This window comes from Corvus hawaiiensis, chromosome 17 (genome assembly GCF_020740725.1).
Source record: "Corvus hawaiiensis isolate bCorHaw1 chromosome 17, bCorHaw1.pri.cur, whole genome shotgun sequence".
In the NCBI taxonomy this organism is placed as follows: domain Eukaryota; kingdom Metazoa; phylum Chordata; class Aves; order Passeriformes; family Corvidae; genus Corvus; species Corvus hawaiiensis.
Window position 1 is genome coordinate 3,901,236 of NC_063229.1, and position 254,360 is coordinate 4,155,595.

A 254,360-nucleotide genomic window follows, 5' to 3' on the forward strand; every position below is an offset into this window, starting at 1 on the left:
CCCCAGGCTGCTCCAAGCCCCGTCCAGCCTGGCCTTGGGCACTGCCAGGGATCCAGGGGCAGCCACAGCTGCTCTGGGCACCCTGTGCCAGGGCCTCCCCACCCTCCCAGGGAACAATTCCTTCCCAATATCCCATCTTCTTAAGCCTAAGGCCATTCCCCTTGTCCTGTCACTGCACGTCTTTGTAAAACCTCCCTCTCCATCTACCCTGTCAGAGTCATTATCATAAATCAAATTAGGTGTAAGAAGCTAAGTAAAAATCTGCATAGTAATTTATGCAGATTGCTGTGTAAGCTCTTAAAACGCTGGGCTGAGGAAAAACCAAACCAAAACCCACAAACACAAAATAAAACCTGCAGCTTTCTTTGCTCTAATTAAATCCATCCTGCTCTGCCTGCAGGCGCACAGACCCTCCTGTTCATCTCTTTCTCTGATCAGACTCCATGCAAAATGACAAATTAATAACTTGAATAACAACAGTTCAACAGCAACAGCCTGATTACAAATCTTGATAGAAAGAGGTATTGTTGCAGGAGTGGTTTCTGTTTAAAATGCAGTAAATCAGATGTCTCTGAAGGGAGGAAAGTGCAGTTTAAAAACTTATTTAAATGAAGGAATGGTAAATAGGAGAGGCAGTGCCCATTTTTCTTATTATATGGGTACGATCCAGCAACAGAGAAACCTCAGCAGAGGAGCTGCTTCAATTTACTGTTATCAGAGGGGATTAGAGCTGAAGATCCCTGATAACCGCAAGAGCTTTCCCATGTTATTAACTGAGCTGGGCGATATTTTTCCTCCTTTAGAACACAAATGAAAAACCTCTTCATTTGCAATGCACATTGGATATTTCCTGCTTTAATGCAGCATTTCTCCACTGCAGTATCAGCAGGAACTTCTGCTCCGATCCTGCTGCTCAGGAGCTGAGTCCCTCCGGGCTCAGGCTGCTCCACGTTGTGAGGAGCCAGGGAGAGAGGAGCTCTTCCCCATGTCCAGTGCCTGAATCAGACCCCAAAGCCACAGGATGTGGCCCTGAAGAAATCTCTCTGCTCTGGGATGGAGTTAAGGGGACGGAGCAGCCTCTCCTTGGCCAGCAATGCTTTAAGCTGTAGAGCAACAGAATTATTTGGGTTTGAAGGGACCTTAAAGATCATCTCATTCCAAGCCCAGCCACGGGCAGGAATAGCTGCTTTTAAAGAATGGCAGCTTCACAGCCATGAAAAATGCTCCAAGGGGCACTGTTGCAGCAGGAGCAAGGAAGTCCCATGTCAGGACCATGGCAGCAGAGCCCTCCCACCCTGCTCCAGCACCAGGAGGAGCTTCTAGGATTGAAGCCCGAGGGTCCAACCCTGCCCACCACTGCTGCCACCAGCCCCAGGGCCCTTCCTGCCACTGCAGCCCCTTCCCCAAGCCCCGTGGTCACCTCTGGAATGCCTTGAGTGGATCTCACACTTGGCAGTGTGTTCATAAAAAGATCCATGAAAGCCTCTGGTGGTGGATCCATGGGGTTGTGAATTGTCTGAGCTGCATTTTTCTCATGTAACTGAAGTTGTCATGGTGGAGTTATCAGGGAAAGCCAGCATTTCACAGAGAATCCAACACTCGGCGAGGCAGATGACAGTGGAAGGTGACCCAGCAGCCAGACAGCAGGTCCCTCAGACCCCATCCAGGACACAGCCATCCAGTCTTGGAGACACAAACTGCCCGGTTCCTGTCTGTCCTCCATCACTGCAGCATCATTCCTGCAAATCTATCGGGTGCAGGAACAAGCCCAGAGAGGAGAAGAAATAAATCTTGCAGACAATTGGAGATTTTAAGCTGTAGCATTAAAAATTTATCTCTCAGATTAATGCTCACCTGCTGCCCAGTCCTGGAGCGGTCCAGCCCCTTGGGTATCTCAGTTCCCTTTTTAAAGGGCAGTTTCATCCACAGGCCAGTCTGGAGCAGGGTGTGTTCTGAGAGCTTAATTAGAGACTTGCTGCTGCAATGGTGAGAAAGAAACCTCTGGAGAACACTGTCCTCGTGTCCCTGGGGCTCCAGCCTCCTTCCAGCTGGCCTCTCTAATCCAGGAGATGAGTGATACTGCCTGGATTTGGGGAGAGATCACAGAATCATGGAATATCCTCAGCTGGATCCACAGGATCACCCAGCCCAGCTCCTGGCCCTGCACAGACACCCCAACAACCCCACCCTGGGCATCTCTGGCAGCGCTGTCCGAACGCTCCTGGAGCTCTGGCAGCCTCGGGGCCGTGCCCATTCCCTGGGGAGCCTGGGCAGTGCCCAGCAGCCTCTGGGGGAAGAACCTTTCCCTGATATTCTTTGGTTCCCCTTTGCTCCAGGGACTCCCACTCCACCAGGTTTTGGAAGGAACTTCCCAGACCTCCGGAAAACCTCTCTTTAAGGCACCAGCAGCCCCACGTCGAGGCTGCAGGTTGGAAGTGTTTATAAACACTTAAATGACTTAAAAACATGATTTAAACCACTCAAAACACTTAAAAAGTGCTGCCTACACATCTCCATCAGGTCCTGGTTCCTTGCTGGGAGAGCCATAGCAGCCCCATCCCACCTGCCTGACCCCTCCCGTGCCTGAGCCTCAGCTCTTCACAAAACAAATTCCCATCTACCTCAGATGCGCCTTTAAAATCCCATTCCAAGGCAGAACACCAGCCAAAACTCCCCATGGACCTGAAGCCAAAAGCCTGGATGGAGGATGGAAAATGTTGTTGCCATGTCATGATTTCTGATGAAAAATGATTCCCTTGGAAGGCAACCCACCACGTTTCACTGCTCCCAGCTGTGAGGCACCCAGCACTGCCCTGCAGCAGCCAGGAACATTAGCACAGCTACATATCCCAGCTGATTTTCCATGGGATAAATGGAATATTTAATAAAGACAAGCATGCAAACAAGCAGCTAGCCCTGCCAACAAAGATTCGTAAAAGCCTCTGGTGCTGGATCCATGGGGTTGTGAATTGTCTGAGCTGCACTTTTCTCGTGTAACTGAAGTTGTCATTTTGGGATTATCAGGGAAAGCCAGCGTTGCACAGAGAATCCAACACCAAACCCCAGCCTGGGAGCGCTCCCCAGCTCCCTTCCCTCCGGCTGTCCTTTCTCTCCCCCTGAGGGGCTCATCTAAGCCCTGATCATCACCCACCACTCCTGGCCCTCAGCGTGAGAGTGGCCAGGCATGGAACAGAGGAGAAGAGGATGAGGAAGGCACCAGCCAGGGAAGTTTGGGCAGGCAGACAGGATTTTTGTCTGCTGCCCAGTGCCCACGTCAGCACAGAGCCCTGGGGCCCGAGGCTTCTGTGAGATTTGCGTCAAGATTCTGACTCAACTTCTCACCTTTGTAATGCCCTCGCTCTGGAATTCAATAATGTGTTTTTGGAGCTGTCAGGAGCTATAAAACTTGTGTTCCTGCCCTGTTTTCCTGCCATTTGAGAAATCCACCCGAAATCTAATACAAGGGGGAAAAATCATATTACAGGTCACAATATCATAAATTGAGCAAGGGCAGGAATTCTCTCACCCTCGCCCTGCTGAGCACGAGCTCTCTCATTCAGCCCAGCCCCAGAGCGAGGAGCTTGGAACAAACCCAGGAGAGCTAAATCACAGCAGGTACCACAGAGCCTTGGAGAGCAAGCACAGGGAGAGATTGCGTTGATGTTTTGGTTGTCTTTGTGCTGTCATCCTGCTGATTTGTGTTCCCAGGGACTCAGCCTGAGCAGGAGTTAATCCCCAATGATCCTTGTGGGACCCTTCCAGCTCAGGGTATTCTGGGATTCTCTGTCCTCCACAGCAAGTCCCACGGAGTCATCAGCTCCTGGAAGGTTCTGGTTGGACACGTGGCCCCTCTGACTTTCTCCAAGCCATGTGCTGTCCTCCAGCTTCCTCTTTTCCCATTTCTTTGGATAGCAGTGGAAACCACACCATGGAGAGCAAATCCTCAAAGGCTGGGAGGAGGAAAAGCAGCACCAAACCGAGGACACCCCAAGTCCCTGCAGGGACCATCATTTCTGGAGAAAGATGTGCCCACATGGTGCTCAAAGTGGAGCAGAAGTGACAATATCTCTTTATACCTGTGACTGTGTAGATATTTGCTCCCTGAGAGATCACCCAACTCCTTTATTTAGGCTCCAGGCCTGAATTTTGTCTTCATATTCCCTGAAAAAGCAGGGAAATGTCAACTTCTGAAAGAATATTAAAGGACTCCAAAGCAGATGATCCATTTTTGAGAGCCAGACATGAACAAAGTGGAGCAAGACCAGAAACAGCCAAGCAATTCCCAGAGCAGGAAGGAGCATTAACCACCCAATACTTTTAAATAACAAATAAACATGTGACACAAACTGCTGGTAAAAAAAAAAAATTCATGAGCAGGAGAAGTAGCCAAATTCATTAAATTAATTATCCATTACATTTTATTCCTCCTTCAGCTCTATTAATGGTTCTAGAACATCTATGCAGCCACAGATAAGGATGAATTATAAATATTTGTCAAAAATAAGTGAAAGAATGTAAGCCTCCTACAAGTATTCAATCAGTGGAAGTAATCTATAATTACATTGATAATGCAACAGGCTAACAGCAAACACTCACAACTAGCTACTTATAAATGAGCCAAGGATCAATAACCACTCATTGAGCTCAATGGGCAAAATATTCCAATTATTATTGTGGCACTTAATGTGGGACTTTGCACAAGAACAGTAAATTTGGGGATTTCCTGATTTATTTCCTGCCTGCAGGAGATGTGCAGCATTGAGACAGGGGTGGTGTTTTTATGTTTAACAACCCTCCATGGATTCTTCTCTCCATGAGGTTGTTTCATTTTTGAACCAAGGTGATCTTCCTGCATCTGGTGCTTCTGCAGGAAGAGTTTCTCAGCTGAAGGTGCCCACAGAGCCAGAGGAGCCTTCTGTGGATCTCAGGTCTGTCACCCAGGAGGAGATCCTGGGAGACACAATAAATTCGCGTCCCTCTTCACCACCTACACATCAAGCAGCATTTTACCGCCCTTTGCAGATTTTTGAGGCGTGAATTTTCTCCAAAAAAAAACCCCAAAAAAGTAAAAACCATCCCTAACACACCATATTCAACCACCTGTCTCCTCATTCCAGCCTTTGGAACAGCTTCCACCCAGTTCCCCACTGCAGATGGCAGACATGTGCCTCCCTGGGCCTTTCCAGCTCTTTTTATAAAATAGCAGCAGAGCTGTCACCTCTCAGTCTGGGACTGGGGCAGCCTGGAGCAGGAGCTCCCACCCCGCAGTGCCCAGCTCCGGTACCTCCTCCGTGATCCTGGGAGCACGTGGATGCCACCATCTGGCCCTGGCAATCTGCTACTGCTCATCTTGTCGTTTTTCCCTGTCACCTCATCTAGAAATGCCTCAATCCATGACAAGTCTCTGGAAGGGAGGCTCTGGCTCCCCCAGCCTTGGTGGGCGCAGATGCAACACGAGCCCCGTGTTTCCCTGCTGTGCCTTTCCCTTCTCTGGGCCTCCTTTTACACTTGTGTTGTCAAAGCTCTTAGGAGTTGTCAGAACAATTTTCAGCTCCTGAATCCTTCTTTTAGTGTTTTAGAGGTTTGGTAAGCTGCTCCTACAACTCTTTAACCTTTTGGAGGGGCTTTCTGTGGTTTTCCATGCAAGCAGTGTTTGCATTCTCTTCTCAGTTCCTTATCTGGATATTACTGCTGTTTTTCTGAAGTTGTTTTCATATCCTCACAGTCTCCTGACTTGATGTTTATCCATGCTTTTTGGTTTTTAGTTTGAGCATCTGACTTAGGTTGCAGTGTAAGATGTAACCAAATTCTATCACCAGCTGTTGAAACCAGCTGGGGCAGGGTTCTTTATCTCTTCCATGACACATCCCTGATAACTCCCTCCGGGCCATATCTTCTGCTAATGGGCCACCGAGCCTCACTGCATGGCCCATCAAGTTACATCATCCCACTGGGAGATGCTCCGCCCAGGGGGAGGAACCGAGCGTTCCTGCCTGGCTGTAAGCTGAGGTTTGGAACAGCACAGGCAGCCCTGACCTCCTGGCTTCCCAGAGGACAAGAGCTCCATAAGCAGCACTGGACCTGCAGGGGAACACCAGACCCTTCTACAGGATCACGGCTTCAGCAGAGCCACATCCATCACTTCAGCAGGGCTGCAGCCACCATTTAATGGGGCTGCTCCCAGCGCCCTGCCCGGCAGGTGCCAGGCTGTGTCCTGACTCTGGCAGTGTCTCTGTACCTCTGCATTGATTTTAATTTTCCCATTAAATTGCAGTTCTGACTTGGGATCTCTCCCTGCTTTGCTTTCAGACAAGTACAGCATCCCAGTGGGAATGGAAGGGCTTAGGCTTCTGGAGGGGATCTTCTTTTCTAGGAGATCTTGTCAAGGAAAGGGCAGAGCCCGGAGCCTTTTTTCCACCTCGTTCAATCCTCCCCACCTTTGGCATGGCCTGATTTATGTTTTGGACATCCCTGATTGTTGACCATGCAGTCAGACCACCTCTGCAATCAGACCCTTGCACAAATGAACAGGCAAGACACTGAAAATACATCTCAGTTCCTGGAGAGAACAACTGGCCTCATCTGTTCGGGACCTCAGCTTTCCACACCCACCCTGGGAAGTGATTTTATTCTGCCAAGATTAGCTGTGGAAGAAAATAACCCAACCATTGCACAGATGAAATATTTGATGACTCATTTTTGGTGACGCGCACATCCAGTTATGACCTCTGCCTCTACTCCTAAGCTCAGGAAGGCAAATACCACAGCAGAGATCAGCCATCAGATATTTTAACACGCTTGGAGGCTGCTGTCTCTGCTGAGAGTGTGCATGGCAGTAATGCCTCGTTTCTGGGGGTGCTTTCTGTCGAGTGCTGTTTCAGGTGCTCTCTCTGCAGCGAGGTTGGATGCTCTGTTGGATGCCCTGGTGTTCCTTGGCAAGTGCAGATTGCCTGGACCTCCCAGTCCCAGCCCTGACAGGCAGCAGGATGTGTTTGCCGAGAATCTGAAGTGGCAACTCAGCCACTCATCCATCTGAAACACCCCTGCTCCTCCTGAGGCGCCACAGCAGCCGTGGTGCTGCCGTTTGGTGTTCCCCAGCTTGCTTCCCTCCTCAAAGCCAAGGGTTCAGCAGCAGCCACAGCCACACCCCAGCTCCTCCCTGGGAGCCTGGAGGCAGCGGAGGCAGGTGAGACAGGGAGGAGTTTGTGCCTCCAGCACAAGAGAAATCTGTGGGTTTGGAAGGTTCCAGGATGTCCTGGTTTGGGGAAGTCAGGCAGGTTCACACATCATGGCTTGTCACATCAGGTTGTGTCTTCTCTGAACGTAAGAACCCTGCTGTGCTTTCACCACCCCTGCTTTGCCAGGAAAACTGCTGAGCCCTGGCACGCCTAAACTGGGATCTTCACAGTGGATTAAGGGCCTGAGAGAGCAGCAGCCTCAGCTGTGGGGGGAAGGACTGATCCACTCCTCAAGTCCCACCAGCTTCCTCCTCTGCAGAGTATTAGGAATATCCAAAGGGAAAAAAATCCCTGAACCCCCTGCTGATGGGGCAGAGACCACCCTGGGGTAACCCCTCAGCACCCAGGTGGCTGCACGACTCACTTCTCTGCTCCCCGCAGTATGAAACCAAGAAATTCACCAAAAGGAGACAGGTATCTTATAAAAAAAGAGTATCACACATGTTGTGCTTCAAAACAAACTTACTGGGCTGGGTTATGAAAGCTGGAGACCAGGCAGGGAAACAGTCGCTGCAGGGTGTCAGCAGTGTGTCCACCCCAAAACTGGGACAGGTTCTGCACCAGCCACTGCTGGCCTTGCCCACTGCCCTGCCCCAGTAGCCCTGTTTTGCTCATCAGAAAGGTCACAGCAACAAAGAATCACTTAGGCTGGAAAAGCCCTCTAAGACCATCCAGTCCAACCATTCCCCCAGCACTGCCAAGGCCACATCCACGTTTGTTGTTTGAATCCCTCCCCCACTGCCCTGGGTGGCAGTTCCAATGCCTGACCACCCTTTGGTGATGAGATTTTTCTTAATATCTGATCTAAACCTTCCCTGGTGCATCTTGAGGCCATTTCCTCTTGCTCTGCTGAGATCCCCTCTGCCCCTGGACCTGAGTGTCCACCTGCATTTGCAGCGACGGTTCCTGACCAGCATCTCTGTTCCTGGTGGCTCTGACTTCCCTGCTGGGAAACAAAGCCATTCCCAGCACGGGGAGGATGAAATCACCTCCAGAAGTCAACATCCTTTTAGATCCTGCTATAAAACAGGCCACGGGACACAGAGCCTCACCCAGAGCACTTCCTGTGCCACTGAAACTCCCCTGACCTCCTCCCCACAAGGGCTGTGAATTTGTACAAGGGCAGGTGGTGAAAGGACGAGGGGGAACGGTTTTAAATTATAAGAGGAGAGATTTGAAAGTTCTTCCCTGTGAGGGTGGGGAGGCCCTGGCAGAGGGTGCCCAGAGAAGCTGTGGCTGCCCCTGGATCCCTGGAATTGTCCAAGGCCAGGTTGGACAGGAGCAGCCTGGGATAGTGGAAGGTGTCCCTGCCCGTGGTAGCGGTGGAACAAGATGAGCTTTAAGCCCCTTCCAACCCAAACCATTCTATGATTCCATGAAATTTTCCAGGTTCTCCCTCCACCATGCAGGGCAGAGCTTCCTGAAGCTTCAAAACATATCAGTGGCATTGGGTGCAATTCCAGGGTCTCCTGGCTGTGGGCAGAACCCACTCCCCATCCTTCATCCTGCTCCCATTCCTTCCCATCCCAGCATGGACCAGGTGGCAAGAGGAATGAGGGCAGAAACTGGCCAGGGAAGGTCTTGTGGCACCATCCCTCGGTCTCATGTGGCTTTTTCCTTCTGAAAAGTGTGGACACAGCCCTGGCTGATGGAGGGGGAAGGCAGCTGGGGTCAGGCTCAGGCTCTCCAGGCTCCCCAGTGGGGATGAAGGGAGGCAGCAGGACCAGCCTGGCACAGAATCCACTCCTGTGCTACTGAGTCACCCTGGGAGAAACTCACGGGTAGGTAACGGGACCCAAGTGGGGAACAAGTGTCATTCCAGCTGTAATGAAAGTGTTTTAGTCCCAAAAAAACCCCAAACCCAGCTTTAAAAAGAAGCATGAGATGGATTCATTCCAGGATTACTCAAATACCTTGCTTTGGGGGAATATACTTCACTTCTCTTTTAACTTTAATATCACATTAGAGACTGCTTGCTGGGATAGTGGAGACTGTATCCTGAATACTTTATTGCCAGGCTCTGAGAGCTGGTGGAGTGTTTTGGATAATAGAAATGAATAATGTATCATGCATTCATTGCCTACCAGACTGATTTGTTTACTAATAATTTAGTTTAAAGTACATTATTGTTTTACTACTCACACACTGATTTACTTCCTAACGCCGACTAAACAGATCTCATTAAATTAGAATAATTTTTAACTCTAAAAATATATTGTTTACAATTTGCTCCTTAGAAGGCATTTGGTCTCAGCTGCATAAATTTGTCTCCAGGGTTATGTGTCCAAAGTGTTCTTGAAACCATCTCTGGGATATTTCCAGACTTTGTTTGGTACCCAGGGTTTATTCCAGCCCTCGTTGCTCAGCTCTTCGGCAGAGGAACTCAGTAAAAACAAGAGAGTCCATCATTAGCAGAGCCTCTACAAGACACTCCCACAGAGCAGGAGCCTGAGGCTCCATGGTGAGCTTTTCCCTGGAGTGACTCTTGTTCCTGGGAAGAGCAGCACGTGCATCATTCCATATTGCTGCTCACAGCTCTGCACTGCAGAACCACTCACACGTGGGTCCTTCAGCAGATTTTGCAACAATTTCTGTGTTTAAGAAATGTAGAAGCAGAATCTTCAGGCTTTGAAGCCTTTCTCTCTGGCTCAGCCTATGGAATGAATCCAAAGGCTACAGCTGAAGGAAGGGAATGAGGTTTAGGACTGTTGCTAATAACCCTTATGGCTCTTTGCAGCCATTTCACTGAAGCTCAGCTGACTTTGTAGTGATGCTATGAAGGAAAATCTCTCTTAGTCACAAGTTTCATTCCCTGCACGACCAAGGCTGCTAAACACACCCCTGATCCTTGCAGTCTTCCCACATTTTAGCTCCCTGGACCTGTGGAGGAAGGTGAATCAACTGGGGCTTTGCAGCATAAACCAGAGGAGACAGAAGAAGGGGAGGATGCAGGAACACTCTTTGAAGATGCTGCAAAGAGAGAGACTGACTGTTTTCCATGTGTGTGGAGGGTAGGAAACCATTCATTTAAAACACTTCATGAAATATTCTCCTTACTCATTAAGAACTTTGAAAAAATATGTGTTGCAGGCAGTAGAGGACTGGAGGAGATTGGTGCAAACCCAGTGAATCCTTCATGGGAGGCTGCAAGAAGTGCCTGGACCAGCATCCATGGGGTGAGATGAGGCTGATGGTGAAAAGCTGGCTCAGCTCCAGATTTTTCCACAGCTTTTTCCCAAGCTTCTGCATTCCTGGCTGCGGAGTGCAGTTCTGGAGCTGTGGGGTGTGGGAGTGTCAGTGCCTTCAGAAACCTGGCTTCCAAAAGAAACAAATGTACTCTGGATTATTTATATCTTCCGTACTTACATTGGAGTAATTAAAATGGTGCTGGAAGAGGGTTCTGGATGGATTCGCTGCTGGGGATGCTCAGCCTCCATCTGCTCCTACCTGAGCTCTGAGAGGGGGTTGGAGGAAGGGGAAGAGTCTGTGCTGTGTGGACAACCTTCATTCGAGGTGAATGGGGTCAAAGGATGTTTGCTGGAGGTGGGAAATTGCCTTTCAGCTGTTAATTTGTGACAAAGATGAACTGAGGTATCACAAACCCTCAGAATGGACTCCACAGCCAGACTTTGCAAATCCTCCAGAGAGAAAACCAGCACAAGATGTTGGGCTACAGAGAGACCAGAGCAGGCAACCTTCTTTTAACTTCAGACCTGGAGGAGATAACAGCATCAGAGCAAAGGGAAGCATCCCAACATTGCTCTCAGGGATAAGAGCTGGGAAGAGATTGCAGAGCTTACAGGATGAGAAAGAAATTAAACTGCAGCACACAAAACCCCAAAATCCCCGCTGCAGGCTCATCCACTCGGTGGAACCAATCTAATTTGTTGGATTCTTTATTCCCAAAGCCTCTTGAGACCTTGGAGTAACAGAAAGAAGCTCCCCAGAGTGAAAAGAAAGTTTCCAGCCCGGAGGAGCAAAAGGGATGTCATGTTTATTTAAGAAGAGAGAGGGGACAGGGACACAGGAGGAAATCCTGGGTGCCTCCAAGCCCTGCCAGGCAGAACCCAGAGGATAAGTGTTGTCAGAAGCTGGATTTTACTGGAACAGCTCTGATAACACCGAAGGAGGAGCCCTGCATGGTGGCTGTGGTTTGAAAGGTGTTGGTGCAAAGGTGAAGAGCTGGAACAGCCATTCCCAGCCTCTCCCTTACAGACAGCACAGGTCCCCTTTGGAGACATCATCCTGGTTTGCTCCAGGCAGCTGTGGAGGAGAAACAGCCCAGGGAACTCAGAGCCAAGGGCTGTGGTGCTTCCAGAGCCATGGAGATAAAGGAGGGATGTGCTGGAAAGTGGGAATGAGGTGGGCAGGAGGGAGCAGCCTGGAGGGAGTCACCCAGCCACCAGGAGTTTGCTTGTGGGCCAGCTGGTGTGGGAAAGCACTGAGAGAAAAATGCTCCAGGCTATGAAAATTATTTCCTTAAGATGCTGAGAAAACAGGCTGTCCATGGATCACAGAGGAAAGGGGCTGCTCAGGCACCAGCACATTTCCATGAACGCTCCTGGGAGCTGCCGTGGACATTCCCTCAGTGCACAGAAGGGATCCACGTGCCTGCAGACACGTGTGATTGCACACGGCAAAGTGCTGCAGCTCCCAGGGAATGGGCAGAGCCTCAAGGGGATTATTCAGGATTTGTGACTGTCCTTTCTCAGAGCTCTGCGTCCCCTTGGCTGCACCTGAATCCAGCTCCACGTGTGCTGGAGATACGTGGTGTCCTGTTCCAAGCTTTGCCCAGTTGAATTTTGGATACCTCACAGCCTCTCTTGCACCCCTGGTTCAGCGTCTGATCATCCTCAGCATGATTTTTTTTCCCCTTCTGTCTAATGAGGATTCCCCTGGTCCCACTTGGGGACTCTCACTTGCCCTCCATAAACCTCTGGGAAGAGCTGCCTCATCCCCCTCCTGTCAGGCCATTGCAGGTTATGATGAGACCTCAGCTTCACCTTCTCTTCTTCAGGGTGAACAGACCCAGCCCCCTCAGCCTCTCCATCCCTGACCATTTTGTTCTCCATCCCTGACCATTTTGATGGCTGGACCCACTGGCCTTGCTGGGAACCAAGAGGGCAAGGATCCCTTTCCTTGCCACGCTGCCACCCTCACTAACACCTTTTGCAGGGGCTCATTTATCCATTTGCAGTGTCCATTTATCCCTCACTTGTCCACCAGCATACCCAGGACCTTTTCCTCCAAATCTTTCCCTGGTTCCAGCAGTGTCAGCTCCTGGTGTTCTTCCCAGGATTTTGCTTTTGTATTTATTGACCTTTGTAAGGCTCCCAGCAGCCCATTCCTGCAGCTGCCCAGGTCCCCATGGCCAGCAGCCCTGTCCTCAGGGTCCCCACCGAGCCCCCAAAGTGTGGGGAAGCTGCTCAAAGTCTGCGCTGCCGAGCTGAGCGGTTTTATTCTGAAACAGCTACAAGAATATTGCTCTGTTTCCATACAATTTAAAACAGAAATTAATAAAATTGTTTTTAATTGAAACCGAGTCGGCATTCTGTGCTCCAAACTCTGCGCAAACCAAAATTTCTGATGCCTGACCTGCTCATGTATCTAAATCTGCTTTCCCTCATTCAGATGAGAGCTGCTCACATTAATACATTATTCAGTGATTCAGCCCTTCTGTCCATGAGCCAAACCCATTTTTTCAAATGTATTCATCGCTCCCTCCTGTTTGTTGACTTGTTATGTGAAGGACATTCAGCCTGGCTGGAGGATTTGGGCACATTTTGCTTTGTTTGCCAAAGAGAAGGTGCCAAATTTTACTCAGGGCATGGCTGAGACCCTCTGAGGTCAGTCCCACCCTGACATGACCCTGTCCCATGTCACTGCCAGGGAGGATAGAGCCCTCAGGAATTCCTGAGCGTGGCCTCAGCCTTTGTTGTCCATGCGCTGGCAGAGCTAGGCTGGAGAAAATCTTGGATTGTGTTTCCACTATATTGGCATCAGACTCCTTCATTCAGCCATTGATGTGTTTTTCCCTTATATGAGGATCTTACAATGATATTTTAGAAACTTTTGAAATGCTATTTTTAAAAATTTGGGTCAGGAAATGCCGAGGATTTGCCCTCTCTCACAGAAAGATAAGCAGTAATGTGCAAAAGGAAAATAATCACGTTTCCTTTGAATGGAAATGTCCTTTCTGGGTCCTCTGGGACATCTACAGATCTGGTACCCCTGGGGGCATCAGGGCAGGCCCCCATCCCACAGGCTGGAGCCTCTCTCCCAAAGAACATCTGGATCCCACCTCTGGCAGCAAGGGATGTGCACACCCCCAGCCCCATCCACCTCACACGACCCCAGTCGATGTCCCCCATTAGAGAGCCACTGAAGTGGAAGCAATTTGGCCGTGAGTTGTTGCTGGAGGTCTGCTCTCCTTCCTGCCTGGGGCTGCAAAGGCGCTCAGGGTGAAAGATGTACAGTGTTTTGGAGAGACAGGGTTATCCTTCATGAGATGGGAACAGTGACAAGCTGGGTTGTTTCATCTTCATTCCCCTCCTGAAATGCCTCTTGATTCATTACACTTTGTCCTTCCCATTGCTGTAATGAAATAAAAATGTTTATGTTGATATATAAAGATAGCAACATTGATTTTCCTTTCTGCAGTAGATTTGATTACTATCAAGCTTCCAAAGCCTTCCTGAGGTCTTCTTTTATTTTATTGCAACACCTTTTCAAACTCACAGCTTTTTCCTAATTGTGTTTTGTGCTGAGAGAAGCATGTGGAAGGACTGGGGAGAGATGCAGGTGAGCTCTCAGAGGGGCCCTTTCAGCACATTAAGATGTTGAGATGCTCTGATTTCACCAAGACGCTGCTCGGCAAATTCCATATTTGCAAAGACTGGAGATGAAATTATAAATATGAGACTGCAAGCAAAGTTATTTCAGATTTATTATTGCTGCTTCTGGATTTTCATTTCGTCTCCGATCCCTGAGGCTTTTAGATGTTTACCAATATTTTGACACTATTTGTATTCCTGTCTCAGTGTAGGATACCTGCGATGTGCTCGTAGGAAGGGATGAGCAGGTGTGGGGAAAACCTTCAGGTGCCTTAAATACGATCAAAACCAGAGCCTGATTTAAAATTTAGACATGTTTGTGTCTCTGTGTTAAACCAAAAGAAGAAATTCCAGCCTGGAAATCTCTGGGAGAGCAGAAAGAATTGACATTTGCAGCTGAATTTCACACCTCGGTCTCCTGAGGTTCCTTCTCCACCCCTGCTCTGCCCTGTGCCACGGGGGAGAGCAGAGACTGAGGCTGTGCTGGTGCAATATTTCCAATCCTCGAGATGCAAAAAGCACTGGAAACTTTAACAGTGCCTGTGCTGTTCCAGAGCAGGACACAGAAATCACCCCGAGGCTACCGGGACAATCCCCTGCACAGCTGCTCTGGTTCCAGTGCTAAGCTGGTCCTACAGCAAAGCCTGCCTTGTTCAGCTGCTTAGAGTTATTGATTACTGAGGCAGAATGTTCATTATTCTGGAATCCATGGGAAGGCTGCTTGTTTCCATTTATTTCCTAACGACCAGCGTTCCCCAATTAATCTTGGCTTTGTTATGAATTCGGGAAAGATTCCTCGTAACCACTGAAGGAATTGATTTTTCGGGTTTCGATGTGTTTCTGTTCAGCACAACTTCACCATTTCCTTGTTTGCCTCAAAGAAAAAAAAGGGATATGCATGAATCTGGAGCAGGCTTTTCCCTCCAGGTGTTCATTTAGTGGTTTAAAGATCAGCTTCCAACAGTGCCTGGAAGCACATGTTTGAATAAGGCTGGATTCAAAATGCTTGTGGAATTCAGCCGCTTCCTCAATGAGCTTTCTGGAAAGATCCTGGAGGAGTCTTCCCAACCCACCAGCACAGAATGTTAAATGTGCACAGACATGGGACTGATAGCCAGACATCTTTCTTAGTAATCCTGCAATTCTTCCATGGCCCTATAGTAGGAATTCCACAAGTTTCTCCTAAAATCCTTTTGTTTTCCAAAAACCACTCACTGGAAATGAAATCTCACCAAGCCAGCAGATGTTTTCAGATTATTTCCATTCAAAGGAAAGATGAGTATTTTCTTTTTGTACATTATTGTTTATCTTTCTGTGAAAGGGCAAATCTTGGCCATTTCCTGACTCAGAATTTTTAAAGTAGCATTTTAAAACTGCCTAAAATATTATTACAAGATATTTAGACAAGGGGAAAATGCTTTAATGGCTCAATGAAGGATTCTAATGCTAATAAAGGGGAATCACAATCCAAGATTTTCTTCAGAGAGTCGTTCAGTCTCTTTTCAGATGGTTGACTTGGAGATTTTCCTGAATCTTTTCTGAGCCTTGAATTTATTTTCCTACTTCTAATGTAAAAGCTGTTAAAGGGGCATGAGAATGGTGAAGGGAAGCCCACGAGGAGCCTTTGAGGGCACTTGGTCTGTTCAGCTGGAGCAGAGGACACTGAGGTCAGACTTCACTGCTCTGTTCTGTGACAGGGACAGCACCCAGGGAACGGCTGCAGCTGTGTCAGGGGGGTCAGGCTGGGTATCAGGGAAAGAAAGGCTCTTCCCCCAGAGGGTGCTGGGCACTGCCCAGGCTCCCCAGGGAATGGGCACGGCCCCGAGGCTGCCAGAGCTCCAGGAGCGTTCGGACAGCGCTGCCAGGGATGCCCAGGGTGGGGTTGTTGGGGTGTCTGTGCAGGGCCAGGAGCTGGGCTGGGTGATCCTTGTGGGTCCCTCCCAGCTCAGGATATTCCAGGATTCTATGACCTCAATTGCCATGATCACGCAGCCCAGTTCCTTGCTCCTCCTTTCAGTTAATGAATGTATTGAGTGTGATTCCTCACCCCACATATGCTCTGAACCTGAGCTGTTCAACCACAAGAGGCACAAGGAAGTGACGATGTGACCCTAAACCCTCCCACATGCTCAGGCTGAGTGGCTGCACTGCAGGACCAAAGAACGACCCTGAGCTGGAGCTTGAAAAATGTCAGACATGAAGTCACAGAATCCCAGAATGGTTTGGGTTGGAGGGGACCCTTAAAGCCCATCCAGCCCCACCTCTGGCTGTGGGCAGGGACACCTTCCACTACCCCAGGGTGCTCCAAGCCCCGTCCAACCTGGCCTTGGACACTGCCAGGGATCCAGGGGCAGCCACAGCTTCTCTGGGCACCCTGTGCCAGGGCCTCCCCACCCTCACAGGGAACAACTTTCTGGGGATATCTAACCTAAATTTCCCCTCTTTCAGTTTGATCCCATCCCCCCTCGTCCTGTCCCCACAGCTCCTGAGGAAGAGTCGCTCTCCTGCTTCCCTGCAGCCCCTTCACACACTGGGAAGGTGCTGCGAGGTCTCCACACAACCTTCTCTTTTCCAGGCCGAGCAGCCCCAGCTCTCTCAGCCTGTCTCCAGAGAGGGGTGCACACCTGAGGGGGGCTCTGAGCAGTTCCACACCTGCTGACAGGCAGGATTTTTACTACTGGGGCTTTAGTGAGATAAATGCTGGTGTCTCTTGGCTACTTCCCCCCCCAGAGACCCACTGGGGGAGGTGACAATCTCAAATTTCAACTCAAGAATGACGCCTTCACCAGCCTAACCCTGAGCTACACACCCTCACTTTGTACTTCTTGTCTCCAGATGCATCCGAATCCTCAGGAAACTCCCTCAGCATTAAACTCTTTGTTAGCTGGATTAGCCCGGGAGGTGCCGGTAATTGAAGCATTCTTAGGGCTGCTTTTCATTCCCAATCACTCTGCCAGAGATGCTTTCACACACGGAATCCTGCAGTTTCCCTGGCAGTGGGCTGGGCACAAACCCCTGCTAAGCTGAGATGTCTTTTTCTATGAAGTCAATTACTGTAGAAAATTCACCAATACAAAGGGCATAATGCAATTATTTGGGATTGATTTCTAATAAGCTTATGAGTAGACACGTGGGCAAGTTCAAGTTTGCTGAGGGAGTTTATAATAATAATAGCTGTCACATTCCCATTAGCTTTCATCCCAGGGGATTTCACAGCACTCCGCAAATCCTGAACTCACATCCCCAAAGAGGAACCGTTGCCCAACGCCTACTTGCCTTTTCCTTGGGAAATCTGCCTTTAATTCCCCCTTTCACCACGGCCTCCCAGCACAATCCTCCACGAAAGAAGAAAGAACCGTGTGTTCCTTCTGCAGGGGACTGGGAACAGAGACCCCACAAGGACCAGCAGGGACGAGGTGACAGCCTGGGCTAGGGGAAGGTGTCCCTGCCCACAGCAGGGGGTGGGATGAGATGGGCTCACCCAAACCCATTCTGGGCTTCTCTAAATTTGAAAGAAGCCTATTTAGACCCAAATTAGCCCTTGGAGGGCTGATCAATCCAGTCTCCAGGCCTGATACGGGAGACATGTCCCACGGCCAGCTTCTCTCCGTGGGCTTTGAAGGAACCTAAGAGTGAAGAACACGGGCTTAGCCTGGCAGCTTTTCACAACCTGAAGCTCCTCCCCACTCTGCCGTGAAGTCCCAGCACAATTCCAAGCTGTGGGCACTATGGATTTCAGCAGGAAAGCCAAGTGAGGATGATAACAGCAGCCACAGGGACGATGCTGAGGCGGGAGCATCTCCAGGAGGATTCGACACCTGCCAGGCAGGCAGGGAGGGAGGAAAAGCAGGGGATGGCAGCCAAGGGCAGGGGCACAGATGGCTGAGAGCACAGCTCCTTCCTGGGGGGTCACAGGGGCTCCTGCTGCGCTTATGAGGAACTTTATGTGCTCTCTTTGCAAAGCTCCAGAGCCATCCAAAGGCGGGAGCTGCCCAGGGAAAGAGGAATGACAACAGCAGGAGCTTTAACGAGGCTGTCTGGGTTGCTGTTGGCCTTTCCTGCCCAGCGCAGCCCGGCCCTAGGAGAGATTTCATGGCAAATCTAAATAAAGCTGAGGCGCCCAAGTGAAACTGAGGCTTTTATTTCCCCTACAATAAATACCTCCTGGTCCGTAAGGAACATGGAATCGTGGCTTTATTTATTTTTCCCTCTGAGATGAGCTTCACGTGAGTTTGCAGACCAGGAAAAGCAGCATCAGCATGGACAGGATTGTGCTGGAATAAATCCATTTCTTCATCTGGCATCACCCCCATTTATTTGGCATCCCGGTCTAATAGTTTTTAGGGGTTTTTTAGAGTTCCAGTTGGCATGAAATAAACCTGACCCTCCTTAATTTATATTCATCTCAGTTCATGCCATTTGAAGAAGAGTTTTCACTTTCTAAGCAGACCAGATAATAATTAATAGACTGGATAATTGCACCATCAGGCCTGCCGTTTTGCAAGGATGGGGATGTGCTACTTTAATATTTTAAAACTTCCCAGATTGTTCCAGACATATGGGGATTTTATAATATTTACTGTGCCGGGCTGCTGAAGGACCAGGCTTAACTGAAGTTATTTTAATCATGCCATTGTTTTTGAAAGGCTCTGAAAAACACAGACATTGCAAAGAAATATTGACAGCTGAAACAGGTTCCAGGATGGGAACTGAGAAATTGCTCCATTAAAGCACGTGTGTATTACAACATTAGGCAATTATTAAATTAACAGATGGCAGAGGCTGCTCAGAGCCCTGCAAACAGAGCCCAGCAGCGAGTGAGGAAGGGAAAGTCAGATGCTAATGCAGGCAGGAATCTGAATACCCCTCTCAATCACTGGCACGTGGGAATTCCAGAGATTAAAGGGACGCCTTGGTCTCCCAGCAGCAATAAAAGTGATCAGTCACTCGCTAATGGAAAGCTGTGCCTTCCCCCACTCCCCCAGTTTATGGTAAATTGGTCCCCAAAAGGTGATTTCCCTGGTTCCCCCCGCAGCAGAAGAAAAACAGTGAGGGAAGAGAGGGGAAGCAAAGGAGGTGAAGCCACAAAATAGGATAATACGGATCTTTGCCCAGGTATGAGTCTGGGAATGCTCATCTGGGGCACAGGAAAGTCCAGGTCACCCCGTCAGAGTCTGAAATATTTTAGTCTATGACTTAAACATTTTCATGAAGGACTTTTAAAACTGTGTTACAAAAGCTGCAGACAAGACTACCGCACCCGGAATGAGGCCCTGAGTGAGGCCTTACACCGCTCACTGATGAAGTAACAGCTCAGGGCTGGGGACATTCACAAAGCACAGGCTTAACACCTCCAAGGTGGAGACCACAGCCCCAGGGCTATCAGCTGCCAGGCTCGCCCAGACCCTCGCACCGAAGGGCGCGGGAGGAGAGGCTTTGGGTATCTTGGAAAAGCCTCTGGTCAGAGGCGCAGTGAGCGCCCGTCCTCCACTGTGCAGAGGGGCCCAGCTGAGGGGCCCTCACCGAGGGGGGAAGCTCAGACCCAGCAGAAGGGGTGACACGGCCCGTCACAGCGGCCCCTCCAAGGGGTCCCCAGACCCTGCACAGAGCACCAGAGACGATGCAGCAGCCCCTCAGTGCTGCCAGGGACAGCGCCGAGCCGGCCCCTGCAAGGCAGACACGCGGGCGTTCCCGGCCGGCCCCGGCGGGCATTGACCCACGGCCTTCTGGGCTCTGCGGCTGTGGCGGCCACGGCGGCGGCGGGGGACCCTCAGCACCAGCAGGGCAGATGGAGGGGAGCAACGAGACATCATTGGGGCCCTCGGATGGGTGATGTGCTTCCACCCAACCCCTGTCACCGCTCCCTGTCCCCCCACCCCCACACACACTGCTTTCTTTCTTTTCTCTTTCCTTCTCTTTGCCTCTTTTACTATTAAATAAAATACATCAATTTTTTGGCAACAACATCTAATCTCGTTTTGGTTTTAATCTCGTTTCTGGGAATATTTTGAACCTTCTAAGTTCTTTCCGGTTTATGCACAGAGACTTAGCTTGCTTTGCCTTCCTGGGTTTAAACCGGATCATAACAACCCCCCACACCTCTCCTGGAAGGATCCCAACCACATCCTGCACCTCCACAGCAAACTGCTCCAAAGGACAACCTGGAATGACACTTTGCATCTTTATTCCTTGTAACACTCGCCTTGGTTAAGGGATTAAATTTCACTGGAGCCAAGACTGTAAGGCTGAGGAACCACCACATCCTGGAATCTGCCAAGCAGCACATCCCTGGCGGCAGGAGAGGGCTCAACACCTCCTGGGAAAGGGGGCTGGAAGAGCCCTGTGGCAACTGGGACACAATCCCTGTCCCTGCTCTGGGCAGGGATGAGGTTGAGGAGGAGTTTGACCCTGGGCCGAGCCCTGTCCCCTCCAGGAAAGGGACTCTGCTCCTGCCTCTGGCATTTCCTCAGCTGTGAGGAGTTTTAATCCTTGTTAATTCCTAGAGTAAAAGCTTGGGAAAGGCTCATTAGCCTGGAGGTAAGAGCGGGAGCTTGGGAAGCAGCCTTGCTTAGGGAACAGGGAATTGTTTCCGCAAGGCTTCACAGCGCTGGAAAAGTGGAATTTACCCTGGGCATCCAGGCCCTCTCCTTGGACTGCCAGTGGCCAGAGCACCTTCCTTGGGCACACGGCTGATCCCCTAAATCCCCTCAGGCAGCAAGAAAATTCAGATGACACCAACTTCTTGAGCAGTTTATAACCCCAGGCCTCTATTTTCAGCATGAAATGTTTTGCATTAAGTGGAAAACTGTGCACTGAGCCACATAAAGTATTTAAGAGTTAGATTTTTGGGAGAAGGACACTGAGTGTTGTTTCAGCTCTCCAAAGCTCAACAGTTCCTTGAAAAAGTTTGGGTTTGGCTGTCACATGGAAAAAGAAATCAATCATTCACACCATTTTAGCAATTATCCCCCTTTTTAGATTTGTCAAAATTGGAACCCTGGAGTTAAATTCAAACCCAAAATAGCTGTCACATTGTTCTGGACTTTTCAATATTTACTAATTTTCAATTCCATAAAATACAAGTAAAATTCCTCTTTTTTTGCAATTTTTTTTCCCCCACTGCTGGCAAGGTCTGGTCTGCACACAGCTCCCCTGGATGGCAGCAGGGATTAAACACATCCTTTAGGATCCCGCAGGAACCATTGGGTTTTAAGAATTAAATAGGCAATGGGTGGTTGGAGGGTTTTGTACCCACAGTCTGATGGTCAAACCTCTCCAAAAGCAGCCTGGAGAGAAAGGTGAACTTTGAGGAATGTTTCACACAGGGAATAGTGCAAAAAGAAATGTTCGACTGAGAAGCATAGAACAAAATCAGGAATATCCTGAGCTGGAAGGGACCCACAGGATCATCCAGCCCAGCTCCTGCACAGACACCCCGACAACCCCACCCTGGGCATCCCTGGCAGCGCTGTCCAAACGCTCCTGGAGCTCTGGCAGCCTCGGGGCCGTGCCCATTCCCTGGGGAGCCTGGGCAGTGCCCAGCACCCTCTGGGGGAAGAACCTTTCCTGATCTCCAGCTTGACCCTCCCCTGGCACAGCTCCATATCATGAATATCTTATATCTATAATTAACTTACATCTTCTGATTTAAAGATGAGCCACAGCTTGGCTTAAAACTCAGAACTCTTTCACTCTCCCAGACGAGATCTGGGGATGAATTATCTGTGGAGAACTGCATAGAAAACAAGGACACTTTGGAGATTTAAGAGCCAAAGTCCCGTTTCAGTGGTGCCGTGGAAACTTGGGCATGCCAAGGGCCAGATTCCCAAAGGCGTGTGGGGGTTTAGGGATGCCGATGGACTGGGGTTGGTCAGGGCTACAGCAGGCAGGGAAAAGGATGGTTTGAAATCCAGATGCAACAGGAAGAGCTCAGATCCAGGCCAGGGATCTCAGGCTGTGAGCTGAGAGCTGTGGGGAGGGGACAGTGAGCAAAGGGCCATGAGCCAGGTCAAAGGAGTCCCAAGGGACTTTAAAAATTACTTTCACCCACACAGCAGCACAATCCACAATTCCCAAGTGTTTGCATCTCCATCCAAAGCCGAAGTAGAATCCACAGGCTGAAGATGTTTGAAAATTCCTGGTCTGGCCCATTTGGAAAACCCAGACTCCAGCAGGAAGGGCACAACAACCCTAATGATCCTTCTCCCCAAAGAAATCATTTCTGCTTACAGAGAACGTAGAAATTGAATTGGGCATTATGAAAAATTCTCTGTGTAGCTGCAACTACAACCCAGATAATTCATTTAGGCTAAATATAGGGCTGTAATTGAAAAATCCAAATAAGGGATGCATATGCATTGATCCATATGATTTAAATCAAGCTATAAAACATCAACATTATCCAGCAAAAGCTGCTGGGGAAACAGCAGCCAAGCAGAATATGAAATTCCAGGGAGACCACTGCACTGGCTGGGAGGAGGACTTAATTGATTTTGACAAAGAAACCTATTTGCTGTTTAATTGATTCCTACTCTAAATTCCCAGCACTTTCAGACAGAGCAGAGAGAAGCAGCAGAATAGTGATTACCCAGAGCAAATTACAGCTGGCCAGGGCTGGAGTACTTCAGGTCCTGGTAATTCTCTATTTACCAAATTACTGCTGTGCATTTTCAGAGAAACACTAAAATGAGCTCATATAAGCACACAAATCACCCAGAGTTACAGGAGGATTGAAAGAGCTGCCCAGGCCCCCGAAGGCCCTGGGGGGAAGCAGTAACACCCTCACTTTATCCCAAAAGTGTCCCTGCTCTTCTGCACCTCTTTAAGGGTAGCGGGAGCTGTGTTTGCTGGGAAGGACGAGGTCACAGATTGTGCCAGTGCTGTAAAATCCTCTTGGAATCCCTTCCCAGCTTTGATAGATGGCTATGTCACTTCTCCAGGAGTTTCCCCCACATGACTGACCTCCAGGGTGTCTTCCCTGCTCCTGGAGAGAAGCTGCTCAGCAGCCCCAGGGGTTGCAGCACATCTGGGTGCAGCTGTGTGACCCCGAGTTACGCTGGAGCCCACAGGGCTGCTGCTCCTCTCACATCCCCACTGCCTTCCCAGGGACTTCGTGGGCAGCACGGAGCCTTTGCCTTCACATCAGGGATGGGGGGAGAATGATTTTCTTCCCACCTTAAAACAGAGAAGCAACTCCTGCAAGTCAGGCACTGCCTCACACAGAGGTCCCTTTAGACAGTGATGGTGTGAAGGTGCCCAGCAAAGTCAAGGAAATGGGAAAAGGACCTCAGAAACTGCTCAGGACCTCAAAAATGGGAAAAGAGACAGAAATGGGAAAAGGATCTCAATTCTGCTCTCTACAGCTACCTGAAAGGAGATTGTGGTGAGGTGGGGGTCACCCTCTCCACCCAAGTAGCTGCAGCAGGACATGGGGAACAGCTTCAAGTTGTGCCAGGAGAGGTTCAGGCTGGAGATCTGGAAAAATTTCTTCACTGAAAGCCTTGGAACAGGCTGCCCGGGACAGTGGTGGAGCCACCATCCATGGAAGGTTCAAAAAGAAAAAAAAAGGAGCAGATTTCACAATCTGGGTTAGGAGGTAGGATGGTGTTGGGTCAAAGGTTGGACTCAATGGTCTTGAAGGTCTTTTCCAACCTTACTGATGCTGTGGCTTCCAGGGTCACAAGGAACACACAGGTGGACACGGATGGTGCAGAGCTGCCAGCACAGCTCCCACAGCCCCGTTCCTGTGCTGGGGCTGTGCCAGTTCCAGGTGTGACCAACAAGGATGCTCAGCTCCTCCTCCTGATGCCAGCCCTGGAAGCACAAACGAACACCCCCGAGGTGTCACCTCGCTGCTTTTAAGCCCCTGTTTCCCCAGTGCCTCCCTAACAGAGACTGATGGACTCAGGGCAGAGATTTCTCCATTTGAAAAATCCCTTCCCATTTCAGAAAGCCTCCCCCTCCCAGCTCACCCCTTTGTCACGCGGTGCCAGGCAGAGCTGGGGCTGGCACACTCCTCTGCCACAGGGAAGCAGAGATCCATGGAAAGCCAGGATAGAAACATGACAATTACAGCCTGGACAGAGAGAATAAATCATTGGCTTTGTTTCAAAATAATTAAAGACAGGTTGCTTGGAAGCGTTAAGAGGCAGGTTGGACCTTGGAAAATATCATTACCTGGCAGGATGGTGCAGCCAGCTGGGGGTCGGGCTCTTCTCCCAGGGAACAAGGGACAGGACAAGAGGGCACAGCCTAAAATTGCATCAGGGGAGGTTCAGGTTGGATATTGGGAAAAACACCTTCCCTGAAAGGGTTGTAAAGCATTGGAATGGGGTCCAGGGAAGCAGTGGAGTCATTGTCCCTGGAAGTGTTCTGAAAACATGTGGCTGTGGCACTTGAGGACACGGGGTAGTGGTGAATGTGGCCGATGGTTGTGCTTGATGATCTCAAAGGTCTTTTCCAAACATAACAATTCCATGATTTTATGATTATTATCACCAATATTTTAGGACAGATCTTATTCTTTCAGGACTCAGACACTTCTTCCACGTCTCCTGCTGAAAGAGACAGAGCACAACCACCTGAAGACCCCAGCTTAAACCTCTGTCCAGAGCTGGGACTTGTCCACAAGCCAGTAAAGTCTTCTGCAACCTCCAGGAAATGCTGAAACCTCCTCCAGCTCCACCAGTTTGGGAATGCAGCTGAAAAATGACAACTGTGCAGGTTGACCTTTTGCAAGCTCTCCCCTCATTAAAAGCAGAAGCCCTGGGAATCACTAGGAGCTGTGGCCTGAGGGACTGCATTAGTGACTGAATTCCTTGGTGCATCCTTTCAGGAAGATCGGGCAGACCTGGAGGCCCCACTGGAATGTTTTTCCCCCCACAGATGCCCCACTGCTGTGAGTACCTAACTAGAAATGGAGCCTCTGATCTGATCCAGGAGGGAAACAGCCTGAAAATTTCCTTCCTGCTTCCAACAGAGCAACTTCCCAAACCAAACAATCTCAGTCAAAAGAGAAGGAGCAAAGAGAAGCAGGGCTTTGCTGTAAGATTCACTGAAGTGCACGTCCAGCTGAATTCTTCAAGAAGTCCAGAGAAAGCAGGATGGAAACTGTGGTTTGGGTTGGAAGGGACTTCAAAGCTCAGCTCATCCCACTCCCTGCCATGGGCAGGGACACCTTCCACTAGCCCAGGTTGCTCCAAGCCCTGTCCAACCTGGCCTTGGACACTTCCAGGGATGGAAGTCATTGTAAAAGATTCCCAAGGAAAGGAACTCTGAGAGATGCAGCTCAATGAGGAGGGAGAACCCCAGGAAAGGCTGAGCCCCTCCACCTCCCTGCAGTGCTGAAGCAGCCCCCATTCCCAGGAGGAGCCCCCCAGGGAGGTCACAGCAGGTCCTTCTCTCCAGGAACAAGTTCCTCTCATCCAAGGGGCTCCAGCACCGCAGGGAGGAGGGTCCCCATGTCAATAAATGCCAGCGGCATTCCTGCCTGGTGCCCTTTCCTCCAGCTCTGAGGAGCTCTCTGTTCCCAGCTGCTCCCAGCCATTGTCTGCCAGCAGGCTCGTGGAACTGACCCCAGCTGGGGTGAGGGGACAAACAAGGAGATTTCCCAGATTTCCCACAGCAGCATCCCAGCACCTCCTGGGATCCCTGAGGAACTGCAGCCAGTGGTGCCCCTGCAAAGCCAGCAGCAGTTACCAAAACCAGGGCTCTCCTTTTCCTGCTCAGGTATCTCCTCCCTCCCCAAAACAGCCAAAGAGAGGGAGATCAAATAGAAAAAGGAAAAAAAAAATAAATAAAGCACCTTTATGGTTTCTCCCCAAACTGGAGTGGGTTCCGGGGAAGTGATGCCAGCAGTTCCTGTACTCTGTGTGTGTCTCTGAGAACACAGCCAGCCAGGCTCCCCTGGGAACCACAGAGTTTCTCTCTGGACCTTCTTCCTATATTAAATCCACAGGCCATAACACAAGAAATCAGTGCCTCTCAGCTTTTCCTCAGCAGGAAACCGCGTTAGTCACACCAGGAAACCTGGATTGCTGAGGGCTGCTGAGAAAAATGAGACACTAAAGAAATATTTTAGATTAAGCTTATATTAAAATGGTGTATTTTATATAATGGATGGAATTGTGATGTGAAAGTAGCAAAGAGATCTGAGAAATTCAAGAAAAATTAAGAAAATCAAGAAAAATCTTGATTTGCTTAATTTTTCTTGATTTTCTTAATTTAAGAAAAACAAATGTGTTCAGTTACCTTTTCAGTAGTGATGCATAGGCCTAGTTGAAAAAAATTATTAAACATATCATAGAATAAATAAAATATATTTATTTGATGTAGATATTTATATATTGTGTATGTTATTATTTATTTAATAAAATAAAGGCATTCTGCTTCTCCAGGTGAAGGAAGAAACGTGTAGGAAGGTTATGAGCAAATCTGGTTCACCCTGATGAGTGTCTCCCACCACTCCTTCAGAACATTCTAGCTCTCCCAGGACCATCCCTGCCCCTTCCCACCCCACCATCAGTCCTTCTCCTTGAAGGAAAACACCAGCTCCATGCAAAGCTGGATAAACAGGATGAGAAGGGCTCAGGATCAGAGAGGGGAAGCCATTCCCTGGTCCTGCAAGGCTCCCTGGTGGCAGGATGTGCCCCCTCTCTCTGCCACAGAGGGCTGGTGCAGATGGGAGAGATAGCCCAGGTTGGGTCACAGGCCCAGCGAGGGGTCAGCTCCTGGGCCTCCCAGCAAGAAGCAACAGCTTGGGCTGGAGGGCAGATGTGGGAAGAGATAAAAGAAAAATAAATATCATTAACCAAAGACAGTGCTCTTTATGACTATAAAGACACACAAATTATCACAGAAGTAGAAGCCCCTGACACACGGCCTGGAAACCTGTGGGGGAGCTTCTCCTACAGAGCTCGGACACATCTTTGTAGATATTTTCCAGAAATTGAGGGAAAGGGTAGTGATGTGTACTAGTCTGAAAGCAAAGCAGGGAAAGATCCCAAGTCAGAACTACAATTTAATGGGAAAATTAAAATCAATGCAGAGGTACAGAGACACTGCCAGAGTCAGGACACAGCCTGGCACCTGCCGGGCAGGGCGCTGGGAGCAGCCCCATTAAATGGTGGCTGCAGCCCTGCTGAAGTGATGGATGTGGCTCTGCTGAAGCCGTGATCCTGTAGAAGGGTCTGGTGTTCCCCTGCAGGTCCAGTGCTGCTTATGGAGCTCTTGTCCTCTGGGAAGCCAGGAGGTCAGGGCTGCCTGTGCTGTTCCAAACCTCAGCTTACAGCCAGGCAGGAACGCTCGGTTCCTCCCCCTGGGCGGAGCATCTCCCAGTGGGATGATGTAACTTGATGGGCCATGCAGTGAGGCTTGGTGGCCCATTAGCAGAAGATATGGCCCGGAGGGAGTTATCAGGGATGTGTCATGGAAGAGATAAAGAACCCTGCCCCAGCTGGTTTCAACAGCTGGTGATAGAATGCTCGATTTTGGTTACATCTTACACTGCAACCTGAGACAACCTGAGACATGACGTATGCCCCATCAGCAACTGGATGGGGAGGTACAGGGCACAATTCAGGTACCTATTTACAGGTAGGGAAGAAATAGCATGGATTAGGATGCAATGTATGTTATCTACTACAGTGTTCTCTGTGTTTTATTCCTGTGCAGTAAATAGTCTGTTTAAAGTCGTCTTATGTCTGTTAGGCTTGTGTCTGTTAAATAAATAATTCATTTTGTAATAGACCTGATTGGGCATTATTAAAGAACTTGTGAACAAGAGTGGTTTTTGGGGTGTTGGCCACCCCAATAAAGCTCCTGCCTGCTTCCAAAGGCCTGGGCAAAAGGCAGGGACTTATCTAAGTTCCCATCTCCATTTGTATCACCCCTCTGCCCCTGCTGCTCCAGGCACAGGGACACAGCTCTGAGTGACAGAAGCAGGGAGCTGGGGGAGCCCAGACACCCCGAAGTGTCACCTGCTGGTCCTGCCCTCTCCCTCCCAATTCCCATTTATTGATGAGTCTGGACTTCAGCTCTTTGTCTCAAGCACCTGTGCCTGACCCCTCTGGGAAAGTGAAGGTTGTGCCACAGCACTCATCCTTCAAAGCCTTCCAATCCCACAGGAAAACAGCACTTCAGGGGTTGTCCTGCTGTGTTCCAGCACTGCTTTATGGATTAGCCAGCAGCAGGTGTGCTCCGGGGCTGTTTCAGTATGAGCAGGAAAGAAAAATAAATGTTAAAAAAAAAAAATTAAAAACCAAAACCAAAGCAGAGCCTTTGCTTGAGGGTGGCCCTGGTGCTGCAGGGGCAAGGGCAGGCAACAGTCAGAGGGGTGTCCATCAAAATCCAGCATGGGCACAAAGGGAGGTGGGAATATTTAGCTCTCAGTCCTTCTTTTAGGAAAGCACAATAGGATCATCCAACCTGGTGAGCATCTCCAGGGCAGGGAACAGAGCTGGTAAGGGGCTGGAGCCCCAGGAGCGGCTGAGGGAGCTGGAAAGGGGCTGAGCCTGGAGCAAAGGAGGCTCAGGGGGGACCTTGTGGCTCTGCACAAGTCCCTGACAGGAGGGGGCAGCCGGGGGGGTCGGGCTCTGCTCCCAGGGAACAGGGACAGGAGGAGAGGGAACGGCCTCAGGCTGGGCCAGGGGAGGCTCAGGTTGGACATCAGGGAAAATGTCTTACTTAAGGCTGGTTTAGCAGTGGAAGGGGCTAAAAAAAGACCTCCAAGCTCATCAAGCCCAGTCATTAACCCAGTACCATCATGCAGGCAGAGAATAAAACTAGGTCCAAAAGCAGGAATTTAATACAAAACAAAATTGCAACAATGGTTGTCTCAAGTGGGATGTCCGGGCTTCCAGCCAGCCCTGTGAGCTCCTGTCAGCATCAAGCCTCCTCCAACCTGGCCTGGAACACTGCCAGGGATCCAGGGGCAGCCACAGCTTCTCTGGGCACCCTGTGCCAGGGCCTCCCCACCCTCCCAGGGAACAATTCCTTCCCAGTTTCCCACCTATACCTCCACTCTTTCAGTTCAAAGCCACTCCCCGTGTCCTATCACAGTGCACAGGCTCAGGACCACCTCAGGTCTGATCCTTCCCTGCTTTAACCACTTCTTCAGTGCCCAAACCTTCAGTGAAGCATAAAACCCTTCATGCTCTGTGCACCTGAGGCTCACTGTCCCTCCTTGGGGCCATGGTTCAGCCTCCCCAGGAGGATGAGGGGGCCCAAAGCACCCACAATACCACCCAAACTGAGTGTCAGGCCCTGATCTGCTGGGGGTCAGTGGGAGGGGACACAAGGCAGCCAACAGGAGACATCACAAGCAAAAATACTTCACACCCCTAAAGCTGCTTTTTTTCTATTCCACGAAGTGACAGGTGCTCCCAATCAGTCTCTCACAAGGTAAACACTGCATTTGGGTTGTAATTTGTTTAGCAAGCCTTCTATTTCCAGCTGTAATTACCCCATCAAGGCAGCTAAACGAAGATGACATTTCCAGTGACCTTCAGCTCCCAGCTGCCATCACCATCCCACAGGGGAGACAGAGCAGGGAGGGGACACAGCACAGCGTGCCCCAGGTGAGAGGTGCCTGGGAGCTGCCAGCCAGGTGTTCCTCCAAAATCACCCAGCACAAGGCAGAGCAGGGTTCTAGGGAGGACAGCAGACCCAAAATGGTGGATTTCTCTGCCAGGGAAAAGGCTGCTGTAGTTGGTATTTGCTCAAATGGGAGAGCTCAGGATGTGTTTCCTCATGGAAAGATCCTGCAGAGCCGAGGTACGCGGGGATAGCGCCCTGCAGGATGGTCTGTGCAGGAGGACTCATGTGCAGTGTAAATATTTTGGGGTTCCCCTTGCAAAGGAATTGGGTTTTCTCCAACATTCACTCGCCAAAGGGCAGAGATGGTATTTTGCCTCGCACTGAGACACCCAGTGAGTCAACTTGATAAGATACACACACAAAGCCCTTAAAATAACTCTAAAAAATGAGCTTCCAGTTCTTTTCCATCTGGTTCCTCTCCTGCTCTCCAGACTTCTGGACCTTGCCCCAGGTGAGCCCATCTCTGTCCAGCATTCCCTGCTGCTTCTCTGCTCCCATCCTCCAGATACTCAGTTTACCCCTCCTCCCCCTCACTCACTGAATTCTCACCTTTAATCCCAATCCATCTTGGAGGATTTTCCACTGTTTTTCCATCCAGCCTCTCACCTCTGGCTGTCCCCAGCCCTCCTGGTGTCTCCTCCTCCAGGTCTCTTATGCTTTGCCATTGCACCTCATCCTGGCCTTAGTCTCAAAGTTCTTCCCACCCTTCCCAGCTATTCCTTTCCCTTTCACCGAACATCCCCTCTAACAGTTCCCATGGCACCCTGCCTTCCAGGGCACCTGGGGAGAGCCAGGCAGGAATCTGTGCCTCCTGCACTAAGCTCCTGTCACTTTATGAAGCAAGAATAACAAAAACACGAATTAAAAAGTGAAATCCATGCCGAGAATGGCACAAAATCCAATCGTGTCAGCATCCAGCAGGTTAATCACCCTCCAGACCACCACCCCTGAACTCCACTGCTGGAGAAGCTCAAGCCATGGCTGTATCTAAGTAAAGACAGGAATCAGGGAGTCCAGGAAGCCAATGCTGCAAATGAGCTGCTCCTGCAAATGGATTTTGCTTTCCACAGGAGCAGCTCCAGTGACCAGAGGCAGCAGAGCAGGGTAACAACTCGCTGGCCGTGCTCTGTACCCACAGGAGGAGCTGGGCCCTGTTTGCTGCAGCAAAGGGCAGCCCAGCATCGATCAGGGCAGCAGCCTGTCAGTGCTGGAAGCATCAGGGGCTTTAACAAGCCCTGCAAAGATCGTTTGGAGTTGTCACAAGCTCACACTTGGTTTGCAAGGCAGCCTGAAGCAGATTTATTGACCTCCTGCACCATCCTCAGGGTGCAGAGGGAAGGAAAGCAAAGGAATGCTCAAAGTCCAGCTCAAAGGCCAGCCAGGACCTGCCACAAGAGGCCCCTGGCAGAAGCATCTGAACGAGGGAAGAGCTGAATGCTGACAGCAGCAAAGATTCTGGCTGGAAAAGCATTGGAATGTTTCAACAGGGAGTGCAGGGCACTGCAGAGTGACAGCACTGCAAGCACCTGCGTCCTCTCCAACAAACTGGTGTTCTCCAGGGCTCCCAAACCCACACTGATCTCCCCTGGCCGCTGCAGGCTGGCACCATCCAGCTCAGACAGCAGGGAAATCCCTCCAGGTTTCTCTCCCCTGCCCTGGAACTCTTGGCTTCCTCTAACAAGAGGAGATGTAGTAGGAAAGGAAGGGGACAGGGGAGGGGACACGAGGAAAGCACAGGGCCAAGCACAAAGCTCCTGCCTGCCCACATCAGCCACCAGAGCAGGGCCCACGATCTGATTTTACTCCCACACTGATCAGCCACAGCAACTTCAACCCATCCCATTCCAAATTAATTCCAGTGAGTTTTGAACGTCTTGAAGTTTTCCAATCACAAGAACTTAAGGTGACACAGAAATTGGAACCCAGAGAGCTCCTGGCTCTGCAGGGCCCCAGCTCCTTAAGCAGCCCTTCAGGGAGGCCTCAAACCTTTACAAACTCAGTGTGTTCTGCAGCAAGTAACAACACAGCTTTGTAGGAGGGATGACAATGACCAAGAGTGACAGGAAACATGGAAGTGAGAGGGGGAAATTAAGCTCCTTGCAAGCAGCTACAGAGCTTTTGCCTTTCAGCACTTGCTGAGAACTTCACTTTCCCGATCTATTGCCTTAACAAAGCTGCTTGGGAAACTCTCCTTAAGCCATTCCCCCTGCCAGGTGGGAAAACATGGAACAAGTTGGTTAATGCTTCCTAATTGCACTCATAAAAAGTGTGAGCCTGCTGGAGTGATGCCCAAGGAGGCCTCCACCCAACACCAGCACATTCATTCCCTGACCTCCAGGTCAGGCATTTGAGCAGAGAACAGCAGGGGATGCAGGAAGATCAGCAGGACATGAATGTGAGAATGAAATAATTAAAACGTTGAGCAAACTGGCAGAGGGACACGGTGGCATCCACCAGAAGTGGAACAAGAAGCAAGTGCCCCTGCAAGTGCATTTAAAGCTTAAACCAGCCCAGAACTGAGCTGGCACACGGGGGCACAGCAGCAGCAGGGGAAGGCGAGACCCAATCACCAGGGCAATAATTACCAGAAGCAAGGAACACTGCATCATTCCCAAGGGCTGCTGAGAGCCAGAGGAGGTGCCTCAAGGCACATCTTCCCTGCCAAGGTGTTTGCTTAGGGCTGTCACATTACCAACACATTGCTCATTTCTATCCAAAATTACTCAAAATAAGCATGGATAGTCGGGCAAAAGCTCAGAGACAACGAAGAACAACCTGGATACTTTCCCAGAGCCCAGAGGGGTTTCAGCCTTAAACACCGCAGGAAGCCAGTGCATTCATCGTTCGCAGCTCCTTCCCACCTTGATCCCCTGCTGTCTCTGCAGCACAGATGAAAACAGATCAGATGAGAAAGTCAAACTACTCCCATGTGCAGCTACTCGGAGTTTTCCTTCTTGCTTGGTGTAGGAAGTCCCCGCGGCTCCCTGAATCTTTGGGTGTTAAACAGTCAAACAGGGAGAGGCTTCCACTCCCCAAGCTCTGCTTGGGAAGCCTCCTCTTTTCAAGCAGAGCTGTAGGAGCTGCCACAAGAAGGTCATTTCAGCCTGTGGCAGCTCCTCTGCTGCAGTCCCCGTGGCCTAAAAAGCCTTTACAGGTGTTGGGCTGTTCATTAGCAGCCCCAGCACAGGCAGATCCCAGCCACACACAGCACTGGAGTTCCCAGCTGCAGCTACACAGGGTCCCACGAGCTGTGGGCCCAAGGCACAAGCAGCCAGGAATGTTCACAGTAAATAGGTTTAATGGCCATGCAAGAACACATCCCACTGATCCATGGGCAGAAGCAGCAGGATTCGCTGGGATAAGCGCTATGCTAACACAGATCAGACATGCTGCACTGACAAATCAATACCAAGTGCAGGAATGCCCAGCTATTCCTTAAAATTCACTTTTACAGTCAGGCAAGTTTAAATTTCAGGCATTCCTAGGTGGTAAGGAACAACTTTGCCAGTAAGAAGACAACACACTTGTTTACTTCCCACCAAGCAGCAGGACTGGCTCCAATATCCCCAATTCCCAGTCCCCCAGTTCAGCAGGAGTTACAGGAGGCAGAACTGCTGAGCTTTTCTCCTGAGAGCACATAGTGGAGGGATGACCCCTGCAATTTCTCTCTCACACCTCAGCAACACCTTGGCCTGGCAACCTCATTTGCCTGATTATTTTGCCTTCAGCACGAACTGGTTGCTACAGGAGAAAGACACTTGTCTGGTACCGGGCATGCTGAGCTCAGGGAATCAGGATCCAAACCTTTCCTGCCTGAGGGATTTGTGTTGCATCAAGGAATAATTGCTGCCCAAACAGTCCTGCCTCAGCACAAAGCCTGTACACACAGGGGTGGAGGAGGAGCAGTGCTGCTGGAAAAGTGATCACTTTTATGTAAGAGAGGAGGAAGTTCCACCTCTTCAAATCCACATTCACCATCCACAAAAAAAGCCCCCTCCCCAGTCCCTGTTTCTGACCCTCATGGAATAATTTCAATTATCTTTAAATTAAAAAAATAACTCTGGAAGAAGCAGTACTCACATGAGAGCAGATTCCACTTCTGGTCTTGAAGACAGAAGGATGAGAAGCCAGGAGCAGAGCTTTTCATCTCCGAGTCCCACAGGCACCTGGTCCATTTCCTGGCCAGTCTGAGGGCACTGGGCTCCCCAGCCTCTTCCAAAGGGAGCTGGACACGGCACTGGAAGAGCTCTGAGCTCCCCAGAAACGCCTGGTCAGGAGAGGGCAGTGCTGACAGCAAGTGCCTGTCACCCACCCCCGGTGCCTCTCCATCAGAGAGGCCACAGCTCTCCCAGGCCAGTTCTCCCACACCTCCCATCCCACCAAGCTGAAGCCTTCCCCAGGCAGCAGCAGATAAACACAGGAGGAGAACTCAGCCTTGGAGGAGCAATGCCAAGGGATGCCAGGGCTCTGGCAGCTCCCCCAAGCATGGGACAGGACCAGCAGGGCCACCAGGCTCGGGGGAGAGGAGGAATTAGAGCTTCCTAGGATGTCAGGGCTTACTGTGATCCTTCCTGTAGCACTGACTGCACCTCCTGAATCGCCGAGGGCACAGTGGAATTCCATCGAGGAATAGATGGGAAGAGTACAGTTCACACTCACTGAGCAATACTCACAGTCTTTGTCCAAGAGACACCAGAGCCAGGGGGTTTGTATGCAGCAGCTTTATTTTAAGCAGTTATGACCCAGTAGCAGCAGCTTTTAGGAAGACAGTTCTCTACACTTTACACTTACTGAGGGTTTAATGCCAACAGCAATTACTCTTTTCTCCTTTACATGGGGGTGCTGGAGGTTTCCAGATGCCCAGCTCCTGCTGCCTCTGCCTCCTTCTGGGAGGATCGATCCTCCTGGCAGGGTTCCTCCTCCTCCTCCTCCTCCCTGGGGGAGAAGGGTCCCACCAGCCAGGACAGAGGAGTGTTGTGCTTCAGGTAATCCAGCAGCTCCTCCATGTACTCCTGGATCACAGCCAGCTTCCTCTGGCTCAAGACACTGCTGGACAAATCCTGGAAGGATTTTGCCGCTGAGAAAGCGGCACGCAGCTCCTGGATGGCACTGAGAGCCTGTTTCACCTTGTCCTGCAGGCTGCAGGGAAGGCCCTGGATGGCAGCCACCACCCCACAGCAGGTGAGGTGCAGCTGCTGGGTGATCCTGCATGCCATGAGCAGGGTCAGAGACTCCATCTCCTGGGAGGAGGCAAGAAGGACAAGATCAGGAATAAGTCACTTAATTAAAAAAAAACCCCAAGGGGATAACCAGAGCCCTTTGCCTCCCTCCCCAGGAGGGCACCTCTGGCTTTGTAGGGCTTTCATCTCCACTCTCTTTGAGGTACTTCCTACTCCAGTCCAGCCACATCTGGTGTAGTTTCTCCTGCCCCTCCTGAAGCTTTTGATCAAATCCTTGCTTAAACGCCTCAATCTGTGGCAGGGGAAGATCAGAGTGTCAAGACAGACAGATTGGCTGGGGAATTGCAAAGCTTTTCAGCACAGCAATGAAGGGGAGAAAAGACCAAGGCTTTGGTCCCCTCCTGCCAGGATCTGGGCTCTACCTACCAGCTCGATGATGCAGTGGAGCTGTGCCAGGGCCCCCTGCATGCCCTGCCAGGCCTGCTTCATCCTGGCTGTGGAGTGCAGGTGGGCAAAGAGGCGAAGCTCCTCCGAGAGAGAGCCCAGGCGCACAAAGTACCTCCTCTGCTCCCGCTGCTGCTCCAGGGGTGCCATGTCTGTGCCCTCCTCACACACTGCCAGCTGGGCTGGGGACACAGGCAGTGCCTGAGTCACCAGAGGTGCCACAGTAACAGGCTCACGAGATGCCAGACTGGGAGCCAGGTACTCTCCAGTGTGGCACCAGCACAGGGTGCCCAGAGAAGCTGGGCAAGGGTCCCTGGAAATGTCCAAGGCCAGGCTGGACAGGGCTTGGAGCAACCTGGGAGAGTGGAAGGTGTCCCTGCCCATGGTGAGAAGCCCAAAATGAGCATTAAGGTCCCTTCCAGCCCAAACTATTCTGGGATTCTCTTCTTCCCATTAGCCCCATTCCAGAGTAGTGGGGTGAGGAATGGGGCTGACCGTCCCCAGACACCCTTTCCTTACCTAGTTCATCATTTCCAATAGGGAGAGAGCCACCTTCTGCTCTCCCCAGCACAGCCTCTGCTCCACAGACACCTGTGTGTCCCACTCCAGGCTCCAGAACCACCCCAGCAGTGCTGGGCACCGTGGGTCTGGCATCCCCCATGCTGCTCTGCAGAGCCTCCTTGGTAACATCCATCACCTCCAGCACTTTGCTGCTCACAGCATCCTTCACATCAGCCACTCTGGATGACATCAGCTCCTTTGTGTCAGAGAGAATCTGGGGAAGAGGAGGAATGGCAGATAATGCAGTGGGTTGTGTCTTACACCGAAATTCTGAACTGCACCAAGAGGACAAATAGCACAGTGTCAGGTGAGTGTTCACTCTTGTGGGAACTTGCATCACACACTCAGGTCCTCACACAAGAGCCTACATCGCTCCCAGGCTTAGAAACCCCCCAAGAACCAGGCCCCTCTGCCTGCCAGGGACAGCATAGCCTTGAATTCTTACCTGTTCCACTGGCTTTTGAAAGACTGGCAGCTTCTCCCTCAGTTTCTCCAAACCCTTGGAAGCATACTCACTCGCTGCAGCAACTGAAGAGAGAACCAAAAAAAGTATCAAAACTTGGTTTTCTGCAATTTCACCTCAAGTTCCATCTTGCAAAAATCAGTTTCAGGGAGGTCAGCATCAGAGCCAATCCCCAAGTCTCCATCACACTGCTGGGATCAGGGCTCAGCTTTAGCCTTATTTAGAAGCCAGGAGCTGTCCTTTCACTGTGGTGATGGAGAGGTGCATTTTTTCATCCCAGCACTCCTCCCAGGTGTGGAAGGAGCCAGGGAGTCCCTCCCAGGCAGGGGCCTGCCCTTCCCCAGGGCATTACCATGGGGCTCCAGGGTGGCTAGCACTGGCTGCACACAGCTGGCCGTGGCCTCGGTCACACTCTGCACTCCTTTCTCTGCAGCATCACACACAGACCTCAGGTAGGGGTGGCTCTCCTTGGTGGAGGCATAAGCAGCAGAAACCACATCACAGGCAGAGCTCACCAGGCTCAGATTGGCCAACTCCTTCACTGCAGCCTGGAAGAGCAAAGAAAAATGCAGCCATGAAGCTCCAACCATGGCCCTGAGCAGTTCTGCCCTGAAATTCCCTGTTTGGGGGGAGATGTCACCAAATCACCTGGCCTGGCTGAGGGAGAAACTCTTGCTGTGCTCACACACTTAATTAAATCCATAACTCAGCTGTGACACGAGCTGGGAAGCTTTGGCATTAATGATGGACCACCCCAGGAAAATTTTCCTCTGACACAAAGAGCATCCAAGTTTGGGGGCAAGCTCAATTCTTCTGCCACATACCCATCTCCAGTTCACCTGGAATGATTATCCAACAAGCCAATGTCCCAGGAAAAGCCCCACCAGGCAGGACTGAGTTGGTTTTAAGCTAACAGGCTTCACCCTCGCCTGAAGGGATGCTCCTGGTCACAAGAGCAGCAGGTCTCAGGGATGCTGGAACATTGGAATCTTTCCATAGGAGCACTGCTTGCAGCAAGCCAGGATCTTGAGTTAGAGAAACATCTTTCCTAGCCAAGAACCAGCCAGTTTTGCTTAGCCTAAGAGGCTACAGGGACTTTAGGCTCACATTTCTGTATATGTTGTCACCCAGAAGCTGGAGGACACAGCCTAAGCAGAGGAAAACTCCTCCTTTTTGGGGGCTCCCCTTAGCCACAGCAGGGCCACCTCCCCACACCCCACAGGGAGCACCTACCTCCTCCTCCTCTGTCTCTGGGGGGCTCTGGACAACCTCCTCCTTGTCAGGCATAGCAGAGGCCATGGCAGCTGGACTGCAAGGAACACCAAGGCTTTAGGGAGAGATCCCCCTTCCAAGGGGACACTTCCCTCTAAGGTCATAAAAGAGAGAAGTTCCTTTACTCCCTATTCAGGGGAAACCCCTGAAATGGCCTCATAGGAGGGGATCTGTGCCACTTGCAAATCTACCTGGTTTCAAGTGGTTTATGATGATCAAAGGAACAAGGAGGACGTTCTTCCCTCACCCCAGAGACCAAATATTATCCACATATAGGATATATGGAGGCACAAGGTACCTCCTTCCTTCCCACCAAGGAATTCTTGAACAAACAAAATAACAGCAGCAGAACTGGGGGAAAACAGAGCCCAAGGCTCTGCCCTGCTGTTATCACACCCCAACACCTGAATATTCCCCCTGCAAATTCCAGAACAGGACCTTCTTTACCTGCAGGAAGTGAGCAAACCACCAGCAAGGAAGAACCAGACACCCACCATGCCCCATCACCCCCTCTGCCTTTTTATAGTGCCCAGGATGGGGTGAGGAGGGACCCTCAGGGCCTGGCAGCTCTGGGGAGCAGCAGGAAGGATCCAGTCCCTGTCCTGGCCAATTAGAGGGGATTAGGACTGAAATGGGCCCTGCTGTGGCTCGTTAATTACTCTGTAATTAGGCAGGTACACCTTGCCATGTGTAAAGCAGCTTCACCTGGAGGCTTCCATTCCATCAGCAATGACTGTGGCAATGTGTGAAGCAGTTTCCCATTCCTAATTAGTGATATTTAATGATTAATCATGTTCCTAGATTAGGGATGAGCAATAAGATTTTAGGTTATTTAAAGGGAACTTAATCTCTAAATTTGAGGTGCCACAATCCTGTGCTAGCCATGTTCAGGGGTCTGTGACCAGGTGTGTACAGGTCTCCTTTTGTCCCTGCATTCTGACCATTGCAAGAAATTGAGTTTATTTATTTATTAAAATGGTTTTTCTGATGGCAGACACTAAGTACCAAAGATCACTGTTTTTACACTAAATATATGGCGTTATCTGTGCTTTCTCAGGCACTTTTAATGGTAAACTCAGTGTTAGAAAAAGATAAAAAAAACCACTTTGGGATGGCCCTGGCTGCACGAAGATCACAGTCTCATGCAGTTTGCTGGGTGAGGAGCCTGGGTGATTGTGAGGCTGCCAAACAAACCTCTTTTAATGGCCATGGAGCTGCTGCAAGCACAATGCTGGAGGCTCATGCAGGAAATCCGGGTGTTGTGACACACTGTCCCTTATCAGAGCTCACTCTCACCATAACAGAGGCCACCAGAGTAATCACTGAAATGTCTCAGGATGTTCCCTGGGGTCTGTGCTGCAGGAGAGGGAAAAAAAAACCCCAAGTACACCCTGTCCTCCAGACAAGCCCTGGAGCAGTGCTGAAGTGCTGCTGGAGGATCCACCAGCCCGGAACACCTGGAGGGAGGAGCAGTGGTTGTGCTTTGCCTCGAGGTTTGTCTTTCTGGTTTGGGCTGTGACAGCAGCAGCCCTGGAATGTGTCACCCTCCAGCACAGAGCTCCCACTGCTCAGCTCTCACTGCTCCTGCAAGGCTTTGGATGACCAGGCAGTCACCTCATACAGGGACTAAAAGGTCCTTGGTGGCCTGAGATGTCCAGGCAGTCCCCTCTGCCTGCAGCAGTAACAGCCTCGAGTTCCACCAGGGGAGGTTGAGGTTGGATATTGGGAAAAATTTCCTCGCCCAGAGGGTGGTCAGGCATTAGAACAGCTGCCCAGGGCACTGGTGGAATCACCGTCCCTGCAAGTGCTCAGAAAAGCTGTGGGTGTGGGGCCTGGGGACATGGTTTGGTGGTGGAGCTGGCAGTGCTGGGGGAATGGTTGGACTGGATGATCTTAAGTGCCTTTTCCACCCTTCATAATTCCATGATTCCATGCTTATGATTCCACCTTCTAAGGATGTTTACAGGGCAAATTGGATTTTGAACCTGTGGAAATGGGAGCTCCCGTGTTCCTGAGGATGAGCTCCATCTGGCTCATCAGCACAGCACAAGCCACAGCCCCAAGGCTGCCAGAGCTCCAGGAGCGTTTGGACAGTGCCCTCAGGGATGCACAGGGTGGGACTGTTGGGGTGTCTGGACTCCATGATCCTTGTGGGTCCCTTCCAGCTCAGGATATTCCATGATCCTATGAGAGAAAAATGGCACGGGAAGAGGCCAAAACAGGCATTGGCTGCACCTTTTTCCCATAATCCACACAATTTCAGCCAAGTTCTCAGCACTACAGGCTGGTTCTCACCTGGGTCTCTCTGCAGCTACAACCCCCTCAGGGGGTGCATTTGTGTGTGTGTGGCTGGGGGGGTCTCTCTTCCCTGCTGAGACCACCTGTTTTGAAGGAAAGGCACCACCCAAGGCAGGGGCAGGGAGAGAGAGGTGCTGTGGTGCTGGGAAGGGCACAAGTTGTGTGTAAATCCAGGACAGAATTGATGGGAGGGGACTCCACCAGGTCCTGGCAGCTGTTGGTGCTGGAGGAACGGGAGAAGCCACCAGCTTGGTCAGTGCCAGAGGTGCCAGGGACGTTTGGGCTGTAAATTAATCACCATTGCTGTGCTGATGGCTGCACTGGTGTTTGAAGCCCAGAGAGCTCCTGTGGAAGAGCAGGAGCACAGCCTGTGGATGCTGTATCCATGACAACAGCTCCTTCCACCCTCAGCCGTCTCACAGCAATTGGAACTGGCCATCCCAGTGCTAATGATGGGAATGGAGAGGCAGGAGCACTGGGCTGGCCTTGAGGATGGTGGGACTGAGTCCTCAGCCCTGCCAGCTGCCTGTGGGGTGACTCTGTCTGAGGCTGTTGGGTTTTGTGTCTCAGCTCCTCCACCTTTCAAATGGGGTCCATGGGTTTGACCTTTTCCCACAACAGGCTTTGGGATCTGCTGATGCCAAGTGCCAGGTGAGAGCTGGGGCTACTGATAGTGAACTCCACACTCACCACTGGGAAAGCACGTCCTGCTCGAGTCACAGCCCCCTCAGCCAGAGAAATAAGAGTTGCCCAGAGCAGATCTGGCCAGCACAAGTTGCCAAATCCTTGGAGGAGGAGGCACAGCCAGTCTCTGATGTAGCAGGAGCTCGTGCAGGAGCAAGGTGGGAGCAGAGCTGCCAGGAGGTCAGGCTGGGCTCTGCTCTCCATCCCATCCTGCTCCTCCTCCAGACACCTGGGGGAAATACATCCAGCAAGGGCATGAAACCTTCTGGAGTGGGTCCAGAGGAGGCACCAAGGCGACCAGAGGGATGGAGCTTCTCCTCACAGCTCTTCCTCCTGCTGTGAGGAAAAGCTGAGAGAGTTGGGATTGTTCAGCCTGGAAAAGAGAAGGCTCTGGGGTGATCTAATGACAGCCTTCCAGTGCCTGAAGGAGCCAACAGGAAAGAGGGAGGGAAACTATTGACAAGCGCCTGGAGTGACAAGGGGGAATGGCCTCAAAGTGACAGAGAGTAGGTTTGGATTGGATATTGGGAGGGAATTGTTCCCTGTGAGGGAATTGTTCCCTGTGAGGGTGGGGAGGCCCTGGCACAGGGTGCCCAGAGAAGCTGTGGCTGCCCCTGGATCCCTGGCAGTGTCCAAGGCCAGCTTGGACGGGGCTTGGAGCAGCCTGGGACACTGGGAGGTGTCCCTGGGGTCTGGAGGAGCTTTAAGGTCCTTCTCAACCCGTCCTGGGATGATTCTATGATGAAACAGGTGCCTGTCCCCCGAGAAGGTGCCTTCCACCAGCATCCCTTGTAGCTGGACCACTGGACAAGTTCTGGCCGCAGCAGGCACAGGGGGACACCCACAGGAGACCATCCACACCCCTCCAAGAGCATCCTTAGAGACTGACACCTGGCTCAGTGCTTGCATTTGGAGGGTTTGCGTGGTGCACGTGCACAGAGGGGCTCACAAAGCAGAAGAGGAGCTCTGGGTGCCCCTCTGCCCCACAACACGCTTAGTGTCCTGGCCTCTTTCAATCACCTCTGTATCATGCCATCAGCAGGTGGCATATATTTGAAGAGGGTGACCAGCAAACTGTCATAAACACTCCTCAGAAATATTATTTGAAGTCCTTTCCATAAAAAGAAACTGGAGCTTGATGTATGTGCAGAGCACAAAGAATGGGCTCCAGCAGCACATTTTGAAAATCACTGCTTTAGGCAATCTCCTTAGCAGCTTGTTAGATGTTTTATAAGTGTCCTTCCCAGCTCCAAAAGAAATAATACCACTAATGATTGTGTCAGATACAAAATAATTTCACAGCCTTTTTTGTCTGCGAGCTTTCCAATTTCAATAAATCACGTGCCCCTCTCTGCAGCTGAAGGAATCCAAAGCCCTTAGAGCAGGCAGCTTGGCTGGGAAAGAAAATAAAAATAGGAAGGACACTGGGGCCATTTTTTTCCTGTATTTATTCCAGCAATATTTTGTTTGCCTTAGCAAGCCAGGCCTTGCTGAGCTGCGATTCCTGCTCCCACCAGCGCAGATGAGCGCTCCCGGGGTCCCACGGGGAAGGGCTGGAGAGGGAAAATGAGGGAATCTGCACACCCCTGCTTGTTTCACCGGCTTGCAGAGCGGACTGGCATCCCTGAGAGGGCTGGGGAACATCCCAGCTCCCCAGGGGAGGGGTGGGAGCTGTGCCGTGACGGATCTCCTGCCACATCCCAGGGAAGGGATTTGCACGGCTGAGGGGCCAGGGGAGGGCTTTGAGCAGAGAACTGTGGGGACCTGTAAGCTCCCTGTAAATCCCAATGCCCAGGAGATTGTCCTTGTGGACACAGCCACACCTGGGTGACAGCACCAATCCACCAGGAAAAGCTTTCCTGCCGGTGATGTCCTTGGGGACGGCCGGGATGAAGCAGGGCAGCAAGGACACAAGTGCCTTTGTGCTTTACCTCTTGGATTTAAAGATGGGATATTGTATGGGGGAAGTAGAAAACTCCTTTCACACCTCCCTTGAATCATAAAATCACGGAATGGTTTGGGCTGGAAGGAACCTTAAAGCTCATCTTATTCCAGCTTCCCTAAAGGGACACCTTGTGCTATCCCAATTTGCTCCAAGCCCCAGCCAACCTGTCCTTGGACACTTCCAGGGATGGGGCAATGGTGAATTTCCTTCTAACAGAATAATTGCAACCCAGGCCAGAGTTATTTTAAATACCCAGAAACAATCAGTAAAAATTCAAATTTCCGGGAAATGTGCATTTCCAGTCTTTTGAAACTCCCTGTTGAATTTTCACTGGGAGTTATGGGGGAAAGGACCCAGGAAACACTTGTTTACAAACAGGAATTAAACGAGATGCATTGAAAAGAGCAGAGGACGGTGACTTTCCCGTGCCCAATGCAGTTCCAGACCATGAATAAATAACACACACCACCCTTCCTGTGCTGCTTGCACCCACCTGCTCCTGCCCTGAGTAACAGCAAAGATCTCTCCAGACTCTTGCACAAAGCAGGGTAAGGCCAGAAGTTCTCTGCCTTGGTGCTCCAGAGGCCTGTGGAGCACTTGAGGAGAAGCACAATCCCCTGTGTCCCTTGGCCACACACTGTCCCCACACAGTGGCTGATGGAGCAGGTTTAGTCTCATGACTAACTATTCCAGGTCCTGGCTAAGCTCCACCTGGGATTTGCACACTCTCCACCCGATTCTCCGCTGGCTGCTGCACTCCCAGCTCACGCAGCGATGTCTCCATCACTTAGGATGCTTCCACTGCCTTTCTCTTAGCCAGCTGCCTATTTTTGTAACATTTTGCAAGAATTTCATTACCTTTGAGACCTTTCCCGTGCTCTGTGAGACCTGATTGAAATTTAGTAATGGATGCAGAAAGCTCAGCTAAAACACCCAAAGGAGACAGTTACTCTGCAATGTGAAAGAACATCTGATCCATCGTTTATCCACAGCAATTATGATTTTTCCTTATTGGTGACTGATGTAATTTTGAGAAATTTATTCCAGTCCTGTATGGCCCCTCATTTTCCATTGAAATTCCTGGAGTACCTGGCACCACCAGGGAGATGATCCCACTCAAGACCTGCCAGGGACCCCTCTCTGGGCAGAGCAGCAGCCTCAGGTCACCATCTTTTCAGTCTGTCTACAAAATAAAAAATATAGCTCAAATGAGAAAGAAAAGCTCAGAAAGCACACCATTAACTAAATTTTGTGTGTGCATGTGTGTGTGTGTGTATATTTAAGCTTTTCACTGTTAAAGCTGGCCCTGAACTCCTGGGCTTTGCTCCAGAGGTGAGTGGGTAACTCAGGAGTGATGATCTTCAGACCCCTTCCTCAGTGCTTCCACTGCCCTGCTCTGGGTTTGGGTCTTATCTTGCTTATTCCCCTGGCACAAGTTGTGATAAACCCCCAGAAAATCCCTGTTCCCTTCATCCACTGTCACTGTCTCGGGGTCCCTCACACCGATCCCTCTTAGTCCATGGAAAGTGTGGCATGCTTCTCCCAGGTAGAAGAGACTCCCAGCAGCTGCAGGCTGGGATGGATAAGAGTGGTTGGGGCAATTTGGTGTTTTGAATCCTCCCATTTATTATCCTTTCTCTTTGTATTTTGGAAATCACCTGACCATTCCTGTCCTTCAGACTGTACCACTGGCTGATCCCAAGAAGAAGCCTGTTTTCCCCAAGGCATGGCTTGAGGCTTTCATGGGAAGATGATGGTGAAACGTAGCATCCTGGAGGTCTGGAAACATCATTTTATAGAGGATGTGTCGTGCCCCTCGGCAGGGAGACCACAGGATTGTGTGGGTGGCTCTGAATGAAGGCTGTCCAGTCGAATTCCAGCTGCCCAACCCAAACTCTGAGGCTTTCAACTGCCACAGAACACTTGGAATGTGCTGCCACCATTTAAATGCAGCTGGGAGATTAATTTCAATTTGCAGTTTAATGGCATCAGGGTCAGGATGAACCACAGCCATCCCCCGTGCCCTCCAGCTGGAGCTCCAGTACCAGGTGTTACTTGCAGAATTCCAGGAGGGTTTTGGGAATATCACTGGTCTGGAAGCAGCAGCAGGAGGGTTTTGGGAATATCACTGCCATGGAAGCAGCAGCAGGAGGCTTTTGGGAATATAACTGGTCTGGAAGCAGCAGGAAGGTTTTGGGAATATCACTGCCATGGAAGCAGCAGCCTGTGCACCAGCCCAGCTATTTTGCATTTGAATTTCAGACCTGGCGGCCTGAGGGCTAAAAGAGTTTTAATGCTTGGTTCTGCAAATAAACATCCAATCTTAACGATGCCAGGCACTCGAGATCGCTTAGAAATGTAGGAGTATTATGGGATAACCCGATGCAATCAAAGGTAACTTGCCTGTAACACTCACAGATTGCTTTCCCATGTCCCACCAGCTTTTTCATTGCTTTTTTTAGTGGTTTGGATTTTTGAAGGCAGAAGTTCAAGGTGTTACAGCTGACTTTAGAGTGAGGCCTTCAGCTCCAAACAGGGATTTTCCAGCAGCCCCTTTCCAAGCCATGGCTTCGTGGCCATCCTGCCCCAGCACCCTGCAGGATACTCTGGGAGGAGAAGGTGCATTTTCCTTGCTGCTGTAAATCTCCTTTCTGAGTGCCTGGAGGCGCAGAGCTGCGGTGATGGCAGCGGTGAGCCGTAGCCAGGAGCTCCTCTCCCTACTCCATGGGATTGCAGACTTTTCCAGAAGCCCCTGTGTTCCAGGGAGCTGTGCTGGGGCTCTGCCCACAGCCCACCAGGTGCTGGTGTTTTATTCCAGTGGCGCTCTCAAGGAGCCTTTGTTTGCATGATTATCCCAAGCAGTGGGATAGGACTGCCCTACTTTGCCTCCCATAAAAATAGCACCGAAATAAGGTTTGATCTTTTTCCAGCCACGGAAATAATTGGGAGCTGTTTGCTTCCATGCTCTTCCCAGTCAGTTGTTGGAGCTATTTTAAAATTATTCTTTCAGTGCCTTTTTTTTTTTCTGATGGGGTCACTGAGATTGGTGGTAAATCTCGATACACCTGTCAAAATACCTTTCTTTTCTCACTAACAGAACACGTATTAGATGTTGCAGCATTAGTGTATTTTAATATGTATCCCTTTCTTTTGCTATTCTCTAAAGTAGTTGGAGGATGCAATTTTCAAATCTTTTATTGTACAGCCTTTTATCAAACTGTCTCCATAGCTGCTGCTTTTTTTTTTGAAATCAGATTTCTCTCTCACAGGATCAGATCTGAAATCATTTGTTACATTCCTTGCATTTCTCATTTCTAAAGACAGACATTGCTTTTTTACACAGTTTCTGGGGGGCTTTTTGAGGCTTTTGTACTTCTTTTCTCCTCTTTTAATATTGATTCTAATGTTTGTCAGACTATTTTATTTCTGCCTTCTCTGTTCTCTGCTTTTTTGATCTTTCCTGCTGGTGCTTCCCTATGAGTTTTGTAACTAAATTTCTTTAATTTCCAATTGATGTCCTTTCTTTAAGTACTGTTGATACAGAAGAAAAGCAGAAGAAACATGATAGATTTTCTGCTGGTTTGACAGTCTAATGAGAGATAGAACAAGCCACACACTCCGGCTCCTCATAAATCCTACAGGTTCCTTGTAATGGGAAGAGAATTGTCTGAAAAACACGAATGACATCCAGGGAACATCATCAAGATGTGGATCCAGTCAAGCCAGATTGGGAATGTAAATAAATTGCTTTAAAAAGTGGATCTCTCTTTCAGGAATCATAGAATCATGGAATATCCTGAGCTGAAGGAATCCACAAACAACATCCAGTCCAACTCCTGGCCCTGCACAGACACCCCAACAATCCCCCCCTGTGCCTGGAGCATTGTCCAAAAGGAGGGGAACTGGAGTGCCTTCCAGCAGACTCTGATGTGGTGTATTTAGGTCTGGGTAGAGATGGATCTCTTCACTCTATCCCCAGAAGAATTTAGGAAGAGGGATTTGTCACACAGCGGGCTGAAATTCCAACTCCAATAATAGAGTCGCTGAAGAGCGATGTGAAAAATTAATGAGCAGTTTAGAAAAACTCAGTATCCAGCTGCTGAGGGAGGCTGGGCTGGCTCGTGCCCAGCTGCTGCTGGTTCCATTTCTCGTGCTCTGCTTGTTCCTTCCATTCCTCACCACCCTCTTTGTTTTGCCTGGGTCTTTTCTTCATGTCCCCCTGCAACACAACTGGGCTGGGGCGGGGAGAGTAGCCCAGGGTCATGGAGGGGCTCTCCTAAACCATTTCTCCTTCACTGTTCAATCCATGAAATCTGTATTTGCAGCACTGATGTGGAACGGAGAGTTTGGGCCACGCTGTGCTCACACACACAAGATGCGGTTGTGCAAAAAACCCTCTGGACAGGGCAGGGCAGGGCAGGGCAGCAAGCAGGAGAAATGTCAGGAAACCACGAGCTATTGCTAAAAAATCCAGTCAGGAGTGGCCAGTTGTCCTGGGTTGCACTGTATTCTAGTACCATCCTCATGAGCTGTTGAAATCAGGTGGGGCTGTGTTTCCTCGCCTCCTCCCCCCAGACTATCTTTCTGTTCATGGCCCATCATTGTCCTGCCAAATGACTCAAAGATAACTCCCTCCGGACTATCTACTGTTAATGAGCCCAATCAACACTTGGCCTCATGACTCATGACCCCATTGTGAGATGCTCCACCCAGAGGGAGGAACCAAGCATCCCATCCTGGATATAATCTGAGATTCTGAACACCAGAGACAACCTTTCCACTGCATTTCCAGAGGACAGGAGCTACACAGCCACCACTGGACCTTCTGAGGAAGAGCAGACCCTTTTTCTACAGGATCACCGCTTCAGAGGACTGCAGCCATCATTCTACCAGACTGCTACCACCACCCTGCCTAACAGGGACTCAGGTTGTATCTTGACTCTGTCGGTTTGAAACAGTGTTTTCTTTTAGTTTTTTTTCCCTTTTCTTTAATTTCGCCATTAAATTGTTATTCTGACTTGGTGCCTCCCACTGGTTTGTTTTCAAACTAGTACACCAGTGCATGGCAGGGAGCTTGGAAACGTCCCAGCCACGCCAAGATGTCAAGCTGGGGACAGCATCACCTCCCCTCAGTGGGTGAGAGGAGCAGGGAGAGCTGACAGCAGAGGTGACAGGCTGGGAATGCCCTGGAAGGACAGGCATTGCCTGTGCTCACTCTGGAGCAGCAAAGCAAAAAGAGCTGCTCTCCGTGCAGTAATTCCAGCCAGAAAAGGCATGGAATATTTTTATTTTCCAAAATGCTGAACTTCCCCATGCCCCAGCACCATCTCCCCAGAGCCCCCTTGGCTCAAGAGCTGCTTATTTTAAACCATCCTCTCCTCCGTGTTAAAGGGAAAGTGCCAGGGCTCCCAAAGGAAAACCCGAGTAGCAATACGACCTTTTAAAAGGGCTGTTTTCTGTGTAAGGAAACCAAACCAGCCACAGAGAAATTGTTCCCTGAGGAACAGGAACGTCCTGAGTCCTTCCCTCCACATTTCCAAGAATCACAACCCTTGCTGCTGATCAGGCACAGCCTCCATCCATTCCTCGCTTTCTCATTTAAGAGCCTGTTTGAAGAAAGTTCTAACTCAGCTGCTGGGGATGGAACAAAGGAGGAAGTGACAGGAATGTGTCACACTTGTGGATTCTGCTGGAAGATGCCGCTTGCAAACAGTCTCTTCTCTCAGCCCAGGTGCCTTGGCAAGCCTGGCCTGCCCCTCCCTGAGGACTCATCCAAAGGCAAGAATAAACACTGCACTCAACAAGCCCAAGGGAGGGGAGGCTTCCACCACCTTCCCCTGCAACCTCCCCATTCTCTTTAGATGGAGGAAAAAGAATAAAAGGGGGAAAAAAATGGATTTTATAAAATCATAAGATGATGTCACTTTTTTGCTTAGGAGAGAATTTTAGATTTGGGTTCTTTTGCACATCTGCTGCCTATGTTTAATTACAAATAACAAAATGGGGTTTCCTTTATGAAGCCCGGAGGTGGCACATGCCCCAGCTGTGCCAAACAACCATAAAATTTGGGTTTTACCAGAGGTTCCAGTGCCCAAAGTGATGGGCAGTGAGACATACCCAGAGTCCTGCGAAGCCCTCACCCCCACATGAGCCTTTTCATCATCCAGGAGTCCAGGATTTCAGTTTAAATTATTTTAATGGTTTGGGTTCAGCTGAGAGGCTGATGAACAGCCCAAAGCCAGAACTGTCCTGGTTCTTCTTGTCCCAACCCTGCTGCATCGTGCTCAGAGCCCTGATTCACTGAAGTGCAGCTGGCCCAGGGCCCCAGCCACGCTCTGAGCTCCAGCAGTGCCCAGAAAAACAAATCCTGGTAGAAAATTGATTTCCTCAGAGGCAAAAGAAGCTGGCCCAGAAGTTTCCAAGCAGGAGCTGCTCTGTAAAAGTCAGGAGGCACGGAGATATCCAGCTTGAGGGAGTTAAAGCAAGAGGGAGTGCAGTTGTTCAGAGAGGGTTTGGTGAGAGATTTGCTGCTTTTTTCTACCAAACCTCCAGAGTTTGGTGTGTTTGCAAAGCTCCTGCTCTGGTAGAGTGGCACGTGACCATTGTCCATCTCTCAAGAGAGGAAGCACAGGGGAAAGAGGTGCCTGTGTAGAAAATCTTGACATTTCCTGCAAAGCAATGGATTGCTTGGGTGTCACTATCGTAAAAATAAATAAATAGTAGTTATTATTATTGTTGTTGTTATTATTATTATTATTATAGCAGGGTGGAGGGAAGGGCAAGGGCTCCCTGCTTCTTGCAGCAATGGGAGCACAGCTGCCCAAAACCTGGCTGGCCACAAGCTTCCCTGAACTTGGAGAACTGCTGAGGATGCTGAAAAGCCCCTCCACTCCAGAGCCCTGCAACCAAAACTGTCTCCAAGAGCAAGACAACCAAATTCCCTTTGAAAAGATCAAAGGGCAAAACCTCACTTAAAAATGCTCAAAGTATTTTAGGGCATTTTTCTTTTAAATCTTTTTTCTCGCTCAAAACCATTCACTGAACCTCACCCTGGGCTGTTTCACGCCCTCAGAAACATGGTTTTAGGGCAAGCACCCTGTTCGTGACAATGTTTCACCCAGCTCTTGTTTTATAGCCAACCAAGCATCAAATTTACAGATGCAGGAGCCATAAATGTGCATTATCCCCGTGCCAGGAGCTTGGAGCAAGAGCCCTGGGCTCTGCAGTCACTGCTGTGAGCAGTCCTGAAATTAATCCAGATTTTCAAGAACAGGTTGGCAGATGACACCGCCCCAAGTGGCAAATCTGTGCCTGTCCATGCACAATCCCATTTTCTGAATCTCCAAGCCCGAATCTCATCGCTCCGGGACGTTTCGTTATCCACATCTTATCTTGACGCTGAAGATCTCGAGATACGGGCTCAGATGCTGCTGATTTTGGACACCAGCACCATCTGCTCCCTGCCCTTATTCACTCTGCATTAAAGACTAGAAAGCTCTCATGAAGTCAGAAGAAAGAAAAAAACCATGGATATGTCATCTGGGATTCCTACTGTTCGCTGCTAATTAAGTTTGTCACAATCTTGACAGAGCTGGGAACAATGGAGGGAATCAGAAAGAAAAGGTACAGGGAGGGAAAATATAATAAGAGTCACTCTGGAGCTTTTTCCTTCTGATTCTGTTGCCAAAGAAAATGATGAAAGGAAATAACGATGTCTCCGTGGTGTTTGCTCTCCAGTTCCACTACAGATGTGAATTCAACCTAACAATTCGTCAATTTTTCTCCAAGCTCAGGTAATGTCATTCCAATATTTACTGGGCTGCACAGTGGTTCCTGGGGTTTCTATCAACTCAAATCCAGGCTCTCCCTCTTTGTCACTCCCTCTTTGTTGTTTTGTCCCAGTTTTGCCCTATCTTTTACTTTGAGAGAGCGAATAAAGCTGAGCCCAGCTCAGCAGGCGTGTCCCAGTGCTGGGCTGAAGGGCACCTCAATGGAAGGAGCTGCCCATCCGCAGCTTCCTGCAGGAAAAAGGGAACCTGCTGGAGTTCATTTTCATCTCTTTCTGTGCTCACTGCAGATCATTTGGGTTGGGAAATAGATCTTAGATCACCAGACACAGCGTGCAAGGATGTAAGAGAAGCAGGAGGTGTTGGCAGAGCTTCTCTTGGATGGTGAGAGCTGCAGAAACCCAAACCAAGGGGCCCCAGGCTTTGCCCTGCAGCGTCCACAGAGGGCAAGAAGGGCACTGCTGCTGGGACTTCTCCAGCAGAGAGGAGTTTCAGGGCTGGAAAGGCACATTTCCAGGGAAAACTGCAGCCTTGGTACCAGAAGTGGAGGATACAGGAATGTGGGGGGGTCATTGCCAACAATTACCCCGAGCAGTTCTGGGCTTGGCCTCACCCCTGCTCTGTCACTGCCCAGCTCTGGGGCTGCTGCTGACACCTCCCTGTCCATGGAATCACTGGGGGGCCTGGAAAGGCTGGGTTCATGGTTGGCTCTGATCTTAGAAATGTTCTCCAACCTGAACATTTCTATGATTCCTGCCTATTTTCCTTTTGTTTTCTGGACCGAATAATAATAATGATTTGCTCCTTACTGGAAAATACAGACCCCACCAAAATAACTGCTGGGAAGTAAAAGTATCCTCAAGGAAACAGGAGGAGAAATTGAGTCTGTCTCACCTGTGTCCTCAGAGCAAAACTTTGGATGGCATTTTCTGTGTATCCCCAGCTTCATGGCCAGAGTTGAGGCTGGGTTTGAAAAATGTGGACACCACAGAGCTGCTGCTCTGATGTACACCTTGTGCTGCCCCACCTCCTTCCAAACTGCTAAATCTGCAGAGTGTTCTCAGAGTGGGCTTTGTGGAGGGCCATGAAAATAGATTTATTTTGGAATATTTCCACTTGCCATTACAATTAATCACCAGAACCCAAGGAAAAGGAGTGCAGTTTATGAAAAACATCAAGCAGGGAATGTGACTGCAGGAACCTGACAAATGGGACAGCCACACAGAGAGATGGTTTAGAATAATCCATTTTCATGCCAGCTCCAGTCAAGAGAACAGGGAAAGACTGAACAGCATCCTTCCCTCTGACAACCTCCAGAGCATAATCGTGGCCCTCATCTGAAACCTTGCAGTGGCTCCTCAGGATGTTTTTGAAAGACAAGGCACTGTATTTTTCAAACTCTGTCTCAAGCAGGAAACTCAAAAGAGTCCCTCTGCTGTGAAAAAAAATAAATGGTCCTCTATAAAAGAAGTAAATCCACATTTTTCAAACCCAGCCTCAACTCTGGCCATGAAGTTGGGAATACACAGGAAATGCCATCTGAAGTTTTGCTCTGTGGACACAGGTGAGACAGACTCAGTTTCTCCCCCTTTTTCTTGGGAATGCTTCCACTTGCTTCCACCACCTGCCAGGAAGCAGCAGGCTCCTCTGGGATGCATCTCTGCAAGGTCACCATAATTCAGATGTAAGAGAAGTGGGGAATGGCCTTTTCTAACCCAGCCTGGGTGTCCCTGCCCCGGTGAAGTGTCCCAGCCTCCAAGGTACCTGTGAGGATGATGAAGAGAACAAGGAGGAAGAGAAGACCCCCTTCTTGTGATTCCCACTCCCAGGAAAGCAGATGGTTCAGTCAAACAGGAATTCCTTCAGACCTTCACTGCACACACAAGAAATGTATTTTGTGTCCATCCAAACAAATTTCTTTTTTGCATCCTGGCAGCTGAGCTGTAAAGGCAAAACAAACAAATGCCCGAAGTGCAGCCCTGCCGTGGCCTTTGTTGGGAAATCAGCTCCTAAATCCCCCGAATGCAGGTGTTTGGGGAAGGCTATGGGGGTTCTGGAGTTTGCCTCCCTGTGGGACAGGGGGATTGTTGCTTCTAAGGAGGAACGGGGTATGGGCAACCCAGTGTGCCACAACCTTCCTAGAAAGAGTGTCCTGCAAGGAACAGCTCTTCCAGGAGTGGTGGCCAGCTTCCCTGGGCAGCAGGTGATTTCAGCAAGTGTAGTGATTTCTCAGCTACAAGTGATCCCAGCTCTTGTGATTCAGCTCTTTGTGAAATCACCCACAGAGAACTCGGGGACAGAGAGGCAGGAGCCTCGTACAGCAGTTCCACAGAGGCAGCTTTCATTGTCCAGCAGCCCCTGTGGAGGGGTGGCCAGGGACAAGGCTCCCTAATCAGGGCTGGGGGGCAGAGGTTCTATGGGGTAGGCAGGGGGTGGGGTAGAAACCAACTGGCCAGCTGGGTACTGGGTATTACCATACAGAAACAAGGCGTGCTGGGGGTGGTTCACTTTGTCACCATGACCCAGAGGAAGGTTGCTCATCTCTGGGCAAGATCATCCTGCCCTCAGGCCTCTCTCCTCCAAGGGAGTGCAGAGGGCTCCTGTGCCAAGGGCTCCTGTGCCAAGGGCTCCCAGCCCTCCACAAGGGCTGGAGTTCCCATGCCTGGGCAGGCCAGGGGAGGATGATCCAGAGCCTCATGGCTCTTTTCCAGTCTCTGTGAGAGGCAGGAGAAGATGAGGCAGATTTCCTCTAAGACCTCACTCCAGCCTTCCAAGACACAGATGGTTGTTTTCTCCTCCTCTGCTTCCCAAAACCTGTGTGTGTCTTCAGCTGCTCCACCCTCTGAGTGCACACACAGCCAGGCCCAAATAATTAGAAGTGTTTTGTGGCTAGGAATTCAAAAACTACAAAAACTCACAGATGTATTTTGTGGGTTGGGGTTGGTTGGAAAGACAGAGCGAGTTTTGGAGGGGTCTTGGTTCTCTTTGATCTTCATGTGCCTCTGGTGACCAACCTGGACAAGTGTCCACACAGCAACACCCCCATTTCCCATTACAAGTCCCAGCCAGAGCTCCTGCTGGGGGAAGAAGAATCTCCAGAACCATGAAGTGGAGCACTCCTTTCATTCCAGCAGCAGCTCCTTGACCAGGAACTCCACAGTTCACCGTGAGGAAGTTCATACCCAAATTTCACCATGAGTAGTTCCTAACCAGAAAAAGGCACACCTGAGACTCCCAAAATGAATGATGCCTCCTGAATAGTTCATTATCCAAGATACAATGCCTTCTGAACGCACTCCTAGCCGGGAGGCTCCCATGGGAAATACATTTCAAGTGGATACACCAAAATCCTCTCCAGCATTCCCCAGCAAGGAATCCCTCAGCTGGAATCTGCAGAGGGAGGGAGCTCATTGCTCCAACAGCTGAAATTTAATTTGACCTTAATAATTAAACCTCCAAAGAGCAGCTTTCACATGCCAGCTGAACCATTAAATTCCAGGAGTGGATGCAAGCCTTTTTGCACTGAGTGCAGTTTACTCCTGCAGAAATTTCTTGGTGCTCTACTGGACTTGTTATTGACGTAAATTTTGTGGCACTGATTAAAAATGTTTCTCTTCCCTTTCAGACTATGACAGAATCTGTGAGTTGTTTGGTTGGGTTGGTTTTCTTCAATCCATTTGGCACTAAGAAATTCCTCATTGTTTGAGCTGTGCCTCAGCGCTGATGCACAGGACCTTTTCCAGGAACCGGAGTCACTTCACGGCAGCCTCAGCTGGAGTCTGTGGAGCAGGTAAAATGGGACAGTGGTGCCTCCAGAACCCCTCTGAGAGTCTTCTCCAGGGTCTTGTCCTGAGCCTCATCCACCAGGATGCACCAGTCAAGAAATGCAGTGGGACCACCATGGCAACTGCACTCCCTGATAGACTCAACCACAGGAGATGAAACCAGAGGGCCTTAAATATTGGATTTTCTCTAGTTCCTTGCTCTACTCAAATGTCGGTGGTTGTACAACACAGCCAAACACCCGACCCCGAGCTTGGCTCAGGAATCTTGGCAGCTTTGGATAAAACCACTTTGCCATGACATGTGTCAGGCCAGCAGAAAGGCTTCCCACAAGCAGCTCCTTCTGGTTCCCAACCACAGACCTCTTTGTTAAATGTAAATCACTTAAAAGGCACAAGCAAGACCTCTCTAGCTGCTCACATACCCAAATCTGAGTATCTTTACTCATTGAGAAAGTGCACTAATGAAATTGTAATGCACGTGTTAATGAATGTACATATTTTCTCAGTAGATTTTGCACAGCTATAAGTGGTCAAATAAATAATGAATGCCATGGAATAATTTATGTGAGCTCTGTTTCTTACTGTACATCTTTTAATTACTGATATGAACGCATCTCAATGAATTATTGAAAGTCAAAGAATAAATAATATTAAAATTAAAAAGTACACGAGAAGCAAAGTTCAAATAGATATTTAATTCTACTAACACACTGTGGCGTAATCCTTGCCCAATAATTGGCAGCAGGAGAGGAAATGTTCATTTCTTCTGGGTTTTATTTGTGCCTTTTAGTGTTGAAATTCATCAGCTAAAGCTACAGAGATGATGCTCATCATTGGACCTTCAGAAGGAACTATGTTAATTACATTAATTATGTCAATTCTTCCCTGTGAGGATGCAGAGGCCCTGGCAGGTTTCCTGTGGCTGCCCCATCCCTGGAAGTGTCCAAGGCCAGGCTGAATGGGGCTTGGAGCAACCTGGAGTAGGAGAAGGTGTCCAGGCCCCTTTGTGATGCCCCTTGTATAAAACCAACACCAAGTTCGAGCATTGCCAGCAGCTTTTCACACTCACACAGCTCCTCCAGCAGAGGATTCCACACCACTCGGAGGTTAATTAGCCAAGCTTTACAATTCCCCCGTGGAGCTACCAATTGTCATCCAACTTCTACACAGTCACCCAAAGGACAGGGATGTTCTGGGCCTCTAAATGCAGTGGTTGCACCATGTGAGCTGGTTTTGCAGCTGGGACCACAGGTTAGAAGCAACTGAGGGGAATGGCCAGTAATTAATGCTGCCGGTCGTTAGCACGCTTGATTGCTTGTTGCTTATGCACTGCAGAGTAATTGTGTGCAATTTGTTATAAACCGTGGGTTCCTGAAAGGTGCTGCTGTGGCCTTTGGAAGAACTGCCCGGGATGCTTTGCCCAGGGAGATGTTTGCAAACCTTTAGCAGAAACTGCGCCTAAAGGCCTCCCCCATGAGATGCTGAGTGTGTTTTCTGAATGGGGGGTGCAGCCACTGCCCTCAGCCCAGCAGGAAGCCTCCAGGCACAAGTGCTGCTGGCCTGTTCATCATCCCCTCCCTCAGTGCACCGTGATGGGAACTCTTCATTCCAACCCATTGCCTCTCCCTCCCTCAGCAAACCCATGGTCTGTGTCATGGTTTCACCCCAGTCCCTCTTGGCTGCTCTGGCACTCCCCCACCAGCAGGATCAGGGAGAGAACTGGAAGAGTAAAAGCTGGAAAATTCAAGGGTTGAGATAAAGACAGTTTAAAAGGGGAAGCACAAGCCACGCACACAAGGAAAGCAAAAAAAGGAATTAATTCACTGTGTCCCATGGCTGGGCAGGTGTTCAGCACCTCCAGGAGAGCAGGGCCTCCTCTCACAGTGACTTGGGAAGACAAAAACCATCACTCCAAATGTCCTTCACTTCCACTTTCTTTCCCTCACTTTATACAACTGAGCATGATGCCATGAGGGCTGGAATATCCCTGGGGTCAGCTGTGGTCACTTGTCCTGGCTGTGTCCCCCCCCAGCCTCCCGCACACCCCCAGCCCCTCCCCAGCGTGGCTGCACGAGGGGCAGAGGAGGCCTTGGCTCTGTGCAAACTCAGTAACAACAGAAACATCTGTATTATCAACCCTGTGTTCAGCACAAACCCAAAGCAGAGCCCCAAACCAGCTGCTGGGAAGGGACTGGACTCTAGCCCAGCCCAAAGCAGTGCTCCGTGGCACCCTGAATGATGGATTCATCCACAAGATCCATCCTGGGCGGGTTGCTCGTGGTGACGTTGCCTTTGCCACAGTCCAGCCAGGAAATATCGCACTGGACAGTGCAGCCAAGGCTCATTTCCCCACGAGGAGCTCCAGTGCTGCATCCCACAGCCCCCCCTGCTCCAAGCTGAGCTTCCAGGCTGAGCATGGGCTGCCCCAGGTGCCCACTGGCACAGCTCAGCTCTGCAGAGCAGCTTTTCCTATCAGGAGCTGGTCAGTGGTTTGATCATTTATTAAATTATTAGCACATGTGGGAAACAGGTCAATGATCAGATCCTGCCTTGGAAATCCCACATCCAGATCCCTGCTCTGCACTTGTGGGTGTATCCATGGGGATCAGGAGCTGCTTGCCCAGAAGGAACTGGGGCACCAAGCCCAGTCTCCAATGAGGGACAAAATTCCCTGTGCCTGCTCATAGAGAGATCCCACCCTGGCCCAGCAAACAAATACCAGGGGAGTGAGACAGACTGGAAGCGACATTCTTAAATGGTGTCACTTCCAATTAGTCTTTGTGCCTGCAGAATGAGAAGAACTATTTTTAAGTTATGTTGGAGATTTATTTTCAATCTTTTCCAAGGTATATCAAGCATTTTCCTTTCTGAGATGTCACAGCTCATGCTTTTGATCCTTTTTATGACTTGCCTTTGCTTTTCTTCCTTTTTTCTTTCTCCTGTCGTATCCCAAACATTCACCAATTTTCCCCACTTGTGATTTTTTAGAAAAGATTTTCCTACGGAAATTCTCAGTGAACAATTAATTCTTTGGCCAGCTCTACAAATGGAAAACACTTGAGAGAAGAGCAGCAATGTGTGGACAACTCCAACACAGACACACAAAATATCCTTAAGACAAACTAGTTTTCAAACAAAGATGCAAAAATAAATCTCAATTTGCAAATGCACTGAAGATATAATTCACCAACAGAAAGGTTTGGGTTGGAAGGAACCTTAAAGCTCATCCCATTCCCATGGGCAGGGACACCTTCCACTACCCCAGGCTGCTCCAAGCCCCGTCCAACCTGGCCTTAGACACTGCCAGGGATCCAGGGGCAGCCACAGCTTCTCTGGGCACCCTGTGCCAGGGCCTGCCCGCCCTCACAGGGAGCAATTCCTTCCTGATATCCAAACTAAATTTCTCCTCTTTCAGTTTGATCCCATCCCCCCTCGTCCTGTCCCCACAGCTCCCGAGGAAGAGTCGCTCTCCTGCTTCCCTGCAGCCCCTCCACACACTGGGAAGATGCTGGGAGGTCTCCACACAGCCTTCTCCTTTCCAGGCTCAACTTCCCCAGCCTGTCCCCACAGGGAAGGTGCTCCAGTCCCCTTGCCAACATCTCCACCTGGTTCCTCACAGGACAAAACCCATGGAATTAATTGCTCAAGCTCAGCTCATTGACACGATCCCAGCAGCCCTGACCAGGACAACCCCAGACACTGCAATTCAGACCCAAAATGCTTGGGATGGTGAGGTTGAACATGATCCAGCACAGCCCATGTCTCAGTCAATATCCATCATTTCATTCTGAGATGGATTCTCCACTGCTGACGTCCCCTTTTTCCCATGTCCATGTGCAGGATTGAGCCAATCTCCCCTCCTGGCTGCACACTGAGGTTTCCTTTGCTTCCTCAGAGGGGAAGGAGATGGAAAACCAGAGCCCTGGAGAAGAGGGAGGTGGGAAACCATCCCCTTTTCACCACCAGGAAACAACACAAAATTCTGCCGCTCCCAGCAACGTCTGGGGCTCTTTGCTAAAAAGGAGGAGCAGAACTCGGGGACTGTTCAGATCCAGACCAAAAATCAAGTCCAAAAAGCAAGTCCAAGTGCTTGCCAGGCTGTCCCCTGCCCCCTGGCCAGCCAGGTGACTGTCACTGAAACTGAACTAGTGCATCTCATGGGAACTTTGCCTTAGAAATGATAAATCAAGCAGGGTTTTTTAAAGCTACACCTTTATCACAGTGTCTCCTCCAGCACCTCCATGGGAAGGAATAATTATTTTGTGCACATTGCATGTATAATGAATTTTCAGGCATACTTGTTTGATCTATAGCCTTGAAAATAAAAATCCCATTAGTCTAACAAGCTCACCAATTATTTCCTGGGATCGTTGAGCCTATTCCAGCGGAGAAAGTTGCATAAAATTGAAAGTGAACAGGGAACAGTGCAGTATGATGTTTTACAGGGTAAAACATTTTAAAACAGTGTTTCACATCATGTTTGGGGGCAGAGGAAAGGGAGGCGGAAAGAGCAGAGAGCCTGGGTCTGCTTTAGCTGGGTGGATGTACCCAGTTGAGCTAAAATTAGGGAAGAAACACATTTAAATTTGCCTGAATTTAGATATTAACTACTCAGGTGTCTCTGTCCAAGCTAGCTTTTGGAGGTTCCATGTTGAAAAAAAGGCTTTTCCAGGACACACATTCTCACTCATTTCAGCTATCTTAAATCCAGGGCACTCCAGGAAAATTCGTTCCTTTCTCTCAGCTCCAAGGGAAGCCTCAGACACTGGACATGTCTGTACTGGAGAAGCACAAAGTTGGATGATGCAGATTTCCCCTCTACACCCAATTTCACTCAGTCCCCAGGAGCTTCTGGTTGTGGGGGCTGTAGAGACACCCAGAGCCACCCACGAAGCTCTCTCCAGACATCAACCTCCAAATTAGTCCTGCTGCCCTCTGGAGTGACAACCTCTCTCTCCACTGCCTTGGCCAATTAAGTAATAACTCAAATTGCTCTCAGGAGCTTCCTCAGCTTCAGCTGGCTGCTGGTGGCAAGCTGAACCCAGCACACAAAGAGAAGACAGCAAGGGGCCAAATCCAAGGCAAAGATTCCCAGGGAAGTCTGCAGCTTGGGACAAGCTGGTGGTGGGCATGGACAGGACACAAGCTCAGTTTGAGCATCTGTGTCAAAGAATCAGTAAAACCCCCAATAAGTAATTTATTGTTGGAGCTGATGGGTTAAAATCAGGATTACACCCAAATCTTGCTCCTACACACATGTGGCAGCTCATGGATCAATACATTGAGGAAGGCACCAGGAAAGAGGCTCGATGTGGTTGTTCCTCCCTTGGCAGAGGTGGCTCCAGGGCTTCCATCAGCTCTTTCCCTGCCACTCTGAGTGTTGGAAGGAGGAGAACAAATCGAAATTCAAAGCACAACCTAATTCTTGTTTGCTCTGTAGGGATGTTGGGAGATGTTCTTTCTGTGGTTCTGGAGGGGCAGAGGAGTCTTGCAGCAGCAGCAGCAAAGGCAGGCAGAGATTAGAGAAATGCTTAAAAGAGACACATATAACACTGGCATTCCTGATTTCCAGCACTTCACTCTGCACCCAGAAAGGTGGAAATGACTGCTCAAACACCCATGAAAAATACAAATTAAACAGGCCATGAAAACAGAACTATTTTGTCCTGTGGGATGGGGTTAGCAGCAAAAATGGACCTTCATGGACAGAAAGGATGATGTGACTTAATCTAACAGGATAACTGCAGCCTGAAGAGTTTGGGGATTGAGCATGAAGAGTTTTGAGGGTTACAAGGCACCAAACCAAGCCCAGGGCTTGTCCCCCAGATGCCAGCCCAGCCCTGGGAGGAGCAGGCCCAGAGGGTGCAGGTCCCTGGCCCGGCTCACTCAAACTGCTGCCTTCTGCTTTTACCCCCAGCACATCCCCTTTTCCTGTGCTTTGGAGTATCCATCCGTGTTCCTGCCCCTCACCCTGTGCCTCCCAGCAGGTCACAGCTGCTCTTCTGTTCTTTGCAGCATCTGCCTCCTCCCAGCCCTGACACGGAGACCCGACAGAAGGAGAGGTGTCCCCAGCACCTCAGGTGGAGCAGGACGTGCTGAACTCCTCTGGCTGAACAGATCCCACCAGGAATCAGGTGGGTTCAGAGCAACACCAGCACCAATGGGCTCTGTGGGGGCTGGTGCCACCCCTGCTCTCATGTTCCCAGTGAAATGACCCTTCTGTTGGATTGATGCACATGATCACTGCAGAGTCAGACACGCTCAGTTCCAGTACAAAAGGATAAAAAACCCACCACCAAAAAAACCCACACACATCTGTTCCCTGTTCCTATCTCTGGAACAAGAACCACAACTCAAAATAGAACATGGGAGTATTAAAAACAACTGGGAATGATGAGAGAAAGGGCACAACTGGGGTAATTGAGCCATGAAAATGGAGTTTCTGCTTGTCACACTCAGTACTGCCTAGAGGACTCTGGAAATACTTCGCTCACTGAATCCCTTGTCACATACCTAAACTTTAGAGACCCATCCCAACAGGGCCATGAGCCACTTCTGGTTAACCTGAGGTTTGTCAAGCACTCCTCACGCACACAGCAGGATGTTAATTAAGGGTTTGAACAGATGGGCACCTGCAGATCACATCTGAGGAGGTGCAGAAACCAGTGCCCCCAGTCCTCCCAGGAGCTGCTGATTCACACCCATCAGCAGCACATCACTTCACAGTTCTGCTGTTGGAGGGCTCATGGTGTGGTTTCACAGGGGAGCAGCGTTTGCTCTGTGGCTGGAGCAGGGTCGGGGTCTGGCTGCTCACATGGAAAGGTTTTTCCCAGCTGCAGGAGACCCCAACCCCAGCCTGTCTGTGTTTCCCAACCCCCCTGGCTGTGAGTGAAGTGCTTTCCCTGGGGGAGCAGTGCAGTTTGATTCTCTCTTCAGCTTCCTTGGCTGTCTCTTACTGAACCCCTTCAGCTGAAGGGCTTTTCCTGCAGCACGTTCTGTGCAGCAGAATTGTCTCCCCACACCTCCTGGCCAACACTCCTCAAAGACTGGTGTACTTGTCTGAAAGCAAAGCAGGGAGACACCCCAAGTCAGAACTGCAATTTAATGGGAAAATTAAAATCAATGCAGGGGTACAGAGACACTGCCAGAGTCAGGACACAGCCTGGCACCTGCCGGGCAGGGCGCTGGGAGCAGCCCCATTAAATGGTGGCTGCAGCCCTGCTGAAGTGATGGATGTGGCTCTGCTGAAGCCGTGATCCTGTAGAAGGGTCTGGTGTTCCCCTGCAGGTCCAGTGCTGCTTATGGAGCTCTTGTCCTCTGGGAAGCCAGGAGGTCAGGGCTGCCTGTGCTGTTCCAAACCTCAGCTTACAGCCAGGCAGGAACGCTCGGTTCCTCCCCCTGGGCGGAGCATCTCCCAGTGGGATGATGTAACTTGATGGGCCATGCAGTGAGGCTTGGTGGCCCATTAGCAGAAGATATGGCCCGGAGGGAGTTATCAGGGATGTGTCATGGAAGAGATAAAGAACCCTGCCCCAGCTGGTTTCAACAGCTGGTGATAGAATGCTCGGTTTTGGTTACATCTTACACTGAGACACCTGGCCACCCAACAGCTCTCCTGTCCTGCAGGACACAGCCTGCTAGGAAACTTCCCTGGTGCTGGGGTCACTGGCAGCTTCACCTGCTCACAGGGGATGGTCCAAATGTCACCTGTCCTGAACCCAAATCAGCCCAGGACTTTGCCCACCGGGAAGTTGCTGCTCACTCCTTTCCAAAATAGAAGCACACTCTGACACTACAGAGAAATTTTTGGCAGCCAACCCTGCTTCCACCAGAAAGTGGCACTGGAAGACCCTCCCTGTCTGGATGGACACCTCCTTCATCCAGTGTCCAGAAGGTCACACAAGGACAAAACACTGAAGTGGAAGCAGAAATCCTGGGCACAGCCCTTCCCTGTGGAACCTGGGGGGGGTGCTGGCTCAATAAAGCAGAAGGATTTTGGAAAAGTCTGCTATTGTCCCTGAAACTGGGATGACTGGTACAGCTGGGAGCAGAGCAGGGTCACCAAGAAAGGGGGACTGGCATGCTCTGAGGCAGGAAACTCCACAGTGAAGCTGGGACAGGGAGCGGGGACATGGCCTGGCCCAGCCCTGCAGCTCCTCTGCTCCAGCTGTCAGCTACAGCAGGGAATTTGGGAATTGCACACTGTGATCCAGCTGTGATGCTCACAGGAGCCTCACTGGGCTCTTAAGGAAAACTGCTGCTCCTAAGTAGCTCTTCAGGGATACTCAGCAGAGGATGAAGGAGGCTCAGAGAACAGAGGGCAGCTGAGAGGCAGGGCCAGGGCTGAGGCTCGTGCTACGTCCTAGAAAAAAGAGAGACAAGATCTTCTCTCAGAGCTCAGGGCTACAGGGAGCCTCCAAGGCATCACTTTTTAGGGACATCACACCACAGAGAAGGAAAGGGACAGAGCTCAGGAAATTGGTCCGCTTGGTCTCCACTTAAAAAAACAGCACTGACGGTAACTGGGGCTGAAGAGGAAAAATTACCACAGAAAGGTTTGGGTTGGAAGAGACCTTAAAGCTCACATTGTTCCACCCCCTGTCATGGACAGGGACACCTTCCACTAGCCCAGGCTGCTCCAAGCCCCGTCCAACCTGGCCTTGGGCACTGCCAGGGATCCAGGGGCAGCCACAGCTTCTCTGGGCACTCTGTGCCAGGGCCTCCCCACCCTCACAGGGAACAATTCCTTCCCAATATCCCACCTAACCAACATCCCTCTGGCAGTGGGAAGCCATTCCTCCTTGTCCTGTCACTCCATGCCCATTTCCAAAGTCCCTCTCCAGCTCTCTTGAAGCCTCTTTAGACACTGGCTCTAAGGTTTCCCTGGAGCCTTCTCTTCATTTCTGCTGGCCCAACCAAATGCTCTGCCCACAGAAACTCCAAGAAATACAGCTTTTTGTCTGCCTTTTCCCATTATAAGGCTGTTTATCATTTACTCTCTATTAGGCTGTCTTCCATCATCCAAATTTATTCCTACCTGTGAGTCCAGTTGGGAATCTCCACATCTACTCTTGCCCACCCAAGACCAGAACTGGCCCCACCAAAACCAGAGAGCACAGCCCAGGCCCCCGAGCTCTGCAGCAGACTTGGTTTAAATGTCACGGTGAGGCTGCTGAATTCTGCCTCAGTTTCAGATATATTATCCCACACCCTAAAACTTTCTTGAATAAAACATGAAAATCCAGAATACCATCTGTGCAATATCATTGGGCTAATTAAGTTGATATTAAATACAATTTGTTTTACCCAACTCTTACATTTTTAATTTTAAGTGAGCTACAGAATATTCTGGGTGAAATAAGTGTTAGAAAAACTGTTCCTGGAAGCTCCAGCAGCTGAGCTGGAAACACCTGGGCTGCACATGAGGGGGGAGTCTCAGCAGAAACCTCCTGGAGCTCTTGTTAGCAAAAGAAAAATGACAAAGCATCCCTGGTAAAAGTGACCCTGCACCCATGGGGCTCTGTGTGGGAAGAGCCCTTTGTAGCCAAAAGAAAATGATGTTTGTCCAGGAGCAGCCCCGGGGTCTGCCTGTGGGAAATCTGCCTCTCTGCATCTCCACGAGCCTGTCCAGCCTCTTCCACTTTCTTGGGAGAAAAAAAAAAGTCTAAAAAATCTTGTAATGCACTCCAGAGACAGAGCAAGGAGCCCTGAGGGTGTCCTGGGCAGGTCACCGCAGCAGCTCTTGCCCTGTGCCTTGCAAAGCTTCCTGAGAAACATCTCCATAGGCTGCCCACCCCTCAGCCCAACAGGGAAAGGTGCCAATCCCCCTCACCACGCTGCCCCCAAATCCATGCTGAGCAGGGGGAATTTCCTCCCAGGAGGGCACCAAGAGATGGGGAGGAGCTGCTGAGAGGGGACAGGACTGGTGGAACAAGCTGTTGATTTAAGGACCTCCACACATACCCAGAGCCATGCAAAGGCAATTCCTGCAGCCTGGCCCAGCAGCTGGAGGTGTGAGTGCCCCCAGGTCACCTTGCCAAGGCCATCCAGCCCATCCAGACACCAGCTGCCCTCTCAGTATAGGGAGTGTGTCAAGAATCCCCTTTATTCTGACACGGGGGAGGTGACACTCCTGCAAAGCACTCGCAGGTGAAAGGACTCTGGAAGCAACAGGCTGGAAAATCCTGCTTTTCCAGAGGCACCAGCCCCAAAGGGAGTGTGAGTGAGGGGCTTTCCTGCCCCTCTCAGCTCTCTGGGAGAGAGTGGTCTGCAACTCTCCGTCAGCAGGGAACAGCTGCCCTACCAGTGTTCATCTTCCCACTTCCCAGCCTGCATCCATCAGACTTATTTCCAACACTTGCAGGAGATGCAGCGGCTGAGCACAGAGCAGTGCAACTGCTTGCTGCTTAATTTGAGGCGACCAATGGGATTTTCATCAAAATATATCCCAGCAAACTCCTGTAAGAGGCTTGTGAAAGACTGCAGGCAGCCTTGAGCAGATGGGGATTTTCCTGGCCCAAAACTTTTCAGTGTCACCTGCACGTTCTGAGGGACCAAGTAACCCAATGAACGTGCTCTGTGCAGGGAATGCCTGTAAGATGCAGTTCCCAGGCCAGGGACAACCTCATGCTAAAATTTAGGACAGCTCTAGAAAATATTGGACAAGTCAGAGGAGTGCTGCCCTCTCCCAACTTTATGGGAGGATGGAATTTTCCATGTTTTTGACCAAACAATGGAAATGCTGAGAACTCAATATTCCCCACCTCAAAAAAACCAAAACACCAAAAAAAAAAATAAAACCCAAACGCAACAATAACAAAAAATTCAGCTCTGAAGAACAAGTTTATCTGTTACACCAATGGCAATTGTTGGTACACGCTCCTGTGCACAGGCAGCAGGTTCTGACCAGGAAGAGCTTCTCCTCCAAAGCTGAAGGACCTGCAGGAAAAGCCTCCCTGGATTTGCAGGTCTGGGAGACATTTCACCTTCTCCTTGTGCCATTGATTTAATGGGATTCAGGTTCGCAGCTGCCATCCCACCCCTGGTCTGTGTGCTAACCCCATCCCCCCTGCTCCATGCCAAGGATCCAGCCGGGATGTGACGGAAGCCAGCAGAGCCAGGAGGCAGCAGAACCTCTGGAGATGGTGCCAGCCCTGCTGCCCTGCACGTGTGCACAGCCTCTGCACGCTGCAGGAGCTGCAGGGCACATGAAGCCACCACATGTCCGTGGTCACTGGTGTCTGCCCGGCTCTGTCAGGACAGCAGGAAGGGTCCCTGCTCTTCGGCCACCACCCCTGCAGTGCTCCAGGCTGGGGCAGAATGGCTGGGAAGGGACCTGGGGGTGCTGGTGACAGCAGCTGAATGCCAGCCCAGGTGGGCAAGGAGAACAATCCTGGCTTGTATCCAAAATAGAGTGGCCAGCAGGATTAGGGGAGTGATTGTCCCCTGTGCTGGCACTGCTGAGGAATCTCGAGTGCTGTGGTGTGTCCCCAGGAAAAAGGGAGACAGGATTCAGTTCTGGGCTCCTCACAAGAAAGGCACTGAGAGGCTGGAGTGTCCAGACATGGGAATGGAGCTGGGAAGGGGCTGGAGTCCCAGGAGCGGCTGAGGGAGCTGGAAAGGGGCTCAGCCTGGAGCAAAGGAGGCTCAGGGGGGACCTTGTGGCTCTGCACAAGTCCCTGACAGGAGGGGGCAGCCGGGGGGGTCGGGCTCTGCTCCCAGGGAACAGGGACAGGAGGAGAGGGAACGGCCTCAGGCTGGGCCAGGGGAGGCTCAGGGTGGGTATTTGGGAAAATTTCTTCCCAGAAAGGGTGGTCAGGCCTTGGAAGGGGCTGCCCAGGGAGGTTTGGAATCCCCATCCCTGGAGGTGTCCAAGGAAGGTCTGGATGTGGCACTCAGTGCTCTGGGCTGGTGACAAGGTAGGCATCGGGCACAGCTGGGACTCCATGACCTTTTCCAACCCAAATGTTTCCGTGAATCTGTGAAGGGGGGGTTCACATCAGGTACCTCAAACATAACCAGTGTTGGTTTCACCTGTGCTTTCCCTCCCAACACACCTCTGCTCCCTGTGGCCTCTGGGAACAGCAGGGCTGTGCCTGAACTTCAGCAAATCCCAGCTGTTAAATGGATCTGGGGCACCAGAGAGGTGGCACAAAGAGAATCCCAAGTCCAGCCACTCCCACCCAGGTGTGCCACGACTCCAGCTGGTGAGATGGGCACTCCTGGACACACACCAGCCAGCGGGACACTCCTCACCCCCTCCATCCTACACATAACTCCAAGTTCTTAGTGTCAAAGAGCTTTCTTTGCAATGGATAGTGGGGAAAAAAGCAGGAGAAATAGTAAAAAAAAAGTGCCAACCCATGATTCCTCCCAAAACCTGTTAAGCTTGGAAAAGGACACTGAAATAGGCTTAATTTTGTGCAAAAGTCTCTCACAGCCTCTCCAGCACCAAGTTTTAATGGATCAGCCATCAGGATCCCCCATCAGGCTGAGTGAGAGCTCCTGCATTCCCTGGTACCCCCAATTCCAAGGCCAAAGGCATGCAAAACAAGCAGAGCAAACCCTGCTCCTTCCCCTTCCCACTGCCGCCCATGTGGGCAAAGGAAACCATTCCTGCTGAAATTCATTCCTGAACTGGAAAGGGCTCAAAGACTGATGTGTCCCCTGGATGAGACCACTGACAAGAGGGGGAAAATATCATTACAATTAAAACTAAAATACATCAATCACTCCACAAATTGTACTCCAGTACGTCCTTCAGGCAGGAAGGTCCCCTGCTGGGTGCCATATTCTCTTTCTTTAGGGTTCTCTTTCTTCAGGGAACACACAGGTTGCAGCAGCTGAGGGTGTTCATTGAAGTGGATCCTGCACATAACAGACAGAAAACCTGTGTGGGGCATTGCTGTGGGGTACTCTGGGAGGGATGGGAGCCATGAGCTCATCCCAGAGCATCTCTGGGCTCATCCCTGCAGCACAACACACAGAGAAAACCAGCATGGGCTGGTGGTGAGCTGGGAAGCACTGGGAGAAACTCCTGAACCACTTTTGTTCCTCCTCCCTCCCTGCAGAGGATGCACTTCCCTTCATCCCCTCAGTCACAGGGCTGTTCCCTCCATTGTCCTTCCTTCTCTGCAGCTGCATCCCAATGCTGGTGTCTGTATTTGATGTCGGGAATGAAAAATCAAAGCTTTCCTGGTGTTCCAGGGCTGCCTGCAAACCCCTCACGGGGATCAGCCAGGTCTTACGAGCGGGTGCCTGGCACAGCACTCTCGAGTTAAGGATACAAAGAAGCTCTGTTGTCACCTCTGCTTTTCACATCCAGGTAACTTTTCCAGCTCTTCACTATTTAAAGGTGAAACTTTCTGTATTTCGTGTCTGCCTGAACTGTTTGAGAGGGAAAATGGTTTGAAGAATGTATTGTCTTTCTTGGGGAAGGGAATTGAAAGATGCTTTCCCCAGTGGTTAAAAAGAAAATAACCATAGGTGCCCTTTTCAGAACTGGAATAACACCAAAAAACCACAGAAAAGTTTGAAGCTGGTTCAGTTTCAAGCAAAAAACACTTGAAAATCAGATGAATAAATCAGGTCACTTCCAAGCAGGAGCAGCTGATCTCTGTCCCTTCAGTTGGCTTCTGTGTGATGGTTTTCTTTGCTTCTTTTTGTAGAGGAGCCAAACGAAATCCTTCTTCCCCCCTCCATTCCTCCTCTGGCACTAGTGGAAAACCTTCTCACATCCCTGCTGCTGGAGTGTTTTGCAGGAGGCTGGTGTGCCTTTGTCAGGAGCAAAAGCAGCCTGAGGAAGCTGAAAGCCTGGGAGAGGAAGGAAGGTCTGCAGCCTCAGCCCCAGTGTTGTGTAAAACACTGCAAAAACTGCCAGAAAGACTGGTCGTCCCTGTCCTCTCCACTGTTAAACACAGCAGGTTGCCTTCAGGAACGAGGGCTCTGACTCTCATCACCCATGGAGCCACTCCAAGCATCCAGAGGGCACTCGGAGTCCATGGGATGAGGTTTGTGTTGGTACAGACCCCAATATCAACCAGAGCTCCCTTGCTGGGTTCAATAAAGCAGATTTAGCTCCAAACCCATCTCTAATATGTCTGTTCCTCGTAGCCAGATGAATAATGAACAAATATAAATCACAAGGAATTTATCTGATGATGGCAAGGAGAGAAAGGGATGAATAATTTATTTGATGGATATTATCCATCCATCCATGGAGCCAGCCAAGTAATGAAAACATTTATTCACAAATCACTCTGTTGACAATTGAAAACTTTGTACAAGAAGTAATTCATATGTATGATTTGACTCCCTAAAAACCCAAAATAGAGAGCTGACCTTGCAGAGGAGCAAGAAGTGAGCAAGCTGTGCTTATCTTAGAGCCACCTCATGCTTTCCATCTCTTTTCCATCTCTGGGACAGAGATTTCCAGCTCTGAACTATAGCAAACATGATTTTCACCCACAGGGGAACCCCAGAGCTGGACAGTCACCTCCAAAAATCATTAAAACATGGCATGTGACTTTCCCACGAAGGCAGAGATGTTCTTCCCACCAGCCCAGCTCTGTTCCAGAGTGCAGGAGCTCCTTCCATAAATAAACCACTAAAAAGGCCTAAAAATAACATTTTTTTCTTCCAGAGGACATTCAGCTGCTTTCCAAGTCTTGTGCAGTTGATTCCATTATCAGAACTCCTTCCTCCATCCCGCCTTGGAACTTCCAGACTGTTTAAACAACCCAAACGTGTCCATATTCCCTCTAAATAACACGAGCAACAGTCAAGCAAGGTTACAGCTGCCACAGATAAAAATGGGCTATTTATGTCCCCCTGAATTCCAGTCACCATTTTATGGCCTCAGCTCCTCTAAAAAGGATCACAAATCTACACGAAGTCCCCAAGCGCAGCTCTGTGCATTTGGGTCCTCCAAGATATTTAAAATCACAGGAAGATGGACTGCTCCCTATTGACCATCCAGCCTCAGAGGCACAGGAACACACATTATTCCACCATGACTATGGAATCAATTGCCATCTGCTTTCAAGCAGGAGAAGAGGGAGAATTCCTACGGCCACAGCTCTGGAGCTGGTGAGCCAGAAAACTTGTCATGGTTCAATTAATCTCACAAAAGGAATCAAAATCACGGCTGCCTCTCTGAAATAGATGCAAATCTCCATTCCCCTCTGATGAGTGAAGCAGGGCTGGCAATCATGTCCAAGCAGGTTGCTTATGAGATTTTAGTGCTTGTGGGAAAGCACAACGGCACAAGCCTGGGCATATGGCATTTGCAAGGTACTCTCTCCTCCCAGCTGAGATCGTTCGTGCAGGAGACGTGGGAAGGAGAATGAACAGCAAAGTTCAGGCAGGCTGAGCAGATGGCTGGGGGTGCTTTGCAACAAAGACCCTGAAGAAGACCTGCATTTGTGAGGAGAAAGGTGGGAGGGATTAGAGGAGCCTGGGATGCCTTAGGACACAGGGTTGGGCTTCACAGCCAATTCCCAGCAAAAGCCCAAAAAAGGCAGATGTGTTCACAGGTACGAAACTGCTCTTAGAATCCCACACTGGTTTGGGTTGGAAGAGATCTTCCCTGAAAGACCATCCAGTCCCACCCCTCTGCCATGGGACACCTTCCACTATCCCAGGTTGCTCCAAGCCCTGTCCAAGCTGGCCTTGGACACTGCCAGGGATCCAGGGGCAGCCACAGCTTCTCTGGGCACCCTGTGCCAGGGCCTCACAACCAAGAGTAAAAAATTTCTTCCCAATATCCCATTTAAACCTGTCCTCTTTCAGTTTAAAACCATTCCCCTTGTCCTGTCACTGTCTGCCTGTATGAAAAGCCCCTCTCCCTCTTTTTCATAAGCCACTTCAGGCATGGGAAGGTGTCCTGGGTTGCACTGTATTCTAGTACCATCCTCATGAGCTGTTGAAATCAGGTGGGGCAGTGTTTCCTTGCCTCCTCCCCCCAGACTATCTTTCTGTTCATGGCCCATCATTGTCCTGCCGAATGACTCAGAGATAACTCCCTCCGGACTATCTTCTGTTAATGAGCCTAATCAACACTTTGCCTCATGACTCATGACCCCATTGTGAGATGCTCCACCCAGAGGGAGGAACCAAGCATCCCATCCTGGATATAATCTGAGATTCTGAACACCAGAGACAACCTTTCCACTGCATTTCCAGAGGACAGGAGCTACACAGCCACCACTGGACCTTCTGAGGAAGAGCAGACCCTTTTTTCTACAGGATCACCGCTTCAGAGGACTGCAGCCACCATTCTGCTGGACTGCTACCACCACCCTGACTAACAGGGACTCAGGTTGTATCTTGACTCTGTCAGTTTGAACCAGTGTTTTCTTTTACTTTTTTCCTTTTCTTTAATTTCCATTAAATTGTTATTCTGACTTGGTGCCTCCCACTGGTTTGTTTTCAAACTAGTACAGAAGGGGCTCTAAGGACTCCCCAGAACCTTCTCTTCTCCAGGGCTGAACACCCTTAGCTCTCCTAGTCTGTCTCTAGAGATCAGAGGTGCTCCAACCCTCCCCATCCCTATCTCCACCTGCAGCAGGACAGGATCCGAGCAGCAGGACCTCAACCAAACTCGCAGCCCAGGCACAGGCACTTGGATTTTGGTCCAAATTTAAAAACCCCTCTGGCTCCTACTCCCCAGCACCCAAAGGGGGATCACCCAGTGGGACCATCCCCAGCTCCAGGGGTGACCAGCCCTCACCCCAAGGAGGAGATCCCTCCTCCCCCACCCTTAGCCAGGGCACAGCTCCCCTGTTTCCATGAAAGCTTTCAGCGGCACACAAAAATGGCCACAAAATTAGCAAAGTTTCATGCAAAAAAATAACGCAGAGCCAGACTTGGAGCCTTCCCCAGAAGCAGAGCTTTGGCTGAGACACAGTTCCCTGCTGCTCACAGGAATAGCTGATCTCTTCGATGGCAAAACCTGCTTTACCCAGTCCTACTCTCCTCCTGAGGGCCACACTGAACACCAGACACTCCTCAAGCAAGAGAGATACCCCATTCCAACAGCAGATACCTGGGGAGCCTCTGCACAGCCCAACACCACCTTCATTTAATAGACAATGCTTCGATTTCCAGAGCCCCTCAGTAGCACTGTACTCAGAAGGCCTACAAAAAGAATCACAGTCATTCTTTTGGAGTCTTCACAGAGGCTTCAGTACCATTTATAAGTGGAATTTCTTGTAAAACCACTCCTGCCTGGAGAGAAGGATCGCACTGAGAGCCCAAGAACTTTGGAAATATTGAAAAGCTCCACCACAACCATTCACCTGCTGCATTTCTATTCATTTCCCCTTAATTCCCAAACCCAGCACTTCCTATTAGCTACAATTAAACCTCCAGAGGTGCCTGCCAAGCCAGATTTAAGGGAAATTTGAACCACAAGACCTGCTGGCAAGTTTTATTTAAAGAAGCAGACAAATCTGTACCCTCAAGTAAATTCCTCCAGATTCAGCCAGCAGCAGGTGAGCTGAGCAGCTCACCAGCACTTCCCTGTCCTGATTCCCAGCAGGATGGGATGCTCCTGCCTCCAGCAAGGAGCTGACCAAAGGGATGGAAGAGGGAAGGAGGAGCTGATATTTCACTTTTTTGGGATTTTTTTTTTTCCTTCTGCAGGCAGCCAAACCAGCCTGGAGGCACCAAACAACATCAGCTAAAGGCATCCTGGGGGCTTTGCTGGGAGGGGCAGGGTGGCCACTGATGTCCCCGTGCAGGTCACCTCCAGCAGCTCCCTGTGTCCAGGCACCTTCCAGTGCTGGGCAGGAGCAGGAGCTGGGCACTGAGGAGAGGCAGCTGTCCTGGAGCTCCATCTAGTGCAACGCACCCTGCGTTTATTCCTGTCTCCACATTTTGGGATGCTCTGCCTCTTGGAGTCACAGCATTTCCAGAGACTTGTGCTTCACAATTCCCCCCATCAGTAAATCAGTGCAGGTGCAGCTGTTGCTGCTGCAGGTGACACAGGTGACACCATAAAAACACAGCTCAGGTGCATTTCCAACCAGGGAGGAAGCAAATGGACAGGGATTCTCTATTTTTTTTTTAATCCTCTTGTTAGTTTTCCAGTTGGAGGGGCTGCAAAAGGTGTTGCTCACAAGCACTGCAACCTCTGAAAGAGCAGAGCAGGCACCAGGGCTCAGGTGATGGAAACACAGCTCTGGTTTACAGAAGGATTCAGACTTTTCAGGTCTTGACACCTGCTCCATTGTCTTTGAAAGCCTCCACCACACCAGAGCTGCTCAGAGCTCCAGAAAATGGTGATTTCCCCTGAAATTCTTGCTGGAAGCTGTCAGCAAACAGGGAACTGCAGCATGAGCGTGAGAGGGTGAGCTCCTGGTGTTGTTTTAAATGTCAGTGTCAAAAGAGGGGGAAAAAAGAAAAATAAGGAAGCCTTTTTGGAAAAAGGGCAAGGTTAATTTCCAAAGGAATGAAGGAAAAAGTGTGATGAGATCCTTCTCATTGCTGTTTCCCCAAATACACTCAGGTGGACACAGAGACCAAGGATGTCTCTCCCCACTTCTCTGTGCAAATCCTTTTCCTAAAGCCCCTCTGCCATCCATGCCCACCACCACAGCCCTGGATCCCAGTGTTTTCCCCTCCTCCTCAGTGAAGCCAAGACTTTGTGCACGGCATTATATTTTTAACCACACCCAATATTCCAGGAGTTTCAACTCCTGAGAGGGAGGGGAGATTTAAACAAAGGGAGATGTGTAAACACCTGAATAAAGACATGAATGATTAACAGAAATAACTGTTAATAACTGTGAATTGTTTCCATGCCAATTGCCATGATGCATTAAAGAGGCTACAAGGGATTTCCAGCTATTAACAGGTGAGGCAGTGGCGTTAAATGAAGGTCACAGAGTGACTTACACATCGTGCTACAACACTTTTGCTCACTTTTGTCAGGAAAATTAATCCACAAACAACAGAGGTTTATGTCCAAAAAGGAGACAGAGGAGTCCTGTTACTTTATTTGAATAAAGGGAGAGGTTATGGGCATTTCCCATGGGGTCTCTCAAATTGTTAGAGGATGCAGCCTCCTTTTTATCCCAATTTCCCAGCCACATTTCCCTTTCTCTTTCCCCATTGGCTGAGGTACTTGAGAGGTACAGATTTCTCACCTAATAGAGACCTTCTTCCAATGTGTACTCCTCCTTTTTCTTTTCCTATGGAATTTATGGTTCTTCCCATTGCTTCTTTCATCTCTCAGTATCTGGCTTTACCTGCCAACAGACCCACAGTTTGTTTGTACAGACAAATCCCTCTCACTCCTTTCACTTTTTTAATAAATATCTCTGCAGTGCTATTCCCTGGAAACTCCTGCTTTACACACCTTACAACTGCTCAGCTTTCCATGGAATCACAGCCTCATTAAGGTTGGAAAAGACCTCCGAGATCATCAAGTCCAACTTTTACCCAAACACCACCATTCCCACTAAACTATATTGCCAAGTGCCACATCCACTTGTTTTTTGAACACTTCCAGGGATGGTGACAACAAAATGTGGGGCTGTGCAGCAAACAGTGGGATATTCCCCAATGCACAATTCCTGCTGGAGAAATATCAGGGAAATTCCATGCTGCCAGGCTTGGGAGTTTGAAAACTCTCGAAAACAGCAACAAAAAAAAAGAAATCAAAGCACAAACGTGCTCATTCCTTGGAATAAAGCATGTGTGGTTTCCCATCCTGGCTCTAGGGCTGTGGGGTGCCCTGCAGGATGGGCTCCAGCCAGACACAGCCCCCCATCCCAAGGGGATGCTCCATCTTTGTGTGGGCCCATCAGCTGCTGGTTTAAATTGGCCTTGAGTTCTGTATGTCTTACAAAACCCTCTTAAAACAACTTCCAGAAATGCTTTTTTTCCACGGATGTTCTGACTTGAATGCCTCTGATCCAACCCCCCCAAATGACCCTTTTACAGCACAGCCTGAGCAGCCGAAGGGAAGCAGAGTTGTTTTCTCCCTGCTATCACAATCAAGTTGTTTGGTATAAAATGTGGCTGAGAAGTGAATCCATAATGTTCCTGGCCGTGCAAGGAAACTGCTATTACCAGGAGGAAAACGCAGGTAGTAACTCTGTGGGTTTTTCTCCACTGGAACTGTAATTAATGTGGATGCTGTGCACTAAGTGCAGGGAGAAATACAGACTTCACAGCAGTGAAAATGCATCTCATTAACACTGGAACTACTGTATCGTCCAAATGCATTATGTTCAGCAAGGAAAAGCTGTGTAATTGAATTCCCACCAAAGCACAGTTCATCTGCATCAAATGGCACCGTGCTCATCCTGCAGCTCCTTCGGGCTGCTGCTGGAAATGAGGATTAATTAGGATACCTGCTCGTTACTCAGGGAGCAGGCAGACACGCTGTGGTCAGGCTGGGGGCTGCAGCAAGAGGCCAAGAGGCTCAAACCCCAGCCAGGCAGAGCAGGGGGACTCCCAAGATTTGGATCTTCTTGCACTCAGGATGCACCAAGGAGTCAACATTTTTTTGTTCCTGCAGAAAATGCTGGTAAAAAACCCCAACAATTCACAGGAAGGCACCTCTGCTGCATAAATACTTCAGTAATAATTAATAAGTGATTTATGGAATTGGTTTTGAATTATTCTAGGCTGGATTGGCTCGAGTGGCAGGGATGTGTATAAATCATTCTGTGCACAGCACCTCCCAATCCTAACACGCAGCTAATGAACCCTCCGGAGCCGAACACGCTCCTCCTTCAGGAAGAACCCACTGATCTGCAGCATTTTAATGGGTAAATTATTATTAATTTAAATAAATACATTAAAAACTCCCAAATACAGCACAGGGGAGAGTTTGGGAAGGGGTAGGAGGAATCCAGACAGAACAGCAGAGAGGTTTTGGAGATTTGAGTGGGAAATCTGTGCTTTCACTACGTAGTCTTTCCATCAGATCTGAGTGGGACTAATCCATCTCTTTGCTACAGAATCTCCCATCCATAAGCCCCAGCACTGGGGTGTGTAAGGGCAGCAGGAGCTCATTAAACACATTTTAACTCATCATTATCATGTATTCTCCCTTTTCTTCCCCCGTCACATGTTCACCAGAGCCCCCAGCACACGGCTCTCCAGCATCCTACCGGCACAACTTCCAGGCTGAGAAACCCCTGCAAACCCAAACCCCAGAGTTATTCTGGGCAGAGGCATCTTGGGGCAAAGCAGCACACAGGGAGGAGCTCACCCCATCTCATGCTGGGGTCCTGGGATGATTTTGCTCCATGTTCACCCCAGACCCTGGCTCCCAAAGTGTCCCCTGCAGTGAAAACAGATCAGCCCCCTCAGCATCCCCTTTGGGTGTCATTTTGGGCTGTAGGGGAGGCAGTGGGAGCAATCCATCACCTCCAACCTTTGGAAAAGCAGGTACTGCTGGGATGTCATTTTAAGCTGCCACTTGGGTGAATTTTACTCCCTGGAGGTGCGAGGGATGCTGAGCCCTGGCTCATTCTGGCTCCCCAAACATGTGGGACATGATCCCATCACTCCCAGGACCTCACTGTGCTCACCAGTGCCTGGGCTCCCATGCAGCCTGACACACCCCGTTACTTCTCTGCTTCAAATCCCATTATTCAGCTCTAACGAGGAAATAATTTTAATTAAGGAAATTAAAAATGTTTTTGCGTGTGAATTTTAAGTAGGTGTTAATTTGAAGGCATGAAAAGGAGCCCTCAGGCCGCCTCAGGATCTGTTTGTGTCAGGAGCAGCAGGGGATGGGGAGGGAGGAGGGGAAGGGCCCTCTGCATCCCCTGGGGACAGCAAAGGGTCCCTGGGGAGCAGGGGCAGGGCAAAAAGGCAGGACCAGCAAAAGGCAGAGCAAACCTCCAGCTAAGGAGGGCTCCTGCTCATTCCATTCCTGCAGGAGGGTGGAGCCAGCTGGGAGTTGGTCTCTTCTCCCAAAAAGCAACAGGGCAAAAGGAGTAGGCCTCAAGTTGCACCAGGGGAGGTTTAGGTTGGATATTAGGGAAAATTTCTTCATGGAAAGGGCTGTCAAACATTGGAACAGCTGCCCAGGGCAGTGGTGGAGTCTCCATCCCTGGAGGAATTTAAAACCCCTGTGGATGTGGCATCTGGGGACATGGTTTAGTGGTGGGCCTGGCAGTGCTGGGAGAACAGTTGGTAGTCACTGATCACAGAGGGCTTTTCCAACCTTAATGACTCTACAGATCTATGAAAAGCAGCAAAAAAAGAAAGGTGTTGGGAAATCCTTCAGAGCAGCTCTGAAGCCATGAGGCCTCAAGGAGGAACAAGAATGTTCCCAAGCTGGCCCAGGTCCCCATGGGCTGCAGTGGCCTCTCGTGTCCCTCCCACGGGCAGCCCCCGAGGGCTGAGCTTCACCTGGAGATGCCAGGTCCTGGTTCCATTCCCTCCTTCAGTTGTTGCTGGTCTCCAACACCCCAGGACTCCACCAGCAGTGTCCCAGGCTTTCCACAGGTGCCATCAAGCCGCCGGGAGCTCAGCTGAGTGACAGTGCCACGGGGAGTTGGCTTTTGGCCAGAAGGAAGGAGATGCTTCTCATTTTGTGTCCTTGCAGCACAGACAGCCCAGAGAAGGCTGCGATTGCAAGGCTCAGCTTAATGCAGCTGGATAAGAGTCCTATCAAAAACAGCAGCTAATTAGTTAAGTAATACCCAAGGTTATTAATGCTGCAGTTCTGCCATCACCCATGTATTTATAATAATAGTGTTCCCACTGTAATAGCATTAATCATAATGGATTTACTAAGAAATTAAGGAGGAAGGGATATTATCTCCCTCAGGAACAGCACTTGATAGCAGCCCTGCTTAGTGTGTGGATTTGGATTGGTTTAATTCTCAGTGTCTCGCTCGTTAATCTGCTCTTCCAACGGCCCCTCACAATCACCTCTCTGGGAGTGCAACCACACGAGGATGGAGGCAGGACAAGCACAGCCAGGTGAGGGGGGGTTCAGGCAGAGCAGCCCCAGGGAATCCTGGCAGAGGGTCAGCACAGCCACCAGGGTTTCTCATGGGGTGGGAGGGCATGGTCCTCTCCTGCCTTGGTGGGCAGTGTCCACTTCTGGCCATCATCCTCTTCTCCAGCCAGTTGGCTTATTCTCAGCTCCATGCTTAAAAGATTCTTTTAGTTTTACCTGGGGAGCAAGGAATATTCAGCATCTCTTCCCAACATTTATAACAAGCACTGAAAGGTTTTATTGAAACTTATTTTCCCATAAACCTTTCTCCTCATCAGGCTTCTGGTTCAGGACACTTGGACTGACGGTAGCTTGTCCGAGCCAGGGAATGCAGTGAGACACCCACGAGGTCCACCACCTTCACCATGATCAGTGCATCAGGCTTTCACCAGCAGCTCCTGTCTGATAAAAATGAAAGCTTGATGTATCTCCTAAAAGTTAGATGTTCTGAATAAAATTAAATCCTGATGAAAATTAAATCCTGATGAAAATTAAAGCCTGAAGTCGAAAGTGTTCCAATGATTTTTACCAGGAGTTCAGCTTTCCTTGATTAGTTTATGGCTGTGCATAAAGACAGAGAGGTTTTAACACAACTTGCATTAAACCCCTCTGATGCCTTGCTCGGGAGAGCAGAGATGCCCTGGAAGCCATTCACCTGCCAGCAGGAAAACAAGCTGGAGAAAAAATGCTCCCAAACCTCAGAAACCACCGGAGCCCTCAGGGATGGTGTCCCCAGCATGGGCAGCTGGCTGTCCCCAGTGCTGGCCTCCAAGGAAATATGGGGATTCCACAGCTGGGAAGTACTTGGACTTATTGTCCCTGTCCTTTGAATCACCCAAAAGACCTGAGGACACCTGGTTCATTTTTTAACCCCAAATTCTTGATACACAAATAAACACATTTTCCCCTTTTCTTTGCCCATTTAATATTTTTTCTTTTCCTTTACTAGTTAAGGAGAGGGCTGGGCTGAGGTTCCTGCGTGCCAAGGGACACTCCCATGCCCAGCCCGCAGCCACAGAGGCCGCAGTGAGGCCTCCCCGGGGCCTTCTCTCCTCCCGGCTGAGCAACCCCAGCTGTCTCAGCCTTTCCTCAGAGCAGAGGGGCTCCAGCCCTCGCAGCATCTCCAGGGCCTCCTCTGCACTCCCTGCAGCAGCTCCAGGTGCTTCCTGTGCTCAGGACCCCAGAGCTGGGGACAGGGATGAGCCCTGGAGGGGCTGCAGCTTCACGGGCAACAGCGGGGAATTTTGTGTTATCCCCGGGGAGGAGCTAAACGCACTCTGGTGCAGAGGGATAAAATCAAAGGAATGAAGCCTGCGCCGGGCAGACTCCTGCTGCGAGCGGCCGTTCCTTGTGGAGTCTGCAGGGATCCATCAGGAGCAGATCCCGGGGGTCCCCTTGCCCCGGCCCCCAGCCCGGAGCGGCTGCGAGGGGCGGCAGGGCCGGGCCGTGGGTCCATGCCCAGCTCAGCTCGGAGCTCCCCCGTGCTCCCCCAAGCACAGGCTCCAAAGCAAACCCTGCCCGTGGGGACACAGCGTCCGTGCCCCGCCGGCTCCCTGCAGCTGAGGCCGGGCCTGCAGCACCTTGAGGTGCCCGCGGAGCCAAGACTGTCGCCAGGGCTTCCTGGAGCCCGAGCCAAGGCAGAGGCCCTGAGCTGAGGCCGGCCCTGGCCCCTCGGGGTGCCCGGGAGCAGGGGGTGCCCGCAGTCCCTCGGTAGCGCCGGGGACACCCAGGGAGGAGCCGCGGGTGAGGCTCTGCAGGACCGCGCAGGCTCGGCCCTGCTCCCTCAGGGGCTCCCATGGGACAGGGCCTGCTGGGATTTGCCCCTGCAATTAAAATACCAAGCGTGTGCAGAGCAACTGCAGGGAGCCAGTTCATCCCCACAATGTCACCAAGCCCCAGAGCCCCAGCAAGGACAGCCCCCAGCTCCTCGCTGGCCGCACAGAAGTGATGGGGACCCTGTCAGTGCACGTCCAGGAGAAGCTGCAGATCTCCCTCTGTCTTTATCCCGATGCTCCCATCACTCTCCCTGAGCTGGACTTGCGGTTTGACAGATGGGTAAAACAAAAGCACCCCAAACTTTCCAAGCAATAACATGAGCCGTGGTGCTGAGGAAGAGCTGATTTAGGACCTCCTGGCCTTGCTGAGGGATGGTTTGGCAGGGGAGAATAATGTCAGGTGAGGGATGGAAGAGGCGGGTGAGGGAAGATTTGTCACATTCTCTTATAGCAAACATGCTATTATGCCCTGGAGGATTTTGCAGTGGGATCAGGACACTGGAGTCCCTTGGCACAGGGGGATGCCCCCAGAGCCACCCAGCCCTGACAGCCGTGGTCTGCACGTGGGAAGAGCATCCCTGGTCCCCAAAAGGCCTCCCAGCAAACCACACACACACACAGCCCCTCTGCCCTCTGTGCTGTTGCTCTTCCAATTTAACTTTGTGCTCGTGTCCCTTGGCTCCTGGCCAGAGGATATGGATGGTAGCAAGCTCCCTGCAAACAAAAGGAACTTCTCAAGGACTGTACTGGTGGGATTATATGAGATTTGTCAATATTTGCTCCTGCTCAGGACTGAGGTGAAACTGAACTGAATGAGGCTGAAAAATAATGTCAGTTATTGGATTGGGAAGTGCTGTGACAGCCCGTGGAGGTGGCTACTGAGGCATCACCAGCTGTTCAACTAAAAATGCTGGGGTTTTTTCCCTTTTCCTCCCTCTTCTTTGTATTTTAACTTTGTGTTTTAACTTATGTGCCAGGCAGAGCTGCTCCATGTTGCAATAAATAAGGGTGTTTTGTGTTTTATCTCCATGTCATTACTGGTCAGGTGGAGCAGAGACCAAACCCTCCCTGGCACAGGTGAGGACAGGAGCCAGGAGAGGCTGTGCCTGATCCCAGGGACTCTGGCACCTGGAATCACGGAATCCCTTAGGCTGGAAAAGACCCCCAAGATCATCGAATCCAACCATTAACCCGGCACTGCCAAACCCAGCACTAAGCAAAAAGCTCAGGCCTTGATCCGTGTGAGCTGTCCCAACACTCAGCATCTTCCAGGATCTGGCCCACCCTGGTCTGGGATACCCCAACCCCGCTGAGAGGAAGGCAGCTCCCAGTGTCACCTCCAGCCCTCCCTGCCGGGACAGGGACGTGCTGGGCAGGTCCCCTCCTGCCGGGGCTGAGGCACTTTTTGGGGGCTGCGATGCCAGCATCTGTCGCCCTCCTCCTCCCACGCCGGCGCTGGTTCAACACCCTGAGCGGCGCAGGGAGGGAAACCCATCCCGGCATTGCCCTCTGCTGGCAAATCCCTCTCGGATAAGCCTTTACTCGGCTGCGTTCTCCCAAAATATCCTGCGGAGCAGTTGCACTGTCTCTGGATGCTCATCTAGGCACCCACAGCATCTCCAAATCCCGGTGGCACCGGCGGCCTCGGCCGGAGGGATTGGGCGAGGAGGACCTTCCTTGAGATTTGGTGCAGGCTCTGGGTGCCCAGGAAAGCAGCTGAGTGCCTGGAAACAGGGGCTGGACCCGGGCTTTCCCTTGGGGGAAGAGGGGGCTGAAAGTTAAAGTGGTGACAAATGTTTTTCATTAAAAGCCAGCAGCCAGTGACCCCATCACAGCAGGGAAATATTGGTCTGGAATTTACAGGAGTTTAACGGGGCTCAGGAGAGAGGCACAGAAAGTGTTTTGTTGGGAGATGGTTTTCCAGAGAAGGGGGATGCTGGGTGATGAGCCACTGCTACTTTTGGGTGTGGGGCGATCTTGTCACAGTGCCCTCGGCAGCGTCACCTGTGCCCCATCACCTTCTGCCCCCCGGGTGAAGGTCGGGGGCTGGCAGAGCACCCCGGGGCAAGTGGCTTTGTGCGCAGGAGATGGGGTTAGTGGCCCCCGAATCTCAGGGGAAGAGCCAGGAAGGGTGGGCAGGAGCCGCTGCCATGCTGCCAGCTGTGCCAGCTGTGCCGGCACCCCCACAGCAGGGAGACATCCCGGTGTCCCACGTCTGTCTGTCCAGAAAGGCAGTTTTGCCTCCAAGTGTTCGAGTGGGAAATTGCAGGGACCGTCCCGTGCTCCGGCATGGCTTGGAAAGGTGTTCGTGTGTCCCTGCAGCGGCTGAGCCGGCTCGGAGAGGGGGAATACTGGGGAGGAATTGCTCCCTGTGAGGGCGGGCGGGCCCTGGCACAGGGTGCCCAGAGCAGCTGTGGCTGCCCCTGGATCCCTGGCAGTGCCCAAGGCCAGGTTGGACGGGGCTTGGAGCACCCTGGGGTAGTGGAAGGTGTCCCTGCCCATGGCAGGGGGTGGATGGGATGGGCTTTAAGGCCCCTTCCAACCCTGAGGATTCTGCAAGCACAGCAGAGATGATGGGCCAAGGCAGGACAAGCTTTTAGGCTGTGTCTCTACAAGGCAGCCCAGCCTAAACCCCACTGGTGCCTGGGACATTCGGGATCCTGAAGCCACGGCACTGCCGACCCAGCACCCTAGAAAGCTCTAGAAGCCTCAGTTCTACCTAATCCCCAAAGCCATTTGGAGAACTCGCTGTGGATGGGGAAGATCTGCCCAAGCCCTGCACACATCATGTGCCTGTTCCCTGCTGAGCAAATCCCTCTGCAGAACCTCCTCCCATCACCCACGGGGAGCCGGTTATGGAGGAGGATGGAATTCAAGTGCAGGTGAACAGTTCAGCAAAGGGCAGGAGCACCCCAAGGACAGCAGGAGGGTGACATGAGCCAGCCCCAGCCAGGTCCATCCCTCCTTCACTCCCAAGGGACAGCCAGCGAGAGAAGCTCTCGGCCACAGCTCTGAGGTGACACATAGGAGAAGGTCACCAGGCTCCCACAGCGCAGACAAGGACAGGGAAACCTCTGATGATGATGCCCTAAAATGTGGCCTCAAAATCCTGAGCTGAGCAGACTGGGAGATGCCCAGCAGAGCTAAAGGCCTGGAGGCAGAGGAGGGAAGGACGGATGGGGCTGGGCTGCTGAGAGCCACAAGATTTGGAAAGCATCACTTTGATTTAATGGACCTTGATGTTTGAAAATGAAGTTGAGAGCTCTTTCTTTGCCACAGGATTGAGCAGCAAGCAGGATTTAGAAGGGCAAGAGCTTTCCAGATGAGCAGTGCAATTTTGTCATAAGAACCAAAATAATGATAAAAATAACAAGCAGGGGAGAGGGGGAGTGTTGGGCTCACATACAAGTGTTAACTCTCAGCAGGGCCCTAATAAAGGGATTCACCTGTTCTATCAGTTAGTGGTGTTACACCTCTGGAGTGGGAATAAACTCATCCTTACAGGTTAATTCCATAAACACGCTGCGTTCAGGGCCTTCAATGCGCTTTTAATGAAAGGAATGAGATTTAAACACACTTCTGCAAAGGGATTACAGAGTGGCCTCTGGTGTTGGCATCTGTGGGGCTGGAGCCACATTGCCATAATAACCCAACAGGCTGGGACACGCTGGGGGCACCCCCAGAGTGGGCAGTGCATCCCAGGGGAGCTGTGGAGGGATGGAACCACCCTGGGAGGACCCACAGCCAGGCAGCCCTGGTGCAGCCAAAGGGGTCCCCAGCCCTCCCTGCTGTTTGGATGCCCTGAGCTGTCAAACACTCACCTGGCACCAGCCACCCAGAGCGACAGCGGTGTCCCCAGGAGCCCGGGATGTGGCACTGGGGTTGTGCCTGGGGATGGAGGAGCTGCAGCATCACGGGAGTGCCCAGTGGGATTCTGTGGTGGGGTTTAGCAGAGGGGCCAGGTCCGAGGTAGGGAGAGGAGGAAGAGAGAAGCATGAGCAGCTTAGCCCAGGCTGTGACCTCCAGGCCACCAGTTCTGTCCCTCAAGCTCCCTCCAGAGCAAGCAAGGCTGGGGCTCCCAGCTGCAGCCTGGGGCACAGCACAGCCCACAGCACCCACACCAGCACCGTGGCACCCATCAGCCCTGCAGGACAGCCCAGCACTGAGACACCTGCAGGACTCCAGAGCCTGAGGGTCCAGTTAGGGCTGGGAAAACTGGGGGCAGGTGCAGCCAGACAGTGACTTGGGTGAGACAAGGTGGGGGCAGAGCCAGGGAGCTGCGATGTGCTGCTGTGAGAGCTGCAGCAGGGCTGGTTTGGCAGTGAAACAAGGTCAGCTGGTCCCAGAGCATGACCAGGTCCCCAAGAGTGAGGTGTCACACGAAGGGGGGATGTGGCACAGGGGGAAGGCACCTGATTTATGGCACTGACAGCCATGACCTCTCGCTCCTAAGGAAGTGTCATGTCCTGTGTGGCGCCGGGGGACACTTCCCTGCAGGCAGAGCACACAAGGACCTGATGGCATTTTTTGGAGAAGTTGTGCTTTCCTTCGAATGCTTCAAGTACCAAATGGTAGATGACAGATTTTAGTGAGGACATTCCCCTCAGTGCATCCTGAGAGGCCCCCTGGCATGCCCCTGTACCCACCTGCTTCCATGTGAGGCCAAAAGCTCTCCAGAGAGCTCTCAGCACCAAGCACCTCCTCAGAACCCACTACTAACCCAAACATGCAGTAACAACTCACCAGTGAAGTGAATGGAGAGCAATTTGCCTCCCCAGTGGCTGATGGAGCCCCCCATTCCCTGCATCTTTAACATTGCCCTGAAGTTAAATGTCTGTGTCTTAGAACAGTCCCAGAAGAGCATCTCTTGGAGAGAAGAGCAGGAAAGGCACCCAGGAGAGCCATTTATACACCTGGAAAGGTAAAGATCCAGCTGGAGATAATCTGAGAGAGAGCAGCACTGGGCAGAGCTGTGGATTTCCATCATTCGTCGAGGGAACAGTCCCCCAGCACAACATGAGAGCTCTCCAGCCCCAGGAGTGATGTCTGCTCAGGTTTGTTTATCCTCAGTTTATCCACCTCACCTCAGCCTCTCTGGCCCAGCTTGTCCAAGTGCTCTGTGAGTGTTCACCCTGTTCCAAAGGTACAAACACAGATCCTCGGTGTCAGTGGACTTTGAGCCTTGAGCAGCCACCAAGGAGGGATCTCCTTCCTGATTCCCCTGACTCCAACGTGCAGCACAAATACAAAATGCTTCCCTGCCCCTCCCGGCGTTGTGCTTCCCTTGGATCCGAGTACAAATACCATGTCCTGGCTCCTCCACCTGCACAACAGCCACTCCCTCTGTGCTCGAAGTATTCCAAGGGAGAAGCAGGGATGAGGCCCTTCAGCCCAGTCTGTGTTTTTATACAATCCCAGAATGGGTTGGGTTGGGAGGGATCTTGAAGCCCATCCAGTGCCACCCCTGCCATGGGCAGGGACACCTTCCACTGTCCCAGGCTGCTCCAAGCTCCATCCAGCCTGGCCTTGGGCACTTCCAGAGATCCAGGAGCAGCCACAACTTTTCACCCTGCTTTAAATGAATCACTCTCACACACACACATACAACACAGACAATGCTTTCCACCTTTCTCAGAGGAAAGAAACAAGGATTATCCATAAACTGAAAACACCTGGATCCCAGATTTTGCCTCCTTTAACAGCTCCACGAGAAAACACCATCACAGCTGCAACTTGAGTTGTCTGATGAGGGCAAGTTAAATGAGAAGAGTTTCCCAGCAGGAACTGGAGTGGCTTTCCCAGGGAAGGGAAACCCTGGGCCCCTGAGCAGCAGCTCCAGGAACTGCTGGCAGGCACAGCTGCTTCCTCCTGCACTGCCCTGTGGTGCTCTGGACAGGGAAGTTCTGCCCTCACCACCAGTCGGAGCGAGGCAGCAAAATGTTTACTGCAAACATTTCAGCTGTTCACTGGTGTTAAGCAACAGCTAAGGAACTCAGTGATACCCAAAGCAGAAAGGTGATCAGTCCTCAGACGTATTGATAAACTGAAGGCTTAAGGCACCAGCCCATCCTTGATTAAGAGGATGAAGGAAGAAGAGGTTCCAAGGGCTGAGGCTGTCGTTGCTGTCTGGCTCAGTAACCAGGAAGCACAGCACACACTCGCTGCTGTGATTCCCCTGCTGTGCAGAGCAGGCTCTGTGCTCAGGTACAGGAGTGAACAGCAAAGCCCAGCTATCCCAGGGACCAGCTGCACTGCCAGGTGCTGCCTCTGCCGCTCCCGCTTGCTGAGCTCCCACATCAGGAGCCTGAACAGCATTAACGGTTCTGATAGGATTGGGTCTTCCCCTCCCAGCTCCACCTGAATGCTCCTGTTGGGACCCTTCACTGCATTTGAGATGCTCCCCTGTAATTCCTGGAATAAAATACAGCTGCTTTAATAACATCTGTTAGCACAGTGCACAGCAGAGATCATTGCCATGATGAAAAACAAAGCCAGGGCCCCAGCTCTGTCCCTAAACCTGTTGTATCAAACTTAATTCAGCTGATTTCTCCTTAGTGTGGGGGATTTTACACAGAACAGAATCCCAGGATCACTGAGGTTGGAAAAGACCTCCAAGGTCCAGCCTGTGACTGATGTCCACCTTGTCACCAGCCCAGAGCACTGAGTGCCACGTCCAGTTGTTCCTTGAATATCTCCAGGGATGGGGATTCCAACACTTTCCTGAGCAGCCCCTGACAATGCCTGACAACGGCTTCAGTGAAGAAATTCCTCCTGATGTCCAACCTGAACCTCCCCTAGCACAGCTTGAGGTTCTTTCCTCTTGTCCTGTGCCTTGTTCCCTGGGAGCAGAGCTCAACCAAAGCTCAGCAGGCTTTAAAGTGGATGTCCCTCATGTAGAAAGAAGCCAAACTACAGCTAAACCACACCCAGATCACTTTAAACAGGATAGAATTGACAGCAGCAGCCACAGGTGAAAATTAATCGAGATATTTAATACAGTGCAATCCATAGTAGTTTCTTAATTAAAATAATTGTGTGCATGTATCTGAATGGGTTATCAATTATCACAAAAAAGCAATAAACATTGTAGTGCTATGTAGAAAAATGTACAACTGAACTTGAAACCATCCCTACTTTCAAGAGAGTGTGGATCAACTGCAATCATTCTCACCAATTAAAATGGGCACAGTGACTACGTCGTTGCGGTGACAGACACAGGGCTGGCCACACAGCAGTCAAGGGATATAAATAGAACTGGCAAAGAACTAAAAACCTAAAGCATTCTTGCACCTAAAACACAATAAAGAAGCCGACGGTGGCTTACGACTTTTCCTGGATTTTAAATGCCTTACAAGACTCCTAGACACACTTAAACTGACTTAAAATTACAGAGTGTTTTTTTCAGCTTATTTCAATTCAATATATGGCCCAAATTGAAGATGAAGATCCAGCAGTGGCAGGAGCACAGTCCAAAAGCTGAGTGTTGGATTTTGCACATACCTTTTCTACAGAAATTCAACCGTATCCACAGCAGGCAATTCTCCCTGCTCCCCCTTCTCTCCTCTGGGCAGACCATGCTATGCAGAAAACAGCAATGCAGTTCCCACTGCTCTGGGTTAAAATTAAAGATAAAGACATTTTGCTTATGATTTCTCCCCAACAAAACACATTTGCACCCAGAATAGGTAACCAAAGTCTTTTTTCCAGCCAGGTGCTGCTGTGGTTACATGGTTCCTGCCCAAGCTTCCAGCTCTTTCATGTCATCATCCTCTTCTTCCTCTTTCTTCTTGGCTGCAAAAGCACAAAAGAGAACAAGTGAGTGGGAATCTTGACAGAAGGCAGTGGCCTCTGTGCCATTGACCAACACAGTAAATGAAGCACCTAAGGCCAGCTGTGGACAGAAAATAAACAAAACCTTTTTGACCTGAAGTAAAAGGTGCTTTGCTGAAAGAGCAAAACTTCCTGATGTTCCCACTTTGAGGGGAAAAAGACAACAGCTCACACAGTTGAGGAAGGCAGTGGGCATGGAAGTTAAGGTGGGATATTTTTCCATAATTTTTCCAAGCCTCTAAGCCCCTCTGAGAGGGATGCAGCTTCTTACAGAAACTCATCTGATGTCTCCAGTGTTAATCTCTTCCCCATCAAAAGTAAATTCCTTATTCCATCACTGAGTACTGCAAATGCAAGAAATGAGGTGTTTGGGTCAGGCAAGTACAGAATCTGGAGGGGCTGAAGAGCCCTGGGAACATCCCACTCTCCTTCTGCTGTGCTCCCTGGCAGCTGGGTGGATGTGGATGGCAGGGAGCAGCCTGGACGCTGCCTTCTCCTCATTCCTGGTTGTTCCAGGGCAGAAAATTCTGCTCTTTGTCATAACATGACAAGTCCAGTTTCCATGAACTCAACAAAAAAATGTTTGAACCCACAAATAGCTGCAATAATTTTGGAAAATGCCAAAAAAAAAAAAAAAAAAGAGTCAAACAATTCCTGGTCCAAGTGGTTTGTGTCATTCCAAATGAAACGTTTACGTGAGGAGAACTGAGTCAGCTCTAAGCTCCAGACCCCACATTTGTACAAGGCTAGAACTTGGTTTTCTATATTAAGCTCCTCCAGCCTCCATTAATCAAAAACAGCTCCTGCCTGAATTTCTCCTGACACCACCAGCAACAAAATTCCTCATTCAGACTGATTAAAGCCAAAATCCAGACAGATCCTGAGAACCGGAAAAGCAGGAAAGCTCATGGTCATTTTCCCTTCAATGGATGGAAAAGGAGCTAACAGAGTCAGCTCTACCTCAAAAGACACATTATTATTCCCAAAAGGACAATTACACATGAACCTGAACCATCAGGGACAGCACTCCCTTTGGAAGTCTGACCCATGGTAATCATGAGCAAACTTTTAATCCCAGTTTTAAGTCAATTTTAAGTGAAAAACAATTTAGGTTAAAAAAATAAACCCACACAAAATCCCCACCCAACGTCACTCCAGAATCCCAGTTTTTCCCAAGTGCCAGCCTTGGAGGCAGCTTTATTGAAGCGAAAAGTAGCCTGCCACTTAAATACATTAATGGAATTAATGGAATTCTCATTTCCATCCAAAAGCAGCTTAGCATAAATCCTGTGAAACACTGAGCTTTATGCTCATAGTTTTTACTATCAAAATTGTGCACAAGTTTTTATGACTTCAGGAAGTTTCTGTAAGTTTTATGCTGTGTAGCTCCTTCAATCTGTCCACAATTACACCACCTCTTACTTGTGTGCAGTCACAAAATGCAGAGAGTAGATTTGGGTCCAAGACATTGTGTTTGAAATCTATTTAGAGAACAAACCTCATTAAATCAGCCAGGGAATAAAAAGGCAATGCACTGGTTCATTTAATCTATTTTTCCTAAATCAGATAAAGGCTCAGACTTCACGTATTCTGACAGAGCTTTCTCCCCTCTCCCCAACTCTGGTCAGCAGTTCTGCCTCACAGAACACAACTAGCAACACACAAAGTCAGTGGTGTCAGAATAAAAGCAGTGTAACACACAAGGAGCAGTGGCACAAAGCAGAACCTCGGTGGCCGGCAGTGCCTGCTGCTTCCCACGTCCATCCAAGCCAGGAAAGGCAGCAGGATAATTATAGATACACTGACCACTTGGGATTATTTTCATCCACTGTTTTTTTGGACTTGTTTTCTCTAAGTAAAAGGACATGGACTAGAGCTGCAAAGTTGACAGCTTATTCATCGTTTTCAGGCAGATTCAGCAAAATGGGCTGGTAAAGCTTCATACCCTCCCATCAGTGCTGCCAGGAGTGTCCCAACTCAGCTGAATTCCATGGGGAATGTTCATACAAGAGGGATCAGTTCAGATTTAAGAGCAGCTTTGAACCATCTGTGTAAATACAAACATTTCTTGTCCATCCTCCATGTAAAATCCTCAAGCTAGCTGTAATTCCCTGGATATGTGTGCTCTAGGACTGGGATGACCCTCGCTTTGGGTACTGCAGAGGAGGCCACAGACTTCCTAAAGAGGGGACCCCAAGGAAGATCCTCCCAAAGGCCAGAAAAGCAGGGATCAAATTAAAACCCAAAGCAGCAGCAAGGATCCATGGGGGAATCTGAACCTGCCTGGCACTGGATGACCCCAGAGGTCTTTTCCAGCTTTAAGGATTTTATGAGATAATTTACTCTGTCCTCCCTTTTACAGCCTCAGGGTGTCTGTCAAGATTTCTTCCTTGTTGGCCCAGCAGCATCTGGAAAAAGGCTCCCTTCTCCCACACTTCCACTGCACCCTGAGCATCATCCAGGCTGCAGAGAACCTGGATGAGCTGGAGCAGAAAACAACTGCTCCTGTGATGGGGAATGATTTTTGTGCTTCTTGTGAAAGGCAGGTGCCCCTCACAGAGAAATGGTGCTGGGTGTGATTTGGGATCCAGGAAGCAATTCCTGCAGCCAGATCTCCCAGATCCGAGGAGCTGGCAGATAAATAAGCACACTTTAAATGATCCAGGATGTTTCAGTAAAGGTTGATCCATACCTGGCTTGGAGGGTATTGATATTGAGGGCACATTTGGTAGTGGTACTGTCTCCGGACCACTGATTTCCAGCAAGTTTTTGTCTAGTTCTTCTTGTTCTAGTTCCTCTAGTTCTGCCATGAGTTCATCCTAGGTTTTCAAGGAGAAAAAAGAAAAAAGAAGGAACTTTAAGTCATATTTATTAACAAGCAGATTTAGCTGATCATATTATTATGGAAAATAGCACAAATGAACAGGATCAGAGCAAAGGGAGGAGATGAGGAGTCTGATTCTGATGTGATTCCTGTACTTGATCTCTTGGAGGGTGAGGAGGGTGGGGAAAGGAGAGGACACAAGGAGAGATCCAAGTCCAAATATTCTCAGGTCAGGCCATCCAGACCATTCTGAGCATAAAGTCCAGGTCACAGCCACCAACAGTTCCAGGAGAGATTTCACACCCCAGTACTGCACCCAGGCACACACAGCATGCAGAGCTCCAGAGAAACATCTCCTAGGAGTCACAGTTCCTGGAGGGATTCAAAAGCCATGCAGATGTGGTGCTCAGGGTTAGTGATGGGGCTGGCAGTGCTGGCTTAGTGGTTGGATTCCCTGATCCCAAGGCTTCCCAAGCCAAAGGATTCCACGACTCACTGACAAAAACACAAGCAAACAAAGCCATACCTCATCAAATTCCTCCCCAAATCCTACTGGCTTGGAGATGGCTGTAGAGATCTCATCTGCCAGCTCTTGCTGTTCTGCGATGTCCTGCATTAATTCATCTACTTTATCAATGTCCCTAGAAAAGAAAGGAAAGAATTCGGTATCAGCAGGCACGTTCCCAATCCACGCTGTATTTCCTGGGTTCTGTAGAAATGCCACACCATGGTGATATTTCCAAAGCCCTTTCCCCAAACACACTTTGCATGCAAGTCTGGATTTTATCCCCCTGCTCTCAACACAATTGTAGATGTATTTTTAACTTTTCCCTGCAAGCTTAGCTCCCAGCAGTTATACGGACACCAAGGAGAGGTTTTGTTCTGCACCACTGATATTAATAATAATCTGCTCTCTTCCCTGATTCAGCATTATTCCATCCACAATATTTGCTTCTGGAGCAAGCACAACATTCCCATAATGCAGTTTTACCTTTAATTATTGCTACATACACCAACTCCACTGCACAGAAAAAAGTTTTAAGTCTCCCCTTGAGGCTTAAAATTCTTGCTGCTACGAGATGGATCTGTAACTGCTGCAGGCTCCCATTTTCTTTAGACCACACTGGTGCTACCCAGCTTTTGGATAAACACAGAAAATAAAACAGTAGTAAACTGAGGAAGCATCAATATTTGTGTATTTTGTTCAATTTTAGTTCAAGTTCGAGCCTTTCAAAAGAAGGTTTTGCTACTCCAGCTCCACCTTTGGTTTGAAACACCTGGCATTCAGCAGACCTAACAAACACCAAACTACAGATCCCATGGAAAGATGCAGGAGGGAATAACTTACATGTTGTCATGAGCAGCTTTCATAGCCTTAGCGGCAAAACCCATGTTCTTAAGCACTTCAGTGTTGGTGTTGGCATTCTCCAGGGCTTCCCTCTGGAATTCAATTGTTGATAACGTGCCATCGATCTGTGCCAGCTGCTTCTCGTACCTCTTCTTGCGCTTCAGGGCCTGCAGGGCAGCTGCGCAGCAAAGGAAAGGGTAGGACTGATGAGATTTATGCCCAAAACAGCCGTTCACCAATTTGCACCAAGTGCCACTCAGCCCAGAGAAGTATTTAGCATGTTCTAGTGTTTGTTGCCCATTCTTCCCAGATAACTATGTTGCCCCACCCTTGCATTTGCCTCCTTCAACATCCAAGCTCACCCACTTAAAAACACCGTTGTTCACCCTCATCCCATCAAGGAAGGCAGCATTGCTAGTGCAGCTCCTGCCAGATGAGGTCTTTGTGCTGCTGCAGGTCCCCCCTCCTGCTGAATGCCTGGGAGAAGCAACTTGTTCAAATCCCAGGAGAAATGTTCCCTCAGCTTTGCACTTAATGCTGGGAAATATACATTCTAGAAATGATTGTATTTATGTATATTTTGTATTACTCCTCCTAGAAGGTGCTGTCCACACAACAGCCTGAGCTGAGAGAAGCCCTCACTGAAGGTGGTTTGAGCAATTTGCTGCTAGTGAGCACTTGTAGAACTCCTGCACTCTGCAGGAGGAGCCCACCCAGGACAGCTCCCACCTGTGGGATGAGTGTGGGAGGACTGGTCCAACCTGCTCTACCCCTCCCCACCCACACAGGGGAGCACCCAGCAGCTGACAACAGCCCACAGCCAGCTCTTCCCAAGACACCTGGACAGAAATCATGGGCATGGCCATTCCTGAAACACTGACAGGGAACACCAACTACATTTACACGTAGCTGTATGAGACGTGCTCGATGCCACATCCCTGGAAGTGTCCAAGGCCAGGACAGGGTTTGGAGCAACAAACACCAAGTGTCACATGGAGTAAGATGCGAGTACAGCTTCCCTTTGTGGCACTGCCACTTCCCCTCCTGCTCTGGACTGACCTGTCCTCTCCATGACAGCCCTGGCCATATCATACCCCGTGTACTTTAAAACCTCACCTCAGCCCCAAGCTGCTGCTCCAACAGCCTCACCCTCAGCTCCTGAACCCAGCCACACACAGACTTCATTTCTTCAGTGCTCTGATCTCTGGGAGTCTCACAGCAGAAACCACTTCATGTGACACAGGATCAGCTCTGCTAAAAACCAGTCTTGGCCCACCCAAAAGCCCAGTCACGCACACCAGGAACGGCAGCAAATAAAAGCTTTAAATCTTTAAATCTCTAAGAGATGTTATTTCCAAGCAGAATTTTTTGAGGAGAGCAGAAAACAAGGAGTAGGAACTCCTGACAAGAGACAGGTTCCCGTATCTCCCCTTCTAGAGGGCTGATAACTCAGTGATGTGATCAATATGTTTCTGCAGCACACATGGAATCACTGCTCTCCTAAAAGCTGATCAAGCCCACAGGCACCCCGGGTGTTTTGGCAGGTGCCATCCTGAGAAGTTGTCAGTCCTGCAAGATGAAGTCCTGCTACCTGAAAGTCCTAAACAGAGCTTCAGCTCTGCAACTGGTTATAAATATGCTATATTTGGCTAATTTCAAATTAACTAACGTGTTAGAGAATAAAAAAGCACTTTTTTTATGGGAAGGCCCAGCTAAGGATACCAAGCACACAGAGTAGCTCAGGATGATTTAACAGAAGCCAGCAAAAACACCTCAACTATTCCAACAGAAGCCCAGGACCCAAACAAGCCTCTGCACTGACTTTCACTCCAGTTACCAGTAAATCTCCCTGGTTTTGGGGCCAGTCCAACATCCACTTGTTTGACAGGAGTGAGAACAGGGGGTTTTCAAAGGACAATGTTTGCTCTGCAGAATGAGGCACGACACAAATATCCCAAACATTCCAGCTTTATGCCAGATGATAAAGTGATGAGCAACACATTACTGGGATATTTCAGCTGGTTCATTCTGCACTAATGGGTTAATTAGGATATACGAAGTTTTCTTACTCAGAAAGATAAAAACTGTTAATAGAGTGTTTATAGAGTGACAGATGCTGGGGAAATGCCCAACAACAAGGGGACACCCTTTATTTAGAATTTTGTGCCTCGTGGAGATTTACTGGCAAAACCAGAGATTTTATAGCATTATAAAACATTATATAAAGCCAAGTCAAGTGCTACAATTTATGTACAGCTCCCCACTACAGCTTTCTCTGAGAACAATTACAGTTTGTCTACATTTCATGCTCATGTACTTTAAAACAAGCTGCTCAGACACCAAACATTGCAAGAATCATCGTGAACGATCAGAAGTTCTCATCAGGATTGTTAGGTAACCCTGTCCCTCCCATTCCCACCCACACCACTTCTGTACCAGAACTGCACTGCCCTTAAACTTCACATGGATTTGGGGTATTTTCTGCAAACATTTCCTACCCCTTAAGACCAAGGAAGATACTTATTTTCCTCTCTCCTTCCTAAAGCCAAAGCAAGGACAAAGATCAGGAACCTATTGAAATCTTATGAACTGCCAGAGTAACACATTTTTATTAAGTTTTTATTAAAGTCAAAGCTATAAAAACTTAATCTGAAGGGAATTATCTCGGCTCTTTTCCTCAAAAAAAAAAAATCTTTTTCCAGAATTTTAAAATAAATAAGAACCAGAGACAGTGGGGTACAGATGTCCTGTGGCATTGTGCACATGCAAGAATCGAGTGTGTCTGAAATCAGAGCAGCACAGGGCCTCTCTCTGCCCTGCTCAAAGGCTGCTATCACATCAAACAGCCATGGAAGAGGCTCTCCTCAGCACCCACACCCTGAATTTTGCCTTTACTGCTTCCAAGACAGTAATCACATTAATTACAATGCAATTCATACCCAGCTTTAATTGCTGCGGAACTGCTTCAGCAGGACCTGTGACCATATGCCGAGTTTAAAGCATTTATCCTCTGGCCAGCCAGAGCTCACCCATGCCCTAGAACGTGTTGCTAGAGAGATCCCCAGCACATTTTTCTAGAAACAGCTGATCTCAGCTTTCCAGCAGCGGGACAAACTCCTTATCTCAGAGCCAAAAGCCACGCAAGATTTCCAGGTGGCTGGGCCAGCCTCTCACAGCAGCTGCTGCACAGGGCCTGATATCCAGAGGTTCAACTGCAGAAGGGGCTGAATTTACTCTGGAATATCCCTATTATAAAAAAAACCCCAGCAGTACCAGTTCACATCACCAGCTGCTTCAAGAGGGGATTTAACATTTCATACAACCCTCAACGACAGCAAAAATAGTTGATCATTCCACGGACAGTTTTCACAAGACAACAGCAAGAACCTGCCAATAAAGGGTGTTTTAGACAACTTTTACAACCCACACCGTCTCCTTAACAGGCCCAGTGGGTGTTTTAACTCGTAAGTCCAATGTGCAGCATGAATTGCAAGCACTTAAAAGACCCTCTAAAGAAACAAACAGCAGATAACAAACCTTAGCTGCATTTTATTTGAATTGTAATAAAGCTTTCAGAGAATACACATGACTGAGGGAAAAGCAGTTATATATACCTATTATTATTGTTGTTGTTACTATTATATTAAAGGTAATACATTTAAAACTACCTGGGTGACTCCTGACCCCCATGAGAAGACAGTGAGTAGGCTCAAAATGCCCTCCTCCATGTGACATTTTGATACATTAATTGTCTTTATTATCAGCTATGAGGGGGATGTTGGAGGCAATTTTTGTTCATGAAGATTGCCCCACAGAGCTCTGACCAGTTAAATGGCTATCAATGGTTTATTACCTCTTTTCCATTGGCAAAGCAATGTCAAATTTCTCTCTGTTAATGAGCACCAGACTGTGATCTCTGCAGTTCCTTTTTACAGAGAAATTCTCACAAAGAAAACACCAGATTCCAGGGAGGGATAAAACTGCAGCTGAGTCCAGTGAGATCTGGGCTGGCTGCTTCAGTTTCCTGAATGTAAAACATGCCTAAAACTACATTCAAAGAACATTTTTCACACGTTTTAACACATAAAAAGCTATACCTTCTTCTGTATTTTGTCTTGGTTTGGGGTTTTGGGGGGGGATGATTTGTCATTGGTTGTTGGTTGGGTTTTTTATTTCCAGTCTTTGAACTGCAAAATTCTATTTTAATTTTCTATTTATTTGAATTTCTGGGGCAACCCTTACTGCTAGAAATTCCAGCAGAAGTTCTACACTTTCTGTTTGACCATGGTGATTCCCAAGAATCCCAGGGTTTCACTGGGATACCACCACAGCACGACCCAGCCCTCCAACAGAAGTGAGAAGCAGGAACTCATGTGACGGTTTCCAGTCGCTACTCCTGACTAATGAACACCCAGAAATGGAAAGAGCAGAGTCATTCAGCCAGCCTCTCCTCCTCAGTCAGCAGATCAGTCAGACAAACATGACTGCTCACTCAGATAATTTCACTTTGTCCTCCAGAAATGCCATCTGTAGAATTTGATGTATTTTGAATTATTTTAACCTGTGTATAGGCAAATTATTATTATTAAATGAGCTGTTGTAAGTCTAATTTTTTTTTTTTTTTGCAATATTTACAGCAGTTTGTTAGTCAAATGAGATGAATGTTCACTGTGATAAGCAGCTGGCAGGATAATAAAAATACAATTTTACTACCTGGTACTGCATTCAGAGAGGAAAAATTGACTATGAATGTCACTGGTTTTTGTTAAAAATCAACAGCCCTGCTGCAAATAAATATTCCTTACACACTGGTAGGACAGGCAGTGTTCCTGGGATATTTATGCACACAGCAATTCTGTGGAATTAATGCTTTTAAATATCATTAGTAGGAAAGTTTAGATCAGCAGATAAAAACCTGGAAGAACAAGGCTTTGCTCTCTGCATAATTGGAACTTCAAGTTTTGCTGGCAAAAACACATTTCAGCTTGAGAGGACCAAAGAGCACTGGGAATAAACTCAGAGGTTTCACTGAATTCAGAAATACACCTGACCAAGGTCAAAGTGTTGGTGATGCCAGAGGATTTGTCCCCACATAGTGCTGGTGTCTCCTGCCTCTGCAAAATCCTCCCAAGACTCACACTGACACCTCAAACAGAGAGGCTTCTCCTCCAGAGGAAGACTCTGGAGTTAATAGCTTCTGATTACTCCAGCTGAGGGGAAAAGTAACTTACTCTCACATCTAATTCTTGCTTTCTCTCTGGCAGAAATGGCAGCAGCAGAGATGCCAGTGCACAGGGCCAGCAGCAATATTAATATGGCATGAGAAAGCTCCAGAGCAGCCTCAGAAAATAACGTGCACCAAATGTCAGCCACGCCAAAATAATAAAGAGTGCAAGAGCTGCAGAGGAGCTTCCCAAGCTGGGGTGCCTTGGCCCCTCGAGCTGCAAGCCCAGGCACTAAATAGGATTGAGATAATCAACTTAATAGTGGAAGAGCATTTTGCACGTTACCCTGTGCATCCAGCTATCATCTGCTCCACGGACAGAAGCGTCATTATTTTTTGCTGCTTCTGAAAATACCATTCCATCTTCCTGGCACTTGCCTCGGCAGCAAATTTAATCAGGAACAACATCCTCTCTGTCCTTGGAACGGGATGAACAAGGGGCACTGGGAGGTGGAAGGAGTAATTGCCTGCCTTGCCTGCAGAGCTTTATCTTAGGCAGCAACTCCTCATCTCTCATTCTACTGAGAGCCAGAAAACTGCCCTCAAGATCTCCAAAAAAAACCCTAAGAAGGGAATTTAAAGCAATTGACAAATTATCCCCCAATGCTACGAGCAGATAAAAAGGTGGATATAAACCCCACTACAGACTGACCAAACTTTGAGTTTTGCCTTGAGTAAGAATCTTTCTGCAGAGGTTTGATAGCTCCAGGAACTGTTAAACCAGGATTGTCCGTGCTGGTTCAATACAAAGGCATCCCAGCCACACCAAGGAATGCTCATCCCAGGCCAGGTGAGCCTCAGAACACAAAAAGTCAGGTGTGATTTTAAGCATCATGATCGCCAAGTGGTTGGGACACAGAGGTACCGAAGCCTGGTTATAAATAAATCCTCACTGATTCCAACACTGATCCTGTGCACAGCAGCAGGAGTTCCTCTCCCGTGAGGATCACCTCCAGAGAGCTCTGCTGTCTCAGGGATGTTTTCAGGTCTAAAAGTCACTTCATGTCTGAAGTCATGATCACACATTTCTCCCCATACCAGGGCCTCTCTCCAGTGCCTGCAGCAGCCTCCTGTGCCTTTCTTTTGGGAAATGTGCACTTCTAGCAGGGAATCGTGGGCAGAGTTCAGGCTTGGTCCTCCCCTTGTCTTTCTATGCCTGTTTATTCACTCTCTAATACAGTTTCCAAACCCTACCCTCCAAGGAAGGCAACTATTCCCAGCTCAGAGATTGTGACTGACTAAAACTACTTCAATAAAGCACCCAAACCCAGGCCAAGAATGCAAGAAGGTTTCTGCCTAATCTTTTAAAATACAAGATTACAACTGCCTCTTGAGCACAGCACTGCCAGCACATTCAGTCTATTGTGCAAGAGAGAAAACAAAACAATAAATGCTCCTGCTCTAAAAATCTATGAATGTACAAAAGAGAAGAAACAAGAGATAAAGAAAAAAGCATCTGTAGAGCAGCAGTCAGGGCTGTGAGACAGCAACACGCAAACACAGGAGGAACCATCACCTTCACACCACCCCTGGCTCTGCTCAGAGCATCAGCCTCTGCACCAGGGATTGCAGATGTTGTCCCACATCACAGCTCAGAGGGGGTTCCTTCAGCCTTGGAAGGTGATTCCTCTGTCCCTTGAATGTCAAGGCAACACTGCTCTGGTCAATAACCCTCTGTAAAATAATCTCCAGGCAACTCTGGGACAGTTTTGTCGAAAAAAAGGGAAAAAAAATGTCATCTACAGTGAGCCTTGAAGTTCAAATGAGAAAACCAGAAAAGAAATCCCAGTTACAGAGACAGCTTTGTTCCACCCAGGAGCTGGAATGAGTCTAAGAAATGCTGGTTCAGCCAAAACCATCCAGGCCTGAAGCTTCAAACCATTACTTGAAATCTGATCCACCCTCTGGAAGCAGAGCTTGCACTGCATTTCCCAGTTTTCACTGCCTCACTCCTTGGGCTCCTGCATGCCTTTGGATGACAGCAGGGGATTGCAAGGCATCTGCAAAGCTGATCTACCCAAAACACATTTCTTCTTTCCAAATTAAATTAGGTATTTTCCAAGGCTGCCTGAGTAAATTATCCTCTCTTACCCCTTCCAACTGCCACTAACTTTGCTGGTTAAAAATCTGCACCTTCTTTGATGCACACATAAAATTCTGATGTGAAATGAGATAATTATTCAATATTCAACCAAAGTTTAAACTTTTAGGATGAGAATTGCATGCTCCCTAAGGTGTCCCTGAGATTCTCACAGCCTGCAAATACTCTTCCTGGGTTTTCTTCTTCATTTTGTGGTTGCTGAAGGTAGTTTGTTAAATAGAATTCCAGTGAAAACTCAGAATCTTCCTTTGAATCTCTGCCAGAAATGCATCAGGTTCGGCTTTGCAGGAATAGAAGTAGCTCTTAAGTATCTCAAAATGCTGTTTTCTCATAGGAAAAAAAACAACCAACCAACCCAGTTCCCTAAGCTGAACAGTGTTTTTGTAATTAATTCTCAAAACTCAGAAGATCCTACCCTGAAGTGGCACATTTCAAGACCATTTCTTCCTGGGGAATTAAAAGAGTGGCTGCCTGGGAATCCAGCAGGCATTTTCCAGCCTTGAACCATTATTATTAGAGCATTGCCAAGTCCAAGAATTTCACTGACGCTGTCATAATATTTAGCATTCTCTTAACAGCCTAACTTCCCCAGATGAGATATTTTGGGATGTGAAAAATTACTTTTTTCGTGAATGCTGAGATTCCAACACTGACGACTACGGGGAAAAGCTGAGAACACAAACCTTTAGAAAGCCAAAAGTTATAAGGCAAGTAAGACAAACCATATTTATTTTTAAGAAGTTTGTACTTCTTGACTCAACCTCCAAACACTCCAGTGGCAATGCTGCAGTACTTCTCTCGAGGTGAACTGCAGTTTTTAATGGCAATCCCATGCTCTGAGGCCGGGATCAGCTCCAGAGCCAGCAATAAACTCTGTTCCTGCTGATGGGGCTGCCAGGGAAGCACTCACAAAAAAGCCTTTCTGCCTCTCACTGTCCTCCCAGGACAGGGCACGTGCAGAGCCCACCATGGAGAGCCTGCCAAGGCATTTTAAGGAGGTACCACCCTCACTGGAGATGCAGTGACTGGGCACAGTTCCCAGGCAGCCCACTATGAAGTTTGCTTTGTATTACCTTGTTTTATTTCATAACCAATCAAAATCACCTCCAAATTTTTGAATACCACTGATGTTCCTGCCACTCTGGCATTTCTCTTTTCAGTTCAACCCCTGAGCAACCCCTGTGCACTCACCTGAAGTAAACACAGAGTCCCTAAATCTGGATGAAATCCTGCCAAGCCACGAGGAGCATACACAATGTGGATGTTTGGTAACACTTACACTCCACCACAGGAGTGAAACAGCCCTGGCTTGCTGCACACGTGGATCACCATGCACATCTCATTATCACACAGAATTACAGAATAAACTAGGTTGGAAAAGACCTTTGAGATCATTGAGTCCAGTAAACGCAAGAGAGATGGGGATACTGGTTATCTGGAAAACTCCAAACTGCCATCAGTCCAGAGCTGCAAGACAACAGCTGCCCACATAATTATCCTATAATTGTGTTAGCTCCTGGAAACTGGCTATTGACAAGGCTTCATCTCAGCAGTGAACCCAGGGGAAGCCACAGCAGAGCTTTTCCAACTGGGCTTCCAACTGGAAGGACATCATGGACAGAACTGTCACTGCCTTTGCCACAGCCTAGCACTGAGCTTCACCCAGGGGAAACTTCTGCTCTTCTGTGTCCCACCAGTGCTGGGTCACTGTGGCCACTCCACTGCCCTTGGTAGTGGCCACGAGGAAGGTTCCCATGGAATTACAGTGGTTTGGGTTGGAAGGGACCTTAAAGATCAGCCAGTGCCATGGGCAGGGACACCTTCCACTATCCCAGGCTGCTCCAAGCCTTGTCCAGCCTGGCCTTGGACACTGCCAGGGATCCAGGAGCAGCCACAGCTGCTCTGGGCACCCTGTGCCAGGGCCTCCCCACCCTCCCAGGGAACAATTCCTTCCCAATATCCCACTCCGTCACACTGAAGCCATTCCCCCTTACTCTGTCATCCTGACCCTTGTCCCAAGTCCCTCTCCAGCTCTCCTGGAGCCCCTGTAGGCACTGGAAGGGGCTCTAAGGTCTCCTCAGAGCCCTCACATCTCCAGGTGAACACCCTCAGCTCTCCCAGCCTGGCTCCAGAGCAGAGGGGCTCCAGTCCTTCCTTCAGGAACTGTATCCCTGCTCCTGCTCAAAGACTCACAGGGATGACTCAGAGCAGAACAAATCTCCTTATCACCAGCTCTGCTGTGGCCTTGGGCTGTCTCAGGGTAAGGCAAAAGTCTGTCAACATCGATGCCTGCCCTATTTAGGATTCTCCAACTGCATCCTGTTTGTTTCAGGTACTTTGTGCCAGGAGGTCCAGTTTGCTGGACACCTGGCAGCAAACTTGATGGAAAGTCAGGGATGAGAGCTGCTCCAGCTTTTAGTTTTGCAAAAATCAACCATTTTTAAGCGGTGTGAGTAAATGACAAGATTTTACTTTAAACCCCACTCACACCCACACTTTGCTGGCTGCGAAAGTCAGGGCACATCCTGCTGCTCACACCACAGCCCAAAGTCTCTGGGACAAGCATCACATACTGCCCCAAAAACAAGAAAGGGCAATGCAGTTTTGGGTTTTTGGGAGCAAGAAGGGTTGACAGAGGGACCTGAATGATACAAGTGCAAAGGCCAGCAATGTCCCAGTCCAGATAAACACTCCACAACTCTGCACAAGTCTAAGTAAAAAGAGGGTTAAACCAAACTGACAATTTGCATCACCTGAAAATTATAATTTTTGAACTAGCCTAAGAGCCCTGGAGCAGGATTCAGTAATTAGGCCTGGAGTTTAATGAGATACTAGACTCCAACATCTAATACATTTTGAGAGAAAAAGTGATAAACACGAAGTCAGTGGCTGCAAACTTGCCAAGCTTCCCTCCTGACAGAGAACAGGAACAGAGGAAGGATATATTGCATCAAATACAGTTACCAAAGCTGGCAATATCTGGCAGAACCACAGGGGTTTGGGTTTTGTTTATGTCAATTTAAAAGCAGTTTTTAAAAAGGTGTTTGTGAATCCTGCCAGTGCTCCCAAACCATTTTATACCAGAGAGTCTTGTCTCCGAAAGGCTCTGCTGATCATAGGTAGGGTAGAATCCAAAGGAGAGGTTTCCTCTAGTTTTTTAAGATCTAATTTAAAAGAGCAATTATCACTTCTCCCAAAGCAGGTGGTGAATGCCCATCAACCTTAGGGGAAGATGAAGGACTTGAGCCTGCACTGCCATCAACATTCCTACACTGAAGCCCTGGGTTATGGATAAGCACCTGGAACTCAAACATCAATTTTGCATTACACTGTGACTTAAAACACAGAGAAGGCAAGCTGAGGGCCTAAAGATGGGCTGGAAATGCTGCAGGATTCCTGCTTCCCCTCCAAAGGCATCTGACGATTCATGGAAACAAAAGCAGGGTCTCATGATTGGATTCTGGGAGCAGAATCACTTCTCTTGCCGAGAGCCAAGCAGGATCTTTAAACCACGCTCACAAGCAATGTCTGAGGCCTCGCACACACAGTCACAGGCCCTTTGAGGCCATGCCCATGCCCAGAGCTGAGGCTGCGGCTTTCCCCTCCCTCAGTGCCAGATCCTTGCCACACTTGGAAGCACTCAGCGTCCTAAGCAAAACCATCACAGCCATCCTGCAGGCACTGCTGCCGTGATTTAATTAATGATCCCTGTGTCCCTTGCTGGGAGAGCCCACGTCACCCTCAGATGCTATCACAGTTAGTGCCTCTGAGCAGGGACTGCTGCCAGGAGAGGCAGAACTGCCCTCCCTCCTCCTTCCCGTCACATTCCTGCCTCCCTCCCCCAGCCAGCTCCAGTATTTGTGTGGTTAAGTGTGGAAAACAACTTTTCCTTCCTTTTTTTTTTTTAGGAGTTGGGTTTTGTCTGGCTCAGCAAACTAATCCAAGTCATGCCCTGCCCACACAAACACCAAGAGCAGCACAGAGGAACAGGTAGGACCAGGCAGGGCTGCTCCTGGAGCAGCCTCACTCAGCCAGTCCCAGCTGGACATTCCAAGCAGGTTCACTGACAGGGGCAGTTCTGACACCAGAATCCTCCAGCTGCAGGGAAATCAGATCAACAGACTGATGGGACAGCTTAAAAAAGGTAAAGGGATGTAACCAGATAATTTCCATTACACACCATCACCAGAGGCAGCACTGAGAGCCCCAAGTGGGCTTAAAGTCAGGACTTCAGCCTATGCCCAACCTCCTGGTTTGTTTAGTTTTAGTGCTGGGTGGAGAAGAGGAGTGTCTTCTTTCCAGGAAAAGCCTGAATTATACAGCAGGAATCCAGGAGTGGGTTTGCATCTATTTTGTGTTCTCAGTGCTGGAAAAAAAAACCCCAACACTGTATTTATGTACAGTGAAAAGAGAAACTTTGACATCAGAAAAGAAAAACCACTTGCTAACAGAAACCAGAGTGGAGGGAAAATCCATGAAATGTCCACTCTCCTGCTAAAGTCTGATTATATTTTGGACAATATTGGCTTTTCACCCATCTATTAACACCGTGGTGTTAATTAATAGAAAGGTCAGATCAGTGGCAGGCAGGCTCATAACTGCATCCGCTCACCCTGGATCTGAGCTCAAGCGAGCTGCTTTTAACACTGGCTCTCTAAAGCAGCACTGAGTTTCTCTCCCTGCTGTAATCTTCATACTGAGACATCACTTGAGCTTTGGGTTCCAGGAGAAACAGACCCTGGCATTGTTATACCCAAGGTAGTCAGAGCTCAAGGAATTAACCCCTTGCTCCTCTGTGTGCCTGTGCTATTCCTCTGGCAGCTCAGCTTTGCGTGATCAGGCACAGCCACAGAAAAGCACAAATACCAGAGCAGCAGCGATTAGGATCAGCTTAAACTGCTCTGAAGCTGAACACTGAACCCTAGAGCTCCAGAACCCTTGGAATAGATGGAGCAGCTTAGTTTGTACCACGAGGTTTGAGCGCTGAGAAAACATCCCAGATGAAACAACGCCACGGACAAACTGGAGCGGAATAAAAGGAGGCAGCAGCAGCACGGGGCTCCCAGACAGGCTCACAGCTGCACTCTGCTTATGTTAGAGCAAAGTTTATTTTCAGGGCAGATGTAAAATGCAGTGAGACACTGGCTGATCAGTGCTCAAATCAGTCGGTACTGCTGCTGCTCCTGTAAATTCACTGAGAGGAATAAATCCACTACTCGTGAGGTAGAGCAAAAGTGCGGGAGAGCCTCTCAGAGGGGTGGGGTTTTCAAAAGATTGAAGATTTCCATGAGAACACAAAACGAAGCACAAGCATAACCCAAGTTCCTCCCAGAAGAGGGAAGAGTAACTCGCCTGTTTTCAAAAAACCCTCGTACTGATGATTAATCTTGATAGCTTTTCATCCCATGGACAAAACAGGGCAAGCACATTAAAGCCGTCACTGCTGGTCTCCCCAGCACACTCAGAACTTTTCATGCAAGTTGAAAGCCTCCCGTGCCAAGAAACAACACAGACTGAGGAAATTTCTACTACAAAGCTCCTTATTATAACCTCAGAATTTCCTGAGTTGTCTGGTTACACAGCCTGGATACCCTAAATGCAGATCACGAAAATACACATCTAAAATGAGTTGATAAATTAACAAACCCCTGCATATGCCTGGGGCAGGCATGGGAACCAGAAGCCTCTAAGTTTCTTAGATTTAAGCTTTCCTTAGACTCCAGAAGTGCTGCAGGAATGAGTGAATGAGCCTTTGGAAAGCAGCTCACTTGGCACCTGAACAATCACTCAGTGTGCTGGGGAGCAGAGAATGTTTCCTCAAGTGTGCCAGACACCCGTCTTCCCTCTGGGACAACAAAAACGCCATTCCAAGTTTTCCCAAGGTGGCTTTAAGCTTCCAGGTAAGTTCCCTGCCCCACTGTATCCTCTTCTTTTGGCTTTCCCACAGCAGCTTCCAGGAGCATCAGTAGCACTGCCCAGCTGAGATCACAAATGTGCACCATCCACAGGAGATCCTCAAGGAACAGGGACACGCAGCATCTCCAGAGGGAAGTGATTACATCTTGGAGAACTAAGCCTAGGGATTCTTCATATTTAATTTTTTAAAGGTTGATCCAACACTTAAACAAAATAATCTCTAGCTAATTATCTTTTGTTCAGGTTTACTTGAAAGCATTCCAACTATATCAAAGTATTTCCGTTAAAATGACAGACTTTCATATCTAAAACCAATACATTTTTATTTTCAGTTAAAATATGGATTTAAGTGACCTTGCATCAAAATCGCATAGATTATGGATTATAAACCAGCCTGAAGTCAGACAGGGAAAAATCCAGTAACTGCCTATAAAAAAATGCAATTTGTAGGAGCTCAGCTGATGACTGACAACTTGAACTCAGAAAAACTGAGTGTGTCCTGAAGGGAATTCACTTCCCAGCAAGGCACAGACAATCAGCTGCCTTAACTCACAGCCCAATAAGAACAGTTGGCCTCTCAGCCCCAGAAATGGAAAAAGAGAAATCCATCCCTACCCTCCTCCTATTCACAGCTCCTTAATTACTCCTCAGGATCCTGTGCTGCTGCAAGCCCTCAATTAGTCTGACCCAGAATCCTGCCGGTGAATGGGCAGGTTTTTCTCCTTCCTCCACCTCCAAGGAAATTTAATCCCTCCCCTACCCGAGGTTCCGAAGGGCAGCAGAGAGGGAGGGAGGAAGGGAGGGATGGATGGCATTACAGTGGAGCGAGACAAAGACCTGAACAGAAAGTTTAGAAGTTCGAGAGGCCCGGTGTAACCCAGAAGATGAAGAAACTGCAGAGACATATTTTAGTTCTCCTCTCGAGCTCATTACCAAACTAGGCCAAAAACCACAGCACAGACTCACTTACTAGAACTGTTGCAATGTATTTGATTTAGAACTGACTTGGTTAAGCACGAAGTCAGGCTCTGCTGAGGTCCTCTGACACATCCTTGAGCCCTTGTACACTGGCTCCATCCACGTCACACAGGGAAGTTCTAGAGTGTGGAAGGAGGCTTAAAGTGCTGACTGAAGTAGTGACATGAAACTCCTAAGGGTAATTACTACCAATTAACCCTTGCTAGACGTGTGCTTGCAGCTCCCTGTGCTACAGGCAAAGCCACTCCTGCTCCTGCACAGAGAGGGCGACATCCGCACAGAAATCAGGATGTGCTTTCCTGAAAACTTTTGGTGACCATGCTAAAACACACAAGAAGTTTGTTTTCAGAGCACTGGAATACATAACCTGACAAGTGCTTTATCTCCAGACACACAGACACATCAAGCACTGCCTGGAAAACACAGCCAGACCTGCCCAGGGAAGCCAAGTTCCACCTGGGAAACACCAATTCCATTCATAAGCTTTAGGAGTGTGTATGGAAGAGCCTCTTGGAGGGGACTGAGGAGTGGGAATAAACCCCAGAACAAATACTGTTTCTAAAAGAATGAATATTTCCTTGAGAACACAAAACGAAGCATAAGTACAACCCAAGCTCTTCCCAGAAGAGGGAATATTAACTTGCCTGTTTTCAAGAAACCCTTTTAATGCTGGCCAATTTTCTCCCTGGAAGTTCTTCATCCCACGGACAACAAACACCACACACATCAAAGCTGTAACTCCTGCTCTCCCCGACACGCTCAGAACTTTTGGTAAGAGCTAACAAAAATAAACATAGATCTAACTAAACCCTTACATTAAGCGGGGTTTTGGTAAAGAGTTTTGTTGGTTGGAATTAAAAAACACCACCAGAGCAAATCAAGGCCTGATTCCACGGTGCTGCCCTGCTTTTCCAGCTGCACCCAGTGCCGGGATATTTTCCTGACCTCTCCCCAAAGTGAGATGGGCAGGGGAGGGGAAGGGAACACCACGGAGGAGCCGAGCACTATCGCGACATCGGAATCACGAGGCAGTGACGCGACACCCACACGGGGCTTTCCCCACGAGGGAAGGGGAAGTGTCCCTCCCTTCCAGAGTGAGGAAACACGGCTGGGGCGTAAATCCCGCCGGGAAGGGCGCTGAGGCATAAAATAATGGCAATAGGTACAACTGAAAGGCACCAAAGTATAAACTAAAGGCTCCGGGTGTAAAATAAAGCCGCACAGACGAGTCCGCGCCGCCCAGGGCGCTCCCGACCTGTTGCCCGGGTTCGGGGCGGCGCGGCCCGGCCCCCGCCCCGCTCACCGCGCTTGTTTTTGGTGCCGTGCTTGCGGGCGGCCGCCAGCTCCTGCTCGATCTTCTTTTCCAGGAACTCCTGCTTCTTGCTGAGCATCTCCTCCGTGTCGCGGAGCCGCTGGATCGCCTCCTGCGGGGACGGGCCCTTCCCGCCGCCCTTCCCGCCGGCGCCCGTCCCGAACAGCTTCCCCAAGAGCCCCGACATGGCTGCGCGGGGCCGGGCCGGGCCGAGGCCGTGCAGCTGCGGTGCCTGCTCCCCTCGCTCCGCTCCCCGCACACACCGACCCGAGGCCCGAGGCCGCCGCCGCCGCCACCCGACTCCGCCCGCCCGCCTCGCCCCGCAGCCCCCGCTCCGCCTACAACTCCCGTCGTGCCTTGCGCCGCCGCGCCGCGCGCGCCGGAGGGCTCCGTGCGCGGGGGCTGCTGGGAGATGGAGGCACGGCCGCAGGGAGGCGCGGGGCACGCCGGGAAGGAGGTGTCTCCCGAGCGGAACCCGGCAGTGGCGCTGGGGCGCGCTGACGTCACGGGGCCCGGCCGACGTCACGGAGCGGTTTGACGTCACGGGGCGGGTGTCGGGCAGGGAAGGAGGGGCTGGGGCTGGGGCTGGGGGGACACGGCCGGGAAAGGTCCGGGAGGAGCGGCTGCTGCCTGGGCCCTACCCCAGGATGCTCCCCGGACTCCCGCACACCGTGCGAGAGGAGGAAGGTGGGGCTGACACTGTGGCTCAGGCGGGCAGGGGTCGGGCAGGGGGCCCGGGGGTGAAGGGTCACAGAGTCATTAAGGTTGGAAAAGACCGCCAGGGTCATTGAGGGGTTAACCTGTGACTGATCCCCATCGTGTCACTCAACCCAGAGCAGTGAGTGCCCCGTCGTCCTTCCTTGGACACTCCAGGGATGGGGACCCTGGGCAGCCCCTGCCAAGGCCTGACCACCCTTTCTGGGGAGAAATTTTCCCAAATACCCAACCTGAGCCTCCCCTGGCCCAGCCTGAGGCCGTTCCCTCTCCTCCTGTCCCTGTCCCCTGGCAGCAGAGCCCGACCCCCCCGGCTGCCCCCTCCTGTCAGGGACTTGTGCGGAGCCACAAGGTCCCCCCTGAGCCTCCTTTGCTCCAGGCTCAGCCCCTTTCCAGCTCCCTCAGCCGCTCCTGGGGCTCCTTTCCCAGCTCTGTTCCCTTCTCTGGACACACCTGAAGTGGCCAAGAAGTGACCACGGGAGCCTGCCCAGGACCAGAGCTGGGCACGGAGCCTGGAGCGGGCTGGGTGTGAATCCCAGCCAGTCGCCTCCTCCTCCAGCACCCATCCCCGCTGCTGGGGTGACCCCCCTTTATGTACCCCTCAAGCCTGCTCCAGGCTCCTGTTGAGATAACGTGTTGGAGAATTTATTCTTTTAACCTTCCCTTTCTAACTTGCCAACTGTACAAAAGCGAGTTTTTAAACCCATGGTTGTTTAATTGGTGGTGACTCGCTGTGAACTCATTTCCTGGACTTTTGAGTCACGTGCTCAGAGCTGTGGGGGCAGCATGGACATAATTCCATGCTGTGATCCATAATTTCACAGTACCTACGTACAAAATTCCATGAGGAAATGGAGTCTGTACCTCAGCCTGGTGCCAGCCTTTCCTGGATACTTTGGACTTCTGTTTCTTTGTGCTTGGCCTCAACCACCTGTAAAAGGGATAAACCCCCATCTCTAGTCACAGCAGGGTTGTGACAACATTAATGAACAACACATTTGGACAATAATAATGTTTGTCACTGGAAATCACCCAAGAAAATTAATCACTGCTTTGGAGCAGAGCTGAGATATCACACACCACATGGAAAAGAGGAAAAATGACCCAAATAAATGCTTGTTGGATAACAGAGCATTTTTGTGCCTTGAGTGAGAGGGAAAAGCACTGCTCTGGGAAACACAAAGAACATCCCACGTAGCAGGTGGGAGTTCAGCAACAGAGCCCTGTAATGGCTCCTGCCTTGTTCCATCTCCCTAACATGCAGATAGGTGGGAAAGGCAAATACACAGGAAAAATCCACTGAGGCTGATGGAAACACTGCCAGGGCCGGAAAGCTCCCAGCTGACAGCACAGGGGGCTGAGGAGAACAGGAGGAGCGAGAGCTTTTACCTGCCCTTCCTCCCACACAAGTGTCTGCTGTCACCAAGCACCACAGAGCTTTGCTCTGATCCAGTTCTCCCAGGGCATGGCTCTGGCTCTGGGCTTCTCCTGGGAACTTCAGAAAATGCCAAGATGCTCCCGGAGGTGGGTTTGTAAAGAACACAGCTGTGCCCAGGACACAGGATGGAACCGGTCCTGGGAGAAAATCAGTGCCCTGAGCACCTTCAATCTACCCCGGCCAGTGGGCAGGGCTCTGCTGCGGTAACAGAAACAACAAATTTGGGCAGAAATCTTCCCTGAAGGAAATGGAAGTTTGAAGACATCTGAGTTTGCAGGAGCTGAAGCAGCTGGACAAGAGCGGGGCAGGAAGGACAATCACTCAAGGTTTCCTCTAAGAGAAGAGTCATTTTGCTCAAGATAAAACTTGTTTTGGTTCAACACCACCCCATATGCAAACACCTATCAAGCATCCAGGGTGGCACCTCTGAGCCCTCCTGTCCCAGTTATGTTCAGGAAAGTCCTCAGCCTTGTATCCCTCAACAGTCACACACAAGGCAGCTGTGTGGCTCTGCTCCCACTCCCTGAATTACACCCAGTGTTGCCAGTGGAAGCTGGGTTCCAGCATCCTGCTGAGCTGGGGGAAAGCAGGATTTGGGAAGGGCAGGCCATGTCTCCAGACGGTGCTTCTGAGCTGAAGGAGCTGCACCCACACATCATCAACCCCAAAACAGACCCGACTGCAGAGACCACATAATGACACATGCAGTGTGGTACAGAGGGGAGAAAAAGAGGAAAAGTATATTTAGCCAACTATTTCCTGATTCTGTTCCCCTCCTGGGAGAGCAGAGTAAAATAAACACTGTGGGTAAATAAACTCTGCCCTTCAAAGCAGACAAGAGCTTGCACAGAAGCACAGACACACCTAAGGAGGAAGGACCACCTGGATGTCCCCGGCCCAGTCAGCTCATCCCAAGCACATCTGCTCAGGGCAGGATGCTCTGTCCAAATTGATACTGAGATCTCAGGACATCTCTGCAGCCTCCTTCCTTATACTGAGTTAGAATCATGGAATCAGAGAGTGGTTTGGGTTGGAAGGGACAACAAAAATCATCTTGTTCCACCCCTCTGCCATGGGCAGAGACACCTTCCACTAGCCCAGCTTGCTCCAAACCCCATCCAACCTGGCCTTGGGCACTGCCAGGGATCCAGGGGCAGCCACAGCTTCTCTGGGCACCCTGTGCCAGGGCCTCAGCACTGTCACAGGGAAGGGTTTCTTCCTAATATCACATTTAAATTTTCCATCACCTTGAGGCCATTCCCCCTTGTCCTGTCACTCCAGGCCCTTGTGAAAAGTCCCTCTCCAGCCTTCTCGTAAGCCCCTTTAAGTACTGGAAGTTGCCATGTTCCAACATGTCCCTGTCACCTCTCTTCCCATCCCTGTGCACCTCTGGAGCCTGGCTCCAGCTTCTCTATCCCCTCCTATGAGGCAGGGGCAAGACCTCTCCTTAACCTTGTGTAAACTCTCAACAACCCCTTCTCCCAGCCTCCCCTGGAAGCCCTGAGCTCCCATTTCCTCCCACCTACCAACAGCTGGAGGTGAAGAAACATCACAAAAAAATCTGAAATGAACAAGTTAGTTAGCAAGTGAGTGAGCAAAGTGAACTGGTGGCAGGACCCATCCTGACTGGAATTGCGGGACTGTGTCCCAGGAGTGACAGTGTAACCCATCATTAGATGGCACAGTCTGGGAGCACAGGGTACAGCCCTCTGCAAGCTGCTATACTTAAGATTTTAAGGAAGGAGACAAGAAGAACACAGTGAGCTCAAACAACGGGCTGGATCAGACCAGTCAGACCAGTAATACTGGGCTGACTGCTGCAGTGGCCAGGAACAGCCACAGAGTCCCAGACACAGCCAGGATTTCTGTACCCAGGAGTGACTGAACCCTGCAGCACCCCTGGATAAACAGGTTGGGAATGCAGCACTTTGCATCCACAGACACCTTTAGCAGCTCACAAACTCACAGGGAACTCACAAACTCACCAGAGAAAGCTCAGCTTGGCTTGCCCTACACTTGGAGAAGGGGAAAACATGGGACAGCAGAGCATGAGGACACATCCCAGGAAGGCCTGGAGGCAGCAGGGATGTGCAGGTCTGGGTGCAGATCCTTCCCCAAAAGCCAGTGGATCCTGTGGCAGTGGAAAACCAGAGGCTGAGGGCAGTACAGGAAGGAAGGAGCCTGGCAGGGCACTGGAGCAGGCAGCAGCACTCCAGCCTGCTCCCTGACCTATCCAGCTCCAGAGCTGCCCAGGCACCTCCCTCACCAACACTGCACAATTTCAGTTCCTGGGTTTGGTGCTCCTCTGCTGGCTTTGGGATTTCTTCTTGGGAAATCAGAGAAGCCAAGAGGACAACAAATGTCCCAGTCACACCAGCCTTCCTTGCTGCTGAACCACACCAACTCCCCACTGAAACTACTCACAAGAACTGAACTGAGGGGATGTAGAGGCTGGGAAGCAGCTGCCAGAGCTTCTCTGCAGCACCTGGCCCAGAGCTGACACTGCAACATTGCCTCCTGCATGCATCACAGCTTTCCTGTGTGACCCTGGACAGGTCACCTCACCCAGCCCTCAGTGCCCTCACTGAACACAGGCGTCACATTTAACTGTTCACAGGGATTGACTTATTGATGTCTAAGGCACTCAGAGATCCCTGAATCTGGGGAAAAACCATGAACAAACACTGTGGAGAGAACAGCACCCAGAGAGAAGAGCCAACACACACACACACGTTCCCACACACTGACTCCACACGTGAGGTCCAGGGTGTTTATAATGTTGTAGTACAGACACGGTGATCTTTCTACTGAGAGAGACAGAGAGAAGATACCAGACATAAGTCAATCAGGGTATTTCTGAACAGTGTTCCCAAAGGATATCAGGATGAACTTGCTTCCACTAGGAAGGATGTTTGCTCTCAGAAGGGCCACCCAAATACTGGGCAATACAGCTTTTAGGCCAGAAAAACCACAGATGGGACAGGCTGTGATTTGCAAAGCCACCTGATTTCAGCAGCTCTGTTTGTTGCAAGTTTGCATGGTCCTTCTTCTTACCCTGATTCAGGGATCTTTGTCTTTCTTGCCCTAAGCTGACCCGTGGTGCAGAGGGACAAGAAATAATGGAGCCACTCTCTTCATGCCTTGTAGGCATCAGTGACTTCCAAGCAGTCCTCTGCCCAAGGATGGGAAGAACCAGTGGAGATGGAAGCCATTCTCTCCCATATCCATCTACCTCCCCAGAAGAGCTTTGGTCTTTTCCACAGGGATGAATTTGAGCACCAAATCAGACAGCGCCAGCAGCAGCCCCCAGCCACACAGTGGCTCTGGGCATTGTCACTCCGAGGTCTGGATGTACACAGGGACAGCCAGCATGGTGCAGGGCCCGTCCGAGGCCGTCTGCAGCTCTGCCAGGGCCAGGTTGGAGGCCATGCTGTTGGGCTGCCCAGGGACCAGCTCCGAGTCAGCAGCTCCCGACCCGCCAACCACGATGGACAGGACGGCGTCCGACTCCTGGAAGGGCTCTTTGTTGGGGCCCCCCTCGGGGGGGCTCTCCCCGGCAGCGCCGTCCTTGAGCTCGGGCAGCCCCAGCGTGCCGGGCAGGGCCAGCCCGGCCTTGCGCCCGCGTGCCACCCGCTTCTTCTGGGCCTTCCTGAGCTGCAGCTCCTTGTCCTTGGGCGAGCCCAGGCGGCACTTGTGGTCCCTCATGTACTTGTGGCGCGTGAAGCCCTTGCTGCACGTGGGGCAGCGGTATTTGTAGTTGCCGGTGTGCGAGCGCTGGTGCTCCACCATGTGGGCGCGGCGGCTGAAGGACTTGTTACAGTACTGGCACTTGTGGATCTTCATCCCTGCACAGAGAGTTTAGTTAGAGACCCAGCCATCCCACCAGGGACAGCAGGACAGCTTCACCTCCTCCTCCAAGGAGATGCTCCCGGATAAAAGGGAAGAGACATTGTGCCTCACACAGCAAAGCGTGGGTGGCTACAGCTTGAATGTCTGTGTTTAACCATTGATTTCACCCTTTGTTGAGTCATACAATGTCCGGAGCTGGAAGGAACTCACAAGGATCATCCAGCCCAGCTCCAGGCCCTGCACAGACACCCCAACAACCCCACCCTGGGCATCCCTGGCAGCGCTGTCCGAACGCTCCTGGAGCTCTGGCAGCCTCGGGGCCGTGCCCATTCCCTGGGGAGCCTGGGCAGTGCCCAGCACCCTCTGGGGGAAGAACCTTTCTTTCCCTGATACCCAGCCTGACCCTCCCCTGGCAGAGCTCCAGTCGTTCCCTGGGTGCTGTCCCTGGTCACAGAGAGCAGAGATCAGTGCCTGTCCCTCCACTGCCCCTCAAGAGAAAGCTGCAGACTGGAAATAAATATTCTTGCCTCAAGAAAGAGCATTAAAATATCACCAGAAATACATGTCAAGTAATTGTGATGAAAATGCAAAACAATCTTGAAGTATTGGTTTTTTCCAAGTGTATTTAGTAAATAAAGAGATTTTCACTTTTTTTTCCGCTACAAAATATGGGAATGTACACTTGGAAACAACCCATAACTACACTATCAGCCCATCCCATCTGATCCCACTCTGCAGGGCTTTGGGCACAAGGAAAGACTTCCAGTTCTACCCCAAGAGATAAAAGTCTGATTGTTCCCTAGGGCATGGGAATAAATTATTAGTCTTTATCGGGATAGGGAGCGTAATTTTTGGAACACAGAGAGAAGGGAATCAAACCCCATGAGATCTCCTTTTGCATGTGGGATGGGACTGGGGAGGAGTGGAGAGAACACTCTGGATATTCAGTTGATAGCAAATAGACCAAATAATCCAGCTCAGCTTCTGAGTGTCACCAGCAGGCCTGCCTACAGATTATATTGTCTTAGAAAACAGCCCAAAGCTTAGACATGATCCTAAACAGACCCTCACTTAAACAGGCCTGCAGCAAAACAGAGAGAAAAAATCTAAAGCTAGTAAATGATTTTTATTTCTCAGGCTTAGTCCTTCTGTCACATGCTCCTGCAGCACCACAGGGAATCCCAGTCACTGCATTCCCAACCACTCACCTGAATGGGACAGAATGTGAGCCTTCAGCTTGTCAGGCCTGTTGAATTCTTTACTGCAGCCTGTGTGGCTTCTGGAACAACAACAAATGCTGGTGAGATGTGGGAATCAGCTGAGGAGCAATGTATGAACAGATCCCAGATCCTAAAGAGATCCATGACCCTTCTCCTCAGCAGCACCCAGATGTTCATCTCGGTGCAGCCTCAGCAGGAGTTCCACTCTTTTGGCCTTTCTGGGGAGGGGCAAGGAATAAACAGGCTGCCACAGGGACATGTGGCTTCTCCTGTATTGCACATGGTCTGTGCCTCACTATAAATCCTCCCAAAAGCAGCAAGTTCAAGATCCCAGCTGGAGACAGAAATGTCTTGGAAGAAGGTACAAGGTGGCTGGAGCAGGGAGAACAGCCAGTCAGTCTTGGCTATCTCAGAAGGTCCATGGCTGAGCCACGGATTTGGGGTACACCTTCCTAAACTCTGGCTTGTACATGTTGCCAAGTGCTGTGTTGTCCTGTGTTGCCAAGTGCTTTTGGAGACATGGCAGTAAGTGAGAGTCCATCATCCAGGCAACCTCTGTGGTCAAATAATGCTCCTTCTATTTCTAGTGCTCCCCCAAGCCTCCCATGAAGGCAGGAGTTATTTTACAGGGCTAATGAACCAATGAAATTATGTGGCCTTACAGGAAGACAGTAACAAAGAATTGGGACTCTTGGGTTCCCAGTCCAACAGCACACAGCATTCCAACCTCCCCAGGCAGCAGTGGCTTGGTAGGTGCCACAGTGTCCCCTAGGATACCTGCAGAAGACATTCCTTCCATCCCAAGCCCCATCCCAAGCCCGTTCAGACACGTTGTCATGTGCAGACACACTACATACGAGAAGGGACATTTGTATTTCTTGAAGGGCTCGTGGATGAGCATGTGGCGCTTGAGCTTGTCCTTGCGATTGAACGCCGCGTCACACACTGAGCACTTGAAGGGCTTCTCACCTGGGGAGGAGAGAGACCAGGGGTCAGGGATAGTCCAGCCACACAGGCTGCTCTAGCCATGGACAGGGCACCAGGCCAGCTGTGCCACACTATAAACTTGCCTAAACTTCACTGCCCAATGGACAAATCACACAGAATCACACCAAATTAACTAGGTTGGAAAAGACCTTTGAGAACTTGACCTATGACCTAACACCACCTTGTCACCAGACCATGGTACTGAGTACCATGAAAAGACATCCAGTCTTTACTCAAACACCTCCAGGGATGGTGGCTCCACCACTTCCCTGAGCAGCCCATTCCAATGCCAAATCACCCCTTCTGTGAAGGACTTCTTCCCAATGTCCAGCCTGAAATTCCCCATGTGCAGCTTAAGGCTGTGTGCTCTTGTCCTGTTGCCGGTTCCCTGGGAGAAGAGACCGACCCCCACCTGGCTGCATCCTCATATCAGGGAGTTGTAGAGAGTGATAAGGTCTCCCCTGAGCCTCCTTTTCTCCAGGCCAAACAACCCCAACTCCCTCAGCCGCTTCTCAATAAAACATTAAATGGATGGGTACAACCCATGCTGCACACTGCTCCTGCTCTCCAGGACCAAACTCCTTAGTTCTGCCACCACAGCAAGTGGGGAAGCCACCTGTGTCCCCCATTTCTAACTAGTGCAGTGCTGGGCACGAGGCTGAACCAAACCCATTGATCTGAAACCAAGTTACTACAAATGACTCAGCGCCAACTCTGTCACTCCCGCTACCAGGGCACAGGGTAGCCAGGGCTGTGGCACAGAGGTGACGAGCACTGGGAGCAGGGGAGCCGTACCCGAGTGGATGTGGGCGTGCAGCTTGAGGTAGTGCTCCCGCCGGAAGAACTTCTTGCAGATCTGGCACTTGAACTTGCTGCCCCCGCCGTGTGTGGGGATGTGGCGGCGCAGGTACCGCTCACAGGGGAACACCTGGAACACACAAAAACATGGCTCAGAGCCGGCACCACGCACCGGACATCGTGGAGCTGGCATAGGAGGTGTAGCCTGGATAGAAAACATAAGAATCATGGAATGGTTTGGGTTGGAAGGGACCTTAAAGATCATCCAGTCCCAACACCCCTGCTGTGGGCAGGGACACGTTCCACTAGCCCAGGCTGCTCCAAGCCCTGTCCAACCTGGCCTTGGACACTTCCAGGGATGGGGCAGCCACAGCTTCTCTGGAAAACCTGAGCAAGAAGCTCAGTCATTGCTTTCCCAGGAAGGATGCACTGCGAAAACCATCAGGATGTATAAAGAAAGTACAGATACAGCTTCAAAACAAACCAACAAGAACTCAAAACAAAAAAAAAAGCCAAAACTTTCTTAAGAAACATATAAGCTGAAACCTTGCTGTCAAGTATGTAACACCACAGAGCTGAGGACCAGCTCCCCAGAAGGATGCCCAGTATCCCACCAAAGCCAGCAGTAGGATGGGTTGGGCAAGGAACCCCAGGAGTTCCTACATTCCCCACAGAGTTAACTTCACTTTCTGCTTCCTCATAATCTGTTATCCAAGGCTCCTATTCATGGAGCCAAGGGTTCCCCTCAGAGCCCTTGCCAGGTGTCCAGGCCCGGCTCAGGCCATGGTCAGCACTCACCTTCTGGCAGTGAGGGCAGGGGAAGTTGTGCGTTGCTGTCTGCAGATGGTGCTCCAGGGCTTCGGGGGTGGAGTATTTATTGACACACTTCACACACCTGGTGCAGAGAGAAAGGACACAGCCTGTGAGCAAGGCTCCTGCAGCAAACCCCACACTACAAGCAGACCTACCCAGCCCAGCTACCTTCCAGGGTGATCTTTGACAGGGTTGATACAGAAAATAACCACTCAGGTGCTCTAAAACCTCAGCAACCCACATGCCAGCTCACACTCACACTTGGCATCCTTCAGAGAGGGAAATGCTGGAAAACTGGGTGGAGAAGCCTTTAAATACGAGTGCACTTCCCACAGGCTGCCATGGGAGCACCCAGACCTGAGCACATATTCCACATTGCTTCCTCATGCAGACAAGCCCTAGGTAAGGACTTCACCTTACTTCAAACACCTCCTTCCACCTTCATTGCTTGAAGACACCAGGTCCCAATGAAGGAGCTGAGAGTGGGGGCAAAGCATGGCAGGAGTGACACATGCTGGCAGCATTTCTGCCAGAGGGCTCTGCCAAAGCTGACTGACAGTGGGCACTGGGGACAGACCATCAGCAGTGAGGACAGAGGCACTCACACCCTGTTCCTGCTGTGAAACCCCTTCTCCTTAGGTCGGACTAAAACCTCAAGCACAAGCCAGGCTCTGATCTCAGGGATCCCCACCAAGAAGCTGCAGAACAAAGCTCTGTAGAGCAAGGATAACTAAAAACTATGGTCTAGGCAAGAATTAGCAGGTATTTATTCCATGTAGCTCCTAAGTGACTCCAGTATCTCCTGGGTTTCCTACTCTTCCTGAACATCTCTATGGGCATTTCAAAAGCTCTGTGGAGCTCCTTGTGGAACGCCTCACACTTTCCCTCCACACTAGTAGAAAAGCTTTCCAAGGAACAGACCCTTTTGCAGCAAAGGGATAGGAAATTTTTTTCTGGGCACAGCTTTTACAACCCACAATCCCTTTGCTGTGGGTGAAGAATGAGAGAAAACAGGCTGGAAAGGGCTTCCCTGGGTCTCTGACCCAGCCCAGGGCAGGTCAGCCGTGCCCACTGGTGATAAGAGGAATTGCACTGATGGGATCTTCCCACATACCCAATCCCAGCTTTTCACTGTCATTCAAAGAGACTCCCTGCATTCAAAGTACTTGACCCTTGCAGTCTGGTGGAGGGGCCCCCCCATGGGCCACCTGGATGTCCAAAAGCACCACGGCCACTGGACACAGGGCCCTCTGTCCCCTCTAAGGTCCCACCAAGCATGCTCTGCACCCACTCACTCCTACAAGCCTTGTGAGCAGCGATTGTACTGTACTTGTACACGGCCATGTCCTTCTTGGGGCTGTGCTGGGGCAGCAGGCTGTGCGAGTACTGGTGCACGCCCAGCTCGTACAGTGAGGGGAAGTCCTTGCTGCAGAGGTGGCAGCGGTAACTCAGCTCCTCCTGGTGGCTCTTGATGTGCTCAAGGAAGGACTCCAGCTTCTGGAAGGTCTGGGCGCAGGTCTTCACCACGCATTTGTACACCTGGGAGAAGGGAGAGCAACTGGAGAGGCTCACCATGGAAACAACCAGGGAAAATCCTCTGCCAACAGGCAGAATTGCCTTCCTTTCTGGAAAGAAACACAGACTGTAACCACTTGAGTGGATGGGACCACAACACCCCACAAGTGATTGTCCCATGACCTGAGAGCTGCCACCTACGCCGAAAACTTCGGATTTCATAGAATCATAAAGGTTGGAAAAGACCCCCAAGATCATCAAGTCCAATCGCTGAGCAAACACCACCTTGTCAACTAAAGCACAGCACCAAGTGCCATGTGTAGTCATTTACTGAACACTTCCAGGGAGGATGACTGCACCATTTCCCTGGACAGCCCACCCCAATGCCTGACAACCCTCTCAGTGAAGAAATTCCTCCTGATGTCCAACCTGAACCTCCCCTGGCACAGCTTGAGGCTGTTTCCTCTTGTCCTGTCCCTTGTGGGAACAGAGCCTGACTCCCCCCTGGCTGCCCTCTCCTTTCAGGGAGTTGTGGAGAATCAGAAGGTCCCCTCTGAGCCTCCTTTTCTCCAGGCTGAGTCCCCCCCAGCTCCTCCTCTGCCGTACTCTCTAGACCCTTCCCCAGCTCCGTTGCCCTCCTGTGGACATGCTCCAGCACCTCCATGTCTTTCTGGAAGCGAAGAGCCCAGAACTGGACACACTTCACTTCTTTGCATCCTCTCCAGCCACCCAAACCTGCTTGGCTGAATTCTCACTCAGCAGGGTAGAGACAGAGGAGTTTTTCAAAGCCACCCAGACCACACAGCTACAACCCCAAGAGCTGAGCTGCATGTGAAGAACTGGCAGCTCTACAGAGCAAAAGGCTCAGGACAGACCCTGGTAACTGGTGCATTATATGAAGCCAATCCCAATCTTGCTGCCCACACAGGCACCCTCTGTCCCTACCTGCTCATTCTTGTGCTGTGTCATGTGTGATTTGAGCTGGAAGTAGGTGTTGAACTTGCTGGGGCAGAACTGGCACTGGTAAGAGCTGTCGATCAGGACAACCTGCTTGGCTTCCAGCTTGCCCTCCTCGTTCTCCTCCAAGGGGCTCAGGTCCTGGGGCGGGGGCACCGCATGGCTGGAGGGCTGGGGCAAACCTGGAGAGAGGGAAAGTCACAGCCTGCCATGAGACAGCTCTGAAAGCTGCTCTGCAAGCACCATGCTGCCAAGGACACACCAGGCCAGGCTCTTCCTTTCAAAGACAGACTCTTCAGATCAAATGAATCTCACGAACAGGGTCATTTTAAATTTGTTGACAGATTATTAAGGGCTCTGACTACTCCATCTTCCCCTTCCTAGCCCATTCTCTTTTTCCTGTGCTCTTTGGAGCAGTCAGAGAACAGGCTTCCACCAGTGAACCAGAGCCAGATTTACTCCCACCACTGGCAGAAGACAGGAGATAAGCTCAGCCAGTAGCTCACAGTCCATAATGCCTACAAAGAGCAGCTCCAGTTGTCCCTTGTCCTAGACATGACATTGTCACTGCATTCCCTCCCCTACCAGGACTGGGGCCAACAGCAGAAAGAGGATCCAGACACCAGCAAGGAGCTCTTCTGTGCCTCAAGTATTTACAGGTGGCCACTGTGGCCAGATCCAGCCTGGGCATGACCTGCACAGTGCAAAGCCAGAGCACTGGGCTATTCTAAAGCAGCAGCTGTCTGTCCTCTAGGCCAGAGCTGTCAGGTGTGGCTCGTGCACTGCCAAAGCTGCACTGCCAGGGAGTGAGAAGGGGAAGACCCCTTACCCTGTTTATGCACATACTGGCACAGAGTTTGGAGCCACTTTCTCCACCAGCACCTGAACCCACCATGGGGGTATGAATGGATGCAGCTTCCAGCTGGAGCTGAGCAAATGCCACTTAGTGTGAGCTGCTAAACACCACCAAGGAATGCAAACAGCACACACAGCTCCCCTCCCTCCCTGTGTGGGGGTGCAGAGACCTGCAGCCTCCTCACACCACTGCTCTGCCCCACACACACCATCCCCAGGCAGCAAACCTGTGTTCTCCTCGTCCTCAGGCTGGTTGGGGTTCAAGGCCATGACCTGCACAGTGATGGAGTTGCGGGAGATGGTGCAGCCCAGCCCTGGAGGCCACACTTTATGAGTCTGCATGTGCTTCTTCACGTTGGACTTCTGGGCAAAGGCTCGGCCACACACGATGCACTGGAAGGGCTTCTCACCTGTGTGACTGAAGGAGGAGGCAGCAGGTCAGCATCTGGTGGAGAGAGGAGGCAGCCCCCAGGCAGGGCCCATGGGGGGTGGCTGCCAAAGGACAGTGCTGGGCACTTGGTTTAGCAGATCACACCTGGGCCTGCCAAACAAGGGCTTTGAGACCTGAGTCACCAGAGGAGGTGGATTGTGAGAGGCCTGGGGAAACAAGGCTGGTGCACAGACAAAACACCTGGGGTCTGGGAATGACGGGGCATCAAAGGAAGAAGCAGCAGAGGAAAACAGCTCTGCAGCAACATCAGGGCATTCAGTGTCAGGTCTCTGCACAGATCTTGGGGACCTCATCACTTTCTCAAGGGTATAAGCATTTCTTCCCTGTCACCCTTCTCTCTCCAGCACACACCTCTTCTAGCTTGCAAACTCCTGATCTGCCTGAATTTGCTCTCCTCTGTCCATAGTAAGGTCTTTCTACTCTGCCCTTCTGCTTCAAGAGAAAGTGAAGAGTCCAGGCTGGGAAGGGGTGCAAAAACCACCACTTGTTTCTTCCCACCTGTTCTGAGTCCAGCTGACTCCACTGGGGGAAAAAACTCTACAGATTTCAGCTTCCTCCTGCCAGGGAAATCTCTCTGATTAGAGCCCCCTGTATAGACACTGAGCTTGGCTTACACCTTGCTAACAGCAGCAAACAGGAAGGCTGCAGCTTGCTAGGGAGGGAGAGGAAAGAGAAACACAGAGGCAAGCAGCGGGAATGCTGCTACTCCAATGATCAGGTGACAAGAGGTTTGGCTGTCAAGGTATCATCAGCAAGGAAAATGAGCCTCCAGTCCCAGCACATAATCAGCATGATTACATCCATGATACAGTGTTCGCTCCAGTCACTGGGGAAAAGGTATCCTGGGGTGAAAGGGATGAAGAATCCCTCCCATTGCAGCACAGATTCTGGGACATAAACTGGACTGCACAGACTCCCTCAACAGAGCTGTACCCCGCCTCCAGCCCAGCCACTCTGCTGTGTCCAGGGTAGGGCACTGTTACCTCCTGATGTGCTGCTGCAGGTCGAAGTTCTTGGTAAAGGCCTTGTCACAGTATGTGCATTTCAGCTTGGGGGACTTGGGTTTGCCTAAAGGGAAGAGCACACACAAGAATGAGATCACATGGCACAGCCCTGTCCCCACTGCTTCACAGGGCCCTCACCCCAAGACAAGACTGTTCAGGACCAAGAATAAAGAGCTTATGGAAAGATAAGATCTGCCTGGTCAGACTGAGGAGTGGTTATGGGCACAAACATTCATTTAACAAAGCCTGAGCCAACTCTACAAATCCTGAGCAGTGTACTCTGGTGGGGCAGGGCATCCCCCTCAGGCAACAACCACTGCCTTCCAGAGACCTTTCCAGCTACAAAGCACTAACCTTAAAGGCACTTTGGGCATTGGGAAAAGGTACAGCATGAGTGAGAGGAAGGGCCTCAGCTCTGGTTCTGCTGTGAACTCACCAGGTTACCCGTCAGCTTCATGCAGGGCATTGTGTTCCCCCTCCAGAGCTGCACAGCCAGTGCCACCCCTCAGGGCCTGGGGAGCCTGGGGCTTGGCCACCCAGCTGGGACAAGCACAGTGACCCACAGGGCAGGAGCTGTAAGGGACTCACCTTCCTGCAGCCCACCCTCGTTCTTGCAGCGGCGAGTTTTGGCAGCGGCAGGGGAATCAAAGCCAACCACAGAGCCTCCTCCTGCACTGCTCAGGGGCGTGGGAGCACTGGTGCTCTTGGCCTTGAACCCCTGCTTCCCAGGGCTGTACACAGAGGGAGAGGGGTACACAGGGCTTTCCACACACTGGCTCGGTACCTGTGAGAGGGCAATTCATCAGTGGAACAGGTTTGCTACAGAGTTATACCATGCCCTAACCTCCATCTCCACCCACACTAGGCTGTAGATGGGTTTTCTGCCTTCTGCCAAACTGGATCAAATTTCTGGTTCACCAGTCCAACAGTGTGTCTCTAACCAAAACTAACACCCTGCACAGTGTGAAACTCTCCTGCTGAACATCAAAAAGCATCCAGAAGCTATTACAGCAGGAACAGGACAGCAAAGAAACACTCTGAGGGAGCTGTCTTGTCCCTCATCTATGTCTCATGCCTGGAAGAGTTTCTTATCCCTCTGGAGCCGGTTACCAGAAGGATCACTGCTGACCCTGTGGCAGGTCCTGCTGCCTGCCCTGGCAGGACTGCAGAAGGCAAGGAAGGCACAAGGAAACTCCAGGTGCCAAAGCATGGCTGTTTATGTCAGCATCAAAATTAGGAAAGGGCACTTAGAGACAGTGATCAGTCTGAGGTGATAGTTTGACGGCGTTTCTGCTGCCCACCCTGATAAATTAACACAGACCACTACTTATCCAACATCCCCATCCATTTCTGACCACTGGAACTTCCAGTAAATCCACCTTGCCATTCTTTAGCAAAAGCCACCATGTTAAGCTCATTGAGATTTAGACTGAATTTTTCTCTCCACATAAGCCTGAACTGTGCAGTGTGGTGCTCTGTGCTTCTACAGAAGGTGAGCCCCTCACCTCAACTCCCTCTCACTCCCAGCATATGCAGGTATCCCTCAGCCAAAAACAAATGTTCAGATCTCCTAAACCTGTGCCAGTCCTCTGTCCCTCTTAGCTGTTTCTCCTGTTCTCAGAATCCCCATCATCTTACTGATCTCCTTCTGTTTGCTACTTTCTCCCAGAGAAAATAATTGTTGCCAAATAACCTAACCCATCTTCCCACACTATAATTCTATGTCCCTCAAGGCCAGATTGGATGGGGCTTGGAGCAATCTGGTCCAGTGGAAGGTGTCCCTCCCTAAGGCAGGGCATTGAAACTGGATGAGCTTTAAGGTCCCTTCCAACCCAATCCATTCTGTGATTCTCTGAGGACACATCCCTAGGAGCAGCCCCGGCCTTACCTCCATGGGCGGATAGGGCTGCATGCCCAGGGTCTGGATCTCCACGGTGCTGGATGCTGCCATGGGAGCAGGAGCACTGTACACTTCCACCACCCCGCTGCCGGTGCCAGGCTGCCCAGGAGCCCCCATGCTTGGGGGGGGAGGCGGAGGCTGAGGAGGGGGCGGTGGCGGGGGCGGCGGTGGAGGGGGGGGCTGGGACAGGTAGCCAGCCCCAGCGTGCATACTCATGCTGCTCTGCAACCAGAGAGACACACAACACGTTGGAAATGCAGCAGCCAGGAGCTGGAGGGGCTGCTCCCTCACACACATTCCAAATCCCAATCTGCCTGCAGGAACAGCGGTGATGTCTCTGCACAACACAGCACATCCAGCTGGCAGGTTGGACCAGACTGTGCTGGAGGCTTGGCATGACCCACAGGTACACACTGCCTCCTCCAAAACACAAGCTCTCAAGCCCCACTGCTTTTATTGCTTTGTTTTTAAAGCTTTTAATCCTTCTGGTTACAAGGAATATTTTCAGAGCATGGAGAGTGTGTACAGGCCAGCCAGCGTGGAGGGAGCCCAAACAACCCTCCCAGGAGAAGAACCCATGGAGTAAGCTGACAAGGGCCCTGGAAGCCAATCACTATATGGGGGCTCGACAAAAAGCTGGAGAGACCACATGACAAAGATCTCAGCATCCAGCAAGTTTGCGAGCAACACCAAGCTGTGGGGTGCAGTCAACACACTGGAGGGAAGGAATGGGGCATCCTGAGGCATCTGGACAGCCTTGAGAGGTGTGCCTGTGTGAACCTCAGGGAGTTCAACAAGACCAAGTGCAAAGTGCTGCACCTGGGTGAGGGCAATCCCAAGCACAAGTACAGGCTGGGCTATGAATGGGTTGAGGGCAGCCCTGAAGGGAAAGACTTGGGAGGGCTGGCGGATGAGAAGCCCAACATGACCCAGCTGTGGGCACTTGCAGCCCTGAAAGCCAACCATGTTCTGGGAGGCACCTCAGCAGTGTGGGCAGTATCTCTGGAAGTGTTCAAGGCCAGGCTGGACAGAGTTTGGAGCAACCTGGTCTAGTGGAAGGTGTCACTCCCATGGCCATGGGGCTGGAATTGGGTGAGCTCTACCCATGACTCCCTGGATCCACACGTGCCCCTTACCTGCACTGGGGGCTGCACAGATGGCATGGGCTGGTCCAAGGAGGTGAACGCAGACATGGCTGACATCAGCACCTCGTCACTGACCAAGATGTTCCCCTGCACCAGGGTCTGAATCAAAGGTGATGGGGGAACTGTGATGTATGTAGAGATTTGCTGAAAGAAAAGATACACTGTTTACCAGCAACAGGACAAAACAATACCCAAAAACCAATGACACTGCTTTTTACAGAACCTCAGGGTCTCTGCTTTCACAGCCTCCGGTCAGCAGTGAGCACAGCAATTATCTGCAGCTTCCTGCTGAGTCTGTGGGAGTTTCTAGCTCCACAAATGTTCTTCAGAAAGGCAGAAAAAAATGTCACAGTGGCTCAGAAAGTGGCCATTGGCTGCAATTCAAATCAGGGGTTATTAAACAAGATCTGCAGGACAAACTGGTCATGGACAAGTTCAGGCCTTTCCTGGGTGCTTGCCCCAGCAAGGGAAGGTGGAAAATTCAAGGAGAATGCTCTGGCTGCAGACAGTAAATGTCAGGCTCATCTCTTCAGACTGGACTCAGGTTATAGCAGGGCAGGAAGACTGTTGAATTTTTTGGCTGGAAACAACCTGTGTTTTCAGTCCTGGGAAGAAGCACCATCCACTGGAACTACATTAATTGGAAAAAAGAAGCTGGTTTGAAAGTACTTTTGGAAGCCTCAACTGCAGGCACATTACATGTTATACACCAGGGACTCACACTGGAGAATTCTCTAGGGAATGATGAGAATTACTCCAGAGGGGATATTCCCCCAACGTTCATCACACCACGTTACATGGGCTTATTTTCAGGAATGAGAGAAGGGATGCAGGGATGAAGCTGCTCCTCTTCTACCCATGAGCCAGACCACAGCCCAGGGGACAGCAAGAGCCATGCCCTCCTGAGCAATATGAAAGTGCACCCAGGCTTGTGGCCAGTGACACTGGGGCTGGCTGCAGCACAGACACAACATGAAATCCCTTCTGTCCTGTCCTGGAAAAAGGCTGTCAGACAGACATTCCTGCTGGAGGACACCTCACTGCAGAGACCCCACTTGAACCACGGGGTGAAAAGCCAACAAAGGAACAACAGCTGAGCCTCCTAGAAAAGAGCTCAGTCATGAGGCACCACTGGATCTAAAAGCCTCACCCTGATTCCCCCCCAGCCCCAAATCCCAGCAGCAGAGCCTGTGCCTCCAGCACAGTACCTGCCGGCCAGCACTGGGAGCCTGCTGCACCGAGGTGATGGATGGGGTGTACACGCTGTTGGCAGCCAGAGACACCGAGGAGAGGGATGGAGCACTGCCCTGGCACTGCTCTCTCTTGTGGGTCATGAAGGCAGGCAGGGAGTTGAACTGCTTCTTACACTTCCCACACAGGAACACGTCTTCATCATCTGCAGTGAAGAAGAGCAGAGCTTCAGGCCTTCTCCTGCATTCCCCAGTGCTCCACTCAGCAGACACAATGTAGGGTGTAACAGGCACCTTTGGATCTCAGCACCTCAAGGACATCACCATCAGGAGAGATCAGCTGCAAGGGCCAAGCTGTCCGCCCTCTCCAAGCCCAAGTTCTCCCTAAAGACAACTGATGGGATTGAGCCCATCTTAGCCCTGCTCCCATACACAAATCCCACTGTTTCCCTGGGACACACTAATCCCACTGTCTGTCTTCTCATCCCAAAGACAGGAACAACCAACCTTTCTCCTGTAGCACTCTCTGCTTTTAGTCAAAGCAGCTCCTTCCAAAGCATCAGCATTATCCTGGCTGAGGCACATTTTATTACTCAGGTTGCAGAAAGCACAAGAAGCACCTTGGGTAAGGGCACAAAGTCACTGTCAGCTTGTGTCCTAAAGCCACCCCTCCACAACACTGCTGGTTTTTGGCACCTCTGCTTGATGTTAGAAGCAGAAAGAAGACAACCCAGTTACATGTCCCAGCTGAAATCTGCAGCGTTAGCAAACCACGCACCATTTGCACTCCATTCAGGCAGACTCACAAGGCTATTCCTCCTGTCTGAGTCAGCCTGAAGTCGACCATTTTTGGGGACACAGACTGTAACTCCTTGGGGGATAACTCCACATCCAGCCAGCAAGTTCTAGTCCAGCACAATGAGGGACCACATGCATGTAAATGACCAGTTCCCATATTCACTCATACAGAGGTGCTCCAGGACTGGAGCACTTGAGCATCTCCAGAGGAGGAGTGGATATTAAATAAAAGAAGTGAACAGTAACAAGGGCTAGAGGTGGGGGCAGTGGCTTCTCCCTCCCTTTGTGCCTTTATTGGAAGCTCATGGTCAAGTCTGTTGTCATGACCACCTCCAAAAACATGACTGCTCGCTTGGGCACTTGTCCCTTCCTTCCTCCTGCTCTGTCTGGTCTTGCTGAGGGCACACAACACTCGTAGCAGCACCTTACACACTCAGCCCGCCTGCCCCTCTCCTCTCTCCCAGTGCCACCAGGACTCACCCATGGGCTGGATGGTGGTGGAGGAGTTGACATTTGGAGCAGACGGATCCGTCACACCTCCTTGCCCATCCAGTAAGGACTGCACAGCCAGCACTGTCTGATTATCCATTCCTGAAAGGAGACACAAGCATGGATGGTAAACTGAACACAGCCAAACAGGGAGTGTTTGGGCACTGGGAGCTCTCTCCTGAGCCACTCTCCAGCTGCTGCTCTGTCCTCCCAGTGCCACTCTCATCCTCTCACCCTCTACTCCACAGCATCAACTACCACACAACAGCAACACTCCCACCTGTCTTCATAATTCCTTTGGTGCAAAAAGGGAAGGGAAGAAGGGCAAGGAAAACCAAAAGAGATTTCAGGCACTTGCTGCAGAGAGGAAGGATGCTTATAACACAGGTATGAAAAGAGCTGAGAATGTCACAGGGAATGTGGGGATGTCACAGGGCAGAAGCCTGGGTGGATGCAGCACAGACACTGAGCTTGGAGCAGACAAAATCCTTGTGTGCAGCAGCTCTCCCAGCAGCACTGTCACAAATGCCTCCCTGTTTTCAAGGCCAGCATTCCCAGATCTGATCAGACACAGGGCACACACACCCAGTCAGATTTGTTGTTAGAATCAGCTTGCTTGCTTTGGCACAAACATTTTTCACTATGGCTAAAATGTTGGAGACTGGGACTGCACATCTAGGGAGACAACCTGGCCAGCAGCACATGACTGTCGATTAAGCAGGACACACTCTTTCTTTTTAGAAAGCGAATGTAAAGACACAAAGGACAATCTGATTTTGGAAGAAAAATACCAGAATGGGGTGATTTTTATGTATCACTCCTTCCTACCACTCTTTTGTGACACAGAATCCACAAAGGAAGCAAATGGCGTGGCCAGGTTGTGTGTTACACCTTGTGGACTAAGGGAGAGAAGAAAGGTGGGGGGGGGTCTTAGGTGGTTTTTCACTTCCAGATCTTTGCAAGACGAAACTGCAAAGCTCTGAACTCAGAATTATGTGCCACAGGACAGGAAAATCAATCTGTCTGATCACTTCAAAGCAGTGAGGCGAGGACTGTGCTGAGATGAGGAGAGGTTGCCCAGCAGCAGGAAGGACAGTGAAGCACCACAGCAGATCACAGCTCAGCAGGAGCATCCACTACCCCAAGTTCCTCTCATAAAATTTTTCCTGAATAACTGGAATGTTACCTTTTTGATGGGGAATACCCATATAATCTACAGCCTTTTAAAGATACCCTAAATACTCATTTCTGCTGCATTTCCAGTGTGAAGAACGTCACATTAAGACTCTGTGAACACCTTTTTCATCCTTTCACTGAAAAGAGGTTGCAAACCCTGCCCGTGTCCCTGTGAGAGAGCAGAGCACCATCCTCCAAGGGCACAGGCAGCTGCCTGGAAGGCAGCAGATCCCACTGCTACATCACACACTCCCATCAAATTTCCACCATGCCTATGGGAAGCCTTTCACAGATCACAGAGGCACAGCAAAGCTGCAGGTCCAGTTCTGCAAGCCTTGGCTTGCAGGGAGAGCTGGAGCCAGCCCTGCAGCTCAGCCCCGCCGGCAGAACGCCACTGGAACACTCCTGGGAGGATCACCTCACTCCAGCCAAAGCCCTGCTTTAAAACATACCTCCTCCTGCACAAGTAACCTCTGGCCAACTGCAAAGGCAGCACTGCAGGCTTCTGACAGCACAGCCAAAGCAGAGAGTGACATGGAGCAGCCCTTCTCCAGTAAAAATAAGCTAAAAGGAAAAGAAGGATCAAAAATTCAGGTGAAGTATAGTATGGGGATAGCAAAGATTGCACAAACAGTGCCACTCTTGATGTGCCTGACAACTGGGTTTCCTTCTGGCACAGTCAGATCTTCCAAGGAAAAAAGCCAAACAGTTGCCTTGATCCCACTAGGAGGAAGAAGCCTGAGGAGAGGCCAAGACCTGAACACAATGATGCAGCAACATTGTCAATGTTGCACTCAGCCTCTTGATGGAGAAAAATTGCCCAGGACAACAGAATTTATCTGGCAATTCAGAATCCCTGCACTTCACTGAGTAACTGCACAACACCACACTTCCCCAGAGGGAAACCCCTGAGGTCATGGTTAGTGACCAGTGAAGACAAGCTGGCAGTTACTCGGTTACATGGATGCCACTCACAGAAATCCACAGACTCCAGGAGAAAGCTCTGGATCGATCCTGCCCTGCCTACAGCCAGCACCAGTCTGCAGGATGCTCTTCACAGTCATGGAACTTAAAAAACTCAGCTAGCTCCCTCTCTCCTGGCAGCAGCAGGAGCTGAGGTGCCCAGAGCCTGACAAAACCAAGATGATTTGGGGAAGCCAAGATAAAAGCAGAGGACTACTGATCCGTGCTTTCTTTTTTTTCCCCTTTCAAATTTCTCTCAGCTGGAGATGGAACAAGACTGTCCATGTCACCCAGGTGCTAATTTGCCCTTGTGATAAAGTCTTTTTTTCTGACAGGAGCACCAGGTACTTTAGTGACAGGTGAAGATGCACCTGTGCCCTGCAGCACTCTGAGACCAGGCTGCTCTAAGAATGCCAAGTCATCATCGACTTGTAATCCAATCAACAAGACAAAACAAACAAGCTCAGACACTAAAAGCTGCCAATTGCTGTGGGCTTAAAAAGAAACCCACACTTCTTTAATTACCTAAAAAGCTTTGCTGTCCTGAATGCTGCAAGGAAACTCACACAATGAGGAGCTGATTGCAGAGAGGAAATAGGGACCTGATTCTACACAGGGTGCTAGCAAATGCACCAAGTAACCTGACAAAATAGAGAAAAATATTTATTCTCTGCTCCTCTCTCTGCTGTTGTGGTCACAGGTGATTTTCGAAAGCACAGGTGACAATCCCAGTGCCAGGCTTTCCAGGCAGTCGTGCCTCTCCCATGTAAAGGAAAATACATCTGTAACCCAATTTAGGAAATCAATGCCTGTGAAATAGCTTCTCTCCAAAGAGGCTGACCCCTAGCCCAGTGTCAGACTGCCACAGCTTGGCACATCCTCCTCAGATGGCACCTGGCTGCAACAGTGTCTCAACACTAAACTGAGATGTATTTCATCACCCACCCATTCACCCACACAACAGGCACTGCCCAGGCTGTGCCGAAGAGCACAGTCACCCCTCAAAATACACATGCACCCACCCAGGCGCTATCCCTGGGGCTGGCACGGAGCGTGGCACAGCAGTGGGACCGATGGTGTGATCCCTGGGGCGTGGTGAGGATGTGGGACCCCAGCATGCAGGGACACGGGAGGCACAGGAGTGATGAGAATGCCCTGGGGATCGGTGGGGCTGTTTCCTGAGCACAGAGACGGGGGTGATGGGAATGCCCCAATGTGCAGGGCACAGCGACAGGGAGAGGATGAGGTGCCCTGGAGCACCAAGAACAGGATGGGTATGGTGTGTCCAGAAGCACCAGGCACAGGCACAGGCACAGGGTAGGGATGAGGTGCCTTAGAGCACCAGGCACAGGGGTGGGGAGGGAAGGGGATGCCTTGGGACATGGGGCACTGGGGCAGGGTAGGGATGCGGCGCACCGAGCACAGGGCCCGCGGTTAACGAGGGCTATACCCGGTGCACAGAGCACTGCGACGGGCGGTGCGGGGATGCCGCGGCGCACAGGCAGGAGGTGGCACAGGGCCGGGGGACCGGAGGTGCCAGAGGTGCCGCAGAGAGCCGGGGACGGCGTGGCGAGCCCCGGGCTGCGGTGGGGGCTGCCGGCGGGGACTGCAGCTGCGTCCGCCGTGCGGGCAGCGGAGAAGCAGCGCGGGAGACAGCCCGGGGCTACCGGGAGCGCCCCACGCCGCGCCGGGCCGGGCCTCACGGGGCGGCCCCGCCACGGCCCCTCGTCCCGCGCGGCGGCGGCGCTGAACAGGGGGAGCTCAGAGGAGCGGGGGTCACGCACCCCGGCTGTCGCCGCGGCCCGGGCGCTCCCGGCGCGGCCCCGGTCTGGCCCCGTTACCTTCCAGCGCCTCGAAGATCGCCTGCGCCATCTTGGAGCGGCGGCGGCAGCGACGCCGCCAGGGGGCGCCCGCCGCCCGCTACGGGCCCACAGCGCGGGAGGGGTGGGGGAGGCGCCGGGGGCGGGGAGGGGGGGGATCGTGTTCGACTCGGGGCGCGACGGAGCGGCACTGCGACAGCCCGCGGAGAGCGGGCGGAGAGCGGGCGGGGACTGCCCGGCGGCCGCCCCTGCCCTGTTCGGGCTTCCGGCACGGCCACGGCGGCCACGACCCCCAGCCCATGACCGGGCTGCGCCGAACCGGGCTCCCAGCGGTGCCCGCCGCCCTCACGAAGCGGGTGGGCGGGACACCTCGCTCAACTTCCATTGGCTGCAAGGCAGGTGCTCCGCACCAATGAGAGGGCGAAGTGGTACCGCTTATTGGTCGAGAACAGTGATTGACAGGAGTGTGAGCCTATGAACGCGGCGGGCGGGGCGCCGCCCCCGGAAGCGGCGTGCGGCGTGGGGCCATGGCGGGCGGTGCCATGGCGGGCGGTGCGGAGTCGTTCCGCGCTCTGCTCCGCGCCGCCAACGCGCTCCTGCAGAAGCGCCGCTACCATGCCGCGCTCGCCGTCATCAAGGGCTTCCGCAACGGCGCTGTGTGAGTGCCGGGCACGGGGGGACGGGTTCTCGGTCCCCCCGCTCGGTGGGGAGGCCGGGGATGCTGTGAGAGGGGTGCGCGGAGGCGATTCCGCCTCCCTCACCTGCAGTTGGGGTGGTTTGAGCTGGGTTTGGGGTCCCCTTCGGGCCTGGCTCGCTGAGGTGCGTGTGCTCTTCTCTCTCTGGCTGGGCTCCTCGCGGTTTGCTGTGCTGCTGGGCTAGCTTAAAAGCAATAGATATTTGGCTAAGTAGCCTTTTTCGGCTGTTAATAGAATAAAAACACAATAGAAATAGTATAAAACAATCTCTATGAAATATCTGTCCACCTTTGCAGTTATGGAGCCAAAATCCGTGCCCCGCACGCTCTGGTGATGACTTTCCTGTTCAAGAATGGAAGGTATGAACCCTAATTCTGCATTTCTGTATTGCTGCTTTAAACGTTTTCATCCCAGCTGTCTGCTTTTCATGTTTCTAGAGTGTTTAAAAAGCAGAAGGATGTGTGAGCCATGGTTGAGCCTTGTTCTGATAGTGAAGCACATACAAATATATATAAATGAGGGGGTTAATCACTTAAGGAATCGTTGATGAGAACCAGAGGGCAGATTAGCAGATGCCAACAGCAATGTTCTGTTCTGTGTGGAAATATGGGAACCCAGGCTATGGCTGTGCACATTGTGCCTTTCCTTGAGTGCCAGAGGTTTGCATTTAGTAAAAAAAAAACCAAAAACTTAAAGAGCTGTTTGAGTAGTGGTAAAATTAGACAGAGGCACAGTCCACAGTCTGGGTAGGGCTGTTCTGATGAGTGAGCCAGAGGTGAGGGGATTTCTCCTTCCCAAGACATTCCTGCAGTGCCCAAGCTATCAGTGTAGGTCAGGAGTGCAGTGACCAAGCTGAGTGAGTGCAGGGGTCCAGCCTTTTCGCTCTCCTAATTGTCTGTTTCTTTCCTTCAGTTTAAGGGAAAAACTGAAATCCATTGCCCAGGCTACGTACGCTCATTCCCGGAACTTGGCGTATTTTGTGTTCACCTACAAGGGGCTCCTGGCAGCGCAGTCCCGGCTGCAGGGGAAAAAAATCCCATTTCATTCTTTCCTTGCAGCCTGCATTGGGGGCTGGCTGGTGTTTGGTGACAACAATCCCATCAACAGCCAGGTAAAGGCACTTGCTGAAAGTTTCTTTGGCCAGGAAAAACAACAGGTGTGTCAAGAAGTGGTTGGTGGCACCTTTTTTCTGGTGGTTCTGACCACATAGCATTGCTCTTTTATTGTATTCTTTGCACAGATTGCTGTTTCAACTGCTCTGCACTCAAATCCCAGAGGTAGTTGTGTGTCTGCTATGAACACTGTGGGCAGTTGGAGTGCTGGAAGCCCAGGTTTGCCTCCAGAGCTGCACTGAGCTCCTGGGAAGGGCAGTCAGGTTATCCAAAGATGTGGGGTTATCCCATCTGTCACCTGAGCTGTGGTCACTGCCCGTGTGCTGTGTGCTCCTGGTCTGGAGTGTTGTGAGTGTAGAACTTGATGAGTTAGAGCTGCTCTGAACTAAACTGGTTAAACTGACAACTAAACTGGTTAAACTGAGCAGAGTTGCTCAGGGGATGTTTGATTTAAAGCTGGGCATTAACACACAGTCACAAACCAATGAGTGAAGCACAGAGATGCAGATTAATCCAAAGCGCTTGACTTAAGCCAGGCCTTCAGTGTGGTGTTAGGCTGTGTCCAGACTCCTCAGTTCACACCTGCTTGGCAGGACTGCTCTGGGACTGTTGCATCAGTGCATCTGAGGTGGCAGGAACTGGGCAAAGACAAAAGTTGTGCAACTGCACAGATGTGTTGTGTGAAGTGCAGCCTGTTGATTGCTAAATCAGAGCAGGAGGACTCTGAGGCCGTGGGGAAGACACAAACACCCGTGGTTTTGCAGCCTGCTGATATGGGAAATTACAGCCTGCTTGCTTTGAAGTGGGTGAATTGTTCCTGCCCCTCTTGGCTGGGTTGTCAGTTCTGAATCCCTGGAGCTGGCTGTGCTCAGTACTTACCCCCTGCTCTCTGGGTTTCTCCTCCTCAGATCATCATGTACCTGCTGTCCCGGATCCTGTTCGGTTTGTCTCGGCTGGCTGTGGAAAAGGGCTACATCCCACAGCCCAAGCAGGATCCCTTCCCTCTCGTGGCTGCCCTGGTGTGGGGAACAGTCCTGTGGCTCTTTGAATACCACAAGGAGACTCTGCAGCCCTCCCTGCAGTCCTCCATGACCTACCTGTACGAGGACAGTGAGGTGTGGCACGACCTGTCTGACTTCCTCATTTACAACAAAAGGACAGACAGCAAGTAGGTGCTTCACTGTCAAATGCCTTGGAATGGGATGGGACCCCCCAGCAGCTGAGGGAAAAGGTTATTCTGTTGCTCTTGACCTGTGATTTTTTTTTTAATTAACATTTATCAAGCAGAGTTGGCTGTTGTCTCCTGGCCAGAATGTTCTGCTCAGTCTTTTGGCTCCTTTTTTGAACAGCATGCACCCCAAAGAAACTTGTTGCAGTCTTTTTTAAGAGGCCTTATTTTCCCTACAAGTGTGGCATTGGGGTTTGCTTTTTAAAAACTAAATATATTTATAAAATGACAGCCTGACACTAAGCGGAGAGTATGAAAACATCTTCTAGAGCTCATCTGAATGTTCACAAGTGGTTTTTTCTGTGCTGCTGTGCTCACCGTGGTGTGTTCGAGGAGCGAAGGGAGTGGGGAACCTGCTGAGCTCTGAAAGCAGGGCCGTCATTTCTTGATTGCTGTGGATGGCTGGAAATCCTGTTTAAACTATTACAAGGACAGTTGTGTGCTCCTTGAGAGAGTTCCTCGAGAGTTTTCCCTCAGGGAGACAATAAAATATGTGAGAATAAAACTGTTAAGATTGTCTTGCACAAGCCTGGTAAATCAGGCTTGGAAAGACCATTTTTGCTTTGGCATTTTGGGCTGAATCTGTGCCTCTGCAAAGTGCACTACTGAATACTCTGTAATTCTTTTAAACTTGTTTGTAAAGCTCTTTAAAGGTACTTGAACTTAATACCAAAAACAGTTACACAACTTGGGCTCCTCCACAGCCAGGCCTTGGATCTCATGCTGGGGACTTTGTGTGTCCGAGGGAGCAACATTTAACAAGCACTTTTATTTTGGTGGAACATGGAAAGGGTTTCTCTGAGGTCCAGAATCTGCCCTTCACACCAGTGGCACGTGTTGGCTGTAACCAGATTTGAATCCGATTTTGTACCTGCGGTTTGTGCAGGCTCGTTGCTGAGCCAGGCTGAGGCCATGAATTAATTTATTAATTATCTTCCTCTCAAAAACTGAGCTGAGCCCCAGCATAGGGCAGCACACACTGGGCTGTGGCAGAAGATTGACTAGATAGCTGAGAAAGCACAAAAACTGGTTTAATTAATCAATTAATGAACTCACACTCAATAATGCAAGGTACAGGGCCATATAACACTACACAGTTCACTCAATGATGTGCATTGAAATAATTCCTGGTACACTGGTTTGATGGGGTGATATTTCCAAGAGAATCATTAAGTTCCCTGTTCCCTTTTGGCTCTGTTGGGACTATTTGTTCACTTTCCCTGTATCCACCTGCTTTTTCCTGACCTGCCCATGTCATTGCATAATCCTGCTGATGCTCCCTTCATCTTCTTTTGAGCTTTCTTTACCCTCCAGGCTCTGGCAATTTCTCCTATTCAGTGGTACAGCTGGAACAGTACATTTAACTTCAGGGAGCTTCTGAGTAGAAAAAAATTCTGAATTTCTTCTTAAGTCATTTTTCCTTGTCCTCCTAAACTCCTTTATTGCTGTTGCACATAATCAGAGTGCTTCTCTGCTCTTTATTTTTCCACTTTTCTTTGTCCATGTGAATCCATGATGTACATGGTGCCCAAAAACCAAGACAGTTCTTTGTCATAATAACTCTCTATGATCCCTTTAACTTCTAATTTCATTGCTAACTTCTAATTAACTGCTATTACAGTCTGGACTGAATAATTGAATTGGAACATCCATCAGTATTTAATCAGACCCCAGGAAAGCTGAAAAATTAGGAATTGGGTTTGTTTCTTCCAGTTAAATATTTTTCTCTGTATAGATAAGCATAAAGATTCAATACAGAAAAACTGCTGAAGCTACAGGTGAGATCTGATTCCTTTATAAACATCTTTATTTCCACCACTGCTGGGTATTTGAAGCATCACAATTTTTCTGTCAGAAGCCTCAATATTGTTCCAAATAAGAGCACTGGTATTCTGCTAATATTGCTGAATTCCTACAAGCTTTGATGGGATTTCAGAAAATCCTTCCACAAGCTGACATCTGTAGCTTGGGAATTGCTCCCTAAAACTATTAAACTCAGAAATCCTTGACCATGTGTAATTACTGCAGCGAAGGATGCTGTGGGCTGGTTCTGTGAGCTGGGTGTCTGTGAGAAGGTTTTGATCTGTTTAATTTGTAGCTGGCATTTCTTTCTCTGATAAAGCCTTGTGATTCCCTTAGATGTGCAATAATTTTCCTTTGCTGGGGATTGTACTGCTGTGGCTGCTGGTGAAGCACTTCTGTGTCCATGAGAAAGACAAGTGCCCTTTCCTGACCTTTTCACACTGCTCTCTGTCCTCTCTAGAAAATAAATCCCAGCCAAAAACCAGTGTCTGGAATCAGCCTGGCGGCAGTGACCACGACTTATCCTTGGTTCAAAACGCCCTTTTTCTCTTGGGAATCTCTCACTTTCTAAGGAAACCCTGCCCATGCCTCCAACCATCTGCAGTTGAGCTCCAGGAGGCAGCTGCCATCCCTGGAAGCTGCAGCTCCTCCCGGGAGCACAGCCTTTGGGACTTTGCTGACGGTTGGTTTTCCCACTGTGCTGGGCCAGGACGTTAAGCTGCAAGTCACTGCTTTCCCCAGGGAAGTAATTGGGACAGTTCCTTAATGACATCAGCCCCCATGGCTGTTCCTGGGACCAGATAGCTGGGGATGAGCCCCTTCTGCTGCCAAGGTGTTGGAACAATGCAGGCGTGTAGTAGGGAAGTGAACTAGAAGTAATTTGTCTGAGTCAGACTTTTGGGATCCGTAAGTGACACTCCCTGCCCTCCCCCAGGGCATTGTGTGGGGAATTGAGTGCCCTGTTTGGGTTCCTTTTTTATTAGCATTAAAAGCAAAAGAAATAAAGAGACAGTTGGGAAGCCACCTGCAAATCGGCCAAGTGCTTAAGAATCACAAAGAAGGGCCATTTTCTCCCCCGCAGCCCCGACTGGTTTTGAATTTTAAGATGAACATGGGGTTGTTTGTCTACAGCAACTTTATTTTCCCTTGTTATTTCTCCCTTGACACCTGACTGATGCTGAGTGTCTAAAGAGGAGCAGAGTGTCTCAGTCTTAGCTCAGTTTGTCAAAAGAGAGGATCACTGGATAAAATTGAGGTGTTTAAAATGATGCTTCTCCCTCAGATTTTAAGCCTCTCTTAGAGGCAGTTTTAAAGGTTAATGAATCAAACTGATCAAAAGTTTTCAGCAATTCTGAGCTTTTCAAGCAGCCTGACTATCCTGGGCTATTAATCATTTATTTTATGAAGGAACAAAGCAGGCTCAGGGTTATTTACTGCCGCTGCCTGCTGCCCTGGCATACCCACTGTGCTTCCCTTCCCTTTGGAGGACAGCTTGTGTGCTGGGGCTGGCTCTGGGGATGGCTGGAGAACCCTTTCCGGGACAATTGCATTATTTAACAAAGGTGAAAATTAGACAGCTGCCTGACATTTGGGTTAGAGGAGGTTTTCTGTGCCGTGTTGGATGCTGGCAGTGAAGGAGAGGGTATTTCTGAAAGAAAGACCTGTGTTTGTCCATTTAGTGCTGCAGAGAAGGGCTCGAGGAGGCTGGGGCTGCTGGAAGGTGTGAACCTGTGTCTGTAATGGGACGGTGGGATTTGTCCTGGCCACCATCCCTGTGTCTGTGTAATAACCAGAGAAATGTCCCTGTTCAGGGCATTTTTCACAGAATCATGGGATGGTTTGGGTTGGATGGGACCTTAAAAACCATCCCACCCCTGCCATGGGCAGGGTCACCTTCCACTATCCCAGGGTGCTCCAAGCACTGTCCAGCCTGGCCTTGGACACTGCCAGGGATCCAGGGGCAGCCACAGCTTCTCTGGGCACCCTGTGCCAGGGTGGAGAGGGTGCAGAGGAGCTTTGATACTGGTGCTGTGAGACTTCCTTGCCCTGGTAGAGTAGGTCAAGCTCTGCTTTAAACTGAGCTGGGTGTGGGTAGAAGGGCAGGGATGATCCCTGGCTGGTGAAAGAGACCCAAAGCAGGCAGACCCCTGTGCACACTGAGCTCTGCAGCCAGCTGGGAGCTGCCGTGGATGCTGGTGTTGGTGGAGTAACCAGAACCCTGTGCAGATCCCTCAGTCAGGAGCAACTGTTGGGACTCCAACTCATTTTCCCTGCATCAGCACAAAGGTGACCTTTGGATAATACCCCAAGCCATGTGCTGCTCCCTACTTGTCAGGTTGTGTTTGTCTCCCTGGCTCATGCCAGCCTGAGCAGAATGTGTTTTCTGATGCTGCTTTTGAAACCCAGCAGATAAGGGAGGAGGGAAAATAAGGCATAATGTCTGTCTGCCACTGTTAATACTTTTGGGGTGTTAATCTTGGGTTTCCAACCTGTGTGTTCCTACCAGATTGGTGGAAGAGGTAACTTTTTTCCTTTACTTAGAAGAATTTTCATATCTCTGGTGATGAGGAGGGAGAAAAACAAACTAAAAACTCTATAATACAGGTGTTATTACCTCTGCTGTTGGTATATGTTTTGTGTTCATAATTGCTGTGTAATCCAGGCCCTGATTTTCTGACAGCATAGAATAAAGAACATAAACTCAGGTAACTTGTGTGACACTGATCCGAATGCTTGTGGAACTATCTCGGGTTTGGTGTTTAAAACAGTAAAAAAGAGGGGGCAGTGGGTTGTTGATGTAGCTCTGTCCACTATGAATTGCATTCTTGTGGTCATTATTTCTGTATAATCAATCTTTGAATATTACAATACTGTGCTTTCTCTAAAAATAAAAATCCTAATTTTTTGTCTTTTTTTTAAATGTTACCATTTTTAAGCTAACATATATGAAGCAATGCTCGATGATTGCATGTGTGTAGTCCTCAATGTAGAGGAGCCATGCACAAGGTGCATTTTTGGCATGGCTTGGGCTCTGGTGTTACCAGCTTGGAAACAGCCAGTGCTGCCTTGACCCCACCATCAGATTTAATTCCTGCAGGGGTAAGGGTGCCAACTGCAGAAACAAATTGGGATGGCTGTCACCCCTTCCCCTTTTTGTTTTTTTTTTTTTAAACATGACATACACAAATAAAGAAAATAAGGATGTCTGTGGATGATTTTGCTGCCTCTCCAAGCTATAAGTTCAAAGGGAATGTGCTGTAGAGGTGACTGCTGTGGTAGTGGGGATGAAGCAATTGCTGAGTGTCTGTAAGACCAAACCTCCAGCTTTATAGCTGCTGGAATACTGGAGTGTCCAGCCTGGACCCATGAGAAGCCAAATTAACACCTCCAAACTGATTCCAGTCCTACCTTTAAGGGTTTTTTCCTCCTCACAAAGCATCATCCTCTGTCTGAGCCCTCGTTCTGCTCCAGGTGAAGCTCTGAGTGACCTGTAGGTTTATTTCTGTCATTTTGGGTTCTCAGTGCCAGTGACCGTGCTCTGAGTGCTGGGAAGTGAACTTGGGCTGGCTGCAGACACTAAGGATAGGTAGAAGCTAAAGCTTGGCTTGTTCCCAAATCACTCCTTGATAACCCCCAGGCTCCCAAGAAACACTTCAGCCTCTCCATTCTTCCACGGGGTTTGAGTGAAGGAAATGGAAGAGCCTTGTGGAATTTTAGTGTTTGTGGTGCTCTGGCTCAGAGGATGAGACAAGACTGCCCTGGCTGGGTGTGAAGAGCAGAGCAGGAGGGGAATGGGCTCCATGCCCATCGCTTCCACTGAGAGACACTCAGCATGATGTGAGCTTTAAAAACAAATACCACCAGAGGACAGGAGGAAGTCACACTTCTGAGTCTGTTGTGCCCACTATCTAAAAGAGGAGCTGATCTGGTGTCCTGGGACAAGAAGGGCTGGTGTCATCTGTAAAAGATGCAAGGGAACGGGCACTGCCTGGCTTTTGGGACTGGGATCTGAGAGGAGACACCTAAACCAGGGCAGCTCCCTCTGCCACAAGCCAGCTTTAGATACTCGGTTTGTGCTTCCAGAAAATGGCTTTGGTTTCCACAGAGCAACAGTGATGGCTCAGGTGCCAGAGGTAGGGGACAGTAGGGTCAGGGCAGCAGAACCAGGGGGGCTCTGGGCTTTCCCCAGCTTGCCTGTCCCCACCACGGGAAGATTGTGCCACGCTACCATCTCACCATCTTGTGCACAAATCAGTGAACTGGCAACAGGGGCATTGGCAGGAGACCCCAGGGAAGTCCTGCTCCCCTTCATGCCCTGCACACATTGCAGTGCCAGCTCAGCACAGTCCGTGCGGGAGCTGCGGGAGGCAGGACCAGCTGCAATGACAGGGACGGTCCGTGTGCTCCGGGGACACCCGCATGCTGCACTTAACTGAGCACAGGGGTGCAGGTCTGCATCCTGCCGGCTCTCTTGTCACCTCGGTGCCAGGAGATGATTTTCCAGCGCAGGTACCAGCTCTGGCTCCACCTGCAGACTTTTCCCAGCACACACCCCTTGCCCTGAGGCTATCCCGCTGTGCAGGGCACCCAAACCCAGTGAAGTGCCGCGGGCTGAATCCTGCTGGAGTACAAAGTGTCTGAACAGCCTTCCTGATCCTGTGCAGGAGCGAGCGGGGCCGTGCAGACAGGGCTTTATCTGGGAGCAGCACCTGCCAGACAGCTAATCTTGGGAGCACGTCTGCACTCCTTAGCGGGGCTGCCGGGGCCGGGAGGAGGCTGCAGCTGTGCGGGAGACAGGATTCATCTGCTTCCCCTCATCCACATGCAAGGAAAGCCCCTGCCCGCCCTTCTCCCACCAGCGTTTGCCTTTCATTTGTCTCCACAGCCGCCTCTTTTCGCGCCGCCAGCGCTGAAAGCCTTGGAGAAGTTGCAGCGCAGCCTCCGGGAGAGGGAGCAGAGCCTGCTCCCCCCGAATGAGCTCCGGCATGAATTGGGGTGGGTGAACCCAGCCTTTGTGAGCCGAGCGGGAGCAGCTGGTGCAGCAGCTGTGTCCCAAACCCTGCCTCATCCCAGGAAGCGCCGGGCTGAGGCTCCCCAGGGATGGGGAGAGCACCGCCAGCCATGCGCTCCCGCCCGGCTGCTGGGGTTGCCTTTTCCCCCCTCCTCAGATGGAAGAAGCATTAACTGTGTGCAAACATCTGGTCTAACTGTTGCTTGTGCTTCGCAGTAATGATGATAGTGCCGTGGAAGGGCTCCGGAGAGTGGGCCCTGGAATATTAGAAGGACCAAGTGTTAATTAACTGTATTAATTTCCTTTAAGCAAGGCAGCGTTTCTGTTTGCTCTCGGCTAGTGAAGAAATGAGGCACAGCGAGTTGCTTTGATTGGTCACGGCCATGCACCACGTTACTGCTGTATTTAAAGACATAGGGAGCCAGGGAAATCACGGCTCTGCTCCGCGTTGGCTGTCCCCAGAGGAATTGCAGCCACTGCCAAAGTATCCAGCATAAAATCCTTTAAAGCCAGAAACCTGTTAGGCCAGCACAGGGGCACTGCGTGTCAGGATCTGCTCCGCAGCAGAGGAGTTAACTCATCCCTGAGAATCCTGCGTCCCACGCACTGCTGGAAAAATCAGCCCATCTCCTGCATCCCAGGCAGGCCAGGGCCGGGGCAGGAGCCAGTGCTGGCTCACAGCCCTGCCTGGCAGCAGCAAGGGGCTGGAGGCCACTGTGCTCGACCACGGACCCCCGGGGACACGTGGGGGTTAGCTCATGGGGGGCACAGAGGGGTGAAACCCTGGGCTCGGCTCCGAGGGATTTGGGTGCCTGGCTCAGACCCTGCTCCACACGCTCCTCATGAGCCTCCCCATGTCTGGACCCTGCCAAAGGCCTAATCTTTACATGCTTTTAAAATTTTTTTTTTGTTATTATTAGCAGGATGTATTTTTTTCCTTTTTAATTTTGCTTCCTCAAGCAGCAGGAGGTTATCGGTGTCCTGCAGGCGGGAGATACTGGTGGTGGGAGCTGCCTGTCCCGTGTCTCGTGGGTGGACTTGCATCTCTCTCAGCATATGGGGCCACTCCCGGCTCCGTCTGCCATCCCTCTGTCCCTGCCTCTCCCCAGCCACACGGTCTCGCGGTTGGAGATAGCGTCTGGCACGGTCAAGTGCAGGTTGTGCTCCCAGCAGAGCTTTTCCTCCGCCCTGTAAGGGGTTATCAACCCGTCCTGAAGGAGCTGCCGAGATCCACAGCTGTTTGGTGTTTGGAAACACAGAATGCCGTGAATCATCCACCAAACGGATGGAACAGATTGCAGCATTCCAGTCCTTCCGTGCGTGCTGGACCCCTGGAGCAGCGTCAGAGCCTGAAGGCTCCAGACTCGCCTGACAGCCTCATCCATGGTCTCGGGGCTGCTTTGAAAAAGGGAGATGGACAATCCTGAACTGATCCCTTCATCGCTCCAACAGTTTTAGACAAAAATCCTGCAGACACCTTGCCCCGCAGTACAGGAGAGCTCCTGCCCCAGCACGGCTGAGGACCCACTGATGCCCCCAGTGCTGGGGGGGATGCCACGGGCCTGGGGCAGGCTGCGGTTGCTGTCACCCCGCGGGAAGGGGCACTCACGGGGGGCAGCCTGGGACACCCCGCAGAGCCCAAAGCCACCCTCTTCCCCACCAGTGATACCCGTGGGGGGGCAGAGTCCGCAGGGCAGGGGAGCACTGTGAACTTTGCTCATGGGTGTGTGCCGCTGCCCTCCCGGGCCATCCGGAGCGGGGAGCGGCCGCAAGCCCATCACCCGGCGAGGCTGAGCTCGGGCCGTGATCCGACTTAAAATCCCCACGGGTGGGCAGAGCGGGAGCCGCGGCCGGTTCGGAGCGGGGAACCCGCGGGGGGACACAGGAGGAGGACAGCCCCGGGGGCACACAAACAGGGACACGGGAGGGGGACAGCCCCGGGGGGACACAAACAGGGACACGGGGGGGTCACCCCCGGGGGGACACGCACAGAGCCCGCCGCCCGCCGCACCCACGCGGCGCCCCCGCCGCGTCCCCGAGCCGCGCTCCCATTGGCCGCCGTCCCGACGCGGCGCCGCCGATTGGCCGCCTGTCAGCGCGGCCCCCGCCCGCCAATGGCCGCGCGGCACCGCCCGCCGCCCCGCGCGCCGCGGCCAATGGGAGCTCGCCCTCGCCTCCCCGCCGCTGCGGGCGCAGCCAATGGGCGGGCGGCGGGGCGGCTCGCGCCGCTTTTCGCGGCAAAAAGGATTTGGCGCGCAAAGGCGCGCGGGGCCGGCGCGCCGAACAATCCGGCGGCGGGCGCGGAGCGGAGCCGAGCGGAGCGGGAGCGGGAGCGGAGCGGCCCCGCGCCCGCCATGGGCTGCGCCCCTGTCCGCGCCCTGCCCGCCGCGCCGCCCGCCGCACCGGCGGCACTGGCTGCCATGTGAGCCATGGCGGCGGCGGGCGGCGCGGCGGGGCTGGCGGCGCTGCTGGGCAGCGCCTCCCCGCACCTCCTCATCGTCTCCGCCGCCGCCGAGGAGCCCGCAGGCGGCGGCCACCCCGATACCGACCTTCTGCTCTTCGCCACGCCGCAGCCCGCTCGTCCCGGCGCCGTGCCCAGACGGCCCGCGCTGGGCCGCCCGCCGGTAACCCCCGCGAGTGGGATGGGGAGGGGGCGGCGGGTGGGCCGGGCAGGGGCTCCGGGGACTCGGCGGGGCCGGGCTGTGCCCTGGGCTGTGCAGTATTGGGCCTCGTCGAACCTGCTGTGTACCGACCGGGCCGTATACCCGACCGGGCTACACCGAGCCGGGCTGTACAACGGGCCCGGCTAGATACCGGGCCGTGCTGTATAGCGAGCCGTGCCATGCCGAGCCGGGCTGTACAGCGAGCCGTGCTCTGTACAGCGAGCCGTGCTCTGTACCGGACAGGGCTCTATACCGGACATGACTCTGTACCGCGCCGGCCCGTACTGCTCGCTGCCGTGCCGTGCCCTGCTCCGTGCCAGCCCGTGCCCGGTGTAGCCGGCTGTGCCAAGCTGTACGGCCGGACAGTGCCACGCAGCACCTGCCGGGCCGGCCCTGCCCCTCCGCCGCTCCGGAAGCCGCAGTCCCGGGCGCTGGGCCGTGCTTTGCCTCCCCACCCACGGCCCACGCCGGCTTTGGGGCGCTCCCCGCAGCGTGGCAGGGCCCCCCGCAGCTGGGACAGCCCCCCATCCCTGCCGGGGGTGTGTGACAGCTCCTGTCATGCCCTTCCTGCCGGGATCTGGGGTGTCTGTACCCCACAGTGCTGTGGGGGGGGTCCCCTGGGGGTTCCTCACAGAAACCCTTCATCACCAGTGGAGCCGTGGGGGTGGCTGTCCCTCTGCTGACCCCATCTCTTGCAGGTGAAGAGGAAGCTGAACTTGGAGACAGATCACCAGTACATAGCGGAGAGTTTGCCAGTGGGCCGGGGCAAGGCCAGGAATCCTGCTAAAGGTATCAGCTCCACTCCCTGTGGCTCCCCTTGCCAGCCCAGCTCAGAGCAGAGGTCCAGCAGCCCCACTCTGCTCCCACAGGCTTGTCCCTAGTAGGTTCTTCCAGTCCCTTTGTATCGGTTTGGATGGGCTGTCCCTGGGGCTGGCCTGTTTCTGTCCACTCTCTGCACTTACTGCTATGCCCTGTGCTGGTGGCATGGTTGTCCTGCCCATCTGCTGGGCACCACACTGGCTCTGTCCCTCCGTGTGGGAAGGAGCTGTAGCTGCCAGCATGGTGTCAGTGCAGTGTCCCAGGTGGACCTGCTGTTACCTCTTCCCTGAGCCCTGCCTGGCACCTCGGTGTCTCAGCCACAGTTGTGGTCACAAGAGAGCACAGGTGTCACAGCCTGTGCCAGGTGCCACAATATCCTTCCTACAGGGGATTTGGGCAGCTCACCCCATTGCCCTGAGAGAACAGATTGGGTTTGGGGTGCCAGTCCTGGTCGCTAGTCCGTAAGCCACCTGCAAGTGTGGTAGGAGTTTAGTGACCTCTCAGCTGCAGCTCTGCGTTTCCCTTGTGGCTAGTGACACTTGTCCTTGGTGTCTGGCAGGGGCAAAGTCTCCTGGAGAGAAGTCCCGCTATGAAACCTCCCTGAACCTCACCACCAAGCGCTTCCTGGAGCTGCTGAGCCAGTCCCCAGATGGTGTGGTGGATCTCAACTGGGCAGCCGAGGTCCTGAAGGTGCAGAAGAGGCGCATCTACGACATCACCAATGTCCTGGAGGGCATACAGCTCATCACCAAGAAGTCCAAGAACCACATCCAATGGCTGTATGTCCCTTGGCTCATGGGGCTGCGCCTGGCTGTTCCCTGGGTTGGGGGAGCTCTCTGGGCCAGGCTCTGGGTCGAGGAAGGTCCTACTTGGGTGGAGAATTTCAGGGTGGTGTCACCAGAGCTTCTGCAGGAGGCCAAATGGTGGCCCCTGTGGGGAGGGCTGTGCTCAATGCCACGAGGCTCCTGAGCAGTGTTGGTATCACCTGCAAGTCCCCCTTGGGCTCCCCGAGTCATCCAGGGGAGTGGGGGGCTGCATCTGGGCTTGGGGAGCAGCCTACTGCAAAACCCCTGCACAGCTGATTCCCTGGGTATGGGGTGGGATGTGGCCTGGCCTGAGCGGGGCACAGGAAGCTGTGGGAGTTGGCTCCTGATGACCACGATGCTCCCCAGGGGCAGCCAGGCCACCGTGGGAGCGCCTGGGCAGCACCGGCTGCTGGAGAAGGAGCTGCGGGAGCTGCAGGCGGCTGAGCGGCAGCTGGATGACCTCATCCAGATGTGCACGGTGCAGCTGCGCCTGCTCACCGAGGACCCCGCCAACCAGCAATATCCTTTGGTTCTGGGGTGGGGCTGGCTGGGTGGTGGTTGTGGTTGAGCCACAGTGTCACAGGCAGGGTGTTTCTCAGCCCACATCCCCGCGTGCCTTCCTTGACCCGCCCCACCGCAGCCTACGTGACCTGCCAGGACCTCCGCAGCATCGTGGACCCCGCGGAGCAAATGGTGATGGTTATCAAAGCACCCCCAGAGACCCAGCTGCAGGTCTCAGACCCAGCAGAGGTGAGCTGGGGTCATGCTCTGCTCCCCCTCTGACCCCCCTGCACAGCCCGGTGTTCCCTGGGCATCCTGTGCCGCCTTGTCTCACCCCTCTGTCACCTTTCCCCAGGCTTTCCAGGTCTCCATGCGAAGCACTCAGGGCCCCATCGATGTGTTCCTCTGCCCTGAGGACAGCTCAGGGGTCTGCAGCCCTGTCAAGAGCCCCTTCAAAGCCCCTGCAGAGGACTCTTCTCCCAGCCATTCACAGCCCAGAGCCTCCCTGCTCCTGCATCCTGCCCAGGATGTGAACATGCCGCTGCTGCCCGGAGAGCAAGGTGGGGCTGGGGACACCAGGGAGCTGGGGACATGAGGGAGCTGGTGTGATGTCACCATGGCTCTCATCAGCCCCTCTGCTGTTGGCACAGGAATTGGGATGATGCTTGGGCACCCCAGCAAGGCAGGGAGGTGGGAAGGCAGGTTCTCCACATGCAGAAAAGCTTTTTTGGGGTTTATTTGGTGAGTGTTGTGGGATTTACAGCTGCTGTCCATCCCCACAGAAGCGCTGCTGCCAGGGCCGAGCACGCTGCCCAGCAAGAGCCCAGAGGAGGAGGTGAGCCTGTCTCCACTGGCCTCCATGGACATCCTGCTGGAGCAGAGCAGGGAGGACTTGGCAGGCTTCTTGGCTGATGAGTTCATCAACCTGTCGCCGCCGCAGGCGCAGGACTATCACTTCGGGCTGGAGGAGGGCGAGGGCATCAGCGAGCTCTTCGACTGCAACTTTGGGGACTTCACCCCCTTGGACTTCTGAAGCTGTGCCTGGGTGCTCGGGGAAGCTGCCAGGGGAGAGGGCAGCCCTGGCAGGGCCAGGCAGGGCAGCCCCTCTGGCTCCAGCGCCTGCTGTTCCTCCCCCATCCCTTTTTGCAATATTTTCTCCTTATCCCTCCAGCCCCCCCAGCCCGGCGGGGGCCGGTGGCATCCCCAGCTCCAGCCCCACAAGGAAGATGCCAGGGTGGGGTTGCCATCTTGGGGGACCCCCTCCACAGGGCCCTAATCAGGGGGAACTGCCCAGGGCAGAGCCGCTGCCCCCCAGGAGCCCGTTCCAGAGCTTTAAGCAGTCCTGTGTATAGATTAATGTTTTGATTAATTTATTATTGTCCCCTGGGGACAGCGTTTCATTTCCGTGGGGGTTTGGGGGGGGCTGTATAGCAGAGTGGGGGTGCTGAGAGTTTTTGTTGTGCTGGGAAGGGGTGATGGAGATGTGGGGGGTGCTGGGCCAGGGCTGTCCCCCTGCGTGGGGGGCTGCCCACAGCCTGGCTGAGCGTGGGGTATTTATTTATTATTTATGGCATGTGGGAGCTCTCCCAGGACATGGAGGGGGCAGGAGGACAGTGCTGGTGGGGCACAGAGGGTGCCACCAAGGTCTCACCAGCACTTCCTGGCTTTGCTTGTGTCCAGAAAGGGGCTGGCAAGGCCACAGCTGTGGCAGGTGGCTGTGGGAGCAGGCACGGGGCTGGATGGGGCTGGTGGCCCTGAGACCATGGGCACGTCCCCTCGGGGGACACAGAGGTGTCCAGGGGCAGCATCTCTGCAGGTGAGCACCCAACGCTGTCTCCAGGCTTTCCTTCCCCTCCCTGTGCAGCCGTTCAGCCTTTTGGCTCTGGCTTCCCATCCCCAGGCTACTGGGGCTGGGACAGGAGGGGAGGGGGTTCTGGGGTCCCCCTGGGCCAAGCTGGAGACGCACTTTCACTTTTACTGCCATTTAACAAGCTTGTGTTCCTCTGAGCTTTGTGTTTAATAAAGGTTTCTACTGACTCTGCCCTTCGGCTGTGTTCAGGTGCTGGGGGTGTGAAGGGTGCTGGGGACCTCAGCTGAGAAACCAAGAGGTTTGGGGTTATTTTGTGGGCTGTTTTCCACTTGGAACTTGAAATACGTGACCAGGTATGTCCGTACCTGGGGCTGCAGGAGGTGCTTTGGTCCTTGGTGTCCCACACAGGATGGGATCTGGGGCTGATCCTGCCCTTCCTGCACCTCTGAAGAGGCTGTGCTGCAGGAGGATGGCTGATGGGTCTGGATGGGGGTTGCTTCCTTTCAGCAGCCCCTGTCCCCACTTGGCTCCTCTCCTGCCTGGTCCCCTCCCCACCTTCCCCCTGGTTTTGGGGCAGCGTTTTCCTGGCTGTGGCTGCAGCATGGGGCCAGTGTGAAGCCACTCCATGCATCCGCTGAGTTCCCAGCTTCCCCCGTTCACCCCAGCTCTTGGTGCTGCCTCAAGGCACCTGCTGGCACCGGTTTCTGGCCCAAAGTTTGAGGTTCCTGTGTCCTTGCTCACTGGGGACATGGTGTCTGCCAGCAGTAGCGCTGACCCTAGGTGCCCTGATTCCCTCTGCAGCACACCAGGACTGAGGGACATTGGGGACCCCCAGGGAGGGATGCTTGGAGTTGCCAGGGATCCCCTGGCAGCCAGGATGGGGCTCAGGGGGGCCATGGCCACTGCCCCAGCGACAGCCAGGGGTGTGCTGCTTCCTGCCTGTGTTTGTGCATTTTCTCCCCGCCTCCTGCCTGGTTTTCCTTTAAACAGCCTGATAAATATTTCACCCTGACCATGTTGTGTAAGCTCACCCTGCTCCTGCACCAGCAGGGAATGGGATCCCAGGCTCAGGACAGGCTGCTGGCGGGTGCTGGGTGGCACAGAGAGCCCATCACCACTGCCTGGCCTCTTGCCTCCATCCTTGTGCCTCTGTTCCCACACCTGAGACAGTCCCTGGCTGGCTGTGCTGCCCCTGGATTGTTCTTACAGCTGGGCACGTGTGGATGGCAGCATGCAGGTATAGGGTGCCAAGCCCCACAGCTCAGTCCCACACACCATTCCCTTCCCCAGCTTTCCCAGCCTTCCAGAGAGCGGCAGCAGGGCTGGTCAGGGCCCTGCCATCTCCAAACCAGGCTGCCATGAGTGACCCCTGTGCCTGAGCGGGAAGAGATGGTGCTTGTCACACTGTCCCCCCTTCAGATGGGGCTGTTTCAGACACTTACACTGGAACAGTATTCCCACTGCTCCAATCCATGGGACTCCTGCCCCACAGAGCCAGGACAGGAGGACAGGGACCAGGTGGGGAGGGCATGGAGCCTGCTCCCTGTCTGCTGTGTCCTTCATTGCAGGGTCCGTGTTTGTCACCTGAGGTGGCAGGTGCTGGAGGTTTTATGATTTACTGTGGGGTGCCCAGCCCAGCCATATGCCAACTCCTCCTCATCCATCCCTCCCCCTCTCCTCTCTGTAGTTCCATTGTGATGGATGGTGAAGGTGATCTGCAGTGCTGCCAAAGGGGAGAGACCCTGGCACAGGAAATGGTTTTCATGGGGGCCAGGAGGCACAAGGAGAGGGGAGAGGACTTACGCTGACATCCTGAGCCCCACAAGGCTGTTCCCACAGCCAGCCAACCCTCAGCAGCAGCACAGCTTTGCCTCTTTCCCCTGAGCAAAGGCAAACCTCTCTGATGGCATCACCATCACATTGCCCTCATAGGGAACCTCCTGGGATGCTGGACCCTTGGCACGCCCAATCCCCATGGAAGCAGCCCCGGCAGGGACAGGGCCGTGTCCCACTGTGGCAGCACAGCCCATCCCTGGGGGCTGCATTGGCAGCTCCACGTGAGCCACAGCACCGTAAAAATAACCACTCTGCCTCCCAGGATGATTCATGATGCGGCTGAAGGGCTTCCCTCCTGCTATTTCGGATTGCTGGAGAGGGAGCTGATGATAGCTGCTCTGGAAGAGCACATGGCAGCTTTGGGAAGCGGCCCTGGGCGCTGCCTGGTTTTATTTGCCTGCTCCACAGATGCTTTTCCTTGTCAGGTGAAGCCAGCACGGTGCAGGAGATGGGCACCCTGCACGCATCCTGCCTGCTCCATGGGCTCCCAGCTCCCATTCCCGGGCAGTGTGACCCCACAGGGACCATGTCCATCCAGCCCTGGCATGCTGTTGGGCTGCAGTGGTGCCTCCATGGGCATCAGCAAACACTGTGCAGGATTTGGCCACGGTGCTGAGCCCAGGCAGCCCTAGGGGCTCCTGTCCTTGTGTTGTAGGGTTGGGATGTGGGGGAGTCAGGATAGCTCCACAGTGGGATGAGCTCCAGGACAGGCTGGCAGTGGCACTAGGTGCCCCCCATAAGGGGTTTGTACCTGTAACCTAATCCCCCTCGGAGGGTCCTATAGGGGTTTGGGGTCCCTATAGGCAGGGGTGTCCTGCCCCACCTCTGCATCCCACCCCACACTTCCTTATTTCCACTTCCAAAAATGTCCCCGTTCTTCCATGGGGAAGGAACTTGGGGCAGTGAAGAGCAGCATCGTTTATTTCTGGGCTGCTGTTAAGTGGGTGCTTCCTTTAATTCCACCCCGTTGTGGTGCTGGGGAGCAGAGCCCTGGTGTCCCCCACAGCCGGGGCCATGCCCCCCTTCCCTGCCGTGGCTTTCTGGCAGCGCCTGTGGACATTGGGAGCACCTCCTGCTGTCAGCAGCTTTGCCCTGAACTCCATCCTCACTCTCAGGCTGCTCCTTCCCACGTGGAAACCCATGCTGACTCCAAGGGATCCCAGTGGGCACCGAGCATGGATTTTTGGAGCAGATGGGAGTGCAGGAAGCCCCTCCAAAGGGGGGATTTTGATCCATGGCAGAGCACCACCATCACCCAAGCCCCTTCCATGCTCCCTGGCAAGGTGATTCCCCTGTCCCTGCTGCATCCCTTCCCTGTGTTTTGTTCCTGCTCCCATTTCAGTTGGATTTGATGATGGCCACGCTCAACAGCTCCGGCCCTTGGATGTCTCTGCCTGCCTAGGGACAGGGAGAGCCCCGTGCCAAGTGCGGTGAGTGCATGAGCACCCCGGAGCCCTTGGATGCCCCGCCAGGGCCCAGGTGCGCTTTTTCCACCTCTTTTGCCTTGCACACACCTGGAACAGCTGGGAGATGGTAAAAATATCTGTGATGCCGTGGGCTCAGCTCGGAGCGCGTTATCCCCGAGGGAGCAGGAGATGAGGGAGCTCCACGTGCCGCAGCTCAGTCACGTTGGGGTGGGGAAGGAGCTTGGGCCTGAGACCTCGGTTAAGCAGAGCTGAGCTCAGCACTCAGGGTGTCCTGGAGAGCTCCATGTGAAAGCAGAGGTGCTGCTGAGGGAGGCAAAGCCTGCCTGGGATTTTGCAAAATCCAAACAAAACTGGTTCATGCCCCTTTCTCTGCAAGTGAAATCCTGGAATGCAGGCACAAGCCCCCAAGTGCCTGTGCCGGGCAGGGATGGGGGCAGCTCCTCCTCCTCATCTTCCCCAGCCTGCTGGGGTGGGAGGGGGGTTCACACCTCTGGAGGTACCAGGATCCTGGCAGGTTGCTGCGGAGGGAAGCAGCACAGAGCAAAGGCTGCCTGGCACAGTGGGCATGGAGGAGCTGGCATCCCCAGGAACTCATTTGGAACCACCCTGACTGTCAGGGGACCACTCCAGGGCCACCAAAACCACAGTGGGACCACCTGTAGTCAAACTGGGGCCAACTGGTACAACCAGGGCTATCCCAAAGCCAACAGCGACTGCACTGGGACCACCTGTGGTCAAACTGGGGCCAACTGGAGCCACAGTGGGACAACTAGGGCTATGCTAGGGCCAGGTGTGACCACCCATGGTCAAAGTGGGGCAGCTGCAGGGCCAACTGGGGCAATCAGGGCTATCCTGGGGCCAAGAGCAACCACACTGGGACCACCCATGGCTCAGCTGGGACCAACTGGGGCCACATTGGTGTGATCAGGGCTACAGTGGGGCCGACAGCAACCACACTGGGAGCACCCATGGTCAAACTGGGACCACTTGAGGCCTCACTTAGGGCACCCAGGGCTACGGTGGGGTCAACAATGACCACACTGGGACCATCCATCACCAGACTAGAGCCACCCTAGGGCCAACTGAGGCACCCAGCGCTACTCTGGGGCCAACACTGAGACCACCTGTGGCCACACTGGGATCAACTGGGGCAACCAGGGCTACTGTGGAGCCAACACTGGCCACACTGAAACCTATGGTCACACTGGGACACTCAGGGCTGGTCACACAACCCATGGATGGCAGCACACTGGGCTGTACTGGGTGCAACTGGGACCACCTAAGCAGCGACCGGGCACCGGGACCCAGCGCCGCCCCGCCCCTCTCCCCTCCTCCAAGCACATTGGTGGTTCTGGGTGCCAATCACGGCCAGCGACCAATCGGATCGCGACGGGGGCGGGCCCTCCGCGGAGCCAAAGTTGGCTGGGGCGGCGGAGCCGCTCGGCTGAGTCGGGACCGGCGGGCGCGACCTGCGCACGGCACCGGCCGGGCCGAGCCGAACCGAGCCGAGCCGAGCCGAGCCGAGCCGAGCCGAGCCGAACCGAGCCCAACCATCCCTGGCGAACCGAACAGAGCCGAACCCATCCCTATCGCACCGAGGCCGTTGCTACCGCACCGAGTCCATCTCTGCAGCACCACACCGAGTCCATCCCTACGGCACCGAGTCCATCCCTACGGCACTGAGCCCATCCTTACGGCACCGCACCGAGCCGTGCCCTACGGCACCGCACCGCGTCCTACGACACCGCACCGCGGTACCGCACCGAACCCATCCCTACAGCACCGCACCGTGCCCTGCGGCACCGCACGGCGTCCCAAGGCTCCGCACGGCGCCCTAAGGCATTGCACCCTCCGGCGCCGCACCGCTGCCCACGGCCCCGCGCCCTCGCTGCCCGCAGCACCCGCACCCGGCGGGACCATGATGTCGTGTGCCGAGCTGCTGGCCGTGTGCCTGCTCTCAGCAGATCGCGGCCCCAAGCCCCACCGCCAGCCGCTGCCCATCTTTCACGACGTGAGTACCGCGGGCGGGACCCCCGCAGCCCTGCCCAGCCCCGGGGCCGCCGTGCTTCCCCTCGGGGAGCCGCGGCACGTGTGGGCGTCGGGGTGAGGCTCCTTCCCGCCTGGTCCCGGAGGAACCGGCCCGAGGGATGCGCCAGAGGCTCTGCGGCCATGCCAAGCCGGAGCTGTGCATGGTCGTGATGGCTTAAATAATGGTGTCGTGTCCTTCGGCTGAATGCTGGGCCTCTGGGTGGCTAGAAACAGCCCACGCCTCACCCAGAGCTGGCTGTCATGACTCCTGGAGCGGGAGCTGTGTCTGGCAAGAACGCTGTGCAAGGTTCCCTGGAGCTGTTCACAGCCATGGGATCCAGCAGCCCCCGGATGCAGCCCGTGTCCCTGCCCGCTCCTGACGCGCCGGGATTGTGGAGGAGGATGCTCCGTGCAGGTTGGAGGTCGCCCAGGCATCCTGGCGGCTGCGGGTGGCACGGAGGAGTTGAAGATGCAGGCGGTGGCTGTCTTTGTATTCAGAGATGCTGGCACAGTTCCTCCTGCCACACCGCGTCCCCTCCAGGCCACGGCCGCGCCGGGGCTCTGGGGGAGGCGGCTGCATCCCGGCCATCTCTCAGGGCCGGTGGCACTGATGCTCGGCCCCCCTGCTCCTGGCTGTGTTCCGTGAGCTGGGTCGGGTGGACAGCGCCCAAATCTCCCTGGTGAGAGAGCCCTGGCATTCCCAAGTGTCCGGCACCACTGCGCTCCAAGTCACCCTGTGGACCAAGGAGATGTGGGGGCAGAGGTGCTGCCCCTGCCCTGCCGCAGGACTGAGGAAGAGAAAGCCAGCGAGGGTTAAGGATGAGGGCTGGTGGTGCCCCGGCACCTGCACAGCCCAGGTCGGTGCCAGCTGTCATCTCCCAGCTGCCATCTCCGTCTTGTGCCGATCCACGTTCACCCCCGTGTCCCAGTCCATCCCAGAGAAGGGGAACAGCAGATCTTGGGCAGCACTGCCACGTCTGGTCCAGTCCAAGACCTCCTGGCATCCCCGGGGAGGCGCTGGGAAGCGCGGCTCCCTCGGCCGTGGCGCTGCTCGCAGCTTCCAGCTGGGGGTCAGGGTCTCTCTCCTGCCTGGGGGGGTTCGGGCTGCAGGGCTCTCCAGGCAGCATCATTAACCGCACTAATTACTTGAGGGAAGATGGGCAGGAGGGGGCGGGTAGTAACAGCTGTGTTCCAGCTCAGCTCCTCAGGGCACTCGTTGAGTCGCACATCTATCCCTCAGGGTGTCATTAAGGCAATTAAAATGGGAAATGTTAACAACGCTAGCAGCTGCTTTCCGGGTTCTGACGGCTTCTCTTCCTCTACCCTGTGACTCCTTTGCTCCCAGCTTTGCTTCAGAGCTTGGCAGGGTGAGTTTAATCTCTGCACTTTTGGGTCTGGGCAGTTGGCCGGTGTCCAGCTGCCCCCCAGGCTTGTGGGGGTGAGCATCCCACGGCAGCAGGGCAGGACCCCCGCCTGCCTTCCCGGCAGCGCTGCCCACCACAGATCCCGGTGGCTGCTGCTTCCCCTGGGACCTACCTGCACACCTCCTGCCTTTGGGAGAAGTGAGGAGGAGGAGGAGGAGGAGGAGGGCTTTGCCTGAGACGCTTCGCTGCAGGCGCGGTACGAGCCGCAGTGCTGCCATCGCCCTGTGCAGCATCTCAAGCCTCGGCGAGATTTGTCCCCCAGGCTGGTGCCCGGGGCTTGCTCGCTCCCCTCCCGGGACACGGGAGGTTCGGGAAGGACGGCGTTTATGCCGGTGCCTGGCTGCAGCCTGCCTTAGCCTGCCGTGGGTCGGTCCCCAGGGCAGCTATCCCTCCCCAGCAGCCGCCTGTCCCTGGCTGCCTGTCTGGCAGCCGCGGTTGCTTCCAGACCTGCAGGCAGGGGGAAATCCTACAATCTCCTTCCTTCCCGGGGTGCGTGTGGGGCTCATCCTGCAAATAAATGCTGGTTCGGTGCCGCTTCCCTCAGTCCCAGCGTGGCTGCGGCTGCAGGCTCTGGGTGAGGCTGCGGCTGCTCGGGACCCAAGCCCAAGGGCTGAGGGAAACATCCCGGTCTCCAGGCAGTGTCCCTGTGCTTCTGAGGCTGCCGGTCCGCCCTGAGGCAAGAGAGGGATTGCTTGTAGGGCCCTCCAGCAGCCCACGCAGACCTAATCCCATTCCCAGCTTGGTTTTGCATCACTTTTCCCTGGCTTTGTCCCAGGACTGCTGTCCGCACTGGGAGCAGCGCTCACCTGCCGTCGCTGAGCATGTGCCTGTGCCCAGGGAGGGGCCAGGATTCGCCCTGTGGAGCATGGAAGTGGCTCTGTGCTGTTTGTGCTTGGCTGGAACTGGGTCCTGGGGTCAGCCAGGGACGGGCTCGCCCCAGGCAGTGCAGAGCCCTGCCATTCCCAGGGGCTCTGGAGCAGACGTGGCCTTGCCTCGGGGGGCTCTCACAGCTCCCTGCTTGTGCCACGTTTATTTTGAGCTCCAGGCAGCTGTCGTGTGTGCACTGGCTCGTGTAACTCCCTGCTGGAGCAGTGAGCCTTGTGTGTGAGGGAGAGGCATCCACTCTGTTTGCTGAGGTTCCTGCTGAACCCAGGATGGGCTCACCCCGGGTTAGAGACCTTCTCATCCCCAGGGGATCCTCCCTGGAATTGTGCTCTCCCTCTGAGCCCACAGATAAACCCTGCTGAGCAAGGCCAGCCTGTGAGTGGGAAATGTTTGCCCTCGCTCCAATCTGCACCCAGCGCCTGGGTGACACCTGACTGTCCGTGGGATGAGCTAGGTGGCCTCCGTGACATCTGGAGCCATAGAGGTTCATTGCATGAGCCATGCGTCCCTCTGATGACACAGAGCTCTGCAGGACGAAGCTTCTCCCTTGATGGAGAGTCCCTGGCAGGGTGGCACAGACAAGTGAGACCCACAGGTGCTGCCCCTGCAGCCGTGAGACCCCACAAGGAACCCATTCTGCTTTAAAATCCAGAGAAATCGCCACTGTTTGGGAGCTGCAGGCTCCTATCTCAGCTCCAAAGTGCATCCACCACGTCCTGTGTGGTGCTCAGGGAGTGCCCGCCCTGCTTTCCTGCCAGGGAAGCAGCCAGGCTGGCTGGAATCCCGGGGGGATGGTTACCTAATGCTGCTGGGCCCAGAGCAGCCTCCGGGCCCTGCAGCAGCTCGGGGCAGGAGGAGCTCGCTTCGCTTTGTTCAGAAGAGCATCCTCCAAGGAGCTGTCCCTGCTCCTGCTTTCGGTCACGGGGAAGGACCCAGGGAGCTCCAGCACCAGAAAAGCCTCTGCCCACCTGCAAGCCAGAGGCTTAGGGGGTTTTCCTGGGCAGCTCTTACTTTACCTCAGTTTCTCAGGGAGATTTTGGTGCCTGGATGGGGGTCTGCAGCCTTGGAACACGCAGCAGGGCTGGTGGTGGGCAGTGCAGGAGGAGCCGGGGGCGGAGGGGGCAGCGGTGCCTCTGCCTGCTCCGGGGCAGGCTGTGGCCAAGAAAACAAAAGTTCTGTCTCCTTTCCCGGCCCTTTTTCTTCCCTAATCTTTCTTCAGACCTGCAGATTTCTTCATCACCCAGGATGATATAAATGAGAGTTGCCACATAGACAACTTTCTGTCCTTGACTCCATTATGATGTGCTGGACAAAACCTCATATGTTTTGGTCTGGGAAAACGTTCCCAGGCTTCGGAAGTGATGCTGTTCCTCACTGGAGTGAGCCCCAGACCTTCCAATAATTACTGGTGAAACAGATCCCGGCAGGGATGAGCAGTCCCAGCTTTCTCCTGGGTCATGGGCAGGAGCCTCGTGGTTGGGAGCCTGCATTGAGACCCTGAACTGGAGCAGCTCTCCAGCTGTGCTCTGTGGCAGAATATGTTACAGATTAATTAATTCATTAATAATTAATTACGGTGTGTGTGCACGCCGAGGTGCTGCAGGAAGGGCTGTGCTGAGGGGTGGTTGCAAAGCTCAGGGCAGGAGCTGCTGCTCGGTGCAGGTGGTTGAGTGTTGGTGCTGCACAAAGTGCTTCCTTATGGAGTGGGTTTATACTTAATGTTCCTTCATATAAATGGACTGAAAAATTAAACAGTTGCTATCACAAGGATGTAGCAAAGTCCTTTCTGCTTCGTCTCTGTGTTCTCTAAAAGGTGCTCGATGTGAGTGCTGGGCTCGCTCGGCCAAGGGCTCTGTGCATTAGAGGCAAGAAATGGGTTTAATTATTGGCAAAGGAGAATTTCCTGGAGCAGCCTGTGCAGTCCCAACAGCTGGGGCTTCTCCACGGCTCCCTGAGCTCCTGGAGGTGATATTCCATGGTGCTGGGTGCTGCCAGGCTCACTGTTCAGATGCCCTTCTCTCTCTGCTGCCACATTGAGCCCTGTTGTATTTTGTCTTGCAGATTTTCCGGCGAGCCGACAAGAACGGTGAGTGCTTTGTTCCTGCTGCTGCCTCCCCCTCCCTGCCTGGCTCTGGCTGAAGCATGTGGCTCATTCCCACTGGGAGGTTTGGCTGAAGGAGAGAGGGAGGGAGGAAAATGCTTTTCTGCTTCACCTGGATCCCAGGGCTTGGCCAGGGGCTGGGGAATGGGCTCCCCCAATTCCCCATCCGTGCACCACGCAGGGCACAGCCCCTTCCAAGCCCTTCTCCTGGCCCAGGGGCTGTCAGGCTTCTGCTCTGTCCCTCACAGGATTGGTTCTGTCTCCATGCTCAGTCCAGGGTTTTACAGGGTGATCCTGGTTCTGGGTGCCCCTGGAGCTCTGGCATTTGGGAGTTAGGCTCTGCTACCCAGTTTTTAATTCAGCGCCCATAAACCAAGAGGTCCAAAATCACAAGTGGTCTCCCTGAGGCTTCCCACACTCTCTTGGGCTCTTCTCCTTCATGGTGGCTTGGAGGCTCTAGGAGATGCTTTTATTGCAGATCTCAATGCAGCCCAGGAGCTGAAGTCCTCCACAGAGAGGAAGGAAAAAGCTCTTGAGTCAATGGAGAGCATTTTCTTGCCGTGAAAACCGATGCTGCCCTCGCTGTGCCGTTTGTTCTTGGACGGGCTGCGTGCATTTTTGAGAACACAGCAAAGGGGGCTTTTGGAAAGGGCTGAAATTCCCACCTGCAATTCCAGTGTTTTGCTGGGCTGGTGGGCCATGCTTTCAGGGAGATATCTGTAATTGTCATGCACAACACGCCCAGCCATCCCACGCACCCGCTGGAGGCTCGCCGGGGCCGGGATGCTGCTCTCCACAGATATATAATTATTCTTCCTTTTTATTTAAATGCAGATGATGGGAAGCTGTCGTTTGAGGAGTTCAAGAACTACTTTGCTGATGGCATCCTGAGCTCGGAGGAGCTGTGGGAGTTGTTCAGCGGCATTGACAGGCGTCACTCAGAGTGAGTACCGTGGTGGCACGGAGGAGACGCAGGAGAAGCTAAAACTGCCTGACTGGAGATGGAGGACGTTTGGGGGCGGGTGTGATAAATAGTCGGGGTAAGATAAACCCACCTCTTGCCACAGGCAGGTGTTCAAACCCATTGAACACCAGCAGCGAGCACTGGTGCTGAGAGCAGTCAGACATTTTGGGAGCAGCAATCGGATTTACTGCGGTTCCAGAATGCAAGCAAGCATTGAAAATGCCATTTTTTTTCAGTTTGGAAGATGTATTCCAGGAATACCCAGCCCATGGAGCAGGTTGTGTGTCTGCAGGGGCGTGTGGTGGTGTGAGGACAAGGCACAGACTGTGCAAAGTCCCAGACTTTGCCAGTGCTGACACAGGGAGCTGCTTTTCACTTACATAAGAGCTGCTTTCCACACAAGTGGGCCCGGTGCATGTAACAGGGAATTTAGGCCAGCTACTTGTAAAAAAAAAGAAAGCCCCAAAGAACAAGAGAAGGAATTGTGTTTAGCTCTGGTCTCCTCATGAGTGGTGGTATCCAGAGGAGTCTGTTGGGCTCAGTTGGGATTCTCATCCCAGCTTTTTGGGTGCTTTTTGGCCTCGCTGGGGTCCATCTGCCCGGCTGGCTGCTATGGGCGTGTCTGTCCTGGCACTGGGAGGAACTGGGTGCTGCTGAATTGCATGGCTGGGCTCTGTTCAAACATTGGGGTGCTGCTGGGGGACAGGAGGCTGCAGCTTCCTGCCCGTCCAGGTGGCAGGTTTGGCTCTGGCTCGTGCCGCTTCCCCAGCAGCCCAGGAAGCATCTCCTGCACCTCGGACACCCTTGGCCAGGGTGCAGGTTCCCAGCAGGGCGAGGAAATTTACGCTTTGCAGGGAGCCAGGGCAGTGGCACAGAAGGCCCTGAGATGCCAACAGCCACCAAGAGCAGCCACCAAGAGCAGCCACCCAGCGTCATTATCCGCTCAGGACCGGGGCAGTGGGAATGATGGACTCCCGAAGGTGTTGGAGCTGGGTTTAGCTCCCACTGCAGTGATGGGCAGAGAAGTGGGCAGGTGTGGGCAGCCTTGTGCTGCTTTCCTTGGGGCCTGGCTGCCCATTGCTGCCTGTCCTGCCAGCTGGGCTCATGGATGTGGGCAGCAGGTGGTGTCTCCTGAAAACGTCTCTGTCTCTTTGGGCTGTGATCCCAGGAAGTTGGCAGCGAGTGTTCCCTTTCTTCTGGAAATGCTCCTTTCCTCTTGCTCCATTTTTGGGGTGATCTTGGAGTCACAACTTCCCTGGAAAAGCTGGGAGCCAAGCTGGGAGCTTTAACCCAGCTCAAAACTGAACAGGGAAGGTCTCCTGCCCTCAGGTCAGGCTCGTTCCATCTGTCTGGAGCAGCTGAGCTGGCCTGACAGGGGCCTGTGCTGCCAGGGGAGCCGTGGCTGCAGCGGTGCCCCCACAGCTCGTTACCGTAACGAGGGTGCCGTAGCTATGGCAATGTGGCAATGGCAGCATCAAGCTGGTGACATCTATTAGCAGGGCATGAGCGCTGGGTCTTTGTTCTCTTCCTGCCACCAAGAGCAGAAGGAGCCCTCAGACAGAGCTGTTTCCAAATTCCTGCCTTCAGTGGCTTCCAGCAAATGTAGGAAACACCGGGTTTGGGGTGTGCGGGATTTGGCGTCATGTGAGGGCTGTGCTGGTGCCCTGATGTCCCCATGGTGGGGGGCTGGACAGCCCCTCTCTCCTGGGCTTGCCTTGCACTGGCAGGAGCTTCATATTTTAGAGAGCTGGCCAAAATTTGCTGCCAGGTTCAAGGGTGTTCCAAAGCTGGAAAGCAGCTACAAGCTCTACAGACAGAGCTGCTGTGCTGCTTTCATGTCCCGTAGCTTTTGTGATGATGGGAAAGTCTCACCCTTAACCCAGCAGGTGCATTTGGTGCTGTGTTTGTCAGGTCTAGGCTGGAATTTGTGTTTCCTTGTCCCTGCCAGCCTGACCCGAGGAGGGACAGTAACAGAGACCTTCATTCCCAGGCCCTCTACGTGTCCAGCACTGCCCAGACCCATCCTGACCCTCACCCATCGCTGGAATGTGCAGCTCCTCCCCTGGGCCCCAGAGCTGACAGCTGGGGAGAGGAATATTTCAGAGCTCTCCCACAGTACTTGTTCTCCCTCCAGAAAGCCCCACGCTCTCCTCTTTCCACCTCCCACCCCCCCAGCACTCAGGTGGGACGCTGGGGCCTGTGCATCCCACACCTCTGGTGGGGTCACTTCAGATTCTACATCTCCACATGAGGCTGTTTTTGTTCTGCATTTCAGGAAAAGGTTCCTTTGGCATAAAGTATCCCCTCACTTTAATTCTGTGACATTTAAAAGTTCATGTTGAAACCACACTCAGCTCTGCATGGCAGCTGGTACAACAGCAGGTCCATGGTTTTGCTTGGCTGGTCCAGAGCTCCACACCAGCTCTGGCAGTGGCACAGGAAGGTTCATCTTCCTGAAAAAAGAGCATTTTCATCCACTGAAATGCCTGGATGAGAAGAGACTGATGGTTTTGGAGGGATGAGAGCTCCAAACTGCATCCAGAAGCATCTGGAGAGTTACACTGTGTGGTTTGCTCTCTGTGTCCATCTGCAGGCCAGCTGGGTGGGACAGCAGCAGATCCCGGGGTGTCACCAGGATAACAGCAGATCCCAGGGTGTCACTGGGACAAGTTCATGGAGATTTGGTTACAAAGGGCTTTGGACTGAACGCTGTGGTATTGCAGGGGCTGGATGCCTGCACTGTGAATCCTGCCCATGGAAGTGGTGTTTGGATTTTATGTTGTGCTGGTTTGGCCAAAGTTAGAAATATATCCTCTGAGAGAAGGCAGGTTCCAAACCACCCCTCCCCTGCCAGGTTTGGGAAAAAAAATAAACTTTTTCCTCGAAGGAAAGTGAAAGAGATAAAAACTATTTATTTAACAAACACATGGGAGAAGGAAAATAATGCTAAATAATAAAATCTCCCGCTGTGGAGAAAAAACCTGGGAAAGTGTCAGAGTCCTCCCTTTGGTCTCCTCGGAGCTGGGGCTTGGTCCAGGGCCAGGCCCTCTATGCCCGGTGGAAAGTCCTCCCGATGTGCTCTGAGGTTGAAGCAATCAAGCAGAAAAAGGGAAAAAATCCGAAATTCCAAGAAAAAACAAGTTCAGCTCTCTGGAGGGAAAAAAAAAACCCAAAAAACTGGCTGAAGCAGCAAGCAGGGTGCCTCTCTGCTCCTCTCTACTGCAGCAGAAGGCAGAAGCCAAAAAAAATGCCGAGAACGAGAATGTGTTATCTCTGTCTGTGTCCTTGAGGGTTTTTATCTCTCTCCACTCAGGCTCAGTTTAAAAGCATAGAAAGGTGTAAATACTAATTTCTGGGCATAGTGCAGCGATAGGGAATACAAGATCAGGTCACCCCAAGACATTTTTGTCCTGCACCTCTTGGGGAGATTTGGAAAAATCAGGTCTGGAAAATCCATCTTTCCATGAGAGTGTTCAGGAATTGGGTGCAGATTGCTCAGAGCCTTTGACCTGGAGCCACAAGGGTTGGAAGTGCTGACCTGGTGGCTCTTCAAGTCTCTCAGTGGAAATAACCTCAAGCCTGTGATTCTCTGGAAGAAGGGATTCCAGTGAATCCCCTCCCCTCTCTTTACTCAGAGCCTCAGAGCCACAGCATCTGCCAGTCCCTGGATGATGGAGAGTGACTGAAACACTCCATGTCACATGAAAAAAGGTTTGGAAACCAGATCTGTGATGGCAGTGGAGGTTCCCAACATGATAAATGATAAAAATAAAAAAAAAAATTCCCGTCTGCTTTTCTGCAGCTGATTGCTGTTTTCTTGCATAAATTCCAGGCACATTCTGACAAAATCCCAACAGCATAATGATGACAAGATCCTTCATCATCAGTTCAGGCTTAATTACAGTTAATCAGTGGTTTGAGCACAGTCAAAATACGGCTGTGGGAAATGTGGAGAGTCTCAGGAGTGCTTTGGAGGCAGAGGATGGCTCTTCTCTTGGAGTGGGAATGGCAGAGAGGAACAGAGAAAAGCCTGCTGCCCCTGGCAGCCCTGCAGAATGGGTCAGGATTTGGTGTGCACGTCCTTTACGTGAGCTCCTCCTGGCTTTTTGTGGGAATTCTGGTAGCAGGAGAATGGCACCAGCAGCCCTGGGGTTTGCTTGCTGGTCTCTGTCCTGCCCCTGCCTGTGCCCTGGGGGCTGCTGCAGGCTGAGGGACGTGGGGAGAGGTTCCCACGCAGGGCTGCTGATGGAACAGGCTGCATCAGGAAGGGAAGGGTGCAGATCTTCCCCTGGACAGCTCCCAGAGGGATGATTTTTGCCACAAGATGTCGTTGATTGGTTCAGTGTTTAGTGGTTTAGTGATTGTTTAGTTAACATTTCTCTTTAAGCAGCAAACAGACATATAAAGAGTTATCAATAACCTCTGGCCTCTCCTTAGAAGCCACAGGGTGGGAGCTGATGGCAGCTCTTCGTCTCACCTTGCTGGCACCAAGGTGGGGGCTGGCAGTGGGTTAAGCTAGTGGCTCCTTGTTCCTGCTGAAACCAGTCCCAGCCCCAGGTGCTCACTGGGACCAGTGCGAATACCTGGGTAATGTGTGCAGGAGGTGTCCATGTCCCCTCTTCGGTGACTTTTACCCTTCTCTCAGCTGAGAACCAGTGGCTCCCTGCAGTGGCAGCTCTGGGCACAGGTCTGACAGGCTGGGCTGTGGGTGCTGCAGTGCCAGGGCTCTTGCAGCACTGCAGCAGCTCTGCAGGCTCCAGGCAGCTGCCAGAAATGAAGGGGAGCAATTAAGAAGGAGCTAAACCTTCTTCCGGTGTACACTGGTGCTCCAAACCCCAGTGTCTCTGTCTAGCAGAGCTGCTCAGAGATGGGACCAGCAAAGTTGGATGGAGAGGAGCTGCCAGGGGAAGGGGCTGTGGCTTTGCAGGTTTATCTGTATTGAGTCTCGAGGGAAACACGGATTTTTTATCCACTTAAAAAAGTGCCTGCAGTGCCAGGTCAGTGCGCAGAGCCCTGCCTAAGTCAGCTCCTGTGTGTTTAAAATAGCTGAGCCGGATCCCAGCCTCACCCTGCCCCTCTCTGCTGCCTGCAGAGGCTCCAGATGCAGTTTTGGAGCAGAGGGGCTGCAGTCCCCCTGCCCTGGCTCTGCCACCCCTCACACCAAAATATTCCTGTGCTTTGAACTACTGCCTGCTGCTAAAGTGCACCAAGTGGAAGCCCAGAAGAAAGAGAGAGGCAGAATCCAGTCTTTGATGTCTTGGGAAAAACTGTAGGAAGATTTTGCCTTAATTATTTCACCGTAAATGGAATTTTGGACACTTTGCACACTGTCCTCTAATTTTACACGGGGGTGTTTTTGTCCCTTTGCCCTGTGAGCAGTGTCAGAGGGGGGCAGGGTGATGTGGCCGTGGTTTCACACCCCCTGGGCAGCAGCACTGCAGCATTCCTTGTGCTTGGAGCCTGGCAAACTCCAGGTACCGCTGGTTCCTCCATGTGTGACAGCACTTAAACACTTAAAAAGCTCTCTTTTGGTCTCTCTTCTACTTTCCCAATCAGGATTAAAAATGATTGTAACCATCTAGGGGATTTTGAGGCAGCAGGATGCTTTGAGCAGAGGCTGATTTGAATCAATGATATCCTGGGGTCTGTCCCTGCAGGCTCTGGGTGATGCTGGGCATCGTGAGCAGCTCTGCCTCTGTGGCTTTGGCTGCCTGAGCCGATCCAACAGCACCATGCAAACCCATCCCCAAAACCTGTGCCTGTTTTTGAACATTTCCTTCTCCCTCCCCACCCCAGCAGCACCTTTAGTAGCCACAGCAGGGACCTGGCCAAGCCCTGCAGGGATGCCAGGGTGGATTCTGCAGCGCCGTGCTCTCTGTTAGTGAAAAGGGGTGGGGGCCTGGCCTCTGCCTCCAGGTTTTTGGAGCCAGATCCCTGCTTTAATGACCTTCAGGGCAGGAAAAACCGCTGTGGTGGGCTGTGAAGCCATCCAGCCCCCCGGGAGCCTCCAGGCAGCCCCACACCACCTGGCCTCTGAGGGCAGGGAAGAGGAGGAGGAGCAGCTGGGGGAGGAGGGCGTCTGGTGCCACGGGGAGGAGCTGGGTTGAGGTCAAGGATAAACAAGGAGGGAGCCCTGGCTGGATGCTTCCCATCTTTGGGGGAAGAGGTTGGGTTGAAGAAGCAGCTCCAGGGCTCAGAAATGGGGCTGCCAGCCAGGGGTGTGGGGCATCTCCATCCCAACCTCACCCTGCTGTCACAGATGCTTTCCCAGCACACTCCAGCTCCAGGAGATGTTGGTGAAGCCGATTTTGTTGCTCCTTCAGCCCCTGCAGCAGAGGTGCTGGCTCTGAACCTGTGCAGCTTCTTATTTTTCTAAACCCTTCTGAAAATACGTGAGCAAGCAGTAAATCTGCTGGGACTCGAGACAAGCCCCCAAACCCCTGGTCACCACCACTGTTTCCCCCACACCAGCCCCACTATCTAACAGGAGCTTTTTTGTGTGTTTCTTGCAGTAACGTGGACACGGAGAAGTTGTGTGGTAAGTCAGGAGATGTTCCTGCCCTGGAGAGCTTCCCCTCCCCAGGATCTGTGTGGTGGGGCTTGTGTGTGTCTGAGCCGGGCAGGACTGGCTGCCAGCGGCAGTCCCTGTGCCTGAATCCTAGCACAGAGGTGCTTTTCCCAAGGGGATAAGGAAGGACTTTTCATTTCAGCCCAGGTGGGAGAATGATTCTGGAAAGGGAAGGGAATGCCCCCCCTGCAGCTCTGGGCTGTGTGTGGGGAGCAGGAGCAGGGGAGGCAGAGATGGAGGTGCTCAGGAGCCTGACCATGGTGTTCTCTCGTGCTCCAGATTATTTCTCGGCGTACCTGGGGGAATACAGGAACGTGCTCTCCGCCCTGGAAACCCTCAACGCTGCGGTGCTGGCAGCCATGGACAAAACCAAGCTGGTAAGGACGGCACCAGCGGCGGGCAGGTGGGCGTGAAATTGGAGCTGTGGTGAGCACAGCTGCTTCTTAGTGTGAGGTTTGGGGGTCGGAGGCAGCAAACCCCTCAAATCAAGGGGGTGCCTGGGCGTGCTCGGGTTGTCCGCGTGTGGGGGCAGAGCCTGGAGGATGGGGAGCCCAGCCCGAGGAGGACAAGGGTAAATCCAAAGCTTTTGTGCTCTGGAAACATCATCTCCCTCCTTGCAGGGCTCTGGCAGTGGCTGTTCCAGCAGCTCCTTGGAGGGTCCTGCCCACGGACACTTTCTGGGAGCATCCCCGAGAGTCCGTGTTGAGTTCTGAGCCAAACCAAAGCGTTTCCCATCCAGCAGCGTGGCTCAAAATCTGCACTGCAGGGTTGATCTTGCTCTGGAGGGACCCCCCAGCAGCTTGTGCTGAGCCCAGCCCGTGCTCCCAGCACCAAATCCCGGCTGCAGGAGAGGGGCAGCGCTGCAATTCCCTGTCTCCCAGCCTGGTGCAGCGTCCATCCCTGCGGGAATGCTCTCCCTCCCTCTCCCCGCAGCTTGTGCTGGTGGGAAGCAGATTGGAAGCTGCTAATTAGGGCAAGCTCCGAGCCCCCGGCTGTGCTGGGCAGCGTCGGGATGAAGACAGTGGGGAAAGGGACCAGCAGCCCCCTTTGTACCTGAAATAGGTTAAATGGTTTAGCTGTGTGCTTGGGCTGGTGCTGAGCTGTGGGAAGACCCTTTCTGTGCCTTCGGTGCTTTGCTCGAAGCAGATGAGGGGTATCACCCGTGTGAACACTGCTCTGACAGAGAGGAAAAGGGGGGTCAGTCCCACACTTATCAAAGTGGTGTTTGTGCCTCTGCAGTGTCTCAGTCCCTCTCTGAGCTTTCCTCTGGCCAGAGCCAGCCTCAGCAGCGTCTCCCTGAACGTGGAGAAATTTCATGCTAGGAGAGGGAATCTCTTGAAAATGCATGTTCTCGTTGGTTCAGGTCCCTGGCCCCACCCACAGCTGTTAGATACAAGTCCAGAGGGAGAGGAGGAATCCTCTCCAGAGAGCTGTGCTTTATTTCAGTTCCTTTCTGTCCTGTTTTTTTGGATAATGAATGTGTGTAGTCACGCGTTTCTCCAAAGGACAGCACAGTCACTGTATTGGTGTGATGCATTCCTTCATTCCGTAGTTTCTGGTGCTACCGGTGTTCCCTGGAAAAGAGAAGCAGGTTTTTCCTGTTGAAACAAATTTCGATGGACTCATTTCTCCACCTGTTTGGATCTGCCCAGAGCCAGGGCAGTCCAGCGTTCCCAGCACTGCTCTCACCCAGGGGAGGCCTGTGCTGATCAGGTGCTCTGATCCCAGCCCTGATGTGCCCCAGGGCAGATACTGATCCTGCTGGGAATCATCTCCCTGCACTCCCCTGCTGTGCTGGGCTCGGAGCTGGGGAGAAGGCAGGAGTGGGCAGGGCTCTTGCAGAGCTGTGGGATACCTGCCACTGCTGCCAGAGATGATAAATGCTGCATTCCTACCTGCTGGGACCTGAATATATTCCCACATTTGTATTTCCAGAGTTGGACTCGGGCTTGAGTTATTATGGGATTAATGGGCTGGATTTTAGCCAAAGCTCACACCTCTGTGAGCCAGGGCAGAGAACAGATTTCCCAAATTACACCTGCCCCTCAATTCTTTTGGTTCAAACACCTCTCTGAGGTCTGAGAGCCCCACTTCGGCAGAGAGAGCAGCCTCATGGAAGAACCAGATGAATTTTCATCCCAGGGAGCTGCTTGTGCACTGAGAAAACTGGAAGAGCCCTGCTGAAGGATCTGCAGTCCCTGCCTGTTCTTCCCAGGCTGTATTTCTGAGGACTTTGCCTCACTCTGGAGAAGGCAGTGATGCCCAGGCTGGCTAGGAGAAGGAGGAAATCTCTTGCTTGAGCTGCCTCTCACCACAGCATCCCTTAGTTAGGGCATGATCCATCTCCAGTAGTTCCTCACTGCTGCAGCCACGGCGTTGCTCAGCCCTGCATCCTCCAGGGACCCCCAGCTGGAAATGTGAAAATGAGCAGGAAAACAGACAGAGAGCCCGGGCAGCTCCGTGGGGGATTGCTCAGACCATGCCAGTGAGCTACAGCAAGGAGGGAAATAAGGAAACTGAAGCTCAGAGGGAATGTGCTGTGGGTGTATTTGGGAGCTGCCAGAAGCCTTTTTGGTATCGAATATTCCCAGCTCTCTGCTTGTCACTGCGGGCCAGGATACCTGGCATGGATCACTGGCCTGTCTCCTGGCTGGCAAGCTCCTCGATCTGCTCCCATGCACCTTGTCAGGATAAACCCTGGGATAAAGTGTGGGAAGTACGAGCTGGGTTTGTCCTGTGGGCCTGCAGTTACTGCAGGAAGCTCTGTGTGTGTGTGTGTGTGAGCAGCAAACCTGCTCATGGTTGTTTTTATGGTTCTACAGGTCAGCAGGAGGAAACCAAACCATTAGGGGTTCCCATGCCTCCATCCTTCCTCGCTGGGCTGGTAGGAACATGCTAAAGAAAATATGCCTTGTCAAGAAGAGAGGGTTTTTCCTCCAAATTCTGTCATTCCCACTTATTTGTAGAATAGAACATGATAGCTGTGCTGTAGTATGCTGCTTACCCCTTATTTTGTGGCTGGACTTCATGTTTGCAATATAATTGCATCAGGGTAGGAAGTGAGCGGTGGAAATACCTCAGAAAACAGTCTGATGTTTCTCACAGGGAGCCTGTATGCTAAAATCTTTCCATTTCCCAGTGAGCAAACACTGCAAACCCTCACATAAATACCTCTCCAAGCCAGGCAGCCTTATTATCCTTTGACAGGAATTATGTGGCCACCCCTTCCATTCTGTCCTGAGCTAACTATCATCATAAGAAACCAATAAAACCCCTCAAAAGCAGAATTGTAGCAGCTCTTGGCAACTTGGTGATTTTCATCGGGGTAAACAGAGCTGAAGTACCAGTGCACCACCAGAATTCCTTGTCTCCTGCTTGCTGAGTTATTTCCTTTGTGACTCCCCATGGGGCTTCGCCATGAGCAGAAAACGCTGTGCTTGGTGAGTTTATTGAACCTCTGACAACAGAGGGCTTGACCTCTGTGCTACACCTGATGAGAGGATTTTGGTTTTTTGCCCCAAAACGAGGTGTGCAGTGGGGGCCGGACTTTCAGTTCTTTCTCTCCCCTGGCATGAAATTTTCCAAGTTGATGCAGAAGGTGAAGCAGCATTTGGAGCTCTCCTGAGGGATGGCTGTTTGCATCCTTGTCTGCAGCACGTTCCCCTGGGCGTGCTGTGTTTGACGAGGCGAGAGGCAGGAGGCAGCTGTCAGTGCTGCCTTGTCCCCGTGGGACCCTCTGCAGCTGAGTCCCTTCCAAGCACAGCGTGCCCTGGGCTGGGAGTGGGCTTTTGGGGGCTGTCACCCCACGCTGGTGCCTGTGCCCATGTGTTTGGGGTGTAGGGACTGACCTGGGTGAGCTGTGGGGCTCGGGGCAGGCTGAACGTGGTGTTGGTGAGAGCAGCTCTGCTCCTGCCATAAAACTCCATCCGTGGAGGACGGAGTTAGGCCATTCAGGGTGGAAGCTGAGAGCGTGGGCAGTGCTGGGCTGGTGCTTATCCCAGAGCCTGGCCCTGGGAAGGGGAGTGATGTGCTCGGGGAGAAGAATCCATCCCCCACACGAGGGGAAGCATCCGTGTGCCAAGGCTGTGGCAGGGCTGGCAGGACACCTGGGAGGTGGCAGCACACCTCATTCACCCCACAGCTGCAGAGGGGAAGGGCCCTCAGTGTGGCCAGAGGGATGGCAGCATTTGGATTTTGGGTAGTGAAACGGACTGTGCAGGGCTGTGTGGTGGGTGAATAATGTACCTGCTGTGCCCCCCTGGGGACTCACTCACTCCAGCTGTGTCCTGGGGAGGTTGGAGTGTCTCTGTTCCCCTTCAAGCAGGGAATGTGTGTCCGGGCTGGCAGGAGTTGGGTGGGCACAGAGAGGCAGTGCTGGCAGGGATTTTAGTGCCTGCACACCCTGGGATGAGGAGGGGAAGGGGTGGGCAGGGGTCCCCAGCCGTGAGCTCTCCATTCCTGGGGCAGGTGAGGTGCTTGGCTGGGAGAGGCTGGAGATGCAGAGCTGGAACTCAGTTTCCAGCTGCTTCTTGTCAGTGTTGCTGCCATCCTCTTCCTGAGGCAGGAAAATGAGATTCATTTTCCAGCAGGGATAAAAACCCCTAGCCCCTGGTGCTGGGGGGGGGGGGGGGGGAGCTGTGACCATCCTTTGCTGACTCCAGCATGAGCCCAGAGCTTGGGGGATGAACATCCATCATCTCCACTCCCTTTCCCTTTCCCCTTCCCATCCAGCCCAGTCAGATACAGCTCCTGGACTGGGCTGGTAGCACAGAGCAGCCAGAAAACCATGAGGGGCTCAGGACCCTCCCCACTGCCCCCCTTCTTTGACACCAGCAGTGGAAGGGTTACAATGAAATCCTTCTGTGCAGAGCTTCTGGAATTCCAGATCCTCTGTGTGCTGGAGAGAAACACAGCAGGAATTGGAAATATTTGACCCGAGTAGTGGGGTAGCATTGCTGGACATGATTTTGGACATGGTTCATGGAGCCTGGGGGGGTGAGGGCAGCCTGGCTGCAGGTGCTGCAGCCTTGGGGCCACACGAGGACACCGTGGGGAAGGTAAGGATGCTGCTCCAGTCTGTCTCCTCGTCTTGTCGAGGAAAGGGGCTGACCTCTCCTGGTGGATGCTCCTGGGGAGCAGCCAGCCCTCTGCATCGTGTGGAGGCTCCCTCCCCGACCTCCCACTGCTGGTCCTGTCTCTCTCAGTGCTCACGGTGACATCCTGTGGTTTCTGTGTCCCTTGAGGAGCTGGCATGGGGCTGCCCATGGGGACAGGAGTCTGCTGTGACAGCTGGGCTGTGCTCCCCAGCTGCTTCCTTTGCACCCTCGGATCCTTTTCTAATCATCTGCCGAGCTGAGTCAGTTCAGCGAGGCAGCAGCAAAGGCAGGTGAGAAAATGCCTGTTCAGGGAGCTGAATCGGCTCCCTGGAGCACCAAATGACCTTTAGACCAAAATTGCAAGGAGTGAATGCAGTTCCCTGGTTTTCAGCTCATTTTTCTTACCCAGTGCTGACCTGTTCCAGTGCCAGGATGAGAAATCACCTCCCGTAGTAAAGTGGCTGCAGCGCAGGTGCTGTGTGGACGTTCCCCTGCTCAGCTCCTTCCTCCAGCACTCGTGGCTCCCCTTGGGGGTCCTGCAGTGCTGACAGCTGGAGAAGGCCCCTTCCTCATCCTGGCAGCTGTATTTCCTGTTGGAAAATGCAGCCTGGAGCCTTGGGATTGACTAAATGTACCCAGACCAGACACTCGGCATAGCCTGGATCCCCAGCATGAGCCCCGATTGTTTTCCAGCCCTAGGGGCCACACCCTTGTTAGATAGACGGTGGATAGGAAATAACCTGGAGTGTCAGTGAGAAGCACTTTGTTTCTTTTGGGGCTCTTTAATTGACTGTGCACCCGTGCAGCGGCGCAGGAGCTGCTCAGTCACCGCTGCTGCAGCTGTGCCCGGAGCAGGGCAGTGTTTCGGAGTCACTCCTCCTGCAGAGTGACAGCGGGGGATGGCTGCCACCTCTCTACTGGAATTTTGTGTGCACGTACTCGGCCCCGTGCTCCTGGTACTCGCCCTTTGTCATCCACGTGTGCTGGAAGGACGTGAGTGAGGCTGCCATGGAGCCCCCAGCCCAGGCTGCTGTGCCCCGCTTGGGGTTTGCCAGGACCTCAACGTGGACGCCTGCGCCTTGGAAAAGCAGGTTCAACTCCAAGCACATCCTCTCGGGAAAGCCAGGAAACATGGAGGAGCCGCCTGAGAGCACGATGTTCCCCAGGATGTGCCTCCTGGCGTGGTCAGGCACCGACTGGAGGCTCTGCCCGGCCAGCTGGTGCAGCCCGGGGCAGCTGTGGTGCAGCAGCTCTGGCTGGAACAGCGGCTCCGGGCAGCAGAAGCGCTCCTTGCCCAGGGTTATCCAGTGCCCATCGGGCGTCTGGAATCTGGCTGGGTGATGGGACCCTCTCTCCCAGAGGTCTCTCTCGTAGTCCAAGGACACGTAGCAGCATTGCTCCTTCAGCCGGGTCAGCGCCGCCTTCGTCAGGGCCTGCAGCACCGAGGGCTCCCTGGGGCTCTCCAGCAGCAGCCGCTGCAGGTGCCTGGACAGCTGCTCGCCGGCCACCCCCAGGCAGCGGCTGCCCTTCCTCAGGGTCCGGCCCCCGCAGACAGAGGTGACGTGGGACATTGCTGCCCCGGCCTCCACGGCCAGCCCGGTGACCCTGCCGTGGGCGCAGAGCGACAGGAACCCGGTGTTGGCCACGTGCAGGGCGGGCACCCCAAAGCCCTCGAACAGCACCTCGGCCGCCTTCTCCCTGTCGGCGGCGGGGCAGGACGGGGACTCGGCCAGGAGCACCGGGTGCTCCTCTGGGGGCACTTTGAGGCAGCAGCAGAAGAGGTGGCTCCACAGGGCTCTCATGGCATCCCAGTCTTCAACGACGCCGTACTTGAGGGGGTAGGACAGGGGTGCTGCGGCCCAGCCGCCCGTGCTCTCGGTGGCAGGGAGGTGCTGCTGGGCACTGTGGGGATGCACCAGCACGGTCCTCAGCACGCACTGGGGCTGCTCCTGGCCAGCAAAGCCCCCCCGGGTGAAGTGGCTGCCGCTGTCTATGACCACTGCAGGCTTCAGCATGGCTGGCGCTCCACAGGGATGCTGGGCACAGGGGAAGAGCCTGCAGTGAGACAAGAGGTGTCTTGTGAGGGCAAACCAGGCTCAGGTAGGTGCTCTGCAAAGGAGGCTGGATCAACCCCACTGGAGGACAGCAGTGTCTGCTCTGGAAGTGTCTGGGTACGTCACAGCCTTCCCTTCTGTCTCCTCGCTCCCTGTCTCGCTGAGCATCCCTCCTTGGGTACCTTGTCTCCATCCCCGGAGACTTTCTAACAGCGCAAGGACAGAAATTCAGGTGGTTTTAAGGAAGCAAGTGAAAACTGGACAGGAAAGTTGAGCGGTTGGACCAAATGGGCTGTGGCCAAAGGAGTGTGGCCAGCAGGTAGAAGAGGTGATTCTCCCCATCCACTCTGCTCTTGGGAGATCCCACCTGGAGTACTGTGCACGGTTGTGTTTCCCCAGCATAAGAAGGACATGGAACTGTTGGAGAAGGTCCAGAGGAGGCCATGAAGTTGCTGAGGGCACTGGGGCACCTCCCCTCAGAAAGCTGGGGCTCTTGGGGCCGGAGAAGAGAAGGTTGTGTGGAGACCTCCCAGCACCTTCCCAGTGTGTGAAGGGGCTGCAGGGAGAGTGACTCTTCCTCAGGAACTGTAGTGACAGGACAAGGGGGAATGGGATCAAACTGAAAGAGGGGAAATTTGTGTTGGCTATTAGCAAGAAACTCTTCTCTGTGAGGGTGGGGAGGCCCTGGCACAGGGTGCTCAGAGAAGCTGTGGCTGCCCCTGGATCCCTGGCAGTGCCCAAGGCCAGGTTGGACGGGGCTTGGAGCAGCCTGGGACAGTGGAAGGTGTCCCTGCCCATGGCAGGGGGTGGAACAGGATGATCTCTAAGGTCCATTTCAATCCCTTAACATCCTATGATTCTATGAATGCTGCTGCCAGCAGAGCCCATAGCACATGGAGAGGAGCCAAGAGGATCTGTGATCCCAGCTAGCAAAGAAAGGAAGGAGTTCGGGGTGCCTCTGTGTGTGTCCCGGCACTTCCCCAGTTCTCTGTGCCTCCCAGACCTAGTCCTGTGGCATGGTGTTCCTCTTGACCCACTATTTGGGCACCCTCTAGGCCAGGTGACCTCTTCATTCTCTCCAGAGCTTCTAATGCGCCCCTCTGGAGCCACCTTTACACGCCCCAGTGTAAGCACACATCAGAAATTCATCAGGGAAGCTCTCATGGAAGCAGACAGGCTTGGCGCTATCTCCCTGGGCAGAGAGGGCATGAAGCCAGCCCTGCCCGGGCGTGCCAGTGGTGGGTGGGTCCCTGGAAGGAGCTGCCAGCACCTGGGGGGCCACTACAGGCTCCCAGCCTTGTGCCAGAGCCCTGGAGTGAGCAGAGCAGTGTGTGAGTGGGGGGCACAAGGGATGCTGTGCCGGCCCTGGAGCCCTCCCTGGGGCTGGGGGCTGTCCCTGAAGGTGCTCTTTACCTTGTGGCTTGTGTCCATCTGCCCTCCTCCACGGCTCCTGGAGCTGGGAGTGCTGGGGCCAGAGCTGGGAGTGCTGGGGCCAGAGCTGGGGGTGCTGGGGCCGGAGCGCTCATGGAACCATGCGTGCATTCCCCTTGTGATCTCACAGGCAGTGCACCCCGAGGGTTCTTCTGCCCTCCAGCATCACTTCTGCCCTAAAGCATCACTTTTAGTGATAACTAAAAAATCTGATTGAAATCCACCCCATCTGGTTTACTTCAGGGACCCCTGTCCAGGTGTGCCCCTGCGCAGAGGCAGAGGTGTCTGACAGATCCTCTCCCCTTTGCCCCAGAGGTACGAGACCTCCTCGAAGATGGAGCAGTTCCTGACCCGGTTCCTGCTGCGGGAAACCATGCACCAGCTGCAGTCCCTGCAGGCGTCCCTCGAGTGCGCCGTGGACACCGTGGAGGAGCAGGCGGGCCGGGAGAGGTAACAGGGTGGGACGTGCTGGTCCCCCTGTCCCCATCCCCCGCACTGGGAGGGACAGCCGGGAGCGAGATCTGCCCTTTCCAAGCCCCCAGCGGAGCTGGCACCTCTAGGAATGACTTCAACCCCTCCTGTTGCTTTTTTTTTTTTTTTTTTTTTTTTTTTTTTTAAATTCCAGAAAGGACATCAAGAAATCGGAGACTTTGGTTGGCCTGAGGTCAGGGAGGCGGTGTGGGCGCAGGGGACAGAAGAACGTCTGCCTGTCCCCAACAGACCCCTATTCTGGGATGCTGACAACAGGTACCTGCTGTCCCTCGGGCTGTTTGTGCCCTGCTGCAGCCTGGAGGGAGTGTGGGACCAGCACAGAATCACAGAATCAGTCAGGTGGGAGAAGATCTCCAAGGTCGAGTTCAACCATTCCCCCAGCACTGCCAAGGCCGCCACTAACCCATGTCCCCAAGTGCCACATCTGCAGCAGCACTGGGCAGTGAGGGCTTCTCCAGAATGGAGCCTGGAGCATCTCACCCAGATGCCAGCTGGAGCTCCTGTGAGATGTTGTATCTCTTAGGCAGTGGGAAAAGTTTCAGTAGAAAAAAAACCAACAGTTTTTTGGATTAAATCAGAGGTTTAGAAGCTTTTGTGTTGTGAGGTGTTGAGCAAGCTTTTGCAATGACGAAACGGAGCTTTTTTTGGGTGACGTCCCTGTGCCCTTTGCCGTGCAGGGGTTTGTGTCGAGGACAACAGCCAGTGGATGGCTCAGATCAACAGGCTCCAGCAGCTCATCGAGAAGCTGGAGTGCAAGGTGTGTGCCCGAGGGGGGTGGCTGGGACTGCCCCACACCTGGGCATGGCCAGAGCAGTGCTGAGACCCCCCCTGTGCCAGCAGCCCCCCTCTTCAGCCCTGGCATTGTCACAGAGCTGCATCCACGCACCAGCCCTGCAGTCTGCAGAGCCACCCTTCTCCCTCACCTCTGGGGACCCTCTCCTGGCTTCCCCAGGATGCTGACGAGGCAGTCGGACCTCACTGACCCCACAGATGAGCAGGGCACAGCCCTGCCCTCCCCCAGGTACCACAGGGAGTGTCCCTGGAGCGGTGCCCACCTGTCCCCTGGGTTACAGCCCCTCCTGCTGCTGAGCTCTCCCAGTAACCTCGTTTTTCCCCTGGTGTTTGACGCAGAGCCCACGCCTGGAGCCGCTGAAGGACGAAGCCATGTGCAAAGGCCAGGATGCAGTAAGTCCCTGTCCCTGTCCTCGTGGTTTGCAGGTGCCTCCTCTCACACACGCTGCTTCTGTGCCCTGGCATGGGGGGAGCTCTGGCTGATGGAGCAGGGTGGGATTCAGGGCTGTGGGCCGGGTGTGGGGCCAGCCACGAGACAAACGCAGCTCCCTCATGTCCCTGACAGCTCCAGGCAGTGCCCACAGGCAGCCCAGGGAAGGCAACACTCTGCTTGTGAGTGCCCAAAGCCCCCAGGGGTGCTCTGAGTGCCCACACACCCAGGCGGAGGGGTCCCCAAGCCCCTTTGTGCTGGGGGGAAGCACACTGGGAACTGCAGCAGCCCCAAAGGACCCCACTGGGGGATGGAGCATGTCCTGTTGGTGTGGTCCTTGTAAAGACAACCTGTCCAGGTGGGAAGAAGCCCCTTTGTGTCCCCGTTGTCCCCAGCACGGTGGTGCCAGAGCCGCTGCGGTGCCACAGGATGGCACAGCAGGGTGGGAGCAGGGAGGGCAGGAGGGGACAGGCCAGCCCCTGATGCCGCGCTGTCCCTCGGCAGCACATCCTGGTGGCCAAGAGGCAGATCTCGGTGGCCACGAGCAGCATCGAGGAGTTCCGGCAGGCGTTCCGCTCCTACACCGAGGGCACGGCCGGGCACAGCAGCTGCCTGCAGTAAGTGGGGGGCTCTGGGGGGTGCTTTGGGGGGTGGCTCCCCCAGAAATGGGGGGTTTAACACCCTTGGGGGACGCAAGGGTTTGTATGGAGTGTTTTGTGTGCTGGCCAGGGCACGGGCGGGCTCGGACCTTGCAGACAGGACGCGTGTCACGGCTGCAGCGCTGTCCTTGCACTATCACCCCAGTAAGAACCAGTGCCTGGCAAGGAGTGGGGAAGGTTTACGCCAGCAGGAGCGGCTGTGGCGTGTTCCTGTGAGCGAATGCACGAGCTCCTCCAGCACCGAAGGACTCGAAAGTGATGGAAAGATCAAGGGCAGAGCTCCTGCAGGGCGTTCATTTATGGGGAGTGTGTGGGAAGCCGCCAGGAGCACCTGAAGCTGACCCTGTGTGAGGCCAAGGCTGCCCCAGCATTGCTGCTCTGTCCCTGAGGTGGCACAGCTGCTCCCTGAGCGCTGCTTCCCTTCTCCCACGGGACACTTGAGGCCGCTTGCAGCCGGCAATGTTCGTGCCGTTCCCGTTTCAAGTGTCATTTTTCAGCTCTTCACTTCCAACAGCACAAATTCACATTTTCAGTGCAAACAAAAGGAAGATGCTCGCTGTGACACGTGCAGCGGAGAGAATGGGAGGCTTTTTCTTTGGAATAGATGGGCGTTTTTGTCATCAGGGCTATTTGTGGAGCCAGCGGGGTGGCGTTGCATGGGCTGGCTCTCCACGTGAGCGGAAAGCTGGAGCCGAGCCCGGGGAGACTCCGTGGGCCTGGTTCACTCCAGGGAATGGCGAAGCCCCTCGTGGGAGCAGGGAGCCTCAGAGCTGCTGGGTGACACGCTGTGCTGTCCCCCCGGGGCTTGGCCCCCTCCAGCAGCCCTTGGCAGCAGCTGGAGGAGAGGCTTGTCCTCAGCTGGACTTGCTGCTGCAGCAGCCGAGCGCAGCTGCTCCCCTGGCCCTGCACTCGCACCCCGCTGCTGCCTCCCACCCACCTTCCCACGGGCTGGGGGCAGCCCCAGCGTTTCCTGTGGCAGGAGGGAATGTGGGAAGCATCGCTGGCAGCACAGCATCGCTTTGGGGGCAGAGAGCTGCGGGTTTGTGCTGTGAGCTCAGCTCCTGCAGCCGTGCCTCAGTTTCCCCCCGTGTCAAGGGTGACAGGTGCCACACACCTCCTCCGAGGGGCTGGCAGGATGAGCTGTGCCCGTGCTAGGGATGAGTAAGGAATAATAAAACACAGAACGTGCTGGTTCCTGGGCAGCAGCAAAGACCTGTGCAGGAGCTGTGAAGCTCCTCTGCCACCTGGACATGGGAGCTGTGAAGCAGGATTTGGGTTCGGGATCCCCTGGAGCTGTTCACAAACTGTGAATGCATCCAGACTGTGCTCTGGAAGCCTCGTGGTGAGGCTGATGTGCAGAGCAGTGCCCCCCTGTCCCAGGCTGCTGGGGCACGTGTGGCCACGCCGCTCCAGGCTCACGCCAGGGCCGTGCCAGAGCCGTGCCAGGGCCGTGCCAGCCTGCCCAGCCCCGGCTCAGGGTCTCTCTGTCCCCACAGTGTCTCTGCCTGCAAGCTGACGGACGAGGCCTGCTTCATCCTGTACGAGTTCTGGCAGGATGTGACCTCGTGGAGAAGGTGGGACAGTGTCCGTGTGTGGGGCCGGGTGCTGGGGGCTCAAGGGGGTTGCCCACTGCTCCCCCTCCTTGCCCTGCCCTGTGTGCCCTGGGGCCGTCTGCAGCTCGCCGGGAGTGAACACCCCGATAGAGGATTTGGGGAGCAGGGCAGGAGCAGGGGCTGGTGCTGGGGGGTGCAGAAGCTGCCCTGTCCCTGTGTGTGGGCAGGGGGGGGTCCCGGCACCACACCCCCCTGACCCTACACCCTGTTTTACAGCCACTTGCAGTCCAGCTGCAGCAAGACTTTCCAGCAGTCCATCCTCAGCTTGCTGGAGTCCCCGGAGCTGCTGACCACCATGCTCTTCCCAGGTGAGGGTGCCTCAGTCCTGCTCCGGGTGTGCCGCAGAGGGCAGGAGCAGGGCAGGAGCAGGCAGCGTGGCTCCCTCCAAGCAGAAGATTGCTTTGGGGTGACCTAAATAATGTTTTTCAAGCCAGGGTGAGACCCGTTGTCCCCAGCAGGTTTGGCTGTGTGAGCTGGGGTCTGTCCCCTGCCCACGGGTGCTCTGCAGTGGGGACAGGCAGGAGCAGGGACACTTCCCGGGTAGCAGATGAGCTGAGACCTGTCCCAAATACACCTGGTGCCTCGTTTGTTTTCCACCTGAGCCCTGAACCCGCTCTGCAAAGCGCTGGTGCTCCTGGGTCAGTCCCAGGGGCTGCATGCAGGGCTGGGATAGGGGAGAGGCCAGCACAGGGAATGTGCACGTTCCCATGGTCCCGTGAAGTGTGACCAGATGTGGGGAACTGGAAACAATATCAAGCCCCAGTTTGCTTCCAGGCACCCCCTCAGGGTCTTGTAGAATATTTAGTCCATCAAAGATGGGTTAATTTGGACTGAACCCTGTGCTGCTGGTGCTGCTTCTGGCTTGCCAGTCCTGCTGACCACATTCCCTGTGCTCTCCTGCAGAAGCTGCCACAGCTCCAGGGGATCACCCCTCTCCAGGCCGTGCCATGGGTGGGGGTGGGTGCTTTAGAGCCAGAGACCTGCAGGCTCAGGTCCCCCATCCCTGCCCCCCAAACCCCCATTCCCAGTTTAACACAGCCCTCACCTCCCTGGTTTCCCTCTCTCCCCAGCTTCCTGGTGGATCATGAACAACAACTGACCCGGGGCAGCCGTCTCCAGGACACCATCAGCATGCGGGAGGACGTGGAGCCCTGGGCACAGCCATCACTTTTGTCACCTCCCTGTCCCTCCTTCCCTCCTGTGGCCTGTGGGGGCTGCCTGCCCTCGGCCCTGCCAGTGTTTTGCTCCTTTGCTCTTTTCATGTTAATTTATTTATTTATCCTGCTCCTAAGACAGTGTCTGAGCTGCCTGGGGGAGCTGTGTGGGGGTGGCAGCCTGGCCTTTGGGGGAGCACTGGGCTGGTGCTGCAGCCCAGGAGCCCTCAGTCCCTCTTGCACTCCAGCTCCTCTTCCTCCTGGCTCCCAGGCTCCACAGGGTGCTGGGATGGGCAGGGGGACAGGGCTCTGGCCAGCTCTGACATCCTGCCCAGGAGCCAGGTGGCTTGATATGGATTGTGAAGAGTGTTTTATAGGGAAAAAAATATTTCATCAAGTACTTCTGGCAAGGTGTGCCTGCTTGTGCCCTGCCACGCTGGCAGCACGTGCTGTGGCTGTGAGACTGGCTTTGTGCCCATGGCTGTGCCTGGCCCCAGCACATCCCACTCCCTGCTGAGGCCAGAGTGGCTCCAGGCTCTGCTGCTCCCTCAATTCCCATAAACCAGCAGTGCTGCCAGAGGTGGAGCTGAGTTAATGGGGAGGGGTCGGGGGTAGGGGACACTAAAGGAGGGGGGAAGGCTGGAGAAGATCCCAGCTGCTCCATGGCTTGCACTGGGGCTTTCCTTGGTGCTGCTGCAGCAGCAGATCCTCTGCTGAGCCAGGGAACAATGCACTGTCACAACCAGTGTGGAGGGCCTGCCAGGGCACAGGAGGGACCCTCCTGGCATGGAAAACGTCATCCTTGTGCCCCTGCCTGTCCCCAGCACCAGTGTGGGGCACCATGGGTGCCTGCACCCTCAATCCTCACTCACCTGGGACCTGCTACCACCCCCCCAAGCTCTTTTCCCACTCCCTGTGGGTGCTGTTCCACCAGAAACATTCGAGTGTTTCTCCCCCAGTCCCTGGGTGCAGTCAGTAAAATCTGTGGCTGAAGGGGCAGTGGGTGCAGCTCCAGCCTGGGGACACCTCATCCACCCTGTGCTGGGCGGGTCTGACACGGTGTCACCCCTGGCTCCAGGGGGTGATACCACAGGAGGGATTGTTGGGTTTTAGGGTGCTTGTTTTGCTCCAGCAGAAGCTTCCTGCGTTTGGGGTGCTGGGGGGGACCTGGCTGATGCCAGGAGCAACCAGCAGAGATGGGATCAGGGGTGCTTCTGGCTGGAGGAGAGGAGGAACAGCAGCTGCTGCTGCCAGCTCAGCTGGGCACTGCCAGATCCCAGCCCAGGGCAGGCTCGGGAGCCAAATCACAACTGCCCCTCCCAGGGCAGGGGGAGCAGAGCCTGTCCCTGTTCCCATGGGGACCCATCCTCCAAACGCCCAATTATTGACCTGATTCTCAAACCCCGCTCCTGCCCCTGGCCAAAGCCATGACTTGCTGTGATCACAGGGCAGCAGAAGTGGCTCCAGCCCCGTGCAGGGGCAGCTGCTGGGCCCAGGGCCACAATCCTGCCCCTGGGAATGACATCCAAGGGATCCCAGGATGTGCTGGAGCCACGGCAGGACCGTGGGCCATCAGTAAGGGACGAGCTGTGCCAGGGCACAACCAGGGGGGTTACAGAGGCCACCCGGGGCAGCCACAGAGGCAGAGCTGCAGCAGGCACTGGTTTGGGACTCCTGAGCTGCCTCCCCAGCTCCATGTGGGGTTCACTCCTCGGTTTTGGGTTTCTTCACCACCGGATTAATGTTTGTGGCAGCCTGGAGACCAAAATCCTCAGGTGAAGCCACAGCGTGTGCAGGGGGCATCCCCGGGGGCACAGGGCCGGCAGTGGCAGCCAGCTGTGACAGCACATGGGGCTGCAGTGACAGCCAGCTGTGCCAGCACCCTGCAGGCTGCTCTGTGCTCTTATTAAAAAAACACTTATAAAAAGCTCAGGAAACAACACATTGAACTGTAAACTCAAAGACATCCAACAGCACTGAAGATAGGGCTGAACTCCAGCTCTGCCTGCACTGCTCCCAGGCTTTGCCCACAGCATCACCACCACAGGGGAGGCAGTTTTTGTCCCTAAAAGTCCCCTGGCCAAGGCCAAAGCCACGGTGTGGCGGAGTTCCCCAAAAACCTCTGAGCACTGCTGAAAACCTCTGCCCCTTCCCAGAGAGAAGGGGGAGCTGGAGGATGAATATAGTCTTTTTATTGACTACTTTTGAGTAGAACAAACTAAATACATCTGTAACAGTTTGGGTTCCTTTATACAGGACATTAAATAAGTTATGCACAGGAATGAAGTAACAAATTTCTATTACAGAATTAAATGTCAAAAAAAAAAAATAGAAACCTCAACCCAATGTCTTCCCACACCCCAAGTTCACATTTATCATTCCATATTTAAAAAAAAAAACAACCCAACAACAACAAAAAAAAGAAGCAATCATTCTAATCATGACTGTTAGTATTTCATTCATTTACACCGGGGTTAATTTTAATACATGGCCATCAACGTCGCATGAGAATTATGGAAGACAATCTATTTACAAGCAAGTCCTTCCAGCCCTGCCCTGCTTCCCCTTCCCACCCCACCTTGCCACTGTCACCAAGGACCCACAGCACGAGGAGGGGCTGCAGGTGAGGAGGGGACGTCACAAGCATGTGGGATTGACCTGAGGCTGCTCCAACTGTGTCCCTGTCCCCTTAGGGCAGGAAATCCCTTCCTAAGGCCCTGGGGTGAACACCCCTAGGACGGGCTGCTGCAGGTCAGGGTGGCTCCAGTGCCACCCCCACTGGGAGCTGCCTCAAGCTGGGCTCCAGCACCGATTCCTAGGGACACAGGGGACACATCCCCAGGGCCACTGGAGCTGTCTGCAACACCAGGAGACCTCGTGGCTTTTTAATAAAACCTTGCAGACAGGGAATCACCAGCTCTATCCCACAACAGCAGCTTCCCAAGGAGCCTTCCCAAGGGGCCAGGGCTGGAGCAGCAGGTCCCCTGCTCACCCCCAGCAGCGCTGCGACGACTCGTTACAGCTCCATTATTCCAACTGAAAAAGTGATCAAAAATAATTTGGGAATTACTCACCTCACTGGGCTCCAGCCCAGCATCACACACACAGAGTCAGGGAAACACAGCTCTGCTGAAGAGATGGATTTCTAGAGCTCCTGTGTGTGGCTGTGGGAGTTGGGAGCAGCTCCTGGAGGGCACGTCCCCCCCGTCCCAGGGGCTGTGCCACTGCCACCCTCTGTGCCACAGCCCTGCTGCAGGGCAGTGCTGATCACAGCCTGCACTGCCCTGAGTCCCTGCAGTCCCTCCTTCCACAGCACAGCAGGGGCTCTGCTGTGGATGGATCTCCCCAGGCTGTGCCCGCAGCCCCACGGAACCTCGCTCCGAGCCGGTGTCTTTGGGACAATCTCTGAAGGTGGAGGCACAGCCCTGGGCACCTCTGGCTGCAGCACCGCAGGAACCCCCTGGGGCTGGGGTAAGGATGGACACAGGACACCCAGTGCTGCCTTTCTTTTACCACTTTGGCCAATGTGTGTGGAGAGCGCCGGCTGTAAATAACCCCTCGCACCAGTGAGGGTTCCTGGGCTCAAAAACAACAGCAGCAACTCCCAAACCAGCAGCTTCCAGGCAGTGAAAAAACCAAACACTTTCTGCACAGCAAAACAACAGCCCCCAGGTGGAAAGGGCACCTGCACCCAGCCCAGCTCTGCTCTGCACGTGTTCCCCCGCACAGGTCCCACCCAGGAAACACCAACTGTCTGTCTCACCACAGAGCAGGATGAAATCCAGGCCATCCAGCAGTACCTCCCTGCCACTGCCACTTGTCTTAGAGCAGACAAATCCTCTCCTCCCTCTCTGCAACCCTCAGCTGCCAGCCTGGAGGCAGAAGTGGGCTCAGTTTTTGCCATTGCAGAGAGGATGAAATGCTCCTGCTGGGAAATTGGCTCTGGTCTGTTCACAGCAACAGCCAGCTAGGCACGGCCACCTGAGGCACAGCTGTCTGGGATGAATCAAAACTCGATGGATGTTATGGAGAAAAGGTGGCTGAAGGAGGCAGTGGTGGCTCTGACACCCTGGGGAGCGAGCCTGAGCATGCCACAAGGACAGGGCTCCCTGCTTGGGCACCACACTCTCAGCATCTCCAGCATGTGCCAGTGCCCTTCCCTGAATCCAGGTCCCCTGAGCAGGTGCCCAGTGTCCCCCAGGCCCTGACGACGCTCTGGTGTCCCCCTGAGAGGAGCAGAGAGATGCTGCAGGTGAGGCTCACCCCAGTTCACGAGCCACAAAGGAAAAGGCAGGACGAGAGGGCAAAGCTGGAGTGTCGGCGCTCCGAGGAGGCAGCATGATTGTGACAAATATGCCAAGTGATAACAGTTGCTGTGGGGCGTTTTTCAGCTTAAAAAAACCCAGGGAACTCATCCAAGGGAGTGAAGCAAACCCTCCCTCCTAGAGTCCGTTCGTGTCTATGGCTGTCACGGACGCCGGGGTGGAGGAGCGCGAGGTGGTCGCCGAGGTCTTCTCGAGGGCCGGGCTGGGGATGCCATCGAGGCTCTTGGCTGCTGCTGCCACCCGGCCCGTGGGCAGGGCCAGGGGCTTGCTCTGGCCGTGCAGGCCTTGCCCACAGATGCGGTGGTGCCTCTCCCAGTCCTTGTGCTGGCAGAAGGAGCCGCAGTACCGGGCGATGTTGCAGCCGCTGCACGTCTCGCTGGCCTTGCGGCCGCAGTTCCAGCAGCTCTGCAAGACCAAAGACACCGCGCTTGAAAGGGGTTTAGTTTTCCTAAGAGCTGCAGGATGGTGCTGACTCAGCTCTGGAGGGGACTGTTCATCCCCTCAGGCCCAGATTTGGGAATATTAAAATGAGCAATCCATTAATTCTTGCTCTTTCCCAGCTCTTTGCCAACGGTTCTAACCCCCACTGCTCTTTGCCCACAGCCGCTGTCACACTGCTCCAGGCACATCCTCTCCCCTAGACCCACCCGAATGAAGAGGAAACAGCAGGCATGGACTGAAAAACACGCTGCAGATGCTGCTATTGGGCCTTTTTATTTCCTGTTTTAAGCAGCTCTGTTTTGGTCTTGCTCCCAGGCAAGCACTCTCTGCGGGAATCACGGCGCGCTGCACAGGCACCATTTGCTCCGCACCCTGCCTCGCTGCACAAGAGGTTGGAGCAGGCCAATTTGGAAAAGCAAATGCTCATTTGAAAGCCTCCCAGCCAGGTGGAAGCACTGCCAGAGCCCGAGCTTCAATCTGGAAGCGGAGCAAAGCCCCTCTGGCCGCTGGGAGAGGTGTCAGCTGGTGGCTCCCGGCGTGCCACCGCTTCCCTCGGAGCGCGGGGCAAGGGGCCAGCGCCGGAGCGGCGGCTGCAGCTGCTCCGGGGAGGGGAAGGAGTGGCGGAGCAGCTTCCCTGCAGCTGGACCAGGGCGTAGCAAACACACACTGGGGAGGGCAAGCTCAGCTGTGGGAACGCAGCCTCTGTCAGAGCTGGCCTTTGTGGGGACACGGCTGCTGTGAGTGCCAGCAAAGAGCTGTGGGAGCGGGGTGGTGGGAGATGCTGCCTGTACCAGGCAGCCCTGTTGTGGGGAAGGGCAGTCAGATTCCCACTGCCAGGCTCAGCACTGGAGCCACCAGCTCATGGTGATGGTTTATGGGCTGGCAGTGAAGCACCCGACTGGTTCACTTTGGAGTGAGCTGCTCCAGAGCCTGTGTGTCCCCAAGGCTCCTCCACCTTCCAGGGGAAGCAGGACTTGTGACCAAAAAGCCCCTACACCAAAGACCATGGTAGTTCTTGGAAAACTGGGTCACTGCTTCACAGCTGTTTACACTTCAAGTGTTTTTCAACTGTGTTGCAAAGGTTACAAGATGGGCCAGAACACAGGACAGCTTTTAGACAAGGGCTCTGGGGCTTGCACAGAGGGTGCTCAGCAGCTCCCAAGATCCCAGAGTGCTCCTCAGCACAGCTGGAGGAGGAGGACACTCCTCTGCTATTCCCCTATGGAGAAATCACTACTTGCCTCATTCCTTCCATGGCTTCCTGAGCAGTTCCACCCACTCCCATCATGTGTTTATTGACTGGTGTGTTCAACCCTCAGCAATTTAATGGGGAATTGCAGTATGGACATCATTCTCTGGAATGACACCTAATTATTCCATAGTTCCAGCCATGGAACCTTCCTGAGGCCCAGCTGAGCTGAAACCCACCAGCAGGAGGGGATGGACCTGCTGCCCCCACATCCCAGCAGACATGAACAGCACGGTCCCATCAGATTTCTGCTCCACAGACACAAACCCTCTGCTCTTGCACGTGTAGAGAAGTTAAAACATGGAGTAAAGCCCACATGGATGGGATGTGGTAGTGCAGGAATGAACCATGTGACTCCCCTTGCCCAAAATCTCAAAAGCTCTACCAAGTGAGCTTCCTGTTAAGCAACAGGGAGGGTAATTGATGACTGAAGAGTAGAAAGAGATTCTCTGAGACACACCCATTCAGCACCTGTCACTGGCTATGACAAACCAAGAGCCATTCCTCCTTTTCCAACATGCAAGTGTGGTACAGACCACCAGGAACGTGCAAGAGCTTCTCCTGCAGCCCAGCTTCTGCCCTGCCCTATATTCAAGCCCACAAACGGCAATTCCTTTTCTGCAAACATCAAGTACCCCACCATAATTTCTGAGCTAAACTGCATGCCCCAGCATCCTTTTCTTTTTGCTTCTACACCTCTTTCAACCCCATAGAATCCCTGCTCATTACACTGGGTGCAGCTCAGGGTGCCCAGTGGTTGCACACACGTGTCCACAGACATTGTTTAGGGAGAACTCCCTGCCAGCAAAACCTAGAAAGGATGTTTTATGATGTTGGTGCATTGCTTTAGTTGTTGGTTGGAGAGAGACTTCCAAAAGGAAAAGGTGCTGAAGACTGGATGGAGTTTGGAGCACCCTGGTCTAGTGGAAGGTGTCCCTGTCCATGGCAGGGGCTTGGAATGAGATGATCTTTGAGGTCTCTTCCAACCCAACCCATTGTGTGAGATCTATGATTCTATGAAAGGGGGTGGGGGACCTGAAGACTTGACCTGGAGACTCTGTGAGCCTTGGAAAGCCCTTTCCCAGGTTGTCCCCTGGCACCTCACCTCGGTGGACTCCTCCTGCTCGTTTATGACGAGGAAGGCATCCTCGGTGGCCTGGCGCTTGGCATCAGCGATGGTCTGCTCCATGCGGGCCCGCTCCGACGCGATCATCTCGAACGCCTTCTGCTCCGCCTCGGCCACCGCCTTCTGCACCTCCGACATGGCCTGGCGCTTCACCTCGTTCACAGCTTCTTCTGGAAGGAAAGAGCAGCCTCACCCACCCGTCCTGGGAGCAGGGGGAGCCTTCCACAGAAACACAGTTCCAGCAGCGCGTTCCCAGAACCAGCACCCCGACCACTCCCGGGAGTGCCGAGGCCGGGCTCAGTCCCACGGGATCCCCGCTGGCATCACAGAGGAGCAGAGCCCTTTGGAAAAGGCAGGGTGGGGATGCTGGCAGCCAGATGTGCACATCCTAGGGTGTTCCTGCAGCTGGGCTCCTGCTGTTTCTGCACAGCAAATCCGCAGCATCTGTGTTTACCCCGAGTGATCCGGCAGGAGCCCGGCCGGGGTCACCGCAAACACTCACCGGCTTTCTTCCAAATCTCCTCAGTGACGTAGCCCGTCCCCGACCTGCTGCTGAACTCCCGCAGGGAATCTGCTGGAATAAGGGACACAGGGAAAGGTTGGCAAAACCTCATCCCACTCAGCTGCCGCTCATGTGCCCAGTGGTACCTCAGGAGGTCACGGGGCAGGGAAGGATTGACCAGCTAAAACTCAAAACAGAGTATCCCTATGGCTAAAGCCATTCCTCAAACACTCAGATGATAAATGACAACATTCAATTAGCACCTTGCATAATTTATGACACTGTATAACCTATCTCCTGGTACTCTAAAGCAACAGGCAATGCTTATAGATGTATGTTATCCAACTCCTGCACTGTCCAGAGGCTGTGAGCATCAATCTGTAGACCAGCAGTTTACATTAAGCACAGCACTTCCCAGTCCCAGGGCAATTCAAAGGCTTGAACAGAACAAACTGTCCTCCCAGACACCTGGAGGTGCTGCTTGATGCTTAACTGCACCTTCTCACAGGAGCAACAGAGATGAAAATTATCCCTAGGTCCCACAAGGGGAGAAAGCAACAGCGTTCCAAAGTTATATAACATTTTTTAATTACATCACCTTTAACAACATGGGGCTGGAAGTGTATTAGTCATGATGTATTAAATATAGAAGGGCTAAAAGCTGGCTGTGCCCCCCAGACCATCACACACACACCCACTGCTCCTCAGGCTTTGTGGCAACTGGAGCCAGGGGCACTTGGATTCCTTGCAGGAGGATTCCCTCTATATTTTGTTTACAAACAAGTAGAATATACATCAAATTGACATTTTTTCTTGCTAGAAGAAATCCATGTTTATTACTGAATAATCGGAGGGTTTTTTTTCCCCAGAACTTGATTTGCAGCAGATTTGTTTGGATGGAAATCAGAATTGCATTTAAATAAATCAGCATTTTAGACTTGTTTTTTGTATGGGGTCAAACCCCTGCGTACTGGAGGGGGAAACTATAGTCTGCTTTGATAAAGTTGACTCATGATACAAAAAACAGAATTAGTAACACAGGTAGCTATTACACTTACAAAAGCCTTTGGTATTTTTAAAATAAATAGACCTTGACATTTAAAATCCTTCAGGCAAGAGGGACTGGAAGGGGGAGAGTGGTGGAGACAAACACCTCTCTCCTGCCTTTTCACCCCCAGATTTATCAACTTCGGGCAGCAGTGACAAGGAAGAGGCCCTTCCACCATGAGCAAAGGTGCCTTTAGCTATTGCCAACAGCTGCTTCCCTGCATTCCCTCTCTTCAAAGCCTCGAGAAAAACACTTAAGCAGCGCCCAACCAAACTTATCCCACAGCTGGCATAATTAATCCTCTCTCTCTGCCTGGCAGAGCCGTGGCAGGCAGCCCCCTCCTCACCGCTGCCCACGGAGTCGGCGCTGGCGGGGCTGTGCTGGCGGCTGAGCAGCTCCGCGCCCGCCTTGCGCGGCTCGGCCGTCTCGGAGCAGCGCCGCTTCCAGTAGTTGAGCTCCTCCCTGTCGGCCTCCTGGCAGCGCCGCAGCACCGCCATGGAGCGCCGCGTCTTCTCCACCATCTCCATGATGCAGTTCAGGGCCTGCGGGAGGAAACGGTCCTCAGTCAGCCATGAGGGACCATCCCAGGGTGATTTCGCAGGATTTGGGATGGTGCCATGGCCCAAGGTGGGGGTCACACACAAGAGGTGGCTAAATGCCTCCAGGCCATGCTCCTAAAAGTGGAGAGGAAAACCCCACCACTTTCCTATGGGATTAGGGTTGGTTATGATCCTGGTGCCAGCGCTCCACAGTCACAGCCTCACTCCAAATATTCAGCTACAGGGCCTTTGCTCCACCCAAACCCCATCCCCTCCAAAAACCCATTAGCTTTAGACCATGAGGTCCCTCTGCATTTATGATCAAAGCCGAATTTTAATCCCATCTCTTGGAAGGAAACAGCAGTGAAGTGCCTGGATGAGCTGCCTCGCTCAGAAGGAAAAAGCTCAGCATAAAATCTGCCAGAAGCACCAGGTCTTGCTGTTGGTGCCTTTTTTGGTCCATAAAAGGCTGGCACCTCAGGAAAAAAACCCCAAACTTAAAATACAGTAATGATAGGTTTACTAATTTTCTGAGACCATATCCTGACTGCACTTAGCACATCTGTGCACTTGTGCTGGCCAGGGCTGCGGCAGAAAAGACCCCCGTGGGGATAAAGCTGGGTTTGCTTGCTCAGCCAGCCATGGCAGCACCTGGCCACATGCTCTGCAGGAGAAGCTCCCCAGCTCCAGACACTTCACCAACACCGATTTTAGTTTCCACTGGCCATGGGCAGAGGAAACCTGCCAGGAAAGTGCTACAGCTCCTCTCAGCCCTCCCCACCATCCACCTGCTTGTTCCTCCACCAGCCACCAGGAGAGCCTGGATACGGTACCAACAACAAGGAAATCACCAACTGGAGCTGGTGGAACACTGGGTTGCTGCTTCCCACAGAGCTTCCCACACACCCTGCCATTCCTTACGTGATCAAGATGCTTCCACTCATCCGCCCACTCCCTCTCTGTTAGGCGGTGATCCACCAGCTCGTCCTGGTAGCCTCCATTCAATCCTGCAACAAGCCACGGCCACAGAGGGATTAGATGGACCAATGGAGAGAGAAGCGGCCCCAAAGCAAGAATAAAGAGCTTTTTTCCAGCTCCACATAGCTCGGATTTTAAAACACATCTCAAGGTGGCAGCTCTACAGGGGCAACTCCACGCTGCTGCTTTTTTATCCCTGTCTGGGAAGTGCTACAATCCACTTGTGGCTCCAGCTCTGACCTGCTTGTGGAGCTGGTTCTCCTGTTATAAACTCACAGCAGCTCAGAGCCTGTGATTCACACTGTCCTGTTGGAAACGCATCATGCACCTCCCACACATCCCTTGGAGAAACAGGGCAGGGGGTCAATCTCTACTCTCCTGCTTTGGAGATCTTGGAAAAGTTAATTTCTATTTCCCTGCCCTCTCTTCCTGCCTGCTGGGTTGGCTACACTCAATTCACACATCAAGTCCTTCCTCCTCATCCTCAGTGACTCCAGCCTTCACACAGGGAAATACAAACTCTCAATCTTCCAGTTTGTCACTTCCCACGGGCAGTTGTTTCCTCTGAACTCCCTGCAAAGACTCTGCTGTGAGGACATGCCCAGCATCCCACATCTCTGGGTACAAGTGGCCAAGTAGAGACCAACACCAAAGCTCAACCCTCCAGGCTTTCTCACCAAGCCCGCCGTGCCTGTCCCGGATCTCTCTGTGCTCCAACATCTTGCTGGGGTCCCTGTAGAGGTGGGAGGTGGCAATATCTTCCAAGGTGTAGTGCTGGAGGGGCGGTGGGGTGGGGTGGAACTGCCCGCTGGGGTTCATCAGGGGGATGGTGAGGGCAGGGCTGTGCCGGGGCGCGGGGCTGATGGTGCAAACCCTCTTGGCCGGAGGCTCTGTCGGCAGCGGCTCCCTCTCAAAGCTGCTGTCTTCCCTCCTGCAACCACACCAGCAGAGACAGGCATTCCTTAGCATCCCATAAACATACTCAACGATGCAGATTTGGAATCAGCAGGGTTTGGGCAGCAGTGATTTTACCAGGGGTAAATGCAGAGCTCAAACAAATGCGCTCAATTTGTGAGGCGATGCACAAAGTGACCCCGTCAAAGAAAAGGGTTCAGGATGCCTGAGTGTTGTGATTCATCTCTCTGAGCGTGACCAAATTAAAATTTCACAGTTTTTATAAATTTGAGGCATGCTCCACATAATTGCATAACAACTTTTATCTTGGAATAAAACGTGGTGAAAATGAAGCACATCCTTCCCAGCCCTGCCAATGCCTCCGTTCATTGCCTTGGAGGTGGGAAACTGCTCAGCTCTCTGGCTCAGGCTTTTCAGTGCTACCCAAAAGTCCCTCTGGGACAGAACCTGCCTGAAAGAGGAACCCAATCTGAATTCACAGTGCAGCAGGAGCAGTCATTGCAGTCTTAGAACAGCCAGAACAGTTGTTGGGAGTGATAAGATCCTGGATGCTGCTTAAAGCTTTGTCAGCAGCAAAGATAAAACAAAAGTCACAACTTCAACAACTGAGCAGAGTGACAAAAGCTGGTTTTCACCTGTCTGGACTGTGCCTCTTGCCGTTGCCATTGACCTCGATGAGCAGCTCGGAGGAGTCAGCAGGAGATGTGGTGTTGGTGTTGAGCAGGATGTGCTCGTGCTGTGCCAGGTACTGGGAGGGCGTTTGCTTGGCAGCACGGGCACAGTGCAGCAGCTCCCGCTGCAGCAGTGGGAGGTTGGCCTGGAAAACAAGCACAGGGCTGGATTACAGCAGGGCAGGGGTTTCCAGCTGTTCCAAAAGGTTTGGTCTTCATTAATACCCCAGAGCAATAACACCTGTGGCCCATGACCCCCGCTCAGGATCCTCCAGCTCCTGGTATCTGCACTGTCAGATTTACCTGTATTTTCCCAGGAGCCTGATGTTGGTGGACCCAAAATCCAAGTGTTACAGGAAGCACTGTGTGCTTCCAGCATCTAGTTACCCAGAGAAATTGTGGAATCCTCATCCCTGGAAGTGTTCAAGGCCAGCTTGGACACGGCTTGGAGCAACCTGGTCTAGTGGAAGGTGTCCCTACCCATGGCAGGGGGTTGGAATGAGATGAGCTTTAAGATCCCTTCCAACCCAAACCATTCTGAGATTCTGTGATTTAACCATCCCAGACAGACTCTGTGTGCCAGCACTTCAAACATTCTAGATCTGAACATTTGCAAATAAGATTATAGGCTCAGAAGCTGCCACATGGAGCTTGGTTTGCCTCCTTTATCTCCAGCACACAAGCAGACATATGTGGCACACGGCACAACGTCAGCCAGTCCCACACGGCCACCGCTACGCTCTCTGCAGTCTGTCTTGGACTCCAGCAGAATTGCTGTGGTGCTTGCAAGGAGAGCTTTCCCCGCAATGTCACACTGCCAAGAGGCACAGGCAGGCACACAGAGTGTCAGCAAGCCCCAGCAGCTCCCCGTCACCTTCAGGAAGGGGATCACAAATGGCCGGAGCGGGAAGTTGGTCGCCTCTTGCAGCTTGCAGTGAAATTCCTCGATTGTCACCGTTGAGTTCTGAGAAAAGAAATTAAGAAATGGAATGGCAATTTGTTCTTATTTTTAGACATGTGGGAAATGGCTCCAAACGAACAGAACTGGGAGGGAGACAGCATCTGCCACTCCAGGACTGACAGTGTTTGCATTGGATCCTGCTGAATGCAGCCAGGAAGGCTCAGGCCAGCAGGGTAGGAATGCTGCACTAGGGGAGGGGTGGGAACTGCCTGGCCCAGCACCCTCCCAGCTCCAGGGTGGGAGGCAGAGGCTGACTCCAGGGCAGCAGGACCCAGCTGGCATCTACTGCATGCTGGGGCAGGCTGTGGAGAGTCAGACTTCAATCCCAGCTGCTCAGAACTGCACACCTTCCTCTCCTTCCTCCCTTTCAATTCTCCTCATCTAACCTATCCGTGGAGTCTCATCAGCCTTCTGCTCACCATGGTCCTCTCCTGGTCCAGCCCTGCATCCCCTGGGGCTGCTCAGGCTGGGGAACCCCAGCACAGGTAGCATTTGATAACCTGCACGTACAAAACTCATCTCTTGCAGCAATTACCACAAGCCAGGCTGAGAATGACAGGCAGAGGGACCTGGACAACTTCTCATTCCCTCCCCAAAAGGGTAAGCTAAGGTACTACCCTACATCCATGCAATTAAATATGCTATAGAAAAGCAGCAGCAGCACTTTGCATTGAGTCCTTGAGCCCTGGGAGTGACCCTGAGGACATGGACAGACTCAGGTTTGCTGCCAACCTTGGAAGCAGAAATGCTCCAGGCTGCTGCAGTCCCTGCCCTGTGAGCCTGCTGAGCCTCAAAAGAAATGTGCCAAAAAGCAGAGATCAGTGCAGGAGCCCCACTGGGTGCCCCACGGGACCACAGTTGGCCAGGGCTCCAGGGCCTCAGTCCAAAGTCACAGAATGGTTTGGGTTGGAGGGACCTTAAAGCCCATCCAGTGCCACCCCCTGCCATGGGCAGGGACACCTTCCACTGTCCCAGGCTGCTCCAAGCCCCATCCAACCCGGTCTTGGACACTGCCAGGGATCCAGGGGCAGCCCCAGCTTCTCTGGGCACCCTGTGCCAGGGCCTCCCCACCCTCACAGGGAAGGATTTCTTCCTAATATGCAATCCAAACCTCCTCTTTCTCAGTTTAAAGCCATTCCCTCTTGTCCTGTCACTCCATGCCTTTGTAAAGCATGTGGAGTATCATGTCTAATGCACTGGACAGCAGTTCTCCCAGTTATTCTGTGTAACTGCAAACACTGGATACAATTCTGCAGCAAGACCCGTCCATTTGGGTTTGAAGGGTGTTCTCATGGCAGGGGTTAGGAATGAGATGATCTTTAAGGTCCCTTCCAAATCAAACCATTCTGTGATTCTGTGATTTACAGAAAAGCTTTGCCCAATTCCTTCCAGGTTTCTTTAAGTTTAGCTGCACATAAACTCGTGCCTAAGCCACTGGACCAACAGCTTTTTGAAACACAGCAAAGGCACGGAAAAAGAAGTCACTGAGTTGCCCATGAAGCACAAACATAACAGAGCCTTGCTCAGCTACCAGCTCTGCTTGCAAAGACACAGACAGACAACACTGTGTGTCAGGACCTGGGAAAAGCCAGGCAGCCCGAGATGGTGCAGGACTTACCACCAGTGCCAGGACAAGGGTCCGGACCTTCTCCCCGATCTCCGGTGAAATGTCATTCCCAAACTGCTGCAGGGTGGTGAGGAAGCGCTTCAGCTTGCTGAGCTGCCGGGCTCCACACGTGGCTGGGAGCTGCTGGTTGGTCAGTGAGGAGGAGGAGGACGAGGAAGGGCCGTTGCTGAATCTCTGGGGTGGGGATGGGGCCCCGTTCAGCGTCGGGGGGGAATGGTTTATTCCGTTGGGCACTGCAAAGAGGAGACAGAAGCGATGCTGAGCACCACATGGGCACATCCCTGTGGTCTGGTGCTTGAGTGGGTCCATCCTCCAGCCAGGAGGCTGCTGCTGCTGAGGGGCAGCTCAGGTGGCTCCACCTCGCCCGAGGAGGGCCGACAGATCCTGTCCTGCGCCTGCCATCCCTCCCTGGGGATTTACAGGGAGTTTCGCAAACACAGTTGTTTTTTCCAGCCTGGTCCCATCTGCAACTTTGCCTCCTGTCAGTGGTGAGCATGTCAAAACAGACTGAAGGGCTGGAAGTTTGGGAACTCGGCAAGGGATTAGGATAAATTGTTGACATCCCCACGCTGTGGTTGCACAATGTCGAGCCTTGTCTGATGAGCAGCTGTGCACTGGGGGCCCAGCTCGGTATAAACCCAGAATTTCGGACTGAAAAGCACACAACTGGAAATAAGAGTCAGAGCTGATCCACTGGGTTTATCCTTAAAAACCCAGTCCTGAATCCCTTATGGTTTAAAGTGCTGACAAGGGGGCCACAAGGTATAAAAACCATTTCAAATGATGGTGTTCAGAGAAGCCCTGAAACCACCTAGCAGAGCTGCCCCTTGCCTGTGGGAGGAGCAGAAACTTGCGAAAAAAGATGCCAAAATTTCTGCTGCAGCTTCATGAGGATCATACCAAATCCTGATGAATCCAGTGAGGGGTTTTTCAGAGAAGACAGGAGGTACATGAACAGTTAAACCACTCTGGGGCATGCCAGGGTCGGAGGCTGGAAAGGCTCCACACACCTGGACCTTCGTGGTGAGCACAGGAGGGAAACTTAACCAGAGTCAGTTAAGATGCAAGGAAAGATAAGGCTACAAGAGACCATCAAAGGTGGTTCCTGCTAACCAGGAGGTGAAAGCCCTCACAGACAGACAGAAGATGAGATGAAGGTGAAGGCCAGCACTGAGAGGATGAAGGTGCAAAGCCAATGTGAGCTCATGCCTTTTGTTATGGAACAAAGCAACCTGAAAAACTCCTGTCCCCACTCCCAAAGCAGCAAAGCAACAGGGACAGCAGGATGTACCCACAGGTACAGCTCCACACAGCACACCGGAGCTGTGTGAAAGGCAAGGCCTCTGGTAATTACTCATAAAGGCATTTATTTCACTATAAAAGGGTTATAAATAGGGGCGAAGCTGCCAAGAGAAGCTCCTCTCAAAGAGCAAAGGCTGTGCAGCTCCGTGCTCTCCGGCAGCCACAACTGAGGCGCTTTCCCCCTTCTCTATTTCACTTCCTCTTATTCTTTCAGATGAAAGCCTGGGAGAGCAAGGGGCTCTATTTATACCTCAGGACAAAGAGGGGCTGTGAGACACCCCTGGGGCTGAGGAGGATGCTCGGGAAAGGCTGCCAAGCAGGGAGCAGAGGATGCTGGTGGACAGGGGGATGCCACGGAAGCGGAGCGGGGTCGGGTGGGGGCTGCCGTTAGACACGGCCCCGTAACCGCGCTCTGTGTTTTTGGGCTCACCCCTCCTGACCCTCTGCCAACGGCACCACCGCAGGGCGGCTGGCAGTTATCTGATCCTGCACGTCACCAGGATCTGCTCCACCACAGACCACACAGCGGGCCGGCACCTCGACTTCCAGGTGAGAGCACAGCGCTGGAGCAAGTCAGGCAGTGTACCAAGACCAGGGGGATTGCCAGTTTGGGGGCAGCAGGATGATAAAATTCCTGGGAACAAAGTCATCATCTAAGGCTACTCTTAAATTCTGCCTTAGGTCCTACATAGTCAAAGATTTCGCTGCTTCTCCAACCCTGCGTTAGTGATCCATAGGCAGGCATGGCTTTGTTCCAACTGCTCCAGCTCAGCTGCCCAAGCCATGGCCTTTCACAGGGCAGGTCACACACCCACCGAGTGACCAAGGGCCTCTGGTGCAACTGAGAAAGGAAAAGGCAAGAATGAACTTCACCACAGGTCGCATCTCTCATCTGTCTTGGAAAGAGGCAATTAAGTCATCTGCAATCAGCAGATTCAGACTTCTTGGCCCTTAACAGCATGCCAAGCATCCTCACTGGAAAAATTAATTTCTGTCACTTTGCTAATGGTCTTTTTCTGCCTGAGCAAAAGGAGAGCCATTAAAAACGCCTGAGCACATAAAGATGGGGACAATGTGTCTGGCGGGATAACCCGGTGATTAGTGCTGCTGCCAGCACCACGCAGCACATCAGAGTGTGTCCTCCAGGAGCTAGAAATCTCCGAATCCCACTGCCAGCATGGAACTCTGAGATAGCCCAGGCACTGTTATGGACAGCACAGCAACGCAGAACCAGCTAGGGAACACTCTGTGCAGGGAAAAGGGGTGAGGAGAGCGTGGAAAATATGTACATGCCATGTGTGGGGGTCAGATAACTCCATGCCCAACAAAGTAAAGCAGCTTTGCTCCGGAACAATGCCTTTAAAAAGACATTAAATAGCTTAAATGTTGGCTAAAGAAGGAAAGAAAAAGACCCTTTCTAAGCTGTAAGAAAAGGCTGAAGGTCCTTTCCATCCATGCAGTCACCTCTGAGCAATGCTCAGCTGGAAGAAGTGGGTGCAAGGCTGTGCTACAGCCGGGCAGGATCAAGACTGACTGAGGCTTAATAGGAAAGATTATAAAGAGAAGCTGGAGAGAAGAGAATCTGGATGGACAGCAAGGAATTTTCAAGGCTGGGAAATTAAAAAAAAAAGAAAAACTTTCTAATCTCAGCCGCAGGAATGCTGTCTGCAAAGTGAGATACAGCAGAGTGGGAATTAACTCCTCCAAAAGATAGAGCGGAAAGCCCAGCTCTTGCCTTGCTTGAAGCTGGCCTGATAAAAGATTCAATTTCTTAAGGAGTTTAGGGTGGAAATCAAGGCTGCACCTGCAAAGGGAAGGACTCAAGGCAGCACCAGGAGCAAGGTAGGAGCAGGCAGGGGGGATTACACAGCCTGTTCTATGTCCTGCACGCATTACAGAACTGCAGGAAAGCCCCAGGCCCCCCTCCCTCACAGCCAGGCAGCACCACCCGCCATGCCCTGGCTGAGACAGCCCTGGTGAGTTCTCTGAGCAGAGCCTTCCCTCCTGGCTAGAGCTGGTCCCAGGAAAAGCAGCATTACTGGGCTCTTACGTGCAGTCGGAGTGAAGGACACGGGCCGGGGGCCGCCGGGGTTGACGGGGGGCAGCGGTGGCATGTTGGGAGGAGAGGACCTGGACTGTATCTTCACTTCCACGGGCGATCCGGGCATCACTGGAACCCTCTTCTCACCAGCAACTGTACCAAGAGAAGGTGGCAAGGCTCAGTGACAGTCACTGACACACATTTCCCGCCCAGCACGCCAGGAACAGTTGTGAGGGTGAAGATAAGAGCTGGGGGAAGTCACGCAAGGCTCCCACGCCGCTCTGCACGGCCCCGAGCTGGGGACAGGCACGCAGGGTCATGCTCGTGGTGTCTGTGCTCACCACCCCAGCCTCCTGACTCCATCTCCTCACCCCTCATGCCTGAAGATGCTGTTCAAAGTATTTCTCTCAGTTTCCTTTGTCCCCATTTCAGATCTCTCTGATACTCCCCAGATGTGCCCACACACACCTCACTGAGCCTTTCCAGAGGAATCACAGCCTCTGGAAGCCATGCAAAGGGGAACCTGGATTTGTGCTGTGCCAGACGTGACTGGAATGGTGGGCCTGGGGCTGCAGAGATGAGTTGATATCAGCTACTCACAGCCCCTCTCCTGTGTGCAGTCTCTACTGTCTAATCTACCACCAGCTCAAACTGCAGCTTCCTTCCCAGCTCAGGGGAAGTGTGACCACACTCCCAGCTCCAGTGGCTGGGATCAGATTCACAAGACAAAAAAGAGGAGACGTACTCATGTAATAGGGGGACGCTTTTTTTTTTTAAGTGGGATGTTTTGGGGTATTTTTGATTTTTAAAATGCAGACAACTCAGCAGACGAAGCCTAAGGATCTCCAAAGCACAGCTCCCATGGGAGCCAATCCCATTCCAGGGGTGCTCTGTATTGCACTGCCAGCATCTCCAGTGTCCATGACCCCAAACAAATCACCCTCTGAGATGATGGTCCCCACTCCCTGCTCTTCAAGCTGCCCCTCCTCTCGCTCAATTAACTCGCTAATGAGATGTGAGCAGCTTGTCCCACCCAGGAACATGGCCGGGTCCCCATCACGTCCAGCTGCACCCCAGCTCAGGCTGTGAGGGAGCTCAACTCAACTTCCACCTCTCTCCAGTCATGCAAGCTGGGCTTGGGACCATTACCATCTAATTTGTTATCCACAGCTCTTACCAGTACCTGTCAGCTGCAAGAAACTCAGCTTTTGAGCCAGGGCAAAGTGATTAAATGCTGCATTCCCATAGAGCACTGAATAGGTGGCAAACTTCTGCACTGAAATACAACACCAACCTGCTACTTCTCGACTCCCAACAACAAAAACGCTGCTTTCGAGAGCAGGGAAGACACAAACTGGCACCTGAGCCCTCGTGCTGCTGCCTGGGATCTGCTCTGTCAGCCCCAGCACCTGCTCTGCCACCGAGCTGCCTCATTTATTTTCCTTATGGCAAGTCATGGGGAATGCCAGCGAGGTAACAAATGAACTTCATTATTCCCAGCATTTCTTTCTGCTGTTTGCAGGAAGGGAAAGCAGGGATGACACACACTGAAAATCCATGTTTTCCTGCCCTGTCAGTGCAGGTGGAGTAACTTGAGTTGGAATCACTACAAAATCCACGTCCCAGAACATTTGTGTCTTCATTTATCTAAGCCTGCTTTCAAGAAAAGGAAAAAATTCTAGGCTTTGCTTTCATGAAGTGGGGAGATACTGAAGCCAAGGGAAACTACTATTAATTTTAACATATAATAACTACATTAATCCCATATTGCAAACTACTAGACATGTGGTCCAACTTCCATACAATTGAACCCTGATGTGCAGACTCTCCCTGCCATTTCCATGCACGAATATGATGTTGAGATGAATAACCATGCATTGATGTAGGAATATAACATCATTTATACATGTAGGCACCTATTCCAGGCAGGTGAGTTTATCAGCAAGAGCAGGGAAAACCCCCTGACTTTCTTTCCTCTCCAAAGAAATGCAGCAAAACAGCGAGAGAGCTGATTTTGTGCACAAAGTTATGGGTATTTCTACCACAGAAAGTCTGGGTTCCCTCACCCAGGCAAGGAACGGAAACATTGCTAAATGACCCAAATTTTTCTATCAAAACAGCACTAATTGTGCCTCTCCAGCACTTGGTGTCAGCTGTGTGACGACCATCCAGGCACCCACTGTCACCACCTGCCTCCTCTTCCTCTCCCTCTTCCCATGAAACCCCCTTTCCCAGGTGTACATGGCCAACCTGGTACTGCCATACTCTGGAGAGCACAAAATCCTTGAGTTTTCTCCAATTCCTTCCTAAAATGTTCCTAGGGCACATTAAGAAAGCAGAACTAATTTGGTTAATTTACAGGGAGGAAGATAAATTTCACATGGAATTTATAACCCCAAAATAAAACCAGCTACTGTGTGAGACACCAAAACTGAAGCCCACAAGAAGCCAACACCTTCTTTTCCAAGCCCACTCCAACAGACAAGAAGCAAACAGGATTGTTAAATTTAAAAGCTTCCTGCTAATGACCTGGGGCATCTATAAATGGAGATAAAAACCATCTTTCTGAAGCTCTTCATTTTTAGCCTAAACACATCCATTTAATGAGAATCATGTGAGCAAACCAGGCTGTGACCAAGGGCTTGAGTCAGCCTTGAGTTGACCTGGGGCTAAAACTGAGCCAGTGAGCTGCTCCCTGGAGAAAGGCTGCCTTCCTAGTCTCATTCTTTCACTTCCACCACTTGGAAATATTTACTGGCTCACCAAGAGCAGCTTTTCAGCGCTGCCTCCAGATGTGCAGGGAGGGTGCAGAGATGCTCCTTGAAACGTGTACAAGTCACTCAGCTGTATCACTCACCTAAAGAGTCAAATGCCATCACATATTTTGGATGATAGTCTAACAAGAATAATTGTTGTCAATGACTGAATGCTCCAAGTACCAGAGCAAGACACCTGTCCAGACTGGAAACATTGAACTGTTTTCCTTCCAAAACTCCTCCTTGCAAGCTTTACCTGGATTAGAAACCCAAATGCTGTTGCTACTTCTCAAGCAGTGCCTGCAGGAGCAGGCCAGACATGTTTATGGCATGACACTTTGGCTGCCAAGCTGCCAAATGTCCAAACTTTGCAGTGACATGTGCTCAGCTTTGCACCAGGACCTGCCCAGGGTAACCAGGGAAGGAGGCGGCAGCGACGTGGACACCTGGGTGGGAGAGCTGCCTCCCCGGCCTCAGACACACTGGAATTTCACATGGGAAGACGACTCGGAGAGAGCAAAACCCAATGAGATGCTGTTTTAGTCTTGGCTCCATGCAAGAATTCCATCTCCTCCCAATAGTGGCGGGCTGTGCAGCACAGATTTCGCAGCGCTGAGTTACAGATCTCAGACGCTCGAGCTGCCGGCTGGGCACGGGCAGCTGCAGGCACAGACCAGGCTGTGCTCCTGCCCTATATATTCATGTGTCCCATTTAAGGAGCCCAGGTGTGCAAGAGACTAGAAAGCCCAGAGCTGTGAGTACACCTGGAGCCCTCCCTCCCTCCCCGACACGCTGCAAGGCCCTGGGTTCATCTGTCTCTGCTCTGGCTGTCGGTGTGCACCAGATTTCCTTCGCTGCTCCAGTTCCCATCCTGGCGTAACAAATTAAAAAGGAACATATGTCAGGATTAAGTGCAGCTGATGACTTTCCTTTCTGGAGAGAAGAAAGAGCAAAGTGAGACGACGGGACAAGATGGCAAGAGAAAATCTGGGGTCTCAACAGATCCTCAGAAAAGTCCCACTCCTGCATTCTCAGCCCTCCAGCACCACAGCACATTTCAGAGGGGGCAGTTTCAACACCAACTCGAGACAGATTTTATCCTGTTTATGTTCTTTAAAGAAGTCTTCCACCTATGGTGTTTAGTACAGAGAGAGCGTTGCTGGGACAGGTAGCCCCTGACGAATGGCCAGCATTTACTTGCACTATAAACTGCATAAAGAAGCTGCTTTATCAATCTCTTCATGCCTGTGGGCTTGAGAAAAGGGAAAAAAAACCAGCAACAAGTTAGGGAGTATCTCAAGTACACTGGAATTTAAATTAATCCTTAAATTCCTTTGGCAATTAGAGAATAAACTAAGTGATGAAAAAGAAGTAAAAACAGGGCATGAGGAGAACAAAAAAGCAAGATAAGGAACTGGAGAAGAGTGACAGCGAGGCAGACAGACACAAATGGTCTCCTCTTCTTCCCAAAGTCCAAAATATAGTTCAAGGCAGTATCAGGAGGTGCTCCATTCTGCTCAAGATCTAGATTCCATGGCAGAGCCATGGATTTGCTGAGACCAAGGGAACAGAGGAAGAGCCACTGCTACAGTGCAGAAAACGTGGATGTTTTATCTGAATTTACACTGTAGTGTCTGCATGGGCACAATTTAATCCCTGAGCAAGCACATGGAGTATGTGCAGGTTTAAACCCTGCTATCAGCTCGAGACAGCAAAGCTTTCCTCCTCCCTCACGGGACATGGATTTAAAGCCTGTGGCTGGGTGTTTGGAGGGCTCCTACAGCAGGAACGTGGATATATCTTCAAGCCATTCCTGATGCACGGGTAGGATTCCCCTTGATTCCCTGGCATGAGAGTTAAGGAGGAAGGATGAACCTGCCTGCCCTGGGAGTGACTCTGGAGCTCTCATTTGTAAATAAGCTGCAAAGAGTCAGAACCCCGTCTCCCCAGTCCATGTGCCAGACTCGAGCTCTCCAGCTTTCTGCAGATGTTAAACCATGAAATATCTTGGAAGAAATAAGAGAAAAACCACATTAAACGTGAGACAGCCCTGCAACACCAGCAGCTATGCCCAGGTAAGGGTTTCCTTTGCTCTTTGGCAGCTTGCAGGATGGAGAACAGGCTCAAAATCAGACTTTGTCAGCAAAGCTTTGACCACCAAGTGGTTACATTGCAAACCTGTAAATTAACAAAGATATTTTTTGAGCAAAAGGCTGTGTACAAGCGTTTGCCCAGTGCTTCAGTCTCAGGAGGGAAAGCATGTAATGGTTTCAGACAGAAAGAAGAGGCTTAATCAAAGCAGATGTTTCCAACTTTCATCTAGAAGAGGCAGAACATATTAATAACCTAAAAAGCCTCTCCTCACCTCAAAAAGTTAAAAGCCCCAAATTCATACCTGCCTCTTGAGAGCAAGAGACTGGAGAACTGTCCCAGTAACAGCAGCCAAGCTTAGCTCCAGCAGGAAAAATTCTTTGCTCACCCATGAGCCAGGTCTGAGCTTGTTCCGGAGCCAGTGGACAAACAGACACCCCAAAGGTGATCCAGCTATCCCAGAACATCCCCCAAAGCAAGGGAGATCAGCCACACTCCAGCCACACCTCTCCTTCCACTGGCCCTGACGCCTCAGGTGAGCACTTGGACTAGAGGCATGAACTACAGATCACCTAAAAGTCAGCAAAATACCCCCTTCCTACAAACAGTCCTTGGAACTTCTTTCCCCACCGTTTACACGGATCAGAGTTCCTGGTTTAAGATAAAGCAGTGCCAAACTTGGCTAAATGGATAGAGAGGCCATTGGAAACAGGGAAACGAAGGAGGGACAGACCTTTAACAGCCCCTTCTGACCCACACAATTCTATAATTCTACAAGCAGCTCAATGTATCATCGTGGAGGACAGGCCAGGGAAATGCCCAAGCCCAGCTATGCCAGCCCCAGCGGCCCCAGCGAGGAGGATGTGCTGCAGTTGGCTCATCACAGGGTCCCTGTTGATCGTCTGAATGCAGACGAGAGGCAGCATCAGTGTAACCTGACCCGATAATGTAAATAGGGTGAAATGAAATATGGTTCGCCACCTCCCCAGCTTTGGCGAATGTTTATTTTGAATAACATGCTTATCTGCTCCAACTGCTCACCATCTGTTTTCAGTCTCCACCAAGCTAATATTTTTCACATTTAGGAACTGAGAAATGGGAAGAATTACATTTTAATTTTATTAACATCTTTCCTCTGCTCCAAGGTTGCCTTTCCCTCCCCTTGATGGCTCTAAGCCATCTGTAGAGCACCTCTGCAGTTCTCCAAGGCATGCAGATGAGAGGTGATCTACATGCAAAGCAAGAGCATCATTACTCAGGCTTCCAGAAGATGCCATTTACTGCTTCTCCACCGCAATTCCCTCCCTCACCTGCTTCCAGACAGCTTCCCCCAAGCTCAAACTCAAATCACATCGTCAAGGGAAAAGTAATATTTTATCTTTTTGCGGCATCGCTGCATCAAAAAGCGATGGAGGGGGAAGACTGAAGATAAGCATCAGGAACAAGGCAGCCAATACAGCAGCTTTCAGGAAAAAAAGGATGGTTGGGTCTGTCCCAATTTGGAGACGTTGGGAGGTTTGTAGTCAAGATGACTTCTCTATACAAATACCAACATTTATTTGCACGAGGGGTGGTTTCTAGAGGTCTTTCTTTGCTTGAGTCAACAGAAGGTCATTTACAACCAGAACTGCAGGACACGAGTGCATGGCATAACCAGGTCACCAGCAAGGCCTGGTCACACAAGGTCCTTGTCCATCCTCCTCCCTCCAGGCCACGGAGCTGGCCAAGATGATACTACAGCATCTGTGGCAGTGGGTAACTCATGGCACTGCACAGATACTTCCTCCACTCCATGTGATCGGCCTATTTTTACCCCGTTTAGCTTGGGTTTATGGCACATGCCGGCTCCTGAGCTGTAAGATGCTGTGGGAGTGGAGAGGGCTCGGCACCTCGCAGGAGAGCCTTGCATCACACAGGAGGGAGCTGCTGAGCCTGGGATAGGCATTTTATAAATCAAAAATAAATGCGTGTATCTCCATTGCCATCTAGTCCTCTCCCACACACAGCTGTTTCACTTTAAATCTCAATTCAATGTGAAACTCAGATAGAAGAACTTGAAAGAGCAAAGTATGTTATCGTTTGCAAGCAGTCCAGAAAGCAGTTAATAAGGGAAATAAGATTAATAATTTATTCCTGAAGGCAGACTGCAGATCTTTATCCGTCTTGCCCTTCAGTGATTTTTATAAAATCCTGTTAATGTGCCTGGCTCTACAAACTCAGCGGTAGCACAGGTTGGATTTCGGAGCAGTTCCCACCCAGACAAGGCGGCTGCAGCTCCAGCTCTGCCTGTGCCATGGCCATGTCAGACCCATCAGCACAAACCTGCCTGCATGGCATTCCTGCCTCCTGAGCTCTGCCTTCCTCTGGGGCCATGGACTCAGGCCAGGACCAAACCCATGGATGCAGGATTCACCCCACAAACTATCACATCCAACACGCCCCAGAGCTGTTGGACCTCAAGCCCCCAAATTCTGGTCATCTTGCTTCTACAAGAACACAAACCACTCTGCTGTGGTAATCTCCACTCTCCTGCTCTCTGTTCCATGAAGGAGGCAGGGAATTGTTACTCAGAGCACAAAAGCTGCCCTGACAGCCATTTCCACCCAGGAGCTGCTGCTGCTCTAACCACCACACCGCAGCCATTCCCTTCCCACACCACCAGCACCCCTACAAATAAGTTCTGGGGACCCAAGTTCAGCCCTTGATGTCCCTGGCAGCAGGTTTTGCTCATCACTGTCTCAAAGGGATGCTGTGAGCTCTGCCAGGGAGCCCATGGTGCCCCAGGGCACAGAACCCTCCTCATCCTCACCAGCTGATTGCTCTGCCCCCACTAGAGACAGCCACCCTGGAGGGAGGGATATACTCCTGGAATATAGCCCAGGAGAGTATATTCCTGGAAACCAAGGCCTGCATTGCAGTTTTAGGACAGGAAGCACTTTGGGGATTGAGGGGAGTGATCCAGCCTTCCCAAACCACCCTGTTGGCTGCGTTATAGCCTGGGACAGGGCCCTCGTTCAGCAAAGCCAGAGTTGCTCACTAATTCATTTGCTTAGTTACTGCTAAGTATTTTGGTAATTTTTCATTAATTCATTGTTCCATTTAACATTACAGAATCAAGACTATTTTTTATTTTATAAATCACCCACTCCTATAACAATATTAAGAAATATTTCCTCCTCCGCACTATTTACTCCTTGGGCTAAAGCGCTCGGAATGAAAAATGAAAGCAGTTACAGATATCAAACAGGCAATTATCACAATCATAGCAAAAAATTAGTTCTTAAAAGTCTCAGCCTGCTGCAGTGCTCTCCAAAGCCTCTGACTGAAACAACGGTGGCGGGAGCAAAGTTTCCAGATGGGAACATCTGTGCCTCATTTGCCGCAGGGAAGAAAACACCAGGAAGATTAACGGCTCCCGAGGCTGGTGGAGCCCAGACACAACACGTACAGAAGGGATACCGTGGAGAAAGGCTTGGAGCAACAGCCTGCTATCAAAGATTATTATTATTTTTTTTTATTTAATGATTATTTTGCAGGGCTTCTACATGTGGGGAAAGGAGAGCTTGAGTTTTGCTCACTGTAAATTTTGTGTAGAGTGAAAGCAAGACTTGAATTAATCATGCTTATATTAAAAAAAATAAAATAAAAGCAGCACTTTTCCCATCTACTTTTTAGATAGAAAAAGTAATTTTAAGAGTTGGCTTTAAGGGGTTACACCCCCAAAAGGTCTGAAATTGCTCCCTGCCCAAAGCATCAAGGCCATGGATTTGCCCCTCTGGGGTCCAGTGAACACCAAGTTTACACCAGAGAGTAAGAAGTGATCCAACAAGTGAGAAACTCATGGTTGAATGATCAAGTCTCCCCTGACAATGGCAGCAAAAGCCTGTTTCCCTCAGGAGCATTCCTTAAACACTACCACAGTTTAGGGACCACATTTCCCTAGGTGGGCAGGCATATAATCCACAGGTTATATAGAGGAACAACTGAGCACTGGGATTTTGGGAGTGCAAATCTGTTTTTCATTCTGCTTAGGCTAAACACCATGGGGTAAACAAATCTGGAACTTTTGTACCTGTAAAATTCTGGGAGGTCCAAAAGAGGGGAAACACAGTGAAACAAGCTCTAAGTTCAGAAAGCATTTTCCACCTTAACAGAGGCTTCAAGACAGCCTTTAGGACATGATTTTATCTAGCCCTCATAAATCCTTTTAAAACTTGGATTGCTGGCCATTTAACAAACAGCTCCACCCTTCTGCTCTCCAGATGAAACACATTCGCACTGGGCTCCATTTTGTTCCCTCCTTCTCTGACCCAGCAGTACCAGCAAAGCAGCAGAGCCTGGGGAACCGTGGTTAATTGGCATCCTCTAATTACTAATTAGCTCTGAGGGGCTCTCTGCAGCTCCAAACAGTCAACAGGAATGCATCCACTGATTTAAACAGGCTTGGGAAAAGCAGAGCTGCCGGAGCAGGCTCCTAGGAATGACCCAAGGAACTGCACAAGGAATCCACAGCTCCCCATGGAGGATCCAGCACGGGACCACCACCACTGCAGCCCTTGCTGGGCTCTGGAGGAGCCTCAGGGAGGCTACAGGGTTGTCTCACCCAAGAGGAGCATTCCCAGAGGGTTCTGGCTGCTCTGCAGCTTCTCCTACACAAGAGCCTCTCACGTGGATGCTGCAATTAGAGAAGTCCAAGCAGCGTCTGTGGCTTGAAAATCCATCAGAAGAGATTTAAGCCACCAATTCATCCCACCACCACTCCACAAACTGCATTTAGGACCCTGAGCCTCCTCACTGTCCAACTCCACCCTTTAACAAAAGAGCTGAGGAAAGGGCAATGTGCACAGAGCAGATCCCAGCAGGAGCTGACAGCCGCCGGTGCAGCACACCCAGCGAGGCCACAGCTCCCACTCTGCAGCACTGCCCTTCTCCCCGCTGAGCTGCTCCAGGAAATCCAGGCGAGCACTGCAGCTCTGGCATTCCCATGGCTTCCCCAGGAGAAGCCCCTTCCCAGGGGAGTCCTGCAGCTTCCGCACTGTGAGTCTGGTTCATCCCAAAAGGGATGGTCACCAGGTCAGCGACCCTCCTTTTTCACTGCCTGGTGTTTTATATCCCAGCTCTCAGCTTCAGTAGGAAAAGCTGTGGAAAAGGAGGGCATTTTCTAGCCAATTCCATAAGAAACTTAGGAGGTGCAGAGAAGGATGCTGTTTCTGGGTCAGCACAGTGAGCCCCTTTGCTGAAAGCTTCCCACCAGCGGTCCCGCTCTGCTCACTGCGGGATGAAACCCTGCCTCTCCAAGGACAATCATTTTGGGAGTTTCCTCTGAGAAAAGCATCCCATCAAGGAGAGGCCACTGCACCTCCTGGTGCATTTTTAACCCCAAGCAGCTGAGGGATGGTGTGACACCCTTTATCACAGTGCCAGGTGAGCTCAGATCCCAAACCCACAGCTCCTGGCACTTCGGATCCTGCCCACCCTTGTGCCTCTGCTCACAGTTAGCTGCTGGGAATAAGCCTGGCCACATGCAGGACGAGTTCCTACAGGGATGTGAATGGTCTGCACAAAAGCTCCCACAGGTTGTTATGAGGGCAGCAAGGCTTACTCAAGTTTTTTGTCATCAGAGAACCCAGAAATCCTTCAGCCGCAGCAGCTCCTTCGGGAGAGACAGCCTTGTCTGTGAAACGTGTCCTCTTCCCTGGGCATCCCTGAGATTAGATTGCACCTCCACAGTGATTCTGCCTCACTGGATACAACAAACACAGGCATTGTCCATGACGTGGACAGGTCCCCAGTGCCACACTGCTCTGCCTGGCACACCCCAGGGATCCCTACAGCAGGGCAGAGGCAGCCTGGAGCACCTCGGAGGAAGGAAGCACAAGGAGAAAGGGGAACAGCTTGAAAATCATTAAATCGTTTAAAATAAAAGATGAATTTGAACCCACCCTAAAATCACCCACTAACTGAAGATTTGGGAGCTTTAAACCTGACTACTAAAGACATACAGGAGGAGTTTTAAGTCAAACTTTAAAACCATTTAAGAAGATATCCCTCTTGCTGTCCTCCATCTTCCAAACCCTGCTGCTTGACAGTTTGGTCCCCAACATTATAAATCAACCTTAAAACCAGCACTGACCTCAGAAAACAACCAGTACTGAGCAAATCTGGATTTCTTAGAGCATCACAAATTATCACTGAGCACACAGGGATGTGAGCTAATGAGAACAGGAACAGCAGGTCTGGGGTTTAAGGGTAGGGGTACCCAGTGAGTAGAGAGTACTCAAAATGAGTAAAACACAAACTGGGGTAAAAAAAGTCTCTGCATACCAGGCAGACCCAAAGCACCAGTGCCAGCAGCTCAAGCACCACTACCAATAACTGTAAATAACAGCAATTAAAAAAAGCAAGGGCACTTCTGAAAGAAGCGAGATCTCAAGGCAGAAAACCACATTTAATCCATAACAACCAATGTGACCACAGAGAGGCACAAATAATAGCAAGGACACCCAAAACTATTACAAAAGCCTATATTAAACTAGAAAAAAACCCCAAACAACAAACCTGTTTATAAAGCACAGACCAGGTACAAATCCTGACCATCTGGAGAAGGAAGCAGTCCCCAAGCTCATAGTCAGAGGGGCCAATTTAGATGAAAACAATGGTCATTTTAGCAAAAACAAAACAGAAACCAAATCCAGTGCAAAACAAACCACTAACCAAGTTCTACCACAAACCCAAAATGAAGCAATCAAGGAAGGATACAGAAAAACATCTCCCTTGGGTCCCTGAAGTCATACCATTTCCAAATACAAAGCAGTCTAACACAGAGTCTCCCTTCTCCAGATGGAGGCTGAAGAGCAGGAGCTCACCACTGCCAGCCAGCTCCAGGGCTAAAGTTCCACCAGACTTTATCCAAAACTGGGCAAGTTGTCCAAGAAATCAAGGAGGAACTTGGGAAAGATTTGGGAAGTCTCTTTCATCCCTTTTATTTACAACCTCCTACAAGTGCCAGAGGGGACTCCATCCCTCTGTCAGTGTCTGCAGGGAAGGGTCAGAGCAGGGACCAGACTCTGCTCTGTGGGGACAAAAGAAACAGGCAGGAACCGGTGCCCAGGAAGTTCCACCTGAACATGAAGAACTTCTTTACTGTGTGGGATTGCCCAGAGATGGCAAATATCTCCCTCACTGGAGGAATTCCAGAACTGTCTGGACACAACCCTGTGCCATGTGCTCCAGGATGACCCAGCTGGAGCAGGGATGTGTGACCAGAAATCCCGCTGTGGTCCCTTCCAATCTGACCCACCCTGAGATTCTGTGACCAGGAGTGTCCCTTGCCCCACACAGCCAGGGTGGCTTTCCCAGGCAGCCCTGGCACAGTGCTGGCAGTGCTGCCCACACCAACACCCTTCTCACTGCCCTGCTGATATTTCTGAGGTAGCCAAGCCTCGCTAATGACTCCCCAGCTCCCTGGCTCTGTGGAGAGCTCACTTCATTCACTTGGGCGCTAAGTGCATTCTGTGCTGCCCAGCTAATAGTCCCTGCCATCAATGGCACACACAGGAGCCCTGCCAAGACGACAATTCTGCCTCTTAAAAACACTCCTCACACAACTACACAAATTGCTCTTCCTCTGTGCCCCAAGCCTGACCAGCATGTGGGAACTTTCCACCATTCCACGGAGCTGGAAGCACAGGAGGAATGCGTTTAGGGGTGTGTTTTGGAGGGGTGTAGGGGCCTGATGATGTAGAGGGGCCCCTACACAGCTGGAGCACCACGAGCCAGCATCTCCGGCAGAGTCCGGGCACAGAGAGATCAGGATGGACAGGAGAACCATCAAAAGTCACTATTTAGAATCGTGGCATGGTTTGGATTGGAAGGGACCTTAAAGATCACCCTGTTCCAACCCTCTGAACACCTTCCACCAGGTTACTTCAAGCCCTGCCCAACTGGGACACAAACACTGCCAGGGATGGGGGATCCACAAATTCTTGGTCTGTTGAGGGAATGATCCCAGCAGAGATGGATCAGAGCAGTGACTGTTTCTGCTGTGCCTCCTTCCCCTCCCTCTCGTTGGCAGCAGAGGCGGAGAATTTCCATGGATAACCTCTGGAGATTCAGTGATGCACGGGGACTGGAGAGTGAAGGTTGGCCCAGCAGCTGTTGCACTTGCTTTCAACCCATCCCACTGCAACACAGCACAGACAAGACTTTCCAACTCATCATTCTCAGGGTTGTCCTCAGGTAGTTACCAGTAAACTGCATTAACCTGCTCCCCATCAACTGGAGTACGGGGGAAAGACAAAACCCCCAAAAGCTCAATTGCCAAAACTGCAAGACCAGGGCACAAAACAACCCAGCAAACCTCCAAGTTTGTTCTGAACTGCTGTTTTCATCCCCTGGTCACAGCAAAGCCTGTGCCACAGTGCCTATAAATTTCCTCTAATGATGCAGCAGTGAGGCAGAGCCCCATCTGTGCCTGGGCACAGGTGAGACTTTTCACTATCGTGTAAGTGCAGGCTGCCTTTCAATTACACTCACCAGCCCATTAGGCAAATTAGATTTGCATATGAGAGGATAACTAGAAAGTCAAGAAATAGGCCCTGAAGGAAAATACATTCTATAAGCTACATATCCCTGGGAAGATGTGGACAGGGAGTTTGCTGTTCAACCCAGGGCTACTTTAGGTTTTCATGGTGTTCAGCTTTCTCTCAGTGCTGGCATGGGTTTGAGGACAGCCTCTCCACCAGGCAGAACTGAAGCCAGACAAAGACATCTGCGTTCCCTGCATTCCCACCTCCCTAAAAAGATGCCCATTTCTGCAGGGCTTTGCATCATTTGCAGGTTCTGCCTTGCAGTATGCTGGATAGGAGATTAAAATATTACTGGTGTGAGAGAATTTCAATTGACTCCACCTGGGTTTCAATAATATATCACTAAACTACAGAATTATTTCCAGCACCCTAAGAAGGTCCACGGGGATGTGATAGCCAGTGGTATGGCATTACACTGGTGTCCCATGTCACTGAGGACAGTCATGTGGACTAAACAGTTCTGCTCAGGTGATTTTGAAGAATTCATCTGCCTGCACACACTTTTTTTTTTTTTCCTGAGTGAGTGTATGCAAAACAGAGACAACCTAGCTCATCTCCCAGAATCCAGATGGCACTTGCAAACCTTGTCTGTGTATCAAATGTTGTTTTTTAGATCAAGTGTCCCTGGTTGACAACACAGAACTTCACGATGCTATCTTTAGAGAGGCTTCTCTGCAAAGAAACACCCTTGGAGCATACGTTGCAGGAATATGCTAATGTGGCAGAGTGTTTTCAGCGGCCACAAATGGATCTGTTCCTGGGAGCTCAGACACCCCACAACAAGCTGAGCCTGGCTGGAGATGAAGGCTCACCCTGCCCCTACGGAAAAGATGCGCCAACAAGTGAAAAACCGCAGAGAAAGGTTAAGTTACACCACTGGAGAGATGCAGGATGAGCTCACAGCAAGGGCACTCACACATGAGAATGATGATTACCAAAAAACCCTACTAAAGGAGTGAGGGCAGCTCAAAACAGACAGCAAAATCTGAGATTTTCCATTCCTTGACTTCTCCTACAGGTTTAGAGATTCTTACCCTAGTTCCTGTTCAGCTAAGTGCAAGGATCTTACAAAAACCCAATGATTTTCTTCCTCAAGGTCTTCACTTCCTCCTCCAGATTGCATGCAAAGATAAAAGCAGCACATGCAAAGTAAGTTGTTTAAAATCAGCCCATTAATAAAGAACAAAACTCTACAAAACTTGCAGTTTCACATATTCCTGAGATAGTCATGTTACCCTCAATGAAAAAAAATAGTACCAGTTGTTAAAAGAAAACACCAGCACCCCCCAAAAAACCCACCCTGAGTTGTTTTCTATTCTCCTCAGCTCCAAGAACAAGAATCATCACCTGCATGTGAAAAAGCATGAAAAAACCTGACTTATACACAGTCCCCACTAAGCAGCAAAATGGCTTAACAAAAACCAGGAAAAAACAAAGAAAGCTGCAGAAACAGGCTATGATCCAGCTCAACCCTGGGGTCAGAAGGTGACACCAACAGCACTGAGGTGGCAGAAATAACCCCCTGTGCCTGCTGCTGAAAAGAACATTTCAGAACAGTGACATCAGGTAAAGCAGCAGCTTTTGAAAAAAGAAAGTGATCCAGGAGGTAGCTCCTTCCATATTGCAGGCGCTCACAGTAAACACCATATGGCCTGTTAATTTAATTAGGGAGAAGAAACCCCCTAAGTTTGAGATTTGACTTTGAAGGGTTTAAAACAAGTCTGAGGAAAATTGTTTGAGATACTCTGTTAGGTTGCCTTGCCTCCTTCATCCACCTTCTGACCCGCTGGACCTGGTGGCTCTCCCCAGGCTGCACAGCACCCCTAAGAGCTGGAATTTTTTTTTACAAGTCCACTACCTTCACCACCACTGCACCTGCACAGATGCTTCCCAGGAAGATCTGGGTGGTCCATGCCAGGCAGCCAAGCCAGGAGAGGTCTGGATCAGGAAGGAGGTACGTGCAGTAAATAAACCAAGCATTTCAGCTGAACACATCTTCTCAGATAGCAACCAGAATTTTTATCTTAAATCCTCACAATCTACATTGGCAGGTCCCACCCGTCAAAGAGAGGATGGAGCTCACGGTGAAGGTCAACCTGACAAATGGTGGAGCACCAATGCTGAGACACAAAGCCTCAGGGCAAGTCCACTCCCTATCCATAAATAAGTTTGCATTTGTAATCTTGAGATCAACCAACCAAACTCCAGCCATCCCCAAAGACTTTTGTATGTCAACAAAGTCTCACTGCAGCATCTAATTCCAGACTAGCCAGGACACTGCTGAACAAAACGTCATTCTCCATTATGAATATATATTCCATGTCCTCATGTGAGGAGGGAGGGGCATTTCTAGGATCATTTCCAGCTAGAAATCTGTATCTGTACCATGATGGGACACTGCAGCACCACTGTCACGCTGCCCTGCCAGGTCTCAGCACGAACTGCTCAGTGCATCACGCGAGAGATCCCACGGAAGGGGCTGCTGGGGCACCACCCAGAATGCAAAGACACAAAAGGTGATGATTGCCTGAGGAATGAACTCCCAAGCTGTAACAGCTGAGGCTTACAAGGCTCTGGTAGGCTCTCAACTTCAGCAGCCCCCTGAGGCCCAGGCAGGAGCAGGAACACCTCAGCCATGGTGCTCCAAGGACCACCACCCCCTCAGGAACTGCTGTGTCAGGAGCCTCCAGCACAACCTTCCTCAGCACAACCTTTAGGGAGTCCCAGCTGGGTAAGGGAACCACAACATTTCTGCAGAGAGGTGCAACAGACCAACCGACCTGGGGCGTGGGACAGAGCTTTGGCACCCAGGCTGCTCGGGCAGAGGCACAGAGGGAAGCTCTGCCTGATGCCTCCAGCATGGGCACGAGCTGCCACCCTCCTCTACTCCTGCCTGGCACAAAGGAGGTCAGGGCTGCGTGGACCCACCTGTGCTCCCCACCGGAGATGTTCTGTGCCTCTGCAGAGCAGGTGCATTTCCAAGGCCCAGGTAGGGCAGCAAGGGATGCTCCCTGCCTCCCTCTCTCCTCTTACCAACTGCAGCCCATCTTGCCTCGAGGAAAATCCAGGATGCTCCACGCCTCTCTGCCAGCACTACCACAAGGAGAGATTTTGGGAGGTTTGGGCTTTCATGGAACCTGCTGCCCTGTAGATAAATCATACCAGAAAACCACATCGTTCCTAGAAATTTGTAACCTCAGTTGGCATGGAGTTTCTCCTTGGCTCCTCTCAAGAGCTGACTACACTCACAAATTAACATCCCACTTGTTCAATTATGTTCTCCTTTTCTATCCAGACCCAGGTTGGGATCTGTGTGTCCCTTTAATAGGTGTGTCACAGCAGTACGCCAGAGTTTCCCATTTTCTAGCACAAAAAAAAAAACAACCCAAAAACAAGGCCAAACCCAAATAACAAAACATCTAAAGCCCAGCAGACTTCTTCCTGCTAGCAAGGAAACCTCCTCTCAGGACACTGCAAAGATTTAATTTACTACCAATTGCCCTCTGGTTATTTTACATTTATGGGGTGGGGGCTGAAGAAAGGAAGAAAGCAGAGAGGGTGTAATTAGCTTTGCTTGTAAAATGTTCATCCCAGTTGTAACAGCAACTGGAGCCTATCGGGGGCTTAACAGATTTCAGGGTTTTGTTGAAGCTGAAGGGTCGGGGGGGGGGGCAGGATAAAAAAAGGGAAGAAAAATATAAAAAAAAAAAAAAATCAATATGTGGATCCTACATCTTGCCACAGCCCCATATGGAAGTAATCAAGCACAAGGGTGGCAGCTGGGGCCAATAACAGTCACCTGCAGTTGAGGGACGTGGGGGTTTCGGATGGGTTTTTAATGCTAATTTCCTGGAGGAACAATGCGGGAGCGGGCGCGGAGCGGCAGCCGAGGGCGGCTGAATGGGGAGCCCGGGGAACAATGGCTGCACCTGGCGCGGGGAGCCGCGCACGGAGCCGGCACGCGGCGGCAGCGCCCGGCACATCTGTTCCGCACAATGCCCGCTCCCCTCGGCACTCACAGCCTGCCTGCCGGCCTGCAACAGGTCCGAGCTGGCCCTCCTCCTCCTCCTCCCCGCTCAGCTCAGGGATGGGTGTCAATACTTCGGGGGGTTCTCGGCGTTGTTTGGTTAAAGGGATGGTTACGCAGCATCCCGCCGGCAGGTTGCGGCATCCCGCTGCCACGGGAAGGTAAGGAAGGAAAACTGACTCTTGGCTTTGAAGATCTGCAAGTGTTGGTTCTTCTAAATGGTCTTCTGGCCACCTGTGACTGTGCTCCTTCGACACCCCGAGTCCTGCTGCAGCCACCAGAATCCCATGGCCAGGAGCGCGCCAAGGAAATTCAATACGCATTATTCTCAAACCTTAAGCTTGGCTTATAAAAATGCCGCTACCCAGCCCAATAAAAGGCATGATAGTTACACTTTAAAATGCTTTGAAACCTCTGAAATCGCTATTGTCCTGTTGGACATAAGCTGCTGACACACAAAGCAGTGCTAAGGTCAAGGTCCTGCCTCAGAAAATTGCTTGCAGACCCAGGAACTGAACCCAAGCCTCTCCGTGCTGCACTTTAACTGTGGGATCATCGCTCACCATTTCTTCCTGGCTGCTGCTCCCGCTCTAAACAAAGGTTTTTCCAGCCGTTCCCTGAACGCTGCATGAATTAAGGCAGTCTCCACCATAAAAATAAAAGTTGAACAGACTCCCAGAGACCTGCAGTGACGCTGCCCCCGGGGACTGCTCTGGAGTGTCTGTCGAAACACATTTCATACCTAACTCCTAACAAGCAATCAGATATGGAAATAGTCACTAGATAAAGGCAAGCTTACAATCCAGCCCAGAACAAGTATGGATAAGCCAGCTCTTATAATGGGAAAAAACCCAACAGGCAACAGATTACGACCATCTCCTGCCTTAAATCTGCTGCGTGTGCCCAAGTCCTCAAATGACTGCATTCAGCTCTCCAGCTATACTATAAACATCACATATACACGTCAAACAAATCTCATTTTTTGTCCAAACCTTAAAAAAACAGATCTGGAAAAAACAAGAGGCCACCTGGCTCCCCCATCCCGTCCCATAACCGTGGGAGAGCGCTGCCTCCTGCTAAATGCTGCTGGTGGTTACTGCATTTATGGGTCAATTTGGGGCCTGGAGGGCTGATTCACTTGAAAACTCAGCTCCTGCAGTCAAACCACACAAACCTGTCAAACCAGTGATAACCTCTACAAGCCAAAATCCACTGTGGGAGATGCAAGACAAAGCTCTGTAAAGCAGCAGTAAAAGCATTTGGGACTCACACTCGATGCGACAGGCGAGGCAGCATTAAGCGAAACCCCGCTCTCTTGGGAACACCAGTCCTGTAAGACTGAGAAGAATAAACCAATAAAAAAACCAAACCCAAGAGCCCGACCCAGGGTTCACGTGAGCAAAGCTCCCCTTGCTTTGGCGGGTTTAAACAAGCCTCTGCAACACCAGCAGATGCAAGTTGCAAAAATAGCAGCATCTTGGAAGTGAGCAGGGGCTGTGGCTCCAGTCCCTGGGCAGAGCAGAGCCTGGCTTGGCAGCACTGGTTTGGCCTTTTCACTATTAAATGGAGTTTCTGCTCTTTTCCTCAGGGCATTCCCTGTGTAATAGAGTTCTCAGATTAACGATTTATTCTCCTTGCCTTCAGCAATTCTGCTCCTTCCTCAAACCCTTCAAATCCTTCCCTTGGCTTAGCTGCACTTTCCTGTTGGCAGTACTCACTCCCACTGCCTTTGCTTTACTTCTTTCTCCTTGTTTCCCACACTGGAGTCTCTTAGTTTTGCATTATTTGGGTGTTTCTCTAACTGCTGGATGTGCTGGGGTAGGGCTACCTGGCTGTAAAGGGCACATGGTCATTGCCCTAGGTAGTTCCAAACATCAGACTAAACATCTTTTCCATATTAATAGTGAAAATCATGTCATCCAGTAGACAGTAGTAGGGGAATAAAAAGTGTCTTCACTTGGCTGTCCTACACCATCTCTATAAAATTATTAGGGTTGGGGACAGAGTTTCAAGCCACCCTCTTCCCCAAAATACAGCTACCTCTCTCACCTGAGCACTCGGCTCATCAGGCATCCTAAATCCTTAAAAATAAAGGAGCCTGAGAAAAAAAAAAAAAAAAAAAAAAAAGAAAATTTCCTGCAGGGCTTGAGCAAGACTCTACCAAATTAGTTGTTTAATGGCCAAATTGTGCTGCCCTGATGCCGGGAGAACTTCCGTTTGCTTAATCAGGGCTCGACCTGCAAGGAGACTGCAGGAGCAGCTGCTCCAACACCCTGTGCTGCCTTCACAAACTCGGGCAGTCTCCAGGAGAGCTGCAGCAGAGGAGCATGGCTCTCTGCTCCTAGATATCATCACACCCTGGATGGCTCTGCTGGATATTTTTGGGGTTTCAAACTCCTTTGTGCTGGTGCACTTTGAGACATTGAAGTGCACACACTCCTTCTGCCTCCTCTCCAGGGACACACAGGAGGTGTTTGGTGCATCTCTAGAAGCAGACATATAATATTTTGAAAAGCTTCTACCCAAATGCTTCATGCTGCAAAAGAAGGAAAACCTTAAGGTGGCCCACGGAGTGGCCAAACTGGCCGAGCACAAAGCTGCAGCCTAAGCACCCTGCCAGGGAGCCCAGCCAGGCTCTGCCCCAGGAGACCTTGTAATTTGGCATGTTTAAAGCTACCCTGGACAAAGCAACACCAAAGGGAATCCCCCTGCACCAGACAGCCCAGCAAATATTCCTCTCTCTTTTTCCAGCCTGACAGCAAGCGATGCTCAGCCACATTTAAGCTCCCCAAACTTTGAGCACTGATTTTCATGCATCTCCTGTGGCTGGGCAGGATTTCTCCAGCACATAAAATGGACTGAGTATCATTGCACAGGAGCTGAGTGGTGCAGGGGGCAGAAAAAGCAGTTAATATTTTGGGGATCAGCTTAAATGTGCAACAGAGGGATCTTTACAACAAGCTACACCAGAGGGTCAGACGAGCAATTTCAACTCCTGAACCTTCCCAAAAGACAGGGAGGGGGGAAAAGGGCAGGTTTAAACGAAATATGCAAGGTCCAGGGGTTACAACAGAAAAAGGAAAATACAGCCTGTCTACAGCCCGACAGTGAAAATACATAGAGGAGGTGTGTTCTGGTATCACAAGATTGATCTGGGAGATTTAGATGCTGGGAGCATCAGTTGCTGCTCAAGGAGCGCAAAGACAAAAAGGGAGCAGTCTCTGCCACAATGCAGAGAAGCCCTGAAAACACTGGGAAAATTAAGGAAATTTGGGAGCCAATGGAAGAAATCCACCTCTGCAGTTTACCCCCCCCACTCCCAGCTTCAATACCAGCATGCAGAAACCAGAGTCAGCCTAGGCACAGCAGAAAAACCACGTTCTGCTAAAACACACAAAACCCTTCCTGCTTTGCCATTTCCCCAGAAAACGCCAAGAATCCCAACCCTCTGCTCATGGAGGGGGGAGCGGGGGGAAAGAAAAAAAAAAAAACCCAAACCATTCCATAGCAACAGGGAACGAGCTGTACCGCAGCTCTCCTCAGAGAGAGTTTAGTGTTTTTTCAGCTGCAGAATCCTCGCATGCAGCCGGCTGGGCTATTGAAGTTTTCCCCAGCACTGCAGAGGACCGAGGCAAGGCTGGCGAAGCGCTGCGGCCGCCGCCGCTCCCAGCCTCTCCCTCTACCTGCTCCCGAGGTGGGGGCTCTCCCCAGCCCACCGGCAAAAGCCACGGCGCTCCTCCAACCTTCCTGGCGGCGCCGGGGCTGAGCATCCCCCGAGCATCCCCCGCGGCCCCGGATCCGCCGAGCGCTGTTTAAAAATAATCCCATGCCTTGCTTACCCTACCCAGCGAGGTTGCAAGGATCCAGCTGCTGTGGAATACACCTCGTTTCTTTGAAATAGAAAGAAAAGCGCTCTTCCTCCTCCTCCTCCTCCGCCCGTGATCTTCGAGCGCAGCCGGAGCCCAGCCTGCCTTCTCCTTTCATTAGCTGGACATGTGTCAGGTCCCGCACATCTGCGATTTCTCACTGCCTGGAGCCGCCTGTCCGATTCCAGGGAAACACAGATGGATCCCAGATGGGAAGGTCCTGCCAAACAGACCAGCTCTCCACCTTGCCAGAATACCCAGCTTAGAGGCACACACCCTCGGCTCCCTGCCTGCTCCCTGCCTGCGCCGCGCTGCTGCCAGGCTGCTCGCCAGCTGATGTCACCAGGCACACACCTACCAGCGCCTCGCCGCCCGCCTGACATTAACTTGTTAAATACACGGAATTTGTTTATGGCCGGCAGGAACAGCGAGACAAGGGCAGGAGCAAAAGAAGCTCCACCGCCCCAAACCACCCTCCCCAAACCGGCCCTGCCTTGTGCAGCACCGGGGGCACAGCAGCCTCTGTCTCAGCCCTGGGTTTTGAAATCGGGATGAGCTGTTGGGTAAACCGGCGGATTAATTTTCCGAAGGTTTCCCCACGCACGTAAATCTTCGCTGCAAACTCCCCCCGCCCCGAGCCCAGCGCCGGAGTTTGCGGCGCTGGAAAGCTGGCATGTGGAAGCAATTAGAAGCAACAACAAGATAACAAGACACTGATGTTGCAAGGGTACCAAACGCGGACTGGAAAATTCAAAGGAAGAGCAATTAAATGTGTAACATACTACCCGGCTCGAAGAGGAAGTGTTAAAGGAAAATGTAAATCCGAAATGTTTTATACCGGGAGTAAACTCCACCAGAGATCTCAGAGCAGTGAAGGAGGCTCGGAGCAGAAACCCACTGGGCACGACCACATTTGACCATTTTCCCCCTCTCATTAATGGACAGACGTGGCGGCTCTGCCACCTACAAACCTCCTGGCAATCCTGACAAGCTGCTCCCCGAGGTGCGGCGTGAACAACAGATATTAACTGGAGGCCCCTGACTAATCCCATCAGCCCGGCACCATTCACCGCCAGCCGGGTGCTGGGCAAACACGGATTTACACAACAGCATTCCTGGCCACGCAGGCTGGCATCCCCGGCTGCCGGGGTTCTGCCCCGAGCAGGGGCAACCACCCCTCCAGACTGCCCAAACTATCCTGCTCCACACCATCCCACTCCCAGCTCCTGTAAAACCACCCAGGAGGAGAAGCAATGTTTGTATTTTGCCTGCAGACCATGCACAGGCACATTTTAAGACCTCAGGAGGGATTCACTGCTCCAGTCCATACAGCTGAGCAGGTTCAGGTCTTGATATCCTTTCCAAATCTTTGCAGTCAACACCACCTTTCCCTCCAGCTACTTGTTTTGAGAACCAGGGACTCAATACTTTCCCAGTCCTGCAAACTAAGAGCCTGCCACTACCCAAGCTGGGAGATGCTGGTTTTTCACAAGTCCCAAAATCATACATGCCAAATTCTCCACAGTTGGTGTAGGCATGACGGGATAGTTACTTGTTCACAGGCAGCAAAATGCTCCTTTTGATGAAATTCCCAGTGCTGCGGTAGGCTACTGCTAACTGCCAAGCCACGTTCATAAACCTTCTGGAGGTACTGCCCCCCGGCATCTCATCTAACCCTTCACCCTGGCTTCTCTGCTGCTTATTCCTAATTAGTTTAAGGTACCTCTGCTTCCCTTTGGGAGGGGAAAAGGCTGTAAAGGGAGAAAACTGCTTTAAAGGAAGCATTAAAAAGCATTCTGCAAGCAGGCATGGCATGAGTTCATGAACACACCAACTCCTCCACGATCTCCTCCTGCAGAGGACAGGCCTCCCAGTACAGGCAGGATGCTGCATGGTAATGGGGGCAGAATTTGGGCAGGAGACTTTGGGCTGTTGTAGGAGCACACAAAACTGCTGCTTTCCTGGCTGGGCAAACACATCGCTCTGAGAAGAGCAGCCTGGCTGCAGGCAGAGGGGGCACAGGTTTGCAGCAGCTCTCCCTCCTCCAAACCTCACCCAAGAGCAGCAATTCCACATGCTTCAGTTAGGAAAAAAAATAAAAGTGAATCACATTCAAGTATCAGCACACGAATACCTGGAGCATCCCATGAGGTGATGCTCAGGCAGCAGAGCAGGTTGGGAACAGGTAGATCCAAGAGTGCCTCCCAGCACTCCCTTCCTCCAGCACCCCAGTCCCCACTGGAGGGGCTGCTGGCAAGGCACGTCAATAAAACATTTAAGTTCAGAAAGTTCAGCTCGCTGGGGCTTCTGACACTTCTGATGGAGGTTGCGCAAAATACTGAAGCTCTCAATATTTCATAAGCTGAGATGGAAAAACCATCTCTAAATTACACAGACAATGGAGGGAGACACAACCCAAGCAGCTCCAGCAGCACCAGAACTAATAATTTTTCTATGGACTTGCATCTCATGGTCGGCTCCCCGGCACCTCACGCTGTGGGGTCCCCAACAGGAGCTGTCCCCGGCTGGGTTGTGGCGACAGCGGTGGCTCTTATGTGGATTCTCTGATGTCTTATAAGAAGCAAGCTCATGTTGCAGCTCTGTCCCCAGTGGAGATGGTACCAGGCAGATGGATGCAGCCCTGTGCTCCCAGCATTAAGTATCCAGCACCAGACACCGCTGTTCCCTGTCCAGCCCTGTCCCAGCATCCCCAAACCAGCCTGAAACTGGGCAGTGAGCTCAAAAACTGATTTTGGTCTGAACGTAACAGAGGGGGAGATGCTGTATGGTGAACAGCAGATGCTCAAAGAGATGCTGCCTGTCAGGATCTGTCAGGTCTTTGCGTCAAAGCCATCCCAGAAGTACCCTCAGAAGGCACAGGGACATCCTGGGGCTGGGGGGGCTTTATGGAAAATAGGTGACCAGCACAAGGAGTTCCCTTGCCTGCTTTTTAAAATCACAGTTCAGCTTAAGGACCTGAACAGTTTGTAATGTGTCACTTCACACAAATAAAAGCTGTCCACAACTACGACAACTGGGTTCTAACTACCCTTTGTCAACCCATGGCTAAATAAATCTCTTCAATGTTTTTACAACCTAAAGCACTTTGAAATGTCAAGAACACAGGTCACTGCAAGTATTTTGAGTATAGTTACAACGACTTTATAAACCTTTATGAAAAGGCACAACTCTTTGCCATGGTGTCCACAGCCCAGTGTCTACCAAAACCCCACCATCCTCAAGGAAGAAATCACCACTTCTGGCTAGAGAGGCAGGAATATGCTCAGCATCAGAGTGAGTTTTGGATTCTCCACGCACAAAAACTACAGGTGGGATCACCTGGGTGCCCTGAGTAGAAGCCATTGCCAAACCTCCTTTGAAAGCCTCATGGATTGTGCCTTTCACATGATCCATGTGCCTCAGCTCACCCAAACCATGACCTATCCCTAAGCCCATCCCTGAGCTCACCACTGGCAGATGCAGGTCCATGAGGTATAAAAAAATCACAGAATCCCAGAGTGGGTTGGGTTGGAAGGGACCTTGAAGCTCATCTCATTCCACCCCTGCCATGGGCAGGGACACCTTCCACAGGTTGCTCCAACCCCCTTCCAACCTGGGATGGGGAGTCCATTCACACATCATCTACTGACCCCCCCTCACTGTTCCCAAGAGGCTTGTCTGCTCCTAAATATGCATTAAAGCAGATTTTGCAGCCCAGGCATCACCGGCACAGCGGAAGGAAGCAGAACTGCAGGCAGCACGGGGAGAATGCTTTTCCCTGGCTCACCATGCTAATCTGCTTCTGCTTTCTTCTCCTGGGAATGTTCCATGGAAAGAACGATGCAAGCAAAGTTTGAACACTGGGAGCTATTGATACCTGCTGCTCAGTGTGGTTTGTGAGGAAAGCAAGGAAATCTGAAGAATTTTTCCAGTTTCCAGTGGAATTTTTATGCCTGTCATAGCCCATTGCCACAGCGAGCACAAGAGACCCGAACTGCTTCTGATTTCTCTGCTGTTCCACAGATATTCCATGATGTGCCTCGGCTTTATTTTTTGCCTGCTGTGTTCTTACCTCAGAAAGAAGCTTCACTTGAACTCAAGGCAACCCTGGAAAGCCTTTGCCTTTTTAAGCTGACCACTTTCCATTGCACAGAAAAATAAATCCAAATGCACTGAGGCAGCCAAAGCCATTTATCAGGCTAAGTAGAAACCGTAAATTCATACTAACTGGAATCTGATGGAAACCAATTGGGATCCTCCTTCAGGCTCAGGTCTGGCAGGAAAGTCAAACATTTTATTGCCTTCTTTATGCCTTACAAGACAGTGGAGCCAAGAAGGGACTGCTCCCTTTGAAGCGATGCTGGTGGGGTTGCAAGGGAGACTCAGTGACTTGAGTTCAAGCTCAACCCCCCGAAACAGAGATAAGACCTCTCCATTCCTGGCAAATTTATCACATTTAACAAACATCCTCCTTTCAATAAATAATCCATTATTTGAATTAGCACATGGCAGATTATGTTAACAAGCTTAATTCGTCACAGAATCATAGAGAAAGGTTTGGGTTGGAAGAGACTTTAAAGCTCATCTCATCCCACCCCCTGCCATGGGCAGGGACACCTTCCACTAGCCCAGGCTGCTCCAAGCCCCGTCCAACCTGGCCTTGGGCACTGCCAGGGATCCAGGGGCAGCCACAGCTGCTCTGGGCACCCTGTGCCAGGGCCTCCCCACCCTCACAGGGAACAATTCCTTCCCAATATTCCATCTAACCCTGCTAAGGCAGTAGGAAGCCACACCCTCTTACCACTCCAGACCCTTGTCCAAAGTCCCTCTACAGCTCTCTTGGAGCCCCAATAGACACTGGAAGGGGCTCTAAGGTCTCCCTGGAACTTTCTCTTCTCCAGGCCGGACACCCCCAGCATTCCCAGCCTCTCCCCAGAGCAGAAGAGCTCCAGCCCTCAATGAAATCCAAATACATTGCCTCCTTCTGGACTGAACACGAGCTGTATGGCTTTTGTGCCATTTCAATCCTGCCCAGAGAAGGGGAAAAACCATATTAAAAGTTGACCTTAATTGAGCTGGAAGAATTTTACACCCAGAACATCCCCAAGCAGATATTGCCAAAAAATCCCCCAAACAAACAGGGGGAGCAAAGATGCAACAAGGAATTAAACACAACCTGAGGAAGTTACTGAAACTACTTCTGGCAACCCATTAAGGGAGGGGAGACACATCACCTAAGCAGATGATACCTTATTCCTGTGGCCACATATGTAAAGAAAAAACCTGCAGGAATTGATGTCCTGTCCAAAAATATCCCCCCCAAAACAACAAACCAATTCCTAAACCTAACACCCTTGCTCTGATTAGAAATCCAAGCTTCTGTAGCCGTCACGGGTATTTAAACCAAACACAGAAATATGGAAAAAATGAGTAATCCTATTTGGAGAGAGTAAAATCCAGCCTGCACAGGATTAATTCTAGTCCAACAGCTCTGCAGCTTGACAGTATTTTCCAGATCAATAGCAGTGCCATTTGATTACAGATTTGTTCAAATACATACATCCACTCCCCTCCAATTGTCATTTCGGTGATGCTTAACTTTAATTGCCCAACACCCCGACCAGGAGCATTCCTGGCTTTGGAAGCTGTGAGGATGGAGCTCTGCTGCAGCTCTCAGCCACCTCTCCACTACTTCAGAAAACCCAATCACCTGTCTCCATCTGACACTTGTGCCCCACTCCTTGCTGGACCATCCTCTTCAGCACCTGTTTATGGCGCAAACAGGCTTTGGAAGCCAAACTCCTCCCTTTTGCAGGTGAGCTGGTGGCTTTGAGAGCTGTGTCCTGGATCACCCTGCTCCAGGCTCCCAGTGCTCCTCACCACCAGATGTGGAAGACCATTTACAATTAAGAAAGCACAGGTTAAAGCCTATCAAAGCAGCAGAACTTGGGGGTTTTTGCCTCATCCCAGAGGCCAATGTGAGCAATAAAATGCACGTGATGGATCCCAAGCCCCTTCCCTACAGCAGGCTCACCACATCCCAGTTTGCTTCCAGCACCTCCCTCCACTGGTGCCTTCCCTGCCACGAGATCTGACTCTTGCCCTGAAAATGGTTTTTCCTTCTTTATCTTGGGCTCTTTTAACAGAAGCCTTTCTCCCAATTTCATCCTGAGCTTCCCTCTGCTCCAGTCCCTGGGACTGCACATCTGTGAGGGCTGCTGGGGCTCAGCTCCTTTCCCAGTGCTTCGGAGGAGGAAAGTGGTACCTCCCCACCACACAGCCACCTAAGGAGCCTCTTTTCTCATTAATTAGTTGTCACTAACCTGGCAACCTTGATTAAAAATATCCCAATTCCAGTCTCCCTTTGGAAAAAAATAAATCCTGAACTGTTTTGTTCATTACACCCAGTAAAACCACCAGCTCAGGATTTTAAGGAAAGCTTCCCAGTAGCATCCCAGTTTGTTGGCTTTGCAGGTTTAGCACTGAGCAGGGTTCCCTGCCTTCCAGCCTCAACCAATCACAAAAAAACTACATTTTCAAACGTGCTTTCTGCTAGTTTTTCCTACATTTATTTTTTACCCATTTTTCTTCGCCAGCTCCCTTCTCCTGCTTTCCACTGACCCTTTAGACCTAACAAACGCTGGCTTTGGGGAGAGAAAAAAAAAAAAGAATAAAGAGCCCAGCGCAGCCCTTTGCGCCTGGCCCGGCATTCCAGCGCTGCGCTCCCGGCTCCACAAAGTCTGATTTAGGAGCACTGCTGGGAGCTATTAGTTTACGAAAGGCCCAGCACGCCCACCCAGGCACAGGCGACGGCGAGAGGCTCCCCTTTCACCGCTGCCATGTGCCTCCCATCCCGCCCGGAGCGCTCGGGAAGGCTGTGGTCGGGCTCGGGGCAGGAAGCCAAGGGAAAGGCAGCCCGGGCGGCGGGCGAGGAGAGCGCAGAGGTCAGGGGAGAGGGCTGGATATCGTCCACAGCCCCGTGCTGCCGCAGGAGAAGCCATTAATTAATGGGATGCTTATTAAGAGAGTTCAGCCTCCATCCAGACTCTCCTTTTATCCTGCCTGTTTTGCTCCTTGTTTCCATGTCCTGTAACCACTTCTTCCTTTTTGTGTCCTTTTCCCCGTTTCCACTACCATGCTTTTAAGCTCTTCTTCAATCTGCTTTTTTGCCTTATTTTTGCTTATTCTCCACTCTCTGCTTCCACCATCTCCAGCTCCTTGCCTGCCTCCACCCCTTGCCTGACAGCACAGAGAATCCCCAGCAGCCCCAAGAGCTGATCCCAAAAATCATCACTGTCAGCCCAACCACTGGAGGCCCATGGAATCTGCTGAGCAAGCTCAGCCACCTGCCCAGGTGCCTGCTACCTGCCCCTGTTACCCACCCAGAATTAAAGCATGCATCAGCCTCCCAAAAATGTGTGCCATGGGGAACTTAATGGCATGGCCTGCCAACAGCTGCCAGACTTTGGCCAGCTCATTATCCCAAACTCCTGGTGTGGATGTAGGACAGAGTTAACGCCCCAAAACTGAAGATCAGCTCAGTGGTGGGAGAGGCAGGGAGAAAGGAAAGGGGAAAACAGGCAGTAAAGCATCGTTTTGGAGACATCAGGGTTTTGACATTCTCCAACTGGCTTCTATTAGCATTGCATCTGTCTTTGGGTGCCTGAAGGGGAAAAAATAAAAGGAAAGACTCATTTCCAGAGGTACAGAGCAATCAGCAGGTTCTCTGCACTTCCACTGCCTCTGGAGTGCTTGGATGCAGCTCAAGGAAGACCAGGAGCAGTGAACAAGGACCTGAAATTTTATTACCTTCCCCTCCTGCCGGAAGCAGAGCCTATTTGCAGATTTACAGCTCGTGTCAACAGGAAGTTCGTGTTTACAAGTTTCCTGGAAAAAAAAGCCAGCATTCCTGTCCTCTGCCATAGCCCGGTGGGAATGCTGCCTCGTGGGGACTGCTCAGATGGGTATGGGAGACAGGAAGGAGTTTTAGCCATGTAGAATATCCAGACAAATAGATAAAGCTATGGAAAAAAAAATAAATAAATTGAAGGCCAGAAGGAGAACAGTAATTCAGCAATTTGGTGGAAAATGCACAGCAAGACAGCACAGCCGTGTCTGGAAAAATACTTTTGTAGCATCTGGGATTCACACTTCAAAGAAGCAGAAGAATTTTAAGAGGATAAAAAGCTATATTCAGGCTAACATGAATTTTTCTCCTCTGGCCCAACTCTCTTGTCATTCCCATTACACTGTTCCTCCAAGAGTCACAGCCAAGCTCAGCTGGTCACACTGGGGTGGGTCATCCTCCCAATAAAGGCATGAATGGGACCACAGCAGTGTTTGGTGGTGCTGCTGGATCCACCAGGATCCATCCATCCCCAAGCTCAACCCCAGATTGAGCTGAGAACATCATTTACTGCCTTCAAAAACTGGAGCCCTGGGCCTAAACGACCCTATCTTGTGAAGCCTGGATTTAAAATCTTCCCCTTTCACATGGTTATTAAAAAAAACCAACCTGAAACCAAACAAAAAAAAAACCCCAATATTTGTTCCAAAATTACACAAAAGAAGAGGACATGAAGACAGCCAAAGGTCAAGCAGCCAAAGCTCTACCAGGATGCCAAAGACTCAAATCAGTAAATATTTATTTAGGCCATGCTGTACAGTTTCGTAAAGACAGATATGGAGTACCTAGGTATCTGATCTCCTGAGAACATGCTGCTCCCAAGGAAAGTTTCTGTCTTGACAGATGGACATTTTCCAACAGAAGAATGATCCAATCACAAGATCCCTCTGAAGCAAACTAATTCAACAAAACACAACAGGTACAGAAAACCAAGTCTCAAAACCCCACAGCTACCTTCTCTCTAGAGAAAGGGCTGGAGAAAACCAAGCTGGCAAAGCACTCAACCCACCCAGCCTTACAAACCTCCAGGATTTAACATGCAGAAGCTTGAAACAACTGAGCTGAAGAGGAAACTCAGAACTGCTGCAGGCATCAGATCCTTCCAACACCACCACAGCTGTCCCCAACCCTTTCAGCCACAGCTGATCCCAGCACAGATTTAGGGTGACCCCCCCTCAGCCAAAGCTGCACGTCTCCATTCCTTCCCTGGGCATTCAAGCTCTTTCCATATCAACCAGCAGCACTAACAACAAAATTCCCAGTATAGTCGGAGAGATGGGGAGGAAAGAGCCATGCAAAGGTCCCCAAACTTGTTTTTCCCTCCTAAGTTCTTAGCAGGAAACCATTACTGAAGAGCAGCCTGCCCTGGATCCAAGCATTTCACATCCAGGTGTCACCATCCCTGTGCAAGAGAATGGAAGTTCAAAGGGAAGGTTTTGCAAGAGGCTGAAAGGAGCATTTGCTGAGAGCATCACATTAAAGCAGTCAGGTGTCTTCTACCCCACACACTGGACACACGTGTTCAGACAACTTCAAGAGCCAGAAGAACCCAAACATGTGTATGGGGAAGGTAATTTACATGTACAGAGAGGAAAAAGCAAGAGAACAAAAATTACCTTCAATCCAAACCTCAGATTTACTAAACTTGAAACTTTAAAAGTCATCAAAATCTTCATTTTCTACACCATGAGTTATATTAAAAAAACCTCCAACAACAACTATGGGGGACAAATAATAAAGAGACAAAAAACCAGAATAAAAACCTGGAGTAGGAGATAGAAAAGAGAGATTCATCAGCAAAGCTCCTCCAAAAGGGGGTTTGGAGCTGAGGGCAGAGGCAGCTCAATGGCAGCATTCTGGAAAGAGCTGATTTAATTTGGCTGTTACTACTAAGGAAAAAAACTAAAACAAAACAACAAAAAAAACCCCCTAAAACAAAACTAAAGCACCTCAATCATGTATTTACTTCCTCTTCATTTCATTAATCCTACCCAGGGCTGCAGCTGAGGCAAAGCTGAGTTTATTGCCCCCAACCCTGCTTTGGGGTGTGCTCTGCCCAGGTGAGCCAGCACCTCCCAGGGCTGCTCTTAACTTCCCCCAGCTGTGTTTTCCTGATGTCCCAAACATCTCCACCTGGTTCTGCAGATGGAGCAGCTGCAGTTGGAGGCAAACACCTGGTGAGCCACAGCCCTGCCCTGCTTTGCAAGGGGAGATCTGAGTTACAGCAGCTCCTGCCCTATTTAAGGCCTGTAAGTGCTGTGTTTGTAGTAAATAATTTGCCTCTTTTGAGCCCAGCGAACCTGAAAAGCTCAGCTAGGCAGCTTTGCACTGACCAGCCACCAAAAACCTCCTGAAGATGTGGAAAGGAGTGCTAAATCTAGCAGAGGTTGTACTCAGAGCAGACCACTACTGGATGCTCCAGTGATTGTACCTTTACAACAGTTGCATTTCTCACACACCAGCTTTGGGCTACACCAACCCAACCAGCAAGAGAGCGGCAGATGTGCCCGGCTCCAGGCTGGCAGGAGCCTCCCTTGGGATAGAGGAAGAGCCTGGTGCTGTTCACTGCTGATGTCTGACCTGGTGCTCCAAGCTCCAGAGTGAGTACTTGGAAATTCACTTCTCTAGAAAAACATTTGACAAATACTCATCCTCTAGGGAATGTCACGATGAGCAGAGCAAGAGAAGTAGTAGGACTGTTTTCTGAGGGATTTTTACAACACTCATGTCAAGTAACACCTCTCTTCAAATCAATACTGCAGTCTGAGCAGGCTTTCAGCCCAACAGTTCATTCTTCTTGGAGACTCCTTACAACTAAGCAGCAGTGTCATACATCTACCTGGCTAGCAGTGCAGCTTCAGCATTTCTTTGTACCATTTTCCTGCAAGTTCTTGGTCAGTGATGGCAGTATTTATATTAAGAACACAAGAGTATATAACTAAAACACTACAAACTGGAGAGGGGGACAGTGCACTCAAAAAAACCCCAAACCCACTTCCCAACAGGCTCCAGATGTCTGGAGACTACAGCATCAGCAAAAGCAGCTGTTTGTTACTTAGCAGTCATTTCCAAGTGACTTGAGCTGAATTCAGTATTGCAGTCACACAGGACAAACAATCCATGAGAGATGCTCAAGGCCAGGTTGGAATGGGCTCTCAGCCACCTGGGATAGTGGAAGGTGTCCCTGCCCATAGCAGGGGTTTGGAACAGGATGATCTTTACGGACCCTTCCAATCCAAACCATTCTGGGAGTCTATGTAATAAAATTTTGGGGGAAAAGGAGATAATTTAAGGGTTAAATTAAATCTTGCAAGGCCAAACTGACAGGAATCCATTCCAGAAAGCCTGCAGGGTCAACTTGTATTGACTACAGAAGATCCTTGTGCAAATTAAAAGGTTTCCCTGCCTGTTTGTTTTGGCATATGGAAAAGCTGTGAATTCATTCCCTAAGGTTCGCACCAAGGAGGCTGTTAAATGCCAGGACAAGTCTCGGGCCTGGGATGTTTGGATGGTAAGGAGTGCTGGAGGTGCAGCCTGCTGCAATTCTCTCATGTGCTCAGGAGTCAAATCAAATCAAGCTGACATTTGTAAAAGCCCCTCTCGGGTCCCATTTCCAAACACCTGCATCCCTGGGTCCCCCAGTTCTCCTGTTTCTCAGTGCCCCTCTGCAGGAAGGAGCAGTTCACTATGAAAATGGAGAGTGCCTGTCTTCCTCACCCATGCAGAACAGCTAATCCTACCAGGATAATCCTGCTTTAATGAGAAAACTATAGGACCTTTGATAAAGCATATAAATCTTAGAAAAGCCCTACTACAACATTCCTTAGTCTCTGGGACTGGATGACCGACCTCTAAAATGAATTTTGCATGTGGCTTCTCAAGCTGTGGAAGGTAACATGTGGCAGGGAGAGCAAACTGCTGTAGTGCCAGTGCTGCAGGCAAATTTCCCATGCCTCTGGACATGTGTGCTACTCCATCAACAAAATGCCTCAACCTCTGCCTGCCACAGGAGCCAGAGGACACCGTCACATCCAGCTCCTTTTATCCAACTCACAGCACACTTCCCAAAATGGGAATGGCCATGATACAGCTGACCTGCCCCAAGTCTGTGGCTCTAAAAGTTCAGTGATTTCCTACAGCCCAACAAAGAGCTGGGAGATGGCAGGAACTGCGTCAGAGCCAACCTGGGCTGCAGCACAGCTGCTGAGCTCCAAGATAAACTTTCGAGCCTCTGCCAAACTGAGAATCTGTGTCAGGTTTTGTATGACAAAAGAAAAAAAAAAAAAAAAAAAAAAAGACTTGAAAACAATTCCTCATTACAGCTTAGGTGTAGAAATCCACAGACACTTTTTCCTGACCTCACAAGACCTTGCTCCAGCACCGGAGGAGAAGAACCCAATGAATTGACATTTCAACACTTTCTTTTCCCCTCAAGTACAAACACACAACTGCTGAGAAAAAGCAGTGATGCTCTGACCTGACACAACCAGTCGTGTTGAGGGATAATTCCTGTGCTGTATCAGTGACTGGAATTACCAGGGCTTTGCCAACAGCTTAATGAGATGGAAACTCATGCTCCCACTGCCAGAATTTGTTTGTCGGGCTATAAACTATTTAGATGCCCTGAATATTTTGCTCCTGTGTTATAAAACAGGTGTGACGAGGTGCATCTCCATTCACGGAGCTGCTGCTCGGAGCAGCATGGCCTTTTGGACAGATCTAAATTCCTGGTGTGCTGTGTGTACACAGGGAGATCTGTCCACTGGCTTCTCCTTCACCAAAAGGGGCTCTCAGAGCCTGGATGGCAACTTGGGTCAACCTGCCCAGAGTCCTGGACTGGCTTTGTGTGGTGCTGCCAGGCTCTCCAGGGCTTCCTGGGCCACCTCAGACCAGCAAGAGCACCAGCAGGACAGTAAAAGTGCAATGCTGGTGGAAACTGAGGCAATCCTTACACGTGCACAGGGGAAAAGGGGAGATTCTATGCCAACCAAACAATCTTGTTTGGTACCTGTGAGACTGAAGGCAAGAATTCCTGCATGGATGAGATCCTGGTGTTTGGTGCTCACCTGTCCTCACGCCATCAGGATAGTCCTCAGCACTGATGGAGGATCAAAATGAGGTAAAGAATGTTCAGGAGCACTGACTGAGTCTACAAGTGTTTTTTTCTGAGCATATTTTACCATAAAAATATAACTAATTTTATTCCATTAAATTTATCTCAAACTTAGCTTTCTTAATTAGAGGTACAGGGCTCGAGGGGAACTGCTGTAATTATTAAATGGGAAATAAAACCTGATGAAAACAGTAACTGCAGTGACTGAAAACTTAAATAAAACTGCTAGAGGACAAATCAAGAAACATCTAAAAATCAGCTGCTCAACAGTTTATGTGCTCTGATAGTCATTTACCCATTCAAATGCACAAAGAGGTTTTATTTTCCTATTTTCCCTCTTGCTAAAATCAATACTACCCAGGAAAGGAAAAAAAAAAGGGTTGTTCAATGAGACAAATATATACAAGAAGAAAACAGCCAGAAAAGTGCCTGGGAATGTTTTTGGAATACTGCAGTGCAAAACCAAGGCTCTCCCTCAGAAGATTCCATCAAATTAACTCCTAGGTGCTCAGCATGTCTAGATAAAGAGGGAAAACCAAGCTTTCACAGAAAAAAACATCCCCTGGGGGGGGGAAAAAGGGCACCACCAGTGTATTCTGGAATGTGGAAACTCAGGTGGGCCAAGGGCAGTAATCTGAAATCAGGTATTTTGCAGCCGAGAGGTAAATAAACATCAGTAAATGGATGCAGGGGGTCCAACCACGATCCCAGTGCGGGCTGATTTGCAGTCCCTGATATGGGAGTCATATGAACAAGCCACTGTGTGACACAATTCCTGACCCAGGCTGGGTTAGGAGTGGGAATGCCTCTCTGGAAGAACGCTCCTGAGGACGACGCAGTTTTTGTAAAGTACAGTGTGTCTCCTTACTCACCACGGAAGGTGATCCATCAGCATCTGTAGTGTGAAGAGAGAAGCAAACAGCAGAAGGAAAGCAAAGTGCTAGAAAGAATTCCTGGCTAGAATCTGCTGCTTTAAATCTTCCCATGAACACGGGCTGTGAGCTGCAGAACGACACGCTCGCACCGGGAAAGCAAAATGGGTACAAGGCTCCCATCCAACTTGGATTTAATGGCAGAGAAGATAGATCTGCTCTTTGAGAAAAATCCCAATTGTTGATTTCTATTTTGTCTGGCGATGGAGCACAGTATTCCTCCTTCCTTCCTGCCAAAAGTGGTGGAAGTACGATGTGCTTTAAAGTAATTACAGCAGCTCATCCCAGAAGTGGCTGCATTTCAAACGAGGCAGGAGATGCACAAGAGGGGAGTGGCTGCTCCTGGCTGAAAAAGCTGAACCTGCCTTCAGACCCGGGGATGACAACAAACCACCACATTTGCTTCCGATACCTGTCCAATTTGCCCCCTTCTGGTCTGCCTAACCCTGCTGCACCTCCGTGGATGGCTGGAAAATCCACAGCAGCATGGCTCAACGTGGCACCCATGGGCAGGACATGCCATCCTACAGGGACTTAGCTTGATCCAAGGTTTTTTGAGCTGGTATCTCTCTGACTCCTCGGCAAAACTGGCAAACATTTGGCTGTGCCAACCCTGTACCCCTCTAAACATTGCAGTACGCCTGGAAGTGCGCAGTATTTTCATTATTGGTAGAACAGCCATAATTATCCAAATAAAACTATTACTATACTGGGTCTCTGATCATAAATAGAACTTAATGGATTTTATTACATCCCAGGAAGCAAGAGCTACAGAAGGAAAAGTATTGCTAAATGTGCTTTGCTACTACCTATCAATTTCTCCTAAACACTCAGCACTTAAGAAATACCCAAAGAAACACACTGCTCCCACTGCATAACCATTGCAAGTTCCCCTCTGAGCTCTTCCCCTGTAGCCAGCTTGCAGGGGACGTTTCAGCAGCTGAAAATTAAAGGGTCACAATATTGAGCCTTCAGGTATCAAGTTCACAATGGAAATAGCAGCTGACACAGAAAGGGCTCTGCTGAGCACGGCGGTGATAATTCTGTTGCCTCAGAGCTGGAAGCAGCTCGCTTACGCAAAGTTTGTTATTTAACTCAGCGAGGAATGAAAGAAAATGCCACAGCCATGGATTTATTCCTTACACAGCCTCTTTCAAATCACACTCCACACTGGAGGCGCGCTAGCAGTGAGTCTTTAACTCTGGCTGCAGCATCCTCTTATATCCAAATAATTCCCTGTCAAGTGCCGGGGAAGGCAGTGATGGCCTCAGCAAGTGCTGCTTGTCCTGCAAACCTCTGCAAACCCTTCTACTGGAGCCCAACTTCCAGAAAACTTCGCAGGAGCCAAACACCACTAGATGCCACAGGTCCAAGAGCGAGTGACAACAAATCTGGGATGTCCGACAGTCACCAGTCCAAGTGGCCTCACGGAGAAGGGCAGGAACAACGAGGACTTCAGTGGGGCAGCCAGATATGCCAGCTTCCCATTTGCCCCTGCTCACATAATCCAGGAAAAGCCATCTTTCCACCCCCGGGGACTCCCCACCTGGCCCCGCTCCGCGGTGACAGCCCAGGCCTGCTGCTATCTCCCAAACAGATGCATTTATTCTCCTGAGAGCCTCCCACGTCTTAGCTAGCTGGCAGTTTCTGAACGTCGAGCGCCAAGTCCGGCTAAAACCACTTTAAGCTCTTTTAGGCAACAATTCCTGAGAGCGTTTTGGCAGTGGAGTGAGGCAGGCGGGACGGCAGCCCCGCCGCAGCGTCCTCTGCGCTGTCCTGCCGGGATGGGCACGGAAAGCAACCCCTGCACCCCGCTCTAGAGATGCTGTAAACAGGACCTGGCACAGGAATGGATGTAGAGTTTACAGAGATGCCTTGCTTCAAGCAAATTTGCCTCTCAACACATGGCCAAACTCTCACGCAATAAATTAACTATTTGGCAGCCACCGAACTAGCGCTGGAGCCAAACCAATTAGGGTTTAATGTGATCCCAATTTCCTATTTCTGAGACGGGGGTCGGGGAGGTGGGGGGAGCAGGGGGAAGAGGAGGGAGGGAGAGCAAAGTAAATCCCCTCCTGGTTTATAAATCCTTGCCAATCATCCCAGATAAACCTGTCACCCACAGCTCTAAATCTGTACTTGCACTCGCGTGCTCCGAGGGACGTGGTGGGAAAAGGCGCATCGGACGCAGCCAGCCTGACTCCCGACATGTGTTTTCCATACTTGGGAAATTCAATCATTTAAAAAATATTTACCAAGCTTTGTCTTTAATTAGAAAAACATGACGACGGATAAGGCGAGTTATTGTTTCTAAGCTAGAAATGTCAGAGATCCTCATGATGTCAGAAGATAAACCCCATCAGCGACCCGCGGACGCGCTGCCAGGGCCGCAAATGTTTCGAGGGATTTTTTTCATCTCCCCTCAAAGTTCAGCTCCTTCCAGTCAGAATTCATCGGTGGCTTCTTGGCCCCCACCAAAGCTAATCAGGGAGGAGGAGGAGGAGATGGAGGGAAGGCTCCTGCAGCAGATCTGCCAGACGGGTGTTTTAATGCAAACGAGCTCGCACAACGGGGGAGGAACAGAGGAACATTTGACTTCTTTGTGTTTTAACATCCTGACTCTGGTACCTCCCTTGCACAAGTAATTACCTGCCCTCAACTAAGATAAGCAAATTAATCTCATCCACACCTGGAAACGCCACAGGCTGAGCTGTCCCCATCATTTAAAAAAGTGTTAATTTAAGTTTCTGCTTAGCCAAGGCTCAGAGAAATGCTCGCTCTCGGGAACACAGCCACAGAATACTGCAGCCCACAATACTCACCTAAGAAAAGGAAGCTGCCTGTGCTCCAAGCAGACAGCCAGGAGTTCTGCCTGCCCAGGACCATGGGGGCCCTACAGCTGTACCCCACACTACAGCCCCTCTTCCACCTCTGTTTGATCCAACACCTCTGGCCAGGTCCGGAGAGGCTCCGCAGGCAGGATGCATAAGTTAGAAGTACAAAGCAAATATTTGTTGGCAACAAACAAAAGACAGCCGGGATGTAATGAGCTGCAAGGCCCATTTGTGGGCTCACCACTCCTGTTAAAGTGACTGAAGAGTCTTTGCTGACCAGGTGGGGGTCAGGGAGGGTCCCTGGACTGGCTCCTCAGCACTGCCCGGCTGTTGTGTGCCACCAGCCCAGTGCCACCAGTGCCAGCAACTGCTGGACCCAACCACCCCTCGCCAGTCCCTGGCCAGACCAGCCCACTCCCACACACCCCAAACATGTACAGCCTCCCTGCTTTATCTCCTTTAGGGCTTTATACCTCCTTCTCCTCCTCCTCTTGTTGCCTCCTGGCAGAAAAGGCGGGATCAAACACACACAAAGGCCAGGTGGGAGCGTGTCAGGTGATATATTTGGAGGAACTTCCTGCTACAACAACCAGGTGCACTACTAGGAAGTGAAAGCCAACTCCCAAGAGGTCATGAGGATTAAAAAGTACAGCTAAGCAGGGAGAAGCTGGTATTGATGCCAACAAACTGGTGTGTCTATCGAAACCACTTGGACAAAAGCAGCAGTAAGTCTGCAAGCATTCACTAAGTATTTGTTTGATTATTTTATATCCACAGTCAAAAAAAGGCTAATCCTGCATTTTTCTATTCAAAACCATACCTGTAATGAGAGAGTTCTATAATATTTTTCAAATATTTTTTAGCAAGCTTTGAAGTGTCACCTATGGCCCCAAAGCCAAGCCATGAGTATGCCATGTACCTTGTGAAAACACCCTTGCAACCCAAGGCTGAGGGCTAATAGCAATGACTATCTTAAATACCAACATAAATCTACACTGGAGAAAATCCCTGCCTGAACAGTCTGATCCTTTAAATTATCCCAAGTGTGCAAAGCACGTCACTGAGGAAAACATATGTGCAGAGTTTGACCTCAAAGTCCAAGTGCCAGAAAAGCTGCTACCTGTAGAAGTTAGTGGCGCTCTCTGATGACACGGAGTAAAGGACATTTTAATTGACTTCTGGGGTCAGGGTTGATTAACCTGGAGAGCAAAATACAGCCAAAATGACGCCCAGGACACCTCTGTAGCTGAATCAAACAAGGATGTGCACACAGGATGTGGCACAAAGAGATGGGAAGGTGACAGGGACACAGGACAAGTTTTAAGTCCCAGACACTGGCTGGACAAGTGCCCTCAGGACTGTGGTTTTCTGGAAAAGCTCCAGGTAAATCACCTGTCTGGGTGGAAACCCTTCCCCTGGGACTTTCTACATCAGAGGGGGAGAGATGGATTCACTTCTCACCTTTTTGAGTTTTACAGCCACCTCCTTCTTCTGAAAGGGAAGAGTTCATCTCTGATTCTTGCCAGCAAGAGAGAAACCTGAGCAGTTCCCCCCCCTCCAGTGGCTCATGGCAGCCTCTCGAGGTGCCTGTGACTCCTTGGCAGCTCAGGCAGATGGCAAGCACTCAGCTCACTATTCCACTCCAGTCCTGCTTCCAGCAGAGTCAACTCCACAAGCTCTACCCCAAGTACAAGCTCTTTTCGACCCTCAGAGTCCCTGCAAATCAAAAAACTCTTTTTCTTTTCGCTGACTGCTTTAAAATGTCAGTTTATTTCACTCTCCTGAACACTGGCACAAAGGAAGAGGAACACCTTAAGCCTTTCATTTTACGGCATATGAAAATCAAGACTAAGTCCCTGAATGATCCATTCCAATTTCTGCCCATTGGAAATGTAAGAAGAGCATATTCATGAGAGCCACTATGTGCCTCAAACTGGAACATCCCAAAGTTTCAAAGCACTCCTTCATTGCTTCTCTTTTTCCCCATCATTAGTTTCACACTGAGCACTGATCCACTTCTCTGTAACACACACCCAAAGGAATCAAGCAACCTCCTGACATTGCCAGGATCTGTGTAACACAGCAGAAATCACTGGGCTGATAACCAAAGCAATGCAGATAATTAGATTTATAAAAATTATGAGTCTACAGCTGATTATTACTTTCTTGAGACCAAAGATAAACCCCAGCAGTGTTCTTGGGCTGACACTGGGCTCAAGAACTAAGTGATGTCTTGTGTCAGCGTTCAGGCTGTTAACAGCTGGCACTAACAGGACATCCTTACCTGATCTATCTACAAAGGTCCTGATAGCTATAGCCCATATCTATGTGCTTATCTTTATAAAGCAGCTGCATGGCTCACCAGGCTTATCCTTAGCATTCCCCAATGGATGCTGGGCCACAGGCACATTAAAGCTGCACAAAAATAACACCTTAGCTCCCACTCCAAGCATTCCAGGTGCCCTCACCCTCTCCTGCCAGGGGCTATGGCTTTGCTGTCCCTGCTGCCATAAGGTCAGTGATTGCTTCTGCAGTCCTGTCAGCAGCGCCCAGATGAAAAGCCCTAATCACAAAATAACAAACTGGTTTGGGCTGGGAGGGACCTTAGAGACCACCTTGTTCCACCCCTTTGCCATGGGCAGGGACACCTTCCACTAGCCCAGGTTGCTCTAAGCCCCATCCAGCCTGGCCTTGGACACTTCCAGGGATCCAGGGGCAGCCACAGCTTCTCTGGGCACCCTGTGCCAGGGCCTCCCCACCCTCACAAGGAACAATTCCTTCCTAATCTCAGACATGGTTTAATATTGCAAAACTCAACAGCTACACACACATCCATACGTTCCTGCCACGATCCAATAAAACATTCAAACAGCTTGCCCTGTGTTGCAGAAAGTGTCACAGCTGAGAGAGGAACTGGTTTCACATACCCATCCTGAACCTATGATGGAGGCACAAGATCCCTGTCTCCCTTAGCTTCAATGATTTTTAGCAGGATTTCAAAGGTCTGTCTGTCCTCCCTGTGCTCAGTCTGAGGGAAGCAGGGAGTCCGAGCAGTCTCTGCATACACCATTGAGCTGCACCACGAGCAGACACACTGTGTGGGATTTGTTTCATCCAACTCCTCACTGCCAAAGCCTAAGCCAGCTCTCCTGGACTCCCCTTGCAGGCAGTGAAAAAGCCCAGGCACCTCCAGTGTGGAATTTGTCTCATTCAAAGAGAGGTGTGCAAGGCTGGAGAGATGCAACACCCTCAGAAGCGCCTGTTTCTCCAATGTGACTTCAAAGGGAGCTTGGGGGAAGGAGATGGGGCACAGAGGGCTGACTTTGGACAGCGGGGTTAAAGCACATGACGTCACCCGAGCTCCTTCTGTGGGCCCTTTTCTTCAGGGCTGACAAATGAAGGTTGGGAGCCAGGTGCCAGGGCTCTCCACAGCCACATGGATGTGGACATGGCTCTCCCACCACGGTGCGCTCTCCAGGCACCTGGGACACTGGCTGGGTAAAGTCCACGTGCCTTGCCAGACTCATATATTTCTAACTGCCTTAAGGGGTAACAGCCTCACTTCAACATCCCCACACACTTTGCATCAAGCAGCACAACAAAGTATAAAACCACCCGCTGCAACTTCTGTCACTCGGTAATTCCTTCTCCATATCGGGAATGCAGCTTTCAGAGTGGTTTCCACATTAGCATCAGCATCTATCTTTACACTGCTTCCCTATGAGCAATCACACTTCATTTTAAAATTCCTGAATTTCCTGAGCTTTGGGATGTGCTTTTAACTGCTTTTCTCCCTTTCCTGAGCTATGGCTTATCCGCAGAGTCACCTTGAGGCCGTGATCCAGCCCATGTGCAATGGACATTGCTACACACAGACACCCCGGCTCCGTCCGGCACCTCACTCCTCATCCCGGGATGGGCTCATTCTCCATTCCCAGTTGTGGATAAACAAGCACAGGCCACAAAACGCTCAGGAGATTGAAAAACAGGCTAACCACGTGCTCTCCTGCCAACCTCCTGGCTTGCAGAGGGCACAACACTTCTGGCAACAAACCCAGGAGTTTTGGGAAATTAATGCAAATGGAGCTGAAGAGATCCACCTTCCCAGCTCCAAGCAGGAGAGGATGCTGCCAAAGCCAGGATTTATGTGCACAGGATTCACACGCACACAGGTGCCGGGTCGCTGCCCGCAGTTTGCAGGGGTTGGAACACTCGTGGCCAGCTCTGTCCCGGGTATCCACTGTGGTGGCACTCCCCGGGACATTTTACCGACGTGTTCCAGCGGCGGGCTGGGAATGTGGGAAGTGCCAGGAGGGTGCAAACCTTTCCCTTTGGCTCCAACACCTGAGCTCCGGCACTGCCGGACCCAGCCGCCTGCCCAGGGGTGAGCGGGGGGGGGGGGGGGGGCTGCACCCCTTGTTCCCGGCCGCCAAATCCCATCCAGCCTGGAAATTCCACATAAACCCGGGGAACGCCGGGCTGGGCTTGCGGGTGGGGGTCCCCCAGGCCCACACTTCGGGGCAATGAAGCCGCACGCTGAGAAACACCCACGAACCACACACACAATTACAGACCGCGATACAAAGCGCGTGTCCCCCTCCCGCGCCCCGCTCCGGGGGCTCAGCCCCGCTCCCCCCGGCCCGGCCCCGCTCGGCCCCGGCCCAGCGCTGCCTCCCGCCCGTGCCCCGATCCCGGCTCTTACACTGGCAGCTTCCCGGGATCCCCACCATGGCCCGAATCCCCGCCGCCTCCTGCCCGGCCCGGCCCGGCCCGGCCCTCGCCGTGACGAGAGCGGGGGCGCGGCCTCCCCCGGCCCGCCCCGGGAGCCGGGCAGGAAGGGGATGTGGAGGGAGGGGAGGTGCGGTGCGTGTTAGTTCAGTGATGGATTACAGCCGAGTTGCGGGGTGTAACCTTCACAGACCCAACTGTCCGCATTCTCCACCTCCACGGAGGTCTCCCGCTCCCCCTAAGGTGTTACAATACCAGTGCACACCCCCAAAGGTGTTACAATACCTGTATCCCCAAAAGATATTAAAATACCTGTACCCACACCCCCAAAGGTGTTACAATACCTGTATCCCCAAAAGATGTTAAAATACCTGTACCCACACCCCCAAAGGTGTTACAATACCTGTATCCCCAAAAGATGTTAAAATACCTGTACCCACACCCCCAAAGGTGTTACAATACCTGTATCCCCAAAAGATGTTAAAATACCTGTACCCACACCCCCAAAGGTGTTACAATACCTGTATCCCCAAAAGATGTTAAAATACCTGTACCCACACCCCCAAAGGTGTTACAATACCTGTATCCCCAAAAGATGTTAAAATACCTGTACCCACAACCCCAAAGGTCTTACAATACTTGTACCCCCCTAAAGTGTTAAAATATCTGAGGACAAATAGGTTTGTCCCCAGCTCAGCCCCAGTGCCTCAGGTGTTGTAACCAAAGTGGTTTTGCTCCCTCCCGGCATTTCCCACATTCCGAGCCCACCGCTAAACCACGTCCACAAAGTGTCCCAGGGAGTCTTGCCACAGTCAAATATCCATGGCAAAGGTGAGATGTGTTTCTGCTCCTACAAGCTAAAGCTTTCACTGCATAAGTACCTCAAAACCTAGAAATGCCAGAGTTTGGGATCACAAGAGCTTCACTGACAGCCTGAGACTCCTATTCGGGGTTTGTCAAGGCAGCAGCCTCATAGAATCATGGAATATCCCTGAGCTGGAAGGGATCCACAAGGATCACCCAGTCCAACACCTCTGCCTGCACAGGCACCCCAACAACCCCACCCTGGGCATCCCTGGCAGCGCTGTCCAAACGCTCCTGGAGCTCTGGCAGCCTCGGGGCCGTGCCCATTCCCTGGGGAGCCTGGGCAGTGCCCAGCACCCTCTGGGGGAAGAACCTTTTCCTTATGATGAGGTCTGATCGGCATCTGAAAACAAAGCACAGCTTTGCTCCCATCCTGCAGGGATTTGCCACTTTAGATGCTCTCTGGGAAGCTGAAAATATGCCAGCTTGGTCAGGAATGTCCCAAAACACTTGGGAGTAGCTGTAGGAGGAAGATATGTGCCTGCAAATTGGGTTATAGCTGGGGTTTCCCTTCCCAGCAATAAAATATATATGCGGTCCTGGAAGCAGGGCCAGGACACAGTCTCCTGCCCTAGGTAGATATCCTCACCAGTTACCAAGTCATGCTGGTAACAGTGTGGCTATGGATGCCCTGCTTCAGTCTAGGAAGAGCTTACTCCAGTGAAAGAGAGCTTGTGGGATGGGGCAGGAGATCCGAGCTGGCTCTGTCCATGCTCTCAAGTCACTGCCTGTATAATCAAGGCATTGAGATCTGTGAGCCCTGCTCCAGGAAGAAAGGGCACACGGGTCAGGGCTGCTGTTTCCCAGTAGGACTGTGGAGGGCTGGGAGCCTTTGGCACAGGAGCCCTTGGCACAGGAGCCCTCTGCACTCCCTTGGAGGAGAGAGGCCTGAGGGCAGGATGATCTTGCCCAGAGATGAGCAACCTTCCTCTGGGTCATGGTGACAAAGTGAACCACCCCCAGCACGCCTTGTTTCTGTATGGTAATACCCAGTACCCAGCTGGCCAGTTGGTTTCTACCCCACCCCCTGCCTACCCCATAGAACCTCTGCCCCCCAGCCCTGATTAGGGAGCCTTGTCCCTGGCCACCCCTCCACAGGGGCTGCTGGACAATGAAAGCTGCCTCTGTGGAACTGCTGTACGAGGCTCCTGCCTCTCTGTCCCCGAGTTCTCTGTGGGTGATTTCACAAAGAGCTGAATCACAAGAGCTGGGATCACTTGTAGCTGAGAAATCACTACACTTGCTGAAATCACCTGCTGCCCAGGGAAGCCGGCCACCACTCCTGGAAGAGCTGTTCCTTGCAGGACACTCTTTCTAGGAAGGTCGTGGCACACTGGGTTGCCCATACCCCGCTCCTCCTGGGAGCAACATAGGACCATGCTCCCAGCAAACTGGGTTTGACCTGCCCCAGTTCTGGGCTGGTGGTTGCTGGCAGCAGCCTGTGGACAGCCCAGCCCTGCAGCTCAGCAGTGTTTCACTCCCGATGCTCAGGGAGCCACAGGCTCAGTTGGAGTTTGCTGGCCAGGAACAGGCATCTCTTGGGCCCAGATATCCCAGGATGGAGCAGATCCAACTTAGCACTAAAACAACAGGACCATCCATCCGGTCCCATTGTCTTGGTTTTAACTTTGTGGCTTTGCCTCCTCCCCTGGCCCCTGTCTGCCAGAGCCTGCATCCCCCGTGCCGCTGTTATCTCCTGCTGGGCTGGCTGTAGCTTGGCTCTGGCCAGTGTTTGCCACCACCTCATTTCTGTGTCATCTACAGCCTTGCTGGAGCCAATTTGACACTGGTGAAGCAGACAGGACCATTGTGTGGGGTGCTGATAAGGGCCTTGTTTTTATTTAGCTGGTTCTTAAAGCCTGTGAAGCTCCTTGGAGAGTGGCAGGTTGGGCTCCATCAGAGCCCACCGTGATGGGAGCAGCTTCCCAAGACACCTGAATGTGCCAGTCACAGCCTGGCATCTCCCTGAGGCTCACCCAGGCTGGATCTCTCTGTGTGCTGAGGGCAGAGAAGATGGAACTGCTGTGGTGACAGTGTGGGGCTGTTGCTGCCCTGCTCCATGTCCCATCCCTCCAGAGCACCCCAACCTAGAAGGACACGCCCTTCTAGTGAAGTGTCGCTGCTCAGATTGAGGAGAGGGTGATGAGGACTGGGAAACCAAGGCAGAGCACTGGAATGTGCTGGGAAAAGCTTTGAAGGAGCAGCAAATGTATTTTCATCTTCCTTTCTCTTCAACAGATTTGATGTTGCCCAAGGTGAAGCCATGGCAGGCACAGGGCAGCTCCATGACAGGGCCTGCATTGCTGCTTGGTTTCTAAAGATGGAACAGCTGCTTTGGAAACCCCAAAGAGGAGAGGACTGTCTAAATAATACCCCTGGAACACCAGGAAAAGATGCACATGAGGCTTGGTCTTGCAGGCCTCAATGCTGATGGAAGGCGTAGCTGCTCAGGACAGCAGTTTTGGGGACATTTCCATAGGTATATGTGACTTCCCCACAGGAAGTAGGATCACGTTTGAAATGGGGCCATCCTGCTGCCCCTCCAGCAAGTGTCTTCTAGAGAGGAAGAGGTGTGAGCAGGGAATGGGATCTCTGTGCTCTTTCTCAGATCTGAGACGAGTGGTGCCAGGGTTGTGGGTGAGACGTGGGCATGGTCTTGTAGGGAGGGCAAGCTCCAGACCCTGACGGTCTGTGAGCAAGGGGAGCATGTTACATGGAGATACCCTCTGCTGTAGCCTGCCCTGCAGGGAGCTCTCCTTCCCCACCTCCACCCGCCCAGATTTTAAGCCATACAGTGAGCTGAGCTTGTCTCATGCTCTCTGGAACAACAGCCATCAAACAAAGGTGTCAGATGCAATTTTTCCTCTGCTGGTATACTGATAGACAGAGCAGGGCTTATTTGCTCCAAGAGAAAAAAACCCACCCAGCCTTTATGACTATGGATTTCTGTGCTGCGTCCAACCGAGCAACACCTGTTCACTCAGCTGATGCTGCTGTATGTCCTTGAAATAGGCTGGTGTACGAGAGAAGAAGCTCTACAGGCATGTGGACTTCATTTGGAACCCTTTTCTTTTTATCACTTGAACACATAATGTATTTGGGACAAGAAAAAAGGCTTCTCAGCCCAGTGCAGTGTGTGGAGAGGTAGATATATCTGTCTAAGTATTTATATACCTCTATCACACCCGACTGAGCAGCCACAGTTTTGCAAGCAGCATTTTTAGGACTATAAATACACAGCCTCTATACAGGGTATGTATCCATGGCCAGTAAACCACCAAAATATTCATACATGCCCTCCAAAAGCCAAGAGGTGCTCCCACCATCTTTAGAACATTTAATTTAATTGGATATCAGGCTGTCACGTCACAGGCACCTTTTCCACGGTGAATTCTCTATCAGATGCACAGGGAATGGTGCTTGCTGTATGAGCAGGTACTTGGCCTCTGCTCTGGTTATTGCTGCCATCCCCCACCTCAGCTCATGCCATGCTGAGCGAGCTATGCTCTGCAGATGGTTTTTTTTCAGTTCTGGTTGCTGTCCTGCCACGTCCTTAGCCCTGCCTGAGCACTGATGTGAAGCACCATTCTGGGTTTGGTCCCCATCCTGAAGGAATGGTGCTCCTCCAGCTCATGCAAAGGTCCTTCCAAAGGGAACAGGAGGGACAGGAAGGACATGGAGCTGTTGGAGGGAGTCCAGAGGAGGCCATCAAGGTGATCAGAGGGATGGAGCAGCTCTGCTGGGAGGAAAGGCTGAGAGAGTTGGGATTGCTCAGCCTGGAAAAGAAAGGCTTCAGAGTGAGCTAATTGTGGCCTTTCAGCACCTGAAGGAAGCCTGCAAGAAAGATGAAGAGAGACTTTACAAGGGCTTGGAGGGACAGGACAATGGGGAATGTCTTCAAACTGAAAGAGAGGAGGTTTAGATTGGGATATTGGGAAAAAATTCTTCCCTAGGAGGGTGGGGAGGCCCTGGCACAGGGTGCCCAGAGAAGCTGGGGCTGCCCCTGGATCCCTGGCAGTGTCCAAGGCCAGGCTGGATGGGGCTTGGAGCAACCTGGGATAGTGGAAGGTGTCCCTGCCTATGGCAGAGGTTGGAATGAGATGATCTTTAAGGTCCCTCCAACCCAAACCTTCTCTGATTCTCTGATTCTATGAGACCTCATGGCCTTGAGTCCCCCTCTGAATAAAACCAACATGACAAAGGTGGCTGCAGGATGCTAAGCTAGAGGGAGGGAAGGCCCTGGGTGGAACAAACTCTCTCAGACAAAGATTTATGGCCAGTCTTGCTCCCCACAGCCTTGTCCTGCCTCTTCCTCACCCCTTTGCTGTCCCCTCCCAGTTCCCACACCAGTTCAGTCTTTCCATTTCCTCTACAGGGAAGGCAGATCTGGCGGCAAGGATTAACAGCTTTGATCAAAGAACAGTGAACACAAAAGCAAGAGGGAATGTTGTTTGGAAATCTCTCATCTCACAGGCATTTGTAGCTCTAAAAATGCTGGAAAGAAAGACATTACTGTCATAGGAATGAGTGGGAAATGAGATAAAGGATTCCTCTCACAGGGCAGGTCATGGCAGAGTACCCTGCCTGCTTCCTTCACAGCGAACTGGTTTTCCAAACAAGGCAAAATGGAAAGTTTAGTACAGGCATCACTAACAAGGGTGAGAACTGAGTGAAAGGCGAGTGAGGCAGATGGTGCCAGAAGGAGGTTTGGAGGTTGGTGGAGTTTCCCAAGGTCAGTCTTGGTGTCCGGTCAGTGTTTCTCCTGGCACAGTGCGAGTGGTCAGCGTTGCCTGGAGAGGCAGGTGTGTCCTGGGGGAGGGGATGGGATCCCATCAAGCAAAAACTTCTGGAGGAGGGGATGGGTGGGATGAGACCTGTTCAGCAGGTGGGAGGCAGAGCACACAGCGGCTGTCGAGCCCAACAGGCAATAATTCTGAGATAAAATCAGGGGACATTATTTATTGTGCAGATCCCTTTCTTCAAACACAAATGTTTGAGCACGAGGGTCCAGCCCAGCTTAGAAGCTGTAATCCTGTCCCTGAAACCATCTCAGATCTTCCTCGTTTGTATATTCAAGCTGATGAGTGCCTGCTGCAGCCATAAAGAGGCTGATACTGTTTTGAATATCTTACTTGTTTTCCAGAGGCCATCTGGCTGCATTTCTTCACTGTTTGAGAAAGCAGTGACACTGACAGTGGTGCATTACCCAAAAAATGCCCTGTGCTGGGAGAGTGAGTGACTGGAGGGGCAGAAAAGAGACGTGTGAGCACTCAGCAGTCGGAGCTGGACATCAGGGCTGTGCATCGCTTTGAGATCTCTCAGCAACTCACTGAGAGGAACCAACTCGCTGTTCAGGACCCTGGGAGCCAGCGAGCAGCTCCTGTGCCATGTCATCAACTCCCGTGCCACGTCATCAGCTCCTCTGCCACATCATCAGCTCCTCTGCCACGTCATCAGCTCCTCTGCCACATCATCAGCTCCTCTGCCATGTCATCAGCTCATCCACATCACCGCCTGGCCGGGCACCCCACAACTTGTGCAGCTCAGGGTTTCAGCTCTGGGTGTCCCACCCAGTGCATGCAAACGGGGATGGCTGCTGGGACCCACAGACCTGCTCCCTAGGGAGCAGTGAGGGAGCTCAGTGCCAGGCAGGATCAGGTCAAGGTGATCAGACTCCAATGCCAGCAAGAGCTGAGGAAAGCCCAGCCATTGCACCAGTTTGGACTTGTCAAAGGATGATTCCCTGGTTGCCTTGCTTTTGGCTTCTGGGGGCAGGGACACCACCCAGCCTCGGGGACACAGAGCCACGGTGTGTTTTGGTGTCATTCAGGAACCTGCAGCCATAAAAGTGCTCAAACTTTTAACTTTGCAGCCTCAACCCAGCCCCTTGTCACACTCGGAGCAGCCCTGAGCTGAGCCCAGCCTGGCCGTGCAGGCTGCCTGCCATCTGGCACAAGCAGGGCCAAGGAGAGCTAAATAAATGTTAAATACACACTAATGCCATGTGACACCAGCAAAAGGCAGTGAGCTCAAGCTCCAAGAGTCTGCTTATGTAAACAGCATCCTGAAATTAATATTTACCTTTTAAAACAAACAGATATTTGGGGTGTTTCACAGCCTTTCTGCCTAGCAGATGCCAAGAACAACAGCTTGGTACTGCAGGGAATTGGCTTGACAGCTCAGGGGACAGTAAACTCCCCACCAGTCTCCAGACTGTGAGGTCAGAGCCGGTCCCTCTCTTTTCAAGCAGATAAATTCACACAAGTGCCAGATTAATCTTTGCTCGGGGGCTGCGACCTCTAATGAGGAGTGGGAGCCACCCCGACATCGCAGCCAGGGAACGGCATTTGAGTAGCAGATGGGCTGGGGATGAAGGATTTGGGGATGCTCAGAGCAGTCCCTTGTCCAGAGGGACCCTGGGGAGGCAGAAGGGCTGTCCCGTGGTGGCTCCTTGGGTGGCAGCATCACCACGAGCCTGGCTGCTGTGCTCCACTTCCAGCCAGACCTGCACCTGTGGCGTAAATCCCATCATTTCCCTAAGGAGTGATCGTTCTGCAAATCACAACCCCTGTCAGAGCACAGCCAGGCTTGGGGGTGTCGCTCACACACCCTGGTTGCTGCTGCTCCTCCATTGTGGCCATCCTCATCCTCATGTGAGCACCCAGTACTTTTTGGGGTTTGCTCTGTTGTTTTAAAACATCATTTTCCGGCAATGGGATGTGTGCGGGCACAGACACAAAGCAAAAGTCAGCTGCCACGGTGGAGGTGTTTGGCAGTAAATAGCAAATGAGTAGAGGCTGGAATAGGAGCCTGATTTGGGTTTTAATATTTTTTGCAGATGTCAGAAGCAGAAGGAATTTTTGGTGCGTTTTGCAGCTCACCACTTCTACCATCACCCCCTGCTGGCTTTTATTTCAGCCCTCTGCTCCTAACGCACCTTCATCTCTGGCACTGTGCTTCCATCCTCGTCCTCCCAGCTCGGGATGACTCTTCCCTCTTGGCTGTGGTGCTGATCCCCTCACGATCCTGCCTCTGGCTCTGGGTGCACTTTTTCCAGAGGATTTCGGGCTGCTGTGGCTGTGCAGGGTCCATGCTCACAGCTACCATGTGCCTGTCCTAGTGCTCAGCTGGCTCCTACTTTGGATTTTCAACTCCCTCCAGCAGATTCTTGGTGATTTTTCAATCTCCCATGGAAGGGAAGAAAGGGGACATGGGATGCTGATGGGCCGGGGATCCACCAGGGCTCGGAGCAGAGCTGGGAATCCCACATCCATCCCTCCAGGAGCACACAGATCCCACGAACATTGACCCTGCTGCCGCCTGCCCCTCACCCGCCGTGCAGCTGCCGGCTTGGGGTGACAAAGTGACACCGCTTTTGGGGGCCGTTACCTGCCAGGCACGGCAAACAAAACCCCTTAACACCGGCAGTGCGTGGGTGGGAGCCGAGCTGGGCGGGAGGATGTGGAGAGGCTCTATTACCCCTGTAAAACAAAACCCAACAACGACGCCAGCCTGGCTGCGATGGGGCCCCTCCGCGGGGTGATGGGGACTGATCAAACTGATGACACCCCAAAAGTGATGGCAAGGCAAGCTGAGCTCACGAAACCACATGAAGTGTAGGATGCTCGGGCGCCAGGGAAGGGCTGCACCCAGCCTGGGGTGCTCAGCGTTTCCAGAGTGGCTGCGCCGGAAAAACGAGTGTGTTTGTGTACGGATTCGCGTCGAACCCCTCTTTCTTTTGAAATCTAATCCTCTTTGCATTTCAACTGCTGACAGCGCTTGTCTGGGCTTGCAGTCACGATGATTTAAAAGGTGATAGTGAGCGGTAAGAAATTCATCTGCCCCGCCGAAGTCACACGGGGACCTGAGGCTCAGTGCTGGGGACCGGGGCCACCAACACGCTGCGACAGCCGCCACCCCGTCAGGAAGGGCCACTGGGCTGTTCCCCCACTTCCCTTGCTACAATTAGTTCAGTTTGCTGATGAGGTCAGCCAAAGTTGGGCTGGAGAAAGAGGGGGAGTTTTCCTACTGAGTGACAACTTCAGGCTAAGACTGGGAGGATGTGATCGGGTCGCTGGGAGGTCTGTGGGGATATGGGGACAGGACACCACGGATGGGTCTGGGAATGCCATCAGCCCTCCTGCTTCCCAGGTCCAGTTCCAGAGGGGGTGTCCAAAACACTCTCGTGTCTGCACCACACCTCAGCATCCCCTTACAAATAAATTAAAACTTAATTATGATGTTTGGTGCATGGTAATGGGATGCCAATTTTCCCTAAGTGGTGGCTGATTTATATAAGACGGACCTGGAATCTCTGCTATTAAAATGAATGGGTGAGTTGCATTTTACATGAAAGCCTAAAAATCAAGGCTGCCAGTAAGCAGATTCAAATAATCCTCTCTGAACTGAAAAAAGAAATACTGGAGTTTAGAGGAAGAGCCATGCCCCAGTATAAACAGGGATGTTTTCAGAACTGGGAGGGAGCAGGACTCCATAATTCTTCAGGGAATTAACCTTAGAGCTTGGTTAGGGGTGATGGATTAGAGGAAGGTTTCCTGCCTGCTGATTTCAACCATGGACTTCAGTCACTTTGCCCTGCCTGCTTCCAGCTTCACCATGGGTTTTGTGTGAGGATTTGTACACCCTGGCATTTCCAAGGAATATTTCTATACTACAGAAGAATAGTATAAAAGAAATCTTTATATATAAGAATATAAAACATTTAAATATGAATACATAATCTATGTAGAATATATATATATATATATATATATATATGAGAAGTTTAATTTCTTATCCAAACCAAACCAGAGAGCAGAAATTACAGGTAGTGAGAGCTGAAAATGATGGAGCTGAGGGAGGGGTTTTGCTGAGGGTGATGAGTTGGATATGATCCCCCCAGGCCGTTCCCTTGCACTTCCAGCACCTCTGCCCACCCTCCCCTGTGCCCCTCAACACAGGAGGGCACAGGGCAGCTCCTGTCCAGCGTGGGGGGTTCCCAGCCCACCCCGCAGTATCCACAGTCTCTCCGTGCAGCCAGAAGGAGAGGTGGGAGCATTTCCAGGCTGCGGAGAGGCCCTGCAGAGGGGCATGGCAGCTCGAGGATGCTCTGCCCGGCACTTGGCACGTGCCGTGGCCACAGTTCCAGTCCTGGCCTCCTTCCCACGGAGATGGCTTTCCTAGAAAGCTCTGCCTGCTGCGGGCTGGCCGGAGCCCCGCCGCGCCCTGGCCCCCGCACCAGAGATGCCATCGGCCTGAAGGTGGGCACAGAGGAGGCTCAGCAGTGCCAGGTCTCCTTCCATCCCTGCCCAGGGGCTGATGATCCCGAAATAAGACCTGCTGGAGCGCCCAGCTGTGTTTGGGTTTGAGTGTGAAAGGACACGTGGGTGTGCCCATCCTGCCTTGCAACATCACCTGGCACTGCCAAAGGGCTTCAGGTGATGAGGGAACATGCACAACGCAGTTGGGTTATCACTTCTTTTTTAATAGGTTTTAGGGTAAAAAATAATCCAGGACCACTAAGGAATTAACAAGAGTTGCAATAGCTAACTTCTCTCCCTCCCAGCCGTCTCCTGCCCCAGGTCCTCTGGGCTGGGGCTCACTGCCCCAGGCTGCCGGGCCACTGGCATGGGGTGGCTTCAGCTGGAGCACAGGGGACGTTCCAGCTGGGCAATGTCCTGTGTTAATTTGGTTGGAAGTTCGTTTTGGAAAAGAGGAGTGAACAAGTGTGTGACATTTTTGTTCCAAACTCAGGCTTCTCTTTATGTGCTAAACTGTGGAGTTGGAGATCAGCAGAAATCGAAATAATGAATTTCACTGTTACTGACTTAAAAAAAAAAAAAAAATCCATTAACTGGCAAATTCTGAAATGTCATGATTTTTCCGGCTGTTCAGCACAAAAACCAGTCTGGAAATGTCAGTATCCCAGCAGCCCTGTGATCCTGACTGGCTCCAGAGGCTCCGGTGGATCCCAGACAGGTCCCCGTTTGCTTTGGCTTCCTCAGGGAAGGCCCCTTGGCTGTATCCCACATCTTTTGCAGAAGGACATCAGCCCCAATGCCATCTGGGGCTCTGCCCATAGCACCAGGAGGGTGAAGGGGGATTTTTTGGAAGTTCTCCTGGCTGGACCACCCTCCCGGATCACTGATGCAGTACCTGCCCTGGGATCGTGCCTTTCCTGGCCGGAGCCGGACCCAAGGGCAGCACAGGGTGCCCTGGGAGCAGCCAGCTCCACCCGGGAGTGGTGGGTAGCACAAAGCCCATATCAGCAATGATTTCCTGACAAACAGTGCGGCTCATTGTCTGTTCTCATTTATAAACTGCTCCACACCAGCCATCTGATATCCATTATTACAATTACAAACAACCCACAGTAACTCTCCAGCTGGTCAGCTCCATCCTAACAGCACTGCAGCCATTCAAGGATGCCATATGGTACCAGAGTTTCCAAAGCAGCATTGTCAATCAGCCTTATTAATTTCTGAGTTCATTTCTTTTCCTTTTAGGGATATATTTTTTCCTCTCTTTCTATATAAGACAGAGACACTTCTCTGGCCTCAATTTGGAATATGCAGCTTGACAGAATAATTGAAACATCTACATCTCCGAGGCAGCTGGCAGGGAAAGGAAGAGCCTGAACTCTGTGAGCAGCCCCCCGAGTACTGGTGCTCATGCAAGACCTCCAAGTGTTTCTTCCCATCTACACCCCAGTGCGTGCCACGAGAATATTAAAAACCCATTAGATCTGGAGTGCCGGACATGGCTGGCTCTTTACTGCAGATGGAGGGCTGCTAATGGCCATTTCCCTTCGATCTCTGAGTCTCCTTTGAGCTATATTTGTTTTTTCCCCAACATTTTGGAGCCTACGGGTGGTGTCGTTGGAGTCGGTTGGGGATGCTGAGATGCTGCCGGCTCTGCTCGTGCCCATCCTGTGGTGAGCAAGAGCTTGGGAGCATCCCAAAGTGATTCCCAACTGGATGGACTCTTCCTTTGGAGTGATTTCTGGTGATTTTGTGCCTGGCCACTTCCGTGTGGCACCACTGCACGGTGTATGTGTCACAGTGTCATTGTGGATGGCACTGAGGGAAAGGGCTGTGCTGGATATGCCATTCCCAGCCCTGCAAACACAGCCAGGCACTGCATCACAGCCACTGGCTGCAGGGATGGCTGGGCCTTAATTTTTGCTTTGCTTTTATATTTTTAAGCAAAATCAGCAATCACCCAGGGATGGTTTCTTTCCTTGGCTCGAGGCAGCAGAATTTTGTGGCTCTGAAATGCTCGGCTCCAGCTAAAGCTCAGCACCTGAGCTCCAGCAGGATTTTCCTTCCCTGGGGGTGGGATAGAGGTGATGGTGGGAGTGGAGGTGGAGACCTTTCAGGATGAACCACGGGCAACGTGGCACCCTCAAAGTGACCCTGTGAAAATGTCTCCACGCACTTTGGTGTTTTTTCTCTCCCCAGCTGACTGTGTGGTGTTCACAGCTGGAGCAAAAGCCTCCTGTGGGAATGTGGGTGCCTCCAGCGGCACCCCAAATATGCTGAGCTGTGGGTACCCCCACCTGGGGGCCTGGCAGAGCTGCTCAACACAGGATTTCACTCCTGGCAGTGGTGCATGGCCAGGGAAGAGGAATCAGGCTGAGAAGAGGGAGGAACATCCAGTGGCTCCTTGCACCATGGCGGGTGAGAGCAGCAGGTTTTGGGGCCGTGCATTATGCAGATCATGTGGGATTATGTAAAACCTCTTTGTTCATCCTCCCTGTCAAGGGCAAAGAGCTCTGTGGGGCTGGGACAGTTTGGGGGGAAATCTGCAGCCGCACAGATGGCGACACCGGGGCTCCAGCTACTGGAGGAGGATGTCCACTGCCTCCCTGTCCCACAGTCCCTGCGGGCACTTCCTCATTGCTTTTAGCTCTTGGGAGCCCAGAGAGGATCCAGCACCAAGCCAAAGCTTAGCCCAGCTCTGCCAGGGGCTTTGCTCCTTCCCAGAGCTGCGGCCGGTGTCCACCTCCAGAGGGAAGCGCTGGGAATGTGTCAGCCCTCTGGAGCTGATGCCTTTTCTTGGTCTTAAAATCAAGAGTCAAACACTGTTAGAAGGGGAAAAGGGAGTTTACCGTGGTATTTATTTTAAGGATCCTTAGGTGCACACATCCAAGTTGACTGCACCGAAATGCACCCCGCAATGCACACCCCCAAAGATCTAACATTATAGGTGTTACTAATTAGCAGATCTATCAAAGATTCCCCAATGAGAGGCTCGAGTGAGCCCCCCTCCCCAAGGAACCTTCCCCTGGATGGTTCTATCTTGGTTTACAGAACGTGTTCTGGAGAGGACCTTGGGGTCTGGGGCACACTGATCCCCAGCTACGAAGCTTCTAAAATGTTCAGTCTCTCAGCTTGACAAACAAGTCCAAGAATGTAGGCAAAAAGCACTGAGACTACAGAAGTTGTAAAAAGGTATAACAGGGGTATAAAAGAAAAGGCAAAAAATCTTCATGGCATCAGAGCAGCATCCCTTCAATGACAGCTGTCACTGTGCAGGATCACCAGTGCAGTGCCTTCACCCACGGGAAGTGCAGGTTACGGTGCTCCTACCTGTGCTTGCCCTTGGGCTGGGAGCTCCTTTGACACAGCTCTTCCTTAGCACCACCATTTTTGTCTGCTCCAGTGCACACGCTTTGAAGGGTACACTGAACCAGCTGGATTGTTTGATTGACCTATGATAACAAAATAACATTTTTGTGGTGCTGTTTCACACTTGTTGGGTTCCCCTGTTCCCACCTGGATTCTGCAGCCGTGGTTTGGTGCCCAGCTTGCACTCCCATGGGGATACTGCCAGGCACGGGGTGTTCTCCTGAAGGGCAGGGGAGGCTGTGTCTCCATGGATGTATTCCCACCCCCAGCTGTGATCTGATCTCACCTGCTGTAGCTCGTGGTGGTGCTGTGATGGGGCAGAAGCCTGAAGCCCTGCTGGTACCTGTGGTACCCACATGGGTTGGGTTTATGGTGAGTTTCCATCTGGCTTTTCTCTCCCCTCTGGCTCTCTCCAGTGTTCAGGGGAAGGTTTCACAGCCCTGTTTACATGGACACCCAGTCAAAATTCACTCTCCTGCTGTTTCTCTGCTCTTGGAGTTTGGCTCTGTCGTCTTCCTGCGTTTGCACCAGGACTGTACAACATCCCACCCTTTGACTCCAGCTCCCCTCCCTGGCCAGGTGTCTGGGCCTTTCCAGGAGGGCTGGAAGGCTGGGGTTGGTTGTGATCCCCAGCAGCGATGGGCAGGACCCCTCTCCCCAATCCCACCACCCAGCACTGCTCCCACCATCCAGCTCTTCTTCCCCTCTCAGCATCTCCCCACAGGACACACAGACCTCCCTTTCCTTTGAGCTTCTGAATTTGGGACATTTTCCTCAATTTCCCCCCATCTTTCCTCTCTGGCTCACAGTGAACCACCCCATGCCTTCTGCAGGAGGCTCCTCACTTGTCTGCACCTCTCCTGATGTGTCTGTGGGGATGTCAGAGCCTCCTGGCTCAGCCCCTGCCCTGTCCCTCCTGCTGAAGTGGCCCAGATGATTCTGTCCCTCACGATGTGACAGTGCATGAGCCATGCACTTACAGACCCCGGCCTTGGGCAGCTCTGTTGTTCCCCCAGATTCTCAGACACTTGTCCAGAGGAGTCCTCGTGCCTGTGACACTTCCCATGGGTGGGAATGCCCTGGGGGAGCCTCTGGGATCTCCTGTGTGTCCCTCCATTCCACTGCTGTGGGGCCAGATGCTGCAGGGCCATGTGGTGCCCTGTGGCCGTCCTGCAGCAGAGAGCCACCGCTCCAGGGTTGGTTTTCTTTTTTCCCCATCCCTGATGCAATCCTGCAGTTATCCCTTTGCTCCCTGAAGTGTGTCCAGTTGCTGAACTCCTTCTCTTTCATGACACTGCCCAGCACCGAGGCTTCAGGATCCACACTGGCTTTTGTTTGAAGGTTGTTCAGGGTATTTTTCCCCAACAATTATTTTTTTTTCTGTGGGATTTTGCTGTTTCCTCAGCATTCTTCACTTATAATTTCACATACCTCCTGGATCTGACTCACTGCTGACACCATCTTTTCTGAGGATCCGAGGGGAAGCCAAGCCAACATGACTTTCTGGTCTTATTCCTTGGTTCCTTCTTCTGCTCTAGCCCTTCCTGACAGGCATGGATCCCTGTGTGCCAGTGCTTCCTTTAGAAAATCTCACCATGAGCACGGAGCACACCTTGGTTTGTGCTCTGGGTCAGTCCTGGCATCACTTGCATCCATCTTTCTGGGCTGGGCAGGGGAAGCTCCACATTATCACCCCTCCTGACGCTGTGATTGTAGTTTATGCTCAGATCCACAGAGGAGAGAATATTTCCCTTTTTCTCCCCAAGCTCTTGAGGGTGTTAGAGAAAAACTCCGCTCTGCCAGCTGCTCTGCATGGAGCTTCCTGCACCGGGGATGGGGAGACAAGTGGGCAAGGGCATGATGCCAAGGTCAGCGTTTGCTCCAGTGCCTGCCCCACACTAGCTTTCCAAGAACCTCTGCAGCAGGAAAAAAAAACCCAAAAAACAACCTAATTTTTTCATTTGCAGCTGGAGCGAGGCCAGATTTTGCAGCAGAACATTTTTTGGTGAAAATGGAGCTGTTGTCTTCTGGCCAGCACTTGTTGAATGGCCCCTGCCCGGACACCACTGTGGAATGGCAGAGCCAGGGCTGGGACAGGGAGCTGAGGGGCACCAGCCACTACCTGCTGGGTTTTGGGGCCGAGCCTGGACCCGAGAGTGTCCCCTGTGAGGTGTCACCAGAGGAGACCCGCCGCCTCTGCTGTGGGCTGCGATCACAGCTCCGCTTTGAAGACTCTCCAGTGCTTTGTTCTCCCCCTGATACAATCCATTTGGAGCAAATGCAGTCTCGGAGCATCTTGCCAAGCCCACAAGCTTTGGGGAGGGAGGCTGCTGCGAAGCATTAGCGGCAGATAAGGCCTCCTCGGGGATGGATGGCTGGGGAGGGAGGGGCGGTGGTGGAGTCTCACCTCTCCTTGTCCTGGCTCAGGGACTCCGCTGACCAGGCAGCCAGGG

At 51.9% G+C, this 254,360-nt stretch overlaps 7 protein-coding genes across 15 annotated transcripts; 3 read left to right on the forward strand and 4 right to left on the reverse strand.

The window, feature by feature from the left end:
* Window positions 1-34,494: 34,494 nt before the first annotated feature.
* On the reverse strand, window positions 34,495-38,082 carry LOC125334976 (perilipin-3-like). Its single transcript, XM_048322215.1, has 8 exons — window positions 38,033-38,082; window positions 37,543-37,622; window positions 36,666-36,854; window positions 36,296-36,378; window positions 35,809-36,064; window positions 35,272-35,471; window positions 35,009-35,137; window positions 34,495-34,905 (listed from the first exon to the last, which is right to left on the reverse strand). The coding sequence occupies exons 1-8, from the start codon at window positions 38,080-38,082 to the stop codon at window positions 34,495-34,497; spliced, it is 1,398 nt and encodes a 465-aa protein (XP_048178172.1).
* Window positions 38,083-85,802: 47,720 nt separating this feature from the next.
* CHMP4B (charged multivesicular body protein 4B) lies at window positions 85,803-106,669 on the reverse strand. Its single transcript, XM_048321932.1, has 5 exons — window positions 106,356-106,669; window positions 90,834-91,011; window positions 90,012-90,126; window positions 89,354-89,480; window positions 85,803-86,622 (listed from the first exon to the last, which is right to left on the reverse strand). Exons 1-5 carry the CDS (start codon window positions 106,549-106,551, stop codon window positions 86,555-86,557), a joined length of 684 nt encoding a protein of 227 aa, XP_048177889.1. The 5' UTR covers window positions 106,552-106,669; the 3' UTR covers window positions 85,803-86,554.
* Window positions 106,670-111,272: 4,603 nt separating this feature from the next.
* Window positions 111,273-130,554, reverse strand: ZNF341 (zinc finger protein 341). The gene is made up of 15 exons (XM_048322118.1): window positions 130,468-130,554; window positions 126,479-126,589; window positions 125,219-125,406; window positions 124,002-124,154; window positions 122,854-123,087; window positions 121,554-121,749; window positions 120,945-121,029; window positions 119,738-119,928; window positions 118,644-118,837; window positions 117,514-117,722; window positions 116,169-116,265; window positions 115,368-115,500; window positions 114,443-114,554; window positions 113,574-113,644; window positions 111,273-112,361 (listed from the first exon to the last, which is right to left on the reverse strand). Exons 1-15 carry the CDS (start codon window positions 130,496-130,498, stop codon window positions 111,850-111,852), a joined length of 2,517 nt encoding a protein of 838 aa, XP_048178075.1. The 5' UTR covers window positions 130,499-130,554; the 3' UTR covers window positions 111,273-111,849.
* Window positions 130,555-130,953: 399 nt separating this feature from the next.
* On the forward strand, window positions 130,954-136,922 carry PXMP4 (peroxisomal membrane protein 4). Its single transcript, XM_048321815.1, has 4 exons — window positions 130,954-131,104; window positions 131,438-131,500; window positions 132,054-132,252; window positions 133,162-136,922. The coding sequence occupies exons 1-4, from the start codon at window positions 130,974-130,976 to the stop codon at window positions 133,423-133,425; spliced, it is 657 nt and encodes a 218-aa protein (XP_048177772.1). The 5' UTR covers window positions 130,954-130,973; the 3' UTR covers window positions 133,426-136,922.
* Window positions 136,923-142,724: 5,802 nt separating this feature from the next.
* E2F1 (E2F transcription factor 1) lies at window positions 142,725-147,120 on the forward strand. Its single transcript, XM_048321814.1, has 7 exons — window positions 142,725-142,919; window positions 143,657-143,747; window positions 144,337-144,556; window positions 144,950-145,102; window positions 145,219-145,333; window positions 145,440-145,644; window positions 145,867-147,120. Exons 1-7 carry the CDS (start codon window positions 142,725-142,727, stop codon window positions 146,115-146,117), a joined length of 1,230 nt encoding a protein of 409 aa, XP_048177771.1. The 3' UTR covers window positions 146,118-147,120.
* A 4,472-nt stretch (window positions 147,121-151,592) lies between these two features.
* Window positions 151,593-178,248, forward strand: NECAB3 (N-terminal EF-hand calcium binding protein 3). Of its 2 annotated transcripts, XM_048321667.1 has the most exons (14): window positions 151,593-151,821; window positions 151,925-152,168; window positions 156,556-156,580; window positions 157,430-157,538; window positions 164,072-164,097; window positions 164,407-164,504; window positions 173,022-173,158; window positions 173,334-173,455; window positions 173,878-173,957; window positions 174,332-174,385; window positions 174,927-175,039; window positions 176,578-176,655; window positions 176,911-177,002; window positions 177,765-178,248. In XM_048321667.1, exons 2-14 carry the CDS (start codon window positions 152,076-152,078, stop codon window positions 177,791-177,793), a joined length of 1,056 nt encoding a protein of 351 aa, XP_048177624.1. In that variant the 5' UTR covers window positions 151,593-151,821; window positions 151,925-152,075; the 3' UTR covers window positions 177,794-178,248. The 2 variants fall into 2 exon arrangements, with proteins under 2 accessions (XP_048177624.1, XP_048177623.1); XM_048321666.1 differs by having other exon boundaries at window positions 151,593-152,168.
* A 1,770-nt stretch (window positions 178,249-180,018) lies between these two features.
* CBFA2T2 (CBFA2/RUNX1 partner transcriptional co-repressor 2) lies at window positions 180,019-238,453 on the reverse strand. Of its 8 annotated transcripts, none has more exons than XM_048321664.1 (12): window positions 213,152-213,156; window positions 211,285-211,288; window positions 195,583-195,726; window positions 192,222-192,463; window positions 190,517-190,606; window positions 189,607-189,788; window positions 188,734-188,987; window positions 188,000-188,085; window positions 186,886-187,081; window positions 185,492-185,563; window positions 184,969-185,159; window positions 180,019-182,578 (listed from the first exon to the last, which is right to left on the reverse strand). In XM_048321664.1, the coding sequence occupies exons 3-12, from the start codon at window positions 195,698-195,700 to the stop codon at window positions 182,291-182,293; spliced, it is 1,719 nt and encodes a 572-aa protein (XP_048177621.1). In that variant the 5' UTR covers window positions 195,701-195,726; window positions 211,285-211,288; window positions 213,152-213,156; the 3' UTR covers window positions 180,019-182,290. The 8 variants fall into 8 exon arrangements, with proteins under 8 accessions (XP_048177621.1, XP_048177622.1, XP_048177618.1 ...); XM_048321665.1 differs by lacking the exons at window positions 211,285-211,288; window positions 213,152-213,156 and adding exons at window positions 196,514-196,516; window positions 205,308-205,318; XM_048321661.1 differs by lacking the exons at window positions 211,285-211,288; window positions 213,152-213,156 and adding an exon at window positions 238,389-238,453 and having other exon boundaries at window positions 184,969-185,156; window positions 185,492-185,560.
* Between the last annotated feature and the right edge of the window lie 15,907 nt (window positions 238,454-254,360).

Excerpts from the sequence above, each read along its gene's own strand:
- LOC125334976 (XM_048322215.1), bottom strand. The coding sequence starts at position 38,082 with ATGGTGGGTGTCTGGTTCTTCCTTGCTGGTGGTTTGCTCACTTCCTGC. Across the intron at positions 36,855-37,542 it reads GACAGAGGAGGAGGAGGTAG|TGAAGGAGTTGGCCAATCTG; the intron begins GTGCTCCCTGTG and ends TCCAGGCTGCAG. Across the intron at positions 35,472-35,808 it reads TATTGGAAATGATGAACTAG|CCCAGCTGGCAGTGTGTGAG; the intron begins GTAAGGAAAGGG and ends CTGTGTCCCCAG.
- E2F1 (XM_048321814.1), top strand. The coding sequence starts at position 142,725 with ATGGCGGCGGCGGGCGGCGCGGCGGGGCTGGCGGCGCTGCTGGGCAGC. Across the intron at positions 144,557-144,949 it reads AAGAACCACATCCAATGGCT|GGGCAGCCAGGCCACCGTGG; the intron begins GTATGTCCCTTG and ends GATGCTCCCCAG. Across the intron at positions 145,645-145,866 it reads GCTGCTGCCCGGAGAGCAAG|AAGCGCTGCTGCCAGGGCCG; the intron begins GTGGGGCTGGGG and ends CCATCCCCACAG.
- CBFA2T2 (XM_048321658.1), bottom strand. The coding sequence starts at position 238,416 with ATGGTGGGGATCCCGGGAAGCTGCCAGT. Across the intron at positions 188,988-189,606 it reads AAGAGGCACAGTCCAGACAG|GAGGGAAGACAGCAGCTTTG; the intron begins GTGAAAACCAGC and ends GTGTGGTTGCAG. Across the intron at positions 182,579-184,968 it reads AGCAGGAGGAGTCCACCGAG|AGCTGCTGGAACTGCGGCCG; the intron begins GTGAGGTGCCAG and ends TTGGTCTTGCAG.
- ZNF341 (XM_048322118.1), bottom strand. The coding sequence starts at position 130,498 with ATGGCGCAGGCGATCTTCGAGGCGCTGGAAG. Across the intron at positions 124,155-125,218 it reads CTCCCAGTGCTGGCCGGCAG|CAAATCTCTACATACATCAC; the intron begins GTACTGTGCTGG and ends CTTTTCTTTCAG. Across the intron at positions 113,645-114,442 it reads AAATACAAATGTCCCTTCTC|AAGCCACACAGGCTGCAGTA; the intron begins GTATGTAGTGTG and ends TTGTTGTTCCAG.
- PXMP4 (XM_048321815.1), top strand. The coding sequence starts at position 130,974 with ATGGCGGGCGGTGCCATGGCGGGCGGTGCGGAGTCGTTCCGCGCTCTG. Across the intron at positions 131,105-131,437 it reads GGCTTCCGCAACGGCGCTGT|TTATGGAGCCAAAATCCGTG; the intron begins GTGAGTGCCGGG and ends CCACCTTTGCAG. Across the intron at positions 131,501-132,053 it reads TTCCTGTTCAAGAATGGAAG|TTTAAGGGAAAAACTGAAAT; the intron begins GTATGAACCCTA and ends TCTTTCCTTCAG.
- NECAB3 (XM_048321666.1), top strand. The coding sequence starts at position 152,076 with ATGATGTCGTGTGCCGAGCTGCTGGCCGTGTGCCTGCTCTCAGCAGAT. Across the intron at positions 173,958-174,331 it reads TCGAGAAGCTGGAGTGCAAG|AGCCCACGCCTGGAGCCGCT; the intron begins GTGTGTGCCCGA and ends TGTTTGACGCAG. Across the intron at positions 175,040-176,577 it reads GGGCACAGCAGCTGCCTGCA|TGTCTCTGCCTGCAAGCTGA; the intron begins GTAAGTGGGGGG and ends CTGTCCCCACAG.
- CHMP4B (XM_048321932.1), bottom strand. The coding sequence starts at position 106,551 with ATGTCGGGGCTCTTGGGGAAGCTGTTCGGGACGGGCGCCGGCGGGAAG. Across the intron at positions 91,012-106,355 it reads CGGCACCAAAAACAAGCGCG|CTGCCCTGCAGGCCCTGAAG; the intron begins GTGAGCGGGGCG and ends TTTGCTGCGCAG. Across the intron at positions 89,481-90,011 it reads TTGGGGAGGAATTTGATGAG|GATGAACTCATGGCAGAACT; the intron begins GTATGGCTTTGT and ends TTGAAAACCTAG.